The sequence below is a fragment of the Rhinolophus ferrumequinum genome, chromosome 13, assembly GCF_004115265.2.
Source record: "Rhinolophus ferrumequinum isolate MPI-CBG mRhiFer1 chromosome 13, mRhiFer1_v1.p, whole genome shotgun sequence".
NCBI lineage: Eukaryota > Metazoa > Chordata > Mammalia > Chiroptera > Rhinolophidae > Rhinolophus > Rhinolophus ferrumequinum.
In genome coordinates, this window is record NC_046296.1 from 27,207,264 (window position 1) to 27,495,621 (window position 288,358).

The window sequence follows — 288,358 nt, forward strand, 5'->3', positions numbered from 1 at the left end:
TTTATTTTATACTTAGGGTAACAATACAATACTACTTTACTCATTTTGTTGTCCAAGTTCTTCCATCTTTGGCCATTAGGAGCTCTTTCAGTTGGTTCCTATATCCCTATAGCCTATGACCATCATTGCAGGGTTTTTTGAATTTTGTTTTTGTTTCTTCTGAGCATTTTTTAACTTCTTGGCACTAGAAGATGCACTGGGCTCAAACTGTATCTTTCCTGTCCCATTCCTAGAATCAGGCTTTTCTCCAAGAAGACCTGCTTCCTTTTATTGGAGAATAGTATCAGAAACCAAGAGCTGGGCTCAAGGTGTGATTATTGCTACTGGGATGTCATTTCTTTCAGGCCCTCCCAGTTGACAGAGCAAATAAATATAAGTATGTATAGTAACCCACATACCATGTTTCCCCCAAAATAAGACCTAGCCAGACAATCAGCTCTAATGCATCTTTTGGAGCAAAAATTAATATAAGACCCGGTCTTATTTTACTGTAAGACCGGGTCTTATTATAAAAGACACATTAGAGCTGATTGTCCAGATAGGTCTTATTTTCGGGGAAACAGGGTATATATATTTCTATCTGTAAGCACTTGTACCTATATTAAGCTAAACACGAGTTCATACTGAGATTTCCAACTCTTAACCATTACAACATGAATTATTTTAGCGTCTTCCCCTTACTTATCTGTAAACTCCCACTCCAACAACAGCCTGGCTCCCATCACCCATCATTCATTTATTTAATTCTTTCATTCCAGTATCATACATATATAGCAGTTTCAGAATTGCTAACCCATACCCCCATGGGAAATGATACCCATATACAATTCCTTTTGCTTTTAGTCTTATAAACTAATTTCCAAAGTCACTTAGGTCAGCACCTTATTTTCCTACCCCCTTCAGTGAGATGGTTTCACACACTTGGAATATACTTATATTTTCTGGTCACATTCTGTATTCTATAATGGGATCTCTGAACGCCTAAATGATTTTTTAAAAATTTGCATACATCAAGATTTACTCTTTGTGATGCAAAGCTCTATGAGTTTCGAAAAATGCTTAATGTCTTGTATTCACCATTACAGTATCATACAGAATAGTTTCACTGCCCTAAAGAAATCTGTTTTACCTTTTCAAGTTTCCCCACCCTGAACCTCTGGCAGCCACTGATCTGTTTACCATTTCTATAATTTTGCCTTTTCCAGTATGACATAATAATTGGACTCTTACAATATGTTGGGTTTTTTTTTTTAGATTGGCTTCTTTCACTTAGCAGTATGCACTTAAGATTCATCCATCTCTTGAAGAGCTTGTTTCTTTTTCATTGCTGTATAATATTCTACTGCATGGCTATACCAGCTTGTTTAGTCATTCACCTGTTGAAGGACATCTGAGTGGCTTCCAGTTTTTGGAGATTATGAATCAACCTATTATAAACATTCACATGCAGACTTTTGTGTGGCCATAGTTCTTTAATCAGTTGGGTCATCAGTTTTAAAATCAGGAGCGTAATTGCTGGATCGTATATGGTAAGACTATGTTTAATTTTATAAGAAACTGCTAAACTGTTTCCCAACGTGGCTCTACCACTTTGTATTTCCAACAGCAATGAATGAGAGTTCCTGTTGCTCCTTATCCTCCCTAGAAGTTGGTACTTAGTTTTGGAGATTATTAAGCCATTCTAAGAGGTATGTAGTGGTATCACATTATTGTTGTAATTTGCAATTCCCTAATAATAAATGATATTGAGCATCTTTTCATGTGCTTATTTACCACTTGTATATCTTCTTTGGTGAGGTATCTGTTCAGATCTTTTGTTCATTTTTTAATTGGGTTGTTTGTTTTCCTATTGTTGAGTTCTACAATAGTTCTTCGCATATTTTATATACAAGTCCTATATCAGATATGTGTTTTGCAAATACTTTCTCTAAGTCTTTGGCTTGTCCTTTCATTGTTTTAACAGTGCCTTTTGCAAGGAAGACATTTTTTTTTTTTTTTTTTTAATAAATGAAGCCATACAGTGTGTACTCTTTTAGGCCTGGCTTTTTTTTTTTTTTTAAGATTTTATTGGGGAAGGGGAACAGGACTTTATTGGGGAACAGTGTGTACTTTTCCAGGACTTTTTTTTGTTTTCCCAAGTCAAGTTGTTGTCCTTTAAATCCTAGTTGTGGAGGGTGCCATTCAGCTTCAAGTTGTTGTCCTTTCAGTCTTAGTTGCAGGGGGCACAGCCCACCATCCCTTGCGGGAGTCGAACCGGCAAGCTTGTGGTTGAGAGGACGCACTCCAACCAACTGAGCCATCTGGGAGCTCAGCGCCAGCTCAGCTCAAGATGCCGTGTTCAATCTTAGTTGTAGGGGGCGCTGCCCACCATCCCTTGCAGGATTCGAGGAATCGAACTGGCAACCTTATGGTTGAGAGTCCACTGGCCCATGTGGGAATCGAACCGGCAGCCTTAGGAGTTAGGAGCACCGAGCTCTAACTGCCTGAGCCACCGGGCTGGCCAAGAAGACATTTTTAATCTTAATAAAGTCAAAGTTATTAACTTCTCTTCCTGGATCATGTGATTGGCATTGTATTTAAAAACTCATTACCACACCCAAGGTCATGCAGATTTTCTCCTGTTATCTTCAAGAAGTTTCATAGTTTTGCATTTTAACCTTGCATCTATGATTGAGTTTTAATTACTTTTAATATAAGGTGTAAAGTCTGTGTCTAGGTTCATTTCTTTGCATGTGGACATCCATCACCCTTTGTTCAATCAGCATTTTTTGAAAAGACTAGCATTTTTCCATTGAATCAAACTATCTTTTTTCCATTGCCCCTTTGCCAAAGATGAGTTGGTTATATTTGTGTGAGTCGATTTCTGGACTCTATTTCATTGATCTATGAGTCTATTGTTCAATCAATACCATGTTGTCTTGTTTTCTTCAGTACTGTGTTGGCTATTCTAGGTCCTTTGCCTTTATATGTAAACTTTAGGATCAGTTTGTTGTTATCTATAAAATAGCTTGCTGAGAGTTTTATTTTGATTATATTGAATCTATAGATTTAGTTGGGAAGAATTGATATTTTACAAATATTGAGTCTTCCAATCCATGAATATGGACTGTATCTCCATTTATTTAGATCTTTGATTTCTTTTCATCAGTGCTTTCTAATTTTCCCAACATAGGTCCTACACGTATTTTGTTAGCCTTATACTTAAGTATTTCATTTATTGGATGCTATAATAAATGGAATTGCTTTTTGAAATTTCAATTTCCAATAGTTCATTGCTGGTATATAGGAAAACAATTGACTTTTGTATATTAACTTTGTATCCTGCGACTTTGCTATACTCACTTATTAGTTCCAGGAAATTTTTTTGTTGGTTCTTTGGGATTTTGATGTCATCCGTGAATAGAGTTGTATTTCTTCCTTTCTAATCTATAATACCTTTTATTTCCTTTTCTTGTCTTACTGCGCTAGGTAGGAATTTCAGTACAATGTTGAATAGGAGTAGTGAGAGAGACATCCTTTGCCTTGTTCTTAATCATAGAGAGAAAGTATCCAGTTTCTCACTATTAAGTATGATGTTAGCTGTAGGTCTTCTGTAGGTGCTCTTTGTCAAATTAAGAAAATTCTTCTCTATTAACAATTTGCTGAGTTTTTATCATGAATGGTTGTTGAAATTTTAATTAATTGTAGACACATGCAGTTGTACAGAGATCCATGTACTGTTTACCCAGTTTCCCTCAATACTAACAGCTTGCAAAACAATATTACAATCAGAATATCGACATTAATACAATCCACCAATCTTATTCAGATTTCATTAGTTTAACTTGCACTCATTTGTGTGTGTGTTTATGCAATTTAATCACATGATTTGGTTTGTATATCCACCACTGCAGTCAAGATATAGAACAATTACCCTGTTTCCCTGAAAATAAGACCTAGCTGGATGATCAGCTCTAATGTGCCTTTTGGAGCAAAAATTAATATAAGACCCGGTATTATATTATACCCGGTCTTATATTATAGTAAAATAAGACCATGTCTTATATTAATTTTTGCTCCAAAAGACGCATTAAAGCTGATGCATTAAAGGTCCGGCTAGGTCTCATTTTCAGGGAAACATGGTACATGAGCACAAGGCTCTCTTTTGCTGCCTTGTATAACTATGCCTATTTCCATCCAATTCCTTCTCCTTATATCCCTAATCCCCGGCAGCCACTAATCTGTCCTCCATTTCTCCAATTTTGTTTTTTTAAGATTATTATATAAATTGAATAGTACAGTGTGTATCTTTTTGGATGGGCTTTTTTTATTTTTCCAACTCAGCATAATTTCCTTGAGTTCCATCCTAGTTGTTCTGTGTACCAATAGTTCATTCATTTCTATCGCTGCATAGTATTCTATGGTATAGAAGTACTAAAGTTTGTTTAATCATTCACCTGTTGAAGGATTATTTCTGCTTTTTGGCTATTATGAATACAACTGCGATAAATATTCATATACAGGTTTTTCTGTGACTATAGGTTTTTATTACTCTAGGTTAAATATCCAATGAGTACAATTGCTGGGTCATATGAAAAGTTAGCGTTTAGGTTTGTAAGAGCTGCCAAACTGTCTTCCAGAGTACCAGTTTACATTCTTACCAGCAACATACGAGTGATTCAGTTTCTTTGCATGCTTACCAGCACTTGGCGTTATCACTAATTTTGTTTTAGCCATTCTGATAGATGTGGACATACTTTCTTTGGGAAAACTATAAACATCTTGTACACCTGCTCCAAGTTAGGCTCTGTGAATGTGAAGGAGACCCAGTTCCTGCATGCGAGAGACTGGAGAGGAAAGACTAGAGCACAAGAGGAAGCCAGTTCCTTCAAAGTCATTGCCACACGCCCGAGGGTTGACCAGCAATGATGCGTCCTGGATGATAAACCCTGAACCCCTAACAGGAACAGTGTCAGGGAAATCTCTGTGGTGCTTAGACGGTAAAAAGCCAACAACTCTGTGGAAGGATTAGGGAAGGAAATCACTGTGTGGATCCAGCAGAGGATCCAGTTTGAAACTCCAGGTAAAAGGAATGGTACTCGCCCAGTCTCCAAAAAGGGGTACAGATTCTGTCTGTGTTTCGCAAAGAAATAGGACAAAGCTAACAAAGGCCCGCCTGTGGCAAAATGGGACTGATTTTCAACCTGAGAGAGTACCCTATCCCTTTCTAGTGGATTCTATTAAAGGAGATTCCTAGATTATGATCCAAGCTCAAGTCTCTCATTTTCCTCAACTTCTATTGTCTCAAGTCTCGGGCATTAAGTCCCATTCACTGACAGTTGTGAATATGGACAAAACCACATTACTGGACAGTTCGACTGGATCTCAGTTATCTGAAGTGGTGGTGGGGGGGCATTGATGGATCAAAAATATTTGGCTTTAAAAAAAATAACTCTTTAGACAAAAGTCCGTTTTGTCTGCAATGACACAGAACACTGTATTTAGGACTTCACAGAGACATAAGGCTATCAGGGGATGTTCTGTCCTTCCTGGCATACTTTCTCCACCCCTGTCCTTCCTGACCTTCACCCCAGGGGACACCTATTGTCTATAGTCTGGTCTGATTTTTCTTTTTCTTTTTTTTGGCCTGATTTAAGAAAAAAAAAAAACAAAACAAACACCACTATTTATTATACTCCACCCTACCCCAAAAAAGCTTTGAAGAAATATAAAAATTAAAATATTTTCCTATATAAAACAGAACAAACCAAAAGAAGACAGAACCAAAACTAGTTAAAATGAGCAGAAAAACAAATGTGGCCAAATTAGTATTTATCATCCACAATGATTACAGTTTGCTTCAAAAAATGTTCTTAGCTTCTAATACTTAAATGCAACAACACTCTTTTAGAAAGCCATCATTTGAGTTTCTCATGTGATATCTTCAAAGTTTTATGTTCAATTTATATATTTTTTTCTATTTCATTATTTTGTTCTTCAATTACTGACTTTTAGTGGCTTATCCACTTAAACATCTTAAGAAAGATTTTCCAGTAGTCTAAGACTCCAGCTGATAGCTATTAATCCTTCTAGAAAATTCAACAGTTGGCCCCTCTGTAGCTCCCAATGACGAGCATTATTGTTCTCGAAAACTTTCTGATGATAACTAGCAAAGATGTGACAAAGCCAGTTTCCCAGAGAGAAAAGTCAACTGATGAATACATGTACATTGAGGTCCTCCTGGTGATATATGCTTAGCTTGTTAAGGACCTTGTCTCTCGTCCACTAATGTGCTTCATGTAATGCCTGGGACGTAATAACGATTCTAATATTTACTGAAATTACTGAGTGCTCTCTTTGAGCAGGATACTCTTCTCAGACATTCTGGGAATGTACAGAAATAAAGGATTCAGGACTTCATGACCAGCACCCTACACCCACACCCACCCAAGGTCTTTTATGGCACATATATCTAATAGTTGGTGAAATCTTCAATTTCTTATATAAAGGCCTTTCAGAAGAGCCATTCTTCCCTTTGTTATCTTCTTTTCTGGAGAACACAGACCCTGCACAGGCCCAGAATATGAAACCAGGAGGGGCATATCTACTAAAAAGCTGCTAGTTGCTTGTAGAGATATCCTAGCATGTAGTAACGCCCTCAACCACCCAGCCTCTGGGAACGGCCACAGTGCCACCATTTCATTGCTACGGAGGGAAGCACAGTAGTGAAGAAATCATGTGTGAAATCACCCCTTAGATCTTTTAAGTTCTGTGATTGTGGTTTATCCCAGTGCCATGACAAGGCTGCTTCAAAGTGGGACCAGATCTCCCAAGGCCCCAGAGACTGTCCCCCTGGCTTGTGTTTATGCTGCCACCTGACTTCCCAGTTGCTATCTATCCTCTTTTCCAAATACTTAAGTGCCCATTACATTATAGAGCTGCTTAGATGCTGTGGCACTTTATGTCCGGTTCAAAGCTGATGTAATTTAACCTTAAAAAACAGGCAAAATGTCAGTAATTTGTAACTCCTGCAACTTTCTGTAACCTTGAAAATTTTTCAAAATAAAGTTTTTAAAAAAGAGTACAAAACAAGGAGATAGCTTGGATTCAAGCTTGATTCTTTTTTTGTTTGTTTTAGCCTTATTGAGATATAATTCACATACCATACTACTTATCATATAAAGGGTAGAAGTCAATGTTCTTTAGTAAGTTCATAGGTTGTGCAACAATCACCACCATTTTAGACATTTTTATTCTCTCCGAAAGAAATCCTATACCCATTAGCAGTCACACAGTCTTTTTATCACCAACCTGCTTTTTCTTGAGATTTGTCTATTTTGTACATTTCATACAAATATAATTGTAAATGTATTATGTGGTCTTTTGTGACTGGCTTCTTTCACTTAGAATGTTTTCAAGGTTCATCCACGTTGTGGTACGTATTAGTAATTCCTTTTTATTGCTGAAAAATAGTTTTTGGTGAACGTATATTTTCATTTCTCTTGGGTATATACCTAGGAATAGAATTACTAGGTCATATGGTAATGCTTTATGATTTTGAAGAACTGCCAAACTGTTTTCAAAAGCAACTGCACCATTTTACATTCCCACCAGCAATGTCTAAAGGTTCCATTTTCTCTGCATCCACCCCAGCACTTGTCATGGTCTGGCTTTTCGTTATAGGTATCCTTGCTCATTGTGGTTTTGATCTGCATTTCCCTAATGACTCATAATGTTAAACATCTTTTCATGTGTTTATTAGCCATCTGTACTTTGGACCAATTATTCAAATCCTTTCCAATTTTTTTTTTAATTAAGCTTTTTATTGTGAGGTAATTGTAGATTTACATACAGCTGTGAGAAATAATATAGAGAATTCCTATGTACCCTTTACTAAGTTTTCCCCATGGTAACATCTTGCAAAACTATAGTACAACAATGACAACCAGGATACTGACACTGATAGTCAAGATGTAGAACATTTCCATCACCACAAGGATCCCTCCAGTTGCCCTTTTATACCCACACCCACTTCCCTCCTGCCCCACCCCACGTTATCCCTGCTATCACTAATCTGTTCATTTCTACAATTTTGTCATGTCAAGAATGTTACATAAATGATATAATAACAGTACATAACCTTTTGGGATTGGTTTTTCCACTTAGCATAATTCTCTGGAGAGTCATTCAGGTTGTTGGCATGATCAATAGTTTGTTTCTTTTTATTGCTGAGGAGTATTCCATCATATGGCCGTACCAGTTTGTTTAACCATTCACCTACTGCAGGACATTTGGATTGTTTCCAATTTTGAGCTATTACAAATAAAGCTGCTATAAACATATGTGTTCAGGTTTTGGTTTAAACATATGTCTTCACTTCTCTGGGATAAATGCCCAGGATTGCAATTGCTGGGTAGTGTGGTAATTCTATGTTTAGGTTTTTAAGAAACTGCCAAACTGATTTCAAAAGTGGCTGTACCATTTTACATTCCCTCCAGCAATGGATGTGTGATCCAGTTTCGATGTGTGAAGGCTGAGTGGAGGAAGGGAGACCCAGTCCTCTCTGCTATAGAGCTTTTGCAAAAAGGGGTGAGAACACTGGCAGCCTGCCCCTCCTGGGGTTAAACTGTGATCCACATTGGGAGCTCTGGAGAGGGGCCCTGTCTTCTTGAGATTTAGTAGATTTTCTTGAGTGAATGTCCCTTCATTTGCAATATGCCCTTTGGACAATTCCCAGAGACTTTTTAAAAATAATTTTCTCCAAATTGTTTGCTGAGGTCTGCTGAGCTCCTTACTCTGCCATTCTGGAAGCTAATCCATAAAAATAAACTAGACTTCATCAAAATTATAAGCTCCAGCTCCTTGAAAGATGTTAAGAAAAAGAAAAGATAAGCCACATACTGAGAGGAAATGTTTTAAAAAACACATTATCTGTAAAGGATTTGTATCCAGAATATACAAAGAACTCACAAAATTCAATAATAAGAAAACAAAACAAATAATCTACAGATAATACAAATGGCAAACAAGCATATGGAAAGATGCTGGACATCATAAGTCATTAGGGAGATGCAAATTAAAATCAAAATGAGATACCCACTACACAGGCATTAAAATGGCTATTATCAGAAAAACTAACAATATCAAGTGTTGGTGAAAACATGGAGGACTGGAGCCCTCATATACTGCTGATGGGAATGGAAAATGGTATCACTACTTTGGAAAAGTATGGCAGTTTCTTGTGGTTAAATACCCCCTCCTCAATACTTACCCAAGAGAAGTGAAAATTTGTGTTCACACAAAAAGCCATATGCAAATGTTTATAGTGGCTTTATTCATAATTACCTAACATTGTAAACAAGCCAAATGTCTTTCCACCAAATGTACAAACACAATGTGGTACCTCCATACAATGGCGTACCACACAGCAATAAAAAGGAACATACAAAAACTTGGGTGAATCTCAAATACATTAATGTATGTGTCATGTGTTCAACTATGCCTCCTCCCCCCAAAATGAAGTCTTAACCCCCTAACACCTTAAAATGTGACCTTATTTAGAAATAGGATCATTACAGAGGTACTTAGTTAAAATGAGGTCATCCTGGAATAGGGTGGGCCCTTACTCCAACATGACTGGTGTCCTTATAAGAGATACACAGGCAGAACCCCTGCAAAGACAGAGGCAGAGATAGGAGTTATGCAGCTGCAACATATGGACCACCAAGGATTGCTGGTGACACCAGAAGCTGAGAGAAAGGCATGAACAGATTCTCCCCAGAGAGCATGGCCCTTCTGACAACTTGATTTTGGACTTCTAGTATCCAGAAATATGAGATAATAAATTTCTGTTGTTTAAGCCACTAAGTTGTGGTACTTTGTCACGGCAACCCTAAGAAACTATTACACTAAGTTAAAGAAGCCAAACTCAAAACGCATTCTGGAAAAGGCAAAATTATAGGGCTGGAGAACAGATCAGTGGTGCCAGAGGGTAGGGGTCGGACAAGGGGCTGACTACAAAGAGACAAGGGAGAACCTTGAGGGTGATAGAAACATTCTAGATCTTGACTGTGATGAGAAGAACATAACTGCATGTGTTGGTTAATTATATATTACACTATGTGTTAAAAACTTTGAATTTTACTCTATATAAATTATATCTCAATAAACCTGAGCCCCCCCATCCAAAAACCATAAACAAAAAACCTCGTATAGACCATCTGTACACCTTACAGATTCAATGGTTGTTAATATTTGACCATATTTATCTATATATTTTATTTTTGTTAAATCAGTCAAAAATAAGTTGCAGACATCATGATACTTCATCCCTAAATTTCTTATACATCTTCTAGGAATAAAGACATTTTCTACGTATCTAAGAAAAGTAACAATAATTCCAAAGTATCATCAAATACACAGTCCATACTCTAACTTCTCCAATAATACTCAAAATGTCTTTGGTAATTGCTTTTTTCTACCAGGATCTAATCAAGGATCATATACACATTTGAATGTTATGTCTCTTCTATCTCTTAATCTCGAATAATCTTCTTTCTCTTTTCATGACCTTTGGTTTAGGCCAGTTATCCTACAGAATGTTTTGCAGTTTCTGTCTTTAATTGCTTCCTCATGGTGTTATGAAATATTCTTCTATTTCCTGTGAACTAGAAAGTAGGTCTAGGGGCTTAAGTTCAAGTTAAACAGTTTGGGCAAGAATAGTTCACAAGTGATAGAGACCTATTTTTCCATCTTGTTGACCTCCATGCAGACCTATTTTCCTGCCTTTCTCCCTCATACCATGGAAGACTTGTGTACCTACCTATGCACAAAATCTTGTGGAAGGCCTGGAACCAGGTAGATACTGAGGCCACAAAAATCAAGAGGACAGTTCCTGTCCTAAAGGAGACGAATGAGTATAATAGCACCCTTTATCATCCATCAAATATTTAGTAACTGCTACAAGGAGCCAAGTCCCCCGCTATGTGTTGGGGATACTGCAGTATGCAAACGTGGTCCTTACCTCCAAGGAGAGTATAGTCTAATGAGACAGACATTCATGAAAAAGAAAATCCAGAAATAACTTGTGATAAATGTGCTATGAAATAAAAGCATAGCCAGAGAATGTGGCTCTGTATAATGGGGAAAGCTGATGTAGAGGGTATACCATTTGAGCTGAGGACTGAAGGACGGGCAGATATCAAGAAGGGGAAAGGCGGGGTGAGGGGGTGAAGCCAGGGCAGGGAGAGGTGGGCTACAGGAAGCTTACTGATTGGTAGGGGTTCCAGATACACAAAAAGGTAGGTTCAGTCCTCTGGTGAAGCTCTGAGAAGGCCCACGTGCTAGATGTGGAGGGTCAGAGGCAGTAATGTCTAAGCTGAGGCCCAAAAGGAGACCAAGTCAGTGGAGATAAACAGAGGAAAGCTGGGGACGCAAATAGCTAACTACCATGTGTCCCCGAAAATAAGACCTAGCCAGACAATCAGCTCTAATGTGTTTTTTGGAGCAAAAATTTATAAGACCTGGTATTTATATATTATATTATATTACATTACATATTATTATTATTAATTATATTAGTTATATTAATTATATTATATAATGACCTGGTCTTATATTATAGTAAAATAAGACCAGGTCTTATATTAATTTTTGCTCCAAAAGATGTATTAGAGCTGATTGTCCTGCTGAGTCTTATTTTCGGGGAAACATGGGAGTTAGTTACTAGAATTAAATCTGTGTAGGAATTTAGGTACAAGAAAACTATGCAGTGTTCCTGCCAAAAATTTTAATCTTAATCAATCAAGATGCTAGACCTAACTTCTGATTTACAGGAAATATTGGGGACAGAGAATCACATTGTCTTAAATTTAAAAACCCTAACCAGAGAAGTTCAGAATAGTCAGACCAAACCAGTGATCTGTTTTGTCATCCAAAAGAACTGTGGATCCTGGAAGAAAAGATGACATGTTATAGTCTTTTACACCATTTCACTTTTCTGAATATTCAGGCCAAAGAGCTTGAATTCATTATGCACTAGAATAAACACCCCCGCTAATATTGCTTCTAATAGTAATTACGATCCTTTTTTTTAAGTTACATTTTCCCTAAGCCACACAACTAACAAGTAGCAGAGCCATAATTCAGTCCAAAGCAACTGCATTTACCTATCACACAGCACTGCCCCCAGTAATAATGGTGATGGTACTTACCAAGTAGGTAAGAGAAAGGGGCTTTTTGTAACGTAAGTCAAAGGAAGGGACAGATACTCCTTCAGCGCAAATAAGGACACAGAAGTGATGCAAGCAGGAGGTTAGTTAATTGGCCCAGTATGAATGGTCTGGTTATTTTTAATGCTTGAACAGGACAGACCACAGGACAGAAATTTCCATCCCCCACCCTTCTTACCCTCCATCAGCAACAGAAAATAACTGCTTTTAAGAAATAAAAAGCCAGCTGGGATCTCTGGGGGAAGGAACAGAGAATAGGACTGTTCTCTGGGGAAGGGGAATATGAAAGAGGAGGCAGGAAGGAGAGGTTGAGGGGAGGTCTGCTAACCAGAGGCTGGCCCTGTAAGTGCCACGGCCACTAAGTCCTCTTACTCATGGTTGAACAGCTTATAGAGAAGCCACTCAAATCTGTCATGTCATACACTCTCAGTTGGTTAGAATATCATGCATGAGCCTGAATAAAAAGATTCACTCACCAAGTTCCATGATTCCGTTCCATGTATTCAACAACTAATTGGAAGAAAGTTCCATGATGGGCTTCCAATAACTTACATTAATATCAGGCATTGTGCTAGGTGCTTTAGACACATTATCTCTAATCCTCTCAACCTCTAATTCTCCTCAAGTTTCATTTGAGACTTACCTAAGATCACAAAGCTCCCAAACCAGAGAATTTTTAGTTGTGCCTGTCTGACTTGAACACAGCTAACCTATCCTAGGACAATGCTTCTAAAACTGACAAAGGACTAATTTTTTAGATTTCCAATCCATCACAGCCTGATAATTTTGTAAGATACATAATTTTTTAAGTTTTTTATTGGGGAATATTGGGGAACAGTGTGTTTCTCCAGGGCCCATCAGCTCCAAGTCAACTCGTCCTTCAATCTAATTGTGGACGGTGCAGCTCAGCTCCAAGTCCGGTCGCCATTTTCAATCTTAGTTGCAGGGGGCGCAGCCCACTATGCCATGTGGGAATCAAACCGGCAACCTTGTTGTTAAGAGCTCGCGCTCTAACCAACTGAGCCATCTGGCCACCCCAGTAAGAAACATAATTTTGTAAAATGCAAAATAAAAAGACGTACAATACAAGGCCAAACTTACTATAACATTCAACAGACATACTCTGTGAAGTTGCTGTAAATGTTTCTAAACATTTACTCTGCATTTCTCTACCAATCTTGTCACGGAATGGCACTAGAGTAGTACTGCCTCATCATGAGGGCACACCAGAATCATTCTGGAACTTTTGTGTAATACATGTGGCTGCCCTCCTCCCAGACATGCAGCAGGCTTGTCATGTTTAAGAGAAACTTCCCAGAGGACTCTGATATCCATCCCTGTTTAAGAACTACTTGCTGCTCTAACACATTGCTGAAGCTACCGTTTTCAGCTCGAGGTAATTCAGAGAATCAAGATATTCTTTCAGAATTCACTGAGGCCTGGTGGTGGGAGTAAAGAGGAAAGGCAAGAATGCCAGAGAACTGGAGGATTCAATAGTTACCCTCCCAAACATCTGTATTACCTGGTGCTGTTTCAGCATCTTTTTTTTTTTTTCAATTAAAATTTATTGGGGTGACAATGATTAGTAAAATTACATAGGTTTCAAGTGTACAATTCTGTAATACATCATCTATTATCACATTGTATGTCCACCACCCAGAGAATCAGTCTGGTTCAAATATGAAATCTGAGCAGCAAATTAAAAGCAGTCAGAATTGCATTTTGCAGATAACCACTCCCATCTAAGATATCTCTATTATGTTTCTTCCTACACAGCCCTGCCTTTGTAGGAACAGGCCATCTGCATTTGAGGGATTCTGGGAACAGTCCACCCCAGAGAAAAACAGTGAATTCCTAATTCATCCCAGAGGACAGCAAGCTGGTAGCAGCCAGTCGTTTTCAGAGAGAAAAGCACTCTTCCTAAAGATTAGGGCCAAAAGTGAAAAGTAGATGAGGTATAAGGCCTCAAAGAAAGACTCACAAGTGACTTCAGTGAGAACAGGAAGTGCTGGTGTATGTATTCCCTTAAAAAAAAAAAAAAAAAAAAAAAGGTCCAGTGCCCTAAGCGACCCCAACAGAAGTGAAGATCGATAAGATGCTTGTGGGGAAAAAAAGACAAATAGGCTGACTAAGCCAAAATACAACTTATTTATTTTTCCACAATACTTTTTATTAGTGTTACTGGTATGCATGTGTGTGTTCAACTGACCCTACCACAATGTAAATAAGTACACATAGTTTGATGTACACAGGTATACTTTTCTCTTTTAGACCCAGTCCTTAATGGGTATGTTCATATAGCAGGTGCTCAGTAAAATTTGGGGATAGTCCTCTAATGTCATTCTCATTGAAAATTCCTTGATGGACAATGTTTCCAGACTACATCAAGGGCTTCTAAAGATCAGTAAGAAAAAAGACAAATAACTCAAAAGAAAAACAGAAAAAGGCTACGGACCATTTCACAGAAGAGGAAATAAAAACAAAAACATGTGCAACCTCAGTGATGATTGGAAAAATGCAGGACAAAAGGAGATACCATTTTTGACTCATTATATTGGCAAAAAGTTTGATAGTATCAAGATACTTTTATATAGATCCTTTTATACACTGCTTGTGAAAGTTTTAGTTGGTTGGGCTATCTTAGAGGGCTATTTTCCAATATCTATTTGCATCCTGAGTTAAAGGGATTCGAAGAACAGTGCTGGAGCTAGTTCATCTCAGCTTGCAAGAGACAATTGTGTGTATCTCTTCTCAACTCCAAGTTCAAGGTCACATTAGTAGTTTGAAATAAGCTACGGTGGGAGAACTCACACAAAGAACACGGGCAAATGCAACAGATCAGCCCCTGCCCAATTTTGGAAGACTGGTTGTTAAACATTTATTGCACTCCAGTCTATCTGCCAGAGACTAGAATCTAAAAAGCATGTCACCCATGATAGAGCAATTCCTGTTTCCTAATATGTATTTGTACATTTTTACCTGGAGGCATGTGTAAGGATGTTCACTGCAGCATTGTCAGCAACAGGGAACAATTGGAAACAACCTAAGAATCCACTGATAGGAATTAAAACAAACAAACACCAAAATTATGTGTCCATGGAATACCATGCAACAGTTGAAATGAAGTACTTTTTTTTCTATAAACTATTGGAAGGAAAAACTTCTTTACCAATTTAGGTCCGACTGGGGGGAGGAGGTACTGACAATAGACAGATTAACAGGAGAAAAAAATAATATGCACACAGGACCGTCCTATAGTACTCCCTATAGTACCCTAGAAAGCTCCTGGAATAGCTAGAGGTAAAGGTTTATATACCAGCTTAATAAGGGAGAGAGGAGTTTGGGGATTCATGGGATGGAAGGTTCCGGTGAGTCTTGTTTCCACAATGTTTTTGGAATGACCCAGTGCCTAAGATCAGTGCCTCCTTGACTGAGACATGAGGGAGTGAGCGGGGAGAGTGCGAGCCACTGACTCTAGTAAAGCGTTTTATGATCAGATAAAGGAAGTTCAGATGAGATTTCTTTCAGTATCTTCTATAGCTCAGATGTTTCTTTCCACTTTGAAGTATTCTCTGTACCAACTTGGTGGGTTGTTGGTCTCTGCCGTACTAATTTGGAAATGTCTCAAGACATATTGTTAACGGAGAAAGCAATTTGCAGGACAATACATATAGTGTGATTGCATGTATGTTACAGAAATACATAAAACAATATGGTAATTTCCTATGACTATGGTGATGCTTTTGATATTTGAAAAATTTTAAATCTCAAAAAACTTTGGCTTAACTGGAAGCACGTGTTTAATTCCGACTACCTGGGTGATTTAGCACCTGGCAATATAAAGATGCAAAATGGAACCTCATCAGCAATCCTCAGTCCTCCAAAACAAGGAGAAGATAAAAGAATGGAAGTACAAGAATTTAATCACTACTTGTCTCCCCAAACCAGCTCCTCAGCAAACCATGCATACAGTTAATTGGCTAACCTTCCAGGTGCAAAACTAGGTGTGCCGTTTGATCTACAAAGAAGGGCTCCACCGTGGTTACTCAGCAACCACTCGTCTCCTGGGGGCTAATGCAAGGCAACAGGGACTTGCTGGGTCTTGCCCTTTCAGCAATGGTGCCCGGGCTGCTTGCCCACAGGGGCTGCACGCTGATTCTCTCAGGGTCAGGTCCCTAGTGAGATTTCTCCAGCTCTTTAGGGACCTTTAGAATCAAACTCCCTTAGCTTTTTAATAACTGTATAGGGAGAGGGAAGGGAACTGTTTGTTAAACTTTTGCATTCTCCATTAATTAAAATCACAAGCATACACATTGATGAAGAGAAGGATCAGCTTTTCTACCTGTCTCACCAAAGGAAATGGGTGTGGGTTTGTTAAGTTAGTCTCCCACTAGATGCTCCTGGACCCAAATGATCGGCCTAGTTATTATTTACTTATTATTTGTCAATGAATTTACTTACTTCCTGACAATGGGGGAAAAAGATTATTCTCTCAATTTTCTACAAGCCATATTTGAAATGGTGGTATTCTATTCAACAAATGGCTACAACTTATGGTTTAATGGATCATACAGTAACTCGTGAAGGGAGTTGCTATCTTTGAGCTCAGAGGGGATCTGAGGAAAGGCATCTCCTTGGTCTATGAGACCCAAAGCCACGTGGTCCCTCTGTGCCCAGAGGATTTGGCACCTTACTTCTAGCTCCCACCCTGGCCAGCTAGTCCAGGTCAGACTCGGGCTTCAGGGAAGACTGAATGTTTCATGGCCCGCCTGCCTTTTTGTGCCATTCTCTGGCTGATATTGGTTGATAGCAAACAGAAACCCTTTGGGCAAAGTTTAGTTGTACATAGAGTAACAACCTTCATTCCCTTTAAGTCTTCCACACCTGAACTCTGCTTTGAGGAAAACAATAGGAGGGGATTTTTTGTTTTCCTTAAGAGTCCTTATTCCTTTCTGCAAACTGTTTGGAGGATGTGAACATGAATGTCATGGGCTAACAAGACAAAAGTTCGTTTTAAATATTCTCCTCACTGTCCCTTTCCTTTCCATACTCTAGCTCCTGGAGAGTCTTCTCTCCAGGAGGTAGATAGGCTATCTTTGAAAGAACAGTAAACCATATCTTCCTTCCCAATCAAGCCCACAGCTCTGTCAGGGATGCTACAGGAACTGCTTCTGGCCTCAACTCCCCAGGGAGGGAGGGAGCCTTGGGGTTTGTTCGGTTGCGCAGTTCCACGTCTGTCAGCAGTCATAGGTTCTCTTCCTCCAGCTATGTTTAGCTTTGTTTGTCTTCCATGGGAACATAACTTTTCTCAGCTCTCCATTTATAACAACTCATCACCAAGGACCTGAGCCCCAGATGATGAGCCGGATATGATCTGGGTTTGTAAACATGCAAAGAGAAAAGAGAGGCCCCTTCCATGAAGAGGTGTGACCCCACCCATTATTGGAAATGTGTTCCCTTTCCAGTCCAGATCCAAAGACATACCCCTCTATCCTTCACAAGTTCATCTGATTTTAAAAGGTTTGGCTTAAAATACTGTAATAACTACGTATGGTGTCAGATGGGTACTAGACTTATTTATTGGGGTGTGATGACTTTGTAAGGTATATAATTGTCTAATCATTATGTTGTGCACCTCAAACTAATAAAATATTGCATATCAACTGTAATTGGAAAATAAATTATTTAAAAATACTGAAAGAAAAGAAAAAAAAAGCTTTGGCTTAAAACCTTCCCTGATGACTCCTGCCCGCTCTGCCCTTTCTCTTTGCTGAAACTTTCACAGCATTTCCAGTTTGCACCATTCAATGTAGCACTCAGTTTGGCTACTGACTTGTATTGCTTGCAAACTGCTTCATGGTTACTGGTTTCAGCTTTCTAAGGAGACTGTTCCTAACAATAGTAATAATGATGATAATGACAAGAATTGTTATATGGCTGACTCTGTGCATATACTACTTTCCACAGGTTAACTCATTTTATTCCCCTAATATCCCTAGGTGAGGTATGTACTGCTATATTATCACCTTATTTTTCTTTTTACAACTGAAGAAACTGAGGCACAAAGATGTTAAATAAATTGCCCAAGGTTGCAAAACTAGTAAGAGGTAGGCTTTGATCTAGGTTGAAGAGCCCTTGGGGTCTCTAGCAGATGCCTTTTAGACTCTCTGCTAAATCCTGTTTACTCCATAGTACCTAATCCTGTGAATTAAATTTATCATCCCTATTTTGAGATGAGAAAGTTAAACATGCTTGAGGTCACACAGTCAGACCCTGGGGACAGCTGTGATTTAAATCTAGATAGATCTAATGCTTTCTTTTTTCCCACTAAATGGAAACCATGGATTTAATTAATACTCAACACAATCATCATACCTGATGCTCATCTCTTTTACAGCCCTGACCTTTGCAGGCAGGGGGAGGAGAAAGGATACAAAGATGCTGAGATAAAATCCCTACTGCTTAAGAAGTTCACAGCCCTGGGGGAGATAGATGGGCAGACATGGAGGTGTACTAAAATGCTGCGAAGGCAGTTGTGAAAGTTCAGCAGGCACAAAGAGATGAGGTTGGAGTTTGAGGGATCCTTGGATTGTCACATAGGGAAGTGAACTTAGACTTTCTATAAAGTTTTTAATCCAAGATGTTGTGATAAAAAAGATTTTGTGATAAACTCTGCTGACCAGAAAATTCAACTAAGAGCACTCTGAGTATTCTGGTTCATTAGGTTTCTGCTATGAACAATAATACCCTCCAAATCCATTATAAAGTGTTGGTATTTCCTAGGTTGCCCCTGGTTCCATAAGGAGTGTGTAGAGGTGGTCACGGATTGCCTTCTGGGAATTCATGAAAAATTCAGTGAATATATGTTTTGTTTTGTTTTTTCTGGGAAAGAGGATCCATAGCTTTTACTGGATGCTTTAAGACAAAAAGTGTCATCCAAAGTTAAAAACCACTAAAATGATGTTTTGAAGATATACCTGAACATGTAACTATCTGTAACTATATGTAACTATATAAATATATATACACATACATATAAATACACACACACACACACACACACACACACACCCCTTTATTTTTGTGTAACAAAGTGTCAGGCAGGAAACACACCAAACTGTTAAAAGCAACTACTTCTGAAGAGAGTTTTAAAAGCAGAAGGCAAGGGAGACTCATTTTTGCTCCATATAATTCTATAATGATTTAAAAATTAAATAATTATTAATAATTTTCAATGAGCATGTATTACTTTCATAATTAAAATGTAAAAAAAAAAAAATCTGATCTCTGTTCTATAGTGCTGTGGGGAGACCATGCTGAGAAAACCATACTAGTGAGGAAGCAGGGGCTATGGAGTTTACTACAGACATTGTCAACAATGAATCAATGGCCAGTATTTAGCAAGCTTGGGTCATGGCTGTCCAGCTAGGATAATGATAAAGTGCTGCCTACCTGGGTCCTGTGGCCAGCCAGGAAGCTCCATGCGGCAGCAGACTTACCTCACACATGGTACCCAGAGATGGGCGGCGCTGAGTGGACAGTGAGGCCAAGCCGTCAGAAGCAGCATTAGGCTCTACAGAGAGCATCAGCAGCCTCTGCAAACAGGTCTACTGTGGATGCAGGTTACAAGTGCAAATGGACCCCACTCCTTGCAAGGTCACATCTGCATACAAAGTCGTCACTATAGGAATTGTCATCATCTAAACACGAGCAAGGACAGAGATTTTTTTTTACAAGCACATATTATTCTTCTGGAGGGTCTGGCAAGTAGAATACAGAACTGAAAGACAGTACCCTGAGGATTCTTTCTGACCATGGCAGGGTACAAGTCCTCTGCCCTGTCTGGCCAGCTAGTTCCCCACTTTGACAAAATGATAAAATAGCTTCTACCAAAAGCCTCCAAATCAGTCATTCTGAGGTCAGTGCCAAATCTCTGCCATGGTTTTAAAAACAGCCAGAATATGAATCACATAAAACCGCCAACTTTATTTCTTTAATATAAAAACAGTATAACAACAGCATTAAGGATTTTAACTACTTTCATCTTTCAGCCTAAATTTCTTCTAAATAGTTTAATCTCTTGCTTTACTTGTGCTATCAAATCCATATTATTCCCGTTTCCATTTCCCCCCACCTCTGCATCCTGAGAATCAACGGAACTTGAAACCCTACCACCAGCAGGAACTAGAAAACTAGCCAAGAGCAGATCTAATTATAGTCCTTGGTGAGTAAGTGATGTAAATAGCCATATTTTGCTAGCTGCTCATGTATAGGTTTAGTATTTTACTCTGATAATATAATATATGTTGTGAACTTGCAAGTTATGTGAGTTGGCACCATTATCTGACAGGAAGCAGGCACAGGCAGATTCCTTTGTAACAAAGCCTAGCTCAGTGCTGCATACAGTTGTGATGCTATGAGAAACAATTATGGCCAACCCCAGATAAAGGAGAATTGACTGCATTTAGATAAAAATTGCTATTTCTCAAATTTTGAGGTTAAAAAACTATATACTTTGTAACTAGAACTAAGCTCAAACTAATTATGTTCTATTTGGGATTTCTCTTCTGCTGGCTAAATCACCATTTAAAGTATTTCAAAACGTTGGTTGGAAAATTGGATAGCTAAGAATTATAAGGTGGCAATTGTCCCATAAAGGCCCATCCCTTCCAACATCCTGTTCTTTTAGGAAAATAATCCAATTACTTCTGAGCTGACTCTAGAAGACTTCCTTCCATATCCTTGTCCATTCACTAGCCTTGATATTTATTGTGTACTTCAGAAAAAAATATTTTCTAACATTCTGTTTAACATTTATTTTTCTTTAATTTCTATTTATATTCTGTTTTCCAAATTTTCACTCAGGTCTAAAAAAAGAATTCCAGTAACTAATAGCTTGACACAATGTCAGCTATTTAAAAGTTCAGATACTAGGTGCCTGTCATCTTTTGCTTTTCACTGCCTTCTTGCACTTGGGGGAGAATAAGTTAAACTACATTTTAAAATGCTGTAATTCTTTTCGAATCATCATTAAAATAAGACTGGGGGAAGAGAGGTTATATAAAGGAAAGGGGAGGCTGTAATGGTAGAAATGAAGCCTTTGCTGATGAAGCTGCTAAGAACCAGAGCTTCCAAGAAAAGCCAGTCTTGAGGAAAAGGCCTAGTCCTTTGCTCCTTATCAACACAAAACTACTGACGTTTTCTTTCTGACTTTATTCCGAAAGCATCTTTTGGCTTGCCTGCGCTGTTTCTAAATAGACAAGTGCTTATTGCTCAAGAAGGTACAATTTCTATAAGGCCCGATTCAGGCTGTGGATTACTTTTATTTTGCCCCAAAATAAAGTGGTTTTAACCTAGGATTACAGAGATAGGAAACCTAGTGGGGTCTGCTGGAACCCTTATGCCAGTTTTCTTCTTCCCTGGTCCTTTCCCCAGGGAGATGTCCTGGTTTACGTAAGTGTCCCTTGCAAAGATTTACAAAACAAAGTTAGTCCCCAGTAAATACAAAACAGATAATATCCAATTAGGCAAGAAGGGGAGTGATTTATTCTCATACTTTCTTAGAGGGAATATACACTGACATAACCTTTCTGGAGGGCAATTTGGCAGCATTTACGAAAGTCAAAAACAGTGCACTCCACTTCCAGGAATTTATTCAGGGAAAGTCAACTCTTCTTCCAGTTCTAGTCTTCTTTCTGTTATCTCTATGTATTAGGTTGATGGGTCATTTAACCGTTCTTAGTGTGTTGTGTATTTTCATTAAGAGATATAATCAACATATACTCCTTTGGTAATCAGAAATTTAAAAAATCACCAGTAAATACAAAACACACACCAACAAATCCTGTCCAAAAACACTTGCATTCAAAAGTGCTTAATGTTAACCTTCAGCAACCAGTTTCTTTTATGATGATGATAGTAATGATGAAAAACTCAGTGTACGTTAACAGTTTTTCCAACGACCTCGAGTTTGGGAATATAATAAAAAATCCCATGTCCACTTTTGTGGTGATTATTTTCACAGAATAACCTAAACAGAACTTCAAACCATGACAATGATTTCCTCTCCCTGAGGGCCCACAGACTGTTCCTTTAGGCTTCCACAAACTTTCATTGGATATGTGAGTTAATCCTAACGTGGTAGCTACAGTTCTTCCTTCCAATGTATCTGGAATCTCATTATCTGATGAGATATTCTTTACCTCCATTTTACAGCAGGAGACATTATCTAAATTCTTTGGATCATATGACAGTAGCCCTGGGAACAGAATGCAAGTTTTAATAGTTCTCTGGCCAAAATACACTACTGTACTACTATTTCAAGACGTTTTCTGAAGGGTCCACTGGGACTCCATTTAAAACCTTCTGGTCATTGTTTGCTAACTGCTAGGAGGGATTTAATCAGGGAGGAGCCAGCTTGGGTGTTGGAAGAGCTCCTAAAATGTCTCCAAACTATTTTAGGAGAAAATGCTTAACAGAAGAGGACTTATTCCTGCCCTGGAATAAACTCATTAGAACTGACATATGATGTAACCACAGACTAAAAGAACTACAATTTTTTGAACATATTACATCCCAAAGGCAAATGAGGTTTCTAAATACTGTCAATATCAGATAATAAAACCTGTTTAACAAAGACCATAGCCTCAATATACTGGTTGACAACTTCCTCCTCTAAGAATAATTTTGGTGTTTTATATAACTTCTCTACTAGGATCTAGTTTTTACACTAGATTTTTGGAAGAAATTTTCTTGAAGAGGGTTTTATTTGACGACTCAAGTAAAATTTTCTGAAGTAAAAACCTCATATCACTTCAGTAGACATTTTTCTCTTCCCACAATCCTGACCTGAGGTAAGCAAAGAGAGTCACTTTATGATGAGGCCAGTTTAGTTCTAGGTTCCAGAAAAGCGCATGTTTCTCAGTAGCTCAAATCAAATCAGACCACTATTCTCCACCCCCACCCCACCCCCGTGTGGGCAGAACTAAGCCAAATACCTGAATCAGTTCCAGAAGCATCTCTGGTTTTATTGACTAAGTAGGATCAGTAAATCTCTCCTAGGTTATTTAGGCAGACTCCTCCAGGCCCTAGCTCAAGATACATGGCATTTGGTCAGCTTTGTATTTATTTGCACAAGCAAAATGCTTTTTTCCTTCTTTTCTAATTCTTGCATAATTTATCATGTATAAATTCCTAAAATCCCACCCAGGAACAAACCACCACAGCAAGGGTTTCTGAAGTTAACCCCGGCCCAGTCCTACTGAATCCAAGTCTCTGGGGATAGGGTCCTGGAAGCCTCCTTTTAAAAAAATGCTTTTACAAGTGCCTCTGCCTGCTGAAGTATAAGAACCTCTGCAGCAGAACAACTGTAAGAGTGAAAGGAAGAAATAAATCCCAGCAAGCAGAGGCAGGCAAGATTTGAATTTGACGATTTAATACTAATGGGTTCATAATATTTAAAAAAGAAAAAACAGGTCAGTGGTGAGGGATCTGAACACCTTTGCTTCGACAACTCCACCTTCAGTTAGGTCGGCTGCATCAGTGTGCCGATACTTTCTTCTACCTCCGAGAGCTTCTTCAGGACTTGGTTGACCTGGGCCTCATCAAATTCCAAACACAGAAATTCAGATTCCTGGAAAACATAAAAGGATGTTTTAGAAGAGACCCTCAAGATAGCCAAGGCTCTGGATCTGGTGTGACCCAGCCCCAAAGACCCAGCAGGCCTGACTCAAGCCTCTACACCTAAATGATAGTTTACCTAGCAAAGCAAATCCAACACAACACCCTAAACTTCTTCTATGAGGTGTTTCATAAATGTTAAAGAGGTATTCGAGGATCTCGTCTGTCAACACCTTTGATCCCATAATAATCTTTAAGGTAAATACTTAAGTATTGCTGTTTTACAGAAGGCGGCCCTGGGGCACAGGGAGGTTAACCTGTAATACAAAATCAGAAAAAGGCAGAGTCACACTGTGAACTTCCAGCTCTGGTTGACTCCAAAGTCCATACTATCTCCACAGCACCCTGGAGTATGACAATGGAAGGAGGGTTTGGATTGGCTCTGTGTCAGCCTGGGAATTGGGCTAACTTGGATTTACCGGTTATATTAGAGATTGTTACAAGCTGTGACCAAGTGACTTAGGAAACAACAACCAGATAACTGAAAGATAACCAGATCTTGAAACAGCCTTAAACATTTCTTGGGCCTTTCCACTTGCTGCAAGCCAGGTCTCCCAAGATTTCCCTCAAACATATTCCCTACAATCATTCTTAGATTGATTGATTGAGCAAAGAAGGAGGCTTTTCAAGAACGGCGACCGAAATTTCATGTGTGCTAAACAAATCCTAGGTGCACACTGTCTTAAGAGACAAGGGCAAATTATATATCCAAGAGTGACTATATTCAAGATCCTTAAGGACCACAATCATGTCATTTTTAGAGCAGTTTGAATTATTAGAAATCATATAATCCAACTGCCTTGTGTTTTAGATAGTGAAACGGAGGGCCCAGGCATGTTAAACGACATGCCTGTTGTCCCTTTGTTGATGGCAGAGCCACCAGATCAATGCTTTTTTTTAATTTTATTTTCCTCTCTATAAATACTACGGCATCTCCCCCTCCCATCCACAAAGTGTCAGGTAAAAGACGACCACAAGCCTCTTCAGAGGGAAGGAGTCACTCTGTCATCAGCTAGAAGAACCTTCAGGAGGTGACTTTGAAAAGGTACCTTTGCTGTTGCTAAGCTCCTGTGCTGAGTCTGTCCTGATGGCACCGACCATCCCCCCGGAAAAACAAGTGCAGAGAGAAAGAAGGGGCCTCTCAGATGAGAGTCTCCCAAAGGGAGGGAAGCAGCTTTCCCTGACTACAGGGACCTTTCTCCTCGAACATGTATTTGGATAGATGAGGGGTATAGTCTTACATGTGTGCTTAGAAACTGCCAGGTTTTCATTTAGTCAAAAGCAAAAACCAATTTAAAACAAGAAGGAAGCTTCCTGTGTTTGAGCTACAGGAGAGGTTATCTCCTTTTACAAAGAAGAGCAAATTTATGGCAAATTAGGCAGTGCAGTTGGCTAAATTAAGAACAGGTCTCAGATTTGAAAGCCTCTTTTCCTTCAATCAGTCTTATCGAGCTCTTTAGCTTAACTTTAAAGCATTTTTCAACATTCAGCCTTTGAAAAAATGGTCTAGAGACTAGTAATTACCAGAGTCTAACATACATATTCAGGAAATTGGGAGAAAAAGATGATGTAATTCACCACTCACCTCAGTGAAAGAGAGTCTGTTACAAAGATAATCACCTGGTTTTCCACTTATATGGGAAGAGATTATCAAACACAATGCTCATACAGATAAGAATTCTTGAGCAGAGTTTATTAATAAATACCCAGGATCTTTTCTGAGTAGAGGTCGTTAGTTTGTTGTAGGTTTTAGTATTCACATTATCTTTGATTGGACCTCGTAAGTATTAATGAAGCTCAGTTTATTTTTAAGGGAAATCAAATACTAAAGAGAAATCGCAGGCTAGATAAAGAGAATCAAAAGTTAAACAAATATTTTCTATCCACTCCCAACCTTCATCTCTCACCCCTTGAAGCAATGCACACTAACTTAACTTAGAAAGACTTAACTCACACTAACTTAGAAAGATACATATGAGTATAACCACATCTAACTCTTGAAAAAACTGTCTACCTGAAACTGTAGTATCAATGCCTAGCTTCATCTATTTATGCGATCAATATTTTATCAGGAATTCAAGAGTCTTTACACTGGGGCTTAACACATGGGGCTTTTTTTCAGATTTCACATTTGGTTGGAGTACCCTATAAAGTGCATCTAATGCACTTGAAAATATCTTTAGAAATGCAGGTCATGCTTATTTAGCCAGGCACAGAAAGTACAATCTGAAACATCTCATTTTGTTTTTCAAAGTCATCCACCCTGATCTGGGCCTAACTGATCATAATAATGGGAGATGATAAGACCAAATTCCTGTATTTAAGTATCTAAGTCAAGAATCAGAACCTGCTTCTTTTCAGTAGAGTGTAGATACAGCATAGGATAGAGTCAGAAAGTGGTTAGCAGATGAGTAAGCGAGCACATCACTAAGAGTATGTATGTACTTTGTGATCATGGGGAGTACGGCAGTGTCTTAAGCTCAAGGATTTAAATAACTATTTTAAATTAGAAAAGAAAGCACTGGCAAAAGATTCAAATATTCCCTCCAAGAGCAAAAGCTAAAAAGTCATAAAATCCTGAGAAGAGATCCTTGAGAGGCCACCTTCTCCAAACCAACAACAAAAAACCAAGCTAGCTTTAATGACTTCCAGAGAAGAACATCTCACCGGTTGCTAAGGACCCTTCCCCAGGTAACCACTCTAACATTCTTCAGGAAATTCTTAACTTGTCAAGCCTAAATCTTTAATGCTTTAGCTTAAACTCATTTCCTAGCAGGTACAGAGAGTATAACTGATTATTAGTTTATATAGTAGTTGAAGGCTGTTATCAAGCAAGTGTTTGGTTTTCTCCGTCTATATACTAAGTAACCTCTTTCTATAGGATGTCCGTTTAAATAACTGCCTTATCTATGCCCATAAGCATACCCTGAGCAATTCTTTGGCATAACAATACCACCGGGACAAAAAGCTAAAAACAGAATATAAAAAAGGACTATGACTTATTAAATACCTAAGTGGAACCATTTAGAACAAATTCAACATAAAACAAAAAAGAAATCTCATAACCTATTTTCTATATTATTATTATTATTATTATTATTTTCCATGCAAAATTTCCACAAAGCTTTATCCCCAATTTATTGGACAGATTGAGAGTTACAACTTTGGCAAGTTCTAACATGTTGTGGTTTCTTTAAAAAATGCTGACGTTGGGAAATGAAGAGTAAGAGTGGGAAAAGGTGCCTTAAGATCAGATCCCACTAATTGATAGTGATTCAAGAAGGTCATATACAGCTGGCCACATTTCACAAGGCTTATTCCCTAAATTTTTCTTTTGGTTTTATTTATTGACACAAAGGTACTCTTGGCTGAACAAAAACTTGAGCCATACCTACCCCTCTGTTTGAGCTGTCCTTTCATAAACTTACATTAACCCTCTGACCTACAGCTCTGCCATTCTTCTGTGTTTAACAACAGGAGAGAAAACAAAAACATGTAGCAAAGGTCAAAATTGGCAATGGCTTCTTGAAGAGCGATTATATAATAAATAAGATACCCAATAGCTTTGAACACTTCCCAGTGGAGAAGTTCAAAACATCTTCATAAGTAAACCTGTGTTCACTACTCATTCCCATACTTCCTGTGGGTTTCTCAGAATTATCATTGATAATGTTCCCGGACTCCTTTAGGAGACCTCAAAATAGCTTCTCTGTGGCAAAGGATCTTCCAAGTTGCTTCCTAAGGAACCATTAACCCCAAATTAAAATTTTATGGTTCCCTGAAAACTGTGCTGATTATTTTCCACTTGTCCTTTCATATCTATTTTCTAACCTTCTCTGGCTTGTTCCACGCCTTGTGAAGATGTTCTCTAAGATTGTGTCACACCATTGTTTTCTGGCTTACAGTTGGGTTCAGGAAAGGGGAGAGAGAGGTCAAGATATTTATTCCCTAACTCCCAACTCCTCCTCTGCCATGTCCAATATTTTCTTTGTGGGGGTATTATTTCTTCATTTCTCACTTTACTGTCTGGCCTTAATTACTACTTCAGTATAAACATAAAGATGAGTCTCTTCAGACTGCCAAAGTATATAATCACCCAATCCAACTCCAAAGATGAGCAGAACAAGGATTTTCATCATGCTTAAGTTGGTAAGAAGGCTGCCCCCCCAAGTGTAAATAACAGGATGAACCAGAAACAGTATTTGTTTTTTTCTTTTATCATTTGATACCAAAATCTTGTATAGTAGCACTTTGTATTAAAGAAGAAAAAGAACAACAACAATAGTAACAACTGTGGAAGATGAGATTTTATTAAGAATTTGCATCAAAGGTCTTGATACCAGAAACGTGGCCTTATCTCTATCTGTAACCTGTTCTTATGTGCTATATCTAAAGCAATGGATAGCTTATGCTGTAGTTTAAACAATACTTTAAAAAAGAAACTTGTGATTTATAATCTTTTTAAAATCTTTCAGCAAAAAAATTTAGCAACATATTACAACCAATGATACTCAGGTCACCTTTTTATCCTGAGGAAATTCTCATTTCAAATATAATAGCCGACAAGTCCTGCATTTACTGTGTAAAGAACATGGTAACCCAATTTTCCAAAAGGGAAAAAATATTATACTGTAAATCACAAAGCAAATTATCCTACGAGGATGAAAAAGACTGAAATCAGATTCTTTTGGAGCCTAAGATTGCAACTTAATGACCAAACAAGTAAATTAAAATGACTCACCCCAAAATTGAATTGGTCTCCGTAATGTGCTAAGAGCTATGTGGGACTGTGACAGAGTCTCCAAAAACTAAACGAATTCACTCTAATAAATAAAAAAAGCAACAGCTCAGCACATACTAGTTGCTTTCAGAGCCACAGCAGCTTCTAGAGGAAGGGTTTATCCATATTCCCACAATCTCCTAGAAAAGTACAGGGCACTACCAGTGCAGGATAAAAGCATTAACCATTACTGAACAACAATTACTGAGTTTTCTGGAGATTTTGTGAAGACAACCTGATAACAGGAATTAAGTGCTTTAAAAAAGTTAAAAAGCCTCCACTCCCACAGATTCTAATCATATTAAAAAATAAACTATGGGAAATGAACTTCTAAGTCAGTTAACTAGAAACTCAAGAGGGGAGAGAGACATTAGTTATCTAGGAAGTTTCAGACCCACCACTGATGGTAAGTTACTGCTAAACAAAGCTAAGGCAACTAACTTCAACTTTACAAGTAGCACATACATGTTTTACATAAAGTGGCAAAATTTTAAAATAGAATGACATCAGATCTTAATTATTCAGAGTCCTATTATCTGTGTCTCTGTTGCTTCACTTCCTCTTCCTTTTTGGGTCCATCTTTTAAATAGTTCCACAAAATGGAAAAAGAAGTGAAATTTAAACTGGTTAATCTGACTAAGTCATAGCAACTCTACAAGAAGTTTTACAGAAAAGGAGATTACAGCTATAGGGAAAAACTTTAATCGTGACTTCACATAACTACTTTTGAAAGTCATACCATATGGTGCAATTTAAATAAAAAAGATCTTATTCCAAATATTTCCCTTCCTTTAGTAACCAGGTCTACTGTTCTCAGCCTAGATGTCTTTTAAAAGATAAATACTCCAAGAAGAAGTAACACAAAAAGTCATTAACACCTTTTTATTACTTAAATCAGGAGATTTATTTTCTTTCAGGAAGAATGAACCCAAGAAACCTGCTTTAAAACACAGGATATCTACCACTACACTATAAGGTATAGGTAGGGCAGAAACTATAAAAGAACCAGGAAAATACCAAAGGCAACTCCTTCTCCTTACCCCATAACCCATACCAGATGCACAGATCCATAGGTGACGATCTTAAGCTACTCAGATCCCAGATCCATACTCTCCATGACTTTCTAATCACCTGGATCACTGAAGTTGCTAGGCACCAGGAAAACCTACGTAATCTTACCAAGGGAGCATTAGCAAGATAATCTCACTGAAAACCAAAGGTTGAATTTACACAAACACCAATACAAGGTGTGATCAAACAATACATATGGTGAATGTTCAACTAAAAAACAAAATGTATTACAATGAAAGACACATTGCCATTAATCTCCCTCAAAATACTCACCCTCGCTCGGAATGTACTTATCCCATTGTTCTTGCACGTTCTGAAGCAGTTCTGTAAGTCCTCTTTTGTGAGTGTCTCTAGTTGCGCTGTCATGGCTGCCTCAATGTCCTGGATCATTTTGACTTTGGGGAAGAGCCAGGAGTCATACGGTGTCAGATAGGGTGAATAAGGTGGATGAGGACACACCGTAATGTTTTTATTTTACAGAAATTGCTGTATATCAGAAGTGATGTATGACATGGAGCGTTGTCATGATGGAGGATGATTTACAACACACTTAAAAACACACCTTCTCTCAACCATAGCTCACACCTGAATGACTGCACCGAACAAGTTGAAACTTGTCACACACTGTTACTAAGGTTTGAAGCACCACTTCCTGTATTGAAAATCCCTGCCTTTCTCTTGGATGGCATGCGGCAGAGGCATTCATTGTATTTTGTGATCTAAATGGGGAAAGGCTCCATGTCACACATTGCTTCTGGTACGACAATTTCTGTCAAATAAAAACATTACGGTGTGTCCTCATCCACTTTATTCACTGTATCTGGCACTGTGTGACTTCTGGTTCTTCCCCAAAGTCAAAATGACCATGAAAGATAAGCATTTTGAATCGATTCAGGACATCAAGGCAGCCACGACAGTGCAACTAAAGACACGAACGAGGACTTCCAGAGCTGCTTCAGAAAGTGGCAAAAATGATGGGATAAGTGTGTTTGAAGCAAGGGGGAATATTTTGAGGGGGATTAATGGCACTGTGCCTTTTACTGTAGTAATTTTTTCTATTTAAACATTCTCTGTAGTTTTTGATCACACCTCATACATCCTTCTGCTGCTGTGTTTTCATTTTTATCTGCAGGCTCAGGGCCTGTGAGCCAACAAGGCAATGAGATTCCAAGAATACTGTCCATTCAAAGTTTGAATTTCTAAGAGAGAAAGTGGGAGAATGCCAAGAACAAGACCCTGAGATTCTTTTGGTTTAAGATTTCTTCACTAGAAAAAGAGTTAAAGCCATGATGTAGGAAAAAACTAGACATGCCTGTCCGGCCAGTGTGTCAAAAGGAACATGAATTTTGGAACAGGGAACCCTGACTTGTTTCTGAAAGGGAGGAAATAGTTTTGACCTTGCAAGAGTGAGTGGTTCTTCCACTGGCTGAATGATGTACTGCTAAACCAAGACTAGCACTATTCTTTTTCCCCCAGAGATTTCAAAGCAGACTGACATATATTCTGCTTCCAATTACCAGACTGTGTATAGTGAAGGGTAGATGGACCATCAATTTTTATTTTACCACCAGAAAAAGAAAACACTAGAACCAGCTATGTGAAGCCCAGAATTCCCAGTTCTTTGATTCAAACCATTGCCCGCTGACACATCTCAATATGAGTTTGGACACTTTCAAACCCAATTAATGTAGTACATGTTACAGAGTAGAATGGGAACTAATTTAAAATGCCTGATTTTATACTGATTTACATAAACACCAGGACATTTACAAAGCTATTTTAGAAACACCTAACAAAAGAAAATAAAATGGAGTCAAGTCATAGAAACACTAAAAGCTCAATACAATTAGATCACTGGCTGAGTTCTATGTTGTACAAAACTGTGCTCCAGTTCATTTTATGACTTTTCATTTTCGGCAGGATTTAAGGTTTAGCTGTTAAGATTTCCTGTATTTTGAAAAACTTTGGCTGAAAAATTATTTGGGTAGAAAACTATTTTTAGGTGTTCTGGTTTGATCCGTAGGAAATCATACCAGTTTCTGGCTAAGCAGAACTAGTTCTCATGAAAAAATGGACAAAGAACCAGAGGGACAACTGCTGAACAGCTGAAAAGGCAAATCACACTAAAGGAGGGAGAAATTTCACTTTAATCTTAGAGAAACTAAATGATAAAACTGTTTAGCACTTGAGCGTGTTGCTAATTTTAGTTTGAAGTTCAAGTTGGGGCTCCTGTCATTCCTGATGAGGTACATTCCAGAGCAAACTCATTTGCAAACAACTTTGACAAACAAACTACAATATATTTACATGACAGGAACCGAGAAGATTAAAAACAAAAAACTCATCCTGACCACTGGACAGGCAGGAACAAAGTATGCAATGGCACTCACTTTCTAAGGGTTCTTGATAATCTACAGATTAAGATGGGGGAAACATCTTAATACATCCAGTAAAAAGGAGTTCCGCAATGAGACAAAGTCCTTTGCAGGGGAGGAAGACAGAAGCACTACTAATCAAACCAAGTCTGGAACTGCAGATTTTCTCCAACTAGAGGGATCACCAACTTGATCTGCCAATAGTACCAATCTCTCTATTCCCAGCTTTCTCAATGTGGTTTAAGTCAATGATAGCACAGCTAAGCAGAAATAGGCATAGTGACAAAGCAACATTTCCCTTAGCCCTTCTCTTGAGGAAGCAAACATGTAAAGAGGGCAAAGGTGGAAATGACCAAGGATAGAAGGACTTTCAAATTCAGAAAATTATAATTTGGGGAGAAAAAATTTAAACAATTTTTTCTTTCTTTTTTCTTCTTCTTCTTTTTTTTTTTTTTTTGCTGAGGTTATGAGGAAAAGAGACTAATTGCATTGGGCTTCCAATAAACTCCAAATACAGCTACATTCTGAGGTACTACGGGTTGGGACTTTAACATTTGAATTTGCAAGGAACACAATTCAGTGTGTACAATTCCCAATGCTTGGAGGGTCCTGTGTTTATCAAGCATTTGATAAGTGTTTATGGTTGGTTGATGATGCTCTTACACATGATTCTAGGCTTGCTGTTCGCAGCACACAGAAAAGAATTTCTAATAGTCCAGAAACAAGAAAAACACATATATACGAAAGCTATCTGGTAACTGCTCAAGTCTGCCAGCCCAGTTTGGCAGAAGCTATATCTGTCTGGCCTTATCCTCAATGAACTCGATTTTGAAATGTCATTTAATCTATGGAGGCTGCCAGATAAAAGCTGCCAGGAAGGGGATTGGAAATGGGAAAAAAAAAAAAAAATCTCCTAATCCTCACTCTCAGAGCCTATTAAGTACTTTGCTTGCCAACTATGTCCCAAAGTCCAGCTCGGGTGACTGACTCAGGGTCTGGCACACCATTCTACCAGAGAATATGGGGATGACGGGAGGAGAAAGGATTTGTAGCCATCAGTCTCTCTAGCTCAAATAACTTATTGCAAACTTCTGGAGGTGGCAGAAGAGAGGAGACTGTATCTTTATTATTATATATAGGGTTGAATTCTGACATCATTTAAGGTGTTGGGCCTTTGTTTATATGCAATAACCATACCTTACATCAATTTGGTGCTTTACAGTTTAGAAAGCACTTTCACATGCATGACCTCATCTGATCCTTGGAACAGCCCTGTTAACTAGAAATCTCCTTTTCTGTAAAACTTCTTGCAGAGTTGCTATGATGTAGTCAGATTAACCAGTTTAAATTTCACTTTCTTCTTCTATTTTGTGGAACTATTTAAAAGATGGACCCAAAAAGGAGGAGGAAGTGAAGCAACAGAAACACAGATAATAGGACACTGAATAATTAAGATCTGATATTATTTTATTTTAAAATTTTGGGCTGGCCCGGTGGCTCAGGTGGTTGGAGCGCCGTGCACCTAATGCCGACGTCGCTGGTTTGATTCCCACATGGGCCAGTAAGCTGCGCCCTCTACAGCTTGTGAACAACAGCTCTCCCTGGAGCTGGGCTGCCGCGGGCTGCCGCGGGCTGCCGCGGGGCTGCCGTGGGCTGCCGTGGGCTACCATGTGCTGCGAGTGGCCGACAGCCAGGAAGAGCTGCCATGACCTGTTCTGAGCAGCCAACTGGCGACTGACTGCCTTAGCGGGGGGGAGTTCAAGGCTCATAATACCAGCATGGGCCAGGGAGCTGTGTCCTACACAATTAAACTGAGAAACAACAGCTTGAACAAGAGTGGTGGGTGGGGAGGCAGAAGAAGGGGGGAAAAATTTTTCTTTTTGCCACTTTATGTAAAACATGTATGTTCTACTTGTAAAGTTGAAGTTAGTTGCCTTAGCTTTGTTTAGCAGTAACTTACCATCAGTGGTAGGTGTGAAACTTCCTAGATAACCAATGTCTCTGTTCTCCCTTGAGTCTCTAGTTAACTGATTAAAAGTTCATTTCCCATAATTTATTTTTTAATATAATTAGAATTTGTGGGAATGGAGGCTTTTTAACTTTTTTAAAGTACTTAATTTCTGTTGTCAGTTGTCCTCACAAAATCTCCAGAAAACTCAGTAACAGCCCTGTTCCAAGCCAGGGGTAAGCTTTGAACACTGCAGAAGTGACAGACCTTGTCCATCTGATGCAAAACAGATCTTTTCAGCTATATTTGGCAGGAAGACTTTGTCAGATAATGCAATGGATTGTATGGGTTTTGATACACTTCTAATCCAATTTATGTAGGAAAAGAAAGTAAGGCCTCATTTACTTAAAATTGCCCACAAATATAAAAACGAGAAGTTAAAAGTTCACTCCTTTGCAAGCGACAGAGCAGGTAGTCAGGTACTAACTGGAGAAGAAATAGGCTTTCTTATTTGGTCACCACTCTTTCTTTTTTTTTCTTTTTTTTTTTTTAAATTTATTGGGGTGACAATTGTTAGTTAAATTACATAGATTTCAGGTGTACAATTCTGTATTACATCATCTATAAATCCCATTGTGTGTTCACCACCCAGAGTCAGTTCTCCTTCCATCACCCGGTCACCACTCTTTCAGTGGACTTTGGATGCAGAAGAGGGAACATGAAAGTTTGAGGGGGATGAAAGGATCATTTCTGGACTCTGGGGTAAAATGAAGTGCCAAAAAATAAAATGCCACAATTAAAAATAAGTGAATCTGGAACATAGGAGTAGGAGAAATTGTCGGAAAAGTGTGACAAAACTGAAGACATAAGCAAATTCAAGGGGATACAGAAATTACAATAATGACAATAGCAATGATAACATTTACTGACACAAACAAAATGCCTGGCAGTACACTAGTGCTTTATATGCATCAATTTACATTGGTGAGGATAATTTTATCCCATTTTACGTCTGAGGAAAGTGAGGAATGATGACCAGCTTGTGTAAGGCCACACAGGGGATAAGTCGCAGAGGCAGTTTTAAACCCAGGTCTGTCTGGCTGCCGTCTGAGCATTCAACCATTTCACAATCCTGACTCACATTCATATGTAACGTCAACAGCACCATTAATAGTCGCTAAGTACCTACAGGTGTAAGAGACTGTTAGCATGAGAACTGCTATCTTTACGTCAGGGTTAACAGCTCCTAGCCTGAAACAACATAATTATAAAATTCCAGGATGTGGGCAGTTGCAGCATGGAGACTAGAAGTTCTGTAGCTTGTCTTATACTCCTTATAGCTATGCAAGTCCTGTAGCTTATCTTATACTCCTGGTCTCCTTGTCCTGTAGTAAATCTTATACTCTTTGAAGCTATGTAAGTCCTGTAAGTTTATCTAGTACTCTCTGAAGCTATGGAAAGCCTTGAAAATGCTATATAACCCCTTGGCTTTAAGTGTTTGGGGTCCTTGTTAAAACCCGCTGCGTCAGGCAGAGACTCGGACCCCAGCTGGCTGGAAATAAACCTCGCTGTGTGACTTGCATTATTGTGCGGGTTCTCTGTCTGTCTGAGGGGGACAATTCCGGACCTTAACACAGGTGAAAGTTATCCTATGATTCAGTTAACTTAAGTAAGACTCAAAGGAAAGCTGAGTGTTGACAGTATGATAACCCAGTCCATCTAAAGTGGACCATAACAACATCTGGATAGGGAATGAATATATCCTGGTGGCATCTGAAAGATTTCTAGCTTTTTTTTAAGTGTAATGAGGCAACAGCACAGCTAAGTTAATATGTGCATATGACCCAGGCAGAGAAACATATTATAAAGTTCTTATTCTGAGGCAAAATGGACTTTTATTCCCTCTCTCTTTCTGTGAATTTGGGGAGTAGGGTGGGGAGGGAGAAGCAGGAAAGATTCACTTTTATATGTATAAGCTACTTGTCTCCATCACCAGGAGAGTTGGAGGCAAGGTTTACCTTTGTTGTTCTATGGACTAATGTGTGCAGCTCCTTGAATGAGACTCCTTCTCCTTTTATTCCAAATCACAGTCAGCAGAACCAAAATACTTGCTGAAACCTGGGATTCTTGCCATCTATAATCAGAAGGAATTCCCAATGCTGCCTTGGTGTCTAACCCAAGAACATCAAATTGTTCAACTTGAGAAAAATCACATCTGCATCTATAATTTATATGAACCTTTGGAATGTAAAAAGATAAAGATATTAAACTGTGGGTTTAAACCTGTAACGTCCTTCATATTTGGCCCACATCCATTCTCTAGCCAAGTCCTGGGTAAACAGGACTAGATGGAGTGAAGGGAAAGAGCTCTTGATACTTGTGCCCAAAATAGAATAGTTGAGTCACACATAATTAAGGCCTGACTGAAAATCTAAAGAGAGTGCAGGCACCATGTACACTGTTATAAATAAAACAAGCAAACAAATAATTAGTAAAAATAAAGCTTCCTCTACTTCGTAGTTTATCCTTTTTTAAAAAAGAACACATTTATCACTCTATCCAAGATTGTATCAATAAACCAGAAATGTGAACTGAGGCGTTAAAAAAAAAAAAAGGACAAAAATATCCGTGAAAACAACTATTTTGAAGAAAAGTGAGGTATGTCCCCCTTGAGGTATAAGAAAAACATCTTGACAGAATGACATATATTTCCTCTGTGAAACTGCATTCTATGTTTATCTCCTCAACTTGGTTTGGCAATTCTTTGCTAATGGAGGAAGAATGAATAGAATATGGTCCTTAAATCTCGGCTCAGGTGCCTCAGTTGGGTTTTGCTGGTTTTTGAAGAATTTTAGCCACATTTGTAGAATATAAGGCATTTAAAATTTTTTGTTACATAGTTTCAAGTACACACACACAAACACACACACGCACGAAGGCAAATATCTGTTTCCTATATTCTTCATCCACATTCACCAGTTGTTCAGTTGTTTACATTTTGCCACATTTGCCTTGTCATTCTCTTTCTCAGCAACCAGTTGAGAGTAAATAGGGGATGTCATTCCCTTTTACCCTTAAAAACTTTAGTGTGTATTTTCTAAAGACAAGGATATTATCTTTCATAGTCATGGTTATGTAATACTGATAAACATTAGTGTCTAATCCAGTCTCTCTATTTAAGTTTTACCAAATGACCCAATAATGTCCTTTATAAAATTTTTTCCTGCTCTCAAATCAAATCCACAATCACACAATGATTGCATTTAGATGTAAAGTACCTTTCGTCTCCTTTAATCTGGAATAATTTCTGTCAGCCTTTCTTGTGTTTCTTGATTTTGACATTTTTAAAGACTATAAGCTAGTTATTTTATAGAATGATAATGTGGGTTTATCTGATGTTTCCTCATGATTAGGTTCTATGGGTGTGCACAGGCCTATCTATTTACAAGTTATTGTCTCTGGTAATTAGTGAACACGGGCTTTGAAGTCATATAAACTTAAACTCAAATCTAAATCAAAACCCCACCACTTCCTAGCTGTGTGGTTGGCTAGGTTTCAGTTTCCTAATCTGCGGAGTAGTCATTTTAAAACATTTAACTGGTAAAGTTGCTGTGAAGATTTAACGAGATAATGCATCTAAAGCAATTTAACAGTTTTTTGGGAGTGGCTACAATTGTATTTTACATCCCTCTGATTTAACCACAGCATCTCATACCCAGCAACATTAAAATAATATTGGTTGGTTAAGCAGCATCTCTATTTACTTACCCAAAGGGAAAAAGAAGTACCTAACTCTGACACCACGCACTGCCTCTAACAATCTAGTCTGGCCAAGGTGACATCACTGCCAGCCTGAAACTGGCAGCAGCATCTCACTTCCTGGATGTCTCCTAATGGCTGCCTCCAGATGTCCTGCTGCTGCCTTACTAGCCCAAGAAGTACACACGTATTGGCTAGCAGAAGAATACCAGAGGCGCTACAGTGAGCTTGTTCTTTCCTGCTGAGCTCTCACTGTGACACTGGCCAGTGCAGTGGATTTGAAGAGTATGCCAAAAGAACCAAACGCAAAGAAGATTCCGGGCTAGAGCTGCCAAGAATGTGAACCTGTTTAGGGGATTGCTAATGAGTACTCTACAAGCAGAGTCAGGGGCTCAGGTGCAAACTCTGTCCTTACTGTCAACCCATCACTGTCAATCCTAAGAAAGAAGAGGAGAATACCCAAATCAGAAAATTTTCTTATAGTCAAATTGAGAGATAAAATATTCAACAACACCGAAAAATCAGGAAGTCCATAGTTTAAGTTGTGTGTTCATTTTCATAATTGCCTTACCCATAAGAGGGCAAAGGAGCTGGTATGCACAGCATTTCCAATCTATTGTTTTAGTATGATACTTTTTGTGTGTGTGTTTTTTCCTCTCCTCCCTCCCCACCCCAACTCCAAATCAAGCCACTGTTCTCAGTCTAGTTGTAGAGGATGCAGCTCATGGCCCATGTGGGAATTGAACCGGCAACCTTGGTGTTATGAGCACAGTGCTCCAACCACCTGAGCCACCTGGCCACCCTAATATGATACTCTTATCCTCCTGTTAAAGAAAAAAAAAACACAGGACCAAAATGTTGTCACTCCTGCTAAAAGCCCATGATATCAAACCTAGATTTAATACCTGATCTAATTGCAGCTTCAACCTCTCCCAGAAACGATCTTAATCAACCAGTATGGAATTTTTGGGTCAAGCACTAAGGGGTAATCTGTCACATGGACCCACTCTACCCCTCCACCAATAGAAAGAACAGACAATCTGCATAATAAAAAAAACACTTCCCATTCTCTTCCCCCAAGGAAAAGATGTCCAGGCAGAAAATAATCCTTTCTTTCCTTTTGTCAACAGCTCTCTTGCCCCACCCTTCTTCCTATAAAAGTCTTCTGTTTTGTACAACCCTCAGGGCGATCTTCTAGTTGGTAGATGGCATGCTGTCCGATTCATGAATCGCTTAATTAAAGTCTTAATTAAAGATCTTCAAATTTACTTGGCTGAATTTTGCTTTTTAACGCTCCCTATCTTCTTTTAGAAAATACCAATAAAATTATTCTATTTATGTGAAATCAATCCTCTATGTCAGATGAAAACAAACCAAAAAAGGATTATAGTAGCTGTAACAATTCTTCTAAGTACAGAAGTACAAACCTACTTTTGAGATTTGGAATCTAAGTTAATTTGGGTTTTTCTATGGTAGTAACTCAAATAGTCGACCATTTTTCTTTTTTCCCCATTGTAAATTAGAACTTCAAATGAAAGTCAAACAATCTCTAGATGAAAAACAAAAAACCAAGAAAATTCCTGTTTCCAGAATTTCAAACTGTGAGGAGGGAACTCCAGCAAAGTAAATGGAAAATAATGTTTTCATCACTATGCTGAAATGAAGGTTCACATCTGTAGTCTGAAAAAATAGAAAATTCTAATGCAAAGCCTTTATTTCACCTTCATCAATGAAGAGTAAAAATACTATAACATGAATATTAAGACAGAATATCCATTAATTTTGTCATTTACAGGGTAAAGACCCTATGTCTGAGTCTGCCTCCAAAAAATACTTAAATTAAAATGAACTGATTTAGAAACGGGAATTATCAACTGGAGGTTAAATCTAAATAGATGACAGTGAAGATGCTATACCCTGAAGGTCACTATTTGCCTCTGTTCCTTAGGACATAATGGCTGAATTGGAAATTTCCAGAAAGTTATACAATAGTCCTCCCTTATCTGTGTGGGGGATATGTCCAAGACCCCCCAGTGGGTGCCTAAAACCGCACATACCGGTAGTACCGAACCTATATATATTATGTTCTTTTCTACACATAGCATCCTACAATAAAGTTTAATTTATATATAAGCAGTGTAAGAGATTAACAACAATAACTAATAATAAAACAGACCAATTATAACAATATACTGTTGTGGAGTAGGAAGAAAACTTTCCTCTACCCTTCTAGGTTCTATGGGCTAGTCTAATTGAATCTACGTAAGACAGATTAGATTAACAAGAAAAAATAACCAAATTTAACTACATACACGAGAGTCAGAGACTCCACATACAGGAAAGGTTTGAGACAGAAAAAGAAAATGAGGTATATATGAGATTCTGAGCTAAGGTTTAGGAAGGTACCTTGGAGTTTCAGAGGGGAAGTCATTTACAGGATGATAACAGCAGATGTTCAGTAATTAGAAGTTTGCCTTGCCCCATAGATAGGTCATAAAAAGTTTCTTCTGGTAATAACTTTTATTATGGGCAAGGCCCCCAATTTAAATACTTCACAGGAGAAGTAAAAGTTTCTCTTGGGCCCGCAGGGTCTCGATTGCCTTTAGCTCAAAATGATCCACATGCCAAAGCAGCATATCTTGGGGAGGCTTGTTCTGAACCTCTTCACTTGAATGAAAGTTAATGTGAATGTGGTCTCTCTCTCTCAAAATATCTTACTGTACTGAACTCACCCTTCTTTTTGTGATGATGAGAGATGATAAAATACCTATGTGATGAGAGGAAGTGAGGTGAATGACGTAGGCATCGTGACCTAGTGTTAAGCTACTATTGACCTTCTGACGATATGTCAGCAGGAGAATCATCTGCTTCGGGTGACCTTGGATCATCAAGCTATGGCTATGATGATGCTGACGGTTGGATGTCAGGAGCAGATGATGTCGATGGTTGAGGAAATTTAATATTTTAGGACTGCGGTTGACCTTGGGTAACTGAAACCGTGGAAAGCAAAATGTGGATAAGGAAAGACTACTGCATATACTTTTTCAAACATCTTTAATTTGGGGAGAAAAAACACTTCTCAGCTCACTCCACTGCAGCACCTGTGAAATCTCAGTATTATGTTTAAAAGTTCAATTTTGAAGGTTAGGGTTAGAAAGAGGTATGTAAATTCTGCCACTTTATAGTCAGTTTCCATTTATGGAAGATCAAGAAGTGAGCCCGATTCATCATTTCCCGTGGCAACCAGAGCAGTAGTAAAAAAAAAAAAAAATCATTGTTTTCAGAGTTCGACAATTTGGATTTAGATCTGGCTCCACTATTATTAACTGTGTGACCTTGGGAAAGTCATTCAATGAGTCTTGGTTTCTAAATCTAGAGAATGGAAAAATAATACCAAGCACCCTGCACCATGTCTAGTGCAAAACAGATTTAATAAATGTTAGTCAGTCTTTCTACCCTGTTACACACATCCTGTCCCCTGACACTTCATAAGAAGCTCTGCTAAACACTTTAACTACCAGTTATGTTTTCTTCAATACAGGCACTTGGCTCTTCTTAGTGACAAATAGTCATGTGAAAGACTCATGGAGCCTGACACAGTCCAGGAGAAACAAAAAAGTTCTCACATTGGGGAACAGCACCAGCTGCTTCAGGCTATGACAAGCCCGAAACAGTAAATCAATTCCTGCATGTTTTTATAGTATTACTTAACAGCTTGAGAGCTTTGTGTTCTTTCAACAGTCTTTTTCTCCTTGCAAGGATGAGGCACACTACTTGCCCTCTTTCCCCTTCTTAATAGAGGTCTTTATTTCAACAAGACCGCACAATGGATTCAAATATTAGGCATCAGAAAAAGCCAGGTTCAATCGTGAAGAAACTGGAAATGTCTCAGGACTAAGCAGTAAACTTTCATTAATCTTTTAGCATCTGGATTTTTATGCTTTCTGTTCTTGGAAATAATAGATTTGCTGATACACTGGTTCAAACATGTCTATGTATTTCCCTCACCTACATTATCACAGAACTCTTCCCCTGTAGAAGACTTTTTAGTGAAGTCCAGAATCTCAGACTCTGACTACATGCTAATAAAGCAATGCTTCACGACCTTTCCCACTTCATGATACAGACAGACCTTGACATATGGCACCTCTGAACTAAAGAGACTTGAAAATATTGATGAGTACAAGCAGCATTGAGAAAAAAGGTAAACAAAGACACACTTAGCTGCCATCTGACTCAGAGACTTGCACCACATAAACATAATTGTTTCAACTCCAAGCAGCTCTGAGTCAATGTCAACACTCCTTTACAGGGCTAACCACTCAGTCGGATCTAAAGGAGAAAGTGGACGTCAGAAAAGCAACCAACATTTGATTTTGGGGCAGCTCGTTTTCAATGTGAGGACCATAGAACACGAAGTCAGTGAATTAGGCATCAAAGACCTAGGAGTGTCTTATCCCTGACAGGTACAGTTCTAGACACTGAGGATTCAGCTGTAAACAAGATAGTCTCTGCCCTTATGGAGCTCACATACTAATGGGAAAAAAAGAGAGAGAATTTATTAAAACAATTTAAAAGGCGATTTCAGTAGACCAAAACTTTTGACGTCATGAGAAAATGTTAGCCACCTCCCAGGAGTTTATTCAAAGAGGGGAAGAAGACTGAATAAATTGTAGACAGAAGCTGACCCAATTCCAAAATTCAATTCTCACATTATTGTGTCCTTGCTATGGACTTAGCGTCATTGCCTCTCTCCTTTGGTAACACATACAAAAGCAGGATGAGATCATTTGCAGGAAGATAATAAAGACCTAGACAGTATAAAATTACAGAGTACAAGACCAGAAATCTGAAGATCTGGGATCCACTTCCAATTCTATCACTTAATATTCACATGCATTTGGGTAATTTACTTAAACTCCCAGAGCCTGACTTTCTTCATCTATTCTATCCCACTTTGTAGTGTGTGTTTTTTTTTTATTTTATTTTAGGAAACCCTTAAATGAGGCAATAGAATAAAGGAACTTGAAAATATTTACAACATTGGACAAATACTAACCATTATTGCCTAATCAAAATGTTTGTAGGAAGAAACAGGCATAACTATATTTAAGATCAAAATGAATCCCTGCTCCTGTATATTAGCTGTTTTGAAACCTTTGCTTCCATTGTATTGTCCCAAAGGGCTCACTCTTTGGAGAAAAGTGGATCCTAAAAAGTGATGTCAGGACTGAAAACAGCCTGTCTTAGTGATTACTCTCCACTCTGAGCCAAGGTCAGAAAATTACTTCCTGAAAGGTATTTCATTTCTTGGAATCCTAACCCATGATTAAATGTCCTTTATAAGTTATTCTCGCTGATTATTATAAATTAGGAGGTACGAAGTAAGTATAAGGTCCCCTTTCTTAGCTATTGGGACATATATTACCAAGGACCATGATGTGATAATCTCTCTCTTTTCTCCTTGAAAGACTGTCCTTTCATTTTCCTTGGCTATCTCTAGAGCCACCACCTTAAGTTCAAACGCCCGTGGAGCAGGCGGGCCCAATAGAGCCAAAGCAGCCTGGAGAGAACGTGAGGAGTGGTGGGACAGAAGCAGTGACTACACGAATCATCCAAAGGAATATTCGTTTCTCAGCTCCAGCCTGTTGTTTGTAGCAAAGTGGACTCAGTGTTGACTGATCTTTATTATTTCAAAAGAGTCCAGAAACCATATTTTTTTGTATGGCACCTTTGAAATTTTATTTTATTTGCAAAATGCCCACAGTTACCTGGGGCTACTATCAGTTTATAGTGCAGATTTCTTCTGCCAGTGAAAAGGTGAGTCATTTATTTTAAAAGTATTCCTTGATGTTGATATATAATTTATCGTTATTCTAATCTGGGGAAGTAAATATTAAGCTGGGCCTTGCAAGCTAGAGATAGGAAAGAGGACATTTCTGGCTGGGCAAACATTATGTGCGAAGACAATGAGGTAGAAATATGCCTGGCATGTTATGGGGAGGGAGGAGAATGAATAGACCAGTTTGGCTGAAAAAGAGAATTCCTTTAGAGAAGGAATGGGACACAGATGGGAGAAAAGTATGAAAAACACTGAATTCTAGAGTAAAGGTTATAATTTTTATAGATAACCTTTAAAAGATAGTCTATAGGCAATGGAGGGCCATTATGAGGGAGATAATTGTATTTCATACCTTGACAAGAATTATGTGTTGCTGTTCTTCCCATTTTTTCCCAAAATAGAGGATAAGGCTCAATGCTGACCCATGAAACTTAAAGTTCTGAAAAATTCCCAAATGGATGTCAGTTTAACCAACCACACTGTAAGTCAAAACCGTTGGCACTGGTGGTCAAGGCTTTCAAAGCAAAAATTAAATGATCTCCAAAGAGCTGTTTCTTTCTGATCAATAAAAACATTTAGAATTTAAAACCCAAAGAAAAGGTTACTGGACAGTTTGGCACATTGTCAGGTTCACCATCAGACTGCCTGTCAGCCGGCAAGAAACTGGATGGAGGGAGGCTGGATCTCAGAACACACACCAGTCCACGGTCACCAGGTATAGACAAGCCTCCAGCAGCTCATGTTTCAACTTCAGAACCATTTCTGTTTTATTCTGCAACAAATGATTCTGGGCTTTCAGTCCAGTTGATACTCTTAGTAAAATTCCTGGGAACACACAGCCAAGAGAATAGAGCTAGTGACTTTCATCACAATCTATGATACTAAAATACCAAATTAAATGGACTTTTGTTCTTTTAGAGAAAATATCCTACAAGGCAGAGTTGAAAAAGGCCATACACACATTGCTAAAGAACTTAAGCTTTATTACAAAGGCAATGAGGGAAGCATTAAGGATTTTTGGCCAGATGAATGACATGATCAGAGCAGATTTTAAAGAACACTAACCTGGTAGTAATATTCAGGATGGCCTGAAGAGGGGAGAAAGGTCAAAAGTAGGGAGAACAACTTAAGCAAATGCACACAGTTGGGGATGACCATGGTAGGTCTGTAGGATGGTGAGGAAGCCAGTCTGAGCTCCCCAGCACTTAGGAAACCATCAAGAACTGTTAATATTCTCTCAAGTACGTATCTTTCTTACACATGTACAAACTGTTTCGCATATGCATGCTCACATCCCACAGTGTCTCTATTTCTGCTTACCAGCTCTATTCTCCTTTCCAGAAAACTTCTGCAGTAAACAGACGGCCAATAATTACTACCCTAACACAAGCCCCATGTGATCTCTCACCTACTGGGCTCATCACCATCTGGCAGCCTTCCTACATCAACGAAATGAAAATACTGAGAAGACTCTATCTTACCCCAAAACAATTATCTCTGTCTCAGCAGAGACTGTCACACCAAACCATGTCACAAACATCTGTTTAGCCTATGGATGGGCTACCCTTGTTCAGGCTTCCCTTTGATCTAATTAGCCGAGACCAGTAGGGAAAATAGTTTCTCTTAGGTCAATTGGCAGGGCAGGGTAGGCAATGACAGACTCTTTTTTAAATTTATTTTTCAATTACAATTGACATACAATACTAGTTTCATGTGTACAATATGGTGACTAGACATTTATATAACTTACGAAGTGATCACCCTGATAAGTCTAGTACCCATCTGACACCATACACAGTTATTACAATATTACTGACTATATTCCCTATGTTGTACTTTACATCCCCATGACTATTTTTATAACTGGCAATTTGTACTTAAATCTTTCACCTTTTTCACCTACCTCCCCACCTACCTTCCACTCTGGCAACAATCAGTTTGTTCTCTGTATCTAGGAGTCTGCTTGTTTTGTTTGTTAGTTTGTTTTTTTAGATTCCACATATAAGCGAAATCATATGGTAGTTTCTTTTGCTGTCTGACTTATTTCATTTAGCACCTCTAGGTCCATCTATGTTGTTGTAAATGGTAAGATTTCCCTCTTTTTTATGGATGAGTAATATTCCATTGCATATATACCACTTCATTATCCATTTGCCTATTGGACACTTAGGTTGCTTCCATATCTTAGCTATTGTAAATAGTGCTGCAATGAACATGGGGTACATGTATTTTTTTCAAATCAGTGTTTTTGGACTTTTTCAGATAAATGCCCGGAAGTGAAATTGCTGAGTTATATGGTAGTTCTAATTTTAAGTTTTTGAGGAACCTCCATACTGTTTTCCACAGTGACCACAGCAATTTACAGTCCCACCAACACTGCACAAGAGTTCTCTTTTCTCTACATCCTCACCAACACCTGCTATTTGTTGATTTATTCATGATAGCCATTCTGATAGGAGTGAGATCATATCTGATTGTGGTTTTGATTTGCATTTCCTTGATGATTAGTGATGTTGAGCATCTTTTCATGTCTATTGGCCCTCTGTAGGTCTTCTTGCTATAGCTCAGGAAGAGCAGAATAAGCTCTTCTACCCTAGGTAGAGCACAGAGAACTTTTCAAGCCAAGTCTAGACCTGCTGGCCGTTTAAGATAAGCAAACACGTAAGATTAACTGGTACCCAATGGAAACAAATTGTTCATTTGACTAAAAATGATGCGTGAGTATGAGTGCCCATGTACGCACCTTGATACAAGCAAACTACCATGTACAAAGACTTAGTTTCACACAAGTGAAAAATGATTATTTTCTAGTTTTTCATTAGTTTTTAAAAATATAATCTAATGTGAAAGTTATTAAAATTTAAAATAATTTGATGTTCATATGATTTTTCTAAGAACTTACATATTGTTTAGCATGAATAACACATTTACTGCAAAAATTATATTTAAGTTTAATAAATTCTATTTAGATTTAATATTTATATATCACTATGTAAACTGAAACTCAAAATTCAAACCCCGAAACAAAATTAGAATAGGCAAGGAATGTAATAGACAAGCCAGGATTTAAATAGAAATTTAAAGTCAAAGCAAGAAATTTAGCCCAGATCCTAACAATTATATAGAAATAGATTTTGTTTTGTTAGCACTTTGTACAATTCTTAATCTAGTACTATACTGCATATATTTGCTTTCTTTACATTGCTGTTTCTTGCACCTAGAAGACAGACTATATTTGTTTACAGTTGTATCTCTAGCACCTAGAATTGTGCCTGGCACATAGCAGGTACTTCTAAATGATGAATGAGTGGCTGGTGGGAAGGACATAAGAATAGAACAAACTAGGGATGTTTAGAATCCTGTAAGCCTGTATTTATGTCCTAAAACACTTTCAGAGAAAAGAATACAGGTAGAATAGGTACAACTTTAAACTTTTAATTGTTTAGAATGGTTTACTATAGATGATATAAAGCTTTCTATGTACTCGTATTATATATTGCTGATTTCAGGAAATAGGTACATAGATAGCAACTTTTTCCTGAGCTTTTACCGTCTGTGAAACAAAATTATTCTTTCTAGTAATTTTTAGGGGTAGTATGAAGATTAACCAATTACTGAAATTGCTCAATTGATCTGCTCAATGAAGTATCGAATTCATGTAAAAGTTGAAAGCAAAGACTACTATATGCAAAGTTATTCCAGTGTGACTGTGTTCTATATACAGTTTCCACCCAGAAAAAAAGCTCATGGTAGTACAGATGTATATACACAATAAGCTACAATTCAAAACAAAATGTCAAACGTGTAGTAGAAAAGGTTTAGTCCAGGTACTATGAATGTATATACACGGGGGATATAGTAAGTCTGCCTGGAGGAATTAAAGAATTTCATGAAGGAAATGGCATCTGTACTAGGATTTTTTACAGGAAGAAAGAGAAGAAGGGCTATTTCAGAGCAGAGGTAACAGCAAAAGTACAAAAATAGTACAAAGATTGTTTGTATAAAGTTTAAAACTTTAGTTTGATGGAAGGAGAGTCAAGACGGAACACAGTCATGGTGAGATTTCATAACAAGGCATTAGGACTTCAATTGATGGAAGCCATTTGAGAGGAGTTAAATGGTCAAGTATTTATTTCAGGAAGCAGCAGTGTGAAGGACTAGAAAGGCACAAGATCAGAGCCCAGGAAAAGAGGACTTGATCTATGGCAGTAGCCATGGGAATGAATGGATAGATGGATGGGTACACAAAATACTGCAGACATACACAGTAGATAACCAAATAGATTAGAGGTGAGGGAGAGAAAAGTAATGAAGATCCTGATATTTCCAGCCTGGGTTATAAGATGCCATTAACTGAAGGAAATGAGAGGAATGAATATGTTTTACGTAAGAAGAATACGCATTCATGTGTGAAATGTCTCTATCCAAAAGTTAATAATATTAATAGTCTGCACCTCAAACTGGTGTTGAATGCTAAGTATACTGTCTAGTTCTGGAGACCCTTTAAGAACAAAATGCTATTCACACCAAGGACGTTTAGGTGATAAACAATATTGTATCCATTGTTCTGTGTAAACTAGTAAAGAGTTTTGATAAGAAGGGTCATCATCATTAACTATTCATTAAGCACCCAACAGAAATGTTTAGTTGATCATAAAATTCACTAACCAAAACAGACGGAAATTTTTGTTTCATGTTTTTATCTTTTGACTAGAAAAATTTCAAACTACATTATAATAATCCATGTAGTTCTAAAACGAGCTTGTGGACTTACGGTGATCTAGAAAGATTAAGAAACAGGTTTTGAAATTCATCTCTACTTTTGCTTTTAACTTATGTGAAGCAGCTCTCTTGCCTTTTAAAGACCACAAACTACATCTGTAAATTAGGGTAATAGTGTTTGCCTGCCCACTTCAGAGTCATTTGAGAATTAGGAAATAATTTTCTTGTATCTCTCTGAACTGCAAAGATGAAAGGCTTTAATTATCAATGATCAATGGAATTATTCTGATGTCAGGTTTCCTACCTCAGGTTTACCTAAAGTTTGTGCTTAGAAGAGTCTACAAAATAAAAGAAACACTTTAGATAAAAATGTTGGCTTGTCTAATCTAGATGTAGGCCAGTTACAACAGCCATAGACCCTATATAGATCATTAGAAGAATACTGGTAAGATAAGATGTGCATAAAAAGAATGGCTGCCATCTAAAGAACAGAAAACCATTTAGAAAACAACCGATGGTGCATATTTTCATCTAATTACAAAAAAGATCAAATGAGCCTTTTTGAGATGTCATAAAATTGAATATTTTAATAATGAATTAGGAAGTCACTGAATAAGCCATGTGCTCTCCTGACTTGTGACAATACAAGTTGTGTTTAGAGCTGATCCTATAAAGAAAAACCAAAATAAATCCAGACACCATTCAAAGGTTTAACTGATTTAGTAAAAAATAAAGAGGTATTTAATTTTTTAAAAGCCATAATTTCAGTATCCAATTAGACTGAATACTTTGAGTGCGGTGTGTCCATTAATAAATGGCCGATATATCGGAATGGCTTCATGAAAACCAAAGGCCGCTGTGTCTCCAGTTCCTGGGAGTGTTTTCTGCCACGACCTGTTCTGGCTGTACCTTTCTCCGATGCTGGATCCCTTACGAGCCTGGGTGTCATCCACAAAGCTCATACCCTAAAAATTGTCTCTCCTTCCTCCTCTTGAGGAAAACTTCTGTTTAAAAATTCACATGTGAACTTGCCAAAATGATTAATCTGGATCTAATCAAATCTCTAGACTTAACTTTGATTTTACAGGAACAAAAAGAGCAAGTTAAATGACACATGAAACAGTAGTTATGTATCCAGAAAGTGAGACAGTCTACAAGAACACTGGCTTAGGTTCTTCAAAGAAAAGAAAAGAAGACAAAAGGAAAGGCGCTAATACACCGCTCTAGATGAGAAATTGGCAAACTTCAGCCCATGGGCCAAATGTGGCTTGCCTGTTTTTGTTCTTGTTTTTCTAATTAAAGTTTTACTGGAAAAGAGCCAGGCTCATTATTTTTCATGTCGTCTATGGGTGCTTTCATACTACCACAGCAGAACTGAGTGGTTGTGACAGAGACCATATAGTCCACAAAGCCTACAATGTTTATTTTCAGATCTTTACAGAAAGAAATTGCCAGCCCTGCTCTAGATTAAAGGGACACAAAACAATGCAATATGAGAACATTCATTTGACTTGGTTCAGGCAATTGCAAAGTATATGTGCATTCAGAACTGAAAAAAAAGTCTCTGTTCTGTTGTTTAGCATCACATAGAAATACAAAATTCAGCATCACAAATCAAAAATATATGGAACAAATTTTTGGAATTTGGTCACTTTGCAGGGGAGAGGGAAGGAGTCCTATATCCAATTCTTAATCTTCTCTCCAGTGATAAATTGTATTAAACTACTGGATACAAGGATGATTTTGAGGTCCAATGATAAGTGTAAAATATTTAAATGATACTTTAGGAAAGGGAAATTAGACCCCCAACTTACACTATATACAAAAAGATTCCAAATGGATTACAGATTTAGTGATAATGTCAATAAACAGAAAAATCCCAAACAGGAGAATATTTTTAAAGGAGATTTAATAAAAATCAGGACACCTAAAAGCATAAAGAGAAAGACTGACATAACCTGAATATAAAGAAATTAAAATCTTTCTGAAAAAAAAAATATCATTAACAAAGTAAAACAGCAATAAAGTATAATACATACTAGATTTAAAATCCCTGTATTTTTATCAGTTGATAAAGAAATCATAAGCAACCCAATAGAAAAAACAGGCACAGGCTGTGCATAGGTAGTTAATAAGAGGAAATCCAGATAAATGGCTAATAGACACCTTGATAACAGACTCAACCTCACTAGTGGACAAGGAAATGCAGAATAAAGCAACAACGAGGTATACTTTTTAAAAATCCACGTTAAGAAAAATTAAAGAGTGATAACATTAAGGTATGATAAGGATGTATTGGCAAAGGAGCAATCTTACGTGTTGCTGGCAGAAGTGTGAATTATTATAACCTTTTGAAAAGTGATCCAGCAATAGCTATTAAAAGTTAAAAAATACACGTATCCCTTGAAACAAAATCTCTACTTTTAGGACTCTCTTATAAAAACAAAAGCACCAGTATAAAAAATTTGCAATCTCCTAGAGGGCACAGACACATAAACAAACAGATCCTGTCCAAAAGATAAAGCACAATAATGAGGATATGTGTAGGAGGCTATGCAAATTATCCGTGACATGTCAACTGTTTGGTAGTTCAACACCAGTTTGTCATTAATAAAAATATCAGAAAATCCCTATTTGAGAGAAAAGTATCTTCAATTGAGGTTTATACCCTCTATCAGTCACTTCTCAAAATAAAAAAGAGATTAATTTGGTTAATCCTGAAGTCATCTCTCTGTTTAAAATTCATTACTTGTTCCTTTTATAAGATTAACTCTACCAAGTATACTTGACAAAATCAAATTAATTTTGTAATTTTATTACAAAATTGGGACAATGAGTAGTATTTTTCCCTATCTTAAACAAAGTATGTACCACTAGCTAGTGTTGAAACAACAGAAAAATGAACTTGTCTCATAAGAATTATTAACAAATAATACACACAAAATTATTTTTATTCTTCAAAGGTAAAAAGAATCTTTACTTCTTCCTCTCAGTAAACAAATGTTCTTCAATTTACTGGCTTTAAATCTCTTATGTTTCTTACTCCCTCCCTGAGTAAATGTGAACCAACTCATCACTCTGACAATCAACTCTCTGCAGATTACTTTCAGATTAATCATTTCTGCCCTGACATATCTACTGAGCACAGTTTCTGTATTTCCAGCTATATGCTAGACATCGCCACAAAGCCATACGGCTAGTACCTTTAACCTAGTATGTCCCCCAAAAATGAACTCTGATGTCACATAATCTTGGGTTGAAATGCTAGTTCCACCATTTACTAGCTGTGAGACAATGGCTAAATTATTTAAATTCTCTGAGCCTATAAAATGCAGAGAAGAGTAGTTCTTTCAGCAAAGGATCACTGTGAAACCTAAATAAAATAATGCATGTAAAGACCTGAGCACAGTGCTGGACACACAGAAATTACTGAAAATATATTAGCTGTCTTTTCTCTCACATTTGCTCTTCACCCTGTGTTCTCTATTTCTCCAAAGAGCATCACTGTCCTTCCAATCACCAATCTTAGACCCCATGGTCCCCTTTAACATCTTCGTTTTCCTTGTGGCTAATATCCACTTAGTTGTCAAATATTTTAATTCTGCCCAAATAAATCCAATTGAAATCAATGAACATTTGTGGAACACCCACTGCTGATAGGCATTGGGCTAATGTATGGGGATATATAGAAGAGTAACCTGTCTTTAAGAATGGGCTGGGAGGCAGAGGTAAGGGGCCAGGTGAGCAGAACTATAACCAATAAAGAATGGAATCTGAATTCTTATTTTTCCATATATTACGAAGGCTTGGGAAATTCATTTAGCCAGTTTCATTTTGTTCAACTACAAAATGAAGTTACAGTGCTTACCTTACTTGATTACATCCAGAATTAACTGAGATGGCATAAATAAAGGACCCTAGCCAGAGGCTGATATATTATAGATGGGCTTTTTCTTTCTTTTTAACTCAAGAGATTCCTTAAAGATCAAGTTGTGGGATGCAGATAGGAGGATGGGTGGTAAAGATTGTGAAAAACTGTAGAGATTTATAAATTACCTGTTAAAGGGGATGGCCATTATTTTACTTCAGCCAAGTATTGCTAAATAGGAACACAGGCCCAGTGATGTTCTGATTTTAAGACAAGCCAGAAAATTCACATTAACATAAACTCTCCAGTTTCTTAAAACAATGGCACATAATTTAAATTTCTTTAAAAAGTATGCACCAAATAAAACACCTGCCAGGTAAAACCTGTAAGTCATCAATTTACAATCTATGCCTTAATGGCTCGAGGGAAGGAAGAAGTGCAAACATATTCCCTCGTTAGAAGCGTCAAAGACTTGGTGAGCGGAAGGCAATGCTTGTGGTTTCACCACTTGGTTCTTACTTTTCCCTGTGCTAAGAAAATTATAATGGACAAAATGGGAAAGATAAGTTAGATACTGCTGTTCAGAGACAATGCCAGACACAAAAAGCAAAGGCCTTGAATACTGTTTAACTCTCTGGGTCCAGAGTGTTGGATAATACAGAATTTGACTGGTCTTAGTACCTGATTCCAGGGAAAGAGCATCTAAATCTTTGGGATTTCCTCAGTGATAGGAATATCTTTGTTTTTCATGGTGGACCCTGATAGCTTGTGCTAATGAGGTGACTCATTGTGGACTCCTATATAGCTTATGCTGAAGAGATGATTCAGGATGGGGGCAGGGCAAGCAGGAAAGCCCGACCATGAGATCAGAGGGTTGGCTTTGAGCCACTTAACATTAGCCCAACCTCTGGCAAGGGAAGCAGAGCTAGAGACTGAGTTTAATCATGTGATCAATGATATAATCAATTATGGTTAGGTAATGCAACCCCAATAAAAACTCAGGACACAGCAGCTCAGTGGAGCTTCCTGATTAATGAACACATCAGTGTGCTAGAAGGGTGATGCATCCTGACTCCAAGGGGAGAAGCTCTGTGTTTGGAACCCTCCTAAGACTTCAACCTCTGTGTTTTTTTCCTTTGGCTGGTCCTGATTTTGTATCCTTTATAATTAAACTGTAATCATAAGTACAGTGCTTTCCTGAGTTCTGTGAATTGTACTAGCTAATTATCAAACCTGAGGGTTGGTTGTAAGAATCCCCATATTTGTATCCAGTTGATCAGAAGAGTGAGTGTTCTGGGACCCCAGAACTTGCAACCAGAATCTGAAGTGAGGGTAGTCTGCTGGGGACTGAGCCTTTTACTGTGAGGTCTGTGAGAACTCTTGGTGGTTAGCATCACAATTAAATATTGCAGCATTGCAAGAGCATATATATCCTTTATGTGTAAGATTTAACACTATTAACACATTTTGATAAATCTTATTGTTGGTGCCAGAGAGAATTCTAATCTCAGGAGTAACCAGGGGCCAATATTTCCTTATATTCTGAACTCAACACCTTGTGTTTCAGCCACAAGTGTGAGAATGTTAGCAAAAGAGGTGACAAATGTTACATTGAGAAGACAAAGTCAAACTGGAAATTATCCCTTTCTTAAAGCAAAACAGAAAACTAACATTTATTCCCCCTTAAAAACTTCTTGTCACAAGTCTGCCAGAAATCCAACCAGCGAGGGTTTGTCCTTCAAGCACCGACAACATTACTACTTATTTTCATTCAATTTTAAGTCTTTACCCTTCCGAAAACTCCTAGCATCCCCCTTTATATGGCAGGCCTCCCACCTGAGTTTCTACTCCTGCCACTACCTGACCTCTAATTATTTCTTCAAGTCAAATAAACTGCCCGGCCTTAATCATTGAGGGCTCTCCTCTCATACCACTTACTATCAGATTGTTAAATTTGGCAGTCTCAATGAAAACCTTTAAATCTCCCTTATCTGCATCTGTCCTTTTCCTGCAGAGTCCTAAAACACAAAGGGTTACTATCATGCTAAAACTTGATGTCAACACCAGAAAAAGTAAAAAATAAAGCCAGAATATAAAATATCTGCCCTTTGTTATACAAAGCCAAGTTTTCTTAAATCCTAAATATATAGCTCTAGCCAAAAAAAAATTTAATAAAGTTGGACTGATTCATTTTGACAGTGGTACTCGCATATTCAAAAAGAAAAAAAAAGTATTTAGTATCTTTTCAAAGTTAACTTTTATTTGTATTTCTTAATAATTTAGTCATATATTTAGGAATATATGCAACATATATGTAGGGCTTAAAGAATAATAAATCACTCAGTGCCCAGTCACCCAGCTGATGAAGCCCCTGCAACCCTGTTCCCAACCGCATTCTTTAATCTGCCCCTTAGAGGTAACCATTATCTTTGCAGTAACTTCTGGGAGTCACTTTCAGTTCCAAATGTTTCTTTGCTCTCATTGCTTGAGAAAAACTACCTTTTCTTCATTGAAGGACATTTGTATCTCCGTTGAAGTAAATTGGTCATGTGCTTATCGCCGTTAATTTCAATGTTCCTCTAAAGTGGTAAATGGAAAGACCCAACCACCACACCAACCCACAGGGTCTGACACATACTCCTTCCATGGTGACTAGCTACTTCCCATTGTTATTTCTTTTTCTCTAATTTTCTTTCACAGCGTTTCTAATTCTAATTTAATAATTAAGCTGCATACAAAATTCAAATCATCACAGTGTTTTTCCAGTTAAATGGTTCCTCCTCTTCTGAATTATACAGAAACATCTAGGTTAATTTTTGCCTTGAGCTAAAATCTATCAAAAGTTTTACTCAGAGGACTTTTATTAAAAACAAATTAACAAGTATAATAAGCACCACATCTTCATTAACTGAATGATACTATTCTTGAAAGAGCACTTGAAATGAAAATAACAATTAAATTTCAGGTTGCTTTTAAAGTCAGTGCATACAAAATATCACTACTGTAATTTTCTGGGTCATGGTGGCCTGGAGTTGTAATTAGTTTTGATTAATATATTCTGAATCTCTGCATCCCACTGATAGTATTTCAAGCTTCATTACTCACTTGCCATGTAAAAACAGCATATATTTTAACAATGACAAATACTGATATAATACAGCTGATTGTGTTCCTTTGAATTATATATTTGCATCCATCCAGTAGAGAATAACTAATAATACCATATGAGTTAAAGTAACTGGAGACTTGAGTTTCTGAGAACATAGTGGACAATGTCCCTTAATAGACCTAAAATCTCCTTTAACAGACATTTAGAAATGTTGGACAAATATAAAACACAGCTCTTTAAATAAATAGCTAAGCTCATAAAAAGCAAGGGGGGCGAAAACAAAGAGGGAGCTGAAAATCAGTGGATTTAAATGATCACACAATACTTAGGTCCATACAAGGCAGGGAGGGAATCGAGATTCCTGAATAAAGCTGCAATCTTTAGAGCTCTTTCTCCTCAGCAAAAGGGTAAACAAGGCAAAAATCCACTTTCCATAAGAAAAGGAAACAAAGAGATCACAAGAGATCTCAATCCAAATTTATAAAACATGGGGGAAAAAGCCACTGTGGTGGTTAATTTTATGTGTCAACTTGACTGGGCTAAGGGATGCCCAGATAGCTGGTAAAACATTATTTCTGGGTGTGTCTGTGAAGGTGTTTCAGAAAGATTAGCATTTGATCAGTTGACTAAGTAAAGATCTGCTTTCAACAGGGATCATCCAATCCATTGAGGTCCAAATAGTACAAAAAGGAGGAGGAAGGGTGAATTCTCTCTCTTCTTGAGTTGGATCATCCATCTTCCACACTTGAGTTCCTGGCACTTCAAGCCTTTGGCGCTGGATTGGAAATTACACCATTGGCTCATCTGATTCTTGGGCCTTCTGACTTGGACTGAATTCTTAACACCGGCTTTCCTGGTTCTCCAGCTTGCAGATGGCAGATCATAGGATTTATAGGCTTCCATAAGTGCCAGAGCGAATTCCTACAATAAATTTCCTCTTATCTATAAATCTATATATTAGCCTATTGGTTCTGTTTCTCTGGAGGACCCTAATACAGCTACCATGAGTGAGAGTATGCAGAAACAAACTGCAAAATTTAGACCTTCAAGAACTTCACATAATGGCATCATAAGAAACAGAATGAAGAACAATATATTATTTTAAATGACCAGTCAAGTTTGAAAGAGTCAAACAGAATTTCTAGGAATGAATATATAATCGCTAAATTCAAGTGGCTGCTCTAATTTCAAAGAAAAATGCTAAAAATGCCCACACTGATGTCAAAATTTATACAAAAGAGATTCTTGATTTGTGTGTAGAAAATTCTAGCAAGCATGTAGACCAAATTCTTGGCCCTAAAAAATTGAGTAATTAATGTGGCAACATTGCTTTAAGTTCTGTGCTCCAGAACTTGATAATCTGACTTCACTATAAGAAAAGATATCTTGCTCATTCAATCATTTAAAAAATATTTATTGAACACCTCCTATGTGCTAGGAGGATTTAACATCTCTTGTATAAAAACGAGAGATATTTGGTTTGTTTCTACAAAAATTTGATTTTTATGTCAAACTTCAAATAGACTAAGTGACCAAGAAACATGCCACGATTGTGGAGACTTTCATTACTAGATTTAGTAAAGAATCTATGATTAGCAGTCAGGACACTTTTGCAGCTAGTAAGTTGGGGCTCAATTTCTCATCTGTTAAATGCTGGCTGGCTTCACTTGCTCTACTAACTTCATAGAGAGATTGTGAAGAGAACATAGAAACAGATGTGAATAGGCTTTAAATGTGCTATATAGACACAAGGCATTGGTCGAATGATGTTTTGAAAGGTAAAGAAAAAAATGCTTATTCATGGGATTTGTCATGCATATATTTTGATCCATCTAATATTGTTTAAAGGAAAAAATTTAAAAGACAACATTAGGAGACAATTTCCCATAGGTCTCTTACATTTCCAGATATTTTATGAGCCAAAGCACTGACTGCCTTTATTTCAGACTATATTTCACAAAAAATGTTAGTATAGCAAGCAGCTTTGGAAGATGGACTGTCACCGTTCGGAGCAAAGGACGGGTTTGTTCACAGTTTAGTATGATAAGGATTATGTCTCTGTCCAGGGCTCTTCTCCTTTAACGTACCCACTGCATTTGGTGGCGCCACCTGGACCTTTTTGCATCACTCTGATAGAACTGGGGCTTGGGCAAATGGTGCAAATGCTGATACTCTGGATACTACTACAACATGAGGAATAAAGCCCGTGGTGTCTGACCCAGGAATCGGCCAGCATTCATAAATCTGTGGCAGACTAATTTGTTAGCTTGGAAGCAGGGTAAAATCTCAGACTCTTCACGTTCTTGAAAGACAAAAACCAGAGCAATTCGTCTTTATCCTTTAGTTAGCACAGCACTCTTAATAAATGGGGACACATTATTTAGAGACCATTATCTCTGTAGCAACCCAATGTTGTCACAGTAAACAATTTATTCAAATGTCTGTATTCTGCTCCAAGGTGGTCTTCAGTGGCCTTCCAACTCAACATTATGAACCCATCAGAACTCTTCAGTAGGGCCAACCCCACACTTATTGTTTCATCATGAATAAAAGATATTTAGGATTTAAATTCCTTATCCCTTGCTTCCTTCAATCTTTTGAAAGAAATGTTTTTATAATGTTGGCTGCAACCAATGTTAGTATTTCACACAATCTTTAGTCCAGAGAATTTCAGTTTTAAAATTAGGAAAAAGAAAAAAAAAACCAGCACAATGAAAAGCAGAGTATAAAGAACCACGTAAATTTGAAATCTGTCAGATTTCTAAAACATTTTATTAGCTAGATATTTTTGCTCACAAACACATGCCACCAGACACAAGATGTAGAAGAGATCTATATAAGTGCATGCTTGCTATTGGAAAAACAACTCAAAGTGCAGATCTCAATTAAAGTAACTTTATTATCCAGGGATGGTCCAGGTGTGATGTGTTTAATAACTTTATCTTTACTCAATAATAGCTGGTTGAACAGGTATGCCTTTGTTGCTTGTTGCTCTGTGCTTGTAAATTGAGTACAGTTGGTGGGCAACATATTCTTTTACTACTAGGTGATGATAACATAATAGTACAATAGCAGATGTGTTATCAGCAGCGCCCTCTTAATATAAAAATTGAAGACCTTAATAAGTCTCGTAATAGGCTCCATAGGGCCAGAAAAACAAACTGCAATATTTTTTTCTGTTGATCTTTAATGAGAATCAAGTAATTTAAGTCTAGAAAGTGAGTTAAATATACATAGATATTTTACCAATATTAATAGAGTGTCCCAGTGTGCGTCTGGAATGCTGAGACTGTAAGCACCTAGCATGCACTATTCTACTTTCTTCCTTATTCAAGGAGTAGTCTCCATTTTCCATTGAGTACTACCTTTTATTTTTCCATTGAGCTATGTTATTTTTCTATTCTCACAACTCAAATTATATACACTCAAAAAGATGTTTCGAATACTAACATTAATTACATATAACATTTAAAAAACACATCCCATAATACTAGGAGGTCTAGGTAAAGCCATATGAGGATACTGATAAAATTTAAAATATAACTGAACAGAGAGACGTTTATTTCTCAAGTCTTGAAGGAAATAAAAAATTAAATTAATCATAAATGGAATCAGAAAAACAGCTGGTGAATGCAAGAGCTACTACTATAGTTTAGGTCTCTTGATGCCTCACTCACACTCAGGTTTTTCCTGTCATGCTGTTTTCTTATTTCCAATTTTTAATAATGGATATAGAATATCAATTAAGACTATGTCCGTGGTGTCTAGAATGGCCAAAGAGAAGAACCCTAAAAGTCACTGCTAGGAGGCCGCTTTCCCCAAGCTCTTTTCCAAAAACAGCTTTAGGTAGCTTTTACTTTTTAAACCAAACGAAAATTTTCTACTTCCACTAATGGTGGAGTAGCTTGTATTTAACCTATCATCTCATAGGTGAGAATGATAAAAACTGGATAAAACAGAATGAACTAAAACTCTCTGAAAGCAATGAAAACAGTAGCAGACAGAAATTGCTAGGAAGTCAACATCTAGGAATGGTGCTGGCTAAGAGAGTTTGTTAACTCTCTGCCCTCTTTTAAAGTTTTAACAGCTTTTTACAGACAGCAAGCTCCAGTGAGTGCTGGGTGGCAGCTAAAATCCAAAACCTGCATTTTCTGGATTGAAGAACCAAAAGGACAGAATTTGAGGCTACCATTACATTAAAAAATTGAGGGAGAAATCCTTAAAAAAAAAAAAAAAAGACAGACAAGAAACCCTATATTCTGCATAAAAACTCTAATGAAATTTCTGACTGACAAGTAAACTCCACACACGCAGGACAGACTCTAAGCAGCCTAGATAAGGTTAAAAGATGTGAGCAGACGTTTCAGCTGCTACCCACTGCAGAGGAGAGAGTTTGGTGTTGGATTCAGACCAGTTAATTACCTGAAAACAAAAATCAACATTCCTCAGAGGATCATAATAGAATCCATAGTATCTACAATGCATTATTCATAATGTCCATTACACAACATAAAATTATTAGACATATGAAGAAACAGGAAAATGTAACACATACTCAAAAGAAAGGACAATGGATAGAGACTAAACCTGAAAGGACACACTTACTGGAATTAGCAGATATAGCTACAATGATACCTATATGTTTAAAGATGTAAAGAAAAAAATGTTTGAAACAATGCACAGATAGGGGTATCTCAGCAGAGAAATAGAAACTATACAATTACCACACTGAAATTCTAAAACTGAAAAAAACAATAAAAAGTTCAATAAACGGGCAAAACAGCAGATTGGAAGGGAAAGGAGGCAGAAAAAGTGCCTGAAAAAAATAATAGCCAAAAGTTTCTCAAATTTGGTAGAAGACATTAATGTACAAATTAAAAAAAAAAAACAATAAATCCCAAAGGATAAATACAAAGAAATCCATACCTATACATATTATATTCAAATTGCTGAAAGGCAAACAGAAAATTTTGAAAGCAGCCAATGAAAATTGGCACATTACAGTAGAATGTACATGACAACTGACATTACATAGGAAACAATGGAGACCTAAAAACAGTAGAATAATATATGTAAAGTTCTGAAAGAAAAACACAGAATTTCATATTCGGCAAAAATATTCATCAAGATTAAAGATGAAACAAAGATATTTTCAGATAAACAAAAAAATAAGCAAACTCAACGCCAACATACCTGCACAACAAGAAATGCTAAAGGAAATTCTTCAAACTGATGAGAAACAAAACCAGATGGAGAAACAGATCTTTAAACAAAAAGCAAAAGTAGTAAAATATGGTTAAATATATAAAGCTCTGACATATTCTCATGAATTTCTTAGAAATACATACGATTATTTAAATTGTTATAATATTGAAATATGAGGTTTTTCACACATGAAGGTAAAAAGCTATGGCAACAATTACATAAAAGATGGGACATAAACAGAATTCTATGGTTGAAAGAGTCTTGTATTTTATACAAAACAATTTTAAAATAGGGCTTAAAGAGAAATTAATAATAGCTTTAAACAAAATTCATCATAAACATTAACACAAAAAATTTATTGGAACATTAGAAAATCAAACCCAATAATATATTAAAAATATCATAAATCTTGAGCTAATGGATTTATCCCAGGAATACCATGTAGTTTAACATTGTAAGATCACACACATATAGTACATATACATATGTATGTATATTATATTATAGTGGCTGCTATTATATATCTCATAGCCAAAAACTGCAAATAATGTAGGTGGCCATCAATAGAAGAATAGATAAATAAGCTATGGTGTATTTATACAACAGAATATTGCTCAACAACAAAAAAAGTAATGAACTATTGATATATGCAACAATATGGATGAATCTCAAAAATGCTGAGTGACAGAAACTTTCACATAATACATACTGTGATTCCACTTAAATTAAGATCTACACTAGGTAAACTAATCTGTGATTAAAAAAAAAAATCAGAATAGTGGTTGCTTCTGGGGGCTGGAACTGACTAGGAAGAGGCCAGAAGGAACTTTATGGGGTGATGGAAATGTTCTATATCTTGACAAGGATTTGATTACACATGTGTATTCATTTTTTAGAACTCATGAAACAGTTACTATTTGAGCACTTCAGTGTATGTAAATTTTACCTAAAATCATAAACAAATCTAGCTAATGAAATGTTATGTAGAAGAATTTAGGGGAGGTATGTGCTGATGCCTGAAACTTTCTTTTGAAATATATTCTAAAAAATAGGCTGGTGGATGGAGAAATAGTGATAAAGCAAAAACAGCAAAATGTTAATTGTAGAATATACATAGTGGGTATACAAATGTTACCAGTATAATTCTTCCAACTTTTCTATATGTTTGAAACTTTTTGTAATAAAATATCATGGGGAAATTACTTAAAAAAAAAAAATCAAGGCAGATGGGCAGCCAAGAGTAGACACTTACAAACTGTGTGGAATGGAGACCTAAGAATAGGTTTGCATTCTTTTACCCCACTTGTGACACACAGAGTTACGTTTCTTAGAATTTGACTAGCATGTCCATTAATTTCTTGTATTTTAGATTTATAATGTTTTCTTTCATTTATTCTTCAGTATAAATTCTCCATTTTCTTGGGAAAGTTACTTAAATTCTTTTAAACTTCTGCACACAAGTTATTTTTAAACTACTGTGAGGTATTTGAAAAGTGTTCCATGAGTTGGAAATACATCTTTCAGCTTGCTTTAGAATTATTTCTAAACATCTGCAATAATTTCTAAAACATCTGAAATAAAGAATTATTTTTAAAACATCCAATAGAGAACACTAAATTCATGGTTTTCCTGGCCTCATTTTAAGTGGACAAAAACAGAAATGAAATATTCAGCAGTATATAAATACTCTATGTATATTAAAAAAATATGCCAAACGTAGTGCCTCATTCACAAAAAGCCCTATTCTCTAGGGTAAAGGGCATGACGTGATGTCCATGGACATGCCCACTGTTCCTTGAAATTGGGTCAAATGTGTTTCCAGATGTCCTGCTGGACTGCATTATGGCCAAGCCAACCATTTCATTCATCCCTGAAATTCAAATGCTGAGATCAATCTATCCCACAGGAACTCATTGAGCTCATTTGGAGAACTGAAAAGAAGGAACTGGCCCTATCTATTCTTTTTTTCCTCAAAGTCCCAACTTTAGACTCAGTTCATTAGCCTCAAAAATGCATTCAGATCATTAAAAGTTGAGAGTATTATTTCTCCATCCACTGGGAAAGCATCATTTCTTTTCATTGTGCAAAATTCTATTAATAAAAATTTGACACTTAAAACAAACAAGCCTGATGGCTCAGGTGGTTGGAGCTCTGTGCTCCTAACGCCAAAGGGTGCTGCATGGGCCAGTGGGCTCTCAACCACAAGGTTGCCGGTTTGACTCCTCGAGTCCTACAAGGGATGGTGGGCTGCGCTCCCTGCAACTAAGACTGAACAGGACACCTTGAGCTGAGCTGCTGCTGAGGTCCCTGATGGCTCAGTTGGTTGGAGTACGTCCTCTTAAGCACAAAGGTTGCCGGTTTGACTCCCTCAAGGGATGGTGGGCTGTGCCCCCTACAACTAACAACAGCAAATGGACCTGGAGCTGAGCTGCCCCCTCCACAACTAAGATTGAAAAGACAACTTGACTTGGAAAAAGTCCTGGAAATACACACTGTTCCCCAATAAAGTCCTGTTCCCCTTCCACAAAAAAATCTTAAAAAATCAAGATAAGTAGCTACCTCTCAAATATGTGTTCAAATTGTTACCCATAAATGGTCTTAGTGTTCATTTCTTTTCCAGGGATCCCAACTTCTCATGGTTCTATGTTCTGTTTCTATGGGTAGTATCCTGCCTTAAATGCCCTGCATTACTAGGGGAACTTTTCTATTAACACCATTTGTGTCATTTTTTTCCTGTAACTGCTCCCACATTCATCTTCCTCTCATTATTTTGTGACTCCTATTTTAAAACGCTGATGCCTTCAGGAGCACACGCCTTTCTAAGGTGGTTAGGAAGGCATCAGACTTATAAAACGTATTGAGAATGATACTTTTCCATCAGTCTAAGTTTCATGCCCCAGACTCTTTGAAAACTGGAAGGATCTTCCATAAACATGACCTACAGTTAGCTGTCCCATTGACCCAAATGGTACAGAAACTGCAGTGACTAGTAAGAAAATAAACTCTGAACTGATACATTGAAATTCAAAACACGTAAGCGCTATGTGACTACACTGACCCATAGAGCCTGTCAGTTGTTTTTTTTCCCCCGATCTTAGTCTACCCTCACCAAAGTTCTTATCAATAATATCCCAAAGACACTATGATAAAATTGGGATAAAACTGTTGAAATTTATTCCACTCAGTGACAGTGGATGAAACAGAAATCATGATGTGACAGATTGCCATCAATTCCTCAACATACATCATCCCTTCTTCCATAGTTCATTGTCATGTAGCTACCCAGAATAAAAACATGTTCCTCCCTCCCTTGCAGCTAAGTATGGCCAAGTAACTAAGTTCTAACCAATGGGGAATAAGTGAAAAAAACTCTGTGGCAGCTTCAAACAATCTTCCTTAAAGAACAGGAGATATGTACCTTTTGCTCCTTGCTTCTTTGACACTTTCCTGCATCCTGTTGCCTGAGATGTGGATATAATGGCCTCATCTTGGGTCATAAGGACAAGGCTCACATCCAAGGGACAACGGAGTAATCTGATGGAAAAGTCTGGGACTCCAACGGCTGTGTGGAACATAGCCCATATCTGGACTTTCATATAAAAGAGAAATAAATGATCTGTTTAAAACTTTTGCTAATTTGGATCTCTGTGACTGGCAGCTGAACTTAATCCTAACTAATAAAATAAGTAAAGAAAAACAGGATGGTAAAAAGATTCCTTTTGAGTGAGTGTGGAGTCATCCCACCAAAACAGACTGAAAGAGAGGATGATACATTCTCTGAGAAAAGAGATAAGGAACTTTTAATTACTATTCCTCCAATAAAATGAGGCAGGTCTGAGGGTTGTTTGCATAGCATAAATAAAAGTCTTTTAAATAGTGAAGTCAACTGAGTGAATGAACTGTCTTGGGCATAGTCATAGAATGCTGATAGTTACTATGAAGCCTACTCACATTGATGACTTGAAAGAGTACATGAACTTGTGAAACCATTAATATGCTTTATGAACATATGGCTTTAAAAACCTTTGGACTACTTACAACGTGGCTCTCAATCAATTCCAGAAGGCCCAAATGGTACCTTTTATGATACCATGATACATAGGAAACTTAAAAATTCATTTCTTAAAGAGTCACACCTAAGGAAATTTGTAAAAGAATCGCTCTCAACAGCATAATGCCTACACAACCAACGGGATACCCTACATATAATCACTCTCGGAAATTTGTCAATTTAAAGGAAGTACGAAGGCTTGAAAGATTTCAATGTCATAGACGACTGACTTATACTGATAATTAAGACACAATAAGCATAGCAGTAAAATTTCTTAAAACTCTATAAAAATTACTCTATATAATTTTTAAAAATTGATGCTTTCTACAAATTGTGAGTTGAGATCAAAGAAGTGTACGTATAAGATTCACTATCGCAGGGCTGGCCTGGTGGCTCAGGCGGTTAGAGCTCCATGCTCCTTAACTACGAAGGCTGCCGGTTCGATTCCCACATGGGCCAGTGGGCTCTCAACCACAAGGTTGCCAGTTCGTTTCCTCGAGTCCCGCAAGGGATGGTGGGCTCCACCCCCTGCAACTAAGATTGAACACGGCACCTTGAGCTGAGCTGCCACTGAGTTCCTGGATGGCTGAGGTGGTTGGAGCGCGTCCTCTCAGCCACAAGGTTGCCAGTTCAATTCCTCGACTGCAACTTGGAGCTGAACGGCACCCTCCACAACTAAGACTGAGCTGAACGGCACCCTCCATAACTAAGATTGAAAAGACAACAAGTTGACTCGGAAAAAAGGCCTGGAAGTACACACTGTTCCCCAATAAAGTCCTGTTCCCCTTCCCCAATAAAAATAAAATAAAAAAAAAGATTCACTATCGCAAATATTTAACCCACCCACAGATTTTTCAGTAACTGAATACATAAAGGTGCATTTGTACTTTAATCTCACATTTGTCACAGAGCTTCCAATGATAAAGAAGAAGGATTATTTCCTTAAGAAAAAAAAAGTTCAATTTCAAATAGCAATGGCATGTTCCTTGACGAGATCAAGTTCCAGAATATGTTACATATATCCAAGGAAAAAGAAAAATCTAAGGGACAGACTTTTCTCAGCTTCAGTTTTCTCAGTTATGAGAAACATATTTTTAACTGCCACAGACATAAGTCTCTACAGCAAGGCATGCGATCCTTTATCCGTCTCCTCAGGCCTCTTGCTAAGTGATAAATCCGCCCCACCCCAACTGAATTATTCAAAGCTGAACAACAAAATGCTGTAGTAGAGAAGACAATGAAAGTGAGAAAAAAATTAAAGGGAATTTTTTTTTCTTCCTTTTTTCCCCAACAAAACATACAAAATTGCATAATGATAAAACTTGTTTACAGATATGTTTTTAAAGGCCCTTAGGATAAAATAACTGAAAGAAAATACACAAAATACTAGCAACTTCATTGGGGTGGCAGAGATTAGTACTAGAGATTTCCCCTTTTGCTGTTTTTTCAAATTTTCTCCAACATTAATTTTTATCACTTTAATATCTAAAAATTTAAATTACAAAATTAAAAAGCAGGAAAAGCCTTTTAAAAATTAATCTTCTCTTTGGTTGGAGAATAGTGATATTTAAAGCATACTTATTTTGTGTTATCTAATACTTCACCTAGCCTTGCCACCAGAAGCTGGATGGCAACTCAGGCCTCACCTCAGATGTACTGAGCCTAAGTTTTAACAATACTTCCAGGTGTTTCACACGCACATTAAGCTAGTGAAGCACTCTTCTAGAGTATTCATCTAGGAATAAACACCTATATTGATTTATTTCTAAGCCCTTCCTATATGTTAGTCTATAATCATCATGTTTTTGGATTTATCTGTTAGATGTATTCATGCAATTCAGTAAATACTGACAATAAGAGGTAATAATGATAAGAATATATTAATCATACCACTACATTTTGGGTAATATTTGTAAGATAGTTCCAAACTTGAAACCCAAGCCACCATCCCCTATTACATTAATCACATCCATTGAAATGAATCAAAAGGAGAACGTGAGCACACCAGAGAATCTTTTCTTTTAATAAAGTCGGAAACAAACTAATGAGGAAATACTAGAACCATAAAGTGGTATGATACTGTATTACTGGAATGCTTGAGTAAGCCCCGCCTCTATCTTAAGGCCTGTTTAACAACTTTGTTTAGTTACTCTGAGATGTCCATCTAGGGCAGGGTGTCTCAGTTTGGCACTACTGACAGTTTGGGCTGCATACTTCTTTTATAGTCCATCCTGTGCATCACAGGAGGCTTAGCAGCATCCCTGGCCGTTACCTGCTAGATGCCAGTAGCATCTCCCCAGCTGAAACACAACCACTGTTTCCTGACATTGCCAAATGTCCTCTGGGGACAACCCATCCCCTGCAAGCACTGATGAGAACCACTGATCTAGGAAGAGAACAGCCATCAGAAAGGGATCCTGTTAATGTAAGTCAATAATCTTATTTGGGATTTTCCCAAAAAGAAACATTTAAGAGTGTAACTGTTCCCAACAAGAAACATCTAAGAGTATAAGTGAGCTGGAAAGTTATAGACAGACACATTTGTGAAATTTGTTTTGAAAGCTCCATGAGAGCAGGAGCTAGTTCTGGTTGGGTTTTTTTTTCCCTGGCTATTGTATTCTCAGCAGTTTCTGGCCCATGATAAGTGTTCGGCAATGTTTGTTAAGTGAGCTAACTTATATATAACCTATATAAATACTATACCCTTAGCATTCAATTTTCCAGGTTAAAAACTATTATGATTTCTACTATGTGTGTTGTCATTTCTTAAATGTATTTCTCTTACCTACTTTAACTAGAAAAAATTCTACTAGTTAAATCCTATCTAAAAATTAACTAAGACCTATGATGTAACCAGTATCCACTATATCCAAGCCAATTATGACTCTCAGAACACAAGGGATAGCAATGGGAAGGAAGTGGGAACACTGACATGGAAAATTCGCATAAGAAAGAAAATAACCCCCATCAGGAATCTGTGCTGAAGATTTAACAGCTCTGGGCACTGCTGTTTGGAGAAGACAGAAGAAATTTTAGGTACTATCACCTTGTGTCCACATTGCTCTCTCTTCTCTTGACTTTTTGTTCAGAACTCATCTCAAGGCCTCATTCCCTAAGTGTTCTCCAAGTACTCTAGACAAGTGGTTTTTAAACTTTTTTTGGAGCCATAGACTCATTTTCAAAATTTGATGAAATAAATGGCAACAATTTTTTTAAAAAGGAAAAAAAATCTGATGAAAACTATGAACCCTCTTCCTAGAAAAATGCACTTACATATAAACTTTACCATATCATTTCAAGGAGTCTGTGCACCTTCTAGTCTATCAAGAGACAATGGTTTCTCTCATTCCTACATGATGATTAGTATGTATTCTCCATCCCATACAATTTAGCAATCCAAGTAAGTGGTGAAATTTAGTTCCTCATCCAAATCAACTTAAAAATCAGTAGCTTCTATACTGTCAACTGGGCAGTTGGTATGGTAATTCTGAGAATCTCATAAAATAGACTGTGAAAAAAGTACTTATAAACTGTAAAGTACTAACAGTACACAGACTTAAGTTATGTTCTTTATTTCTGTCTCCTCAACAAGATTATAGAGAACATGGAAGTAAATTCCAACTCTGCTGAATACTTTTTCGTGTCCAGTAAAACTAAATGAGTGTTTCTTAATGTCTATCTCAAGCAAGGAACTCTGGCTTATTTCCACAGTTGAGGGTGGTGGTATGAATAACCACCTCCAAGCTCATCCAAAGATAACACAGAGAGATCAAACACTTCATTTGCTTCATAAGAACTATACTTGCCGAGTCCCATCTTCATAAGCCATGTATTAGTTCACCTACTCACCTAGTCCCAGTACTGTAGCTACTGTAGAGAGCTAAACATCTCAACAATATGAAGGCTTTGTAAATCATGAATTGGAGAGAGAGAGAAAAAAGAAATCTATAAAATTTCTTTCCTCAAAACTGACATTTGCTAAATTCTTTGAATCATGTTGCCAAGATTCAATGCAAAGAAAATGAAGTGTGTTTGGAGGCTCAAACCAAGAGATAATAGGCGTAAGGATTCATAAGCTCTTCTCTTTGCTTAACTTCTTCAATGAATGTTTCACGGTGAGTTCTACACGAATTTTAATTTTCAGGTATAAAATGGTAGCATATAATGAATACCACAATGAACAATAAACCCATCTCTGTTAAAAGCTGAGGGGCTCTGGATAAATCCTACCTTCTTTTTAAGTCCAAACTAAATCACCATTTCATGAACTTTTTTTTTTTTTTTTACACTAGCCTCATTCTCTTAGCTTTGAGTTGTCTAGCATTCTAGCATTTTGCCAGTTCTTCAGGTCACATTATCATAAACTTTATTGGCCAGAATGCACTGCAGATGAGGGCTGACAATTAAGTTTGTGAACTTGTTGAATCAACGTTGCTAACCTTTTTTGATATCAGAGGGATTATTCATTATGAATTTGTACCACCTGGACAAGCAGTTAACCAAGTTTACTATTTGGAAGTACTGAAAAGGCTGTGTGAAAAAAGTTACATGACCTGATTTTTTCGCCAACAATTCATGGCTCTTGCATCACAACAAAGCACCAGCTCACACGTCACTGTCTGTGAGGGAGTTTTTAACCAGTAAATAAATAACTGTATTGGAACACCCTCCCTACTCACCTGATCTGGCCCCCAATGACTTCTTTCTTTACCTGAAGATAACGGAAATATTGAAAGGAAGACATTTTGATGACATTCAGGACATCAAGGTAATACTATGATAGCTCTGATGGCCATTCCAGAAAAAGTCCCAAATTAGGCGCTGGCATCAGTGCATAGGTTCCCAAGGGGAGTACTTCGAAGGAGGTGACCATAGTGATATTCAGCAATGAGGTATGTAGCACTACTTCTACGATGAGTTCGTGAACTTAATTGTCACACATACATAAGTGCCTCTCTTGTCTCCTTATCCAGACCAAGTTCTGTGTAGCATGTCTATGTAGAACACAATTAAAAACATCTAGCACTAGCTAAAGGATAGCTGAAATAGAATGAAGTTGTATGACTTACCCAGGACTCAATTTCTTCTATATAAACAATACTAATAATCCCAGTTTCCCAATGTCTGTATCACAGATTTAATTAACGTGAACATGGTGACAGAAGGCCTGTAATAGTTTATACAAGAAAAAAACAGGTCATTCTTCTCATGGCCGAGGGCTTGTTCCTTGGAAATCCTACATATAAAAGAACAGAAGCCCACTCACCAGACTGTTTCTTTGGTAGGTGATAGGAAAAGTAATGGAACTCTGGTTCCTGAAGTCCTGTTATGTCCTTCTTTTTACTTTTCTTTGACCTGGCTGCTAGTCTACAATGCTTGGTTTAACCTTTGATAAAAAGAATATATAAAAAAAGAAACAGTAATTTCAGTCCTTTTAAATCCATTTTGCAAAGATGCCAAGAACACAAATAAGACACTTATAAAATCAGGAAGGAAGGAAAGGCACTAATGCAAACAAAATATTACTCGTATATTAAAGTTACTTTCACAATTCTAAATTCTGTGCCTAATATCCAATTTAAATGGTAGTTTTAAAATGTGAGGCCAACATAGAAATCAGTAAAAAGGATCAAAACAGAGAACTGAAATCAACAAAAAGCAAAAGAAGAGATCAACCAGGCAGTAGATCAGAAGGCTATCAGAAACAAAATAAAGCCCTCTCCCTTTAAAATAACATCTCTCCTCTACCTAATGTAACAAAGAATAATTGGACAAAATGAAAGGTCTGTTACACAAGCCACAAATTTAAGAAAATCTGTAAATTAAAATCTAGCATTGGTTAATCATAATGAAGGAAAAGAATAAACAAATGGATTATACATTTGCTGCCAAAATTTGCAAAGGTGTTGGGATTTAATTATTGGTATACTTAATACAAACAAGAGGGAAGCCAAAAGGCAAAATGAACACCCAGAGGTTAGTAGCAGGAAGGCCATAAAAACAGCAAAGAACAAAACTTGACTATTTGAGGAGCACGCTTTTTCTGTGGAAATGTTTTGATGCCCCCTCCTCCCTAGAAAAACAAAAATATTCTACAAATGATATAGCACATATTCCTAAATGCCACAGTTGAGTGATATAGGACTATTATAAACAACAACACTTATTATTTAAGGCATGGTTTAAAGGGTCATTCAAATAATTATTTTCTTTCCCATCTTTCAGTCTTTACTCACACCAAGGTACACACACTGCTAGCCACTATGGTGAAAACCTGTAAATCTGTAATCCCTTTTATAGATCAAACCAATGAATGCACAGACAAAAATCATAAGCTGACATGAGTATCCAAGAAAAAAATGATGTAGGGGTGGCCAGTTGGCTCAATTGGTTGGAGTGCAGTGCTCATGGCAGCAAAGTCACAGGTTCAATTCCCACATAGGCCAGTGAGCTGCGCCCTCCACAACTAGATTGAAAAAAACAACAACAACTGGACTTGGAGCTGAGCTGCACCCTCCACAACTAGACTGAAAACAGCGACTAGACTTGGAGCTGATGGGTCCTGGAGGAACACACTGTTCCCCAATATTCCCCAATAAAAAATTAAAAAAAGAAATGATGTAGCGTCTAACCAGAAAGTAGAAAAATAAAATACACATCTTCCCAAAACCCAGCACAATAAATTTAGAAACAAATGGCTGAACCTGCCTGCGGTTATTAAAAAATAGGGTACCACCCACCTTGTAAATTGTACAATGAATAAAGGACCTTCCTTAGAACAGCTTACTCCATATTCATTTTTAATGTTCTTCTCTCAATATCTACTTAGACAAAGTAGTTCAAAGATTTTAGGGGAGAGTTCTTAATTTAGGGAATTAAATTTTGGGGAGAATGAGTCAGGCAAGTCCTCACCCAGAATTATTAGCCTCTCGTTACATCCGACCATTCATTTGCTCATGAACACAAGTTTGTATTTGGCATCACTATACCTGACACTATCAAAAGCACATGTGATTCAACAACAAATAAGAAGAGCATAATTCCTACTGTTCGAAGCCCATGAAGTCTGGTGAGACAGACAGGAGACAAGCTAGACAAGCAACTATAAATGGGATAGGCATTATAAAATGGGAAAGGAAGGAGTATATATGGCAGATAGTATAATAGAGGGAACTAACCCTGACAGGGAAGTCAAGGAAAAATCTCCATAATCAAGGGACACTGGAGACATAAAGGATGAAAAGGAACTGGTTAGGTTAATTTCTCAGGGTAAGTACTTAAGCTTCCTCCTTGCTATTCAGAAGAAGAAGAATACACAATACTCCTCCACATTCTCTCTTATATCCGTTTGCCATCTTTGTTTCAGGTTCATTGTATTTCAGACCTTAGGATATTCTGAACAGCTTGTATTCAGCAGGATGGAGAACACTACAGAAAAGTCTATTCTGCCACTGTTTCCAATCATTGGTAGGTAGACTGAGTTGGACCTAACTCCCAGAAGTTCAAGTCAACTCAAATTCAGAGGTAAGGACAGAGCGACAGAGCAAATAGGGACATAATATCCGCATATGGGATACTACTAAAAATATCTAGAAACAACAAAAAATATCTAAAAACTTTTTCTTATGAGGTTAAAAAATAATTCCAAGGAGATTTGGTTTTAAAACAGTAAAAATAGAAAGAACTGAAGAGAGGGCAGCTAACAAAGAAATATGAAATAAGGCAGTGAACTCAAGTATGAAAATTTAAAAAGATACCCTTAGACCACCCAGCCGTTATTAAGCAAAGGCGTCTTCAGTGAACTGTATTAATCTCCAACTGGCCAACATACAAGCTATTCCCTTTGCCTAAAGGTATACCGGTGTCACTGGCTTAGCTGGTATTTCCAAAGGCTCTGACTCACACAAATCTCAAGACAGTGACAGTGCTTAGCCTCTTTGAATGAAACAATGTGTGTTTAGTGGGTGAAAGACTGTACACTCAGTGTTCCTTAGTGCAAAGTTAGAGGATACTTAATAATCTTCTCAAGTGTCTAAATCTTCACAGAAAAATAGGTTTGGAGTATTGTTTGGCCTTAAAAATAAGACGAGGTATTTCAATTTCTCGTAAATACCTTGGCAGGTAAAAACATTAACTGGCCTGATAGCTCCTCTTCATCAAAGGGTTGTTTGTACCAGTGGCGCCACACAGCGCCAGCACATAAAATAAATAAAAACAGCTCAGTTATTATCCAACATCTTTTATTAATAAAACAGGCAGAAGAAAACACAAATTAACTTTACAAATGCAATTTATCAAAGGAAACTAGAAGTATTTTTCGTTATAAACAAATCAGGGATCCTAAATTTTTTATTGAGATTAAAAATGGATTCATTTAAAATAAATTAAAGCAGTAAAGGGAAATAAGAGGTTCAAATTTCCAGGTACAAAACACATACGTCATGGAGATGGAATGTACAGTACAAAGAATATTGTCAATAATACTGTGACAGCGTGATTTGGTGATCACTTGTTTAGGTATATAAATGTTCAACAACTATGCTGTACACCTGAAACTGACATAATGTTGTATGTTAGCTATATTTTTTAATAAAAATCTTAAAAAATAGTAAAAAAATAAAATAAAGCCATGAATTAAAGAAGGTTCAGGTTGAAGCACATCATATGTTTGATGATGGCGCCGACTGACTAAATGTAATACTGCATCCCTACATTAGTCATGGATGTCTGGAGGACGAACAAAGTATCTGGTGCTGTGGACCGAAAAGATTCCCTGTAATCTCCTAGGTGTAGAGACTACAGCAGTGTGAGGAGGAAAATGGTGATCAATGGTGAAGGAAAAATCCTGTACTAAAGAACATAAAACAAACAAAAACCAAGCTGAGAGAAGTGTACTAAAACCCCTTAGCAAGGCAAACCAATGCTAGTGATATATAATTCCAAAGATTCCAACCTTAACTATCTTCCTGAAATACTTTAATTTAGTCTTTTGAATTTTAATTTTTAGGTATATTATGTCTAATTTCAACATGAAAAATAAAAGTAAAGTAGGATCTACTTGACATAAGTTGTTTTAAAAGAAAACTATACTCTGAAAAGTAAGAGATATATTTCATTAATGATTCTTCACTGAGCGAACATGGTTGGGGGTGGGGGAGAATGAGTTTTACAGCCAGGGAAAATTGAGCTCAACCCTCTAACTCTCCTACTTGAGTTGTACGACCTTGAGTACACTGTTTAACATCTCTGAACCTTTTTCCTTATTTATGTTCCTTAAAATATTATTTTAAGAACTGGCACATAAGAGGTACTCAACAAATGGTTATTGTTATAATTACTGTGGAATTTTAAACTTTTTCCCAAGAGGGCTTTTAGGTCAATAAAACATGTTACTGTGCCAGAAACTATCTAACCAGTCAAAAGTTCCTCATTCTTACGGAATTCCTGGTTCTGAAGACTTTTTTTTTTATAGCAGAAAGAGTTTTAAATAAGGAAAAAGAACATCTCTTTTTAGGTATTTAATTTTGTTAACTTCCAGAAGATAGGAAATACTACCTTTCTGGCATATCTCACATTTAATACTTCATAGGCAGGTATATTATTTGTCAGACAGGACTGTGCTTTCCTATATGTCCACAATTACCTACCAGAACCGGCTGGCAATGCTCAAAATTGTACCTTGGGCTGACCGACTTTGGTGGTATGATACAAGCAGCACCTTAATTCCCCTAATATTTCAAATGCACATGCTGTGCAAAAGCTGGATAACAAACCAGCACCACCTAATCCTATAGTGCTATTCTCATTTCCTCTCTCTGCATCAAAGTGGCTAATTATTAGGTTGGTGCAAAAGTAACTGTAGTTTAAAAGGTTAAAAACCACTGCAAAAACCGCAATTACTTTTGTACCAACTGAATAATTCATTTAAAGAGAGGCCATTTTAATACTCCATCAGGTAAAAGAGAAGAGCACAGGCTTTTTCTCTTTAATGCTAGAACACAATTATTGAGCCTTTTCTGAATGAGATCTATTCTTTATGCTTATACCTGTGATTTCACAAACTATAGAATTGAAATAAATTTACAGGCTAGGGATGGCTTCCTAAAGAAAGCACGAAACAGTATTCTCCGCTTGAAGGAAAGAAGAAATGAAATGGCATCAACACAACTAAGCAGAGTAACTGAACAACATCAGATTCAGAAATGTGCTAACCCAATTTCAGGTATACTTTTCTGAACCTTCAAAGGCTGAAAATAAATACAAACATTCTGGACCTTTTCTCTTGGGAATATAGGAAAGTTAAAGTTTGCTCCAAGCTAAGCTTCATTTATCTACTTACACTCTTAGAAACTGTGAAAGAAATCAATATAAAATTTTTAAGATATGTACACACGCAAATACATAATTTGTATATGTATACATTTGGGTATGTTTATAAATAGTCATTTTCTCCCATGAGAAATCAAGTTTTAAGGAAGTCTGCCAACAAATCTTACTTTAAAAAAACAAAGAAGAAATAACAATGCCCTAAATCACAAAAAAATTCGAAAAGACTATTATAATAAAGTCTACAACAAAATTCAAAACCATTTTGAATTTCTGTTATTTGACATTGCTGCTATTATTAGCAGTAACTTTATTATGCTTTTTGATTCATTATTTTTTAAAACCACTATCTGAGAACGACTCTACGAGGTAGACAGAATTAGTTCTACCTTATATATGAAAAACTGAGAAAGATATGTTAAGTGACTTGCCTAACACTAGTTAATGGGATAGCCAGAACTGGAATTGAGGTTTCCTAACTTCTAGGTCTTTCTACTACCTGGTGGTTTCAATGTTAGCCCCATAATCCTCTTTCAAACTAAATCTTTTGTGGACTCTACTAATTCAATAGGTAAAAATAGAAGCTGCTCTGACTGAAGCAGATATTGAAGCCAAAGTCCTGTATACCTAAGCTCCATCTTTCTTCCCCCATGATAAACTTTGAGGCACTTCTAGGGATTATCATGACTCCAAAGAACACAGTGTAAAATACCAGCAGCAAAGGTCATCATCACCTTATGGGAAAACCATAATGTTAAATTTTAATCCAAATATGAGTAAAAGTAATAACTAATAAAATAGTATCTCTCACAGCTACCATATCTTAGATTTTTATAGTGTGGGGAAGAAAGAAACTTTCCCCTCCCCTACTAGGTTGTTTCGGGTAGGCTAACAATTAAATCTACATGAGATTAGGCAAATGAGAAAATAACAAAATTTAATTACATATGTACATAGGGGAACCCCACAAAAATGACAGAGTCTGAGACACCTCATATGTGAGAGGTTCGGAAAGAGAAAGAGAAAACGAGGAACATATGACACTGACACTCTGAAATAAGAATGAGATAAGGTACCTTGGGGCTTTAGAGGGGAGGAAGGTCATTCTCAGGACAATAAGAGCAAATATTCAGTAATTAGAAGTTTGCCCTGCCCTATAGATAGTTCATAAAACATTATTCCTAGTAGTAACTCTTATGGATGAGGCCCCTAAATTTAAATTACCTAAGGGAGAAGTAAAAGTTTCTCATGAGCCCACAGGGTCGCAACTGCCTTCAGCTCAAACTAATTCATATGCCAAAGTGACACATCTTGGGGAGGCCTGTTCTGAACCCCTTCAATAGTCACAAATACATACCGATGGAAGTAAAGTTACACCCCATATGTACCATTCCAAAGATCTTAGCCACAAAGGCTTTACTAATTCCTGAATTACTTCCCTGCACTGTGTGACATGATAGGAAGGGGAAGGAGTATTTCATTTCTTTGGCAGCACTACCACTTCATTTACATGTCTGACATAAAAATACTAGCTATGCCGTGTTTCCAAAGTTAAATATAGATATCTTTCTTCAAATAAAATTTAAATAAAATCTTATATGGATGATATCTTACTCGTGTGTTATGAGCTATTCTAGGTAAACAGGGTGGGGTGGGGAGCAATGCCGAGAAGAGTCAGCCAAACCTCCCCAAAGCAGCCAAAGGCTCTAGGAACACTAAAATAGAGGAAAAGCTGGCAAAAGTAAAAGAATTATTTCAAGGTTTCTGAGCAGTTTCTGAAATGTAAACGGTGAACAGCCTGTGCTGTTGATGGACTGACATCTGAAGCAGACAACAACTCTTGATTCACAGGCATAAATAAACGTACATGAGTGCAAAGTACAGCATAAACTTCCTGTTCACACCCACCTGAGTAAACCATTATAATAGTCTATGTGCTTCTGCCAAAGGACTATTGCCATAGGTACATACAAGGCTCATAAAACAACGAAGTATTATTTTTTAAAATAGCAGCACAAACTTTCCAGGGTTTGATCAGTAATCAACTGGCAAGTCAAGTTTATTAATCCCAAGTGCCAAAGAGAAAGCAGACCTCAAACTTAATTTACCTTTGAAAATAAATCTTAAACTTGGAAGAAAACCAAAGTGGAAATGATTGATAGTTTATATAGAAATCCACCAAAGAATAAGAGAATTCATCTACAAAAAGCATCAGGAAAGTCATCAGAGCAGACGTTAAAGTTTAAATCAGGGGTGTCCAAACTTTTTTCAACGTTTTTTACCAAGTGCCATATGCGGTAAAATACACAAACAGCCGGGCCACTCACTCGAGGTGAAGTACGTATTGTCTCACCTGGTTTATTTAAGTAAACTAAATATATTTTTGGAATTTGCTGCGGGCCAATTAACAATGAATTGCGGACCGCAGTTGGCCGGCGGGCTGCAGTTTTGCCACCCCTGGTTTAAATCATATGAGGTCAGGAAAAAACCAAAACAAAACAAGAACAACCCTTGCATCAGCTCCAAAGAAGCCATTATCAGCTCCACTCCTTTCCTCACTATCAAATGCATTACATCCAGTAAACTACTGCGTTTCCCCGGAAATAGGACCTAGCATTGATTTTTCAGGATGACATCCCCTGAAAATAAACCCTAATGCGTCTTTTGGAGCAAAAACTAACATAAGACCCAGTCTTATTTTCGGGGAAACACGGTAGCAGTTATGCCCCAAAATACATACAAGTATATCCTGAAGTTGTAAAACAAAATAATTTTAAGACTAGTGGTCTTCCAAAAAGAATAGCAAACTACAATCTAACTTTGTTTTCATCTTGCCTCTGATACAAATTACCCATGTAACCTAAGCAAATAATTTTTTTTCTCCAGGCCTTCTCATGTGTTAAAAAGGGATTCTAACAGCTACACTACATATCTCACAATATTGTTGTAATTATCTGATAAAATAATAGACATCAAAGCATGACCTAAAATACTAAACATCATGTAACTTGTACACTGTGAAAGATACCCATTTTAACAACCAGGTATAGCCAATAGATTTATTTTTGTTAGCTAAACTTGAAAAGATTATGTATTAATTTTCCACTGTTGACTCAAGAAGAAAAATCCCTATGCTTTTATGCTGAGAAACCATCCTATCTTAATAGCCCGATTCTACACAAGCTCTGGTTCTCTCTCAACATCACAGATACAGAACTGAGAATCTTCAGCGGTCACTTGTCAAAAAAAAAAGAAAGAAAGAAAAGAAAACTTATTTCAATTGCCTGAGCTTCAGTTGAGCTTTGAATTCTAACAACAAATCATGTATTTAAATAAGAGTGGGGAGATATATTGTGGAAACTTTGAGAGAGGTGCCATCTTTTTGAAAGGAAATGCATTTAGTGTATGAAATAATGGGATGCATTTAAACATGTAGTGAATGGCACTCCGCTGAAGTCCCTGTGCTGCAGAGGGTTGTGCTGTGTGGCACGGAGCTGCAAGCAGCTTAACACAAATTTTAATCTAAACCAAATGCTGAAATCTTGTTCCAAGCTTCCTACTTGCTGCAAAGACTGAAAGAATGAAACATGTAAAATAATGCCTTACAGGGAACGGGCACTCAATGACAGTTTTTGGCTGTTTAGAGAACAAAGATGATGATGATGAAGGATATGATGTGGGTCTCATGTACAAACTACATAGACTATCACTTGGTTTTCTTATTTAAGAAAAAAGGAAACTCTAACAGTCTAGCATTCAAAAACATATGATAAGACTGTTTTTGTTTTTACTGCTTCCCCTTAGGCAAAGACACTTCCGGTGTTCCATACATTAAGGAAACTTTACCAGTGATCCATGAAACATACGTGTATATGTGGTGACTGGCCATTAGACGGCAACTGCTATGCGTTTTATACTATAACAACTTTCTGGTAGACGTAGATATGGCCCAATTATATAAAATGATGAGCTGAGCCCTGAACATAAGGAAATATTTACTAAATATTGAAGGAGAGTTTGTTAGTTACCAGTGAGAAGTTAAATTAAAAGGTTGTGATAGAGAAAAGGGCTAGAAAAGACATGAGGATTACACATCTGGCAGCTATGATGGAACAAGCAAGAAGAGCCAGTCCAAAGAGTGAGGAGAATGGACTGAGTGTGCAGGCAGAGTCTGAGAGTGATGATGCAGAAAGCAGAGGAAAGGAGAGATACAAAAGGTCAAAGAGAGACTGAGACCTGGAGCAATCCTGGGGATAACTAGGCTCCGTGCCAGTCCGCACACACCCCTATAATAAATCCTCCATTCTTTGACATAATTTGAGTGTGACTATTAATGAAAACCAAAGGGACCAAACTTAATCACAATCTTCTACATGATATTTCCACCCCTACAGGCTGAACTTCTAAATTCATAATCTCTTTTGATACATTTTTCTAACTTCAGTTTCCATCATAAACTGCTGAGGTGAGTGTTCACACCTTTTATGGGTATCCTTCCTATGTGATATCTACTGTATCTACTAACTGACTACTTACAATTCAAATTTAGCAACTGAATATATTAACTTGAAAGTAGGGCAATTTAAAAAAGCAAATATTTGAATTCTTACTAAGCAAAGCACTTCTTCTTAAGAAGCAACTTTTAAAGAAGATATTTTTCTGTTCTTCCCTCTCCCAAGCTCTCCTAATTCAACATCTTCACTCCAAAACATACGCCACACTTTCCTTTGTTCATTAGTCGGGAGAAAGGTGAGTAGAAGCATAACTAAGGCCTGACCTATCATCAGAAATCATCTAAGAACTATGGTTTTCTCACTCACCTCTGGTACATTACTCCTTATACCAGATATTCTTATTTCCAAAGAGAAAGGGAAGTAACTCAGGTCCTGTAATATTAATGTCTTTTTTTCTTCAAGTTAGTGGAAAATAATTAACTAAATACAGACAAGTCATAAATGGCCCAGGAATTTAAAAGTAAGATTTAAGTATTATACTTTTGTTTCTGCCCTGTTTTAAAGAGGCTAAACCTATAGAAAAAGAGCAGCAAGGGAAGTTTATGGAGTATATTAGGTTCCACTAAAGCAAACAATTCTCAATTTCAAAGAATACACTTTGGGCTTTGAAAGGTGGATATATGACTTTTACTTCCATGAGCAATGGTTTCTAATTGCTCATAGAAGTCAAATTTGAAGTAGTTCTTCGTAAGAACAAATTCACAAAATCCACACATTCTAGGCAGTGTTTAATTATCTGCCAATCAATCACAAGCATATTCTGAGGATTTTCTACGTGTTCAATGTAAGATATATACCAGACAATTCCTATACTCAAAAATTTAAAAATGTAACAGGGAAATAAAAAATTATATGGTGGAAGAACTTGCAAATTATAAAGGGACATATAATTAAGTGCTAAACTGTGTTATACAAAGTGAAGGGTCAGAAGACTACAAAGGAAAGTTAGATCATGTAGAAAAATTCATTCAACCCCGACCTCGTTTCATATATAAAAACCAACTCAAAGTGGATCTATGACCTAAATATAAGAACTACACAGGGGTACATTTTTTGTGACTCAAATTTGGCAGTGGATTCTTATATTTGATAATAAAAGCAAAAAGAAAAAAAATTTGAGGAACAAAAGAAAAAACTAGATAAACTGGGCTTCATAAAAATTTAAGACTTTTGTACATCAAAAGACAGTACCAAGAAAGTAAAAAGACATCCTATAGAATGGGAGAGTACATTGTGAATCATATATCTGATAAGGGCTTACTATCAAGAATACATAAAGAACTCTTAAAACTCAAGAATAAAAAAGACAACTCACGTTTTAAAAAAGTACGCATGACATTAAGCATACAAAATTCTATTCTACAGAAATTATTTCTGCACTTACTCTTCATGGCCAGAGGGCAAGCTATATAGGTATGTTCTTCAACTTTGCTTCTGTGGTGTTTTCATCCTTCAGCTGAATACAAAGCCTAACGTCATAAACTTTATGATATAAAAGGTATTAATATCAACTCAAAGAGTTTAAATGAAAAGGAAACTGGAAAACTGTCCCCTGAACCCAGCAAGTAAAGTAAGCGAGGCAGTGCCACTGTCAGTACTTCCCTGATCCCATACTCTTCATTTCTCTAATCCTTTGCTGACCCCCTCCAACCTTGTCTCCCTCACAGAGTCTTTATTCACTTGCCCACTGAAGGTCCACATTTCTCAAACTCCCACTCTTGGCCTTCCTTCTGCTCCTCAATTATCTCTTGAATCAATGGCCACTGAACAAATGCTCATGACTTTCAGATTTCTCTTTTTGCCAAATTTACACCACTGAAACCCAGACCCAAATTTCCAAATTCCTAATAAACCTCTCAAGAACAATTCAACAAAAAGGAGCCAGAACTCACTGGTTTTGAAGATTCTCAGTTTCTCCAGATGCAAATATTAAAGTAGGAAATGAATTCTAAGCAAAGTTCAAATCCAAGCCACTGGCCAGGAAGACAAGGTCTAAAAGATAAGGTTGAGAGCATAGCTGTAAAATTCTTTGTTAGAACCTCAGAAAGCTCTAAGGTGGTGCCTCTGAGTACTATTTAGTTAGACAAAGGGCCTTCTAAAGATTTTAAAAGTATGACTCACAGCATCTTTTAATCAAACACTAGCAGTCTAACAAGCTAAAAGCCATTGTCCCTTAGCAGAATCCCAAGACAGAAAATGTCTTATCCCATAGAGATCTTTTAAGTGTGGCTTTTAGCTAATGAACTGAGCCCAAATGGGATTTATAGGAGATCCATAAAGTTTTTAAGAGAATTACATAGACCGAAACACTGCCCATTTGGACTGAAAGGAACAGAAATAGTACAAAATGAGGAGTTTTTTGGACTTTCAAACATCTACAGGCAGGAAGCGGGTAGAGGAAACTACACAACTGCAAATACAGACTACCTTTCATAGAAGAGGAAAGGTACCTCAAGAGTATAGAACCAAACACCTGAGAGACGGAACGAAGAGTCATGGAGAATTATTCCCAGACTTTGAATTCTAATCAAGGAACTATCAACCTGTGCCCAGTTGAATTTCAGAAGTGGTATGAAGTAATGACACCTTTGTGCCAACATTTCCCCCCTCTCTGAACAAGAGTTCAATAGTAGTAATCTTATTCCTGCCCAACCATTGTGTTCTGGGTATGAGGAGCAGATAAATTGCCTCTTTAGTTTCATAGGTCTTCAGATAAAGAGGTAATGCACTCAAGGAGCTGAAATTAAGAAACTACACCTAAGGAGCCTCATCCAAACCTAGACTTGATTTAGATGATGACATCCTGGGCTATAAGCTGATGTTATAAAGGAGAGACTTTTGCAGAATATTGGGAAAGGGAGAATATATTTTGCATATGAGAATAATGTCAATAATTTTGGCTAGGGAGTGTACTATACCAATTTAAAATATGTTCACAATTTTTTGACACTTCCTTCAAGGAGAGCCTAATATCCCTCCCCTAGTGTGTGGGCTAGACTTATTGACTTGTTTCAAACAATAACAAAAAAGTAACTTCCAAAGACTAGAATAGGCAAAGGGAAAAACAGTAACTTTACAATAGAGAAACCTGATAAATGCTACTTTAACAAGTGATGAAAGTTAACATCAACAGTCTGTCATTTGGACTGTATCTATGCCCTAACATAGTGTGACAAGAAAGGCACGTCACCTCTATTGCATTCTTTCTCAAAACCCATAAACTCAGCCTAACCATGAGAAAAGCAACATAAGCCCAGATTGGGGGGCATATCGGCTCAGTGCTCTTCAAGACTTATGGTCAAGAAAAATAAGGAAAGATGAGAGACTGTCACAGACCAGACGAGATTGGGGTGATAGATAACTAAATATACTTTAGTTAGTTCAGTTAGCAATTTAGTGGTATCCTGGATTGGATCCTGGAACAGAAAGGGAACATTAATGAAAAAAAAAACAACTGGTGAAATACAAATAAAATCTGTAGTTTAGTTAGTCACAATATACCAATGTTAGTTACTTATTTTTACAAATATATCATAGTAATGTAAGATGTTAACAGAGAAAACTGGATGAGGAGTGTAAGGGAACTCATACTACCTTTGCAACTTCTGTCTAAATCCAAAATTACTCAAAAATAAAGTCAATCTATAGACCCCCCCCCATAAAATCATACCTATTTCCGAGGGCTGATAAGAGGACTGAATGAGTCAATGCATAAAATACATTTAGAAAAATGCCTGGAACATGGTAAGGATAAAATAAATAATAGCAATTAATTATTCTTATGTTAAACACAAGTTGATATTCACTAAATGGATTAAAAACTAAAACATAAAACAAACCAACAAAAGCTAACTTCATTAATTCCATACTTGTTATATTGCTCTATTCCTCATTATTTCTCACCAAAAATAAACTGATATACATTTATTTTTTAAAGCAGAAGTAATGGGAGTACAAGTCAGAGACTAAGCCATATACTGCATGGTGGCTTCCTGCTTGCTTTTTCTCTCTTGGATCACTCACTATGGAAGTAACCAGTTGCTATGTTACTCTATGGCCAACAACCAGAAAGGAACTGAGGCCTCTTCCAACAGCCACATGAGTGAACCTGGAGACAGGTCCTCCAGCTCCAGTCCAGCCTTGGGATGGCTGCAGCCCTGGCCAACATCTGGTGCAACTTGAGGGAACGCTGAGCTACAATCACTTAACTAAGCTACTCCCAAATTCATATCCCAATTCCTACATGAGATAATAAGTGTTTGTTGTTTTAAACCCCTAATTTGGAGGGGAAATTTGTTATGTAGCAGTAGATAACTAACGTATGGATTATCTCCCTTATTAATTCATTCAAAATTTATCAAACACCTACTTTAATATTTTGAGGCTTTAAGGGATACAAGTATTAATGACAAAGTGTAGGTTTCTTGAACACATAAACCAACAAGCCACTATAGTGGACACATATTGGTTTTGTTTGTCCAACATACCTAATTCCTTTGAACAATTACTTCGCACCTATTCCCTGTGGTATCAGCTGTCAATCGACACCTGACCTTGCCCCTGGTCAAAGGGCTGGATAAATAAGACAAGCTTAAATTATCCTAATTCCTGTAAACCATGACTTTTCCAAGGGTAGCCATGTGACCTAAGCAGGGAAAATAAAAATCAGTTTTTAATCAATATACATGAATTGGGAGGAGAGGAGCACCACTTTCTACTGGTGTGGACCTGATAGTCATTTTCTTACCTCCACAGGGAGTACACTTGTTTACAGCATGACATGAACAGAGCCAGAGAGAGCCAAGAGATACCAGACACCAGGAACCACATTTGGGCTTCCTATGTACATAACCCACTAACCTCCTTTTATGATTAAGTTAAACACTAATACAAGTGCTTTTTTTTAATTCTTAAGATTTTTTTTAAATTAAACTTTCTATTTTAAGATCATTATAGATTTACATGCAATTTTAAGAAATACAGAGACCTCATATACCCTTTACCCAGTTTCCCTCCATGGTAACATCTTGTAAAACAATAGTACAAGATCACAACCAGGATATTGACATTGATACAGTCAAGAGATAAACATTTCTATCACCACAAGAATCCCTCATATTGCCCTTTAATAGCCACACCTACTTGCCTCCTGCCCCTATTCCCTCCTTAACCCCTGGCAACCATTAATTTGTTCTCCATTTATATAACTTTATCATGTCAAGAATGCTATATAAATGGAATCATATAGTATGTAACCTTTAGAGTTCGGCTTTTCTCACTCAGTATAATTCTCTGGAATTCATCCAGGTTGTCGTATGTATCAACAGTTGCTTCCTTTTTATTGTTGGATAGTATTCTTTGATGTGGATATGCTACAGTTTAACTATTTGTTTCACTGTCCTTTCACCTGGTTAAAGGACATCTGGGTTGTTTCCAGTTTTGTGCAATTATGAATAAATCTGCTACAAACATCCATGCAAGGGTTTCTGTGTCAATTTAAGTCTTAATTTCTCTGGAAATGTCCAAGAGTGTAATTGCTAAGTGGTGTTTGCATGTTTACTTTTAAAAGAAACTGACAAACTATTTTTCAGAGAATGACTATACCATTTTTTACAATTACCATCTAAGAATGGTCCAGTTTCTTTACATCCTTTCTAGTATTGAGTAGTGTCACTGTTTTTTATTTCAGTTATTCTGATAGGTGTCTAGTAACATCTCATTGTGATTTTAATTTATATTTACCTAATGGTTAATGATGTTGAACATTTTTTAAGTTATTTACCAAATGTATATCATCTTCCATAAAATGTCTCTTCACTAATTTTGCCCGTGTTCTAATTGCTTTTTCTATTTTGAGAGTTCTCTCTATACGCATATGCTAGATTATAACTTTGTCAGACATATGGTTTGCAAATATTTTCTCACTCTATAGCTTGTCTTTTCATCCTTTTACCAGGGTTTTTACAGAGCAAAGTTTTTACTTTTGATGAAGTCTAATTTATCAAGTTGTCTTTGTATGGATCGTGCTTTTGATGTCAAGTCTAAGAACTCTTCACCTAGCATTAGATCTTGAAGATTTTCCATGTTTCTTTTCTAAAAGTTTCAGAATTTTACAATTATATTTATTCCATGAATCATTTAGAATTAATTTTTGTATAAAGTGTGAAACTTAGGTTGATATTCTTCGCCTGCCCCCCGCCTGAATGTCTAATTGCTCCAATACCACTTGGTTTCTATATTCTGTTCCATTGATCTATGTGTCCATCCCTCTGCTAATACCATAGTCTTGATTGCTACAGAATTATAAAAAACCTTGAAATCAGGTAGACTGAGTCCTTCTGCTTTATCCTAATTTTTAGAATTGTTTTAGACATTCTAGTTCCTTTCCATATAAAGTTTAGAATGAACTCTATATCAAAAAAATAATTTATTAGATTTTGATAGAATTATATTAAACCTGTGTATCAATTTGAGAACTGATATCTTTACTATGTTGACTCTTTAATCCATGAACATAGTATATTTCTCCATTTACTTATAACTTCTGATTTTTCATCCACCATTGTGTAATTTTCTTTATACAAGTCCTGTATACATTTAATTTACACTTAAGTATTTCATATTTTTGAGTGATTGTAAACAGTACTATATTTTTAATGTTGATGCCTATGCCCGTGTGCTCATTGAGATACAGAAATACAATTGATTTTTGTATGTTTATCTTACATCCTGTAATCTTGCTGAATTCACTTATTACTTCTTGGGATTTTCCACATAGATTAATTATGTCATCTTCATATAGGGACAGTTTTATTTCTTCTTTCCAATTCTGTATGTATATCTTTTATTTTTTTATTACACTGGCTTCAACTTCCACATCATGTTGAATAAGAGTAGTGAGAATGGACATCCTTGCCTTGGTCCCCAATCTGAATGGAGACAGCATTCAGTCTTTCACTTTAAGTAATGTTACCAGTAGATGTTTTATAGGTACCTTTTTCCAAGTTGAGAAAATTCCCCTCTATTTCTATTTTTTGGAGAGTTTTTATATGAATGAGTGTTGAATTTTATCAAATATTTTTTCTGTATCAATTGACATAATCATATGATTTTTCTTGTTTAGCCTATTGATATGGTGGATTATATTGATTGATTTTCAAATGTTGAATTCCTTGTATACCTGGAATCAAGTTCACTTGGTCATGGTGTATAGCTATTTTTACATATTGCTGAATTCTATTTGCTAATACTTTAAGCATTTTTGCAGTTATATTCATGAAAAATATTCGTCTGTAGGGTTTTTTGCTTTGCTTTGCTTTGCTGTATATGTGTATGTGTGTTCTATCTGTCTAGTTTTGGAATCAGGGTTGTACAGCTTTACATATAAATTGGGAGAATTCTCTCTTATTTTCTGGAAGTGATTATATAAAATTGGTGCTGATTATTCTTTAAATTTTTGGTAAAATTCTCTAGTGCAACCATCTAAACCTGGAGATATCTTTTTTGGGAGTTTTAAAATTATGAAATTTGATTTCCTTAATAGTTACAGGACTATTTAAATTATGTTTCATAATGGGTAAACTGTGGTAGTTTGTGTTTTCAAGTGTTTTTCGTTTTAAATCTAAGTTGTATCAAACGCTACAGAAAAGTTCAAAATATGCTGAGAATTAAGATTATCAAATCCAGTTGAGATAACCCAGGAAAAGTTCATGACAGAGGTATTGAGTAATATGGACTTTGAAGAAGAGAGAGGATTTTACCAAGTGAAAATGGGGATAAAGAACATTTCAAGTAGCAACAGGAAAGGATATTCATGTATGAAAAATACAGTCCCACTTGGTTGGACTGTATAATATAAATAGACGATAGAGCATAGAAGCCTTAAATTATATTCGAAGAAGACTAAGCTATTTTCCCTAGATTAAGAGAGTGTGTGAGGAGGAGTTATCATGGGATGACAGGCCAAACTCATTTTGTGATCAATATTTGTTTGGATGTCACCACTAAATTAGCTGTGTACTTACTAGTTTTATCATAATTTTGTTCATGCTTCTCCACATATCCACAAGACTTATTAAAGCCACAAGTGAGTTGTTAAAATTCAGATATACTTCCCCTGCTATTGACTTCCTCTAATCTACTTAGGTTAATAACCCTGGCAATAAAAAGGAAATTAAGCTTATTTGTCAGTTAATCTGAGCTAGTTCCTAGTGCTTACCACTCATCATTATTGACACCTGCACCTTGAGTGATACTACTGAGCCCTACTTAATTAATTACACACAGAAGTATTTAGAAAGTTCAGAAATATGACATACCTGAAACTTAGCTTCCAAGTTCAATAGTCTTACTTTGTTTCCCAAATTGAAAAATCATTTTTAAAAATTCATACAAAAGTGAGACTGGCCTTACACAATATACAAAAATTAAAGTGGATCAAAGACCTAAGAGCTAAAACTAGAAAATGCTTAGAAGAAAACATAGGGAGAAAGTTTCATGACATTGGATTTGGCAATGATATCTTGGATATGACACCAATGGCACAGGAAACAAATGAAATAGAGGAATTGGACCACATCAAAATTAAGATTTTTGTGCATTAAATTATCTAGAGAGTGAAAAGAAAATCTACAGAATGCGAGAGAATATCTGCAAATCATATATCTCATAAAAGATTGATTCCCAGAATATATAAAGAACTTCTACAACTCAACAATAACAACAAAAACAACCACCAGATTTTTTAAATGGGCAAAGTACTTGAATAGACATTTCTTCAAAGGTTTACAAAAGGCCATTAAGCACATGAAAAGATGCTCAACATCACTAATCATTAGAAACTGTAACTCAAAACCACTTCACACCCATTACCGTGTTTCCTCAAAAATAAAACCTAGCCGGACAATCTGCTCTAATGCATCTTTTGGAGTAAAAATTAATGTAAGACTTGGTCTTATTCTACGATAATATAAGACCGGGTATAACACAACACAACACAACACCAGGTCTTATATTAATTTTTGCTCCAAAAGACGCATTAGAGCTTATTGTCTTGCTAGGTCTTATTTTCAGGGAAACACGGTAGGATGGCAATTTACACACACACACACACACACACACCCAGAAAATAACGAATGTTGATGAGAACAGGCAGAAATTGGAACCCTTGTGCACTGTCAGAAAGAATGTAAAATGGCATAGACATTGTGGAAAAGTTTGGCAGTTTCTCAAAAAGTTAAATATACAATTACCATATGATCCAGCAATTCCAGTCCTAGGTACACACGCAAAAGAATTAAAAGCAGGGACTCAAATAGGTAATTGTACATAAGTGTGCACAGTAACATTATTCACAATAGTCAAGAGGTGCCAACAACTCAAATGTCCATCAACATATTAATGGATACATAAAATGTGATATATGTATGTGTACATATATATATATACACACACATATATATATACAATGGAATATTAGCCTTAAAAATGAATGAAATTCTGATACATGCTATTACATGGATGAACCTTAAGACATTATGCTAAGCAAAATAAACCAGACACAATAGGGTAAATATTGTATGATTCCACTTATATGAGGTATCTAGAACAGGCCAATTCACAGACACAGAAAATAGATAGAAGTTACCAGGCACCAGAGAGAGGTGGGAATGGGGAGTTACTGCTTAATGGGTATAGGGTTCCTGTTTGGTATGATGAGAAAGTTCTAGAAATAGAGAGTGGTGATGCTTACACAACATTATGAATGTACTTACTACAACTGAATTGTACATTTGAAAAATGGTTAAATGGTAAATTTTGTGTTATGTATACTTTCCACACACACACACACAAAAACAAGTGCTAAGAATGGGCTTGGGCCAGAGGCCTTCCACATTCATCTTGGCAGTAGAGCAGTGGCAAACATGGAATGAAGCCCACAGCCAACAGGCCAGTACACAAATACTAGACAAACACAAGCAGTTTCAATATTGCTGGGCAGGATACACTGTCGCCCTGAGTTTAACACAAAGGACTTACATCCAAAAATTGTTTCCAAGTCCTCTCAAGGCTTGGTTTCCTGGCTGCCTCTCAAGCACCCCATCTGTCCACAAGAATAGAACCAGAGAGCCAGAACAGCAACAATCTGAAAGAAGTCCAACAGCAGGAGCTGTGTGTTGGCAAGTACTAGTCAGAAGCTAAGGTCTTCAGCAGTGCCAAAGCCCTTGTTCTCAGGGTCAACAAGTTTGCAAAGACACTCATATCTTTCTCTCCCTCTTTAAATCTTTTTTATGAAGTATAATACACATACAGAATAGGGCACATCATAAGATAGATTTTTTTTAAACCTATTAGAAAAACTTTAAGCTCCATAATCTCAAATGCATCTCTTTATAAATTGGGAGTTGAAAAATAAAATTACTTCAGCACAAACAGCATTGTCTTACCTGACAGATATTAAATAATTTATTTTTCCCCAAGTGGAAGGGCTAACTATAGCTATCAAAAAAACTCAAGTTGTATATTAGATGGTCAACTTAGCAACAAAACTGTCAAAGATTAGGATTACCAATTTATACTACTGGGTTGGTGCAAAAGTAATTGCGGTTTTTAACCTGTTAAACCGCAATTACTTTTGCACCAACCTAAATCATATTCACATGCAAAAACCCCAGAGTTATATCCAATTCCTCCCTTTCTTTCATTTTGCATATTTCTTTAAATTCATCTCAAAGCAACTCATCTACATTCACCATTCACATTTCTTCAATCTGCTCACTTCTGTCCATCTTGACCATTAAAATAATCTCCATCTTCCTGGCTCATGTTGTTTCCCCAGGACCACTACAATGGCTATAGCTCCCTCTAAGTGTTCTCCTGGCTTTACTTTTTCTTCTTTTGGCACAATACTGAGTTTTATTAGTTATACCTAGGCTTGACAAACAAATTTTGAAACAAGCTATAAAAAATTGTAAAAGGAAGGGACTTCTCATAATTGTGGAACAGAGGTGGAAATGTGGAATGGAGGTTGTCCGAAGTCCCATTTTGAACATAATCCCATTTTGAAGTGGAGTATTAATTTGGTTCTGCTCATTTTGGATACCTAACCTTGCTAACAGAATGAAAGGTGAAGTTTTTTGTTTTTAATCTTGAGATCCATTTTATTTAACTACCATCACACAGAGATTTAGAAATAAAAGAGAATTGCTCTTAATGTGCAAAAAAAAAAACAATTCCAATCTTAGTGATTTTTTCCCTGGGATTTCAGTACCATGGCTTCTCTCTTGATTATATTATAATCCATCCTCACATGTGAATCAAATGATCCTGTATGAACATAAATCACATTGCATCATTCCTATTTGAAAGCCTCCAATGGTTTCCTATTATACTTACAATAAAAATCCAAATTTCTTCCCAAGGCCAACTTCTTGCCTTTGCTCTTCCCTCTGCCTGTATTTTGCACTCCCAGATCAGCCTGTCTTCTTAGGCACATTTTATTACAAATCCCAGTTAAAAAAATATTAGGTAATACTAAAATAGCTTTCTAGAAAGGTCTTGAAGTAGGTATGTATGTTTTCAAATTCCTGCCCAAATGACGAATACTTAAAAACAAAATGAAATAATCACTATTGCTAGATTAAAAAATGGATAGCCTACATAAATTGTAAAATTTCTAAGGTGTTATCACACCTTGCTACTCTGTCAGATTTTTGGTCTAGGAACAATAGGAGGGAGGTGGTGTAACACAATGGGTAAGAGAATAGATTTTTGGGTCAAACAAACCAAAGACAATAAAGGCCATTAACACTATTTTACAATAACTGAACAAAAGATCCTCCAAATGTATTTTGAAGAATTTTTTTAAAGGAATTATCTTTTAAATTGAAATTAAAGTCATTATGAAAAATTTGAAAAATTACACTGAAAAATCCTAAGAAACTTAAGAAGGAAATATATGAGGAAACCTGCCACCTAAACAGGCTCTCTTCATTAGAAGGAAATAATACATTTCTATTATAGGATGTAACAGAAGCACTTATTTCATTATTTATCTGGAAAAAAAATCTGGTTAGCTAATTCAGTGATATGGGTTTTCTCTTCCTGATTACAAGTTGCTGCTTTTTTCCCCCAAAAGACAAACACCAGGTCATTAAACGTCTTGATCTGGCAGTCTTCTGGAGCACAAACCAAATGATTTCAAGAAAAACCATGTAGATGCTAAAACGATCTACTATAGTGACTGTGGAAACTGCAAGGGAAAGCAGCCATGTTTTGTAAATAATCAAGATTGAATTAAAAATCATTTGTGGGCTCAAGGACAGAGATGGTGCACTTAGGAGCTTTGGGAACAATATATTACTGTACTTAATGCCTCCTATAACTGACTGTCTATAAAGATGACTGGGTGAGATAGTTTTATTCTGTGTTCTTTAATCTCACTTTCTGGTCTTTATTTAGCATCTCTATCATTGCCTTGGAGATTTTGAGGAAATACCAAGAATTCTGAGATCTAACCAAAGTGGAGTAGTGGCCAACTACTGTACAATCCTATTGACCCATTTTGTACTTCTGTGATAGCTGCAGGACCTGAGGCTGGTTTCCAGACTCTATACACAATTAGGAGTCCCCAGATTTTCAGATGATTCCATCTCTAAAAAGGGATTCTAAGAAACAGGGTCTTTTCCTATTATTCTTATTATCTCTGCAAAGAAGACTGTTACCGTATTTCCCCGAAAATAAGACCAGGTCTTATGTTAATTTTTGCTCCAAAAGACGCATCAGGGGATGTCTTATTTTTCTCATGTACAACAATCTACATTTATTCAAATACAGTCATGTCACCTTCTTCTGTAACATCGTTATAACGTACTAAATGCGTCCGTCTGGCTGATGATCTTAACAGGGCTTATTTTCGGGGAACACGGTACATAAAATCAATCTGAATATATGGTACATATGCAATAGAAAATATAGTTTACAGAGGGAAACTGAGTGAAGTTAAACTCACCTGTCCACTTTTCCCTATTTCCAGCTCCATTATGGCAACAGGGGTGTGTATTTGAGCTGAGTGCCTTGATTGTGATTTGCTGTCAACTCTCCAGCTCAGGCCCCGAAGCCCGCTGTCCCAGCGGCTCTGGTTCATGAGACTCTCTCGGATTTTTGTCTTATGACTCTTCCAGAATTTAGAAATGACAGCAGCTTGGTCAGATGTGATCCCTCCTTGCTTTTTGGTTTGAGCAGTCAAGAATGCCTCCAGCTGGTTGAAATCCATGTCAGCAGATGCAATAGACTATAATGACACAAAAAGTAATAAATTTGATTTTGGTGGATAACTAGAAAAAAGTAGCTTCTTAACTATAGACCGTATTTTGAGTGATTCATAATCACCGAATAAGTTTTCAAAAAAGGGTCATCAAGTGACAGTAATGAGAATACGCTCTTCATAAATACAAAAATATTTCCCTTTGCAAATATCAAATATCAGAAAAGCTACTGTTAAAAATTCCATGCCATTCAAATTTTATGCCAATAACTATAATTTAACTTTTAAATATCTAGTACTGTGGTAAGGAAATAAAATAATAAAAAATAAAAATAAAATTATAAGAGAATAAAATTAATTCACTCTCTGATGAAATCTGACATAATTTCACAGTGCCTTATATCCATGCTTGGTTTAACAAACTATAATTGTATGATGCCTTATCCATAAGAAGCACTAAGTAAATTCTGCTAAATGAATGCATTATTTTAGCTTTGTAGTCTAACTTCAGCCAAATAGCTCATTCACAATAATACTGCTCTGAAATTATACACTACTTTATGCTTTTACATCAAACCTTAATTGCCATTGGTGTTATGAGAACAGTAAGCAGTTAAATTGAAGTGGGAAGTCATCAGAGGGCTGGGGCAATGGAGCCTTGGCAAGGACAAGGATGGTTAATGATTTGGTCTTAGGACAAGCTTTCCCCTGCATCTTCTTTGGTATGTCCTCATCCTCTCCTGTCCACTGGGATTGGCATGAGCTCCAAACCAGACAAATCATAGTACCCTCCTTTCTCTGGGCATAATGATTGATCCATATGAATCTCCCAATTTAGAATAGGAGGAGAAATGATCTTGCCTCTTGGGGTCACAGTATCAGAAGAATATGAGAGTGGGGTTGTAGACAGCCATTTTGATCTTTTGACAAAAGCCTGATTGCAATAAAAACAAATGCAGACAAGCACGATGAGAGTGGGTTCTAATGGAGTGATATTCCTGTTCTATAATCCCCAAGGCTCTGGTTCCCACGGACTTCCTTCAGTTCTGTATGTTATCTCAGCATCCTTTCCACCTATTGGCACCCCCAAAATTCCATTTACTGTTCAAGTCGGTATAAACTGTATTCCTATTATTTGGTCAAGACCAAGAGTCTTGACTAAACTTGGGCAGTAGCATTAAGAGCAGAGGAATGTAAAGGTAGACAGTGTATAGGTAGAGTACAGGTAGAGGAAGTGGGACTAAGGTTTAAAAACAAACATGCTACCTTTTATTCCTCCATTAATATACATAAATTTTGTGATAAAATTTGGTAGATTAAAGTTATTTCATATTGCAATTCAATAAACACTTACTGAACACCTGCCTAGTTAGCAGGTATGAGGACCCAAAATCTCTGGCTCTGCCACTCAATAGAAACATTAATTTATATAATATACTATAATTAAGTCAAACTGTTTTCACTGGCACTTTGCTTCACAAAATTCATCACAATTCAGGTAATCAGTATCATTCTTTTTCTCAAATCATACCAAGATATCCACTTGATATAACTTCACTCGTGACCTAAGTTATTTTGGTTGGGTTCCAGTCAATATTTTGAACTGGGGTCCATTTATCTAAATTTAGAATGATCAAAAATTAAATGAGGAATCACTTGAGTTCAACATCATCAATTTTCATCTAATTCAAGAAATATTTGAATAGCTACTATGGGAGAGACACTGTTCAAGGCATGCCACCTCCATCTACTGGTATGTAACGTTACCAATTTCTTGCTTAACAAAATCCTCCCATGTATATCACGAACCATAAACTCCTATACAAGGGTAGAAAAGAATCCAGGGTGCTGATTTCCATTTGCCTAATCACAACCTTGCAAATTAGCAAGGAGCTCAGAGCCAAAGAAAATTTAGGCTAGTAAATCAGGGGAACGAAAGAATTTGAATGTAAGATAAAAATGTAAACCATCATAATAATATTTTTGACAATGTTGTTGCTGTTAGAATATAATCATAGAGCAACACACATATGGTATGGCTGATGGTGGGCAGCTTGGAGAAACCACCAGTCTTCTACTCAACAGAGATCAGCATTATGCTAAAGATGTACTTGATTGAAATATGATGCTCCGATAATTTTTTTTTTTTTTTAAGATTTTATTGGGGAAGGGGAACAGGACTTTATTGGGGAATAGTGTGTACTTCCAGGCCTGTTTTCCAAGTCAAGTTGTTGTCCTTTCAGTCTTAGTTGTGTTGGGCACAGCTCAGCTCCAGGTCCAGTTGCCGTTGCTAGTTTCAGGGGGCACAGCCCACCATCCCTTGCGGGACTCGAGGAGTTGAACCGGCAACCTTGTGGTTGAGAGGACGCGCTCCAACCAACTGAGCCATCCAGGAGCTCAGCGGCAGTTCAGCTCAAGGTGCAGTGTTCAATCTTAGTTGCAGGGGGCGAAGCCCACCATCCCTTGCGGGACTTGAGGAATTGAACTGGCAACCTTGTGGTTGAGAGCCCACTGGCCCATGTGGGAATCGAACCGGCAGCCTTCGGAGTCAGGAGCATGGAGCTCTAACCCCCTGAGCCACCGGGCCGGCCCGCTCCAATAATTTTTAAATGTTAAAAATTAATAATTATCAGTCTGAAACTGAAATTTCAAATGAACACAAAAAGTTAGGTAGTAGAAAAAAAGCATGCCAAAGAGTTCCTGGCTACTTCAGAGAAAAGAAACAGATTGATACAAATGCAATTCCTATCAAAATCCTAGCAAAAATTTTTGTATATAAAAACAAAGTTATTCTAAAATTGACATGGAAAGGCAAAGGAAGTAGAATAGCTATAATCATTTTTAAGAAGAACAAAGTGGGTGGGATCAGTCTTCCCCATTTCAAGACTTAACATACAGCTACAATAATCATGACTGTGGTATTTACAGAGGGACAGATACAGAGACGAATGGGACAGAATAAGTAACACAGAAAGAGACCCACACAAATATGGACAGCTGATTTTTCACAACGATACAAAAGCAACTCAGTGGAGGAAAGATAGCCTTTTTAACAAAAGGGGCTCGAGCAAGTAGATATCAACAGCTTTAAAAAAAAAAACCTCAATCTAAGTCTCATAACTTATATAAAAATTAACTCAAAATGGATAACGGGCTTAGATATAATGTAAAACTGTAATATTTTTAATAGAAGAAAATATTTGGGAATCTAGGACTAGGCAAGGAGTTCTTAGACTTGACACCAAATCAGTTTTTCCATGAAAGGGAAAACTGTTAAATTGGACCTTATCAAAATTAACTTTGCCCTGTGCCAAAAAATCCCCGAAGAGGATGAAAAGACAAGCCACAAACTGGAAAATATTTCAAATCACATATACAATAAAGAACTAGTACCTAGAATATATAAAAAACTTTTAAAATTCAACATTAAAAAAACAATCTCAACAGAAACTGGACAAAAGATGAGAGAAATTTCACCAGAGCAGATATACAGATGGTAAAAAGTACATGAAAAATGTTCAACATCATCAGCCATTAGAAAAATACAAATTAAAGCCACAATGAGACGCCACTACACACTTATTAGAATGTCTAAAATTGAAAAATTGTTAACAAGATCAACTGCTACCGGGGATACAGAGAAACTGGATCACTGATACATTGCTGGCAGGAATGTAAAAAATAGTATACCCACAGTACAAACAGTTTAGCAATTTATTAAAAAACTAAAACATCAATTACCACATGACCCCGCAATAGCATTGCTTGGCATTTATCCCAGGAAAGGACGACTTATGTCCACAGAAAAACTTATACACAAATGTCTCTAGCAGATTTACTTGTAATAACCAAAAATTAGAAACAAACCAGATATCCTTCAATGGGTGAATGGTTAAATAAACCATAGTACATCCATACATGAAATACTACTCTACAATCAAAAGGCGTTGGACCATTGATACTACAACCTGCATGAATTCCCAGAGAATTATGCTGAGTGAAAAAAGCCAATCAGAAAAGGTTATACATTGCATTATTCCATTTACTTGACATTCTTGAAATGACAAAATTATAAAAATGGGAAACAGATTAATGGTTGCCAGGAGTTAAGGAAGAGGGGGTGGCTCTTTGAGGAAGGCGAGGTCGCAGCTGCAGGGGACTCCAGTCCAGGGCTCCTGCCCCTGACTCACCCCTGTTCATTCTCACTCAGGAAGCTATGTTGCAGCTGTGGCTTTGAAAGATACCAGAAAGACACCTGTGGAACCAGAGGTGGCCATTCACCGATTTAGAATTACCTTAACCAGTCACAGTAGAAAATCTGGAACAGGGGTCTCTTTCTAGGCTGCATAGTAAACTAGTGATATTTACCACAATGTAGGTTAACTGCCAGGCCTATATCTCATTGTAAAATTTAAATGCTTTAACAGGGCAGAGACCTTGCACCTTGTTTAAACTTTAATCTTTGGGGCTTAGCACAGTGACTGGCACATAGTACGTGACCAATAAATAAATGTTATGTTGAATGAGTGAATAGCTGGATGAGCATGGAATCCATAATCCAATAAACCTGGTCCTGACTACTCAACTTTGAGAAAGTCTTTTAATCTTGTAGCTCAATTTCTTAATTTATAATATGGAGACATAATATAGAACATGGCGATTTTAAAGCTTGACTCCAAAATTCTTTGTCCCTTCTGAGAGTTAAGAGTCTATATCCCATGTGTAGAATATGGGCTGTATGATTGCTTGACCAGAAAATCATGGCAATTCAAACTATCTGACATTCTGTAAAAGGCAAAACTATGGAGACAGTAAAAAGTTGGTGGGGGGGGGGGGGAAGGGGAAGGAGACAGAGGATTCTGAAGGCAGTGAAACTATTCCATATGATAGTATAACAATGGATATATACTTATATCATTATACATTTGCTAAAATCTATAAAATGTATAATACCAAGAGTGAACACTAATGTAAACTCTGGACTTTGGGTGATGTTGGTTCATCCATTGTAACAAATGTACCACTCTAGTGCAGGATGATTGTGGGGGAGACTGTGGGTATGTATGTGGGGACAGGGGGCATATAGGAACTCTATACTTTCCGCTCAATTTCCCTATGAACCTAAAACTGCTCTAAAAACTAAAGTGGTTCTTTTTTTTTTAAGTGAATTAAAAGAAAGATCATGGCAGAGTGATGCTGTGCCAATTTTCTGGCTCGGTTTTAGGAAACCAGCAACTTCCATTTGGTCTCTCTTGAGAGGCATGCTCTTAGAACCAATCCATCACACTGTAAGCAGCTTATGGAGAGGGGTCCTCCAAAGGACTCCATCCCTCAGGCTGTCACTAGGCCCCCAAACAGCCAGTTAATGAGGCGCTTTGAAAGTGGATCCTCCTGCCTCCAATTGAGGGACACCCTAAGGACAGAGCCTTTCCTTTTGAGCTCTGCCTAAAGTTCACATTCATGAGCTAAATACAAAGACTATGATTGTTATTCTTTTAAAATAATAAACAAATAAATAAAGTAAATAGAACTGAACTCAAGACAATTCTTTTTTAGTAAATTGCCCATGAAGTATCAAGTATATTACTTATTTAAGTAACTGATAGATTAATATTTGAAAATGGGAATCTTTGATATTAATCAACCCCACAGCATTTTAGTCCTAAATCAGTCTCCTATAATTTAATATTTATTTATAATCATTAACTTCTTCTTGCTTGTTTGTTGTTGAAAGCAACAGTATTTAAAGGTGGCACTACAAATATATAACAGAAAGTCAGTTCCTATTACTGTTTGGTAGATAAAGCTTTTCCATTAAGCTTCTAGTTTATTAGAGTGGTATTTCAAAACAAAGGTTCAGTGATTCAAACAAACAAATATGGATAAATGGCATTTAGTGAGAAAATACTTTCATACAATGTAAACTTCACGTATCAGAGCAAAGATTACATGTTATCACCCAGTATGAATGCATCAATGACACATACTTCTGCCACTAGTTTTGTAATAAAAATGAAAATACCTCTATAAAAAGTACAGAACACCTTTGGAAACCACTGGGTTCTAAATGCATTTATTTTTAAAGTTTTTAATTAATAGATTTTCATTTTTAGGGCAGTTTTAGGGTCACAGGAAAATTAAGTGGAAAGTGCAGAGTTCCCACATACTCTCACCCACGTCCACCTCTGCACACACAGCTTCCCCCACCATGGACATCCCCATCAGTGTGATACATTTGTTACAAAGGATAAACCAATACTGACACATTAGCAACCAAAGTCTATAATTTACATTAGGGCTCACTCTTAACATTATAAGTTTTGACAAATGTATAACAACATGTATCCACTATTATAGTATCACACAGAATAATTTCACTGCCCTAAAAGTCCCTTGTGCTCCATCTCATCATCTCTACCTCCGTCCCCCACCAAAGTACTTTTTAAATGTCAATTGGATCCAGTTGATTGATTGGCCTGTTTGGTTTAGCTGTATCCTCAATGACTTTTTGCAAACTGGACTTGTCCATTACTGACAGAGAAGGGTGTTGAAGTCTCCAACTATAATAGCGGATTTATCTATTTCTCCTTCCAGTTCTATCAGTTTTTGCCTCATGTATTTTGACACTCTGTTGTTAAGTGCAAATATGTTAAGGACTGTTATGTCTTCTTGGAGAACTGACTCCTTTATCATTATAGAATGCTCCTCTTTATCCCTGATAATTTTCCTTGCTCTGAACTCTGCTTTGTCTGAAATTAATATAGCTACTCCAGTTTTCATTTGATTAGTGTTAGCATAGTATATCTTTACCCATATTTTTACTTTTAATCAATGTCATTATATTTTAAATGTGTTTCTTATAGACAGTACATAGTTGGCTCTTGGGGTTTTTCTTGATCCATTCTAACAGCCTCTGATGTTTTATAGGTATAAAAACTGATGGAAGTGCCAAGAAAAATAGATGAATCCATGATTATAATTGGAGAATTCAACATCTCTGTGTTGACAATTGTCATATCCAGTAGGCAAGAACATAGTGGAAATGAACACCACTACAGCCAATTGGACCTAACTGACATATAGAGTACTTCATCCAACAACACATTCTTCTCAAGCTCAAATGGAACACTGAGCAAGACAGACTACATTCTGAGCCATAAAACACACATTAACACATTTAAAAATATATAAATCATACACTGTCTGCTCTCAGATCACAATGGAATTAAACATAAAATCAATGACAGAAAAATAGCTGAAAAACCCTATACTACTTGGAAATTAAATAACACACTTCTAAATAACGCATAGGTCAAAGAAGAAATCTCAAACATAAAAATATTTTGAACAAAATTAAAATGAAAATACAATCTAATCTAAATTTGTTATGCAGCAGAAGCACTTCTTACAGAGAAATATATAGCATTAAATACATATATTAGAAAAGAAGAAAGCTCTAAAATCAATAATCTGAACTTCCACATTAGAAATCTCAAGAAAGAGCAATTAAATTCAAAGTAATCAGAAGGAAAGAAATAATAAAAATCAGAGCAGAAATCACTGAAATTGATAACAGGAAATCAATTGAGAAAATCAATTAAGCCAAAAGCTGGTTCCTCGAAAAAAATCAAATAAGTTGATAAACCTCTAACCAGGTTAACAAAAAAAGAGAAAAAACAAATTACTAGTATCAGAAAAGAAAGAGGGGCCATCACTACTGATCCCATGGACATTAAAAGGATAATAAAGGAGTATTATGAACAATTGTATGCCCACAAATTTGATAACCTAGAAGAAATGGACCACGTCCTAGAAATTCACAATCTATCAAAATTTACACAGGAACAATCAATAATTTGAATAGGCCTGTATCTACTTAAGTAAAAATGGAATCAATAATTAATAACTTTCCAAGACAGAAAGCACCAGGTCCAGATTGGTTCACTGGTGATTTCTACCAAATATTTAAGGAAGAAATTATAACAATTCTCTACAATCTCTTCCAGAAAATAGAAGCAGGAGGAGAATTTTCAAATTCATTCTATGAGACTGGCATTATTCTAATACCAAAACCAGAAAGACATTACAAGAAAGAAAAACTACAAACCAGTATGTCCCAGGAACATAAATGCAAAAATCCTCAACAAAACATTAGCAAATCAAATCCAATAATGTATAAAAAGATTTATACACTACAACCAACTGGGATTTATTTCAGACATGTAAGGCTGGTTCAACACTCAAAAAATCAACTAATATAGCCCATCAATCACCTCAACAGGCTAAAGAAGAAAAATCATGTTCATATTGACGCATGAAAAAGCACTACCAAATGCTGATGAGGATGCAGAGCAAAAGAAACTTTTCTTTGCTAACCTTTTTTTGATATCAGAGAGATTATTCATTATGAATTTGTACCAACTGGACAAACAGTTAACCAAGTTTACTATTTGGAAGTGCTGAAAAGGCTGCGTGAAAGTTAGACGACCTGAACTTTTCGCCAACAATTCGTGTCTCTTGCATCAGGACAATGCACCAGCTAACAGGGCACTGTCTGTGAAGGAGTTTTTAGTCAGTGAACAAAGAACTGTATTGGAACACCCTCCCTACTCACCTGATCTGGCCCCCAATGACTTCTTTCTTTACCCGAAGATAAAGCAAATATTGAAAAGAAGACATTTTGATGACATTCAGGACATCAAGGGTAATATGACGACAGCTCTGATGGACATTCCAGAAAAAGAGTTCCAAAATTGCTCTGAAGGGTGGACTAGGTGCTGGCATCAGTGCATAGCTTCCCAAGGGGAGTACTTCAAAGGTGACCGTAGTGATATTCAGCAATGAGGTATGTAGCACTTTTTCTCAGATGAGTTCTCGAACTTAATTGTCAGTCCTCATATGTCTCTCCAAGTAAGTACTGATTGAGAACAGGCTCCAATGGACATAGCTCTACAGTTAAAATAGTTAGCAGATGGACAGGTTTGGAAAGTATGAGGGCCCATATCATCATAACCAGCGATAAGCTGCCCAACACCATATGGTCTCATCCATATCTTTGCATTGGTTTCTGGGTCTTGCTTCCAATTAGAGACACAAGACTAGACACAGGAAGAGGTCTGTCAAATACAAATGTGGAATCCAAACACTTCTTCTGGTGCATCAAGTTACATAACAGTCTAGCATCAGCAGGAAGTCCGCAATTGAGATAACAACGTGGTTGTCAAAATGGAGAATTGTTATCTGAGGAGCTCCAAGTTCTGACTGTGCTCTCTTCAATGCAACCAACACTGCATGGGGTTATGATTTCAGACCAACTGTGACTGAACCTTGTTTGACAGCTTCCATTGCATATTCAGTCTGATGAATCCTGCCCGGAGGGCTCCAAACAGTGACATCATTGTCAAACCGGTTGCGAAAGTGGTTCCTGGAGGCCTGGCTGCAGCCTCCGGCAAAGCTGCAGATCAAGGAGCTCTCAATTTTTTAAAAGCAAAAAATAACTTCTTATAAAAAAGATACTATATTTTAAAGTTACAAATTCAAACTAAATACTGAGATTTTGTAAATCATATAACTGACAACATAGTAGTATGTATAGTATATAAAGAATTCCGTCAAATCAAAGACTACCACCTGAAAACCTGACCAAAAATATGAATAATTTATATAAAAAGAAGCCTAAATATTTAGTCAATAAATGAAAATATGATTTCAACCTAACTAGAAATCAAAAAAATATATACTAATACCATTTCTCCTCCATTATACTGGCAAAAAGTAAAATGTCCACAATACTAAATATTGTTTCTTCACTTCCTCACCACCAACTTTCATATACTGTTACTGGGAATATAAAAATTGTAGAGAGTAATTATCTACTAAAATTTAAGAATTACTTATTCTAGAACTCAGCAACTCCTCTGCAATGTAAAAACCTTACAGGTACTAGGTACTAGGAGTCCTGTACAAAATGGATTATTCCAACAATGTTAGCAACAGTAACAAATAAGATTCAACCCAAATGTCCAGAACAAAAAATGTATAGTGACATCAAACTAGTATACAGTAAACAAATTAGAATTATATCTATCAATATAGATAAAGAACAAACATTGAATAATTTTTAAAAAGCAACTGCAGACAAATACATAAAGAATGATACTAGTTATATGAAATTTTATAAGATGAAAAATACTATAAATTTAAAATATATGTATTAATAGTGAAAGTGTAAAATTATGCATGAGATTGATAAATACTTAATGCAGGATACTGGTTACTTAAGAGGACAGGAAGAATGAAATCTGAGAGGCATGTAGAGGACTCCAGTAGTATCTTCAATTTTCTTTTTTACATTTTAAATAGAACTTTAATTTTAGAATAGATTTACAGAAAAGTGTAAAGATAGTACAGAGTTTCAATATATCACACACACACTCAATTTCCCAGTTTATTAACATCTTACATTAATATGGTATACTTGTGATAATTAATGAACCAATATTGATATATTATTATTAACTACAGTCTACACTTTATTCATATTTCCTTAGTTTTTACCTAATGTCCTTTTTATTTTCCAGGATCCCATCCAAGTTACATTACATTTAGTCATCATGTCTCCTTAAGTTCCTTTTGGCTGTGACAGTTTCTCAAACTTACTTTGTTTTTGATAACCTTGACAGGTTTGAGGAATATTGGTCAGGTATTTTGTAAAATGTCCCTCATCTTGGATTTGTCTGATGTTTTTCTCATGGCTAGACTGGATTTATGGTTTTTTGGGAGAAAAACCACAGAGGTAAATTGCCATTCTCATCACACCATATCAAGGGTACATGCTATTAGCATAGTTTATCACTGTTACCAATACCTGGCTGAGGTAGTATTTGTCAGGTTTCTCCACTGTAAAACAAATCTTTTGCCCCCTTTCTATATTTTACTCTTTGAAAGGAAGTCACTATGAGTAGCCCACACTTAAGAAAAAGTTACGCTCCACCTCCTTAGGGGCAAAGCATCTTCATAAATTATATGGAATTCTTCTGTGTCTATGTTTTAAAATACACAAAAAAGATCAGAGGCCTCTCCCCTCTCACATACACACAGGGAAAGAAATTATCAAAATAGTTATCACTATTAAAATTATAGGGTTTTTAATTTTTTTTCATTTTTCTGCATTTCCCAAATTTTCTTTAATGAGCATTTTCTACTTAGATGAGATTTGTTTTATTTTAACCATGCCTATAGTCATTATAATCTAAGAATTATTAATCTCTCCAGTTTTACTCCATATCAAAAGGGGAAAGCAAACTTGCTAGTCTAATATAATAAATCTAGATTAATGTGAAAAATCTCAGTTCTTATGACCTAAAACAATAAATATTGGGGACACGAATTCAATGACCCGAAGGCACTATTTCTTAAAAGTGTATCAAACATAAGCAATAAATCAATGCAACTTGGTAATTTGTGGCTCTTTTTAATGAATGAGATAAAATACTGTCAAAGATTTAAAAATTCTAGGATAAGTATCTTATTGGTCCAAATATAAGATGACCTTGAATTTAATTCTATTTTTCCAAGAAAGAAAAAAAGTTTAATTGTAGGAAACATTCTTTATCATGGTCAGTATTGCTAATAACTCATACATATACTTTTTAAAAGAAAACAAGCAAAAAATCCTTATCCATAAATAATATATTTATCATTATTTTCATTCTGCTTGGAAATAACTGAGTCTTTTTCCAGTTATATTATACATGGGGTTTTTAATATTGCAAGGAAAAAAATATTGCTGGAATATGCCAAGGCAGTTGTTTGAATGAAAGACAGTTATTTCTTTAGTGACTAAGTTATGTCCAAGAAGGAAGAATGAATGATGAGGAATTAAGCAAGATAATACACGAGATATAAATATTTGCTTCACCAACCACTTAATGGAAACAGTAATTAAGAATTTCAGAAAGTTATGTATGCCCCTAATTTCATTAAGTGAGTTGGAACACATCATGCAGATTTAAATTCATCATCACTTCTGAAGAAAACAGACTGACAAGCATCAAAGGCTACCAAGAACTAACAATAGTTCAACCCCCATAGAAACTACTCATGGTAACCAAAAACAAATCTTTACTTGTCAACAGTTCTGTCAAGGTTCCAAGAATTTGCTATGTCATAATGTGTAGAAATGTCCTTTAGTTAAGCCTATAAATTATAGAATGCTACCACTTGTTAGCACAAGGAAATGAAGACCTTAAGAAAGTAAAAGCAACTTGCCTCTATGAATTATTAATATCAGCTTGTTAGTAAAGAGTCTTAAAGAAAATGTTTTTTCTCCTGATTTATTTCATCAGAAATATTTCTGTCAGAAATATATACTTACACAATTAAAGACCAAAAGAACTTAATTGCATTTCTGTAACCTTCTAGAATAAAAATTATATAATGAGCTATAAAGCAAGTGAAACTGTCCAAAAAATGGTTTAGGTAAAACAGTATTTTCTAAAGCTCTTGAAAATTTTCTTTAAAAAAACTAAATACTTCCCTTAAAATTGTTTGTGCTATTATTTTAACTATAACATTGTCCAAAACTTAAGGAGAAACAGTCCAAAAAATGGTAACTCACTTTTGTCTTTTATTTGTCAGTAAATTAGTGGAATCTAATTTATTGTACTTATAGTTAGTTGGAAAACGGTTTTGCTTTTTCAAACTTCTGACTCTGGGCTCCAGTTTCCCTAAAACTAAATGAAGGGAATGTGCTAAATTATCTTTATGTTCCCCCACGTATTAATATTCCATGTTGTCATAGCTACAGGTTGAGCCACATAAAATTGCCAGTATTCAACTGGTTTTGCCTTTAAAAAAATGGTAATTCCAAATGATTCAAACTTACTAAATCTCCTAAATTTTTATTCCCTCCTATAAGCTATCTTCAGCATCACTCAGCTTTTGTATTCTTAAAGTAGAGCAAAATGTTTAAAAGCTACGGATGAGAGCTGGCTCTCAAATGCCATTCAAAATTGAATGTACTTCATTAGAAAAAAAATTTTTTTTTAAAGATTTTATTGGGGAAGGGGTACAGGACTTTCTTGGAGAACAATGTGTATTTCCCGGACTTTTTTTCCAAGTCAAGTTGTTGTCCTCTCATGGGGCGCAGCCCACCATCCCTTGTGGGAATCAAACCGGCAGCCTTCGGCGTTAGGAGCACGGAGCTCCAACCACCAGAGCCACCAAGCCGGCCCCCTTATTAGAAATTTTTTAAGGCCCATTTTATCCCTGAAGAAAAAGATGATAATCTGATACAGAAAACCTCCTTAGCTACTATTTCACAATTCAGTTTTGAATATTTGCAGAATTTGTGCTAGCCCATTCAGTTTTATGACTCCACTTGTTATCACCGTATAAACCATACCATTGAGTTTTTATCACCTGTCTATTACAGACCCTGTTCTAAGCTCTCAAGTAAAATGAGTAAGATACGAACTTGCCTTTGAAGAGCATTCAATCTGGTGTGTAACTGAAAGCACACCATGGCACCTGTGGCTTTCCCTGTTTGCCAGAAAACCTGGAGCAGTGCTACTCCAAGTGCAGTCTGCCAGAGCGGTGCCAGTCCACAAACTTCCGTACCTCCACTTCAAGGTGATTACAGAAACTGAGATGAAACATTTGGAAACTTTTGTGCAATGTGATGGCATTTTTATAGTGATTAATTCAATAGTAAAATAATTGGAGCTTATATTTTTATGTATTTTTGGTGACGGATTGAAATTTTTAAAAAACATCCCCCCTTCCCCCGCCCCCACACACACCATAAAACAGGTCCTCAACAGATATCATTTAAGAAGCACTGCTTGCGGCACTATACACAATAGCTAAGACATGGAAACAACCAAAATGCCCATCGGTAGATGACTGGATTAAGAAACTGTGGTACATTTATACAATGGAGTATTACGCAGCCATAAAGAAGAAAGAAATCTTACCATTTGCAACAATATGGATGGACCTAGAGAACATTATGTTAAGTGAAATAAGTCAGACAGAGAAAGATAAGTACCATATGATCTCACTTATTTGCGGAATCTAAAGAAAAGAATAAGTGAATGAACTAATCAGAAACAGTTTTGGAGACAAAGAGGAAAAACTGAGGGTTGCTAGATGGGCGGGGGGGTGGGGGTGGGGGGGCGGGGGAGGGGATTGGAGGGCAGTCGGTGACCACAGGATGGCCACGGGGTTTGAAAATTAATCTGGGGAACGTAATTTAGTGGTTACCAGAGGGTAAGGGGGTTGGGGGGTGGGAGATGAGAGTAAGGGGGATCAAATATATGGTGATGGAAGGAGAACTGACTCTGGGTGGTGAACACACAATGTAATTTATAGATGATGTGATACAGAATTGCACACCTGAAATCTATGTAATTTTACTAACAATTGTCACCCCAATAAATTAAAAAAAAAAGAAGAAGAAGAAGAAGCACTGCTACTGAGAGTAGACATATATATTGGATGGTTCTATTGTCTCCGCAACTTAGGTCAGCTGCATTTTAAAATAAAAACACTCGTCTCATATAAGACTTCATCAACTAAGAGCTAATTGGCCCCATTTTGACTATAATAAAAATCCTGGTTACACTTGAAGAAAGGAAAACTGGACATCAAGAAGAAAATAAGGTGCTAGCTATGGACAAGTTGGAAATATTTAAGTCAAAACTAAAACTAAGAAAAGCGAAATGCCATTCCTCTTCATTGGACAGAAAGGAAAATATTCCAAATTGACAGCAAATTTTATAAACTACTATTGTCTACACCTGGCTTTGCCTACAGGAAAAAAATTTAGCTATAACATTTAGAATTTCTTAACTTACACAATTCACAAATTGAAAAGGGAACTGCAGTATAAAGAAGAGCTACGGAGGGGCTGGCCCGGTGGCTCAGGTGGTTGGAGCTCCACGCTAACTCCGAAGGCTGCTGGTTCGATTCCCACATGGGCCAGTGGGCTCTCAACCACAAGGTTGCCAGTTTGATTCCTCAACTCCCGCAAGGGATGGTGGGCAGCGCCCTCTGCAACTAAAAATTGAACACGGCACCTTGAGCTGAGCTGCCGCTGAGCTCCCAGATGGCTCAGTTGGTTGGAGCACGTCCTCTCAACCACAAGGTTGCCAGTTCAACTTCCGCAAGGAATGGTGGGCTGTGCCCCCTACAACTAGAAAAGGCAACTAGACCTGGAGCTGAGCTGCGCCCTCCACAACTAAGACTGAAAGGACAACAACTTGAAGCTGAATGGCACCCTCCACAACTAAGATTGAAAGGACAACAACTTGACTTGAAGTACACACTGTTCCCCAATAAAGTCCTGTTCCCCTTCCCCAATAAAATCTTAAGAAAAAAAAAAAAAAGAAGAGCTACGGAGTGGATAGGCAAATCCATTCCTCACAAATTTATGTAATTATAATAGTTCTCTTTCATGCCATCTGTGATAAAATAATAAAGTCTCTGTTTATCTGATGTCTCTGAGCTCTGTGAAAGTACTGGAGCCTTTGTACACAAAATCCAACCTTGTTTCCTTTGGCACAGCTAAAAACAGAAGTCAAATCAAATCATATTTCAAAGGCAAATTCATATTTCCCATTACTAGATTTCATATACAATTGGCTGGTGCTTCTGTTGGGTATTACTGCCATATTCTGCGTGTTAATTTAACAAATCTACATATTGAAAATAGAGAACCTAATTTGGTTTCATAAGACAAAGATTTGGCCAATGACGGACTCACCTACAGCACCTCCGGATACATTCCAAAGCTCAATGATTTGTGCAACTACAATGTAACAGTCACTGTGCAAGAAAATTTCCAGTTTACTGGCTGCTCTAATGTCCAATGAAGGCCAGACACTTGAACAATTAACCAAGCTTCAAATCTGGTGACAGAGAGCTAGATGGGAATGAGAAAAAATAAAGTATATGCTGTATTACAGTAAGTGTGGAATATGGTTTGATAGGTAGGTAGGTAGATAGATAGACAGATACACACACACACACACACCCATAGCACGTAATAGAACACCCGCGACAACTGAAGACTAACCATCTACAATTTCAAAGCTGTCTCAAGCAATTGGGAAGGTCTTTAATACACAGCAATTGGTCACTGTGCTCAGATACGAATTTTAATCATCTGTTCTAGGAGGTATGCTTAGCTAGTTAGTAAACTTTGCCAGCTTCCTAGCATTTTCAGGGCAGCCTTATGGAACTTGTTTCCTTAATGAAATCAAACCTTGATACTTCAACATCAACAACTTATTTACCTTTTTGTATGTCTGAAAATTCTTAGTGAAGTCATTCTTTTAAGGAAAAAATTAACAAAATACTGAGGCAAAAAAAGGCAATGGAGTCTCCATGTAGAAAGGGTAGCTGAACTTTAAGGCTCCAACTCCTATCCTTGAGATTTATATTGCCCTTAAAAATAACTCAGTCTGGGCCAGCCAGTGGCTCAAGTGGTTGGGGCGCCATGCCGTGCTCCTAACGCCCAGGTCACTGGTTCATGGGCCAGTGAGCTACGCCATCTACAGCTAAGATTGTGAACAACAGTTCTCCCTGGAGCTGGGCTGCCGTGAGCACCGGGGAGGTCAGCACGGGCTGCTGTGGGCTGCTGTGTGCTGCTGTGTGCTGCCGTGGGCTACCATGAGCTACCGTGTGCTACCGTGAGTGGCTCACAGCCAGCGTGAGCTGCCGACTGCCTCAGCAGGGGGGGAGCGCAAGGCTCATACCACCAGCATAGGCCAGGAAGCTGCGTCCTACACAACTAGACTGAGAAATGACGGCTTGAACCGGAGTGCAGGGGGAGGTGGAAGAAGGGGGAAAAAAGGCCAAAAACTCAACCCTTTGCAGCAGCCATTCTTGCATGTTTAGTAACTACTCTGGTAGATTTTTAATGTCTATCCCTAACTCACATGCACTTGGCTTTTTAATATGTTTCTTGGCCATATACAAAAGTTCATATACTTTAACAGATGACATGATACTGCATAGAGAGAACCCTAAAGATTCTACCAAAAATCTATTAAAACTGATAAATTCAGTAAATTGCGAGACACAAAATTAATACTCAGAAATCAGTTGCATTTTTATTCACCAATAACAAACTATCAGAAAGAGAAATCAAGAATGCAATCCTATTTATAACTGCATCAAAAAAAACCAAAAAGAAAAACACCTACGAATAAATTTAACCAAGGAGGTAAAAGACCTGTACTAGGAAAATTGTAAGACATTGAAGAAAGAAATAAAAGATGATACAAATAAATGGAAGCATATACGATGCTCACAAATAGGAAGAATTAACATTGTTAAAATGTCCATACTACCTAAAGCAATCTACTGATTCAATGCAATCCCTATGAAAATTTCAATGGCATTTTTCACAGAACTAAAACAAATAATCCTAAAATTTATATGGAACCACAATACAATCTGAATAGCTACAGCAATCTTGAGAAAGAACAACAAAGTTGGAGGTATCATGACACCTGATACCAAACTATACTACAAGGCTATAGTAATCAAAGCAGCATGGTACTACATAAAAACAGACACATAGACGAATGGAACAGAATGGAGAGCCCAGAAACAAACCCATGCCTATATGGTCAATTAATTTATGACAAAGAAGGCAAGACTATACACTGGGGTAAAGACATTCAATAAACTACATTGGGAAAACTGGACAGATATACATACCAAAAAAAATGAAACTGGACCACTTTCGTATACCACGTACAAAAATAAACTCAAAATGGATTTAAGACTTAAATGTAAGACCCAAAACCATAAAATTCCTAGAAGAAAACATAGGCAGTAAACTCTTCGATTTGCTCTTAGTAATTTTTTTCTAATATGTCGCCTTGGGTAAGGGAAACAAAAGAAAAAGTAAACAAATGGGATTACATCAAATTAAAAAGTTTTTGCGGGGGCAGCCGGTTAGCTCAGTTGTTTAGAGCGCGGTGCTCTTAACAACAAGGTTGCTGGTTCGATCCCCACATGGACCAGTGTGAGCTGTGCCCTCCACGACTAGATTGAAAATGACGGACTTGACATGGAGTTGATGGGTCCTGGAAAAACATACTGTTCCCCAATATTCCCCAATTAAAAAACAAACAAACAAATTGGGGGGGAAAAAAGATTTCATACACTTTAGTCAGAGTTGGTCAACTGATCACCAAATATTTACTGTGTCAAGAAACCTCAACACCATGTTGAGATACCGTCTAGTGGGAGGCCTACAGATCATATCTACGATTTTCTGTGCTGAAGTACTTTCAGCTCTGGTTTCTGAAACAGTTCCACTTGGTAGCCAACTCTAGTACACAAATCACAATGCTAATCCAAATAATCTCCATTAAAAAAGAGACTTAATTTGTCAGATATTGTCAGCTTGAAACTACAGAAATTAAAGAAAAAATATTTCAGAAAATTTTTATATGAAATTTTATTTACACGTTTATGCTTCCACATTAATAAAAACATGACCACAGTAATTTCAGAAGTTTTAATTACAGCCATCTGTAGCAAAATGAAGCAAAATGAACACACCTAGCCATCTGCTGTTCTGAGTATTAACAGAACATTTATTTAGATCTCACTCTAAAGTCAACTACCTGAAAACATAAAATTCAGGTAATAATAGGTACAGAAAAACTACTCAATTCTTTATCACAAACATAAGAATGAAAAAATATAAGAAAGAAGATAGGAGAAAGAATAGAAAATGGTAAGAAAGGAGTATTAGGAGTTCTGGGTAGAAGGATTTCTCTGGTATAGCTAAGAAGAAAGCAATTAGACTGCAGAACTCCAGAGAGCCAAAGGAATGGGAAGCAGTAGGTCCTTCTGAGTGAAAGCGGAATTGGAAACCGGAGAACTGGTTGAAAATGTGCTTACTGAACCCAGCTGCCACCCCATCAGTGCCCCAGGTGGAAGAGTGTGGGTTTCCACTCTAGGGGGTGAACCAGAGGGCTCTGGACTCAAGGACTCCAGGCACAGCTGAGGGCAAGGGACTCATTCTGAAAACTGGGAGATGAAGTGTAATTCTACATACTGAATGATGGGGTGTCCAATCCCTCTCGCCCATCGATTCTGCAATGCAATTGTGACACAAACTACCTTGCACAGGTTAAGGGCACAATCCTTTACGAGGACAACACATTTCAGACACCAGCCACAGCGCTGGCGGCGGGAGGGGGGGGGGTAAGGGGTGTCCAAGCCATCAGTACTTCCGAGTAACTGTCTATAAATTCAGGGGTTCCTACTATCCCCTTAGGTTCCATAATTTGACAGAACGAGTCACAGAACTCAGAAACACATCAGATTTACAACCACAGTTTTATTATAGCAAAAAATAACATAAATCAGGACCGGTCAAACTAAGAGATGCACAGGGCAAGGTGTGCGAGGGTCCCAAATGTCCTCTCCCCAAAGAGTCGGGAAACATCACTCTCCTGCTACAATGACGCATAGCAATACACACACAGTATTATTCACCAGGAAAACTCATCCAGGGATAAAAAGTCCAGTCTTTACTGGGGTTTCATTACATAGGCATGATTGATTAAATGTCTAGCCTCTCTTCTCCCTGGAGGATGGGCTGACACCATGTGACTCAAAGCCCCAAACCTCTAATCACACAATTGGTTTTTCTGGAGTTTCAAGCCCCAATCTTAAATCATCTCATTATCATAAACTATCCACGGGCTCACCATGAATCACCTTGTTGGCAAAAACTACGTATTAAGTGTCGTCTGAGGAGCCTACTGTAAATAACAAAGATACTCCTATCACTCCAGAAACTTCAAGGATTTAAAGCCTCCCTCCCAAGGACTGAGAGCAAAGACCAACCAAATACTTCATTACACAAGAGGCTCCAAGAACACTGGCAGATGAACCTCCAGGCAGGCGTGTTAGAAGATTCCCCTCTGGGGAACCACCTCACCAAGGGAATGGACTTAGACACTGACTGCAGGGCACACACGTGATCACCTTGGAAGTCTAAGGGCAGTAGGCTTTAAACCCTGCTCATACTCAAAAGGCTTCCAATCAACCTTTTAATGTGTCACTCTTAAATGTAAATGACAGCAAAGAAGCACCAATTATTTGAGGAAAGCCTCCAACATGAGAGACAGAGACCAAAATAAACAGACAAAAAAAGAAATTCAAAGGAATAGAAAATTGAGGAAATTTTTTAAAATTCAAAATATAATTAACATTATCATTATTAGACCTATAATTAACATTATCAGAATAATTAACCTATAATTAACATTATCAGAAATAAATTAAGAGATTGCCCACATAACACTCATTTTTTTAAAAGGAACATTAAAGAACAAACAAGAACTTCTTCATCCAGACTAGGTCCAGAGTTGGACTGGGTCCAGTGTGAAGAGTCAGGTAAATAAAATTTTGTTTTAAGGAGAAAAAGGGAAGAGAGAGAAAATGGGTTCCTCTGAGACTTTCAAAGAGTCTAAGATTCTTCCATCTGGGACTCCAGCTAACTACATACATAAAAATTCTGAGCCCAAACCTGTGTTTTTCTGAACAAGTAGGTTAACCTTAGTAAAGATAATCTTGAATTGCAGCGGCCATAGTGGGAAACTTTTTTTTTTTAATTAAAGTTTACTGGGGTGACAATTGTTAGTGAAGTTACATAGATTTCAGGTATACAATTCTGTAATACATTATCTATATATCACATTGTGGGTTCACCCAGAGTCAGTTCTCTTTCCATCACCATATATGGGAAACTTTTAACCTAGATAAATTTACCCATTTATGAGGTGTCCTAGAGAAAAACGGGTCTCAGCCAGGGTAGAGATAATTATTTTTCCTCCTCTACAGTTTATGATAACTAGGATGGGACCTATTGAAACACCCACTCACTCTGGGACCTACAGTTGAGATCCTGGGAAAACTGGCAGAACTCAGAGAAAGGTGAGAATTCTTACCAAAGTCAGCTCTCCCATCTCTCTCTCTATCTGTAGTATCTAGTCAAGAGAAAAAGGTAAGATTTCACCTTGTCCCTTTCTCTTCCAAGTTAAGACTCTTGTGAATTTGGTTTGTGGGTACTCCTTATTTATCGATCCTTTTCCTCCCAGGGACAGCTATCGCTTTCTGGTTTGTCTCATTTTGTGTACTGAGAACGTGGCTTAGATTTCCACCTGTCTGGGCACACAGGTTGTCAATTCTTGTGTATGCCGGCAGTTCAAGCATAGGATTGGAGGCCCCCAAAAATACGGCCAGAAAGAAAAGTGGGTTGCAACCCCATTTGGGACTAGTACCTGTTGTCAGCTCTCACAGGAATTGTCTGTCTGTCTTTCTTTTGGTTATCTTTGAGAGTGGATCTGAATATTGGGAGGGCTGCATCTTATGCACCTTTTTGGGGGATGCCTCGTGTCCATGGTTAAGCTATTCATATAAAAAGGCTTATTAGTTTTCGTTTTGAGTCACATGATAGGTATGTATGCTTTTGGCTTAAAATGGGAAAAATAATAACTTAAAAAAGTGTTCATTACTGCCAGGAATATTTACTATTTGTCCTGGCCTGATATTAGAAATAATTTTTTAATGAGGTCTACGGACAGAAGTTGGCCAAAGTGGAAGTTGATATTTAGAGCCAGACAGGGCCTTTCCTTTCAGGCCTTGTCCCTTAAGATAAAATGAACACTGGAATCTTTTGACTTCCATATTAGTTGGAAATCTCCCTGATTTAAAGAAAAGAAGCAAATTGAAGATAATGTATTTGGATGAGTGGGTCAGCCCCATGAAATCATTCAGGTTACCATCCAATTCTTTGAAGAATTAAAAATAACTGTCCTTGCCTTATAAATCAAGTCTTTACAACAGAAATGAGGCTCTAGAAGCAATTCAAAACCCACCCATCCTTGTTATCAATCCCAAACCTCCCCTATTCATCTTAAAATGCCTGCGGATACTATGAAAGATCAAGACATTGAAAACAAAATTCCTTGGTGAAAACTTACATCCTTTCTCTGTGCTTTTGAGATGGAAATGTTCTACCTGTCCCTAAGAATCAAGAGCCATCTCATTGAAAAGCAAACTTCAGGGAGATAATTCTTATCAAAAGAACAATAAAAAGGTGTTTGGAAACCAGGTGAAGGAAAAATCACGCTAAAAGTCTTCTCCACAAATATTAGTAAAAAACTTAAGCCATCTGAGCAGATAACCTTACTCCTATTCCATCTGTCAGCTGTCTACAACGTCCAACAATTTGGTAAAGTATACCTTTGTAAAAAGAACTGAAACATTTACTTTTCCACCCTATCCTATCACTCCAGAATTCAGAAACTTATTGAGTATTCTTATTTTATTTATAATATAGTTATGTGCATGAATTCAAGAAAAATCTGTTCTCCTTATACCAGGACACAATTGAAAACATTGGCTATTTATGAAGGCTTTGACAGGAATGTCCTCTTAGAGAATGATGTGCATAAAATCAGCTATGACCAGACAATTTTAAGGAACTAAGGTTGACTTATGGAACCAATCAAAGCCCCCTGGAAAAACCATCTGGTATTTTCCTTGCAGGGTTCCAAGCCTTAGGGCTTGGGCTGCAAGGTAAGTGAGAAAGGTCATTTCGTGGCATCCCTAGTAACATCAGGATTTTTGGGGGACCTCAGGAAGAGAGAAACTCACTCAAATCTACAGGTATTCCAGGCAAAGCCTGAGGACGAGTCCTTGGCTTGCCTTCCTAGATTCGGGAGGTCTTTTGAACTCGGGAGGTCTTTTGAAAGTCCAATATGAGATTCCTTATGAAAAGTTACAGCAAAGCTGACTTTAAAATAGCCTGTATGGCCAATTATTATTCTTGCTGCACTTACGTAAATAATCAGACCAAGTTTAATGAGACTCGACTTATTTTGCAAACAAATGAGTCTTACTTTTGATTACCTCTGATAGTCACTGTAGAGAAAAAACATCGTTTCAATGGAAAACTAAATTCTAGTCCTGTTCATTGTCTTTGAGGCTTTGTTATCTACCTGTAAACTGGACTGGATCCTGATTTCTTCTAGTTGCCTGTAGCATCTGGCTACGACTCTCCAAACTAATATTTCCAATTTTCTCCTGCCCTTTCGATTTAGAATCACTAAGAACAAAGATTGCCCTTGAACCTTTTAGTGAAGGACCACACCAAGTCACTACCCAGATAACAGCCAAACTTAAGGACCTTGAACCTTGCTTGGGGCCATATCTCCCAATCAAAAAGGGCTCCTCCAGATTCTTGGGACTGTATACTCGCTGGAGATCTAAAATCAAAATCGACTAGAGAGGTTCCTCCCCCGCAGCAGACAACACCTTAAAGTAAACAGCTCTTCCAAGATCATGGATCAAGATATTCATCTCCAGTCTGAAATCTTTATTTCTTTTGCCTTTTTGCTACTTGCTTTATCTCAGTTAATGCATGGGAAGATAATGCTCCTTAACTCTGACAACTATTGCTGAATCTACCATGAAGGCCATAGCTGCGCAACAGAAGTCCCTATCTAGGCTTTCCAGATAACACGGTGTTAGGTAACAAAATTGCTTAATTTCTGGCTGAACAAAGAGTCTGTGCCATAGCAGTTACCTCCCGCTATACCTGGATCAACACCTCTGATACTGTAGCAAATATTAAGAAATTAACAAACAATTCACTTGGTACATCCTTTGATGTATTTGACACCATCTGGTTTGGTTCATGGGGCCATGACTGAGGAGCATCCTTCAGTCTCTTGGTATCATCCTCCAGATAGTCAGCGCTGTATAGTCCCCTGGTGGACTGCCTTCTCTCAAGGGTCTTAAATATGTCTTCACTGCACTTGGAGAAACAAGCACAGGATGAACCCTGAGACAAATAGCAAATATAATTTTCCCACAATCTGACACTGTAATCTATGACATTCATGACTAGAAAAACTTAACCGTGATGGTGACCAAGAATAGCACTAATACCAAATTCCTAGTCAATCTCATGTATAAATATGCTCAAAAGGGAGGAACTTTTAAATTAAACAAGAAGGCCCTGAGCTGAGATGGTGTTGATGCCTCAGAAGCCCACATAAACAAACCAAAATGTTTGCCTGAAATGCCTGAAAGTAAAGAAATGAAAACCTAAGGACAACCAATCACAAATAGCTCATCAGGCTAACCAAATAAGGTAATTGCTTAAGCTACAGTCAACCAAATAATTTCCTTGCTTTGCATCCACCTCTTCTCTATAAAAGTCTACTCCTCTCAGTGGAGTAGTCCTAACTACTTTCTTCAGTATTACCAGATTAGAAGCTATTTTTGTTCAATTAAACTCTTAAAATGCTTACTATGTCTCAATTTATCTTTTAACAGTTGTTAGTCTGTGTGTGTGTCTGTGTGCATGCACACAGATATTTGTGTGACTTTTCTGTGGAAAAAAAAAGCAAGGTACCTTCATTGTTCCAAAAGCCTTCTAAAAAAAAATCAGAATAGAAATGAGTGTTTTACACAAGCATAAGTCATGAGGGAGGGAAAAGGTTTAAGTTTTACATGTCCTCTTAGTTTCACTGTAGTAACAACACTAACATGCAAAGTGGCCAGAAAAGCTGCATCTACTAAGGAAACTACTTCAGGGTGCAACTACTGGCCTGCATTTGTTCGTTCAAATTTTTCAAATAAAGCACTTGGAAGCACAATACAGACAACAGGGTTAGATGTGCACTTTGTGCTTGTTTTCCTCTTTAATTATTATGAAATATTTTATTTCAATTTGAAAGCTTGAGACTAAGAATACCCTACAATGAATACATAGGTTTCAGGATTAGAAAGATCTCCTTCTTATAACTAGATGCAAAATCCTAGAAGAGTTACCAAAAACCCCTGAGACTCTAATAAATCTTCCATTTTCAAATTGCACTAGTAATACTAATCTCAAATGACAGTGACAAGATTTAAATGAGATAATGTATGAAAGCATGCAATAATATCCAGCACATGGTAGACATTCAAGAAACTTTTTTTCTTTCTTCCCTCATTTAGGGTTATTTCATGAGCACTGTCTTTTTTGTATCTTCTTTGTAAGGGCAGATAATTGTTTAGAAATCTTTATTTCAAACTCTTAATAAGAACTGAAGAAAAGACCATAGTCATGTGGGTTGTGAGAGAATGGGTTTAACAATAAATTCAAAATCCTAAAATAGAAACAATAGGAAGTTTGGGTTTTTTAATGTCAAATAAACTCTGTAAAATGTTGACAAGTGGGATGCCGTTTTCCTTCCTGTAAGTTTCTTTTTGTTGGTTTGCTTCTATTTTAAGACCAAGATTTTTCAGACGGCATTAGTTTATGGAGACATCAGTTCAGCCAGCAAAGCAGTCAATCCAAAAACTGAGGTAAGAATCCTTGGCAAAAGCAGAAAACCAGTCTGAAAAAAAAAGATTACAAATTGTGTCCTTATACAGAAAATACAGGGTTTTACTCAAGATGGCAATTTAAATGATAACTGTTATCGGTCTGCCTATCAGTCTTTTTGAAGTTTCCTAACATAAGGCTACTGGCTCCATCTCTGTCCCTCCTCCAAGGCTGAATATCTTGAGATTTCATGCCCTCTTCCTAAGATTCAAGTCTCCTCTTTCCTACCTGACGGTCATGAGAACCCTCCTCCCTGCTGATAATAAGTCAATCCACTTCCCTTCACACACACACACACACACACACACACACACACACACACACACACACAGAGGTTTCCTATAAAAAAAGAAAAATATAATTTTGATGTACAAATACGGAAATGGGGTGGTAATCCTCACCCTCTAACTGGTAAGCACTCCCCTTCTTCCTTCCTGCAATCAGTTCTTAACAATAAAAAAAAGTCTTTATTTTTAAACTCTGAATCTGTGGTCTTTTTCTCTTACATGACTTAGTACACTGCTGATACAATTTGTTTTCAGGTCTTATTCTTGCTTTGTTTGAGGAAAAAAACAATCCAGGAGAACATTTGTTAAATTTTAAAGGAACCTAAAAGAATACATGTAAGAATGGAATTTAAAAGTTTACAAATCATAGAACAACCTGAATTACAGACCCATGGGTATGGTATTTTAGGTATCATTAATGTCTTAAATATATAAAGTCATTAAAATCCATGGTAGCCCACATTTCATTTTTTCTCAAGTTGCTGTATTTCTGTAATGTAATCGAACAGAGTAAAAAATGATCAAGTTTAAGAAAAGATTTTGTAAATGTGTATCTAATAAAAACGAATGTCACAAAGACTTCACAAATGGCCTGGATTATAACTAAAATCAACTCAAATATTAAATATTTAAAATACATCCTAAAAGGTAAACTATTTAAACTTTCCTTGATCACAAATATAACTCTGATGAAAACAAAAGGAGGCTAACAGATCATTTTTTTTAAGTTCCTTTCTAGCTCTAGTCTATATGCATATGTGACATGATCATAGATGTAATCACAGCATAGATATACTCTAAAGCAATATAAACTAAATTTAGACACAACTCGAGACTATTTGGCAATTGCAATTAGATTTTATTCTGGGTAAATATATTGTCTGTGTCATGAAAGATATTAATAACACTTTCACATAATCAAGCCATCCCTAAGACTTTCAGAAATAAATCACTGAATCAAAAAGTAACAGCAATGCACCTATTAGAATGGACAAAACTCAGAACACTGACACCAAATGCTGCCAAGGATGTGGAACAACATAAACTCTCATTCATTGCTGGTAGGAATGCAAAATATCACAGCCTCTTTGGAAGACAGTTTGGCAGTTTCTTACAAAACTAAACATAATCTTCCCATACAATCCAGCAAATGCGCTCCTTGGTATTTACCCAAGTGAGCTGAAAACTTATGCCCACACAAAAACCTGCACACGGATGTTTACAGCAGCTTTATTCATAATGGCCAGAACCTGGAAGGAACCAAGAAGTCTTTCAGTAGGTGAATGGATAAACTGTGGTTCATCCAGACAACGAATATTATTCAGCACTAAAAAGAAATGACCTATCAAGCCATGAAAAGGCATGGAGGAACCTTAAATGCATATTATTAAGTGAAAGGAGCTGATCTGAAAAGGCTACATATTCTATGGTTCCAATTATACAACATTCTGGAAAAGGAAAAACATACAGATAATAGAAAAACAGTGGTTGCCAAGGGAGAAGATGAAACACAGAGGATTTTTAGGGCAGTAAAATCATTCTGTATTATACTATAATGCTGGATACATGTCATTATACATTTTTCAAAACCCATAGTATGTACAACACAAAGAGTGAGCCCTAATATTAACTAAGGTCTCCGGGTGGTAACGATGTGTTGATAAAGGTTCATCTATTACAATAAATGTACCACTCTAGACCAGGATATCGAAAGTGGCGGAGGCTGGGCGAATGTGGGAGCAGGGAGTATACAAGAACTCTGCACTTTTCTGCTCAATTTTGCTGTGAACTTAAAACTACTCAAAACAATTAAGTCCATTTATATTTTTTAAAAGTAACTGTAATATCTTTTAATGATCTTAGTTACTATGAAGAAAATTAACGGCATGTTTTCAAGTCAGAAAACATACATGGTCAAAAGACAATTTTTAGTCATTTATTTTTTTAAAGGGAACAGAAGAGAGTTGTGTTCCAGGAGCTGACATTGTTACCTACTTCTTCAGAAAGTCAAAACACAGGAACCAGCCAGTGCCACAGCCAGTGCCACAGCCTGTTCCTGTTCTGTTTATTGCTTGCGCTCTCTGCAAAAAACAATTTGAATTTGGTAGACTTCAGAACAAGAGCATTACACAGGTTTTGACTATGCGAATCTGAAAAATGTCAAACTCATCAACAGCTAAAAGATTCTGATGGCTATTAATTTCTTAAGAAGAAATTTATATACAAACTAAACAGTAAGCATAAAGATTAACTTCCTCTTCAAACATGTGGTAGTACAAACAATTTATTATCATGGAGGCAAAAAATTTGCAATGTGTTATGGACTGAATGTTTGTGTCCCCCAAAATTCACGTTAAAGCCCTAACCTCCAATATGATGGTATTAGTGCGTTTATAAGAAGAAACACCAAAGAGTTTTTGTCCTTTCTCTCCCTGCATGCATGCACGAAGAAGAGGTTATGTCAGTACAGTGAGATGACCGTGGCCAGGAAGCCAAGACAAGAAGACTCAAAATGAAACCTACCTTGCTGGCACCTTAATCTTAGACTTCCTAGCCTCTAGAACTGTGAGAAATAAGTTTCTGTTGTTTAAGCCTCCCAGCCAATTGTATTTTGTAATGGCAGCCCAAGCAGACTAAGACGTAATGGAAACTAAAAACAATTCTACTGGCTTGCTCTAATGAGAGCCTGATCCAAACGATTAACTCATCAGGCCCATGACTTCCAGATTTATACCCCTTAATTTTTTTAAGTGAATTTGCTCTTCAATGGATAAGAAACAAAAGTAAAAGGTAATATACTATGATAATTAAAATTCAGTCTTTTGTACTGTGGAAAAAGCAATTTTACAATTCAGGATCAATCTCCCATCTTGTGGATCATTTCAGCTGTTTTGCTTCTTTCTGCTGTACTCATGTGACCACTTTGTTGTTTACTGAAAATCTGAGTTGAGTAAGTAGCAACAGGATGTGGTGAAATTCAAACTGATCAATTTTGATCCATCTAAGCAACCTTAATGATTAAAATGAAGCCTTATCGACACAAGTAAGGTGTTTTCAACGTTTTTAAATCTGTAATGGTGCTGTGAGTCACTTTAAAAGGGCAGATGTGCAGCAAAACTTAAGTTTTGCAGGCAGAGAAACAGTGCAGCCAAAAGATGTGACACTGAAGTATGTTTGTACTTTCTCCTGTACTACGAGACCGCTTCCTCTTAAAGAGAGATTTGTATCATTGGCTAAGTAAGTCAAGAATTCAATCTAATCTTATTATAATGCGTAAGGGCGGGTAGGTCACGTGGTCTCCTCACAAATAAGTAAATCCACCTAAAACACTGCAGACTAGCTACACGGTTTGATAACTACACTGAAATAGTTCATGCTTCAGACTATTCAAGAAGTTCTCTTTCTAAATATAAATCTAATTTTATGTCACTTGTCCAATCAAGACCATTCACTGGTCCCTTGCTATCTAGAGAATAAAGTCCGAGTGTATTAGTGGAGCATTCTGGACAATCAGGTCCCCTTTATCGTCTTGTATCTTATGTTTGAAAGTGACCCTGCGAGTCCTTGAACTCAACCGATGTTTCCATATTTACATGTCTTAACGCTGTTCTCTATCTGCCTTATTCAACTTGCGAAAATCTTATCTTCTAGACCCAACTTAAATGTTGTTATATCCTAATAATTTAAATGAATTACAACTCATTGATTAAGCTTTGTATTTTGTTTTCAATTCTAATCATTTACATACATGTTCATCCGCCCCAGTAAACAGTAAGCCTCCTTGTGAAATAGTGACTTACAAGGTCTGACAATTAAGTTCTCGAACTCATCCTAGAAAAAGTGCTCCATACCTCATTGCTGAATATCATTACAGTCACCTTCGAAGTACTGCCCTTGGGAAGCTATGCACTGATGCCAGAGCCTAGTCCACCCTTCAAAGCAATTTTGGAACTCGTTTTTTGGAATGGCCATCAGAGCTGTCGTCATATTACCCTTGATGTCCTGAATGTCATCAAAATGTCTTCCTTTCAATATTTGCTTTATCTTCGGGTAAAGAAAAAAGTCACTGGGGGCCAGATCTGGTAAGTAGGGAGGGTGTTCCTATGCAATTATTTGTTTACTGGCTAAAAACTCCCTCACAGACAATGCCATGTGAGCTGGTGCATTGTTGTGATGCAAGAGCCAGGAATTGTTGGCAAAAAGTTCAAGTCATCTAACTTTTTTATGCAGCCTTTTCAGCGTGTCCAAATAGTAAACTTGGTTAACTGTGTGTCCAGTTGGTACAAATTCATAATTAATAATCCCTCTGATATCAAAAAAGGTTAACAACATCGGTGCAACAAGTTCGCGAACTTAACTGTCACACGTCGCACTCATTTTATATTCCCCCAATGTTTAGCACAATACTTTGCACATAGTTTAACTGTAAGAGACTGTTAGCATGTAAGAGACTGTTAGCATGAGAACTGCTATCTTCAGGTCAGGGTTAACAGCCCCTAGCCTGAAACAACATAATTATAAAATTCCAGGATGTGGGCAGTTGCAGCATGGCGACTAGAAGTCCTGTAGCTTATCTTATACTCCTGGTCTCCTTGTCCTGCAGTAAATCTTATACTCTTTGAAGCTATGCAAGTCCTGTAGCTTATCTTATACTCCTGGTCTCCTTGTCCTGTAGTAAATCTTATACTCTTTGAAACTATGTAAGTCCTGTAAGTTTATCTTGTACTCTCAGAAGCTATGGAAGGCCTTGAAAATGCTATATAACCCCTTGGCTTTAAGTGTTTGGGGTCCTTGTTAAAAACCCGCTGCGTCGGGCAGAGACGGGGACCCCAGCCGGCTGGTAATAAACCTCGCTGTGTGACTTGCATTATTGTGCGGGTTCTCTGTCTGTCTGAGGGGGACAATTCCGGATCTTAACATTTGGGGGCTCGTCCGGGATGCCCCCCCTCAGGGGAACAGACAACTCCCGATACCGAGGTTTACATAGGGAACCGCGGAAGGAGGTTTGGCCACCTCCAATAGGGGAGGACTGAAACAGGTCCTCGACCGGAGAGACTGAAACAGGTCTCTGCCCGGTCCCAAACAGGGGAGGACTGAAACAGGTCCTCGACCGGAGAGACTGAAACAGGTCTCTGCCCGGTCCCAAACAGGGGAGGACTGAAACAGGTCCTCGACCGGAGAGACTGAAACAGGTCTCTGCCCGGTCCCAAACAGGGGAGGACTGAAACAGGTCCTCGACTGGAGAGACTGAAACAGGTCTCTGCCCGGTCCCAGTTGAGAATTCTCACGGGAAGGAAAGTGCAGGTTACGACCCTGGAGGCTTCGTTACTTGAAGTCGTGGGAGACGTCCCCGACGAGAAGGTGGCCCAGCGACGTCCACAGTGGACGCCGTTTGGACGGGCCCTAGGTAAGGATCTTGAGCGTGGTGAGACTGGTGTGATTGAAACGGCGCCTGTGGATGTGGTGTGGTTGACCGGCCGGTGGGTGTTGAAGAGTCCTGTGCGAAGTTGTGTATTTGCTGGCACTGTGTCTTTTGTCCTTTCTTTTGCCTTTTCTTGGTTTCTCTTTGTGACAATTATGGGACAGGTTCAGGTAACACCTAAGACCCTGCTCCTGAACCACTTTCCTGAAATCCGCGCCAAGGCTCGTAATCATGGTGTGGAAGTGAAGAAAGGTAAGTTTGATACATTCTGCTCTGCAGAATGGCCTACTTTTAATGTGGGCTGGCCCCCCCAGGGAACTTTTTCCCTAGACATTATTAAGAAGGTCCGAGATATTATTAATCGGCGCCATCCGGACCAATATCCCTATATTTTGATGTGGCAAGCCTTAGTAGAGAGTCCTCCCTCCTGGCTTAAGCCCTTTATCCCCGACAAGCCAGAAGATCCCTCCCTCCCCCTTAAAGTCCTGACCGTTTCGGGACCCTCCCGCCAGTCGGCAGTGCCCACGGCCGGCCCGAAACCCCCGGAGAAGCCGACCCAGGGACCCATCCTTCAGGAGGGGTCAGACATATACCCCTCCCTGATAGACCTAGATCTGGAAGAGACCCCCCCTCCTTACGCGCCGGTGGCGCCGCTCCAGCCGCGGCGCGCGCCCAGCCCGATGGCGCCGCTCCCGCCTGAGGCTGCCGCTCCTTCCGAGCTGCCTCACTCTACCGCCTCCCCAATGGCTCCCCCTCCCCCGGGTTCCCCTGCCCCAGCTCAAGGGCCGGCGAGGGGATTGAGGCCTCGCAGACGCCGGGAAGAGACCCCAGAGGAGGAACCGTCCTCCTCCACCTCCGCTGGGGCGCCGATTCTCCCTGTGCGAGCACTAGGAGGAACTGGTCCAGATGGGGAGCGAGCATACCAGTACTGGCCTTTTTCTAGCAGTGATCTGTACAACTGAAAGGCTCAAAACCCTCCTTTTTCTGAGGACCCGAAAGGCCTAACTGACCTGTTCGAGTCTGTCATGCACACACACAGTCCCACTTGGGATGATTGCCAGCAGCTTCTTAAGACCTTATTCACCACCGAGGAGCGCGAGCGAATCCTCACCGAGGCCAGAAAAAATGTCCCCTGCGACAACGGAAGACCGACGACCTTGCCGAACCTGATAGACGAGCGCTTTCCCCTGAATAGACCGGATTGGGACTTTGGGAACGCAGAAGGTAGGGAGCGTCTCCGAGTCTACCGCCAGACTCTTATGGCAGGTCTCCGAGCGGCGGCACGCCGCCCCACCAATTTGGCCAAGGTAAAAGCTATAATGCAAGGGGATAATGAAAGCCCGGCCGTGTTTTTAGAACGCCTCTATGATGCTTACAGACAGTACACCCCGTTGGACCCCCTGGCAGAGGAAAACCAGTCGGCTGTAATTATGTCCTTTATAAACCAGGCTGCCCCAGATATTAGGAAGAAATTGTACAAACAGGAGGGACTGGGAGAAATGTCTATCCGGGATTTAATGAAAGTAGCGGAGAGAGTCTTCAACACTCGAGAGACTCCCGAAGAAAGGGAGGATAGAATTAGAAAAGAAAATCAGGAATTACAGGAACGAATCAGGAAGGAAGACAGAGAGCATCAGAGTAGGGAGAACAGGAGGCAGCAGAGGGAGATGGCCAAGATCTTGTTGGCAGGCGTGCAAAGCACAGTCAGGGTGGGACCGAGTCCGGCCGGACCAGCCCGACCGTGGAGACCGCGGCCCCGACTGGATAGGGGACAGTGTGCAAACTGCAAAGAGTATGGACATTGGAAGAGGGAGTGCCCCAAGCGCCAGGGCCAAACAGGGCAAGACGCACGGGTCCTGCTGGCGGGGATGGAGAGTGACTAGGGGAGACGGGACTCGGATCCCCTCCCCGAGTCTTGGGTAACTGCGTATGTGGAGGGGAAGCCAGTAGGATTCCTGGTAGACACAGGAGCCCAGTACTCAGTTTTGAATAAGCCCACAGAGCCCTTATCTCAGAAAACCAGTTTGGTGCAAGGGGCAACTGGGTCCAAGGCTTATCGGTGGACTAGTAGGCGCCAAGTAGACTTAGGCCGCCACCAAGTGACCCACTCCTTCCTAGTTATCCCTGAATGCCCTGCCCCCTTACTGGGGCGCGATCTCCTGACTAAGATCAGGGCTCAGATCCATTTTGAGCCGGATGGCATTAAGCTATTGGATGGCCAAGGACAGCCCCTCCACATTTTGACCCTGTCTCTTGTGGATGAACATCGCCTGTTCGCCCTGCAGGACAACCCCTACAACCCTCCCTCTACAGAATGGCCCCGTGATATGGATTATTGGCTTAAAACATACCCTCAGGCGTGGGCGGAAATAGCGGGTGTGGGCCTGGCGGCCCGCCGAGCACCAGTAGTGGTGGAACTTAAAGCCTCAGCCCAGCCTATCCGGATCCGCCAGTACCCCATGTCTGCAGAGGCGCGGAAAGGGATTGCCCCGCACATTAACCGTTTACTGGAAGCTGGAATACTGAAACCTTGCCATTCTGCCTGGAACACCCCACTTCTCCCCGTTAAGAAACCGGGGGGAAAAGATTATAGGCCAGTCCAGGACTTGAGGGAAGTAAATAAGAGGGTTGAAGACATCCATCCCACGGTCCCCAACCCTTATACCTTACTAAGTCACTTGCCCCCTTCACATGTCTGGTATACTACCTTAGACCTAAAGGATGCGTTTTTTAGCATAGCCCTGGCACCCAGCAGCCAACACATTTTTGCCTTCGAATGGAATGATGGCAATACGGGAACCCCCGGGCAGCTGACCTGGACTAGACTACCGCAAGGCTTCAAAAACTCTCCAACTCTGTTTAATGAAGCCCTAAATCAGGATTTGGACTCGTTTCGCCAGAGCCATAATTCAGTTACGCTCCTGCAGTACGTAGATGACTTGCTTCTGGCAGCCCCCTCCGAAGCTGAATGCCGACAGGCCACTGGAGACCTCCTCCAGGAGCTGGGGCAGTTGGGCTATCGGGCCAGTGCAAAGAAGGCTCAAATATGCAGGCAAACAGTCACCTACCTGGGGTATAAACTAAAAGAAGGAGCCAGATGGCTGACAGAGGCCATGAAAGAGACTATTCTTAGACTTCCAGTCCCGACCTCAGCACGAGAGGTCCGTGAGTTTTTAGGGACGACAGGCTACTGCCGGCTGTGGATTTTGGGGTATGCTGAAATAGCAAAACCTCTGTATGAGGCAACCAAGGATAAGGTCCCTTGGGCCTGGGGGTCAGACCAACAGAAGGCCTACGATGAACTCAAGGTCGCTCTCCTAAGAGCCCCGGCTCTGGCATTGCCAGACCCCCTGAAGCCCTTCACTCTCTTTGTTGATGAGAGGAGGGGAATAGCGAAAGGGGTGCTAATGCAGAGTCTGGGGCCCTGGAAACGCCCGGTTGCCTATTTATCCAAGAAGCTAGATCCAGTTGCAGCAGGATGGCCCCCGTGCTTAAGGATCATTGCGGCAGTAGCCCTAATGGTGAAGGATGCTGATAAACTCACTTTTGGGCAACATCTGAAGGTAGTAACCCCCCATGCGATCGAGGGGGTCCTGAAATATCCCCCTGGTAGGTGGATGACTAATGCCCGACTAACACATTACCAAGGACTCTTGCTAGATGCACCCCGGATCATCTTCGCTGAACCCACCGCTCTGAATCCAGCCACCCTGCTGCCGACCCCGGATCTGAGAGCTCCCCTGCATGACTGCCAAGAGATCATGGCAGAAGTCACCCAGGTGCGCCCCGACCTCCAGGACACCGCACTACCCAACAGTGAGTTGGTATGGTACACTGATGGAAGCAGCTTCGTTATAGATGGTGTGCGGAGGGCAGGCGCAGCGGTGGTAGACCAAGGGGGAAACATCATTTGGAATGCCTCGCTTTCCCCGGGGACATCAGCACAGAAGGCCGAACTGATCGCGCTGGCGGAGGCGCTGGAACGGGCCGAAGGGAGACGAGTGACTGTCTACACCGATAGCCGCTACGCCTTTGGCACTGTCCATGTGCATGGCGCTATCTACCGGGAAAGAGGCTTTGTTACAGCGGAAGGAAAGACTCTGCGCAATCTTCCTGAGGTACGAAGACTGCTGTTGGCTGTGCAAATGCCCCGGGCAGTCGCAGTTGTCCACATCCCTGGGCACCAGTCTGCCCAGACCCCGGAAGCTGAAGGAAACCGGCGAGCGGATGAAGCCGCCAAGGCAGTGGCAGTAGCTTCATCAGCTTTAGCACTCACCCTGCCCACACCTGAGCTCCCTCGCCTGCCCCCGCGACCTGACTACACTCCAGAAGACCTGCGATGGATCCAGAACCACCACTGCCCGGAATCTGATCAGCAGGGGTGGCATCGGGATACAGAAGGAAGATTGATACTGCCGGCACAGCTAGGACTGTTTCTTCTCTCCAACCTGCATCAAGCCACCCACTTAGGAAAAAAAGAAGTTGCTGACAATTCTCGAGTCCGCCCGCCTCCGGTTTCCCCGACAAGCGGCTCAGATTCAAGAGATTGTAGATCAGTGCATTGGGTGCCAGGCTATGAGACCCAGTAGGAAAGGACCCCAACATACAGGTACGAGGGTACGGGGAAGAGCGCCGGGACGGAGTTGGGAAGTGGATTTTACTGAGGTAAAGCCTGGGAGGTATGGGTATAAGTACTTGCTAGTAATGGTTGACACATTTTCGGGCTGGGTGGAAGCCTTCCCCACGAAACGGGAGACTGCCCAAGTGGTTGCTAAGGCATTACTAGAAGAAATTATTCCCAGATATGGGGTTCCTGAGGTTTTAGGCTCCGATAACGGCCCAGCTTTCATCAGTAACGTCCTACAAGGACTAGCCCGAGCGATAGGGATCAATTGGAAGTTACATTGTGAATATAATCCCCAGAGCTCAGGGCAGGTAGAGAGAATGAATCGGACTCTAAAGGAGACCTTGTCCAAACTAGCCATCGAGACTGGCGGGGACTGGGTGACCCTCTTACCCTATGCCATCTTCCGGGTCCGGAACTCACCATATGTACATGGTTTGACACCTTTCGAAATTCTGTATGGGGCACCACCCCCCATTATTGTTCGTACTCTACCAGATCATGACCCCAATGTGGCCCCAAGTTATCTGGCCAGTTTAAAGGCCCTACAAGGGGTCCAACATGAGATATGGCCCCTAGTGAGTTCCCTGTATGAAATTAAGGACGCCCCGAACCCGGAACATGGCATCGTTCCAGGGGATTGGGTATGGGTAAGGAGACACAGGTCCCGGACACTGGAGGAGAGATGGAAAGGTCCTTATGTGGTTATTCTGGTTACCCCCACTGCCTTAAAGGTTGACGGCATTGGGCCTTGGGTCCATCACTCTCACGTGCGCCGAGCCAGCCAGCTGGAGAAGACGCAAGCTAAGGAGTGGATCGTACGGCGACACCCTGATAACCCTCTGAAGCTGCAGCTCTCCCGACCTCGGGGAAGCGTCAAGCCCCCTGCCTCAGCTAACGATGGAATGGCTGCTAGCCCTAACTCTGCTCAACATCTGGGAGAAGAGCCACGCGGGGATCAACCCACACCAACCCCATAAGCTAACATGGACCCTAACAGATGGACAGACCCAAACAACCCTTAATAGCACCACACATACTGCCCCCATCAATACGTGGTGGCCAGACTTGTTTTTCGACCTGCGTGACATTTTCGGCACTAAACGTGGACGGCAGTATGACTACTCAGTCAGGTCCAAGCGGGCTGTAATTGACACCTCTCAAGGACATAGTGCACAAGGGTTTTGGGCCTGCCCAGGGAACCTAAGAAACAATTGGAAAACCTGTGGCGGCCCAGACCGCTACTATTGTGGTAGTTGGAGTTGTGTCACCTCCTATGACGGGCCCCGACAGTGGGACGTTGGGAACAGGGATCTAGTTAAATTCTCCTTTAGGGACCCCCACAACCGGGTGCCCCAGGTACGTGTCCAGTTTAACCAAGACGTGGCGCGAAGAGAGCGTGGTTGGTTATCAGGATTAACTTGGGGGTTCCAATTAGATATAGGCCGTTGGGCATGGATAGGTCCCCACCCCGGCGGTCTCCTAACTATTCGACTATCGGTGGAAATGATCAGCACTCAGGTGGGTCCAAATAAGGTGCTGGCCCCTCTCGTCCCTACCAAGAACCCAGGTATATCATGGGATAAAAACACCGCAGGAGGGACTGCGGGAACCCAGCCAAAGACCTCTGTAACTCCTTTGACGCCTGCTACGCAGCCAACCAAAGACTCATTGCGGAAACTGGTGCGCACTGTATACGAGACCCTTAATGCCACCAGTCCTAACCTCACAACCTCCTGTTGGCTGTGCTATGATATAAAGCCCCCGTTCTATGAGGCAATAGGACTTAATGCCACTTACAACGCCTCTAACGGTAAGAACCCTTCTCAGTGTTCATGGGGAAATCGTAAAATTGGCTTAACCATGCAACTAGTGAGCGGCAATGGGACCTGTCTAGGGAAGGTGCCCCAGGCTAAACAAAGTTTATGTGCCTCCATAGACAGCTCCCCTAGTTGGAAAAGTGACACTAAGTGGTTAATCCCCAGAACTGATGGATGGTGGATATGTTCAAAGACTGGCCTCACCCCGTGCTTATCTACCTCGGTCTTTAATGCCGCCAATGAATTCTGTGTCCTAGTAACAGTGCTGCCCCGCATCCTCTATCACCCTGAGGAGAGTATGTATTCGCATTGGGATAGTGACACAAGTATGAGAAGTAAAAGAGAGCCCATCACCGCACTAACCATTGCCACCCTGTTCAGTTTGGGAATAGCCGGAGCTGGGACCGGCATAGCTTCCCTGGCTACTCAACAATCAGGAATGACCTCCCTAAGGGCGGCCATAGATGAGGACATAGAAAGGTTGGAAACCTCGATTAGTCATTTAGAGAAGTCGCTCACCTCTCTATCCGAGGTAGTACTCCAGAATAGAAGAGGACTTGATTTGTTGTTCCTCCAACAAGGGGGACTGTGTGCCGCGCTGGGGGAGGAATGTTGTTTTCATGCTGACCATACTGGTGTGGTAAAAGAATCCATGGCAAAGGTGAGAGAAGGGTTAGCTAAGAGAAAACGGGAAAGGGAAGCTCAGGAGAACTGGTTTGAGGCTTGGTTTAACAGATCTCCTTGGCTCACCACCTTAGTATCTACCTTAGTGGGCCCAATTATCTTGCTTGTGCTTATTCTAACCTTGGGCCCTTGCATATTAAACAAGCTTATTAATTTTGTAAAAGATCGTGTTAATACTGTCCAGCTCATGGTCCTAAGACAACAGTATGAGACAGTGCCCACCCGTGAGGACCTCTACGGCTGGCCCGTACATGAGCAAGATTCCTCATTATGAACAACACACAGGGGGGAAATGTAAGAGACTGTTAGCATGTAAGAGACTGTTAGCATGAGAACTGCTATCTTCAGGTCAGGGTTAACAGCCCCTAGCCTGAAACAACATAATTATAAAATTCCAGGATGTGGGCAGTTGCAGCATGGCGACTAGAAGTCCTGTAGCTTATCTTATACTCCTGGTCTCCTTGTCCTGCAGTAAATCTTATACTCTTTGAAGCTATGCAAGTCCTGTAGCTTATCTTATACTCCTGGTCTCCTTGTCCTGTAGTAAATCTTATACTCTTTGAAACTATGTAAGTCCTGTAAGTTTATCTTGTACTCTCAGAAGCTATGGAAGGCCTTGAAAATGCTATATAACCCCTTGGCTTTAAGTGTTTGGGGTCCTTGTTAAAAACCCGCTGCGTCGGGCAGAGACGGGGACCCCAGCCGGCTGGTAATAAACCTCGCTGTGTGACTTGCATTATTGTGCGGGTTCTCTGTCTGTCTGAGGGGGACAATTCCGGATCTTAACATAACGAATATAGGAATAAATGAAAGACTGCATATTTGTCATTGTTCATTACCTAATTAAAATAAACACTCCAATTCCATATCAATTATCATTTAGTTTACCCACCTAGATAGAAGAAAAATAATGACTATGCCTAACATGATGGAGTGCGAAAGGGATTTAGAACTTATTAATGAAAAAATCTTAACATATAGTCTATAGAAAGTGGTGTTTTCTGTTTTTAAGTCCACTAATCAACCCAGGTTTCAAATCTTAATATTCTAAATGCCTAAAAGAACTGCCTAGTATCTGATTCAGCAAAACCTCTTGAGGCTAGGTATCTTGAAAGTAATTTGCAGCTTTCCATATTACCCAAGTCTAATTATAGAACATTAGGATTATATTAAATTACACTGTTATTCAACAAAGAGATCTACAATTTTAGTCACTCAGAACAAATTTACATGTGAACCCAGAAATCATGCAAAGTCAATGGTGATTCTATGAATTTGAATCTTAATTGTTTACCTCCAAACAGATCACTATTCCCAGCTTAACCTTCTCCTACATAAGTAACATACAATTTTTGGCCAGATGTCTATAAAGGGTCTTTTAAAGTAATTATAATTAATAGTATCTCTGGAATGACTCCACATTTGTTTATTTTATCAAATTCAATTTTCAGTTAAGCAAAATGAATAAGCTCTAGAGATCTGCTGTATAACTGTGACTATAGTAAGCAATACTATATTGTATACTTAAAATTCTGTCAAGTTTTCTTACCACAATAAAATTTGAAATAGACGAAAATCTTGGTGCTGGTCACATGGGTGTGTGCACTTTTTCAAAATTCATTAAACTGCACACGTGTGATCAACATACTTTTCCGTGTGTATGCTACAACCAATAACAAGCGTGTAAATTTTCCTTTCTATAGAAATACATGAAAAACCAGAAAGGATATAAAGACCTAATGACTACAGAGACAGGTAATTATATATAATCTAAAGTAAATTAGATGTATGTTTGGGAGTGGAATCCTCAGTGTAGAATTCAATAGAAAACTTAAGTTGCTTTATATCTCTACTCAGTGGAAGAGACCTAATGAGAAAATAATAGCTAAATTTGAGGATAAAAAGTAGTATTCTCTTCATAGTAAAGCAAAAAACAGGGAATTTCTCAAATCCCTCATCAACAGTAGAATGGACAAGCACATTGTGATACATTCAAACACTGGTGTGGCTCAGCAGGGATTGGCAAATTTTTTCTGTCAAGAGCCAGACAATGAATATGTTAATGGCTTTGCCAGCTATCCAGTCTTTGTTGCAACTTCGTACTTAACTCTGCCCTCATAGAGCAAACGCAACCATGTACTTTATTACGGACTTGAATTTGAATTTCATGTAATTTTCACGGGTCACAAAAAAAATCTTTTTTAACCATTTAAAAATGTACAAACTATTCTTAGGTTACTGGCTATACAAAAACAGACAGGAGCCAGTTAGCCTGTAGGTCAGTTTGCTGATGATCCCTGCTCTACAGCAATAAGAATGAACGATCTACAACAATATGCAATAATGTTGAATCTCATAAACAGAATGTTGAGTGAAAGAAGCCAGACACAAGAGCATGTACTGTAAGATTTCATTTACATAAAGTTCACAAACAGGAAAAACTACACTAGGGTATTAGAAGTTAGGAAAGTTGGTGGGGGAGGGGATTGTGACTGGAAGAGTGGTGAATATGTATATAAATGTATAGGTACAATGTTGTTTAGCAGATCTCTAGAGATTATTCATTTTGATTAACTGAAACTTCAATTTGATTAAAATAAATGTGAAATAAAGAGGGCTCTGGGGTGCTGGTAGGGTTTGGTTTCTTGATCTGGATTCTGGTTATATGGGTTTGTTCCACTTTGTGAAAATTCATTAAGCTGCATATGAGTAATCTGTATACTTTTCTGCGTGTATGTTACATCCAATAACAAGTTTTTAAAAATAAAAGTAAAATTCCCTTTCTATAGAAATAGCTGAAAACCCAGAAATGATATAAAGACTTAATGCCTTTAGGGACAAGTAATTAAATATAACCTAAAGAAAAGCAGATGTACCAGTATATGTGTAGGAGTGGAACCCTCAGGATAGAATTCTCAATAGAAAAATTAATTTGCTTTGTAGCTCTGTATCAAGGAATTTATCACATACTAAACAAATCTGGATAATAAAATAATATACCAGGAGATTCTGTTCTAAACATCACATTTATATAAAATTAATATTTAACATTTATCACCTTGATTGTAAGTAAAATCTATTTTCTTGTAAGAAAACCAAAGATACTAACAATTTAAGATTCATTATCCCAGGTAAGTATGTCTGTCATTGATTTTAAGGGACCAAAAAAGATTATTAGGAGAAGTATGTAAAAAATGAATACATATTCGGCCATCATTCCTGTATGCACATATTCTTATTCACTGTTAGGATACCCCTGCCTTCCTTGAATGTCAAGTCCAGGAGGCAGGAAAATTATCTGTTTGGTCCATTGATGTTTCCAGTGCCAGGCACGACCTGACACATAACAGGTACTCAATAGATGTTCATTTGAATAAAGGAACACGTTGTAAGTAATGATAAGTGATTTGTAAATGATTTGATTACTTCTTAAGTAACATATGCTCAGAATAAACATAATGGAAATGTAAGGATTTCATAGATGGTAGCTTCTTTGTTTAGAAATAAGGTCGGTAGAAAATTGTGGAAGAGAGCTATTCCACAATCAGAAGTCATGACAAAGAATAATGTCCACAACAATCCCATACTAGCTAGACATAAAAATCATAAGAGTATATAAAGCACACAAAACACAACCCATACCTAGTATAATATGTATAAATTTAGCATAATATGTTTTTTTTAAAAAAGTAATCAGTGGAAATAAAATTTTATTAAAGATAAACCATAATAAAAGTCAAAATTTATAAAAATTACATTCTAAGTTAAGACAATGCCAAAAAATATGAGTGTTTTATTAGGACCCAAATAGAAAACAAAAACACTTGATTTTTTTCATATTTCTGTAGTTTAAAATAAGGATCCACTCCACCAGAATGCATCATTTATACCCTTTCTTATGGTATTTGCCATACAATATAGGATTCTTTAAGACAGGGACTAAAACACCCACCTTTGTGTACAGAGCCAGGTATATAGCACATTACAGGCTCAGAAATATTTGACGGGCAAATCAAAGATAGAAATTTTCTTTAAAATCTTCCTACCTAGGAACTCCTTCAACCCAAGTCAAATTTCCAGACCCAGAATACTTGCTTTGAGAAAAGGAGAACCAAAAATAGATCTTCAATTAATATGGGTTTTGCCCTAAACTAAGAAAAAAAAAAAAACCTTGGAGAACACATCATTACAGGTCATTTGAGCCTATTAAAATACTCTGCAAACTCCAGCTGGTACTCTATAATTGATGCTTGATCATGTGATGTTCAGTGACATTAAAAAGTAACATCTTCTCAAACAGTTGCTTGCCGATACTTCAGAGAACTAGGAATGCATTTCACGAGTTATATAAATTCTCAAAAATGTTCAATGAAATTAGCAAAATTTACTTCAATGAAATTTAGTTCAATGAAATTAGCAAAATTAGCAATGAAATGAACAAAACTAGAGAACTATAGCAAAGAAATCTGTTTACAAAGCCAAAAAATGGTGTTTACAAAGCCAAAAAATGGTATTTCCAAATTGAAATTATAAAGCCAAATATTTAGACTTCTTTTGGGTAAGAAATTCTTATCACTGACTAGCCAAGCCGGTAGTCTACTGCCATCTAAAGTAGAAAAACAGAATTGCTGCTTATAGTTAAGAATGATATAGACAGAAGACAAATGAACCCTGAAAGTATGACAGAATTAGGTCAAATGTTTTCAGTCTCTTCTATTCATGTCTCCTAAACATCTTAAGATATTTTGCATCCATTTTTAACACTCAAGTTAGTTTCTTATTACTTAATATTTGCTATCCAAAATGTATAAGGGCGAAGTTCATTCTTAAACTGACAATAGCAAAAAGACTGCTATACACATTGTTCTTCATTTGTAGCGAAAGACCAATAATAGATTAAAAAGTATCTTACACAGTAAAATCTTTCTACATTATGTAATAAATGCAAAAACTCTAGTGCAAAGACAAGAAAGCTCTACATTAAAAAGCATTCTGGCTTTTTCACACCTGCCCTTTTCACAAGAATGAGGCACTAGATACATTCCACAAGATAAATCCCCAAATAGAAACTGGTAATAACCATTCTTTGATTAATACCATTGACCAAAAAAATCGCCATTAATGGGCAGTCAACTTGTCACTTTGTAAACTTGATTTTAAAAAATGCACTTTTAAGCCTCTGCTTTTACTCTAAAAACTTTCCACAATTTTACTTTAAAAACTTTCCACAAAATTTTCCCGGTTATTTGGAAACTAGATCAAATTGTGCTTTTAAAATAAGATATACCAATATCAAAATAAAAATATACAGTATACAAAACATTCAACTATTGAAATATTAAAAAGATTAAGTGGGGTATCCCTTCACAGAAGGGATTTAACCTCTTAGATATTTACATCATACCCAGAAACATCTTAGCAATATGTCTGTCAAAAGCCTCTGAAAAAAGCTTTTACCAGTGCTTAGTACAAATGTACTAAATTCCTCATACTGAAGAATAACATATAAAATCAGAGTCAGGATGGATATAATTTTTAAAAGCCAAATACAGAAAATTATGTATTGTGTATTGTGTAGGGGAGCTTTTTTGAAACAGCTCCCCCTGCTGTTTCAAAAAAGAGAGGAGAAACTGTTGGTGATGGGATTCAGGGTATGCTACCCCAAAATATGGCACCTTGGCATATTAAATATTTTAAGCTTAAGGAATTTAAGAAAAGGCAGAGCAGGAAGGTCACCCTGATATACATACACGCACCCCCCCACACCAGCCCTTTTCCTGATACAAGTCATAAAATCCTCCTCTGAGATGTGCCCTTCCTAATAACCAGAGAAGGAGCAGCCTTACCTCCAAAGACAGACTCACCAAGAAGCACCCTACAAACAGGCCTTGCTGTTTCCCCCCAGTTTAGTACAATTACCCCATACTCCGTTACCTCTCCTATTCCTCCAGGACTGTCCACTCTTCATCAAGTGTAGTGTAAAACACTCAAGGCTTCATTTCCTTATGAAGGCTCCTGTGTCACATAAAACTTAAATAAATGAGTGTGCTTTTCTCCTGTTTATTTGTCTTTGTCAGTTTCATTTTCAGACCTGGCCAGGGACACTAAGAGGGTCATGGAAAAACCTCTTCTTCCACAACAGTGACTAAAATAAACATAGTATACTATCTGTGTCAAAAGAAAACTCTTGGAAATTTAAAACAGGATCAAGTGAAAAATTCAATTAAAAGGCTAGAAGAGAATGTTAAGGAAATCTATCAAAAAGTAGGGGGGAAAATGTATTGTGATTGGTAGGCAAAGTTAGAGAGGGTCAATGTCCCAGCCAACAGGGTAGGAGAGCTCCATTCCAAGTGGAAAACGGGGACTAGTACAAATGCCAGCACATCAGCACATCACACACTTGGTCACATAATGTGAAAGGTCAGAGGGAAGGGCTGAAGCTCAGGGAGCACCTGAACATACACCTATGAATGAATGCAGGCATGTGGCAATAAAGAGCCTGCTAACATGGGTATCCACTGCCTATTCCTTGCTGAGAGTTACACATTCCTTCCTTCCTTTCCTCCTACCCGTTGTCTTTCATTTTCACTTTCTTCACAGAACTTGATTTTCTATAGGTGATTGAATGTATGACCAGCCACTAAATGACGACTGAGGTACTATTACTGCTTTTTTATCATCAGTTCGTTTCCCTTTGCTTAGACTCCTGCATTTTTTCTTTAATATTTTCCTCACTGCTTTTCTTCTAGCCTGCATGTTGAATTCAGGATTACTGAGACTCCACAAAGACAAAAGAAAAAGATGATTTGACCTCTGCTCTCATCTATATGTAAAAATATACTTTGCCTACCTCATACTCACTAGGATGACTACTATTAAAAAAAAAAAGTCCAGAAAATATCAAGTGTTGGGGAGGATGTGAAGAAATTAGAACCCTTGTGGAATATAAAATGGTACAGCCATTGTGGAACATAGTATGGCAGAGCCTCAAAAAATTAAAAAATAGAATTACCATATGACCCAGCGATTCCACATGTGGCAATATTCCCAAAAGAATTGAAAGCAGGGTCTTAAAGAGATATCTGCACTCCTGTGTTCATAGCATTATTCACAATAGCTAAAACATGGGAGCAACCCAAGTGTTCAATGAAAGATTAATGGATAAGCAAAATGTGGTATAGCCATACAATGGAATATTTTCAGCCTTTAAAAGGAATTTCTGACACATGCTACAACATGGATGAACCTTGAAGACATTATGCTGAGTGAAAGTCAGTCACCAAAAAATAAATAAATAAATGCTGTATGATTCCACTTATATGAGATATTTAGAGTAGTCAAAAATCATAGAGACAGAAAGTAGAATGGTGGTTGCCAGCGGCTATGATCGGGAATAGTTATGAGAGTTATTGTTTAATGGGTAGAGAATTTCAGTTTTGTGAGACAAAAAGAGTTATAGATATGGATGGTGGTAATGGATGCACATTATGAACATATTGAATACCACCAACCTGTACACTTTAAAATGATTATGATGAATTTTAAGTTATGTGTATTTTACCACAATTTTTAAAAATTGAAAAATAAAAGAATGTATACCCTGCTTTAAGATCAGGAATAAAGGTTAGTGGGAATAAAAGGTTATCTTACTTCTTGCCACCTCCACCAATACTCCATATTGGGCCCACCATGCTATGGTCAAATTGGACTGTTCACCATTTCCTGAACCTGCTCTACATTCTCCGGCCCTAATAGGATGCTGTAATATTTGAAAATAGAGGAAATCTGAGTAAGCTGTTTTCTTAACCTACACTGCCCTACATGGCTGCCTCTCATTTCAGTTTAAAATATTCTACACTTTCTTCAAGAGCAGCAAAAACGGCATCTCCAAGAAACCTGCCAAAAAGAACCAATACCTCTCCTTTGTCCACAACAGCTTACTCAGATTTCCTCTATTTCCAAATATTACAGCATCCTTGAATCATACTTTTTAGTGTATGTTCTCTTTTATTGCAGATGGACATTCTATCTCTGTTCAAAGCCTTTTTGTTAAAAAATCACGTTTGCTTTTTCAGTTTCCCTAAGAATTAGAGAGACACTTACCTCTCAGTGTTGCTTATAGGGTAAATGAAGATTGGAATTAGATGTCATCTAGAGCCTATAGTTTCAGCCCTAAGTCAAACAATCAAAGGCTTTCTCCCTTGGTACCTCAGACCAATAAGCAAAGGCTGTGCTGCCAAGCACAGGAAAATCTTCTGTTCTACTCCCAGCACCGAGAGCCAGGTCAGCTCTTCAAACACAAATCACTCAGAAAACTGAAATATTCAATCCTCAGGGAGAGGACTGAAAGCAGTGAGAGCAATACCTGGATATTATTCAGCAATGTATTTAAAAGTAAATAAGGGAGAGTTTCCCCGCAAGCTCTTCTCTGGGTATCCTGCAATTTTTATCTCCTAACAAAACAAAAGAATCAAAATATGGTGCACCTGGAGAGAAATAGCTCTGAATGTTTGGGAAGTCCAAATCAACGCCTGCACCTGCTATTCTTACTTCTTGGTCTGCATGCAGTTCCTTATCCTCACCTCCCCCGAGGCCTACCAAACACCTCAAACACCCAAGCAAGATGTCAAATTCTCTAGGAAACCTTTTGTGACCAAAGAGTAAGATTTGATAGAGACAGAAAGCATTCACCAGTGATTTATGATATCAACTAAAATTAATTAGAATTTCTAGACTCACAGCTGATATTACCCCTTACAATTCCATGAGACTGCCCATTTACTTTCTGCGAAATAATTGCTTTTTTTTTTATTATTATCCTTATAAGCAAAAGCAGTTGAAAAAAGAAAAACAGAACTGCCATTTTAAAAGTGTAAGGAGTTTTGAAACAAACAGCAAGTGCAAAAATGTAGCAGATGAAATTTCAACATTGACTTTACTCAAAGTGTGATTTTAGGCTAACTGCTTAAACTCGCTGAGCCTGTTTCCTAATCTTTAATATGGGTGTCCACCATATAAGGTTTTTGCAAGAAATAAATTAAATCAAATGTAAAACATCTAGTACCGTTCCTAACACATAGGAGAGCCACAAAAATCAAAAAACATTTTTACAGTCTCTCTTCAAGGGTACACTTTAGCACTAGATTAATTCCTATGACTAGTTAGTTCTCAGTCTAAACCAGTGTTGTCCAGTCCAGTGGCCATTAGCCATACTACTTAGCAATTACTGAGCATTTGAAATGTGTGGCTAACCCCAACTGATATGTGTTTTAAGTGTAAAATACACACCATGTTTCGAAGACTTAGTGAAAAAAATATAAAATATCTTAATACTGTATACTGATTACATGTAAAGAGATAATGCTTTATCTTCGGTTAAATAAAATATATTAAAATTAACTTCACCTATTTCTTTTTTTTCCGTTTTTAATGTGGCTACTAGAAAATTTTAAATTATATCTTTAACTCTCATTATGTTTCTACTGGACAGGCTGACTTACACAAGCTCGTAAATATGCTCTCCTAACCATACAGTGAAATACTTGACAGGGGTTCAATCGAGCCAATCCACCCCTTACCCCAGCTCATTTTAACACTGCCCAATTCCGCGACACGAGAAAACTGACGACTTAATTGCTCTTAATTTTTAAAAGTACGGAGCGCACAGATCCGCCGAGGCAATTCGCAAACGTTACTTAAACAACAGAGAAGGATCTTGAGGAAAAAACCCAGAGTCCTGTCCTGTGGGTGTCGGTCCGCACTGCTGGGGGTGCTGGGGATTTGATCAGAAAGGAGTGACCCTTAAGAAAGTGAGAAGGGACGACGGAGCTAGCGCCCGGATTCTGAAGGACTGTAATATGGAGCCCAAGAAATAGAGGTCTGAGGAAGCAGGACGAGTCTGAGCGAGGCGGGTAAGGGGCTGGGCTCTGCGGCAGAGGCTGCAGCGAGGAGCGATACCTTAAGAATCCCCTTCATCTTCGCCAGAAAGGGACGAAACTCCTCGGGTGGCACCTCCGGATAGAGCTGGCTCCGCAGCAGCTCCTCGGTGATGCCCGGGTGCCCGTGGAAAGCTTCCTGGGCCAGGCCGTTCAGCAGCCCGCTCAGGGACTTGCAACTCTCAAGCTCGCCCGCCATCGTCAGCGGCGGCCCCGCCCCTCAACAGCTGAGCGCAGGCAGCGACGGAAGCCTGGATGGACCTAAATGGCCTGCGCAGGGGCGCGCGGGGAAAGCGGGAGCAAAGTTCCCCCAGTTTGGCGCTGCAAAACCCGTTCCCCTAGGTTGCCACCACTGAGCTATTCATTCAGTTGCAAAAGGATCACTTTGCTTCCGCTGATTTTTTTCATCACTCCAGGGTCCACTCAAAGGAAAACACTTGGAGATCACTTGAGTTGGGGCAGCATCCTATAAACGTGACAGTTTAACTTTTGGATGGCTGCATCTCATTCCAGGCCTTGCCAAGGATCTATCACTCAGATCTATTCTCTACCTAATCCTTACCTAATCCACCTTTCGTCCAAGAAAATTTAACTATCCCCTGCTAACATAATGTGTTTGCTCGGATTGTTACTTGCCTTTTTATATACATGTGACTTATTTTTCTAGCTAGCTCAAGTGGCTCTGATCCAATGCTCCTTTCCATAAGAAATATTTTGTCAACACCTTCTTTACTATCCTGAAATGAAATGCATAGATAATAAACGGTGTACCCATATAATTTCAAAAAATCAATAAATTATTCATCCATAAAAAAGAATGAGGTACTTACACATGCTATATCATAAATGAACCTTAAAAACATGCTAAATAAAAGGCAGGCACAAAAGGCAAGCTATTATATGATGCCATTTATATAAACTTACAGAATAGGCAAATCTATAGACAGAAAGTAGATTAATGGTTGCCCGACGCTGGAGGAAGAGGGAATGGGGTTAATGGGTACCAGATTTCTTTTGGGGGAGTGATGAAAATGTTCTAGAATTAGATAGTGGTTATGGTTGCACAACTTTGTGAATATACTAAAACCCACTGAACTGTACACTTTAAAGGATGAATTTCACAATATGTGAATTATATCTCAATTTAAAAATCAATATAATGACCTAATTATAACTTACTGTGACTAGAAGACATTAAGTAGCCCGATGCCTGAATCTTTATGTAGAACCACCTGTGACTTCTACAAATACAGGTGTGCTGTATTGCTGGAGAGAGAGAGAGAGAGCTATTGGTAACATGATATTGTGAAATGTGAACAATGGTTGGTAAAGTTCAGAACAAAAAACATTCTTCCCTCACTTTTCCTAGTAATTGCAAGCCAGTAATGTTCTTTGTATTTTAAAGTCATTCTAAAAATACACTGTGTTTATATGTACGATGGAGTTAGATTTCAGGCTCAGACAATAACAAACAGGTAGATGTTGCACCTACATGAATGTCCCCTGCATGGCAGAATGTCTTAAATCCCTGGCCCCTGTCTAGCTTGGGTCATTCTTCCCCATTATTGTGAGAACTGAAATATCCCTTTCAAAGTAGTGCCACTTTGTAAAGAATCAATGCTCTAGACTGCTTTAGTTAATGTTTATCCAGTATTTGCCTGAAGTCAAGAGGCATTCTTTATCATAGAAAAGATGTAACACACTTCTTTCCCTAAAGGAATTAATTTTCTAAAAGGCAAATTCAAAGATACTTTTATGGCTCCAAAAGCGAATCTGAGATAAACTATGCATTGTGTTCAGTGTGCCCACAGTAGTTGCAGAGAATGGTCGATGTAATGGAAAAATAAAAGGGTTATAAGTGGAAACAGCATTATTAAACACATGACTTCCAAATTACCCACCAGAAAGGCTGTATTCATTTATTTCCATGAAATCTTATTAACACTGACTGGTATTATTCTTTATAATCTTTGCCATCTGATACATGAGAAACATTATCTTATTGTTTTAATTTGTATTTCTTACATTTTAAGAGTGAATCCTTTTATATGTATATATTTATTGACTGCTTGTATTTTTTACCTATTTTCTTGACAATTTTCTACAGGGCTTTCAGTCACTTCAGCGATTTCTAAGAGCTCTTTATACATTTGGAATATTGTTTGTCACCTATATTGCAATATTTTCCTTGGGTTTATATAGTTGAATCTATCAACCTGCATAGAAAAAGTCTGAAAGGTTATTCACCAACATGGTTATAGAGTATGCCTCTGAGTAATTGAGGATGGTTTATATTTTCTTCTTTCTGCTTACCTGATTTTTCTAAATATCTACAGTGTACATGTAATACTATTGTAATAAAAAGTTAGGTAATGAAAAGATAAGATAGTTATCCTAAAATCAAACTTCTTTTAATGAAAAGCTTTAAAGGAACATATGTGTTCTACATGACTGAAAAGAGCTAGGCACCTTACATAGTGTTTCCTAAACGTTTTGATAACATTTTCAGAATCTGATAGAAGCTTTCAGAATCTGATTGAAGCTTCAGTTACTTTCCCCTCAAAACACAAATATACACCAAATGTACCCTGCAATATCTAGGCATGAATTTACCCTTCTGAAGTCTTTCTATAAACCTCCTAGTTTTCCATTTGCCTAAGAACTCCCTCTCAGCATTTGAGCAGCTCTAATTAATCCTCAACAGAAATAGATTACTCTTTTAAAAGCAGGGGAGCAATCTGTACATCACTACCACTGTTTAACTCCTATTCCAATGTATGTAATACATGCACATATCACTGCCTGCCTGAGCCTACAGCAAGTTCCAAAACACGGAGGTGTTCAATGAAAGAAAATCATCCTGTGCCACCAGGGGCTGCTACTGCCAATGCAAATGTTCAAGGTTGGTACCAGCCGCATTTTTACAATGCCTTTGAAACAAGGGGCTCAAAGCACAAAGCTTTACTTTATTAAATCTCAAAACACAACCTGTTTCACAGACAACAAACCTGGGCCTAGGCCTATTGAAAGGATTGCTTAAGCAAAGAAAACATCCTGAAGCCTTGGCTCAAGAAGAAACTACAAGCACCCAATAGCAGCCCTCCCGGTAAACAGGTTTCCTTTTCATTCTTGCCAAATAGGTTTCCATTCTCAAGTTCCATTAAACAACTGGTACCTTCCCCGATTCAACTACCCTTTCATGGCTCACAAGCTATTTGTTCCCAGGCCAGCAATAGGTATTTTTATAAGGTTCCCCATCTCTGAAAGCACTAAAACTTAAAATGTGTACCGAAATAATTTGCAAACACAGGCGCCCCAAAGTTTTGCAATACATTCTCCCTGTTCCCTATTTCTACTCCACCTTTTCCAATTCTACTTTAAGTACCATTCACTCTCCACTCAAGCAGCTCCTTAACAGATATTAGTCGGGAGTTTTGGGCCATTCTGCTAGGCTCCAGGGGATACAGAAATGAATATGACACTGTGCCCTAAAATCTTACATTCTGGTAAGGGAAAATTATATGCAAATGAAAGGTAGCAGAAAATGCCACCCTAAAATATGCCAATTTGGCATAAGGATTATTTTGAGCTGAAGGCAACTGAGAAGAAACAAATACAAGAAAAGCTCCAGGCCCTGCTTGCCCTAAAAGCAGGACATAAATTTTCAAAATGTGTCCCTCTTCCTCTGTCTACCACAGAAAAAAGTTAATCCCAGGAGACAACATTAAACCCTTATTAATGAAAAAGATACCAATTTAAAACTGCATAACAAACCTTACTCTTGTTTACCTTGCTTTTTCTGGTTATCTCCCCATAACTAGCCTTTCTGACACCTATCTTCCATCCTTGGCTGAAGATGGTACATAAATTGGAGTTCTAAATCACTGTTTTGAGTTACTCCTTTTTCCCTGGGTATCTCACATGTATACATGGGGTATACATGTTAATAAATTTGTTTGTTTTTCTCATTAATCAGTCTTTTGTTATAGGGGGGTCCCAGACAAGAACTCAAAAGGGTAGAGGGAAAATTCTTTTTTCCTCCTCTATATAAACAAATTATTAAAATACAATGAACTAAGATTGTTACTACTTAGTACTTAGAAATAACTAATATCAGATTTGGTGGTGGAAGAAAAACATTAACTCAGCTTCAGTAAGTCAAGGAGAAGCCTAATGGTGACGTGTTGGAAGAGGTAATTTGAGAGGACATGACCATTGGTTACCCTGCAAGCTGGACCCAGGCAATCAGAGGCTCCTCAGCCCCTTCCCCTGTCCTTAGCAAGTATGTCCTTGCCCACCATTCCCACAGTAGGAGCAGATCCAAGGACACAGCCATGAGATTAAGATGTTGAGAACACCTGGGTGATATACATGACTGAGCCCAGTTAAGGCTTCTATATAAACTTTAAGATTCTGGTGGGCAGGTGCAAAGATCTACTCATCTTGTGAGGACCCAAGACAAGCGCAAAAATAAGTTTCCTTGCTTACTAAAACTGCCACCTACCTATCTGGAGTGGTTTGCCTCTTTCTTCAGTCTCTCTCTGCTCTGATTGTGGGAAGAGGGGTGCGGTGCTGGTTTCAGATTTCACTCAGGAAGCTCCTCAGATTGCAAACCAACAAACAGCTGGACATGTTGCAGGGGAAACAGCATGTCCCTACGTATAAAGGCATAAAACAAGAGTGGTGAGACCCATAGTATAAGGACGGGGTTCAGGACACACTACCCTGTGGCATGTTGAATATTTGAAGAAATATGAGAAACAGAACTTGAGAAACGATAGGTACAAGAACACTGCCACGCCCCTCTTTTCACCTGAAGCAGGTAAGACCCTCATGTGAAGTGTCCTCCCAGAGCATTCCTGTCTCCAAAGACGGTGGGAGGCCCAGAGGAATCTAAATTGAACAAGCCTTGCTGTTTCCCCAGTTTATTACCTTCAGCTCACAGCCTTTTGTCCACATTTTCCCACAACTTTCCACTCTTCATCAAATATAGTAAAAAAAAAATTCAGATTTAATCACTTTTTCAGGTGTTCATTTCCTTATTAAGGTTCAAATGGCACATAGAACTTCTATTAAACAAATCAGTATGCTTTCTTCTTGTTAATAATGTCTTTTGTTACAGAGCCCCAGCCAAGAACCTAGAAGGATAAAAGGAAAAAGATATTTTCCTGCCCTGCAGTAGCAAGAATGGAAATAGGAGCCTAGGGTTATAAACCTGAAAAGATTAACAGGGCTTGGGTCATACATAGAGAGGGAGAGTTTACACATAATGCAAATTTTCATATTTGGTCGTTGAGGAGTTACTGAAGGGTTTTAAGCAGGGGAGTAAGAACATCAGATTTGAGTTTCTAAGATTCCTTTGTGGTAGCAGTGTGCCAAAGGAACTGGAGGAGCAGGGGAGGCCAAAGTTAGACTGTCACAGTAATCAAATGACGTGGGTCTGATCTAAGGCTATGGTATCTAAAGGACAGAGAATATGAGACGGATTCTTGATATAAAGGAGGTAAAATTAGAAGGCTTTGGATGACAAATACATGGTGATGGAAGGAGAACTGACTCTGGGTGGTGAACACACAATGGGATTTATAGATGATGTAATACAGAATTGTACACCTGAAATCTATGTAATTTTACTAACAATTATCACCCCAATAAATTTAAAAAAAAAAGGCTTTGCATGAGGGAAGAGAGGGAAGAACAAAAGGAATCAAAGACCTTCAGTTGTCTTCTCTACTATGAAAAAGGTAAGGGCACCTATTTCATATTTTTGTGAGGATTAAATGAGCTAAAACGTGTCAAGGGTTTAGCACTGCGCTGAACTGAATGATCATTATTAAAATACTTAGGCTCTCTAAAAGCCAGTGACTACGTCATTTAGAATAAAATAGTGTTAAGGCGAGGGCATTGTACTAACTAGTGAGGCAGTCCTGATTCGGCAGGCAATCATAGCTCTAAAACTTTTAAAATTCTCTACTATTTAACGAGGGTGTATTCAAACTCGGTATCAATCAACAGGAAACAACCCCAACACTTAAAGCAAAGAAACCACCCATCCCAAATCTCTCTCCTGATTCCCTTGCAAAATGAATAAAACTGAGTATGATACAGGTACATGAGGACGGGCAACAGCCAGCGGTTTAGCCCCACGCGGTCGGGAGGAACACGCAGCGTACCACACCCCGCAATCACGTTTAGTTCGAGTTAACGCAAGGGACCTCACAGCCGAGGACCAGGAAGTGGGAGATGTGGGTGTCCCGAAACCCGCCTTTAAAATAGCGGGTTGTCCGATCTGCCTCGGAAGAGTCCGCCCCACCCCGGTGCCGACCCTGGACCCCGAGCGCCCGGGGCCACCATCCCTTGCGAACCCCGAGTTCCCCGGCTCAGTCCCCTTACCCGGCGCGCGGCGGGCAGCCTGCTACGTCATTCCGGCACCGCGCCGCAAGGCAGGCCCCCTTCTCCGCCTCCTCCGCGCGGAGCCGGCGCTGCTTTCTGGAAGGTTCGTGAAATCGTCGGTCCCGAACCGTTACTCCGAAGCCAGGCGGAATCCGCATCCATCCGTCCTCCCGGAGCCCACGCAGACCCAGCCCAACTTGCCATGCCCGAGAACGTGGCACCTCGCGGCGGGGCGCCCGCCGGGGCTGCTGGCGGCCGCAGCAGAAGCGCCTATCAGGACCGCGATAAGCCGGCCCAGATCCGCTTCAGCAACATCTCTGCCGCCAAAGGTATCGCTCCCCGGGTCTGACCCGCGACCCTGCGGGGTCGAGCTGTGCGCTCTCACCCTGTTACTGGGTTGGCGTGGCTCATTTTTTATTCCGTCAGATGATCGTCTCTTGTCTGCCCTTCAGTAGAAGCATCTCTGTGGAGGGAACCTTATTGTTTTCTGCCGATAATTCCTGGCCCCGAGTATGGAGGCCTGTGGACTTACTCCGGGTCTTAAACGCTCAGAATTTTTCACCCTCGCTCACTCATCACACATCAGCAGCCAAGGCCCGCATGCCGCGGTCCCTTGGGTTCTGACAGTTTAGAGCTGTCGCTTATCTTGCTGGTTCCACTGGTAAAACGTTTGCACAAGACTTTACAGTTTTCTTGGTCTTATAAAAATATCACTAAAATAAGCCAAGCACGGCACAACTATTGAAACAAATTGGGTATACTCTTCATGCTTAAGTTGGGGAGGGACCCTCTGTTTTCGGTTGTGGGGAACAGACCCGTCTTGTTTAAGAGTAATGGTGGGACGATACATTTTATGCCCGCTGCATGTGCAACCAAACACAAGCAAATCAAGAAACATGGACAGTTTGCTGTTTTGGTTTTTTTTTTGTAGAACACTTTGGCATTGGTGGAAATCAAGACCCCGAGTTTCATTCTCTGTTACCATTGCTTACTGGCCTGTGACCATTAACTTCTAACCAAGGTGTCCTTACCTGTACTATAAATCGAGGAGGAAAACGTTTGTTATTTTTTTTGAGAGTTGTGAGGATTAAGAGAAATCGAGTTGAGTTAGAGTCTGGAAGGAAAAGGCTTCGAGATCTTGTCTCTGATGTGTATTGAGTACGGTGAGTATTTCATTTGGGTTAGAGAGTAAGGTGCATGAAGAAGTGACAGATGAGATTGGAAGGGTAAGGTGGGTCCAATCTTGTAGGGCCTGGTGTCCAGGACAGGATTTGGCATAACTCTCACAGCTACAGATCATTCTTCAGTAGAATGAGGTAATAGCTAATTTGCAGGGTTTCTGTGATGATTAAATAAAAAAGCATATGAAAAGCTGCATATATAAAATACAGCCTTACAAACATTTGAGATTATCAGCCCAAGTGACTGAAGGTATGATGATGCCAAAGAAATACATATACAGCAGGTCCTCAAATAATGTCTTTGTTCAATGTGGTTTCTTTATATTGTTGATAAGATGCCCTAGGAACTTAACACTTGTTTTTCTCAATTAGCCTGTGGTAAAATTGGTTTTATGTCTCTTGGCCAGAGTTCCAGGAGCCTATCAATGACATTAAGTCAGGACTTACTGTACACTGGAGAAATGACGGTGGAATAAAAGAGAATAGTTTCTAATTTGGGCCTAATGAGTTGGAGAGATCAGAATGACCAGATGGGTAGATTTAGGAGTCATTTGCAAGTTCAGGAGAGAACATATCCGCTAGTAAAGATTTGGTAGATGGTTATCTAGGAAACATAGTGGAAGCTTAGATATATCACATTAGAAATAAGATGTTAGATAAATTCTGGAGGGCCAAAATAGCTATATAATATGGTAGATTTTGGTAGCTATATAATACGGTAGATTTTCAACAAACAAGGAAGGTACAGAATGGAAGGTTTACTTTGGTAACCTTTGAAACAGCAGTGAACAGAGAGTTGAAACTGGAACAAGGGAGGTATGCATGTAGGAAGAAGAGGCCACCTAAATTACTTATAATCCTGACCTTTTTAAGTAAGCAGAGCTCATAGAGCAAAGGGACACAACTAGTCTTTCCAAGTTAGACAAAACCCTACAAACTGATGGAGAAAAACTGCTGCCATGTGCATAGTTAGTTTAATTTGGGGAACCAGTTTTTTATTTGGGTGTTACCAGAAAAGTTAATAGTACCATTAATTGATGATGTGAAAAACCACACACACAAAATAGTAGTAGTTCTAGTACTGTTCAGTATGAATCGTTCAACAGACAATATACTATGTGCCACTTTCAGAGATGTAAGCAGTCTAAAATCTTTTGTTTTGGATGGTGTATCTAGAGTTTACATATAGATGAATATAAGGGCGTTTTTAAAGTATATTAGTGTGCTTGTAGAATCATGGCCATGGGGGTCCACTAAAATTGCCTGCAAGGGTAATAATATTGATTGGGTAATTAGGAACAGCCCCTAACTGTGAAATAAGTAGGAAACAATTTTTAAGTTTTACCAAATATTTTCTCTTTAGCTCTGTAAGATTATATATCATCGACCACACAATATGGGGAAAATCATTATGCTAGTTTGTGGAGCACACAAAAACGATTAGGGCACAATCTCACCCCTGTGTATATGGAATGAGATGGTTATGTGAGAAAGGGGAAGATTTAATTATTTGTCCTGGACTTGTCAAAGAAAAGGGGTCAAGTACTGTTCATCAATTCTAGTTTCTCTTAAAAAGTAGTAAGTGGACCATTGAAACATTTAGTAGTCAGTGGACTAATGAAAATGAAGTAGAAACATTTTCATGGTCAGATAATAAGAATAAGTAACTTTGGAATGGTAGACTATATCCAGAGATGTTTCATAACATACTGATAAATGACTGAAAGCTATGATTTTAGTTTTGTTTTTTTTTTTTGTTAACATTTGGGTTTTTTATTTTTTGCAGGTGAGGATCAAAGGTTGTTTCTTACTGTGGGCGATCTACATATCAGCTTCACATTAGTGAACAAAAGTCTTTGCCCTAAGAAATTATACTCTATAGTTAGGGAGACAGAGTAAACAAGTTAATTATATAGTAAGAGGGCTAGCCTGTCCTATTGTTGCTTGTCTTATTTTAAAGAATGGAGAAAAGACTAGAGTCCACAATCAGAGCTAGACTGTATCATTTTGATATTTAAAGGAAAATTAGATAAATCCTCAAGAGTTTATTCTGCCAGAGGCAGAGCATGAATGCTGTGTATAGTGACTTTAACCAAAACGTGAAATATGTGTCATACAATTAAAGGAGTAAATTATTCTGTTTCCAGTAGATTGTTATTAAACAATGAATTTTCTTTAGTGTACACAGTGAATGGTTCTACACCTTCTCTTAGTAAGGACAAAATGACCATTTGAGAAGAGAAATACTTTGTGCTTTAAAGAATCTTGATTTCTTTTTCTTTTCTTTTACAGCTGTTGCTGATGCTATTAGAACAAGCCTTGGACCAAAAGGAATGGATAAAATGGTAAAAACTAAATAATTCATTATTTATTAAATGCAACTGTCCACACTGCAAGATCTCGATAGAGGGTTAAGATATGCTGTTTAAAAAATAAAGAGTGTTGGGAAGGCACTTTGAGAGTTCAGAAGAGTAATGGATTGCTGGGGGGTGAACAGGACTTAACTATAATTCCTATTTTGTTTGTTTAATGCTTTTTAAACAATGAAAGTATATATGCAAAAGTAGTTATCTGTTGTATAGTTAGATAGAAAGTACAGTAAAGGTAGGTAGGTATAAGAGCTTAAGTTCAGTACTCCTTATTGATGTACCTCTGTGACCTGACAGGTCTGTGGGATTTCAACTCTATTTCTAGTTTTGTAGACCGGCAGCATAAAACAGATGCATTCCAATGGCTTTTTAAGTAGTATACCCTCAAATTCAGTGCTAGTAAACTTCTGAAATGAGAGGTAAGAAACAAGATAGAGCATTTTCTGGATAATACGCAGATCATTATTCCTTCTGGATATCTTAACATTTGTCCTTGCTAGTAGTGCTTTCTGCCTTTTACTGAGGATACTAAGAAATAATTGAGTATAAGAATTGTGTTCACCACTTTGTAAGTTATATAAATGTCTAATCACAATGTTGTATACCTGAAACTAATATATATCAATGGTAATTGAAAAATAAAAAATTTGTTTAAAAAAGTGATAGCTAATATTCAAGAAAAAAAAGAATTCTGTTCATCATTCATGGTGCTCTTTTTGAGGATCCACGGTATTATTATTATTGATATGAACCCAAGAATGACAGTGATTCTTTATAGTATTTTTCCTATCCTTTTTAGTGTCTAGATTCCTTCTTTTTTTTACACAAAGAAAAAATAGCTATAACAAAGCCAGCTGTTTCACTTGTAAAGTTGGACTGCTGTGCATGTTCTTAATCATACTAATGTAAGGGAAGAAAGTTTGAAATTAAGCACAGTTGTCAGCTATGCAAACGAATTAACTTCTCTACCAAGAAGTAGTAAAATTAGAGCTTTTAGGGTGTCATATTAATGCTGGGTAAAGAAAACATTTTTGAAAGCACAGCTTTAAAAAAAACAACAAAACTTTCCAGATTCAAGATGGAAAAGGCGATGTGACCATTACAAATGATGGTGCCACCATTCTGAAACAAATGCAAGTGTTACATCCAGCAGCCAGAATGGTAAGTATAATTTTAGATGATGTGGGTTTTTTAAGTGTATGGTTTGACATTTGGTAAACAGTTACATTTGTTTTATTTGATTACATGATACGATTTATGGATTGTGAAATTTTTCTTGTTAGGCTACATGTTTTTAGGCAGGCATGTTTTTAGGATACACTGTGTGTCTAGCATTGGGCTCCTCAGTGGAAGGTCCCTGTCCTTGACCACAGGAATGTGCCATACAGTTGAGAAAGGAAGAGATAAAAACATGAAATGGTACAAATTATTAGTTCTGTGGGTGGTAGCTGGAAGAGAGAAAAATAATTTAATGTGTGCAAAATCATGTGTCTAAACTTACAGTGATGTTTATTAAACAATTGCCAATTCAGCTAAAAATCATTATGATGATTCCAGTGTTGAAGTGAGAAGTCACCATATCAGCAAAAAGAAAGTCCTGTCTATTAAAAAGTCCCTTTGAATTATGTGAAGATGACTTTTTAAGTGAATCAAATAATGTTCATACGGGGTCAGTTCAGATAAACTTGGGAAAGGACTCCAAACTGACACTCTGCTCTCATCTGGAATGCCCCACTTCATAGCTTCTAAGTCTACAAGGCACCCATGGTACAACATCATTTATGCTTTCTAACAGGAAGCAAAAACTTACAGCCCGCAGTCTGAACCAGAAATCATAAAGAGTATGTAAGACGAATTTTGTATGCCACAAGTATATCAGTTATTTTAAAATGAAACCCAAGGTAGGCAACAAATCAAAAGTTAAGAATTATATTGGCTCTTACAGTGTTAGTAATCAAATTGTGACACTGATGTGAAGGCCATTTGTTTTATATTTGAATTTGATGTTACTTGGATTCTCACATTTCTATTGAATAACTTAGTGTGTTCTGTTCACTTAGCTGGTAGAGCTGTCTAAGGCACAAGATATAGAAGCAGGAGATGGCACCACGTCAGTGGTCATCATTGCTGGCTCTCTCTTAGATTCCTGTACCAAGCTTCTTCAGAAAGGTAGGTAGAACATAGAACATGCTTTATTACTGAGTAAAGGCCAAAAGTTATTAGATAATACGAGATTTCAGCTTTAATTTGGAATAACCTTTTTGTTAGGAATTTTTAGATTAAATTTTGCTCTTTATTATATGAATTAGAAGGTTTTTTCTTTTTGCTTCTCTTTTTTGCCAAGCTTCATTTTAAATGGAGTTTGATAGAATTTTGCTTTTGAAAAATAAGTGGTGGTGGTGTTACTAATCTTAGGTATAGATGAGAATAATGGTGATTTGAGAGAGAAAGCATGCATTCTTGCTCTATTAAATAGTGCCTAATCATAGTAGTGACTCTCCAGTCACTTATTCTACTTACTAGATTTGTGATGTTTTGAAAAGTATAAAATTTGGTTTCAGTTTTAAAGATCACATGTGATATAATTGGTCTGTTCCAAATTAAATGGAAATAAATTATTAGCCATGACTAACAGTTAAGGTTATTCAAATCATTATATTTATCACTGAATCATAAATTAATCTAGGTAATTTAAAATTTATGACTGCTTTGACATTTTAATAGAAAAATTTTAAGTGTGTCAAATATGTAGCTTATCTGTTATAATTAAATAACTAGATTTTCACAAATGATAGGGATTCATCCAACCATCATTTCCGAGTCATTCCAGAAGGCTTTGGAAAAGGGTATTGAAATCTTAACTGACATGTCTCGACCTGTGGAACTGAGTGACAGAGAAACTTTGTTAAATAGTGCAACCACTTCATTGAACTCAAAGGTGAGACAAGCACTAAGGGATCATTGTAAAATTACAGTTTAAGTTTCGTTAAGAACCACAACTCTTAGGCTGTGATTTTTGTTTGATGCTTTACAGTTCGTAAATATTAAGTCTCAAGAGTGACTAGGTAACTAAGGTCATTTGTGTAACTGAATTCAAGTATAATGTACTCTTTCAAGGCTTTCAGATAGATTGTATCCCCATTTTACAGATGGGAAAATAGGTCTAGCGAAGTTAAATAACTCATCCAAAACCCACTAATAAGGGGTAGAGCTGAGATTTGAAACCAGAACAGGGTTGCCCATCCATAGTCCCATCTCTTGACTAATACCTGTGCTGCTGTGTGGTTCTGAAATTTAAAGCAGTGGTGTTCTTTTAAATTTCTTGGGAACTCATGTCACCTGTTTTCTGTCGTATCCTATGTCACACAAACACCCATTTTTTTTTTTCATCAGCAGTGTATTGACACATTCGTTTTCTTCAGATGTTAAGTGTGAGAGCTAGATGATATTGGTATCCCCAGAATTAATGCAGAATAGCATAATTAAGTTACGACATTGGTCATAGATTCTAGACTGCTTGGGTTCAATCATTTAAACTGTTTGACTTTCGATTTCTTCATCTGAAGGTTGAAGGAATATATGAATGTAAAGTGCTAAGACCACTGCTTGGCATATAAGTACTCAATAAGTGTTAGTTATTTTTATCAGCTCCTCAGTATTAGGCGTACACATACATAGCTTCTGATCACAAATTCATGTTAGCTAAGAAACGTACACATAAATTTGCTTTTTTGGATTTCCTATAGAATTGTTAGTAATCTTTACAGTCCATCTATATTAATGAAAGAGGAAAGCAAGCATACATATTTTTATTTGTGCCCTTGGTGACTGGCAATCTGAGTTGAAAAGACAGTTTACATGTAATATTTTTTCATTCTCACCTTCCCTCACACTGCCTACCACCAAAAAAAAGTGATTAAGATTACTTCTTGAATATCTTTGTTAGTAAATAAGTAGGACATTTTCTATTGTGTAGCTGACTTTTTTTTTTTAATTCTAGGTTGTCTCTCAATATTCAAGTCTGCTTTCTCCAATGAGTGTAAATGCAGTGATGAAAGTGATTGACCCAGCCACAGCTACCAGCGTAGATCTTAGAGATATTAAAATAGTTAAGAAACTTGGGTAAGCATTTCTAATTGTAACTTCTATTAATAAAAATTAATTTTGGAAATAAACTTAAGGTATTGCCCAAAATAAAAAAAGCTTAAATGAAAGATACCTAGATGAAGTCACAAAGCTTTCTTTTTGGTTTTGTTTTCATGAGAACTTACATTAATGTGGGAATCTCAAGAATTTATATTTCCTTATGATGGCAGGGCAGTAGTGTGATCAAAGAAGTTCAGGAATGAGGCACAAGTGTGAGTGAGGCTGAAACACATTTTATTGGACTGGTGGTTTTTAATCTGTTAGCAGTCTATTAAACTCACAGATTTCTATCCCGTTAACTATTCCCTCCATGTTTTCTTTTTAGTGGGACAATTGATGACTGTGAAATGGTGGAAGGGCTGGTTCTCACTCAAAAGGTGGCAAATTCTGGCATAACCAGAGTTGAAAAGGCTAAGATTGGGCTTATTCAATTTTGCTTATCTGCTCCCAAAACAGATGTAAGTAGAACCTAATTAAATTGGTTCCTTGTTTATGTGTTTTAACTTCTAATACCTCAGTTACTCATTATTATAAAAATAGAATATACTGATGCTAATGATAAAAAACATGTATCTCAAAGGAATTAATAAAATTGAGACAAAGGTAGAAATTGTTGGTGCTAGACATGACAAATCTATAGCCTCAATTGGCTATTCATTGAAATTGAGCATTGATTTACTTTATAAATGAAGACAAACAACAAGAATATGTATAAAATAATAAAAACAGGTTATGTAAAGTTACAATGTAAGTGGAATTTCTAGATTCTTTCTTGCTTTCTGAGAAGAGAAACCTTAACCCATCCCGCAGTAGCAGGCAGATCTTTTGTCCTACATTTGCACAAAGGAAACTTTAAGCCAGTTTAATATCCATGTTGTGAAGAAATTGTTTTTATTTAAGATAGTCCCATATCTATTAGGCCTAACTGCCATTTCCTAAAGGGGGTGGTTGGTCTTATTACCTCTCTCAGATTTGTTCTCATTTCACATTGTGTTGGCATACAGGTTTCCTGTTTAGTCATTTTAAATGTTTCCCAAAAGTTTAGCCCATCCAAAAATTAATGTTGTTTTATAGGTCTTTGATATAAGCAAGATACGCCCTTGGTACCATCTTTCAGCATACTAATTTACATAACAAGCCATAGAGTAACAAGGATGCAAGTGAAATTATTTCAGTAATATATTTGTATGAAGAGAATTGGCATGTTTAGAAAATCGGATAATCATTTTACATTTTTTGATTATCAAAAACTTACTTGCAAAAATATACACACACAGCAAGGTGTATAAATCATAGTAAACTCCCTGAGTTAAGTTTGGTGTATATTCATCTTTCCAGACTTTTTGTATGCATGTCTGTATGTAATTTCTTACTTGGTATGATTTTGATTGAATTTATACAACAATATTTTCATTAAAAAGTCTTTTTCACTTTAAAACTCCTACAATGAAAATTATTATTACTATTATTTTTTAAACAGATGGATAATCAAATAGTAGTTTCTGACTATGTCCAGATGGACCGAGTGCTGCGAGAGGAGAGAGCCTATATTCTAAATTTGGTGAAGCAAATTAAAAAAACCGGATGTAATGTTCTTCTCATACAGAAGTCTATTCTAAGGTCTGGGGCTATTTCTTTTGTTCGTCTCTTAGTAATAATTGATTTTGGATCCCCTCTAGCAATTTTTAAAGGAACTTTTGAGGTGGGTAAACCACTAGATATTTAATGTCTACATTTTAAGGCATTTATTTAGATAAATCCTCTAAAGTGATTTATCTTCCCATTGTAATAATTTAAGTATAGGATATATATTCTTTCTAGACCAAGACCCTAAATAGTAAGTAAATGGAATGGCTTTGTTTTTTTTTAAATCTAAGTTTGGTTTAAAATTAATAAGCTAGCTAAAAGTCACTTATTGAAGGGTACGTGCAGTTGTTTACTTTGAAATTTAAATAGAAGCTCTTTTGGGGGAAATAGTGGATAGTCCGTGGATTGAAACAATTATCCAAAGTTTGGATTAATCCCATTTTTTTTTATTGTTCTAAATAGGTAAACACGCTCCCATGTACTCTATTAATGTTATGCTCATTTTATATAGAAACCCTGTTGGAGTTGGAATACCTGGTTCTCTCCCAAGTCATATAACAGCTATTAACCTTGAGTAAATTGTTCTCAAAATTCATATAGCTTATATGTAAAACAAGGGTAGTAATATTCACCCTTCTGGTATCACAGGGTTGTCAAGATCATTTCAGATAATGTGTGGGAAAGTATAAATTTGTGGTCTTGAATTAATCATACTTCATTCTAAATTCAGAAAATATCAATAAAGTTTTATCAGCGATACACTCATTGAGTATTAAGAAAAATGGCAATTATTGTGTTTTATAAAAGTGTCATTGGGGTATGTTTTAATATTATCCATTGGAAATCTTATTTCAGAATTTTGAGCTCATAAACTTGGTAAGCTGAGATGTAAAGCATCTCCTTCACAAAGTCATTGGTCATTTAAACAACAGTAAAATAATAAAAATCTTTAAAAAAAGCGTTGAACAGCAAAATGGTTTTTTTTTAATCCTACCATTGGCATAATCACTGATTTTGTATTTTAGAGATGCTCTTAGTGATCTTGCATTACATTTCCTGAACAAAATGAAGATTATGGTAGTTAAGGATGTTGAAAGAGAAGACATTGAATTCATTTGTAAGGTAAAAATACACCTAATATTTGCATGTGTGACAATGACCAATAATCAAATGTTATCTTAATTTGTGAATTTGACAATTTTTCCCAGACAATTGGAACCAAACCAGTTGCTCATATTGACCAATTCACTGCTGACATGCTGGGATCAGCTGAGTTAGCTGAGGAGGTTAATTTAAGTGGTTCTGGGAAACTGCTCAAGGTAACGGTATTAGAATTAAGCTTTATTTGCCTGGGTTTTTTGTTTGTTAATTTTTTAATCCTCGCACCAAATACCTAATTTGGAATTTGTTTACTAAAGATTACAGGCTGTGCAAGTCCTGGAAAAACAGTTACAATTGTCGTTCGTGGATCTAACAAATTGGTGATTGAAGAAGCTGAGCGCTCCATTCATGATGCCCTATGTGTCATTCGCTGTTTAGTGAAGAAGAGGTAATATAAATTACTAAGTAACATTTAGAACATTAAACTTCTACATTTTGACTACTTTTAAAAGTAAATTATTTAAAGTGGCTTTCTCTTGGCTAAAATAAGCTAAAAATATGTTTGTGAATTTCAGAGCTCTTATCGCAGGAGGTGGTGCTCCAGAAATAGAGTTGGCCCTACGGTTAACTGAATATTCACGAACATTGAGTGGTATGGAATCCTACTGTGTTCGTGCTTTTGCAGATGCTATGGAAGTCATTCCATCTACACTAGCTGAAAATGCTGGCCTGAATCCCATTTCTACAGTAACAGAACTAAGAAACCGGCATGCCCAAGGAGAAAAAACTACAGGCATTAATGTCCGAAAGGTAATAATTTAATCTTGGATTACTACGGAAAATGTTGATTATTAAAATTTTTAAAGCTTCATAATTATTGAATGAAAAGCTTTGTAATTAAAAGTAATCTTGGATTTAAATATGAGACCTACAGGTTCATTGAGTGAGAAAGAAGATGATGCCTTAAGTGAAAAGTATTTGTTCGTTAACTACCAATTATTGACTGTGTGATTTTTGGCAAGTTACATAGTTTGTACTTTAGTCTCAGTTGTAAAAACGGACAATTAATAATTCCCTCATAGGCTTGTTGTGAGGTCAGATATGTTACTAACAAAGTTCATACAAAGATGCCTGGCATAGTGTAAACACTAAATATTAACCATTGCTGCTGTTATAACTACCAGCCTATATTGGTTATCTTGGGTAAACACATAGAACAGTAATTTCCCCTTTTGAATTAGTTTTGTTAATGTCTTTTTTTATTGAGGATACAAATAACACTTAATGGGGAAACTGACAATCCAAGGTGATATTTTTTGAATGGTACAGAACTCCAAATGAGGGCAGTACCTGGTTAGTGAAAGCTTTATGAAGATGCAGCTTTGGTTAGTAGGGGATGAGGAAATTCAGATGGGGAAGCAAATGGTTTACAGGTGAGAGGGAACAAGAACTTACTAATTTTTTCTAGAGCAGAAGTTGTAAGTTGGTGATGTAGTGGACTTTAGGTTAGAAAGTTCAGATCAAAGCTAAAATTTGGAGGCCCTTGAATATTGGGGCAGGAACAGGTTTTTTTTATTCCAGTAGTTGGGAGCCATTGAAGATTTTTTAACCAAGATGCTAAAATGATAAAGTATTTCAAGGAGGGAAGACAGGAGATAGGATTGCTTATTATGGCCATCAGCAGTAATACTTGGAAGAAGGGGGACTAGAATACGGCCAATAAGAATTTAAAAGTGAGATTTGAGAGATGTCAAGATAGAGCAGACCAGATTTAGCCAAATTCAGAATTAGGATTCAGAGAGGATTTGAACATTAAAGATCTAATAATTTTTAATCACTGTGATCCTCTACCTAATTTTTGCCAGGATATTTTTAAATTAGAGATACTTTAGAGTTAGGATTGGGGGAATCCAGCATTAATTCACTTTTTCCAAATTCTAGTTGAAATTCAAACTACAATGTAGAGAAAAGCTTACTTAGTAAAGAGTATCTTACTCTTGACTAGACCAAGGGGAAAAACTTCATTTGAAAAGTCCTTGAGTCATACTGGTAATAGTATAGTTGGTAATGTGTGTAACTACAAATACTAAAAGTAATTTGTGCTAATTTGCAGGGTGGTATTTCCAACATTTTGGAGGAACTGGTTGTCCAGCCTCTGTTGGTTTCAGTTAGTGCACTGACCCTAGCAACTGAAACTGTCCGGAGTATTCTGAAAATTGATGATGTGGTAAGTATGTGTAGATGGAGAATTTCCCAACAAGGTCAGAAAGGGATTTTCTTTTTTTAGGAGGGTTTTTTTGGACAGTGGGTGGTAAATCTTAGTTAGCTACTCATCAAGGTGATAACAAGACTGATTTTACAGTCTTTTCTTGCTTGTAAAAATAGGGGTGATTTTGGATTATTGTCTTAAATGTCTTCCATCGTTAAAATTCTATCATTAACAAGGTTTTGAAGCTCAAGTTTTTCTCTTGTTAGGTAAACACTCGGTAATCTGGATAACACTGGCTGACTGGCACCATTATGGCCACTAATAGTGCGGCTGGAGTGGAAGATCACTCACTGGTGTTCCTGTTTGGAAAATTGTTTCCTCTATGACTTCCTGGGCCTGGTCTTCCAGTTGGCATTTGCTTGAAATTGTATTGACACAATTTAATGAAAATATTAAATATTTGGTTTCAAAAGCTGGATTATTTTATTGTTCCTTCCCTACATTCAGATACTCTTAAAAAACCTATATATAAGAAGGGGAAAAATGGATTCACATTTATCTGTTGACTTCCTTAGGATATTAATCCTGGGTACTTTTAAATGTTTCTATTTTCCTTTTTCTTTTTTTTTAAACATGAAAAATGGCCTAATATGCTCATCACACTGATAAAATACCCATTTACATAAAAATCTCAAAGTAATGTATCTGTAAAGTTAACAGTACAGGATATAAAGTGAAAAATGAAAGGCTCCCACTATCCTATAATCCTAATCCTTTTTTCCAAGAATAACCATAGTTGTGTTCATTGGGATTTCTTCCATAAATGAAATATGCATATATGTAGCAAATCTTATACAAAAGGTATTCTTAATTAATGTCTTGTTTCAGTGGTTTTTAGCATCTTCATGGCCTCTACCCTGATGATGCATCATCTCACCATGAATAGTGTTAAGGTCTAATCTCTGCCCTCACTTTAGCCTCTATCCTTCAGTTCTGCACACACTGTAGTTAGTAAGTGTGAAAAACTTGTCAGGCACTCTATTTTACGAAAGTTTTCATGGCTTCTGATTTGCCTTTGGATGAAGGCCAGACCTTTGAGGTGGACCTTAAATGGGCCTACACAATCTGGTATTATTCCCACATCTCCTATTGTATTTCACAAAGAGTGTTCTAAAAGCAGCTAGGGCTCTTCATCGCATTTGTGGAGAATATCAGCCAACTAGTCTGGAGCTTCTTTGTATCTGAAAACTTGGATAGTTAATTTGGTAAATGGTAACTTAGTATGTTCAGATATCTGTTTCTGGATTGTTGGCAATTTACTAATTGAGTTTACTCTCCCCCTTTTAATGGGTATTAGGAGCTCACTGTAAAAGAAGCTTTTTCTAGCTGCTAAAAAACTTAATGAGGTACATCCTAAAAATACTTCTCTAATCCAAATTATTTACATTGGAACTTTTATGAGTTATTCAGCACAAAGTTCTGTTATACATAGAAAGCCCTAAAGATTCTTCAAAACAAGCTGTCAGGACTAGTAGAGCAAAGTCAACACAAAAATCAGTTGTATTTCTATACAATTTGAAAAGGAAATTATAAAAACAATTCCATTTGCAGTAGTATCAAAGAGAATAAAATAGTAATTAACCAAGGAGGTGAAAGGCTTACAAATGAAATTTAAAAACATTGCTGAAAAATTAAAACAAATGGAAACATCCCATATTCATGGATTGGAAGACTCAAGACTATCCAAAGCGATCTACAGAGTCAGTGCAATCCATTATCAAAATCCCAATGACATTTTTGCAGAAATAACCTGAATATCCAAACATCTTGAAAAAACAAAACCAGAGGATTCACACTTCTGGTTTACAAACTTTTTACAAAGGTACAGTAATCAATCACTGGTATTGGCATAAAGGCAGACATTTAGACCAATGGAATACAAAAGAGTCTGGAAATAAACCCTCACATAGTATGGTTGAATGATTTTTGACAAAGGAGCCATGACTAGTCAATGGGGAATGGCGTGGGAATTCCCAAGTAGTCCCAAGTAGTGCTGGGAAAACTGGGTATCCACATGCAAAAGAAGAAGGTTAGACAACCTACCTAACACTACAAAAATTAGAAACCTAAATGTAAGACCTAAAAAAAAAACTCAGGAAAAAACCTGAAATCTTCATAACATTTAATTTGGCAGTAATTTCTTGGATATGCCACTAGTAACAAAAAGAAAAATAAGACAAAGTGGACTTCATGAGATGTTTCAAGTTTTGTGCATCAAAAGACATCAGTAAAAAGCAACCCACAGAAAGAGGAAATATTTCCAAGTCCCATATCTTATAAGGGGTTAAAATCCAGAATATATAAAGGACTAAAACCCAACAATTAAAAAACTCAATTCAAAAATGGGCAAAGCACTTGAAGAGACACTTCTCCAAAGCAGAAATACAACTAATAAGCACATGAAAAGATGCTTGACATTGCTAAAAGGGAAATACAAATCAAAACTACATTGAAATCACCTCACCCAGTAGGATGGCCACTGCCTAAAAAAACAAGTATTGTCGAGAATATAAAGAAAGTGGATCCCTTGTACACTGTCAGGAATGTAAAATGGTACAGTTGCTGTTGAAAACAGTATGGCAGTTCCTCAAAAAATTAAAAATAATTACCAAATCCAGTAATTCCACTTCTGGGTATGTACCCAAAAGAATTGAAAGCAGGGTGTCAGACATACTGTACACCCATGTTTGTAGTAGCATTGGTCACAATAGCTAAAACATGGAAGCAACCAAAGTGTCCACTGATGGATGAATGGATAAGCAAAATGTATGTATGTATATATATACAGTTGAATATTCAGCCTTAAAAAGGAAGGAAATTTTGACATGCTACAACATGGATGAACCTTGAGGACATTATGCTGAGTGAAATAAGCCAGTCACAAAAAGACATACTGTATGATTCCACTTACATGAGAAAGTCAAAAATCATAGAAATAGAATGATGGTTGCACGGGCTGGAAGAAGGGGAGAATGGATAGTTATTGTTTCAAGGATATGGAATTTCAGTTTTACAAGATGAGAAGTTCTGGAGATGGACAGTGGTAGTGGTTGCACAACAATGAATATTTGATACCACTGAACTGTATATTTAAAAATGGTTAAGACAGATTTTATGTGTACTTTATCACAAAAGAAACAAATTAGAAAAAAGTTATTGGTCATGCAAAGAAGCAGGAAACTATGACCAATAATAGAGAAAACCAAGAGAAACAAACCTAAAAATGACAAATGAATTATCAGACCTTAAAACAGCTTTTATAAATCTTCCATAAGTGCTCAAGGATGTAAAAGAAAATATGAACATGATGAGAGAAGTGGAAGATATAAAAGAGACCCAAATGAAATATCTAAAAATGAAAATTTCATTATCATTTAGAAAAGTACTCTGAGTAGGATTCATATCAGGTTAGACATTACCAAAGAAAAAGACAGCAAACTTGAAGAGAGGACCTTAGAAACTATCCAAAATAAAGCACAAAAAGAAATGGGATTGGTTTTGTGAATTGATTTTGTATCCAAAAACCTTGTTAAACTCTATTACTCTAATAATTTACCTCTATTTTTTGGGGAGATCTACACAAGCAATCTGTGAACATTTGAGAGTTTTTTCTCCCTCTCCAATCCTTATACCTTCCCCCCGCCCCTTTCCTTTCTTTCTGGCTAGCACCTAGAGTACAATGCAGAATAGAAATGACCAGTGAGTGTGGTGGTCAACCTCCCAGGTAGCACCAAATAATTCCTGCCTCCTTGTATCACACTCTTAGTAGTCCCTGTCCCACATTGTACCAGGATTTGGTGACAGCATATGATCAATAGCATAAAGCAGAAGTGACAGTATGTGACTTTAAAGATTAAATTATAAAACACTGCCTTCTGTCTTGGACACTCTGGCTTTCCCTCTCTCCTGAATCATTTGCTCTAAGAGGAACAAGCTGCTACGGTGTGAGAAGATCTATGGAGAGGACTTTGGCCAATAGTTACCTAGGAACTGAGTGAGGTCTGTCAACAACCACATGTTGACTAACGAAGCTCATTAGCTTGGAAGTGGATTCTCCATTCTCAGTTGAGCCTTGAGAAGATCATAGCCCTAACCAATGGCTTGACTCAACCTTGTGAGATACCCTGATCCTGAACAATTCAACTAAACTCCCCTAAATTTCTGACTCTCAGAAACTATGTGGAGTAATGTGTATTGTTTTAGGGTAGTACATTACATAGCAGTAGATAACTAATATAGTGGGCATCTTCGTTTTGCCCATTTTTTTACTGTTAAGATGTTTGCTATTTTGTTTAAATTTTATTTTTGTTTATTGTTAGATGTCCTTTATCAGGTTAAGGAAATTTCCTTTTATTCCTAGTTAAGTTTTTGTTTTAATCATGTATGAATGTCAATTTTTATCAAATACATTTTCTGTATTTGTTGAGATAATTCTATGATTTTTCTGCTTATATTAGTCTTTTTCAAAGAATGAATTTTAGCTTCATTTTGCTCTATTGGAGGAGTGGGGGAGATGCTTCCCCACTGCTCACACTACAAACCAGCAAACAAAGGCTTGGGAAGAAGGGCTCAAATCTTCTTTATTGCACATTTCTTTAATTTCTTCCATTTATCTAATTTCTGTGCTTATTTCCTTCTACTTTCTTTGAGTATGTCTGTACTTCCTCCCCCCCCCTCTTTCTTTTTTTTTTTTTTTGTTATTAGGTTGGATTATTCTCCCCCACCTCTTCGCTTTCTAAAGTATCAGACTATATCTTGGCCTGAAGACTTTCCTACTCCCTTTTTCTTTCACAGAAATTTCCCCCAATAAATCTCTTACACTTCTCCTTCAACAACCCAAAGGACCATCAACTGGTGAATGGATAAACTTAAGAAAGTGATAAAAACAATGTAAATACTGCATATTAAGAGTATGCCTGTCTGTAACTGTCACATTATGAGCAGGACCAAAAAAAAAAAAGGAAAATTTTTCCAGTGTTGGAAAACTATTCTCTCTTTCAGCAAAGAATACTACTCAGCAATTAAAAAGGAACAGACTACTCATGGATATATTCAACATGGATGAATCTTACAAAAAACAAACAAACAGTATGCTGAGCAAAAGAAGCTGGGAGCAAAAAGAATACATATTGTATGGTTCCATTTATATGAAGTCCTAGAACAGTCAAGGGGATGGAATGGGGAATAGATGGCAAAAGGGCATAAAGGATCTTTCTGGGATAATAGAAATGTTTGTATTTTAAGGGTATGATTTCATGAGTGTATGCATTTGTCAAATTTTATCCAACTATACATTTAAGATCTACTCATACTCATTTCACTGTGTTACATCTCAATACAAAAGTGCAAAAACAAGTTGGTTAGAGTGCAGGGCTCATAACACCAAGGTCAGCGGTTTAATTCCCACATGGGCCAGTGAGCTGCGCCCTCCCCAACTAGATTGAAAACAACAACTTGACTTGCAGCTGATAGGTCCTGGAAAAACACTGTTCCCCAATATTCCCCAATAAAAATGAAAACAAAAAAGTGCAAAAACAATTCTTCTTATGATGATTTAAGATGTCATTTTCTTCTTGTAGTTCTGTCCTGTAGGGACAGCTAGGAGTGCAATTCCCAGGCTTTCGGCCTTACGTGGAAAGGTGCTGGCTCAGGTAGTAAATGGCCATCAACTGTGATTGGATGGCCATCAGCTGTGGCTAGTTGGCTGTTAGCTGTACCCAGTGAACCACTGGCCACTAATATAACTGCTGTGCCTACACTAGCAGCAAATGGGGGATAGCAAGAAGACAGTGGCAGAGCTAGTAAGCACGGATTGCAGTTAGCAAGGGGGGGTTGGTTGGTTAGCAGAGAAGTGGACGGAAGGTTGCAGATCGTGTGGATCCTGTTTCCTGTGTCTCCAACCCAGCTGCCAGCGAGAATATAGTGGTATGACTCCACTATCTATGGCTCCTTTTTGGCCTCACCATATCCTGCATTCTTATGTGGCGAGCGGTACCAGGGACCCCACATGCCACCTTGCATGACATGTCCACTTCTGCTTTATATGCTTTGAAGCTATGTTATTAGGTATATATAAATTTAGAATATTGCTGGTGAATGGAAACTTATGAGCTCTTCTACATACATACACAACATGTTCTATTCTATTCCTATCTAATCCTATTCTTGCCTATCCTTGCCTAGTCTTTTGTAGTGCTTCAACATGTAGACACATCTTGCTGTTTTGGGGTCGGGCTTATACCAAATCCCAAGACAGGCACATGCAGCCACAGAACCAGCTGCATGTGAATGACTGGAAGTCCCCACTATGGTCACTTGGGGCATCCATACCTCATGTGCTTTCAACTCTGGCTTCTGCTCCGAATTGAGCCAGTATTTGTTCAGTGTGAGAAGCACACTTCAGCTCAAACCAAGGGCAGCTTAAGGAGGTGGGGGAGTGGGGGGGATTTTGCAGGTGCTCACACACCAGACCTGTGAACAAGAAAGGCTTGGTAAGAAGGGCTCAGATCTCAGAGTTGAGTTCTAGACAGCACATGCTGCACACTAACTTTATGGTGGTGATGGTCCATGGCCGGTTATGGAGCTGGAGGCAGGAGGAGGCTGGAGAACAGAGAGGGAAAGTTACAACAGCCTCAGCCTCAGGAAGTGGGGGCTTAGGTAGCAGGTGGCTGAGGCTGCACCATGTCTGCTATTTTCAGGCTAGGCCTCTCTTAACAGCCACGTGGCTTAGAAGGGAGGTGCCGTTTGAAGCGCCCAAATCTCCAGTGGGAAATGTTAATGGGATGAGATGGAGATGTGGTGTGTCTCTGGTTACTGTTGGGAGCTCGCGACCTCCACCACCACTATAAAGTTATTTAAACCAAGCAGCGAACACCTACATTGTCACTCACTGGTGGGTGGGCTAGGCCCCACCCAACTCTGGGCTTTTATTGGTCAGACCAAGAAAAATCGCGTACCTCGCAGCCTTCTTTGGATTGGTCGATTTCTGGTAGCTCTCAAGTCAATCAAAGTAAAATACCGCACTCTTTTCCATTCTCTGACTCCATGTTAGGGAAGCCATGTTAGGTAGCAGGATGCAAACCTTGCCACTGTTCTGAGACCCCACACAATAATATCCCCTGCTTTCCTCTAACGCCGCCGTCTTCTTTTAACATGTTAGTTCAATGAATGAAAAGGCGCTGTTTTCTTTATTTACAAAACGAGTTGTTTTATTAGTATAATGTGAGAAGTCTGCGTTTAGGCGGTGAGGCGCGAAGCTGGGGAAGCGATGCCCTGTTCTGCCTGCCAACCCTCCAATAAACCAGCAGAGACTCAGTTCTAACTCCCATCATCCAGGAAGCGCCCGCCTTGAAACTCCTGCAGCGTGCGAGGATTTTCAGTAACTTTTGGCCCCTCGCGGCCCTTGTAGCGTCCCTAGTTACCGTGCCCCTAGTAACCGCCCACTCCAAGCAGGGAGTCGCCAGGTAGCTAGAGGCCGCGCCAGCTTCCCAGCCCCGGCTCGGCGCGGGCGCTCAGGCCTCGGCGGCGAGCTGATGGCCGCCTCGCACCCAGCGGCGGAGCTGGAGTCTTCCAGTCTCCAAACCCCGGTAAATCCCAACACCTGGGTGCGGGTGGCCCAGTACCAACGCGAAGACCCGTTAGAGGCTCTGGCGGCAGCGGCCTTGGAGGAGGAGAAACAGGAAGAGCGGGAGGAGGCGGTGCGGCCGGCGCGGGCGCTGGTAATGTAGGGGCGGGACGTGGGCTAGGGTTGGGCGCTGGCTGGGTGCAGGCCGGTCGACCTCCCCGCTGGGCTGAGCGACGTGCTGGGAAACGCGGCGCCCTGCCCAGATCCTCCCTATCCGGTTATCCTGGCACAGCACCTTCTTTCTGGCCCCATGAAAACCCCTCAAAACCGGGCGAGGCGTTGAAAAGTCTTCTAATTTTCACCAAAGAGACTGTTGTAAAAATTTCTTAGCGTTTACTTCACTCTGTTTAGACTAGAGTGCAAAGTACAGAACCTTAGTCCTTATTCTCCAGCATCTATCAGAAGTAGATATTCCCTTTAATTTTTGACTCGGGGAAGACTGATCTACCCCCATAGAGGATAATCTATAAAACTCAGGCGAATCAACTGTACTGTCAGAAGTGTGTTTTGTTGTCACCTTAAGATCTTGGTTATTAGTGCATCTTAACTCGATACATAAGAGGCGATATTTAAAACCATCAAATGTTCAGTGGATACATCAGACACAGATATAGTAGTTAAGCATCCAGAGAAGCAAATTACTGAAGACCCAGTATTTCCTAAATGCCTTTTCAGGTTGGCTTGAGACAGCCTTTTCACTGATACTTTTCAGTGTCATGTGTGTCCTGAACACCTGTCCACCAGGTAGAGGGCCAAGACTGCCATCTGTGCTATTCCCTTAAAATATAGAAACATTGAATTTTAACTATCTACCTGCAGCTATAAATCTCCAGTTAAAGATTCTTAATACTATTTGCCCAAGCCTCTCAGATACAAAACATTATGGTCTACAGGGCTAATAGAAATCAGTAGATATTTTGGAATTCTAATCTCTTTAAACTATACTAAAACCGTTAATCAGAAAATCTGTAGCAACACCTTTTATGGTCAGCATTTCACCAACAGATGTAAATTATTAGAGGTTATCCAGAGTAAGGCTTATTCAGACCCTGAACATGAACCAGAGTGAGTCTAAGGGCCAGTTTCATTCATGATAAAGTTTTCCTTCAACACAACTTTAGTAGCCAAGAAAGGAGACAAAGTGATGGAGGAAAAAAATTTGAATGGAGTATTTGGAGTCCTGATTATATGACCCATTCTCTGCTATTTGCTAGATGACATTAAGATGTAATTTCCTTCAATCTCTGTTTCTGTATCTGTAAAAGAACTATAATAATTGTCTCTCTTTCTTGCCTCACTGGGATATTATGAGAACCAAATGAGAGAATGTGTGTCGTATCTAAATAACAGTTTGTATAAATTAGTAATAATAATAACTACTGCCAGTGAGACTGTCATTTGAACAACCTGCCCAAAGATTAAATTCTATTTTGGATTGCTGTGGTAGAGGAGTCAGTTATTTCTATAGTTGCAGTATACTTCCATAATGCCTTATCAAACTGCAAATTTGTATTAGAAACTTAATTACTTTCAGAGAGATTAGTTTCAAAGGGACAGAATCCTACACCTCCCTCCCCCCAAAAAAGGAAGTTAAGTCTTATCAATTTGACACTGTTTGTGACCACTACACTTGAAGGACCCAAAAGCAAACCTGGACAATCTGCTCCTTATTGCCTGATAACCAGAGGATACTGGGGTGGGGAAAAAAGCACTGAAAAGGCAGGAAAGAGAGTGCGGGAGCCAAGCTGGCTTGGGTCTGCACCTTGATTTTTAAAGGTTAATTTGGCTCAACTTTGTCATCTATAAAATGTAGTAAACTCAGATACCATAGCCATCACACAAGATTGATTAGAGAACCAACTGTCATAGTAGGCCTCTTCCGTTTGCCAAAGCCCCCCTACCCCTTGCAAGACTGCCCATACTGGGCACTGAGGCATGTTCCTTGAACCTAGCCTCAGCTGGAGATATCAGTTCATAGGCTTTGTTACATGGTTGATGATGACACAGGTATAGCAGTTAAAATTTCCACAGTTAAAATTTCACTGAGTTTCCTAATGGGGTCTCTCTCTCTCTCTTTTTCAAAATCAAATATTGAGCATTTATTAAAATTAAATATTGAGCTAGTCACTGACTCTTCAGTGGTGAATGAAGCAAACATAGCTCTCATCATTGCAGAGCTTCCAGTCTGGTGGGGAGGCTACATAATAAAGAAAAATGAACAATGAACATAAGATGGGAAATTTTGGAAAAGAAATTAACAGGTTACTATGATTTTTAAAAGAAGTAGGAGGGAACCTATTTAAATGAGTTAACATTTAGGTCAATGTCTGATAAATGAAAAAAAGTAGCCATTTGAAGAGTAGGGGTGGGAAAAACATTCCAGGCAGAGGGAACAGCATATGCAGAGGCCGTGAGATAGGAAAAGCTTTGTATGATTAAGGATCTGAAAGAAAACCAACAAGACTGGGAAAGAGTGAGGGGAAGAAAGGGAGAGGGGAAGAGAGTAGGTTGGCGAGGTCAGCAGGGCCTGCTCGTTCAGGGCCTTATTTGACCAAGTAAGGAGTTGAGTGTTTATTGTAGGTGGGTGGTCCTTGAAGACTTTTAAGAGATCTGACATATTCCTAGTTATATTTTTAAAATATGACTCTGTGGCTTTGTGGAGAATGATTGGTGGGCTTGACAAAGCAGAAGTAAGAAGATGGTTAGGAGGCTGTTGCAGTAATTCAGGTGTTATAGGTAGTGGCATGGACTTAGAGTCTACGGAAGATGGCAAAAAGTGGACAGATTTCTCTAGAATGGATAGGAATCACTGTTAAAGATTGGACGTGAAAGCAAAGGAAGACGAAGAAATGAAGAATGCTCATTCCCAGGTTTCTGGTTTGACCAGCTGCATGGAAAGTAAGGGCCATTTACTGAACTGGGGATAACTTGGGAGCAATGAGTTGGAAGCTGAGTGGGAATCAAGGTTTTCAGTTTTGAACATGGTAATTTTGAGATGCCTATGAAACTACCAAGTAGAAATGTGTAAGAAGTAGTTGGGAAACAGTAGTCTTGTGGGGTCTGAATTGGAGATTTCTATCTGGGAGGTTTTAGCATTTTTGAAACAATGAGAATGGATAAAATCACTTAGAGAGAGTGCAGAGAAAGAAGAGAAGGGGCCTTGCATAGAACTCTTTTAAAAACCTCACCATGAACAGTCAGGTAGAGAAAAAGGAGACAAAAGAGATTAAGGACCAGTTATAGTAGTAAAAGGATTATCACAGGAGTGTGGAAATCCCCCATTCATTGGTTTTCATGATGACAGGGTCAAATGCTGTTAAGAGAAGGGACATTTCATCCCTGAAGCAGGAGGAAAGGAGAAAAGGGGCACAAAAGCAGGCAGTTTTATGGATAGGAAGATGAGGGAACTTCCCTCTCTGATGGTTTCTGTTTTCTTAAAAGAGTTATCGTGTGCAGTTGCGGGGTGGGGCAGGAGCAGGTTGAAGAGCAAGGAAAAGGTACCGCAGTATTGCTGTGGGGTGAGAGCCACCTTCCAGAAGTAATACGGGAGGTGCGAGGCAGACCAAATAGTCATTAGAGATTGTTCAGTTTTAATTTAGTACTAATATTCACAAAACAGTCTTTTTCTTTTTTTTAAAGTTATATATTTTAATTATGGAAGTAATACTGAACACATTCTCCTTTTAAAATTTCAAATGTTACAAATAAGGCTTAGGCCCTTTTAACACCTCTCCCCCCAAAAAGAAAGTCTGGGGCCCTCCTCCCCCCTATCAGTAGCCACTGTTTTGAAACCGATATATTCTTCTGGGCTTTTTCCTGTCTCCTGTGTACATAATAATTTAATATATGGTGGCATTTTATATATACATATTGTTTTGCAGCTTGCTTTTTTTCTCTTATCATTTATTGAGGGCTTACCCATTTTAGCACATGTAGACCCGCCTCATTCCTTACAAATCCTTTCAAAGAAAAAAAAATTTTAATAATAATTCCAGAATTGTAGATGATACTAGATACCCTACACCACAAATAATTATGACTGCTGATCACTAATGAAGCATATGTGCTGGAAGGAGTCATCATCTAAATGGGTCAAGCCAATCTAGGGAAGATTATCCACTAATCTAGTGGCTGCAAGTAAAACATTCCACAAAAAGCCAAAGGCTTTTAAAGGGAAAGGGTGCTATTTTAGGCTCTTGGAAAATAGTCTACTTGGTCTAGGTTATCTGATCTACTAAAATGTTTTCTTCTGTGTGGAGACAATTAAAGATGCAATTAGAGTTGGAAGTCAGTTATTAACCATGCATCTGTTTTAGGTAAAACACTGTGGCATCAGTTTATCTGAACAGTTCAGGCTAGTGTTAACAGTATTAAGCAGAAACGGAATGGATACTGTCAGAAGTCAGTGCATAAGTATAATTTCTCAGACCTGCCACATCTCTTCAGAAGCTACTACTCATCCTTCTATATCTTTTTCAAACAGTTTTCTAGGTCCAAATAAATTTTATCCTTTTTGTGAAAATGATTGTTATAAGACCTTCTTTTAGGGATGTTCTAAAAGAATGAATGGAGAGCACATGGATACTTCTGCCTAAAAACATTTCTTTTGCATATCCTCCCTGTTTTAGTTATAATTTTTGGAGAATAAGCCCTTTCCTTAATACTTAGAATATACTTCTTTAGGGCAGCTAGTATTTCTCTGAATGATTAAGTCCTTTGTGAGGAAATAACTGTCCTCTTCTCTTGGAAACTTAGTATTTTTCTTAGCTGTACATTTGTGCTCCATATACACCATTTCCCACCCCTACTCAGACTTTTTACGTCTCTGAGCACGTCATGCTTATTCCTCCTATTGCTTCTTAAAAACCTATCCTGCCCTTCGGAGGAGTGCGGTGTGTCTTTAGAGCCTAACACTTGGGATTTGGAGTAAATCCCAGCTCTGCTACTGGTTAGCTCTGTGCGTGAAGGCAGGTCACCTAAATCTTCCGAGCCTTAGTTTCCTCATCAAGAACAGAGTATGCCAGTTGCATCATCCTGAGGTAACATATGATGAATGTTCTAGCACTGTGCCTTGGATTTCTTTGTTTTTCATTGCTTCCCTAATCTTACAAACTTTGTCATTATCCAACTTTATATTTCCAGTCTGCCTCACCTCTGCAAATTCTGCCTCCCCCATCAGTATTAGGCATTCTTTCTCTGAGCTCTCATGGAGGCTGACATTGCGATATACATGGTTACTCATTTGTCTCCCTGCTCAGCGGGGAGCAGCTCATGGAATGAGGAGCTCTGTCCATTATTTATGTACACGTCCTCTCCTAAACTAGTTGGAAACTTCTCAAAGGTGGAGTTTTTATCTGATTTGTATCCTTCAGCAGCTAGCTAAATGCTGGGTGTCCCTAAATATTTAATGAATGAGGAAGTTAACAAAGTATTCATCCCCACAGATCAGGTAATGGTGAGGAGCATATATAGAAATAGAAGATATCAGAAAATCCTCTTAATTGAGTTATATGACAATAAAGCAATTCTCTGAGTCATAGTTTCTGCATATCAGTTCTACTGAAGAAAACTTGTTTTCCTTCATTTGTTTCTCAAAGTTATCTCAAGTGGTACAACACTGGCCTCTTGTATACTGTTTTTAGCCCATTTTTAAAACACCATTTCTACAACTATTATATACAATTGACTTTTCTGAGTTTTCCTGTTGGGAGAAGCTCCTCAGATTTATTTCCTAGTGTCTTATCAGATTGGGTCTATTAATTTTCTATGGCAAATATGCTGTTTTCATTTTGAATCTACTTTGGGCAGTAGGCTAAATTTAAGACCATGGTCAGCAGCCTGACCACGCATAGTATCATATGCATAGTACCATAAATAACTTCAACTGTCTCTCAGCTGAGAGAATATTAAAATTTCTATATTTATGGAGAGAATGGGATTTTACCTCTATAGTTGCTTCAATTAAAAGAACTATGAAAGGAATATGAAAGGAGTGAGGGAAGAAGATCAGTCAGACCCTTCCAGACCTGATCTATATATAGAATAACTACACATTATAACTACACTATACTACTCTTGTTCTCTTTTCACTATCAAAGGCCCTGCCACCCAGTGGAGCTACTGCTTTTGTTACCCACAGGAATGGCTGTTCTGAAAGTCCCTCCCATCTCCTTCCACACCCTTGTACTCCCTCCTGAGCTCTCCCCTGGACATCCAGGAGGGCTTCTCTCTGGCTTCTTGATGAGCCACTGAGAACTTTGTTCCCTCCATTCTCCTGCCCTCATTCCCCCATTCCCCTATCTTCTCTCCACTGGCACAGCGTTGGTGTACACTGCAGGAGCCCAGCTGGGGGAGGGTGTTGGGTTGTGGTTGCTTGGTTTGTAGCAGGAAGAACAGTGTTCTTCATCTCAGTTAAAACTTACAACTCAGAAAGAGGCTCTTTATAAAGGGTTTGGTTCTATCCTATTATAATGTACTGTGTTCTGGGAATCTAACCATCCTTTATAAAAGGATTAAATAGCATTTATTTTCTGGCAACTTGGTCTCTCTGTCTCTCATTCTTAATGCAATGTCATTAGGGGAAAATGTACTTCAGCCCACAAGTAACTTATAATCCATTAGTATATATGTATGCAGCCTACAGGTAAGAAGCAGCATTGGGATTCAGTGTTAACTTCATTTGTCTTTCACTTCCAGATACCATATAACAGGTTTGTTCCTTCTATCAGGCTGATTTTAACACCAATGTTTCTGGGGTGGAGGAACAAACACATATCAGCTGTGAGGACCTCATGGACTTTTCTGATATTTACTACTCCAATGAAGAATATTTCAGGAAACTAGAGGAGCTGAAGGCTGCCCACATGGAAACTATGGCAAAGTTAGAGAAAATGTACCAGAATAAATTAAATTTAAAGGAAGTTCGACCACTGATCATCAGGGAAGAACCGTCTAGTGTCTCTTCCACGTAAGTTTGTACATAATGTTATTTGTGGACTGTAAAATAAAATGTATACTTAAAAGTGCAGAACAAAATTATTTCAGAATATTTTCTCTCAAGTATCCTTTTGTACTTTTAGTGATATATGGAAGTGGGATTTTATTTAAAATGTTTAATGACTTCTTGTTTTGAGGGTCATTTGGTGGCCATTTGGTCTTTTCTCTCTGACCTATTATTCATAGAACTGTAGACATTAGCAGAATATTTAGTCTGGGCCATTTAAATGATGACTATTAAAATTTAATTTTAAAAGCCCTTTATAATATGTGGATTAACACTTGCTCATTAAAGATATGGTACACAGAGTTGAGGACTGAGACATAAATCTGATTCAAGTTTTCAAAATAGTCTATAATTTCAAGACCCATTTCTGCTATAAAGTCGCTTATTTTGAAACTTGAGGCAAGTCCCTTAACTCATCCAGTTGGTCAGCACTGATTGAGCACCTCCTGTGTGCCAGACCTCACCTGGACGCTGAGGAGTCAAAATCAAGATGCCCTCAAGGATCTCCGAGACTAGCTGAGAACCAAAATGGTAATAAACATGATGTAACAGTGCTATGGAGACAGAGGAAGAAGCAGTTAATCGTGTCAAGATGTCAGTGGAGGGACACAAGCAGGATTTTCTACTGAAGTGTCATATCTGAGTTCAGTCTCGAAGGAGGAATGGCTGCAGCATATGCAGGAAGCAAGGAGTGGCCTTCTAGGCAGCAGAAACCACATGTGCAAAGGCATGGCAGCTTGAGAAATCATGGTGTGTGTGATTGCATATGACTTAAGAATGGTGACGAGGGAATAGGGACAGGCGAGAGGTGCAATGGGAAAGGTGGGCAGGGGCTGATCTGGAAGTGCTTTACAATCTATACTTGACTTTATAACAATGACAAATCATGGAAAAGTTTCAAGAAGGGGAGTGATGTGATCAGATGTATGTTTTAAGATGCTGACTCTGGAAATCGTGTGGAGAATTCAATAGAGGTTAGAGACATGAGGAACCTCAGCTGTCTCAGGTTCCTCGCCTGTAAAGTGAGGGTGTCGAATTAGATAATTTATAGGCATCTTCCAGCTCTATTCCAAAATAAAAGTAATACGTAATTTTTACAAGCCCTGTTCAGCTCCTATCTTCTGATTATACCTTGATCTAAGAAAATGTATAATTCTTAATTTTTATATTTGGTCACATACAACTGAGAGTGTATCCTAATTATTCTTCTCACTTAGGTCTGTATCAGAAAAGAACTCCTGTCACCGTGTCTCCTTAGTGACATCACTTTCAGAGCCTGATTTGGGTCATTCTTCCTCCTTGACACTGAGTTCCTCTGAAGATGAGATGCCCAACTTAGAAAAGGAATATCCTGAGAAAAACAGAATGATGACCTATGCTAAGGAGCTCATCAACAACATGTGGACAAATTTTTCTGTTAGAGATTATATTCAGTGTGAAGATGGTGACTTCCCAGTGTTTAAAAAAACAAAAAAGAAACCAAAAGAATGGGTGCCAAAAATTACAGTACCTGAGCCTTTCCAAATGATGATTAGAGAACAGAAGAAAAAAGAAGAGAACATGAAATCTAAATCAGATATTGAAATAGTACACAAACTACTCAAAAAACAAGAAGAAGATTCAGAGTGTAAGAAAAAATTCCGAGCCAATCCGGTTCCAGCATTCGTCTTTCTCCCTCTTTATTATGACATAGTCAAGCGAAATGAAGAACGGAGGAGAACTATGAAGGAGAAAAACAAAGAAGCTCTTTTGGCCTCACAAAAACCATTTAAGTTTATTGCAAGGGAGGAACAGAAACAAGCAATCCGAGAAAAGCAGCTGAGAGACCTTTTTAAGTCTAAAAAGAAAACAAATCGATTTAAAGCCAGACCTATACCTCGATCTACTTATGGTTCAACTACCAGTGACAGGTCAAAAGAAGAAGAGCTCTGTAGAAACACTGGGGCACAGCTGAGAGCCCAGGAGCTTTTAACAGATTCATCTCTGCCTTGTAGACCAACTCCCAGAGGTTGTGCTGCAAGGAAGCCCAAGTGTCCTGAACAGGCTGAAAAGTTGGACTATAAACAGAAGGCTAAGTGCCAGACTGCTGATTTTGGAAACTTTCCTGGGAAATGTCAGAAACACCCCTCTGAACAGAAGTGTCCAAATCTCCTCACTGTCTGTAAACCACCTGATCTTCATGCAGCCTCACATGCAGACACTAAAAGAGAGAACATTTTGGCAGACATTGAAGCAGATGAAGAAAATTTAAAAGAAACACATTGGCCTTATCTGTCTCCAAGGCACAAGTCACCAGTAAGAAGTGCAAGTGTAAAGCGTGTGTCTTGTAACTGCAACCCTCCGATGCCTACAGTATCTTCCAGAGGCAGAGAACAAGCCACAAGGTAAAGAATTAGTTTACGGTACTGACAGACTTATGCTTGCTATAATAGTATATGCAGTGTGATTGATTTTATGTTCGTGAATTTGAAAATATGAAGAAATTATTATAGCTGGTAATATATTTTACTATATAATACAGAATATTTTGCCAGAGGGTATTCTAAGAAATGTGTTTTCCATTTTATGAAACTTTGGGGATAGAAAAGGTTATAGTCTGCCTATTGATTTCCAATTTCACAAAGTCAGATCCTTCTGAAAAAAGTTGCCTCTTTTCAACCTTTGAATTATCCTGTGTTAAATCTTTGCTAAGCAACATTCTCACTGGCTTAAAGTGAATTAAGCCTTAGTTTGTTGCCCTCAGGAGATCACTGGAGGAAAAGAAAATGTTGGAAGAAGAGAGAAATCGGATCCTATCTAAGCAGAAGCAAAGAATGAAAGGATTGCAGAAACTCCTGACAACCCGGTCTAAGGCTTATGACTCCCATCAAAGTTTAGCTCAAATGTCTAAATCCAGAATAAAATCTCTCAGGTATCATGAAAGAATCCTGAACCTCCAGATCATTGGTTTTCAAACTTTCTTTTTTTAATCAGTAGATACCAATATATGGAAAGATGAAGAATACTATTAGTATTTTAGTTTCTGGATTCAAGTTACTGTCAGTTACTTATACTCAACATGCTCACACACATTCACACGCTCATATTCACTTCACTCACTCACCGCATGGTGAGGACCAACATATATACTCACACCTCTGATGGTGAGGACCATGAAGCCATGTTGATGAACAGAAACATTTTATATTGTGGACAGAGTTAATATAATCTCATATCAGCATCTAATCTTTTTCTTTATATTGTTATTGATTGCACAGTATAATATTGAGAAAAATCTTGATTCACACAGATAAAGCTCTTTTTTTAACAGTTTGCCATGTAACCTCAGAATATTCTTCAATAAACAGATATGTCAAAGAGCTTTGTTCTAAGGTTTGCATGAAATCTCATGACACAAATTAACACACTGGTGTTAATTAACATCAATTATGTAATATTTTGATTAACACGTGTGTTAATATTTAGTGGTATGTGTTGCATTTTGTTAGTTTTAATATAGATAAATGAAAATATTCACAGAACCCCTTCACAGAACACTGGAATTCTTCAAAGTTTGAAAACCAGTGTTCCAGAGGAACATTTTTATGTTGCACATAAACATAAAAGTGTTCATGCTTAAGTAGAAAAATAATCCCTAAAGCCAGGTAATATGATTTATTCAGTTTTAATCTGATCTATAAATACTGCCAAAATCTATACTTGCTTTTAAGTACTTCTTTTTTAAATGTATATTATATATAATAATAATATTCCTTTATAATGTATATTATGTTTATGTTCCTTATAATGTATATCAATGTAATTTACATAGAGGTACCTTAATCTGATGAACTTAAGCAAAAAATTTCTTAGGAATACACTATTCATCTTTAGAAAATAAACTGGATTTTTCATACCAACTTGTATATAATTAAGCATAATTATCATTTTATAGTATTAGTTTCTCTAATCCATGAAATCTTATTATCTTGGTAGAGTTGGTATATTTTATGTAGAGAAAATAGAATAGTTTAATTCATTATAGGATCTTGCCCAAATAATAAGTACACTTTCTGTGAATTTATGTATTTTGGTTCCTGTTCCTCTATATATTATAGTCCCATACTCCCCATTTCTCCCCTGACCTGTTCCGATTTTAATTAACTTTGCCACCAACCTATAAGAGATATCATTTAGGGAAATAAAAAAAAAGTAAGGACTTGTTTTCAGAAGAAATTCCTTAAAGAAACGATATTTGATTTGGACCAATTTTTCTTGGTTTTATATACTTATAAATGAGATAAGTATAGTCATCTCTTCAGGCCAGTTTGAAGCCCTTTAATACATTATATCTTGAAGATTTCAGAACAGTCAAAGTACCCAGACTGCTCCCAGGATGTAAAACGTGTGCTTTCAGAACCTAGGATTTTTATTCTGTATTCCATAAAAATTTACCAGTCTAGAAAAGGAATGGTGGTAAACTGTAAACTATGCTCATAATTTAATTTCTGATTTGTCATCTAAGTTAAATGTTACATATGCAAGTTCTTACGTCTTTTTAAAATTCTATCCCTTTTATTTGATTTTTAGAAAGAGTGAAAAGGAAAGGATGAGAGAGTATCGACAAGAACTGGAAGAAAGAGAAGAAAAATTAAAAAACAGGCCACTACTATTTGAAAGAGTTGCTCAGGTTGTGTTTGTTGGAATTTAAGACCTATTGTCAGCTTTTTTTTTTTTTTAAAACCTCTCCAGCTTTTAATTTACAGCCCATTTTTCTTATGTGTTATATAATGTATTGCCATATATTATTTCTGTGACAGCTTCATCAAATCAGTCAAATAAGTACTTTTGCCTAAATCTGAGCATTTAATCTTGTTGATGAGGCACATAAACTTGATAAAGATTCTACTGCTAATCCAGTCGTTTTCAAAATAATAGTTTCACAAGCTGTTTTTAATGGCTGGTCTTTTTTAGTACCAACTTGGCCGAATATTAAGGTGTGGCTTTCTGATATGATTTGGAGGTTTCTAAAGAATTGAAAAACAAAATGGATAATTGAATCAGATTTATTTCTGCTAGTTTTTTAAATTGAAATATAACTGACATACAGCACTGTATAAGTTTAAGCATGATGATTTGACATACATAAATTGCATGAAATGATTACCATAGTAAATTTAGTTAACATCCATCACTTCATATATGAGGTGTGATCAAACAATACGGTGAATGTTTAAATGAAAAAAAATTATTACAGTAAAAGACACATTGCCATTAATCCCCCTCAAAATACACCCCCTCACTTATCCCATCGTTCTTGCCACTTTCTGACACCGTTCTGGAAATCCTCTTTCGTGAGTGTCTTTAGTTGCACTGTCATGGCTGCCTCTGTGTCCTGAATCAATTCAAAATATTTCCCTTTCATGGTCATTTTGACTTTGGGGAAGAGCCAGAAGTCACATGGTGCCAGATCCAGTGAATAAAGTGGATGAGGACCCACTGTAAGGTTTTTATTTGACAGTGCAACTAAACCACATTTTCTTTATCTATGCATCTTTCAGTGGACTCTTAGTTTGTTTCCATGTCGTGGCAATTGTAAATAATGCTTTGATGAATCGGATATAGCTATCTCTTCAAGATAGTGATTTTGTTTCCTTTAGATATATACCCAGAAGTGGAGTTGCTGGATCTTGTGATAGTTCTATTTTTAATTTTTTGAGGAACTATACTATTTCCCATAGTGGCTGTTCTAATTACATGCCCACTAACAGTGCACAAGGGTTCCCTTTTCTCCACATCTTCACCAGCATTTCTCTCTTGTCTTTTTGATAATAGCCATTATAACAAGTGTGAAGTTTTATCTCATTTAGTTTTGATTTGTATTTCACTAATGATTAATGATTTTGAGTACCTTTTCATGTACCTGTTGGCCATTTGAATATCTTTGGGAAAATGTCTAGTCCTGTGCCTACTTTTAAATTGGATTATTTGTTTTTTTGCTGTTGACTTGGATGAGTTCTTTATATATTTTGGATATTAACCCCTTATCAGATATATGGTTTGCAGATATTTTCTCCATTCAGTAGGTTGCCTTTTCATTTTGTTGATCAGGTTTTTTTTTAACTGAGTAAAGGCTTTCCTTTTTATTGGAAAGATAATTTGGACAGTGAATCCTGATTTTACTAAATTTACACTCAGTTTTACAATCTTTCCCTTAAGAGAGATTTGTCAATTTCAGATCATCTTCTCTTTAGTCCCCATAAGGGAGAGGTCCCTAAGGGTGACATGGCTTAACAATAGACAGAGTCATGAAGGTTACAGGGGTTGTATTATGAATTTAAAGCTGTTACATTTGGAGCTTTCTGCCAGCACATGCCTGGGACAGATGAGTGTCATTACAGGACGGTCCTTGTCAATGACTAATTGAGGACTAGAGACATGTATTGTGGTAAATCTGCATATTACCATCTCTCAAAGTTATGGAAACCCTTTACTTATTGATTTGGATATAATTTTACTCATATGTAGTGCTTGCCATTTTAAGTGGTGAGTTTCTTTTGTCATCAGTTTCAATTTAAGGGGCAAAATCATCATAAGCTGTTGGACATTACTCAGCATAAAGTGATTGACTTTGGCTCAAAGCAGTTATCTCCAGCTCCCAACTGCAGGTTTTTATGTCCCCTTGTCTGGTGCACACGAATATGTTGACCCAGATTTCCCACAGGCATCTTACATTCATTTTGCCCCAAACTAGATCCTTTTCTTTGATTTCCCATTCTGGTTGGGCCACTATTTAGATGAATGGGAATCACCTTTCCTCCCCATTCAACTGTCACTGAGAGAACTGAAAGGATTTCTTCCTAAATAATTTTTGGATCTGCCTTTCTCCATTCCTGACGGTGAAATGCTAGGTGAAACCTATTATTTCCTATTTGAATTAATATAATGGTTTGACTGGTTTTCCTACATTGTTCTTTGCAAAGCCACCCATTATCTCTTTGCTTTGCCATTCCCATTCCCTTGTGAAAATGTTAACTCTAGGTAGGTAATTAATCACCCCTGATAACAGTGGCAATTATGCACTCACTGATTCCATTCCTTCTCATTTTCAATGAATGGTATCAAGGGGTCTTGTCACTGATTTCTCCAAACAATGCTACAAGGTCGTTCTTCCTATATTATAGAGGAAGGAACTGACGTTCGAAGAAGGTAAGTAATTCATAAGATTTATAGTTCGTAAACAACGGAACTAGGATTGGAACCCAAGTCAGTCTGCTTCCAAACACTTAACTCTAAGCTGTCCTGCTTTCTCTCAGAAGATAAATCCATGAGTCTTAGCATGGTATACAGAATCCTCTATGATCTGATCCCTGTTAACCTCTTTAATTCATCTACCACTGCACTCCTCCCAACCCCCACGATGTACACCCTTTACTCTCCAGCTGTTTCTGAATACCCTTAGAGCCTCTTCCTATCTTTCCTTCTACTCTTTCACGTCTTAGGGTAAAAGCACTTCTTGCATTGTTTCCCCTGGTTGGATTAGGTGCCCTTTCCTCTGTTCTTTTCCTTTGCATACTTCTCTTTTTGCTTCTAACATATTGTGTGGGAATCATCTAATGATCTCTCTTCCTTCCAACTAGTTGCTTTTAAAGATGGTAGTCAAATCTTTGTATCCCCAGCACCTAGCACGTAGGACAACATCTGGCACAGAGGCGATGCTAATAAAATAAACATCTGTTGAACCAAAACTTAGCTATTATGATCAAATGACCTGTCTGTCATTTTCTTTTTGGTATTAGCCCATGCTGAGAACTATACCTTGATGTATTAGTGAAAAGTCGCAGCCTTAATAAACCATTTTGCCATGCTGTGAATTCCCACTGTTTCTAAGCACCAGAGAAAATGTGGCAAAATAAGCAGTGTGTATGAAATTAAACTTATAAAGAAATTTTAAATGTTGAAAACATAGGTTAGTTTCATACCTGATATTTCTTCTTCTATTTTTGGCCCTCACATGCTGTTTCCTTTTCCCAAAACACTTTTCTCTCCCTATATACCCCCTACCTCCCATGAGGGCTTGTCACAAAATAAGTAAGCAGTAATTATTAAAGAAATGAAAGGATTACTATAAACTAAACTTACAGTTATAAAAGTATTTTTTCCCTTCAGTTTAGGGTGCTGATAGACAAAGTTTCATCACTTGTTATTTTGGTTATTCCTGAAGAAACGAAGCCCTTTTTTTATTTTAGAGTGTTTGATAGTAAAATAAGTAACCATACAGATATTTTAATTGTTCCTTTTATCTCATAGTCTATCATTCTTTTGCATGGTGAAATGTAAGGGGGAAATGTTTCAATTAGGAACAATTAAATACTATTCACCTTGATATAAAATATTAAAAAGTAATTAATTCTATAAATAGAGTGACTGGCAGTGACTCACCATTACTTTGGTTTTAACATAAATTAGTACATTTTTTTCTTGTAGTCCATTTTGCTGTGACTATTAGTGCTAATTGATAGCTGTTATGTAATAAATTCACTCACAACTGTATGCATTACTCATTTGTAATTATTACTTGGTGTCTTGCTGCTGTTGAGTTATCCCCTAACAGATTAAGCCTGTGAACCAATACAGAAGAAACTATGTTGTCCTGTTTCTTGGAAATTACAGGGTTTATTAACTGAGTAGATATTAAATTGAACTTTAAATCAAATTCAGATGAAGGCTTATGAGCAATAATTTTGATTAGTATTTTAATATCTTTTATATTTAATTTGCTTCAATCAGAATGTATTTTTCTTAATGCTTTCAGATTTAGGTTTGGGGTTTCTTTATTCTGATTTATAGTCTTTAGGGCATAGTTCTCATCTTCTCACTTTGCCATGCCTTTCAGTTTTCCTAGGCTGGTCTGTTGGTATTCATAGCCTCTTGGACCGTGTTTACTTTCTTTGCCAAAAATTGTTATCACAGTGGGTGCATCTTAGCAGTTTGAGTGCTACTTTTTCAGTTTTCCAGAGTCAGAAAATGCACTGGTGATAGTTTTATCCATTGTAATCAGTCTCTGCTATTTTGATTTCTTCCATGGAACGCTAGATTCTGTGGTCCCTCATTATGCTGGAGTACCTGCACTGGGTAATTATCTGACAACTGCATTGAAGTCAGGCTTTAGATTACCTTCAAATTCCAGGATGACCACTACCACTTAGAGAAAGCAGCATGATGGAGTGGAAAAGATGGAGGAAAGGGTCAAGAGACTTGGTTCTACCACTTACCATTCCTGTGACCTTAAGCAAACCATTTAAATAAGGGTGGGGTAGAGGGAGCATCTTGTTTGTTTCCATGTTTGTTACATTTGGGGTAGCACCTGGGTGCTGTCCCACACCCTTTCCAGTATAGGATGCCACTGGTGCATTGGAACTGGGCCATTTGTAGTCACCTTGCTTTAGTTAGAGGTCGATGGTAATTCTTGGCCCTCTACTAGTTCATATCCACTCAAAGGAGCTAAAAGTGGACTAAAGCCAAGGCACTAGTGTGAACCCCCGTCATCTTGTGGCTCCGTAAAGCCTATGGTCTCAGTAACTGTGATGACTTCTGACTTGTGAGAGGGTCATCACAACGTCCATGGGCCCCAAAGCCAGAAAGGAACGTTCTGGAGATTTGAACCTAATTCTGAATTCATGTTTTTATTGCTGTATCCATTGTTTCCTCCACAAAGATAACAACACTGATGATTTTATTATCTTTGATGAAATAGAGATAATGGCTTCTAAAAAGTAAAAATTACAGTCGGTACATAAAATAAAAACCCTCTGACAACTATCATACGAACAATTTTCTTACTGATTTTTCCAGATATCCTCGAGCAGTCATAAAAATGTATAAAACAGGTACAGCGTAAGGAATAATTACAGATTAAAACTCGTGTGGCCACCACCCAGGTTAACAAATAGAGAGCACTGCCAGCACCCCAGAAACTGTGTGACACTACTTCCTCTCCCCTAGAGGTAACCACCATTCTAGCTTAAGCATTTCTTTGTTTTTTTTTGCAATTTTATCACCTGTGTACCTATCCCTAAACAATAGTTTTGCCTGTTTGGGAGCTTTTTGTAAATGAATCATTATATGTACTCTATTGTGTTTTTGCTTCTTTTGCTCAGTATTATGTTTGTGAGATCCATCCATGCTGTGGTGTATAGCTAGAGTTCAATCATTTTCATTGCTTTATTTTACTCTGTTGTATGAACAGACAATTTATTTATCCATCCTATTGATACATATTTGTGGTTGTTTCCAGTTTTGGGTTGTTACAAACAGTACTACCCTGAATATTTTTATGCATGTCTCCTGAGGCACATACCGTGTTTCCCCGAAAATAAGACCTAGCTGGACAATCAACTCTAATGCGTCTTTTGGAGCAAAATTTATATAAGAAAAATTTTATATAGTAAAATAAGACTGGGTCTTACGTAATAATATAATATAATATACCAGGTCTTATATTAATTTTTGCTCCAAAAGATGCATTAGAGCTGATTGTCCTGCTAGGTCTTATTCGGGGAAGCACGGTACGTAGGAGTTTCTCTGGGTATATACCTAGGAGTGGAATTGCTGGTCAGAGGGTATGCATATTTTTAACTAACTGTGATTACTGAATTGAATTTTTACTGGAGCTTTTAACCCATATATTCTTAATAAAAATTTAAAATCTTTTGTTATCTAAAAAGGTTTGTCTTTCCTATAGAAAAATGCAAGAATGGCAGCAGAAAAGCATTATTCTAACACCCTAAAAGCACTAGGAATATCTGATGAGTTTGTTTTAAAGAAAGGCCAAAGAGGAAAAATATTTGAGTCCTTCAGCAATCAAGAGATGAAAAGTTTCAATGATGATAAAGAAAGGTAACGTATATAAGATATCTGAATGATATACCTCTGAAAAAATGCTTATCTGCAGGAAAGCATAAAATTCTGTTCTATATTTTAAAAAGGTCTTTTGCCTAGTGGAATACGTGTGAACTGTTATAAAACATTGATATTTTAACATGTTTGACACATACAAAATATTAACATGGTGATGAAGTAGCTTGTCTTAAAGGCAAAATAATTTAAATTTCCGACTGGCATAAATAATGAAAATAATAACATGCTTTCAAATGAAGTTGAAAAAAATCAACCAAGTTTTGAAATAATATTTATTTTCCTAATTGGTACTTCGTAGAGTTTTCTTGATAAATTGGAGCTCATACACTTGAGGAAGATTGACTACATAGTGACATACATTGTAAAGGGTTTGTTTACTTTAAACCAAATCATTTTTCCTTTGAAAGACTGATAAATTTCTTCCTCTAGCTTTAATGAAGAAAAAATAGAAGAAAGAGAGAATGGGGAAGAAAATTGTTTCACTGAGACCAACAGCCAAGAGTCTTGCAAGGAAAAAGATGAAGCTGAGGAAGAGAGTGGAGAAGAGAAATCTGAGGAAGAATAAAACAGAATCAGCAGGACTTCCTCTCTGTGCCTGCGCTGTTTGCAGCGTCTGGTGTTAGCAGCTGTGCTTGTTGTGTTAACATGGATGGAAACCCCTCTGAGGTGTGTAGGGCTCTTGAGCAAAGTCATCTGTAGCTGAAAAGGCTGATCCAGCTGATTGATCATTTGGTCAGTTAGAGTAAGGCTTTGCCTATCAGGATTTTTAATTGCTACATATGGTCTGTTTGCAACTTTGATCTTAATTTGTATTTTTAAAAAGTGTTTGAGGGGGTGGCCAGTTAGCTGAGTTGGTTAAAGCGTGGTGCTAATAGCACCAAGGTTGCCAGTTTGATCCCCACATGGGCCACTGTGAGCTGTGCCCTCCTTAAAAAAAAAAAAAGTTTGAGAATCACAACTATCACAAACTGATTAGTCATAAAAAATATACATCATTGTTTTTCGTGGGAAAAATTGCTTAGCATTGAGAGCAGAGAGAAGTATTGGCCTTTGGTGATTTGTTTGAAAAAAATTTTCTGAATTTTTTAAAGCATATTTTAAAACCATACTATTTGCCCATTCTTTTTCTCTGCAATATATCTCACAAAATGAATCCTCCAAATTGTTTTACTAGTTATTTTAAGTTTCTTATTTGAGCCATTTTAAAAAAGTAATTAAATATAGAAAAAATAGCTTACATTCATTTCTGCACTGAGAGTTTACTGTTAAATTATCCACACTGTCATCAGTCTTTCTTTTTATCTCTAGTTTTATTCCAAATTATTTGTGACATATAAACTATTAGAAAAGTTTTTATACTCTTGTTTAACCTTGCGTTTTGACAGATGGAAATAATTAGAGCATCTGAGTTATAATCTTAATAAATATCAACCCTGTTTTATACATGATGAAATTTGTGCATAATAACTTGTCCAAGGCAAGTCTCCAAAATAATTCAGATTTAACTCTTTAATACTAGACCCAGTTGTGCCCAACTTTTCACATATTGCAGAACACTTTGTCTTTCTGTGCATGTTAATTTGATTTTATGAATCTATCATTTTTTCTCTTTAAGAGATTTTAAAAATTCAAATCACGATGGCTGCCAGCCACTCACACGGCACAGCAGCCCTTCGCAGCCTGTGGCAGGTCACAGCAGCTCTCAGCAGCCCAGCTCCAGGGAGAACCGCTGTTCACAATCTTAGCTGTAGAGGGCACAGCTCACTGGGCCATGTGGGGATCAAACCAGCGACCTTGGTGTTAGGAACATGGCGCTCCAACCACCTGAGCCACCAGGCCAGCCCCATTTTCTTTTCTGAAAACAATCAAACTCCTTTAAAGAGGATGAACAAATGAAGGTGTATATAAGAGTGGTGTTTCCCAACTGGCAGTTTATGCTTTAAATGAAGAAATCAGGTGATTTTTCATAATCAGGGGCAAATGTTTACTTGTAATTCCTTTCCTACAATTTGTGTTAAATTATTTGTCACTATCATTAGATTGTAAACTCCTTGAGAGTTGGCACCATTTTAAAATTAATCTTTGTATTCCTTTAATATTTTGCACAGGATTATACGTATGGTAGGTACTTAATAAAGGCTTGGATGAGTAAATAAATGAATATGTTTTTAAATTATATTTGTAATTACTTCAAAATAAGTACACATATGATTAAAAACATTTCCCTTCCAATTTATTGAGAACCTGTGAAACACAATCCATAAATTGTAACATTTTAAATGTGACTTGCTTTCAACAATTTGCTCCTCATTCTGTCCCTTCTCAGTTTTATGAGGAGAGTGTAAGACTTGGTTTCAGGACTAATCTTCCATTTTCTTTTCTTTAAATTTGGGAATAGTACCAATCTTGGGTGGCTGAAGAGTGGATTAGATGAAATGATGTATGGAAAAGCTCTTTGCAAACTAGGCTATTCAAATGATAGTAGCAGAGAACAGAATATTCCTGAAGAAATTTTTAACTTTAAACACTTTTGTTAAAATGAGATATGTGATTTAAATATTATTTTGTTAGAAATAATGTGTGAACCACTTTTTAAAAGACAGTGATGTGGTAAAAACAGAGCCAAACTTAGAAGATACTGGTAGTTTCAAATCATTCTATGCAAAATCATTATTTTGTTTTTTTAGAAAGCCACCAAATTGAAAGTTGAAAGATTTCTTTAGTGTGTGACATTACAAAATAAGAGATTTTAAAAAATTGAAAAAAAATAAAATAAAATCTGGTATATCACTGTTGAAAGTCAAGGAATAATAAGCATGCTTATATCTAACTCTGATAAAATGATAATACAAAAAATGATAATAGAATTTACTTCTAGAACAGAACCTGGGAGTAGGCAGTGAAAGACTTAAGATTTTTGTTTTATTTTTTTCCCTTTCAACATATATATTAAAGAAAAATATAAATGAGGCTTTAGGCTTGTTGGGAACTACTTTCTAGTCATTGATTTATAGTATTCTAATAGCAAGAAAATAGAAAAATACATCTTTTCTTGATACTAAAAAAAAAATAGTTATACATTTTATATAGTTTATTTGAATCAGGATCCAAACATTGCACTTGGTTAATAAGTTTCTTAAGTCTCTTTTTAATACGTCACTCTTTTTCTTGCAATACTGTTGTTGAAGGGACCTGGTCTTTTGTCCAATAGAGTATCCCATTCTGAATTTTGTCATTTAATGTATTCCTATGTTCTCATGTTTTCTATAAATTAATAGTTAGATCTAGGCTTGACCAGATTCATATTTGATATTTTTGGCAAGAATACTTCATGGTGTGTATTTCAATCAGGGAATTACATGAGGCTGTGTTTCCCCCAAAATAAGACCTAGCTGAACAATCAGCTCTAATGCGTCTTTTGGAGAAAAAATTAATATAAGACCCGGTTATATTATATTTTATATTATATTATATATTATATTAAAGACCTGGTCTTATAGAAAAACAAGACCGGCCCTTATATTAATTTTTGTTCCAAAAGACGCATTAGAGCTGATTGTCCGGCTAGGTCTTATTTTCGGGGAAACACAGTGTGTGATGATCTTTCCTTTTGTGATGTTATTCACAGTGATGACCATTGCTACAATTCCTTATGCCAATGTTTCATCCCTCATTTTAGAACTTACCAAAGACCACAAAGTCTTAGTTGTTACAAAAAGGAAAAAAGCGGGGGATGGGGAATTGAATGAAGGTGGTCAAAAGGTACAAACTTCCAGCGATAAGATAGGTACTAGGATGTAATGTACAGCATAACTATAGTTAACACAGCTGTATGGCATAGTTGAAAGCTGATGAGAGTAGATCCTAAAAGTTCCCAGCACAAAAAAAAAAAAATTTTTTTTTAAATGAGATGATGGGTGTTAACTTATTGTGGTAATCATTTCACAATATATGTAAGTCAAGTCAGTATATTGATATACCTCTTAAACTTATACAGTGCTGTATGTCAATTTTGTCTCAAAACTGAAAAAAATCTAAAGAAAACAAAAACAACTAGAGTAAATAGATAATCTAAATATTAGTATATCTGCTTTTATAGCCAGGAAACCTTACAAAATAAAAAGTTGTTCTTCAACTTATCTAATTCCTTTCACATTTCTTCCTGACACTGTGAGGGTCTTGTTTTTCCCTTTTGGAATCTGTGGCTCTATCTTATCGCCTAATTTTATTGTAGATGTTAGCTGAGGGTTTTTGATTTTGAATTGTCCTTTTATATGGGGGGGGGGGAATACAGGAAGATTCAAACACTAGACTGCCATCACTACCACCTTCCCAGAAAACTCTCAAGACTTAGCCTTCCTGTGTACTTTTTGAACTGTTTGGATTTTTTTTTTTCCTTAAAGATTTTACTGGGGAAGGGGAACAGGACTTTATTGGAGAACAGTGTGTACTTCCAGGACTTTTTCCAAGTCCTTTCAATCTTAGTTGTGGAGGGTGCCGTTCAGCTTCAGGTCCAGTTGCCATTGTTAGTTGCAGGGGGCGCAGCCCACCATCCCTTGTGGGAGTCAAACTGGCAACCTTGTGGTTGAGAGGACATGCTCCAACCAACTGAGCCATCTGGGAGCTCAGCGGCAGCTCAGCTCAAGGTGCCATGTTCAATCTTAGTTGCAGGGGACGGAGCCCACCATCCCTTGCGGGAGTCGAGGAGTCGAACCAGCAACCTTGTGGTTGAGAGCCCACTGGTCCATGTGAGAATTGAACCGGCAGCCTTCGGCATTAGTAGCACAGAGCTCCAACTACCTGAGCCACCAGGCTGGCCCTGGATTTTTCTTTTACTGTATTACTTAGAAAAAATAAAAGAAAATATTAGACTAGGAGTAAAAGATTTAGGTCCCTTCTACCACTGAAATGAAATGAAAAGATGGTGGTGATAAATGCTAAGTGCTATAGAAAAAAATTAAGCAGAAAAGGGAGATGATGGGGAGCTCCTGCTTCAAATTCAAATGAAGTGGTTAGAGATTGTGACCTTCGACCTTCGAACAAAGCCCTGGTGGGCCCTTTGGATATCTGAAGGGAAAATGCTTTGAGCAGAGAACTGCCAGTGCTGAGCTCTGAGGGGAAATGTGCTTGGCATGGCTGGGTGAGAATGGCTTGTAAGTGACAATGGCAAAAGGAGGATGGTCAATGAAGAGGCTTTTAAAATAGCCTATATTGCAAGTCAGGTGTGTCTAATTTCAAAGCCAGTTTTCTTTCAACTATACCTTAAATACTAAAGTGGTCATAAGGGTGATTATACTTTTCATGTATGGCTATTTTTTCCTCCTAATTTCCTCCTTGTTTCCCCAAAAATAAGACCAGGTCTTGTATTAATTTTTGCTCCAAAAGACACATTAGAGCTTATGTTCAGGGGATGTCATCCTGAAAAATCATGCTAGGGCTTGTTTTCTGGTTAGGTCTTATTTTCGGGGAAACACGGTATATTACAAATAAGCCATGAAAATATCCTTTTAAAAGAAAAAGCAAAATTCTCTTAAGACCCACTCACTACAGTTCTGAGTATATAATTGTGGTCACGCAGCAGCCTACCCGTCTGTCTCCTTGTACCTGCCCCTAAAGAAAGGAGAGTCTGTGAGACGGATCCTTTCAGGGACTTTGCTTCACCTTTGTGCTTACACCTTATGTCTCCCTGTTTGGCCCCAGAAAAATGGCTGGCTAGTCAATGACGGATAAGATTCCCCACGGGGAGAGGGGGGCAACCCAAGCCAGACACAGCCACGTGGGGACCATCTGGGGAACTCCTGGGGTCGATAGAGGTGGGCACAGCCCCCCACCTTCCCCTGGCTAAGGAGAACCTCTGCCTCTGTGGCTGCATTCCCTCCCACAACCTGCAGTGGAAGTGACTCAATGATGTGCTCTCCATCTATTCATATGCATAAAGGTTTTGTCCCTTTGGGAAGTACATTCATCCTAAGACTGATGGTTCTGCTGCCTGCAGGCAAGGGTGATTGGTTGAGTTTCCTATTATAATGTATGGGATTCATAGATCTTGAGATTGACAAGCTTTATTTCCTTTACTTCCTCACCTAACTAATAAAAGCTATGCGTTGGCCCAATTCAGGACTCAGCCCTTGAGGTTGGAGTCCCTTGGCCCCGCTTGCACACTTTTCTTGGCTACTGTCTTAACCCTGCACCGCCCTCCTTGCTCCCCACAACTCGTTGTGCTGGACACAACATATAATATTTGAAATTATTTTATATTTCCATGAGAAACTACTCCCCAATAGAAGGGAAACTGACTTGCTTTAGTAATAGCATTGAGAAATTCAAATCAGCCCTTACAATTCAATCAACTAGACTGAAAGCAGTGATGGGGCCATTTTGTGAAAGTTTTTCTTTGTTGTTCTTATAACTAGAAAATAACCATTGGGTTGCAGAAATGATTTTGAAGTAAAGTGACATTTTGCTAAGAAAACGATGTGGTAGAGACTGCCAGTTGTTTGCCTAAAATTATTTTCCCTTTCTTCCTTATTATCAGTCCCCTCCCGTTTTTGCTGAAGGTGGCAATATGCCCAAATGAAACAACAACTATATTTTCCAACCTTCCTTGCAGCTAGGTGGTCATGTAATACCATCCTGGCCAGAGAGAAGTGGGTTTTCAAGGAAAGGCCTTTAGAAAGGGAAGACTTGGCTGGCTTGGCCTTTTGCTCTTTGCCTTTTCTCTTTTCTTCCTTCCTGCAACTTGAATGTGATGGTTAGAGCCAGAGCAGCCATCTTATAATCATGAGGGAAAGGCCAAGGGAAATCTGAGAAACTTTGAGCCACAGAATCAATATTAAAAACTGCCAACCTCCAGACTAGGTGTTACTTTGTTTAAATCTGCCATTTGGGTTTTCTATTAAATGTAGCAGAACACAGTTCCTAATTCAAGACATAGATCCAACCTATTATTTAACATACTTTGGAAGAAATGACATTTCTGAATTTTCACAAGCTACATGTGCCTGTGATATTAAACATGTACCCTGAGGTCAATCTTTTACTTGTCTTTGAAGAATGCTCACTTTTTCCAAGAAGAAAAATATTCCCTGCATTTATATATGAAGAAAGAAATGCAAAACCAGAAATTAACATTCTAACCAAAACCAACAGTCGAGCCCTTCTCAAATAACAATATTTCTGTTAATCTTGCATTATGAATAAAAAGAAGCATTGTATATTTTATTATGAAAATAAGCTATCTAGTGGCACCATAATAATGCTCAGATGGATTGATAAGCTACAGTATTTTTGTGCCAACCTTAAAAGTTATGTTCCTGAAAAACCATGCCAAGAGAATGTGAGCTGAGGAATTGAAACACTTTGTGAGAAACATGGAGACAGAAGAACCAAAACAGGGCAGGAGGAAGCCAAAGTAAACATTTTGTTAAATGGTTACTAATATAAAACAGCCCACTAAACAAAGGTAGTATCAATGACATTACGGAAAAATACATACGTAATTAACAATGAGTGCCGTACAATTAATTTTCTTTGTTATTCCTTGCTCATCAAGAAATTTTCAGAACTCTTTCTTCCATAGTTTTAATGAGATTTTTGTAAATTTATTTTACTCTCAGGGGAGTAGAGAGAAATTATATTTTGCCTCAGCTTTTCTTCTCTCACAAGGTGGCTCTGAACCAATTATTTCCTGTGCTGTTAGTTCTGCTCTCCAACCTCTGCAGTTTCTGACCTCAGACTAACTGGGTGAGTTGGACTAGTTCAGAAGGCTCTGTGGGGCCTACCATCACTTCTTCTGGAACCATTAGAAAAGTATGAATTTTAAGAAAAGAGGAAAGGAGGAGAGTTTAAAAGTAACAAGTATAAATAAGAATCTTTTGTTTGTATAACTGTAGTTTTTAAAGTATTTCCACATATCATTGCAGTCTCACATCCAACTTGTGAGGTAGGTAGAGTATCCTTTCCACTTTGCAGAGGAGGACATTAAATTATCCAGGCAAAATCATGCAACTAGTTAATGACAAAACCTGGACCACAATCCTCTGCTGTTCAACTGCCCCCCACACACTCTAAGGAATGTTACCTTCAAAACAGTTGACAGGATCAGTTCAAGCTCTGAGTTGACTCAGAAACAAGCAAAACAATAATTTTGTTCCAGGAAAGCAATAGTTTTTGATCCTTAGAATAGATCACAAGGTGTACAGGAACTTTTGTGTTTAAAAGCTTCAGAATCTACGTAGAAACTGAAACAATGTGAAGTGTAACTAAGAAAGATGTTACAGTCCTGATATGAAAACTATCAGGAGGAATTAATGAAAAACTTTTCTTATTTTAAAAGTATCTTTTACATTCATGGTAAACACCCTTAATAATATAGAAGGGTCTAAATTTTTAAAAACAGTTTTGGGTGTATTTTTCTAGAAATGTTACATGTGTGTAAATATTCTATTTTATACATACACACCTGAACAAACAAAAGTAGGGCAATTAAGTTCGTGAACTTTCCACCATGTAAGCACACGGTGGAAAATTCACGAACTTAATCGTCCGACTGTGTGTGTGTGTGTGTGTGTGTGTGTGTGTGTGTGTGTGTGTGTAAATTCTGTACCCATAGGATCTATATGTCTATATCCCATGAATGGCATCACAGATTTCATATATACTTGCTACCACCTGTCTCACTCTCAAAGGTGTCACCTTTTCACAGACAACCTCTCTTTTACCATACCTTAGACTTTAGACCTTTGATTTCCTCATCCCCAGGGACCACTCCTTTTCCACATCATCCAGATACTCCCAAAACATTCCTTCCAACACCACACTCTGACTACAACTGCTGTTGACTTCTACCTTAGTTGCTATTTCTCTTTTCTGTTTACATCTTTCTAAATGTTGTTAAGCTCTAGAGCCATTCACTCTTGTTTCTTCTTGTGCTTTCTTTGTTCTTGTGGGTTTATACTTGTTTGATTCCTTTATTACCATTTTGGTAATGTTTCAGGAAGACCCAAATTGTCAGCGCATTCTTCTTTTTGTAATATTTTATCTTCTCCTGGGTAATTTCCTGGTATTTAGCTGTCTTTGCCAGTGGCTTCTATTTCATTTGTCCTCCAGGGCTCCTCAGGGCTCTATTCCTGATCCTCTTCTTTTGTTACTATAGGTGATGCCATCATTTCCCAATAGCGTCTACAGTTGAAAACTCTCAAATTCATATCTCAATTTCAGACCCCTCCTTTACAGCTTTACATTTAATGACTCAACTACATCTCAAATGCAACATGTCCAAAACAAATCTTTGATTTTCTTGCTTTCCCATTAGACAGCACTGCCATCTTCCCAGTTGCTCAAGTCAGAAAACTGGGAGTTTTCATCCTTGGTTCCTGATTCTCTCTCACCACCTATATCCAAGCCCTCGGCAAGTCTGTTTGGAAATCTGTCCATAGTATATCTAAGATCAGACCTCTTTTTTCCATTTCTACCTCTCCCACTCTAGTCCAAATCACTGTCACTGCTCACCTACAACAATGGAATACAGCCTTTTATAAGTGTCTACGCTATGAGAAAGAGAAATTTGAGATACATCTCCACTGTATTTTTATTTTTATGTTTATATTTTAATATTTAATATTTTATAAGTATTTGTACATTTTATGCATTTATTTTTATATGTTTATTATGTATGTATGCTACTATGCTAATATATACATTACAAAATATATACAAAAATATTTAAAAGGATAAAATTAGACTATAACATTATCTTAAAAGTAATTTTTAAAATTAATAATCATATAAAAACTTGTTCCATGAGAGGAAGGTGATTGAATACGGTTCTTTATTTTTGGAAATGTTGGTTTCACACTTTGTGATAAGGCAATTTGAAAGGTGGTTCTAAGTTGAGTGTATCCAGTGTGTGGCTTGAATGACTGTCATGCTGAGAAAGATTCCCCTGGAGGCTCAATGTTCAGTATCCAATATTCACCAATGGTGAGGTCTGTTGTTAATTATAGTGGACATAAACCCTTATTTCAATAGTCTTTTTGATAATTTTGAATTTGGGGGGCTTCCTCCAAGTAAGACTGATTAGGTCACCACTGTTTTTGCTTCTTTATGCGGCTGATGAGAAGCTTGTACCAAGAGCAGGAGACACACTAGTATTTTGTTCCCCTTGTGCTGGTGTTAAGAGTACTGTCCTCAACAGGATAAGTCCCTGAAACTAATATAATATTGTATGTTAGCTGTATTTTAATAAAAACAAAATCTTTTAAAAAAAGAGTAATTATCCTCAGTTAGAGGTCTCTTTGCAGGATTTTCTTTTAAAGCCACTTGTCCATTTTGTGAAGACTGGTTTTAGAAAGCTGCTGATATAATCTGTGAAGCTACCTAACAGGGCACACACAACCTGAGACACAAGGCAACAAGTTCCACGCGAACAGAAGGGAAAGGTGGTGCTGTCCCAGGGTACCACTCGGCTGTCTGAGGACTGGACCATGGGAGCAGCCAGTGACAATGCATATTAAATTTTGGTAAGCTAGATTTCTTTTTTAGACAAAAAAAGAAATTTTCTAGTTCTAGTTTCTTTCCGCACCAAATGGGACATCTTGAACTTCTCCCACCTGGTGAGTGCATCCCACTTCGGAAATGACTGGTCTGGCCCCGCCACTGCCCCACTTTCCTCTCTTGCTCAGGCTGTCAGTATGGCTAAAGTGAAGAGTAAGTATAAGAATGTGGTTGCCGAGGCAAGGAGGGTAGAGAATGAGTGCACACATATCATCAAACTTGCTGATAAACGGAGTTTACAGTGTGGCAGTGTATAGGCAGGGTAAACCAGAACTCCCTGGCCCACTCCTGTGTCCAGTCCACCCATGTCCAGGTGATACTTGGAGATTTGGGCAAGAAATGAAGGGATGCCTTTGCTGTCAGTCAAGGTCAGAGTGTTTTATAATGTGACCCAGGCAGCGGGGAGGGTGAATATAAGATACTAAGGTGAGAAAATATGTAAATAGGAATAAGACTGTGTAGATCAGATGTGGGATTCAGAAGAACATACATCTTTAGGTGTGGAGGTATTTGATTTTATGGTCCGGGAGAAAGCCAGTGTGGCACGGAAGTCTCACAGGCACCCTGGGATCCAGAGCTTACCTCTCCTCAAAAGGTTCGGGGTGGGAAAAATAAGCAAGGCCCAAGTGTACCTTTCCTCTTTGCAGAGTCAACAGAAATGGGGTTAAGAGCTCAGGAGAAGACTGCTGATTTTCAGTAGAAGCCCAAGGATGCAAAATTTACAAGACACAAGAAAGAAGGGGGTAGGAGTTTCATTATTTTTGTTGGGAGGATTGGTTTGTCCCGGATAAAGGGGGTGTAGTGGGGACGGAGGGACAGAAAATAGGGAGAGGTTACAGAAGGGACTTTGGGAAATAAGACAGAAAAGAGTTGAAGGAGAACCAACTTTTACATCCTTGCCTTTGTGTATCCAAGAGAGCAGGGCCTAGGGCCGGATTTTCCACTCTTTGCTCCCCTTTGCTAAGAAAAGACTTTTAAATCTCTTCAAGGGCTCTGTGTGTCTATGTGTGAGTGTGTGTTTTCAGTAAGGAGGTAATCTATAGACACTTGCCAAAATTCCTCAGTTAAGCCTACTTTAGTTATTTTTCTTTTTTTCAATAATACGGTAGAATTTTCAGGACAGTGTAAGACCTGGAGACCAAAGGATGGTTCAGTTGCTCTGCCTTCTCTACACTAAATATATTACATAATGTTCAGATATTACTATTTGGTTTCCACCCTCTGTAGTAAGATCTTTTTATCTTCAAACGTCTGAGTAGATGTAGCTCCTTACCTTCATATATATACACCTTTCAGAGGGTAGGCACCGCAAACACTTGCCTTCAGAGAGGAGAGCCTTCTGAGCCTTTGTGTACGCTCTCCTGGACCAGAACAACTGGACATCAGGACATGAGTCATAACTTGTCCCCTCACTGAGGCTGATTCAATGGGCAGGTTCCTTTCTGCTCTCCAGGTACATCACGAAGCAGCGTGATGGCATGGTTTTTAGACAGTTTTTTTCCACATAACTTTGTAATTGTATAGAATCTCTCTGAAAGAGGTCCTCCTAGATCCTGGTGTGACTTACTACAGAACAATCATTTATAGCCATAATGTGCTAATCCTATTTGTATCCCTAGAGGGAGAAGTGTTGATTGTACGGAAGGCATAGGGACTTTAGGCCCATGTGAGAGAACTGGCCCAGGATGGCCCCTCTTGCCTCATGGTCATCTGACAGGGACAGCATCTTGCTTGTGGACTCCTGAGCATCAAGGAATGGCTGTGCACTCACAGATGGTGACCGGATTGGACAAACAGGGAGCTGATACTCCTCAGAGTGGGTGAAGGGGAAAGTTTGCAAATTTAGAAGAGGGAAGAATCTGCTGGGTGACATAAGAGCATGAGACAGCCAAGATTTCTCTTAACGTTCTTAATGCTAAGTGGGAGATGGAGGAAAAGCAGCAGAGGTATAGCCTATTACTGCGGTAACAATTGTCCAAGTATAATTGTATTACGGTATTGTGACCACTGCATTTCAACTCATGTTACAACAAGCATTTCAATCACACAAAAAAGTACTCATTAAAATAGAAGATGGTTTTAACTGCCCAATAGGAACAGATATCACAACTGACTAGGAGGATCCACTTCTTACAAAGATGAGTGAGAGATGGTAAGCGAGGAGGAAAACAAAAGGAAGAAAAGAAGACAAGAATATGGAAGTAAAATACTACCTTTGATCAAGGTATTCTGTAGTTCGGGGGTGAGCAGAAAGCAGTCAAGATCTAACACAACCGAGATAAGGGGCAAAAGAGTTCAAAGTGCAAACTGTCAAGAACCTAGAAACTCAGAGAAAATTGTTTGTTTATACTTAAACCCAACAGTTTCAATTCGGTTGTCCATATCTCAACACATTTCTACAGCAATAATTTTCTCCCTGGCAGGTGACACTCCAGCTGTCTTGAGCTACTGCATGTCCTGCACAAACTTTGCACCCCTTGTCTCTGTGTCTGGAGCTCCCCTTTCTCCCTCTGCCTGAGTCCAGAGGTCTGTGCATCTTCCTTCCTGTCACTCTCTCCAGGGGTCTTTCTGGAACCTTTGACCTTATTTTAATAGGTGGCAGCCCTGACTGTCATCACACCCAGAACCTATCATTGTTCTGTTATAATTGAGTGGGATGTTGTATTTTTGAAGGCAGGACTTCTTTCAACTTTCTATGCCCAGATCTGGCCCTGAGCCCAGCACACGGGAAGGGCTCAATCTGTATTTTTTAGTGACTGAATAATGAACAATTCTATAATAATCAAGCACAATATGTTTCAGTAAACATCTCAATAGTATGTCTCTAAGAATAACTTTTTTCTAATGTTGTTACTTTAATCTTTATATAAACATAACACAAGAGTATTCCCTGCCAACTTTATAATTTAAACATCTTTCTTTAAAGATGGAATGTTTAACTTTTATTTTAACCAGCGAGCCAGACTATAAATAATCCATACAAAATAATCAGAATGCCCCACAATACATACTAATCAGAATTTTATCTAGGTATTAAGCATACATAAGCAAATAAAAAGAGTCCCTACTCTCATGGAACTTACATTCTAGCGGGGGAGATGAGCAGTATAAAAATTATATGTCAGCTGATTAGTAAAAAATAAAACAAGGTAACAGGGTGATTAGGGAGAGTTTCCTTAGTTAGGGTCAGGGAAGGCCTTCCTAGTAAGGGGATACTTGAGCAAAGACGTAGAGAAAATTAGAGCTGTAGGCGTGTGGATAACGGGGAAGGGCATCTCAGATAGAGGAACAGCAAGTACAATGGTCCTGAGGTGGGAGTGAGCCTGGGATTTTGGAGAACTACAGGGAAACAAGTGAGGCCAGAGCAATGAGAGACGGGGAGAGTTGTAAGATGTGAGGTCGAACAAATAGCAAGGGCCAGATCCCATGGAGCCTTTTAGGTCATAGCAAAGGCTTTGTATTTTATTCTCAATGAAACGGGGAGCTCTGGGAACTGAAGAGGGACTTCTGTTTTATATGGTCACTCTGGCTGTTACAGAGGAAGCCAGTGAGAAGGCGGTTGGAGCAGAGTTGTAGTGGAGGAGACAATGAGAAATACTCAGATTCTGGCTATATTTTAAAAGTAACATTAAAAGGATTTTAGTGTGAAGTGTGAAAGAAATTGATGAATCCAAGGATGCAGTTTCTAACTTGAGCAACAGCAGGATGGAGTTGCCACTTATTGAATTGCGGAAGATTTGGGAAGATATGGGCTAACAGCAAATGCTGTGAATGCCCTGTTCCATCTCCCCGTGGCCTCTTTCTGAGTTTACTTGCAGCTTGGTGGCAATTCCACCCTCATCCCTCTACTTCTGGGCCTCGGGGCTGCCTCCATTGCCAGTGAGGAATGAGGAGGGAGGTACTGGATAAATAACCCAGCTTCTCTCTTCCTGGTGGGACAATTCTGAGATGCTTTCAACAAGATTCCTCAGAGTACCAGTACCTGCAGGATTGAGCTTCAATTGCCCACAGTTGTAACCTGCTTCTTAAAACACCCTTTATTAAATTTCCTCCCTTCTTTTTCTATGTCCCCTATTTCTTCTCTTGTACTTCTTGGGGTAATCTCCTGCATTAGTTTTTACTGCATAACAAACTGCTCCAAAATTTAGTGGCTTAAAACAACTATTATTTTTGCTCATGATTCTGAGGGTCAGCAATTTGGCCTGGACTCAGCTGGGTGACTCTTTGGCTAGCCTGGCCTGGGGTCATTTAGTGGCTACAATCATCTGGCAGGTTGACTGGGGCAGGATGCTGTTAATACCCTGTCAGCCGGTTGACTTAAGAGGCTTCAGATGGGGTGGCTCATATGCTCCCCACGCTCTCTCATCCTCCACTAGGCTAGACAGGGACTTTTCACATGGCAGTCTCAAGGCAGCCACGAAGTATCAGGAGATAAGTCCCACAGTGTCACTTCTGCTGCATTCTTTTGATCAAAGCAAGTCATAATGCCAGAACAGATTCCAAGGGTGAAGAGATAAATCCCACTTCTTGATGGGAGGAAGGTCAAACTCACTTTTTTTTTGTTTGTTTGTTTATTGGGGAACGGTGTATATTTCCAGGACTTTTTGCAAGTCAAGTTGTTGTCCTTTCAATCTTAGTTGTGGAGGGTGCTGTTCAGCTTCAAGTTGTTGTCCTTTCAGTTTTAGTTGTGGAGGGCGCAGCTCAGTTCCAGGTCCAGTTGATGTTTTCTAGTTGCAGGGGGCACAGCCCACCATCCCTTGCGGGAGTCGAACCGGCAACCTTGTGGTTAGAGGACGTGCTCCAACCAACTGAGCCATCTGGGAGCTCAGCGGCAGCTCAGCTTAAGGTGTTGTGTTCAATCTTAGTTGCAGGGGGTGCTGCCCACCATACCTTGCGGGGGTCCAGGAATTGAACCGGCAACCTTGTGGTTGAGAGCCCACTGGCCCATGTGGGAATCGAACCGGCAGCCTTTGGAGTTAGGAACATGGAGCTCCAACCGTCTGAGCCACTGGACTGGCCCTCAAACTCACTTTTGAATGGAGCAGGCATATAGGAAGGGAAGAAAGTTCAGGCCATCTTTGCAAACAATCTATCCATCTTCCCCACTCCCCAGGTTAACTAGTGCTCTAGGTCCTTGACTCAGTTTGCTCTTGGGAAATCCAAACTAAGATGGGGTGGGTGGGAATTGGACATGTAAAGTTTGAGATGATTATTGGAGAAATCCCAGGGGAGATTTGGAATTGGCAGTTGAATATTTATATTTAGAATTCAGAACAGAGGTCTGGGCTAGAGATAACTCAATTTGGGAGTTTTTGATATATATATATATGTACAATTTCCCCGAAAATAAGACCTAGCTGGACCATCAGCTCTAATGCGTCTTTTGGAGCAAAAATTAATATAAGACCCAGTCTTAGACCGGGTATAATATAATATAATATAATGCCGGGTATAATATAATATAATATAATATAATATAATATAATATAATGTAATACTGGGTCTTTATAATGCAATATAATATAATACCAGGTCTTATATAATATAAGACCGGGTCTTATATTAATTTTTGTTCCAAAAGACGCATTAGAGCTGATGGGCCGGCTAGGTCTTATTTTCGGGGAAACACAGTATTTAAACTGATGGACATATGGGAATGTGTGTAGAGAGAAGAGGTCAGAAGACTGAGTCCTGGGGCACTCCAGTGTTGAGAGGCAGGGAAGAAGGGGCCAACAAAAGACGTCGAGAAGCAGCAGCCAGTGAGGTCCTGAAGTGACAGTGGTGTCCTGGAAGCCAAGGAAATGGTTTTCAAGAGGAGTAATAAACAGTGATAGGGAAGAGCATTCCATATACTCTCTGATAAAGTGACTTCTGGTTTTTGTTTCCTATGTGTCAGCATTTTATATCCATCTTCATTATAGTCTCATTAATTCACTTCTAGAATTATTTTACAACTCAAAGGCAGAGGTAAGTAGAACATTTACCTTCGGGAAAGGTCTGTAAACATGGAGTTCAGAAGGAAGCCAAGGAAAGGCAATAGCCCACAGGTTCAGCACAGTAACAAGTTTAACTAGTCTGCAGCCCTGGGAAGCTTTTCACAATTTTAATACAGTTTAGTTCTGGATACGAGAGTTACCATGGGCCTTACAAAAGAACTAGAGGACCAAGCTATTTTAAAATTCATATTTAAAAGGAGGGCAACATTATATTGTTTGTTTACAATTAGCTCATGATCAGGTATTATCCACGCCCCCCACCCCAAAATCTATTCTGCTGTTCTATTTGTAGCTCGTTTGAATGGTTTGGTTCCTTCCCCTCTCCCAGGAGTAACAGTTTATCTTCCCTCCTCCAAGTTTTCCTGAACTAATTCTTGTCATGCATTCCACATGCTATAATGCTACTATAATTTCCTGAATAGTACACTCTACACCTAAAAGAAAAAGAGCCTACTCTAAATTCCAGGTTCAGAATATAATTAGAAAAAAATTTCCATTGTCTGTAAACAATTACTAAGAAGCATTAAATAAGTTTACTATTAATAACCAAAATCTCAAAATACTTCTTTTGAAAAGACAAGGCAAGGGGCGGCCAGATGGTTCAGGTGGTTAGAGCGCAAGCTCTGAACAACAGGGTTGCCAGTTCGATTCCCACATGGGCCAGTGAGCTGCGCCCTCCACAATTAGATTGAAGACAACGAGCTGCTGTTGAGCTTCCGGAGCGGCCGGATGGCAGTTGGTTAGAGCGTGAACTCTTAACAGCAAGGCTGCCGGTTCAATTCACATGGGATAGTGGGCTGTGTCCCCTGCAACTAAAGATTGAAAACTGCAACTAAACTGTAGAGCTGAGTTGCGCCCTCTACAACTAGATTGAACGACAACAACTTGGAGCTGATGGGCCCTGGAGAAACACACTATTCCCCAATAAAAATAAAATAATTAAAAAAAAAAAGAAGAGACAAGGCAAAAGAAGAGAGAATGCCCTTCTCCCTCCCTTCAGTAGCTGCCAAATGGCAGCGGACACAGCAGACGCATTGCCACCCCCCTCCTTCACCCCTACTCCTTCACCAAGCTCTCTAGAATCACCTCTCAAATAAACACTTGCACCCAAATCCTTGTCTCAGGGTCTGCTTTGGGGGGAGTCCAAACCAAGACAGTGTTTTTCTCAATGTCTGGAATGTCCTAGCAGCACTTCTCCATACATTACCCAGCAACAAACAGTAGAGTCCAAAGGCAGGTGACCCTTTCAAAACCTCTGGGATTGGCTAAGTATACATCTGAGTTTGCAATTCTGCACATGTAAACTACAGACCAGGGGAGTTCTTGTTTCTTTTTTACATTTTCAAGCCGTGAGAGAAAAGACACAACAGACATATTTTACAATTTCAAAACCACAGTACAATCTATGCAACACATGTAACTGAAAAGCTAAATATGTAAACAAAAAATACTTTCATAAATACCTCATAGTCTGGCATTTTTCTCTTTTTCTGTTTTTTCCCCACTTCTTTATTTTCTCAAGTTGGAGTTTCAAGAGTTTCATTTCAAGAACTAACTTGCTTTGCTTAATTTTTGTCCTCTGAGCTTTTGTTATCTCATTAGCTGAGTGCTTTCAGGAGAATGGCTAATGCTTCAACTTCAATTAGCAAGCTCTCCTGGAAGAAAGAACACTACTGTCAGTTCTAAATTAAATCTACAACCTTACAAGTTTGATTTCCACAAAAGAATGTGAAAATCATCTTAGATAATTTAGGCAGCAATTTAATCTGACAAATGTGCAATTCAATTCTTTCAAATAAAAAGATGTGGAAGGCAATATTGCTTTCATGTGAAAAATACGTGCATATGATTTAAACTTTTTCATACCAATTACTTATAAATCGTTTTCCCTAGATTTACTTCTAAATAAAATCTGAGAATTAGTATTAAAATTTCAAAACCATTAGTCTTTTATCTGATTTTAAGGCATGGCTAATTTTCCTGTTCTCCAGGTGTTTAAAATGAACATTTCATAATGACAGTGATGGAATAATAGGGGACAGCTGTAGTCACTGTCACATCTGAAGCCTGTTTGTTGTAAAGTAAAGGAATGCCAGATTCTTAAACTAGGACTAAAAAATAATGTGTTTTTAAATAGAACTTCAACATGCACTAATTTAGGTAGTGATGGCTCCTTCAAAAGAATGGTTCTCAATATATTTTGAGCCACCGTGGATCAACACATACTTAGAACCATCTTTCTGGATTGAAATTGATTTCTGCACTTGGAGTGTATTCTTTTGAGTATCTCAATCGTGCCAAATATTTCTTCTTTGAGAACAGGTTGACTTTTTAAAAAAAAACTGACAAAAGTAATTTGATAACAAGTCCAGTCACTAAGACAGGTGATCAAACTAATAGTATTGATTTAGCAATAAAAGCCTAGCAGTAAAATAAAGACTGGTATTCTTGCTTTGCTAATCTGATAGTTTATGGGAAATGCCCCAAACTACTCAACTTAATTTTATTTCTTTTGATGTAATACCACTTTCTGGATATAGCCCATTTTGCAAAACAAAATAGCACTTTTACAGTGATTGTATTGTACAGATAGGGAAGAAAATATCACCCCCATTTCACACAGTAGAACACTGGGATGCAGGAGAGTAATTTGTCCACCATTAGTGTTATTGGTTAGACTATTTTGGGCCACTAATAATGTAAATCCTAAGTATACTGACTAATGCCCATTCCTGACCAAACTACTGGGAAAGAGGAGGGGATTACTCATGGTGCTGGGGATGGAGTCAGCTGCTCCTGAAATCCTGGGACTGCACGGGGCAGGTGGGTGCCTGTGCAGGACTGGTGTGCTACTGGGAAGAAGGAAGGTGGGAATACATCCTGAGTTGGTACTGTGTCTCCCAGTCACCAACTAATAACTGGAAGAACTGGCACTCAAACCTAGCTCTCCTGAAATCAAATGTACTGCTTTTGTTTTAAGGGAACGTGCTGTAATAAATAGTTCATTTTATAGCAAGTTTTTAGGGATTAACAAATTTTACCCAGAGAATATATCAGCAGTTTTATTCTGGTTGACACTTAAATTAGATGTATGCATCTTATGTATTTTGATACAGTTTAATACAGTTCACAAATAAAGAGCTGTGGGGAGAATGCAAATTATACAAGTTTCTGTTTGTTGTTTTGTTTCTTAATGTAAAGTTGTATTACACTCCTTGAGTCCTTCTAGTAGTAGTATTCTAAGTGTCTTATTAACATTATTTGAGAGTCTGCAGAATGTATTCCAGTAATTTTTAAATTAGAGTTCTTTAATATTTCGCCACAGAGAAGAATTAATGTTTCCAGGGAGCTTTCTATCCTAAGTCCTCCTAAGAAATTCCAGAGTTCAATAAATATCAAGTTTATAATTAGCATCCTTAAGATACAGATAATGCCAGTGTGGCAGACACTGCAAGTGGTATGCCCAATAACTATTTTCCCTATTGTCCTTACTCCCAGAATCCAATTCTATTCTGGACACAGAGTGCCCAGTTAAAATATTGAATTCTCAGCCTCTCTGTTGGTTATGGGTACCATATAACATGGTTCTGGCCAATTCTCAATTCTATAAACAGTGGCTTGTTGGGATTTCTGGGTATATGCCCTTTGTCCTTCCCCTCTTCTTCCTGCCTGACTCATGGACATGAGGCTTGACAATACAGGAGCTATCTTGCCACCATGAAGATAAAAGAAACATCCTAAGGAGGGTAGCTAGGAAGAACTTGGGTCCTTGATGACTTCCTTCAGCAGCTACAGCAGAGTGGACTGCCCACCTTTTAACTCTTACTATGTGAAAAACAAATCCCTCTTCGATAAAGCCATTGTAGCTGAGTTTCTGTTTACATATATCCAGATGCAATGCCTGAAGGACACACTCAGCATTTCCATTTTTTGTATTCTTTAAAGCTCCAATAAGAAGCCCAAATAATAGTGCAAGTAGTAGCAATTTAGTGGCTTCAGGAACCACCAATCTTTCCCCAATGTTAAGCTATCTGGCAAAAGTTGACTGAAAAGCAGCTGAAGAAGCTGGGCATACATATGATTCATTTAATTCCAGGAGACTTTTTTCCTCCAACGAAGATAATCTCTAATTCTGTCATGTATCTACACCTCAAAGGAGGCTGTATTAGCTGTAGGGATTGGTGCTGCAAAACTGACAGGCTATTAAGGTGGGTAAAGATGCAGTGCAGACTGAATGTGCTAATATTTTTATCAGAATTATAATTGTTTTGTTAGTTTTGGTTGTAACACTGCATAGAATTTAAGCAGTTTGCATCAGGCCCATTTCCCCCTAACTCCAGTTGATTTTAGAGCACAATTTTATAAAATTCAATTTTTCAGAAAGGGAATGCATATATCCACTAAGGCAAAAATGTTTCACTCTTTTTTTTTCCAACTTTTTAAAAAATTTATTTTAAGTTTGTTTTTCCAGAATCCATTAGCTTCAAGTCAAGTAGCTTTTTCAATCTAGTTGTGGAGGGCGCAGCTCACACTGACCCATGTGGGGATCGAACCAGCAACCTCGGTGGTACAAGTGTCTGGTACAAGGGTCATGATCTAACCAACTGAACTAACCGGCCGCCCCAGAAGTGTTTCATTCTTAGAAACAGATACTAATCCTTGTCATTAATAGTCTGGGTAGATTAAAAAAATTTTGCTCAGAACTTTTAAGTATGCTGTGTAATGGAAATAATACTATGACATGAATGGCCTAGCCACAGAGAAAAGTCTTGTGCATAGTAGTAGTGTTTCTATATAAAGGAGGTCATTTTTGCACCTTTGCAAGAAATCATATGTTCTACTTACAATGATTTCTGGAAACAAATTACCCCACAGAGACAGTTCTTGTCTCCCTAAATAGTCTCTAAACAAAGCAACCAAGTATGGGCTGAGCAGAATCTTTCATGCACCTTTAATGAGTCATGATAAACGGTACTACACATTTAAAGACAACTCAACTAGTAACAGCCTTTGTAAGTCCAATCTCCACTCCCACTAGAAGAGACAACCTAAACTCACCATCCTTCCATCCGTCCATCCATCCATCCATCCATCCATCCATCAAACCAAATAACACACTAAAAAATTCGAGCCCAGAAGAAGAAGAGGGTGAGGAGAAAGGTAGATATGTGAAACCTCCCTTTTTCTTTTAACTAGATAAAGTTCAGAAAATTTCTGATCACTTATAAATTCTTTGTAGAGAACTAGATGTAAGTTTCTCCCCTCCTATTTCAGCCAAGTCCTAATCAAAAGGGTCTCTTATGATCTGGTTCCTACCCGGCCCACCTCTCTGATCTAATTTCCCATAGATCCACTGTTTCACATTCCACTCCAAAGCCACACTGGCCTTTTCACTGTTCCTCCTGGGCCTCCAATACACCAAGCCCTTTTCCAGTCCAGGGCCTCTGCACATGCCGTTCCCTCTGCCTAAAACACTCTTTCCCCAAATAGTCACCAGGCTTGCTCTCTTACATCATTCAGGCCTCTGTTCCAATGTTACCTCCTTAGAGAAGCCTTTCCTAACTCCCACATCTAAAATGGCACCACCTCGCACTCCCAGTCTCTCTCTACCCCCTTACTCTGCTTTTCCCACATAGCATTTATCATTACTAGGCATTCTGTAATACGTTTACTTGTTATCTCTCCTCTGTAAGAATGTAAGCTCCACAGATGCAGAGATGTCACTATGTTCACTGCTCTATTCTGGGGTCTGGAAGAGTAGCTGGCACATATCACTCAAAAATATTTACTGAGTATCTGCTATGTGCCAGGCACTGTCTTAGATGCCAAGTATATAGTTGTGAACAAAATAGAAAAATCTCTGCCCAATGGAGCTGATATTATACTGACATGTTTGATAAATATTAATATTTGTTGAATGAATCTCAGATTATAATAAAAATCCACTAAAATAAACATTGTGCCCCATAAACTCATTATAATGGATATTAACAAAACCCTAGTTATATTAGTTTCCTATGACTGTACAACAAATTACCACAAACTGGGTGGCTTAAAACAGTAAAAATTGATTCTTTCACAGTTCTGGAGGCCAGAACCACAAAATCAGTATCACTGGGCCCAAATCCAGGGGACCAGCAGGACCTTCTCCCTTTGGAGGCTCTAGGGGAGAATCCATTCCTTGTCTCTTCCAGCTACTGGTGGCTGCTAGCATTCCTTGTTTGTGGTGACATCACTTCAGTCCCTGACTCTGTCTTCACATCACCTACTACTTCTACCTCTGTATCAAATGTCTGTCTGCCTCTCTCTTATAAAGATGTATGTGATGGCATTGTAGGGCCCACTGGATAATCCAGGATAATCTCTATATTTTAAAAGAAATCTGGAAAAAAAATCACATCTGCAAAGACCCTTTTTCCAAATAAGGAAACATTTACAGGTTCCAGGGATTGGACCATATCTTTGGGGACCATCATTCAGCTACTAACGGTCTTGTAGCTGGAGGGAAATTCCTGCCAGGATGATATCAGCAGTTATCTTTTTTTTTGTTTCTTCTGATTTTATCCTTTCCCTTCCTTGGAAAACATGTTTATTTCTGGAAAACTAAGAAAGATTGATGACTCTTTATCATATATAACAACAGAATTAAAATTGGCAAAGAACCAGTGTAATAATATTTGTGACTCATTCATAAAAGTATTTCATAGTCTTCCATCAAGAAACTCCCACAAAATTAAGTTAATGATCAGTGGAGGTGGCAAAGCAATATGTGAGAACAAATCGTTTTGTATCTTTTACCATGAGCTCCCATCATTTATTTGCAGACAGAATATAAAATCCTTACCATTCATCACTTAGAATCATTATCTCCAAATCACAAAACTAGGCTGTGATCTCCAGGTCCTTGCCAAATGCCAATGAGCAGAGTAGTGCGGAGCTTCACAGGTAGAGCTGCAGCTCTACAGCCTTTGGTATGTTTCAGAGCCCCTACAATAAAGGAACGAACAGGCATTGTTAACAGTAAGGTCATTTTAATACTATTAAGCCTTTCTGAAATTTGGCTTAGGGGCCCAGAATTTAAACTTGCCCTGCTTTTTGCCCTCTTAAAAAGAAAAAAGAATTCTATGATTTTATTCAAATTAATTATTTTCATAGCTTCTGTAGTACAAAATAATATTCTTATTTATTTAGTGGGATTTATTTAAATATGGTAAATTTAATCAAGTGTGTAAAATCACACTTATTTTTATAATAGTATTCTATTCTTGTAAAAAAAATTCATTTTTCAGTAACATATTCTATTGAGAAAGTCGGGTCTAAGAAAAGAACGATGTGAATGATTCTCATCAATCTTACTTCATTTATAATAGATTCAGAGGAACATTTTAATTTTATTTCTTGCATTAGTATTTTTAAAAATAAGACCATGAGAGTAAATTGTGAATTTCTCTTTTATCAGAAAACCTAGTTTTAAAGAAAGAGAGACTTTGATTCTGATTTAGTCCATAAAATAGACAGCAAATTTTTTCTTGCAAATTAAAAATGCTTCAAATATGCTATTTCATTTATTAATGCCACATATTGAACACCTATTATATGCCAGGTACAGTACTAGGCACTGCAGGGATACAAAAGTAAACAAGACCCAGTTCCTGCCTTCAGGAAGCCTGCCGTGTAAAGGGTATGGTGACAAGGACATGGCTTCTCACAGATAGTGTGATGGTGCTCTGCTGGGGCTGGCAGAGGGCAGGAAGGTGGAGCAGAGCCCCACCAGCCTTTGGGACTCAGGCACCCCTTGTGAAAGGAAGCTGAGGCCTGAAGAACCGGTAAAAATCAAGTCAGTTGCTCAGAGACTGAAGAGTGTGTGTGAGTGTGTGTGTGTGTGTGTGTGTGTGTGTGTATATGGTCCCAGAAGTGAGAGAAAGGATAATGCTTTAGACATGAAGGTGGTTTAACATGGCAAGAACTGAGAGTGACAAGGGAAGATTTAAAAGAAGAGGCATAGCCAGCCCCCGAGTGGCTCCTAAGCTTCTTAAAGACTCTGAGGCTTCAAAAACCATTAAGGGATTTTAAAGAAGGGCAATGGTATGCTCAGATCTGCATTTTATAATGACCGTTCTAGTTGCAGTGAGCGAATGGACCGGAGGTTGGCAAAGCAGGAGACGGAGACCAGTCAGGATGGGGTAAGAGAGGTCCAGGGGACAGTTCCATGAACTGGATCTCAGTGAGGATGCCGACAGATTTGCAAAATTATTTCCCCTGGTAACATTAAAACAAGCATTGAAGTTAAATATTTTCCTAGAACTGTGAAAAAGTTTAGTGGTCTATGGTGAAGGAGTTTTCAAATCTCTTACTTATAAACCTAATGTTATATCTACAAGAAAAGGCTTGAAAATAGCTTTCTGTAATTTTTATCCCTCATGTCATATGACATTAGCCTAAGTAAGTAAACCTAACCTGTCCACATACTGTAGAAACAGATCCAAGCTGCTCTGCTCCCAATAGCTGTAGGTACTGAGGCAGCCAATATTATCACCACTGGCACTTCTTATGGCTCTCAGAACCAGGAGGTGAACTCACCTGCTCTTGTCCAAGCTCACCATGTTGCCTACTCTCACACCTCCCATCCTCTGGGTAAAGGGACAGATGCACCTCTGGGTAAAGGGACAAGACACACCTTAGAGAACCTACTTCTCCCCAAGTCCACACACACATATTCCTCTGCCTTCACCTGGGGCAATAAGGAACACCTCCTTTGAGGAGGTGGTATGATTTCCACCGCTGAGGAGAAGAGGTAACACGTCTTACTACTTGAAAAGAAACTGTTCAACTGCACTTCTTCTCTTCTCCAGCAGATGGCAATGAGTAAGGGACAAAACTCCAAAACTATTCCCAAAAGGGCACTGATATTTAAAATTCTTAATAAAAAGCCAATTTTTAAAATATTTAAATTTTATTTAAATTGACATGAAATGGAAGGCCTACAAAAGATCCTAAGAATTGTAGCAATTATGTCAGAAGCAGGCATCTTAAATCTTTAATTAAAACAGAACCCTAAATGTTATGGCTTTTTAATATGAAAAAGATGATGCTGTTGACCGGTGCCAGTGGTGAAACAGACAGGATAGTCTGCAGATGACCCCAGATTATTACCCTGGGTTGCCTGGACAATGAACCAGCTGTGACCAACACCCGCCCTATTTCTTCCAAATTAGGCTTCCCATGGCACTGGTGGCTTTCTCCCAGTAGGAGGGGCTGCAACTTCCCATGGACAACCAAAGAGTCCAGATACAGGCAGCTGGATCTCAGATAACTCCTAACAGTTGACATCTAAACCCAGATATCCTGATACCAAGCAGTCTACATGGACACGACTGACAAGCATATTCACTTCAGTCTTGAAGAAGAGAGAGCAAAAGGAGAAAGGATGTCCCTTCACCGGAATATTCACTTATGACATGTCCCACAGAACACACTGGCCCTAGTGTATCCCGTGCCTTCTCTTGCAGACTCCTGGCTTATAAGTTTCCTAGTAAAGCCTGTTCTTTCATCTGTGACATTGTGAATTTGCCTGAGCTCTCCTGCACGACAACATATGCTTTAAGTTGCTTTCCAGATGAGCATTCCTTGTGCTTTGCATGATCTCACCATTGTAATCTCTCTGGGGGATCAACAATATATAGAGTGAGACAGCAATCTTTTTAATTAGAAAAAGGCAAGTAAAACCATGGTGTTTTCTAGGGGAATGTCTTTAAAGTGCTCAAAAATCACTGTTAGGATTGGGTATGAGATTTAAGAAATCTATAATTTTCATTTCTCTGTTCTTATCTCTGGCACTATCGGTTTAATTGATTTGTAAAATTTACACTCAACCTTTTCTGCCCCACTTTGTCTACAGAAACATTCAGTTTGCTGAGCACCCCTTTTCCTGTAGATTTGATGGAAATACTGAGGCTGTGAACAACTGGAGGAGAGGAAGTCCTCCACTGTGACATCTACTTTTAGTCTTTCATGCTTCAAAATCAAAGTTTAAAAATCTTTACCAATCATGTAACAGTAAGAAAGTGTCATGATTTCACAGCTCCTTGTGATATGTTTGTTATAAGCAAAATCTTTTGTCTTTGGCCTACCTAATAACTGAAAAATGGAGAGAGAATAGCTCTCTAAGTTTAAATTACAAAAATTCCTAGTGCACCAACATACAGAAATGATTATTCTCTCAAATGTGATACTGTGGCTGTGAGAGCTTGACAGAGCAACTCATTTTTTTGTCATATCTTGTGACTAAATTCCTTAAGTCTAAGTTGCTGCTGATTATCTTCTTAATGTGTAAAATTACACAAAATCTTTACAAATTATTTTTTTCACCTTCTAAAACTCATCATACTGTAAGTTGAATTGATTGCTTTTTAGGACAATAAATTAGATTATCAGATAGAGCAATTATGAAAAACCCCAACATAGTTCAAAGTTGAATAAAAATAATCTACTTTAAATAAAAAAAGATCATGCCATCTAATAAACTAAAACAATTAACCCTATTACTTTTAGTAATAATTTTAAGAACAGTTATCTATTTGCATACATCAAAGGCAATGGTTTGCTTTAATTTACTGACTTATTATTTGACCTACAAATGGAATCATACTTTTTTATAACTTGCTTTTTCTTAACAATATACTTAGACATCTTTCCATCTCATTCTTTTAAAAGACTGTATAGTATCCCAATACATGAATATCATTATGCTAACCAATTCCGTATTTATAAGTTAATTCCAATTAACAATTTATAAGATTGTTTTCAATCTTCTACTCTTATGAACAATGATGCAATAAATATCCTATACATATATCTTGGTGTCCTTGAATGATTATTTATATAAGATTAATTGCTAGAGATAAAATTGCTGAGTCAAACAGCACAAATATTTATATTTTAACAGATATTGACAAATAATCCCCTCAAAAGGCTGTATACTCTTGCATAAACACTGTATCAGGGAAAGGCAGTGATTTTTCAGCCTTTTGTTACATGGGAACTCTTTCTTTGAAAGAAACGCTTCGCAGAATCCAGAATGTAAAGCAGAAAAGGAGCTTCGTTTTGGTGGAAGCTGACACAGAGGTGGGAGGCCTGCAGCTCCGTCCACTGGCCCTGACCTTAGCCTCTGTGGCACTTCCATGTGGCCTCCTGGAGCACAAAACAATATAGGCAGTTTCTCTCTTTCCAACATAATGTGTCCTCAGATATGTTTAACTGGCTGAAAGTAAAACCAACATAAGACCTGAAACTTATTATAAAATCCCTAATTATACCTCAATTTCAGACACAATTTTCAGTAATTTAGTCCTAGCACTTTACATGTGTTCTTTCACTGGTTTCCTTTCCTTTACAATGAGCATCTGATTATGGCTTAAGTTCTGTTCCTTTTAAATGGTCAAATGATTTCTATAGTTGTCTTATTTGTACTAAGGGTACAAAACCTAAACTTGCTATCATTGAGATCAGCACTTTCATTTTTGTTTCCCTTCATTTTAATGAGAAGGGGTAAATGTAATAAAATATTCAAATAATTACATAAACAAACTCATCAACAGATACTGACCAACAAAACTGAACTGAAAGTCTTGGCAGTATCACCATATAATATTTCCAAATATCAATTCATTAACTGATATATAAAAACCTGAACTGAAGAAAAGTGGGTTGGGATGTGACTGTAAAGTACATAGAGGGGCAGGTGGTAAAAATTTGAAGAACCACGTATATATCATTGCAATCAGTGACTCTCTTCAGTGGTTTAAAGCCTATTTTCAATTTTTTCTTAATGCTTTTATGATACTTTAACAAGCCTGTTGTTCCCAGGGAAACAATGAAAGAAGAGAGCAATAGGTAAAGAATACATAAATGCCCACTTAAGCTAGAGAGTCATTTGTACTGGTAATCTTGGAAAAATAGGTACTTCTCTCAGAGCTCTCACTCCAGATCTAAGCTTCTTTGAGATTCCTCTCAATAGAGGCCTCTGCTCCCCCTGATTTTCCAGGAGAATGCTAATCTCTTTTTTCTCTAAACCTTTTCACTTTCACTCTGATTTGTGTCAGATTAAAGAAAAATCATCCAAGATTTATTTCAAGGTTGCTTCACATAGGCATAATTAAGCTTATTATTTTTAGCCGACCAGGTATAGTCCCCCTTTTCATAATTATATAATGCTTCTTAAAAGCATCCAGAAATCCTGGCTCTTAAGAGACAAGGATAGAACACATTCAACTATTTAAAAGCAGCAGATCTTTAGCCTCAATCAGATGCTTATTGTGAAGGAAGAAAATACTCAGTAGAAAACACAGAATGCTAGAAAGATTTTAATCCATTCATTCAACAAATACACGAGTCCCTGTCAAGCAATGTGCTAGATGCTAAGGGAGTACAAAATGTATAAATCATGGTCACTACCCTGAGTTTATGATCTCACTAGGGCAACTAGGCACACACACCAGAAAAGTTACATGACAATATTACTTTACTAACTTGTTTAGAACAAAAGATGAAATGTGTGGTACAGATAATAGTTGCCATACAAGACCTACCCTTTCATAGTCTTAGTTTATTAAACCCCTTTTAGTTTCGTGTGCCTAGACTTCATGCCCAGCCACTTTAATTAATTCAACATTTCAGCATCCTTTGACCACTTGATCTTTCCTATCTGCCTTATCAGTCCCCAGTCCCGGGTAAACTCTGCTGTCTCCTTTCTCAGCTTACTCTTCCAGGGTGCTAAGCATAGCTGGAGAGAATTATGTTCTTTGCTTTACCTGATTCTCTATGTGATATCTCACAGCTCTTCTAATTTTTCCTACTCTTTGGAGCTCTTGATCCCAGAAAGCAGATGACCTGACCTCCTTTGCAGCAGGAATCAAGGGCATCAGGCTTGAGTTCACCTTCTATCCTTCCAATCCGAAATTTTTTCTGATCATCACTCTTCCTCTTCAAAAATAACTTCTCTACCCTTTCCTGATGATCTTCTCCGCTACAAACTTCCAATTTGACCTAACTATGATTTCCCCTCTCCTGTGGGATCTGCACTCTCTCAGTATCCATTGACTCCTTCTCGATTCCAAAACATGTTTATGACTGTCCAATACCCACACTACACATCCTGCACTGCATAACAAATTACCTCAAAATTGAACAGATTAAAACAACAAACACTTACCTCACCGTTTCTGTAGGTCAGGAATATAAGATCAGTTTATTTGGTGGTCCCTCTGGCTCTGGGTTTCTCATGAGGTGGCACTCAAGATGTCATTCAGAGCTTGACTTGCGACTGCAGAATCCACTTCCAAGGTTGTTTCCTCACAACGGGGCAGCAGGCTCCCCCCCCCCCGCTGCCCCCCAGAGCAAGTGATCTGGAAGCCCCAATGCCTTTTCTGAAAACAAAGAAGGAAGTCTCAATGTCTTTTATGAACTAGTCTCAGAACTGGAGTACCATCACTTCTGCCTAATTTTTTTTTTGCTAGGAGTCACTAAATCTAGCCTACACTCAAAGGAGCAGAATTAGTTTCCACCTCATAAAGAATTTCAAAAATCTGTAGCTCTATTTTAAACCCACCACATCTCTCAAGTATACTATTTTTCAAGCCAGCTAGTTCTTCAAACTACATTGTGGCTTTCTTACTCCTTTCAGTGATCCTCTTCTCTAAATAGTGATCTATTCACTTCCCTTACTTACTCATCACCCATTCAACTGTCAACTGTCCAGATGATTGATGCCTAACTGATCACTACAGCTGTTGAGCATAACATCTAAATTAGCATGGCATTCAAGGCGCTACAAAACCTAACCACTGCCTACCTTATCGTTTTATCTCCCTTTTCCTTACACCTCAGCCAGGCGGACTTCTCTCATCATTTCCCAAACACACCGTCTGCTTTCCCACCTGTGCCTTTCCTCAGATGATTTCCCTCACCAGGAAGACCTTCTCCTCACTTTCTCATTGTTCAAGACCCAGTTCAATTGCCATTTCATCCAACAAGATCTCTTCGATCTTCCTAACCAGAAACATCCCTTTCCTCTTCTACACTCTCAGAGCACATTGTCAAATTTACTGTAGTCATTTTTTTACATTACTATATTGGAAACACACCTGTGTATTCTTTTCATCACTCCAACAATACCTTGCTCATATTAAGTCCTTAATCTTTTCTGAATGAATAAATTTACCTAAATCATTAAGATTTAATTTTACACTCATCAAAAGGTAAATTAAAGCCCCTATAATCTCTAACTCTATTAGAGTAATATATTAAACTAAGGGAAATTGCAGAATGGCATCTACTAAAGAAGAATACAGTCTTCTATTATTTGAACAATTTTAATGGAGTGACAAATTAAATCATGATTATTCTTCAAAAGGGTTTGTTTCTCAGATATGTTTCCATATAGTATTTTTACAATACCCAGTCAACATGAAATTTCCATGGAAACAGATCACACATACTAGAGAAGAAAGGTACTGAATTGTGTTTGAACTGCGTTTTCTCATCTCCATGGAGCTGTTAGTGCTAAATATTTGAGTGCACAGGAAAAATATAAAATCACCTAAGTAAAGACATAATATTTAATGATTTTAAAAAATGGTATCTATTAAAGATTTTTATTAAGATGTGGAAATAATATAAAAATAAGTTTGACTATTTCTTGAATCATACATTAATATCAGCAAAAGGAAAAAAATTAAATGCTCAACATGGGAAGGGTGGTGTTGCTGTTTCTGGTCTATAGATAAAATAATTTCTTCTGAGTATCATTCAGATTCTAGTCTAAATTTGTTGTCTAGCAATGAGCTATCTAACAATTTTGATTCCAAATATAACTAATCAAATAGGAACAGTTTGTTTAAAATAAATGTACAGAAACTAAAATATGAAAATATTTTCACTCACTAAATAGTACTGTAAATTTCTATGATTTGAGAAATGTATTCTTTTTTAAAGCACTGTGAAAACCTACTTGGGAACTTAAAATCACTGGAAATAATGTATCTTGAAGATTTTCTTTTTCTAATCTGTCTTTGGAAAATATATCTACCTTTATACATCAAAATTCTTAGAAATCTATACAAATAACTCAACATATTCAGAGGTATCAGATATACCTCAGGATTTTCTTAAAATTCTAATTCAACATCAACTGTTGATTTTTATTTTTACATTTCAACAAAAGTAACAGAACAAACATGACACAGAAAAAAGGAAAATAATTACAAAAGCTGAACATCCTATTCACTGAAAATGTTCACATATGCTATACAGTTAAATCACTTATATCACTTGTTCCACTAACATAGCAACTGTTGGGTTTTAATGTTAATGAAAGAATGCATTGGTAGAAGGCAATTTAAATGTATCAGTAACACACTTAGTTTGTTCTTTATATACCAACTCTACACCAAAATTTATCCTGCAAAAAAGGATCACAGCTTTTACTCTGCTAGGCAAAAACTAAGAAAGCAAGAAGGTAAATGTCAGAAAAGCAGCAGAAATCTGCCAATGAGGACTATCCCTTCTATTTGGCTGGTTTTAAATATTCTCTGGTAATTATGCTCCAGTGGAAATTTGAATGAAGCCTTTACTTATTTTGTCAGAATACGGTTGAGTGATAATCACCCCCTCAGATAGGTTTGCTACATGCTGTCACTTTCTTCAGTTAGTGTAGTTGCCTTCTAGAGCTATGATTCCGTTTCCTCACAGGCCTTTGTAAGACTGCCTGTAACTTCAACTAAATTACTGTAACCATGATTAAAGGAGTAGGACCTCCAGTTACATGCTTTGTCCCACTTATAGAAACCAAATTTCCTTTTCTGGAGCAGCTTTGGCTTTTTTCCCCCCAAAAAATCAATACACAGCTTTTACTGCATCTTTAAACTATCACAAAGAAGTCTGAGGAATCATCCATTTTTGTAGCTTACGTAAATCTTATTCATCAGCCTGCTGAACTGTTCCTTTTTCAGAAACATAGATACCATCCAAATTTTTCTGTTTTTAACTGTTGTGGCTTGTATAATAGAATCAAAGCAGGTAAATTTGATACAAGTTCAATGTCATTTCCTTCAAGAATTAACTCATCTTTCTGGGCTTGAGATATTGAACAAGACACACCTGACTTCATCCAAACCCCGCGGATGTATTTTCACCCAAGAAATTTCAGATTTCAACAAGAGAACCATTCTCCTGAATAATGACATTGATGGAGAAGTGAGCACACACAGACCTCATCTTGTAAGGGAAGCCCAAGGTAACACCCTTGATCATGTTCTGTACGGGATGACAGAGAGTGCGAACAGGAGCCAGTTCCTTTCTATTTCCCCACCATTGGTCAACGCGGAGCCTCTTCTTTTCTTTCCAAGGGGACTGAGCTCTACATGGATGTGATTGCAGTCCCTCCGCAGGGCGCCTCTGGGTCCTTCCCAATCACGGTGCGTCTCTTCAGAGTGATGTCCACGTTTTCTGGGACGTCCACGGTCTGATTGCTGAGAATGGTCTTCATCCTCGCAGTAGGTACAGCAAAGCGAGAGGGCAGCTGTGACTTTGAAATAAACATGAGGGCTGGCCCGGTGGCTCAGGTGGTTGGAGTGCCATGCTCCTAACACCACCGAGGTCACCGCTTTGATTCCCACATGGGCCAGTGAGCTGCGCGCTCTATAGCTAAGATTGTGAACAACAGCTCTGAATAACAGCTCTCCCTGGAGCTGGGCTGCATGCCATGTGCTGCCGTGGTCTACCATGTGCAGTCATGAGCAGCCAGTGGACGGCATGAGTGGCCGGCATCCAGTGTGAGCAGCCCACCATCAACTGACTGCCTCAGCGGGGTGGGGGGAGTTGGGAGTGGGGAGCGCAAGGCTCATAATACCACTACGGGCCAGGGAGCTGTGTCCTACACAACTAGACTGAGAAACAACGGCTTTAACCTGGGGGGGGGGTGGAGGGAGAGAGAGGCGGAAGAAGGGGGGAAAATAAATAAATAAATGGCAGCTCAGAGGCTCAGAAGTGATTACACCTTGACTCTTCCATAGGGGGTGTGTTTAGTGGACCGAGGGCCATATGCCCCAAAGAAAGGTAAGCCTAAGCCTAAGATCCAAGATGTGATGACAGAGTCCTCTAGTTGGGTTCAGAGAATGTGGAGGGGGGCTAGTACTGATAGGAAATTGGTAAGAGAGTGAGGAAGGAGCGTTTATTTCCCTGGCTCCCTCCCTGCCACACAGCCATGGATTGGCTGCTTCCCTCTGCTAAAATTACTGCTCCTGTCAGGTGGCCCTCACATTTTTCCCTTAAGGGTTCAGCCACCATTCCTTGCCCTTTCTAGCGTAAGGGTGGAACTAGCTCTCCACTGTTAGCAGCCATGGAGGTTCTACAACATCCCTCCTTATTTTTTCTAAACTTTGCCTTTATAAATAATCCCTTTATTAAACTATTCTTAATTACCCAGTTTAATGGTGCCATCTGTTTCCTGGATCCTGACTGATACAGACAGTATTGATTTTCAACAAGAAACCTCAGAAACGTATTTTTACACTGCAATTTGACTATAAATAACATTCATATTATGGAGGCATTTCCTTGTTCACAGCCTATTTTATGACTAAAACCTCCCCAAGCCCCTGAGCCGATTCTTGAAGTAAGCTGCTTTTTCTCTCTGCACAAGTCAGAGGGATTGAGAACAGTTCTTCCTTCCATTCTGGCAATGAACTGAGACCTTGCACATATTTATGAACAATGAGTCTGTAGCTTTCCCTCAAGTTGTGGCTAGTCTGTCTGAGTAAACTTCAATCCTAGTTATTGGTGTTCATATTCGGCTCCTCGCTGGGACTGGAGCCTGACCTTGAACCCTAGCCTTGTAAATCTTGCCAGTACTTTCTCTGCAGATTTGCTTTTTTTCCATTGTCTTTCAGTCGCTGGCTGCTTCCTATGTCACCAAAATGGACCTTCTAGTCACTGTCTTCGCCCTGTTCCTGAACCTAAAAACTGTCTCCAAATCCCTTCTGTTACACTACCCCTCGTCCCTCAGATTGGAATTATATTCAGATTCTCCTGGAATTTTTTTATTTAGACCGCTAGTCCCTCCTTGGAGGCTACGTCTGTTGGATGAATTTATCCCCTAGTTCCCATGCCTCCTACATGGATTACTACCAGTGGGGTTCTGGAATACTTCATGGCCAAGGTCATATCACTCATGATCAATGCAAACTGAAGGGTAATGAACAACAGTGTTCAAAATAGAAAGAAAGCAAAAATCAGTAAGCCTGCTTTCACCAAACTACTCAGGACAATGCATTCTAAGCATCCAATACAAGTATTGCTTAGTTTATTAAATAATTGGCATTTTGATTTCTAAGTCATCAGCCCTTGTAAGTCATTTCTCTAAGGTTCAATCACTGTAGATGAACTTCAACTAAGGAATTTAAAAGCCTGAGGATCAAGATTCCAAAATTGTTAACAATTTTAGTTCCTAAAATCAAGAACCTAACAATTCTAGGACTACAGTATACAAACTGACAAGAAACAGTTTTAAATATCCAAAAGGAAGGGAAAGATTAAAATTATGGTTTTAATAACAGCTACTTTGTTAGGCACCTACCATACACCAGTTATTTTGCTTGTATCACTTTATTTAACTCTAATAACACTGATTATTTGGTATTTTATTGATGACTAAGGCTGTGTAAGGTTAATGGCCTCTAGCCACACTGCCAGTTTTTCGGGAACTAGAGTTTAAATTGTTTAAAAAGTTCACATTCTGCTGTCTGTATTATATCAATATGATAGAATATTGGGCAACCCCTAAAATAATAAATATGATGACCCTATCAATATAAAAAAATACGAAAAATGTAAATGCAATATAAATAAAAACATATTCAATGACCCTAAAACTATTTACATAGGGGAACTCCAGAGAAAATAGTTTCTTAATTAACTTTATTGCAATGAGATTATGTTTTGATACATTTATACTTAAGTATTTCAGGTTTTGGAGCTATTATACCGGGTATAATATAACATAGTATATAATACTGGGTCTTGTATTAATTTTTGCTTCAAGAGACACATTAGGGATGATTGTCTGGCTAGGTTCTTATTTTTGGGGAAACAGGGTAGTCATGTGGTTTTTCTTCTTTAGGTGGTTAAGCTGGTAGATGACATAAATTTTCTAATATTGAACCAGGCTTACATAAAACCCCACTTGGTCATGATGTGTTCTTCTTTTTTAATTACTGGATTCAATTTTCAAATACTTGTTATTCAGAATGTGCACCTTTTGGGCATACCTAAGTTTATGCTAATGAGGTGATCTAGGGGAGGATCCCCAGAAAGTGTCAGGATGGGGCTGGTCACCAGAAAGACCAAGTAATGAGACGATTGGAACTTTCAGCCCTACCCACAGAACTCCATCAAAGGGAGAGGGGGACTAGAGATTAAGCTCTGTAAAAACTCTTGAACAAGGAGAGTTGAATTTCTGGGTTGGTGAATGTGCGGAGCTACTGGGAAGGTGGTGCACAAAGAGAGAGGGCATGGAAGCTCTGTGCCCCTGCCCCTTACCTTGCCATGTGAATCTCTTCCATGTGGGTGTTACTGAGTTGTATCCTTTTATAATAAATCAATAAACATAAGTAAATATTTCCCTGAGTTGTCAGCCATTCTAGCAAATTATTGGAGCTGAGAAGGGAGTCTTGGGAACCCCAATTTATAGCTGGTTAGTCAGAGGTACAGGTGACGACCTGAACTTGCAATTGGCATTTAAAGTGGGAGTAGTCTTGAGGGCTGAGACAGGATTCTCCAGAGAAACAGAATCAATAGAAAACATAATAGATAGGTAGGTAGGTAGATAGGTAGAAAGATTTGTTACAGGAATTGGCTGACACGGTTATAGAGGCTGAGAAGTCCCACACTATGCTGTCTAAAAGCTGGAGAAACAGGAAAGTCAGTGGTATAATTCAGTTTGATTCAGAAGGCCTGAGAACCAGGGGAGCTGATGGTGTCATTCCTGGAATCTAAAGGCTGAAGAACCAAGAGCACCAACGTCTAAGAGTAGAAGGACATCCCAGCTCCAAAAGAGAAAATTTGCTCTTCCTTCACCTTTTGGGGAACACGAGGGATTGGATGATGCCTGCTACTTTAGTGAGGGCAGATCTCTTCTCAATCTACTGAATCAAATGCTAATCTCTTCCAGAAACACCCTCACAGACATATCCAAAAATGTTTTACCTATTCTCTGGGCATCCCTTAAGCCCAGTCAAGTTGACACATAAAATGAACTATCACAGTCCTTAACCTCAAGTATCTGATGCTATCTCCACGTAGATAGTGTCAGAATTGAGTTAAATTTGTAGGATACCAGTCAATGTCTGCTGAGAATTGGAGAATTGGTTGGTGGGGGATAAACCCTCACACCTCTGGTGTCAGAGTATTGAGAGTAGAAGAGAAAAATCAAATTTTCCTTTACAGACCCTTTCTGGAGTTCTGAAATATGAATTACTTTACCTCTAATTGGCATTCCCCTCTGAAGTCAGCATTCTTAGCTCCAGTAGTTTCTTCACCCCCTTTTTTCCTTCCAAGTAAGAACATGCCAACATTTCTCATTCTCTCGTTTCTTTCTCACTCTTAGTACTTGTGGGTTTTTTACATTTTCGCAACAGTGGAGTTTCATAGGAAAACTATAAGATAAACACGTTTACTCTCTCTTATTACATCAAAAGTTACTTTATAGAACTTACTCTCAAAATTATGAATTCTTTTAAAATCAATAATGTAGTTATAAAATACTTTAGTATATGAACAAAATATTCATAATATATTCATTTCAATCTGTTTTTTCTGATTAGAAAAGTATGCTTGCTCATTATATTAATCCAAATGACACAGAAATATCTAACAAAGGGGAAGTCTCTCATAGTCCTAAGGCCTAGATGGTCTCTATCGAATATACTGTTTAGTGATTCCATATATGTAAGATATATGATAGCAAAAAACAGAAAAATAACATTAAAATTTTAACAGCAGTTAACTTTGTATAGTGGGATTAACAGATTCCTCCCTTCTTTTTATCTGTATTTTTCTAATGTGCCTAAATAAACATCACTTATATTTTGAACATTTTTCATTTTAAAAAACTTGTAACGTTAAACTTTAAGTGACTCTTCTCTAAAATGTGTATATTCAAATTCTCCTTTTTGCCTTCGTTTTAAAATAAAAAGTTTTCATATCATTTAAAATAATATTCCAAGAATAAAATAGAAGGCTCTCAGATATCCACAAATTAAGAGAATTTTAATTAGTAGTAGCAATGGGTCAATATAATCTACCATAAAGTTTCTATCACTTAATTATGTAATTTGTATTTAAGATATACATAAGTCTGACGTTTCATAGATGAACATACTCTTAATTTTTCCTTTGAACATCATTCGTCATGTGATTCTTCTCCAAAATGTTAGACTTTTCCAGCAAAGCTACAAATTAATCATAAAGTTAGATAACTAGCCAAACTACAGAATTAATTTTACATCGCTGCTTACCTATTGTTTTTAATACCCTAAAGTAACAAATCAGGGACCCATATTCTACAGGAACTTCACAAAGATTGCCTTAAAAAACCTCACGTATACATTTCCATCCAAATGTGCTATCGATATGTCAAACCCAATGTCCACTTATCTTGAATGTGATTCAAAAATTGGTTGTCAACCACCACTCCAAACACAAGCTTAAGCAAACTTAGGTCCATCCATTCCCAATAACCAGGACGGTGACCCTGGTGAGTAACAAGAGGGTGTGCGCCTGTTCATCTCTCCACCTCCTAAAAGATTATTTTATTAATTTCGACGTCCACTGAGGTCTATAGCTGGCGTTGTTAAGTCCCTCCTTTCCCACTTTCCAGCACAGGCGTCCCCAGCACCCAGCAGCTGACCCAACCTTTCTGCTTGGGCCTCGCCTCTCCCTCCTTCTCCTGTGTAGTCCCAGCCCGCCGTAGGCCCGGCCATGGAGGAAAGCCCTGCTAGTTTCGAGTGCGAGGACTTTTAACCCGCTGCTTTCTTCAGGCATTAACCACGGCCCTCGCAGCGCCCAGTCCCGCAACTGGAGCATCCACTAGCGCGTGGGGGTGACTGGCCGCGACACAGGGACGGCTCTGCGCATGCGCGCGGCTCCGCCCGCCTGACCGTGGAGCGCCGGGCCTGTTCTCAGGCCAACCCGAGCGTGTCTGCCCTGTACGCCCCCAGCGCCGCTGCCCTGGAGTCCTTGTTTCAGGGCGGCATTTGGACACAATAGCCAGCTCGCTTATGTTCCCTCTCCGCGTTCCCACAAGTTGTCACCCATAGAAACAGCCTTCCCGGAGCGGGTGGGGGACTCGAAGCTCCGCCTGAGTGAGGGGAAGGGTGGTGGAGGAGCGAAGAGCTCGTTTTCAAAGAAAAAACCCTTCACACTCCCGACTTCTCCCGCACTCTCTTCAGGACGAAAACATCCCTAGACTGCTGTCAAATTAATAGATGTGTTAAAGGAAACAGGTATTAGTTTTTCTTGTAAAGGCTCTGTTTCTTCCTCGTGAGGTAATGCGGCATCCGCGCATTACCCAGAATTCCCGAGGAGCCGGGTGGCGTGTTTCCGGTCGTTGAGCGCCGTTGCTTTACCTCAGTCCTGTCAGCATCCTCACACGATACCCGTTTTCCTCCGCAAATTAAGTTTCCTTATATTTTCTGATTTTAAGAAGAGTACTGCTTTTAAAAAAATGCCCGCTCCTTGCAAAACTGTACAATAGTAAGTACATAAACGTATGTAAAAGTAAGTAAAACACCCACAATCTCGCCATCCAGAAATAACAGTATTGACATAGTGTTATATAAACTTCGAGACATATATGCACGTGAAGTTTTGTGTGTGTTTTTTTAATGGAAAAATGTGAGCATGTTATATTCTCCCAATAATGTCTCATGTCTTTCCAGGGAAAAGAGATTACATAATCATTTTTAATGACTGGATGGATGTAATGGCATTTAATGGCTGGATAAAATTCACCAAAACCAAAATTGTTGGACTTTTAGGGTATTTACTTGTTTTTAAATTGTACAAACAATACTAGATGGCTATTATATATAAATGTATACATATACCTGATTATTTCCTTACAATAAATTCGTACAAGTAGAATTACTGGATTAACGGAAATGCACATCTATAAAATTCTAGATAATGTTACCACTCTCCTTTCGAAATGTATTTACAGTTCTCTCCCTATCCATAGTTTTGCTTTCTGGTTTCAGTTACTTCTGTGGCCCAAAAATATTAAATGGAAAATTCCAGAAATTCATGACTTTCACATTGTGCGTTGATCTGAGTAGCGTGATGAAATCGTGCAATGTCTGACTGTGTCCTGCCCTTGACGTGAATCATCATGCCTTGTCCAACGTATCCATGCTGTGCATGTAGTACAATAAGACATTTTGAGGGAGACACCACATACACATAATTTTTATTATTATAGTATGTGGTTATAGTTGTTCTATTTTATTATTAGTTATTGCTGTTAATTGTTTACTGTGCCTAATTTATAAATTAAACTTTATCACAGGAATGTATGTATGTTTAGGGAAAAACATAGTATATATAGTGTTTGTTACTATCCATAGTTTCAGGCATACTTTGGGGGGTCTTGGAACGTATTCCCTATGGATAAGGGAGGACTACTGAACTACTTTTCCACCAACAGATTATATGAATGACAGCTGTGTCTTCCTTTCCTTGCTAATCTTGAGTATTGTCAATCTTCATGATCTTTATCACCTTTTAAAAATCTTTTACCATGTTTTAATTTGCATTTTTTTGACTAAGTGTAAAACAACAGCTTTCATATATTGACTATTTTTGTGAATTACTAGGTCATGGTATCTATTTTAAAATTGAAATATTTACATTTTAAAAATCCCCTTCTTCTACTCCCGCCCTCCCACCCCCCCCCACTCCCCCGCCCACTCTGGTTCAAGCCATTGTTTCTCAGTCTAGTTGTGTAGGACACAGCTCTCTGGCCTATGCTGGTATTACCCTGTTTCCCCGAAAATAAGACCTAGCCAAACAATCAGCTCTAATGTGTCTTTTGGAGCAAAAATTAATATAAGACCCATTATTATTATATTATATGACCTGGTCTTATATTATAGTAAAACATGACCGGGTCTTATATTAATTTTTACTCCAAAAGACTCATTAGAGCTGATTGTCTGGCTAGGTCTTATTTTCGGGGAAACGTGGTAGTAATTTTAAATTCATTTTGTCAAGTTAAAAAAGTGTTGTGATTTTGATGGGAATTGCATTAATTTTATAGATTAATTTAGGGAAAATGGGAAGCTTTATAAAAATAATAAACACTTATGTAGTTTTTGTTTGTGTTAATTCATTTAATCCACACAACAACTCTTATTATCACCCTCATTTTACAAATGAGGAAACTGAAGCATAAAGAGATTGAATAATTTGTTGAAGGTCGAGCAACTAAGTGGCAAATTCAAAAGTCAACCTCGGGCCGGCCCGGTGGCTCAAGTGGTTGGAGCACCCTGCTCCTAATGCCAAGGTCACCTGAACAGGAGTAGGAGGGGCAGGCAGAAGAAGGAAAAAAAAAAAAAAGTCAAATTTAGGCAGTTTGGCCCCCAGAGACTGCTTTTAACCTCTGTATTATATTGCCTTTCCACAATATGGAATCTGCTCATCTATAATGGATATGCTATTCAATTTGCCTGTACCACTCCCACAAGTCTCAATCTGTATCTTTATCCCTTGTTAATGAGAAGATACCTTCTTGACTCTCCCCTCCCTGATATAGCTGATTGGACTAGGGGTAGATGGAAAACTGATTCAAGCTGGTCCAATCAGATTATCTCCCCCAGACATTTGCAATTAGTCTTACCTGGTCTCGACCTAAAAAAATGGTGACACAAATGTAAAGCAGAGAGAGAGATGTTTGACTCATATGTTAGAGTGCAGAGAAAGCAAGCCTGCAAAGAGAGGAAGATGCACAGGGAGAAGCAGAGCTAAGAAGCACTGTGGCTCCAGCAAAGGGTGGTGGGGTAGCTACCTGGGGTTCTGAGGTTTTCCAGGTGGTGCTTTGCCCTTACAAAGGTCCTACTGCCCTTTCTCCTCTCAGGGATCTACACAAGTTACCTCCCTTCAAGTAAACTTCTCTTTTAGTTTAAGCTCACTTAAATGATTTCTCATTGAAACCAAATATGCCATCTAAAAACGTGGCCCTTTATTTACCCAAGTTTTCTTTTAGTTTCTCAGTAGCATTTTCTTCACATAGATCCTGTACATTTCTTTTTTTTTTTTTTTTTTGAAAACATCGTAGCTTATCAATCAACATTTTTTTTTTAACAGGACTTTACTGGGGAACAGTGTGTACTTCCAGGCCTTTTTTCCAAGTCAAGTTGTTGTCCTTTCGATCTTAGTTGTGGAGGGCGCAGCTCAGCTCCAGGTCCAGTTGACGTTTTCTAGTTGCAGGGGGCACAGCCCACCATCCCTTGTGGTTGCGAGGATGCGCTCCAACCAACTGAGCCATCTGGGAACTCAGTGGCAGCTCAGCTCAAGGTGCGGTGTTCAATCTTAGTTGCAGGGGGCAGAGCCCACCATACCTTGCGGGACTCGAGGAATTGAACTGGCAACCTTGTGGTTGAGAGCCCACTGGTCCATGTGGGAATCGAACTGGCAGCCTTCGGAGTTAGGAGCATGGAGCTCTAACCGCCTGAGCCACTGGGCCGGCCCGATCCTGTGCATTTCTTGTTCAGTTCATTCCTAAATATATTTTAGGTGGTTTTGCTCTTTACAATGATAATATCTGTTTACATTGTCCTCTTTACATCTCCTTAATCTACAAAAAGTCTGTTTTCATCCATTGAGACTGCTAAATGTCAATGGCCTGTAACTGTTACATCAGTCTTTCAAATGCATTTCAAAATAATGTTTCCCACTGCATATATTTTTTAGTTCTAAACTTCAGTTGTTCTGGTGGTGATTCATGTGAGGATGACAATGATTCATCTGATGGAAATGAGCCACAAGGATCACAAAGTATAGAATTTTCTATAACCTGATGTAAAAAGAAAGTCTCATATATGAATAGAAACATTGAGTTTCCAACAATATTTAGCTAATATTAAAACATAAAATGAGGAAAGCTATTTTCAATAAGACCAATTTTTCATATACAAAGCAATAGAGAGCATTATTTGGATAAATATTTTCAATACAGTAGGCAAAAAATAGATATTAACAGAAATTGATATCTCACTCTTACTATAGGCACATAATCCTTTATTTAAACCCTTTGGGCCAGATGTGTTTTAGAATTCAGAATTGTTGGGATTTTACACATGAATATAATACATATACCATATTTTCTGTAACACATTAGTGAGGTCTGGAGCAGCATCTTGTAATCAAAACTATTGATATTCATGCAACAAAAATGCATTAATATTAACCCTAACTAGGATAGAGACTATATAACCTATGTAATAGCCATATATCTGTTCATGTCAGATTTTGCTGCCTAATAAGTTTGCCTTAAATTTCTGAAAAACTTTGTTTCTAGAGCTTTATTGTTTATTTTGGAATTTTAGGTAATGGTTTATAGACCTGTGAAAGCAAATATGTTCTGATTTCAACATCTAGCCAGCTCTGAGGGGTTCAGTTAAAGAGTTAATTGAAGGCCTGGCTATGTTAGTCTTTTTTTTTTTTTTTTTTTTTTAAGATTTTTTAATTGGGGAAGGGGAACAGGACTTTATTGGGGAACAGTGTGTACTTCCAGGCTTTTTTCCAAGTCAAGTTTTTGTCCTTTCAATCTTAGTTGTGGAGGGTGCAGCTCAACTCCAGGTCCAGTTGCCATTGTTAGTTGCAGGGGGCGCTACCCACCATCCCTTGCAGGACTCGAGGAGTTGAACCGGCAACCTTGTGGCTGAGAGCCCACTGGCCCATGTGGGAATCGAACTGGCAGTCTTTGGCGTTAGGAGCACGGAGCTCCAACCGCCTGAGCCACTGGGCCGGCCCCTATGTTAGTCTTTGGTTTAGGGTGTTTAGTCTGAATGGAAAAGGGTACACTTTTAAAAGAACAAACTACAGACTTTGAAGTAATTATTGAAAAAATAATGGGTAAAGTATCTTAGCTTGCATTCTTGACCTTGGCTGTCAGTCATTATTTCAGTGTGTGGTGTTTTGGTTGAAAAGAATTTGGTAATAAACTCTTCCTAGAAAACCTTAACATTGAAAAATTGCCATATGTTTCTTAAACGTATCAATAAAGGGATCCTTGATTTTTTCATCTTTTATGTCTAGCACATAGAAGAAGCACTTCCTTCTAATTATCCTGTGACTATAAAGATATTGTTTCAGTAGAGTCTTTTGAAGCATCAAAATTAAGGAACCTGTTCAGTCATCATGTAGTCAGTCGTACATAGTGCTATTTATCAGATTGTGCTAGGTGCTGAGGATAATAGTCTGGTGGGAGAGAAGCAGAAAGCACACATAAATAGGACATTACAATATGTGATAAGTTATGTGATAGGGTAACTACAGTGTGCCATAGAACGCCGTGTTCGGAGGTGAGGGAAGGACTGAAGGTTAAGTAAGAAATTAGGCAGGTGAAGTGGGGAGGGAAATAAAAAGTGTTTTTCAAAGTGTGGTTCATGGACCAGCAACATCAACATCACCTGGGAATTTGTCAGAAATGCAGATTCTTAAGCCCTATCCCAGACTTAATGAATCAACAACTCTGGGTGGGAGCCTAGCAATCTGTCTTTTAATAAGATTCACCATCCAGGTGATTCCAGTGTATGCTAAAGTTTGAGAACCACTGTTCTGAACAGCAATGGTGAAAAAAATCAGAGCCATAAATGGCAAGATTTTTAATGTATCTGCATGGCACTTCACTATTTAGTGTGTTTGGTTGGGAGTTGGGTAGCAGGGTTGAGGGGATGTCATGGAAGTGAAAGATGAGGTTGGAAAGGTAAGCATGCTTCATTTAGGGTCTTATAGGTCATGTCTGAACTTCATTTACTCAACAAATAGATATTATATGTCTACATTATAAGTACCATGTACAAAATAGATTTCCTGCTCTCATGTAGCTTAGCCTGATAAGCAAATATACAGAGGGTGCCAAAAAAAATGTATACACATTTTAAGAAAGGAAAAAACTATTAGAATTGTAATACTCAATATATACAAAATATATACAATATATACTACATATACAATATATACATACATATATAGTATACATATATACAATATATACAAAAGATGAGTACAAATCACATTTGACTTCTGCAATTAGAAGAGGTGCTCAAAGTGGTTACCATCAGCGTCCAGACACTTCTGATTAAAGCAAACTACTACATGAGCAATGTTTACCAAAGTGTCCACTTGTATACGTTTTTTTGGCACCCCCAATATATGTCAGGTGTTAAAAAAAGGTACGTATGACACAACGTAGATGAGTCTACAGGGAATTAATGTTGACTGAAAAAAAGCCATTCCCAAGGGTAACACTGTATGATTGCATTTATATAACATTCTTGAAATAATAAAACTGTAGAAATGGAGAACAGATTAGTGGTTGCCAGGAGTTAAGGAGGGGTTGAAGGTTGGAGGGAAGTGGGCATGGCTATAAAGGGCAACATGAATCCCTGTGGTGATGGAACTGTGGAAATATTCTGTATCTTGACTGTATCAATGTTAATATCCTAGTCGTGATGTTATACTATATTATAGATTGTGTAAAATGTGACCATTGGGGGAAACTGAGTAAAGGGTATACAGGTCTCTGTATTATTTCTTACGACTGCATATAAATCTACAATTATTTTTTTAAAGTTTTTTTTTTTTTTTTTTTTTTAGTGCAATGAATAGATCGGGATAGGGTATCAAGAAAGAAGAGGGGATTTATGTTGTATGGGATAATTAGAGCTGATAAAGGAAGTTAGGGCATTACATATGAATATCTGGAGAATATTAGAAGTACAAAGGCCCTGAGATAGAGTGAGCTTGGTATGTGTGAGGAATAGTAAGGATACCATTGTGGATAGAGTAGGGTGAGCAAGAGGGAGAGCAAGAGGAAATGAGAGAGTTGGTGGAGATGGTGGTGGTAGAGAGGTCATATAGGGACTTACAGGTCATGATTAAGGATTTTTCATTCTGAGTAAAATGGGAAGCTATAGGAGAGTTTTAAGCAGAAAAGTAACAATTTAACTTAGATTTAAAAACTATTACTTCATAGGGTAAAAAAGTAACTGAGTGAGGTGGGCATGAGATGATGGTGGTTTGGTCTAAGGTGGCAGAGGAGGGGGTAGTGCGAAGTAGTGTGATTATGAATAAGTTTTGTAGGTACAACTAATTGGATGTTCTAATGGATTGGATGTGGGCTGTGAGAGGAGAGGAGTCAAGAATGACTCCAAGATTTGGGCCTGAGCAAGTGGAAGAATGATGTTAACTACTTTTATGAAATAGAGATGATGAAAGAAGAGCAACATAGGGCAGAAGATTAGCAGTTTAGTTTTGGGCTTGTTGAAGTGCCTGTAGATATCCACATGGAGATATCAAATAACCCGTTGGATATGTATCCATGTCTGGAGTTTGGGTAGGAGCTGGGTGAGATATATGAATTTGGGATGCAATAGCATATAGACGACATTTAAATAGATGACATTTAAAGTCACGGACTGGATGAGAACTCTGAGTGAGTGTATGTAGATAGGGAAGAGAAGAGGTCTCTGGAATGAGACCTGGGCACTCCAGTTTTTAGTGGTTGGGAAAATAAAGGCAAACTCAACAAAGAATGCAGAGATGGAATGGCCATTAATGTAGGATGAGAACCAAGGAGGCGGGTGTCTTGAAGACCAAATATGGAAAGTGTTTCAGAAAGAAGAGACCAAAAGTAAGTCATTTGATACTGATAGGCAGAATAAGATAAAAACTGAGATTTGTCCTTTAGATTTGACTGTGTGGAGGTCATTGGTGATTTTTATAAGTGTAGTTTTGGTGACACAGTGGGAGGAAGACCTGAGTGGAGTGGGCTCAAGAGAGAAAGGCCACTCATTGGAAACTTAAGTATAAATAATTATTTGGAAGAACTTTGATCAGGGGAAAGGAGGTACAAAGAGAAGAGGCAATAGCTTTATCCTAAGAACAATTGGAAATCAATGAAGAACTCTTGGTGTCTACCCTTTCAAGGACAGTGTAAAATACTTGATATGACTTCTTTATTAATGTGTCTTTATTAGCTATTATATGTCAGAAAGAGTGATTATGTTAACTAACATCTTAATTTTATGTGCTATGAAACAATGTCATTGAAAGTGAATAACTCACTATTTAAAGAATATTGGATATCAGATTTTGATTGCTTTAAGTAATAAGAGATTTGTTCTATACCTTTGTGTGTGTGGCTATATGTACATATGTATGTGTGTGTCTGTATATCTATACATATATATGTCAAAACAAAACAAACCCTTTAATGTAGATTAATTGGTTCCAGAAAGAAATACAGAAGTGAAACTAGTTTTAGTAATTGTTTTCCAAGTTAGGCCATTATATTCTTGGCTGGAATTCTGCTTTTAATGGACTAGTCTCTTAAAAGGTACAAATATAAAAACTAGAGATGGGGGAGGAGACATCCTGTGAAGCATGAGTTTTGGACACTTCTGCCACGTGGGCTGAATAGTATATAAGCCAGTTGTCAGAGAAAATAGTTATGTGTAACATTTACCAAAAATTACTATCAAACTACCAGGCTCTGTGCAGAGAGCCAACCTGCCCAAATCCCTCCAGCTTGTAAGTGGTAGAATTGGGATTTGAACCTGGTAGTCTGGCTCAGAAGCCCAGGAGCTTCACCACCACCCTCAACAGATAAACAGAAAGAAATTGAGACAACAAATGGCAAAAGTACTGCTGAAAGTTGCTTAAGCAACAAGCAGACTCTGTTTCCCCAAAAATAAGACCTAGCCAGATAGTCAGCTCTAATGCGTCTTTTGGAGCAAAAATTAATATAAGACCCGGTATTATGTGACATTATATTACATTACATTATAATTATATTATAATGATATTAAATTATATTATACCCAGTCTTATAGTAAAATAAGACTGGGTCTTATATTAATTTTTGCTCCAAAAGACGCATTAGAGCTGAATGTCTGGCTAGGTCTTATTTTTGGGGAATCATAGTATTAAGACACAATAAACCTGGTTGCCTTCGGGAATCCAAGAGCAGGGCCAGGCCAACGTCTCTGAGGGACTGTGAATTGGTGATCCATCAGAAAGCAGGCAGGATGTTCTCATTCCCAAGTGGCAGACTCCATACATGATTCATGCAGAATATGTCTGGGGCTCTACAATTAAGATGTTTTATCTTCAATTATGTTCTTTTCCGTAAATGTACAACAGCATACAACAGGTTAAAATAACATACAAACGCACAGACTTTTCTTTGAGTGTAAGAAAAGCAGCACCAGCTTAGCGGTCTGAAGATTTGGTTTTTGTTCATTCATAAACATTCATGGAAACTTTTGGGAGTGACGGGTATGTTCTGTATGGTTAATATCTTGATTGTGGTGTTGGTTTCACAAATGTATCCATATGTCAAAACTTAACAAATTGTGCACCTTAAATATGTGTAGTTTATTGTAAGTCATTTATACCTCAATAAAGCTGTTTAAAATTTTTAAGGGTTGCTGGCACTGGGCTAGCCTTTCAGGTCACAAAGAGGACATAGCCAGGACCTCAGGGAGGGACCACAACAGGGAGACCACGTGCAGTGCCTCAGTTTCCTTTTCTATAACATCTGCCTGCCTACTTAAAGGATGTGGTAAAGATCCAGTGAAAACACTTCATAACAAATGCTACACAAATATACAGGGGTTGTTTTCAAAACAAGATGGTTACTGTTAAACAAACTATTTAGTATCCTTGCTAACCTATTTTCAAATAATGCCAATGTAAAATAATTACTAAATATGTTATATTACTAAATATATATATATTACTAAATAATTACTAAATATATATATATATATATATATATATATATATATATATATACACAAAGTGATGAAAAATTGTCAGACTTGGGTTTGAATCTGACTTTGCCATTATCATCATAATAATGTTATTTGTGTGACTTTAGGTAAGTAACAACATCTCTAATCTATAAAATGGAAATATTAAAATTGACATCAAGGGTTGTTGTGAGGATTAAATGAAGTAATATATATTAAGTATTACAGAGTGGTGACAAAAGGTATATCTGATGTGAATTTTTTAAAAACAAAAGCTATTAATTCCTTTTGAACTAACTAGTTCACATCTAATGTTTCCTTTTATCTCCTATTAAACTATTGTTACACATAGGAAGGTTTTTATAACAATGTTCACCCCATAACAATTATCACAATAATTCCAAATTGCATTCCTGTTTTATTGTAGTTAGTGTTTTAGGTTGGAGGTTGGAGGAAGGGAAAAGATGAAGGGTGAGATGAGGTTGGTTATCACCCTGCAGTCTTTGAGTGATTCAGCCGGCTTTTATCCCACATTGATGGACCCAAATCATTCGGGATAATAGTTTTACCTGTCCTGCAAGAGCCTTAATTTGTTCCCTTGTTGCCTATGATAGTGGAAGAAATACAAATAAGATAGATAGGAGAGAAGAAAATAATGTATGCTTAACCTGTGCAGTTAGTTCTTCCTACTTCAGTGGCTTATACATAAGCCAAGATAGGGAATGCAATTTTAGCATATTCACTGAAGGTTATTCAAGTGGGTGGCTCTACACAGAGCCCCTAAAAGCAACTAAAGACAGAGAATCAATTACTTTATTTCCAAAATCCAAACCCTAAGGACCTTATCTTCCTTTTTGATTTGTGAAAGTTGTTTAAATCTGTGCAGAACATTGTTTACTTTTCTTGTGCTGGTACAATTTAACAAAGAGGCTTCAAGATAAAGCCTTGAGTTTTATTTCCATTTTAAAATCTAAGAGCTCTGCTAACATGCCTGGGGATACAGCTTCATGATCTTTCTCTTGTCAACTTCAGTCATCAGAGTCATGGAAATATAGTTTCCTACCTGGTGGATGTACTTCACTCTAGTATTTCTAGGGTTATTCCTGTTCAATATTTAAAAAATCATATGAACGACAAACTCGTTACCACTGTTTCTGAATCCCAGCATGATCTGGCTGGTCCTTGACTATTTTTTCAAATTCATCTTACCCACTGTTTTCCCCTCCTTGATCACTTTGCTCCAGCCACACTGGTTTCTTTCAGGTCTTCAAACAGTTCAAGTTCTTTCCCACTTCAGAGCCTTTGTTCATGCTGTTTCCTCTGACTGGAATGCCCTTCTCTTTGAATGGTTAGCATCCTTTGGATTTCGGTTTATGTATTATCTTCTATTCATTTATGAGTGCTTCACTGCATTCCAGGCATATTCTAGATGCTTAAGACAGAGCAGTGAACCAAAGGTCCCTGCCCTCAGAGATCTACCCTAATCACCGTGATGAAGAGCTTCCTTGCCCTCTCCCCTGTTACTGTGCACCTTCCATCCTTGTTTTTGTCCCTTGTTAGTACTCATCACAGTTTGTAGTTATGTTACTTCTTTGTTTATCTGTCCCCTCCCCCAACTGAAATGTAAGCTCACATTACCATGCTTTATAGTTCTACCCCTCTTCCAAGGTAGAATTGCCACTTCTGTCCCCGCAGAGCACCCAGCATCCCAGTAGTCTATACTACCAACTCATTCTCCTTATGGTCAATGCCATAAGTGCTGCTTAAATAATTTGGCAAGTAATGTGTCCAAAGAGTATGTGAAAATCTAAGTTTGCATCTCGCCTGCTTGCAACTAACTGTCATAGAGTAGATCTGTTCCTTTCTCTGTAATTTATATTTGATATCCATTACCACTGTTGACTTTACTATGCTGTCATCCTTATAAATGTTGAAACAGAAAAAAAAAAGAAAAAGAAAAAAAGCCTTATCTGTTTGCTGTTTATCTCCAGTATCTAGCACATGCCTGGGATATAATAGGTCTCAATAGATATTGAATGAATGAATGAATGAATGAATGATCAGCATCTGAAGAAATTTTACCTTGTCTTCTGTTAAGAACTAAAGCTAAATAAGAGGTAATTTATGTTTAGTGCAGATTCTACATAGAAAATGACTAGTTAATCTGTAGCAAAGTGTCTATTTCATAATAAATGCCCAATCAAAATAGTTTTTGAATGTATAAATGAATGAATTTGAATTTATTGCTGTATGTCCCGTGTGGGATGTTTATAATCATATATCAATCAGTATTTTTTTTTTTTTTTTTTTATCTTACCTGTTTCTATCTCAAAGTCAAAAGTCCTGGCCAAGGAGCCAGCAAGTGAAATCATTTCCTTTGAGAAGCCCATACACTTATTTTCTATGTATTTTCTTAAACAATTTCTGTCACATATGCTCATTGATCTTATAAACTCTGAAAAACTACATTGTTGTAGAATACTTAGATTAATAGATTCTCCTTTATTTAAATAATATTGAAAATATTTACATATCTATAAAGTTTAGCATTGGAAGGAAACCATGTTGATTGAACACATACTACATTCCGGACACTTCCCTAAATTATTATATCCTTTAATCTTCACAATAGTTGAAAGAAGTATTATCCTTATTTAACTGTTACAGGAACTGAGGGTCTGGAAAGTTAAATAAATCGTTCCAAGACAAATAGTAGGTAGTGGAGTGAAGATTCAGATACAAGTCTTTGGATTCCATGAACAAGGCTCTTTTTGTCTCTTTGTGCTTACCAAGTCCCAGACATTAAAGATGAATAATGTCTCTGCCCTCTAGAAACTTAGAAGCCAGCCAGTCAATTAGAAATGTAAGCAGGTAATTGAAATAAGTTCTAAACAACTTTGTGTATTAGACAGCTATTCAGTCTTCCTGAAATAGCTTAAGCTGCTATTTAAGGTGGATACTAAATTCTAGGTCTTTATCTCCATTTAGTATTTATTTTATTTTTCAAGTACTTTCATACTGTGTGTCCCTGAAAATAAGACCGCGTCTTATAATAATTTTTGCTCCAAAAGACGCATTAGGGCTTATGTTCAGGGGATATCATCCTGAAAACTCGTGCTAGGGCTTTATTTTCTGCTTAGGTCTTCTTTTCAGGGAAACATGGTAGTACTATGTTTTTGTTTCTTTATAAATATTAACTCATACGATCCTCATTTAACAGGTAGTTACTAGCACATCTCCATTTTTACAGATGAGAAGTTTAAATAAGTTACCCAAAGTCACACAGTTACTAATTACTAATGCTGGGATTCATATCCAAGCAGTCTGGCTCAAGAGTCTATATTTCTGCCACTAGATTATGTTGCCTCTAAACCTTTCTAGACTGTAGACTGTCCACAATTATCAGACCAATAAAACATAATAGTATTTTTAATGTATTAATCCTGTAAACCAGAAGCGTAAATATTATGGGCTCTTTGAACCCAGTGATGTTTTCTAAGCATGGACGTTTTCGACAGGACGAAATATCAAGGACCTTTGGCATGGACCAAACGTCTCCATGGGTGTTTTAGACAGAACCAAATGTCCTGCAAGGTGTCCAATAACTACTAAGTGACAGAGAAAGGATTTTAATACAGATCTTTCTGACTGCAATGGCCTTATTCTGGCCAGTGTTCATCATTCTTGAACACTGTATATAGGAGGCAAGGTAGGCTAGAGGAGAAGAAAAAGACACTGAGAAAAATGTAATTGTATCTGTCCATAGTACCAACCCCATGTCTTACTCATAAGTACTGAAAAGTTAATTATGAAACAAATGTATAATAAATAAAATATAACTGTAATTGGAATAGAATATTTATCTTTGCGAACTAAGGCATTATTATCTTCTGAATAGGAAATTCTACCTCCTCTTCTTTTAAACACAAACAAAATATAGCTTACTTCTTTTCCACACTCCCCAAATTTAAAAGTAATTCACAAGAACAGATGATGGGCTGAGAATATGCATCTATGTCACCTCTCACCTAAAATCCAGGAAGATGTGTGTGTGTAACACAAAACACATACATGTATTTGTTTCATGAGTTCAAAATATACAGTATTTATTGGATACTTACTATTTCCCTGGTTTTACATTTCTACATGCTACACACACACACACACACACACACACACACTCACACACACACACACACACTTACAACAGCTTAGAAAAACAAGGAAGACCTTTATCAGAAATGTTCAGAAATTCCTGAGACATATCAGGATCAGATATACCTAGAAACTAAACTTAAACTACAGTCCAAAATCTTGCAGGAGAGGAGGGCTATAAAGATAGGAATTCAGTATCATACCAACTCCAGAATCGGTGGATAAAACAAGTGAGAGGGACAAGCTCTGGACATTCGTCAAATTGATTAATTGAGGGACTATATAAGAAGTAACTAGGTTGATTGACCACCAGCCTGCCTCCCACTCTACTAAATATTAATAGCAAGCAGCGGCAATGCTTGTTCATAGAATAAAGTAGGAAATGTGACACTGAAGCCAGAGAGGGCTTTGCTGCCTCAGCTAGCCCTGACCACCAGGAGGGACAGGAAACCCCACCTCAGAAAAGAAATCACTGACAAATTCTCCCCAGCAGCATATCTCTTCCCTCTAGTTACAAAAGGCAAGCTATAGTAACATAAACTGAAGTTATTAAACAAGAAACTAAGAATTAACAGATGCAGAAATAAACAACACAAGAATCATAAAAATTCTGTGGAAAACCCTACCCCCATGTAAGAAAAGCACTGAATTCAACAAGCAGAACTAAACATTCAAGGAAAGAGAATTAATATAGCAAACATAGGGATTCTTTGGGTGTATAAGCAAAATTAATATTTTCAGTGTGATGTGAAAGGATACCACAATCACATTAAAGAGCCAATTTGGAAATTAAATATTTTATTTTTGAAAAAATCAATAGATGCTCTTTTAGTAGAAGAGAAGTAGCTACAGAATAAATTAGTGCGCAGAATATAGAGGCTAGTGAATTCTCCCTTCGTACATTTCAAAAGACAAAGAAAGTAAATAGACTAGAAGTTTTAATATCCATGTGATAGAGGCATTAGAAATCTGAAAGGAGAAAATAATGATAAAAGATTTCTCAGAGTTTAAGACACAGGTCTTCAAATCAAAAACCAAGATGAAGGAAATAGAATTAACACCTAGACATGTCATGGTGGAATTTTAGAACACTAGGGATAAAGATAAAATCCTAAAAGCTTCCAAAAGGATAAACAGGTTAAGCTTAAATGAATAAGAATCAATGTGGCATGTTTTCTCATTGGTAACATTGCTGAAGACAACAGAAGATCTGAGGGAAAATGATAATGAGAAAACTAGCTTTCAAATGAGAGAACACATGTTAGATTGGTGCAAAAGTAATTGAGGTTTAAAAGGTTAAAAATAATTGTAAAAACCGCAATTACTTTTGCACCAACCTAATACAGTTACTTTTGCATATCCAAAGATTCAGAAATTTTACCCCCTTCAGATCTTTACTGAAATAGTGATCTGGGGATGTACTCTATAGCAAAGTGAACAATGAATCCAAGAGAAAGGAAGATGTAGGACTTAGGAAATAATGTGAAGGAGAAACTGGGTAGGGTTACTACTAATTACCTTGCATCAGGACCTCCAAGGCCACACCAAGTAGTACCCATTCCATTCGTAGATGGTACTTAGCATTTTCATCACCAGCAAGATTCTCCTCAGTAAAGATAATCTGAAATTTTGTTGGATACAAAGGACTCGTCCAACTCAGAACTAAACTTTGGAATATGGCTTTCCCCTACTGCTTCTTACAGGATTAGAGTTAAGGAGGTCACATTTGCTACAAAAATAATTACATGGTATTTTATTCATCACTGCATATTACCAATTGCAAAAGTTGGAATTAAAAGGTGGTTCTTTCCCACAGAGGCATTTAAAGATGAGAACTGGTATAGCAAAGTGTTCTGTGAAATCAGACCAATCTGGATTTGAGTTATGTCTCTGTGATTTGATCTTGAGTAAGATATTTAGCCTCTCTGACCCTCTCAGTTTATTCATATATAAGGATAACAAGATCTATCTCTCAGGTTTGAGTAAGGATTTAAGAAGTTAACATATGTAAAGTAGCATAGTGTGCCAAGGGTGTCAATCCTAGTTGTACATTAGAAAAATCCAGGAGGCTTTTAATAACGATACTTGAGCCCCAACCCTAGAGATTTGGTTTCAGTCAGTTCCAGGTTGGGATATTTTAAAAGCTCCCCCGGTGATTCTAATGTATTGCCAAGGTTGAGAAAAATTGACAAGTATATATGTGGCTGGCACAAAGTAGGTGCCAGTAAATGGTAATAAATGGTAACTTAAAAAACTGGGGGGGAGAAAGTAATAGAATGCTTCTAGATGGAGGTAGATTTAACTTGAAGCAAATGAGGCGTAAGTTACAGGACCCCACACCTGCACAGGCTCTTTCTAAGACTCAGTGAGGTGGTCTTGGCATTAGGGGAGGATGTCAGCAGCCCCAGCCCAGTGCTGGAGGGTTGTGCCTCACCTGGAGTCACCTGCCTATGCAATCTAATTCTTTCACTTCCCTGTTTTTCTTTCTTCCAACTGCAAAAGGAACTTTAGATAATGGAAGAGATCAGCTAGATTTCAGATAGAATAAAATTATTTCCATGGGAAAACTTCAGTATACACCACCAATAGGTAATTCTTGTCATTCTATTTTACTATATTGAAACCAACACCCAGAGATATATGACCTGCCTCCAGTCACAGATCAGCAAATAGTCGCAGCAGCAGCACAGTAATAGAATCCACGAGTCTTGTCTTACACTCTAGTGCTGCAGCATGCTGATATACCTCCTGAGCCATTAGGCAGGTCTGTGCTGGGTGATCACGCATAAATTCCAGAGGATGGTGCCACTGACCTTTCAAAACTTGCCCCATTCCTTGTGTAACTGATATGTCCTCAGGCCTTACTAGCTTGTGACCTCAGAACAAGGCCACGTAGCTTAATATCCAAACCACAGCTCTGAGCCCATGGAGCTGGAAGTCCATTCCTCTGCTGGATCCACACGCTCCTCCCCACCTCCCCCAAATCCAAAGAGTGCTTAGGAATTTCCTGTCATCTCCCTCAGTCCCTGACGTGCACAGGCCTCCTCCAAGGCCCTGGGAGAAGCCCTAGCGGTATTTGTAAAAATTTTCATCGCAATCATTGACAACCTCTGTCTCTTTCTACTACTATTCCCACTCCTTTACACTATCCCTCTCTACGGTGGTGCTGGAGTGGCTGTGGTCCCTTTTTAAGATCTAGGTAAGAGGAAGGTGAATACTGCGTATGTTGTACCTCAAAAAGTTTTTAAAAGAGGAAGTTAAATTGGAAATATGCTATTTTTAGCAGCTTTAATATCAGGTATTTTTGATATATATTATTGACAATAAAGGGCACATATTTAAAGTATACAATTTGATAAGTTTTGACTTGTCTATAGACTGAAAAACCATCACCAAATCAAGATACTCAAGACCTTATCACGCTCAAAGGTTTCCTCATGCCTCTTTGTAATTCCTCCCTCTGGCCTTCACCCCAACTGCAGGCAGCCACTGAGCTGCTTTCTGTCAGTATTGTTTACATTTTCTATAATTTTCTATAAATGGAATCGTACAGTATGTACTCCTTTTTGTGTGGCTTTTTAAAATAAACATAGTTATTCTAGGATTCATCCATGTTGTTGTATATCAATAACTCATTCCTTTTTATTGCTAAACAGTTTTCCATTTTATGGATGTGTTGTAATTTCCTTTTCTATTTAACTGTTGAGAGAGATTTGGATTGCTTTCAGTTTGGGACTATTACAAACAAAGGTGCTATGAACATTGGTGTATAAGTCTTTGTGGACTTACATGCTTTTATTTCTCTTGGATAAATCCTGGAAGTAGGATGGCAGAGTCAATGAATCATTTTATATTCCCACTAGCAATGTATGAAAGTTCCAGTTGATCATATCCTTGCTAAAGCTTAGTATGATCAATCTTAGTATGATTTCCCTGTGTTTCTCCTTTAATCGGTCATTCTAGTTTCAGTCATTCTAATGAGAATCTCACTGTGATTTTTTTTTTTTTAAGATTTTATTGCGGAAGGGGAACAGGACTTTATTGGGGAACAGTGTATATGTCCAGGATTTTTTTCCAAGTCAAATTGTTGTCCTTCCAATCTTAGTTGAGGAGGGTGCCGTTCGGCTTCAAGTTGTTGTCCTTTCAGTCTTAGTTGTGGAGGGCGCAGCTCAGCTCCAGGTCCAGTTGCCGTTTCTGGTTGCAGGGGGCACAGCCCACCATCCCTTGCGGGAGTCGAACCGGCAATCTTGTGGTTGAGAGGATGCACTCCAACCAACTGAGCCATCGGGAGCTCAGCGGCAGCTCAGCTCAAGGTGCGGTGTTCAATCTTAGTTGCAGGGGGCAGAGCCCACTATCCCTTGCGGGACTCGAGGAATTGAATTGGCAACCTTGTGGTTGAGAGCCCACTGGCCCATGTGGGAATTGAACCGGCAGCCTTTGGAGTTAGGAGCATGGAGCTCCAACCGCCTGAGCCACTGGGACAGCCCTCACTGTGATTTTAATTTACATTTACCTAATGGCTAAGGATATAGAGTATCTTTTCATGTGTTTATTTGCCATCTATCTTCTCTATGAAGTGTCTTTTCAAATCTTTAGCCTATTTTTAAAAATGTTTGTGTTATTTACTTATTATTGAGTTTTGAGAGTTCTTTATATATTCTGGATAGTATGGTCTGGCTCCATATGGCCAGGGTAAAGCAATCACCCTGGATGACAGAGCATTTTCCAAGCTATTTCTCTGCTCAAGTTAGAAAATTCTTTAAGCCATTTCCAACCAGATTTTATTGCAGAATCTTAAAAAACTGAAAACCAAAACCAAGTCAATCAAAGGAATTTTAAAAATCACAGTTGTACCAATTATACTTAAATTGAAAAAATATTTTTAATCACAGTTGTTTGGGGAACATTTATTATAGGAACAGAAAGCATTATACCCCTCAACATCCTCTGCTGACCTTATCATATTCAATATAGTACTGTCATCATCATCATCATCATCATCATCATCAGATAACATTAAAAGTATTGCTCTTATTTATTAGCATTAACCATCTTCCAGACACCAAACTACATGCTTTATACATTACCTCTTTCAATAACTCAGAACATCCCTATTTATGTGTTAAATATTATTATCCCCTTTTCACAGGTTAGAAAACAGAGGCACAAACAGAAACAGACTCATAGATACAGAGAACAAACTGATGGTTGCCAGAGGGGAGGGGAGTTGTGGAGCTGGGTGAAAAAGGTGAAGGGATTAAGAAATACAAATTGGTAGTTACGAAATAGTCACGAGGATGTAAAACACAGTACAGGGAATATCGTCAATAATGTTGTAACAACTATGTATAGTGCCAGCTAGGAACTAGACTAATCAAAGGAAATCACTGCATAAATTATATAAATGTCTAACCACTATGATGTACACTTGAAACTAATATAAAATAATATTAAATGTCAACTGTAACTGAAAATAAATAATTTTTTAAAAAGAAAAGAAAGGAGCACAGAGAAGTGAATTTGCTCATTCACAAACTAATAAATGGTGAATTTAAAAATCAAACACAGATACATTTAACCTCGTAGTCATGCTCATAACTGGCTCACCATATTTACTCCTTCATTCAATAATTGCTTTTTGTAGAAGCAGATTTACCATGAACCTTAAGTTTCAGGTCCCTTCATTTGTATAAGTCCCTTTCAAAGCCTTAGGAATGGGGGTCCCTAATAATGTGTTCACTTGGTCACATGTCTTTGTAAAATTAACAGTCAGTTAAGACTGCTGTCTCTTCAGTTCAGCTCCTCCTCCATCACATTTTCCCTCACATCACTGGGCATTGGAATGGCTCCAGACATTTTGGGGATTATGCAGAACTGGGAATTTGGGGATACATTTAATTTGGTTTTGTGTGATATTTTATGTAGTTCACAATCACTTTAGTGTAGAGTTAAGCAGTTGCTATCTAAGTTGGTGTAGGAATGGCTTTTAGTAATACTCTTACCCCTGATTGTGCCAACTCACCTGGTGTGACAAACTCAGAGTTAAAAAGTAGAAGAAAGAAAGAGAGAGAGAGAGAGAGACGAAAGAAAGAAAGAAAGAAAGAAAGAGAGAGAGAGAGAGAGAGAGAGAGAGAGAGAGAGAGAGAGAGAGAGAGAAAGAAAGAAAGAAAGAAAGAAAGAAAGAAAGAAAGAAAGAAAGAAAGAAAGAAAGAAAGAAAGAAAAAGAGAAAGAAATAGGAAGTTAAAAAGTGGTATGGAAAAAATAAATTGGAAGGAATTAGAGCAAAAATTCCATTTTTGACATTTTAAATTAAAATTGTATAAGAATTCATAAATCTTAAAATTGAGCTCCTTACTATTACAGTTAACTAAACCATTAATGAAATTATGTACAGTATAATCTCAAATACATTTTAGGGAGATTTTTATTAAGTGGTTTATATAAATGAGCATCATTTTTCTGGGTAATATGCTTACATGAAGCAGCTCATTCCCCTATGGTGCCTGATGAAGCATAAATTGATGAGAAAGAACCCTGGCTTATGATCACATGTGATGTATAACATTGGCCCTCCCAACTTGAATTGTCAGATGAGGAGTGAGAGGCCTGTCTGGCATATGCTTAATGAAGCATTTGTCGAATGAATGAGTGAATGAATCAATAGGGTTTATTATCATAGATTTGCATAGCATTCTCTAGATCAAGACTGCTTGGTTCAGAGAGGCTGAGTAATCAACCTCCGAACACTCAGTGAGTGGCAGGGTGAGGCAAGGACTCCGGTTGCCTGACTTTCAATCCTGTGCTTTTTAATAAAATTTCAGATTGTGGATATTTTCTAGAAGACTTTAAATAAATCTCCACCATTTCAAACACATCAAAGTACCTTTTTTTTTATATCCTAGGGACTGTTGTCCTTTTACCATCAAAGATTCCTCCTTAGAAACTCCAGGAAATAAGGCAGTGATTGTTTTAGACATGCCATTGTGTTATCTGACCTGGTTCTGATAAACAAGATGCCGAAAGAGTATTGGGGACAAGGGCTTTAGAACAAGGCTTCCAAACTGAAGGTCTTGACCCATTAGTGGTTAGTGAAATGAATTTAGTGGCTGAATGTTTTAAGTAGATTAAAAAGAAAAATATCAGATTGTGTTGTCATGTGAAAAAGAACTAAGTATTGTTTAAATGTACCTTGACACAATAGAAAATGTCTTTTTTTACTGTGGATCATGGTCAAATTAAAAAAAAAAAAAGAAAAATAACTAGTGTTGGCGAGCAAGTGCTTAGAAGAGAATAAGAGTATAACATTAAGCATATAATATGTATTTAGGAAGAATCAGCCTGGGGGCATAAATGTAATTGTTTGGGGTTGAGGCAAAAGAAGGGAGGACTACCACAGTTGGGCCTGCTCTTAAATGTGGCACAGGGGAGGAAAAACTCAGAGCCCATGTGGTATGGCTGCAGGTCAAAGCCTGAAGGTCGCTACAGAATAGGTTGAAGACTCAGGACCCTGGGAAGCCTATGATAGGATGGAGAGTCAGCCGGATCTTGGGCCTGTGATGGAATCCAACTGGAGCTGATGTGGAAGGCTTCCAAGGGGCCAAGTTGGGGCAGAGATATCATTGGTCTTGGGGGAAGAGCAAGGGTTTTGACTTTAAAGTTCATTGAGCTCCAGTTACAAGTATAGTTGGTTTTATTCAGTGCTAGATTTTGACAGGGATACATCTAGAGTCCATTGACAGTGAGTAGAAAAACCCTAGGGAAACTGGAACTGGTAGCTACTGGGTTGGGGGGAGCTCTACAGGCAATGGATTGGGGGGAGGTAAGGATGATACAATGCGTTTAGGAAGTCATTGCTACATATTACCTGTTTTTCTTCAGACTGCTTAGTCCATAAAACAGTTATACATTTACAATACTGCAGTGCTATACTGGATAATATCCAAGTACAATAATAAATATAAAAGTGCTATATCTACATTTTCATTAACATTTTCCTAGTGACTCTTTTTCCATTCCTTCATTTTTAACGTTTCTTTGATATGCTGTTTTAAGTGTGTCTTTTATAAATAGTTATTTTATTTAATTAAAATTATGTCAAAATGTTAAATAGTGTTTTGATTAGGAAGATGAATAATTGTCAAAGTTCAAAAATCTTAAAGAAGCAATTATAAGAAAATACTAAAAAGATGTTAATTATATAACTAGATGGCTTAAAATAAATAATTCACCAAGTAGCTTGAAATACAACTCAGTAAATCTGAATCTATAAAATTATAATTACTTTAAAGAGAATGACTACACACACATAAAAAAAGGAGGAGTGGGAGCAGACAGTACTATCAAATCATATTAAAGCAATTCCAGACTGTTAGGGATTTGATATCCATCAACTATAACTGAGAGAAAAATGATAAAAAGATATGTGATGTAACTATTTTAAAAGTCATTACTAGAGGGTAAGGGGAGAAGGGGTGGCAGATGAGGGTAAAAGGGATCAAATATATGGTGATGGAAGGAGAAGTGACTCTGGGTGGTGAACACGCAATGTGATATACAGATGATGTATTACAGAATTTTACACCTGAAACCTATGTAACTTTACTAACCATTGTCACCCCAATAAACTTTAATTTAGAAAAAAAGAAAGAAAGAAAGAAAATGTCATTTGAGGCTTTGGAAAAGGGTCAGAAATTAACTTGAAATTTTTATATAAGAAAAGTTCTCTAAGAAATCTACATCTTAACAAGGTATTATCTTCTAGCTATAAGGGAAAAAAATATCTCAATCTTAAAATTCCTAAAAATAAAAAAAACCCTTGAACTATGGTGATTATATTTATATAGAAGTGCAATATTATGCTCCACTCTCAAGAATGATAAGTATACTTTTGTTGTTGTTTTTATTTGCTTTATCCAATAGCAGGATAGTTTTTTTGTTTTGTTTTGTTTTGTTTTGTTTTGTTTTGTTTTGTTTTTTTAAAAGGGAACAGGACTTTATTGGGGAACAGTGTGTACTTCCAGGACTTTTTTCCAAGTCAAGTTGTTGTCCTTTCAGTCTTAGTTGTGGAGGGCGCAGCTCAGCTCCAGGGCCAGTTGCTGTTGCTAGTTGCAGGGGGCGCAGCCCACCATCCCTTGTGGGAGTCGAATGGCAACCTTGTGGTTGAGAGGACGTGCTCCAACCAACTGAGCCATCCTGGAGGCAGCTCAGCTCAAGGTGCCGTGTTCAATCTTAGTTGCAGGGGGCGGAGCCCACCATACCTTGCGGGACTCAAGGAATTGAACTGGCAACCTTGTGGTTGAGAGCCCACTGGCCCATGTGGGAATCGAACCGGCAGCCTTCGGGCAGCCTTCGGAGTTAGGAGCATGGAGCTCTAACCGCCTGAGCCACTGGGCCGGCCCAGCAGGATAGATTTTGATTGAAATATTCATGCTCTCTTTCCTATCCACTTCGTCATGTCTTGAAGAAGGCTGAGTGAGGATCAGAACCAGGAATATCAATTGTCCTACACTGGCATCAAATCTATAGGATTATGGGCATTACATAGCTCTCTGAATGGACCCACTGCAAATAGATTATCTATGTAGATGAATTTCTTCTCTGTTTCTGTATTAACAGAAAAAAGGTGAAGATTAGATTGTCAATGTGGTAAATGTGGACCAATTCAATGGGGCCAACAGATACCAAACAAATACATTTTCAAACCGAAGCTAAACCAAAACTTAAAACTAAAAAAAAAAAAAAAAAAAAAAAAAATGTTCCCAGGTAAAACAGATACATTGTAGAGTATAGTGAGCTAACTTCAACAATAGCATTTAATAGTGATTAATTATGTAAGACAGTAATTGTGGAAACACCAAGAAATTACCTGAATGAAGTAGTAATTAGATCAGAAAGGGTTTAAGAGATAACTCTATCGGAAATCATGCCATCAAACTTACTAGACAAATGATCATTGTTTAAGCCGAGTGATACTTAGAGCTTCTAGTCTCTCTACTTTTGTGTATCTTTGAACAGTGATACGCATATACCGCAGTAAAAAAATATTAATTTTTTAAAAAGTGATAAGCAAACAAGTGTGGAAAAACCTAAATCACTTCTTTTACTTCTCTAAAAGTAAAAGTAAAGTTTTAAATGGCGGGTTATAGCAAAATTGAATACTTCAATGACTATAACTAGTCTTTACCACAAATGGAATTCATATTCATTAAAAATTTTGCATTGGGCCAGCCTGGTGGCTCAGGCGGTTAGAGCTCCATGCTCCTAACTCCGAAGGCTGCCGGTTCGATTCCCACATGGGCCAGTGGGCTCTCATCCGCAAGGCTGCCGGTTCAACTCCCGCAACGGATGGTGGGCTCCGCCCCCTGCAACTAAGATTGAACAGGGCACCTTGAGCTGAGCTGTCACTGAGCTCCCCGATGGCTCAGTTGGTTGGAGCATGTCCTCTCAACTACACGGTTGCCGGTTCGACTCTCCCAAGGGATGGTGGGCTGTGCCCCCTGCAACTAACAATGGCAACTGGACCTGGAGCTGAGCTGTGACTCTCCCAAGGGATGGTGGGCTGTGCCCCCTGCAACTAACAATGGCAACTGGACCTGGAGCTGAGCTGCGCGCTCCACAACTAAGATTGAAAGGACAACAATTTGACTTGGGAAAAAAGGCCTGGAAGTACACACTGTTCCCCAATAAAGTCCTGTTCCCCTTCCCCAATAAAATCTTTAAAAAAAAAATTTTTTTTTGCATTGATTTTTGTGTGTATATGTGTTGGCTTCAATGTTCACAATATATGTGGTAAGCTTGAGTAAAATGTTTTAAGAAGTATACATCACAATATAAATGTCAGCTATTCTTATTCATTCTGAAAATTACCAGTGGCCAATGTCACCGAAGCTGATAGAGGGCAGTATGGTCTTGTCATTTTAGCAACAAATCCTAAGATATGGGCTGTGATCCCAGTTTTACCAAAGCAGCACACCAGTTATTATTTCAGTGACTGCATTAGGATTCAACACTGCACTGGAACAGTGTGATATAACAGTTATGGCATAATGGTAGGTGTGGAGTCACACATGCACTAGAATCCTTGCTTGGCCAGTTATAGCCAGGTGATCTTGGGCAAATAAACTTACTGGATGAGGCTCAGTTTCCTCTTCTGTAAATGGGAGCAATAATAGCTAACGCAGAGGGTGATTGTAAGGATCAAATGAGGTACAGCTCATTAAGTATCTAGAACATTTGTCTGGCATGTTGCAAGTGCAGTAAATGGTGGTAGTTATTATTGCTGTCTGCCCCACTGAGGATGATGTATTCTCTTTATAGTGGTAAGTAGAATATAAAAATATTCATAGTGGTAAGTAGAATATAGAAATCTTTTCTATTGCACTAGGCATTCAAATAAAGACACATTTGCAGGATAACCTAGCTCTTGACATGGGCACCATTATTCAGATCCAATTTCCTTGAGTCAGCCTATCAGCCTTCTTTACTTTGGGGGATCTAATATGTAGGCTCCTGCAGCCTCCGGAGGCTGGCATTTTGAGGAATCAGTGAAGTAGGAAGCAGGCCTGCTGAAACCTGTTCTGCCCTCTAACTTTGCAACTGACATCTCCACAGCTAGACTGCTCTTCCAGGAGCCCTTACTTTTGATTGATCTGACTCCAGGTCTGCCCCTGGTGCCATGACAATTGCCCAGAGCTCCCAAAGTCGGATGCTACCACCCCTATCTTACCACTCAGATGAGACCAGCCCTTGCATGCCATTGTCTGGGTGGAGTTTATCCACTTTCCTGGACCTGAATGTTAAGAATTCTATGCATCTCCCAGCTAAGAGAGGGTCTACCTTTTCTAAAAATTACTTTCCCACTGTATCCTTCTCCCAGGCTCTATTTCCCACCCACGTCCAACCCATCCTAGCATGCCACATGACATGCATTAAATATCTAGCATGTCAGAGGATATTCACTAAATATTCGCTTAATAAATGATATTTGTGTTAATGATGAGGATGGCAGGATATTCAGCTGGAATGGACATGGGTGTGGGTAGTTCTATAAGTAATTGTATATTTAATGCTCAACATCAGGCCTTATGTTAATGTCTTTCTAGTCATTTTGATTGTCTGAAGCTCGTTCTCTAATGTTTTCCTCAGGAAAAGCAATGAGAACAACATTCCCTGATAGCTGTTTATTTGTTCCCTTTATCCTTGATCAGTTTTCTATTTCAAACTTCAATGTCTCAAACTTCTCAAAGCTCTCATCACTCCCTTCTACTCTCTCATTGGCAATAGCAAACCTCACTTCCTACATTATAGAGGAAATAGAAGCTTCATTTTCTCAATGTAAAACATATAAGCCTACTTTTCCTTCTTCCTGTTGTTACAGTAGAGAGCCTATCCTTATTCTCTTTAATGTTAATCCCTCTTCTCCTGATTTAGATTCCATTCCCTCCCTCTTTCTAAGAAATATTAGTTAATTATCTTTTTTTGTTCTTGTATATTTGAACTCTCAATCTCTCTCTCCTGATTAGACCTTTTTTGTCATGTTTCAAATACACTCAAATCATTCCCAATTTTTTAAAAAGTCAATCCCACATTGCCCTCCAACTATCATCTTATTATTTCTCTTCTTCCCTTTATGAACACATTTTTTGAATGTGTGATTTGTATGTGCTGTGTAGCTGCTATGATCTCAATACCGTGTTTCCCCGAAAATAAGACCTAGCTGGACAATCAGCTCTAATGCGTCTTTTGGAGCAAAAATTAATATAAGACCTGGTATATTACATTCTACTATACCCAGTATTATCTTTATATTATATTATATATTTTATATATATATATATATGTGTGTGTGTGTGTATATATATATATATATATATATATATATATATATTATACCCGGTCTTATATTAAAATAAGACCAGGTCTTATATTAATTTTTGCTCCAAAAGATGCATTAGAGCTGATGGTCTGGCTAGGTCTTATTTTCAGGGAAACATGGTATCCATCTGATTCTGTTAGGAGCAGCAAAGGCTCAAGCTGAAGAGCTACATTTCCCAGGCTCCCTTGCAGCTACGAGTGGCCATATGACATAGTTCTGGCCAGTGCATGTAAGCTGAAGTCAGCTGGAGATTTACAGAAAATTTCTGCTTTCCGGGGATAGGCATCTTTTGCCTTGATCTTTCCTTCTTGTTCCTATCTGAAACACTGACTTGAGAGTGAGCAGCCATCTTACATTCGTGATGCAAAAAAACAGCCACAAACAGAATGACAGAACAGAAAGGATTCTAGGACATTGATTACATCATGGAGCCACTACGCCAGTGTGAACTGTCACCCTTTGTCATTCTTGTTATGTGAGAAAAATAGCAACCCTATTTAGTTAAACTGCTGTCATCAGGTTCCATTACATGTGAACAAATGCAATTCCTAATCTATACTCTTGTTTCCTATATTTCTGCGCCTTACACTCACTCTCAAACACTTCATTCTTTCTTCTGGCCCATCATTCCTTCCACGGGGCTCACCAATGACCTGGATTTTGTGAAATGCAGGGGACAGTTCCAGGTCTTGTGTTACTAAATGTCTCAGCAGCATTGGACTCTATTGTCCAAGGCCTCCTTTTTGAAACACTCTCTTCCCATGGCTTCCATGACCAGTACTCTCTGGGTTTGCTTTTTCACCTCCAGCTGCTGCCTCTCCATCTCTTTTGTGGGTTCATCTTCCTCTTCTGGCTACTTTCTTTCAGCCTCTAAGACATACCATGGACTTAGCCACATGCTTTCCCCTCTGTCTGGAGTGCTCCCTTGTCCCTCCTTTTGCCAGCTAACTCTTCATTGTCTTTCAGTTCTCCATCTATTGTTCACTTCCTCAGGGAAGCCTTCCTTGATCTCCTTATGAGGTTAAATTGTCTTATGACTATTCCTCAATACCTCTTTCATAGTTACAACTTTATCTTTTTTAGTGTGACTCTTGGAGTAAGTTGCCTCTCCCCTCAGAATGTAGGTTCCATGAAGACAGAAACTAGTCTATTTTTGCTCATCATTGAATCTCCAGAACCCAAAATATTCCCCAACTCATAATATGTGGTCAATATTCGTTCTTGGATAAGTAAATGGATGAATGTGTAATTACATAGTGATTTATTTGCTTACCCATTTATTGTCTGTCTTCCTCCAGTTCCATCGGAGAAGGAAACATATCTGTTTTGTTCACTAATGTATATGCAGTATCTAATATATACTTCATGGCATAAAGTAGGAAACAATAAATTAATTTTTAAGTGAATAGAAGAATAAATGAATGAGTAGTGTTCCAAGAAAGACATTCCAATAGTTTTACCTCTAGCATGTCAATGTTTGGGATATTTTTAAAAATATCTTTTGATAAAGTTTCTGTTACAATAGAGAACCAAATTCCTTTATTGTCTCTAGAGAAGAGTCTTTTGGAAAATATTACCTACTAGCTTGTTGTCCTTAACAATATTTCATATCTAAAATAGGCTGTGTATAAAGATGAATCTATATACTTCTCTTCCTCTTCATTGCTACTACCCTAGCCAAACTCATTATCATATTTCCCCTGGATTAAATTGGATCACACACCTTAAGCATGATTTATTAAACTGTATAGAAACTTGGATGGTTCAGAGTTTTGATTGTATCTCAGGGCCAAGGATCATATCTGTTATGCTATCTCCAAAGAAAGCTAAGCACAGATGGATGCATAAGTAATTTTTGTATTTTTGTTGTGGCGGAGGATTATTTCTGTACTACATTTGGTAAAGTATTTCATTTACTTAAGGAAAATAAGTATTTTTAAGCTAGCAACAAATCTTTGTTTTCAAGTGACCAAACTGAAAACTTTCAGTTAAAAAAATAAAATAGCCAATGACCTTTTGAGTCCCTCTACCTCCCTATTCCATGAATTCTTAGCCATTGAGGTACCTGAGATGCTCAATGAGATTGACAAGAGGAGTCATTTTTGCAATTGTGGCAGCCCTGAGCATGCCACTGGCCTTGTAGTCAGCTTATCTGGATACTGCCCTTGACAAACCTTCCCTGACTCCTCGCCCACTCAGAAGTGTGCCACATCAACTTACTATATACTGCGTTTCCCCGAAAATAAGACCTACCTGGACCATCAGCTCTAATGCGTCTTTTAGAGCAAAAATTAATATAAGACCCGGTTTTATTTTAATATAATATAAGACCAGGTCTTATATAATATAATGTAATGTAATATAATATAATATAATATAATATAATATAATATAATATAATATAATATAATATAATATAATATAATACCAGGTCTTATTTTACTATAAGACCGGGTTTTATATTATAATATAATATAATACCTGGTCTTATATTAATTTTTGCTCCAAAAGATGCATTAGAGCTGATTGTCTGGCCAGGTCTTATTTTCGGGGAAACACGATATATCCTGGGGAGATATACCCAGGATATACCCTGGGTATTTCTCCCTGGGAAGGGAGAAAAGGCAGGGGAAGAGGTGAGAGAGATCCCAGAAAGGGGAAATCTCCAAATCTTTGTTCCCAGTTGGTCACACCAGAAGTTACTCAAGTCTCAGGCAGTACTCCTTCAGTCAATTAGCATATCTATACAAATGCAGGCTGGAATTAAGATAGACTCTGGGAGAGAAGCATTTCACCCTGTTACAGGTATAATATTTTTCTCATGATGATGCTTATTTTCTTTCTTGCTAATAAGATTTACCAATCACTTGTTATTCTGCCAGACACTATGGTACCCACTATGCTCAGTGGGTACTATTATTGTTTCCTTTTCACCGATGAGAGTTTAAGTAACTTGCACAAGTCTCATAAATAGTGAGCAGTGGACCCAGGACTCAAACCCAGTGTACCAGATTCCAGAGCTGGTGCTCTTAATCACTTGGCAACCCTGTCCCCCATGAGTATTCCTAGGTACCAAATTCCAACCAGGCTGTATTTTCTCCTAACTTTGAAAGCATCAGGTGACCAGCTTTGTTCACAACTAGTTAGGGGCATTTCAAATTGTCCTCAAATGAAGGTGTAAGTCTGCAAATAATTAAGAAAGAAACCATTTTGGAAACAGCGAGAAGGGTGATGTCTAAAGGCCCCCTTTGAAATTTTGATGCGCATTTAAACATACAGCTCAGTGCTATAAAAAGGCACTACCCTAAGATTGCAGAAGCATTAAAAATCAAATTGCCTTATTAATTTTTTAGAGCACTGTAAATGACATTCTATCATCTCTGGGGAAATTTTTCCCTAGAGCTTCAAGCCTCTTGGTGACTGAGATGAATAAGTTGGCCTCCTTCCTTTTCACTTCTCCATTCTCTGCCCCAGAGGGTCAAAAGAAAACCACCTCATTTTAAGATTGAAGCTTTATTTGTTGAAATTTCTAGCTAGTTAAACTGGAGGCAAGAAAAGCCACTTCATGTTGGCATGAAAATAGAAAACATTTAGCCACATTCCAGATTAATGATGGAAAATTAGCCAAGGTTACTAAGTTTTAATCTCCTCATTTAATAAATAAGTTGATTAATACCCTTCCTGTCAAGAGAAAAAAAAGTTTTACAGTCTTGAGCATAATATTTTAACCAGCTTACCCTTTTGCATTTTGAATGAAAGATACTACTATATCATAGACCACTGATTTTCCCTGAAATCTGTAGAGAATCAAACAGTTGGAAAACAGTCCAGTGGTAAGATAATCCAAAGATTTGAACCTGCAGCAAAATGGAGTTTCTCCAAATTAGGCATTAGGAGACACAGTAGAGAAGAGCAACTGGCAACTGGAGATAGTCTTATTATTCTTTGGGTTGGAATCATGCTGGCAGAAGCTTTAACTAAGCTCACTTGTAAGTTCTCCGAAGGGAGTGATCATATTGCAAGCAGGGTCACTTTTCATAACACACTACTTTGAAAACAAGTTCCTGGGACCTTGTAAAATATTTGACTTCTGAACTCAGTATAAGTATTAAAATGCCAGCATATCCATTACATGTCCCAACTACAAAAAATATGAGTTTAACTATTCACCTGAAAGAAAACTCCAATAATATTTATGACTTATCCAATATTCATGATTTATTAGCACATACAATCTTCATTTTGAAAGATTTAAAGCCTCTAGGAGGTATTTATCCCAAATTAGCATCCAGTAACAACACTTTGGGATATCCTCGTTTTGGCAGCATCTGTAGCCAGGTCTGGTTACAGTTAATAAATCTAAGGCTGGAGCCACTGGCCTCAGGAAGACAGGTGTCCTCTCCAACAGCAGGTCCATATTCTGGTCAATAAAAAATGTGCTTGATTAAATTATCTTGAGGCCTGGTCTGTTTGCTCAGGTATCTGGCCAGCATAGCAGCCTCTTCACAAAGAATTAATGGAGTTTTCATCTCTTCCCCAAATAAGTTGCTCTATAATTTAAGTGACATTGCAGTTCCCAAAATAAATAAATTCTCGCTTGGCTGAATACACAATACCATTCATCAATTTATTTATTAATCCAATATTTATTGAATACATACGTACCCTGTGCCAAACACTTGGCTAGTCATGGAGATACAAAAAAATGAGCAGCAAGGAATCTCTTTCATCAATAAACTCAACCTAGTAGCCCAATAATTGTTTGAAGGATAAGGATTAGATCTCCCATCTGTATTTTATCTATCCAGCCCAATCTTCAAAGCCCATTTCAGGTCTTATCTCTTCATTCATTCATTTAAGAAAACTGTATTGGGTTCCAAAAACTGTGTTAGGCACTAGACCGATGACTATGAAAATACAATCACCCACCACCACAAGCTTCCAGCCTTAAAGGACGGTAAGCGAAGAAGACATTTTAAGTTAGACTAACCAAGAAGTATGGGTTTTATCCTACAGCAGTGAGGAGCTATTAGACAATCTTAAGAAAGAAGCATGATTAAATTTTCACTTTAGAAAAATCAGTTTAACAATGGCAAGGGAGATAAATAGTAAGGAAGAGTGGCTGGAGGGAAGGAAACCAGAATGGAGGAAAAATCCAATTCCAAAGCTATTGAAGAAATAGAAATAACAAGATTTTAGTAACAAATTGAATGTGAAGACTGAGGGAAGAGGACAAAGTCTAGGGTGACTTTTAAGACTCTGGTCAGGGTGGCATTAGCAGAGGAGGAGGAGGAACGGGTTAGTGAAAAGATGAGTTCAATTTTGAACATGTTTTGTTGCAGATGCTTTTTGGAACATCCAGGCATTAATATCAAGTTTGCTGTTGTAACTGTTCATCTGAAACTCATGAAAGAGGTAAGGGCAGGAGGGAGGGATTGAGGATTCAGAAGTCATCACCTTATAAATTGTAGCTGAAACATGATTATGAATGACATTGCCAATTCTGTAGCCATCCTATACTACTCCCTAGTCCAAATGCCTTGTACTCATCCAGCATTCAGTTTTTAAATTAATTTATTATTCATTAATTTGTTCCTTCATTTGGTTGACTAATACATATGGAACTTTGATATCATATTCCAGGTGACCTGAAAGATTCTAGATTTACATAGATGAATAAGCTTTGATTCCCTACCCTAAAGGGTCTTATAATCTGGTTGTTGATTATAAAATGTCATCTTGGAATTAACACTCTTAAGGACTGGGTACTCCTCCAGGATGCAGTATGGGCACTGAATCAGGGGCCTCCATATGGTGCTCTGTCCCCAGTAGGAAGAAAATATGTGCCTAGGAACCAAGAAGTGGAAGCAGGAGTGGCTCCACTTACTGTCACTCATAATGACCTTCTGGAGGATTTTGTTTCCCATCCCTGCAATTCTGAGCTCTCCAGGGTTGCGGGGACTGGTTAGGGAGTACGCTCTTGCAGTGGACAAAGTGAACTACAAACTATGGCTGCTGCCTGGGCACAGCAGGCAAGAAGAAGAGTCACCATCTTGGCACAGAGGTCATTGTCCCTGATCAGGAAATGGAGGCAGGGCTCCTATTACACGATGGAGGCAGGGAGTAATATGTGTGGAATTCAGGTGACCCTCATGAGTGCCTCTGGCACTCTGTTGTTGAACTGTGACCTTGAATGGACAAGTGCAGCCATCCCAACCTGAGAAGGGTATGGTTAACAAAAGCTCTGACCCCTCAGAATGGAGGAGCATGAAGGAACTGCTCCATGAGCCTGTGTGGAGAGGTAAATCTGTGCAGCACAAGGGTGGACCATGGCAACCATGGATAGGTGTGCTGTTCAAATGTCCCTCCAAGAACTTAGTGATCAGCTGTGAAGGGAGCATTAGCTAACAGCTTCAAGTTGCAGTGCCATTGGGATCTGCTGCAGTATTTGAACTGAGGTCTTGCCTTTCCACAGCGGTCCCCAGCCAATGACTGAGCCTGGCAAGGTTCTGCCCAACAACCTCACTTACATTTGGAAACTTCTCTACCCAAACCCCAACTATGGGGTTCCAACACGAGCAATCGTGCTCTTATGTGTCCTGGCTGCCTTGGCCAAGGTTAACTGGTCTAAGAATGGGTGCCTGACCCAAGCTAGGTCACTCATACATAGTCCTTTCCTTGGATTTTTTCTTTTTTTTTTTTTTTAAACTGTAATATAACTGAGAAGAGACTCTCACCAGTAGAGGAAGTTGCAAGAAGTAGACTTGGGAGTGTTGGTTTCAGGCCATGTGAGGAAGCCCTTCTGCAGTGAGTGAGAATGAAGTTAACACAGAAGCCGAGAGACAAGAGATAGAAATTACCTGCAGCATTGCAGCTCTTGAGGTCCATCTGTACCCAGCTCTCCTGGGGTTTAACTGTTCCAACCTTTTCCTTCTATTCAGTAAGACAGTCTAGTATGTTTCCAATAAATATGCTAATTGGAATTCAGATGTCTATCACATGTGACCACATAAATTATGGCACACTTAGAAGTATCCTACACCTATTTTATATGAAGAGTTAACACTGAGTTAAAGTTTTATTATATTACAGACACTGGTCTAAGCACTTTTCATATGTGAATTCATTTTGTCCTCTTAGCCCTCATGAGTCCACCCAAATGCCATCTGTCTATTGTTTTCCCCAATTTACATATAAAGAAACCAAGGCTACTACCACATGTCCTTTTAATAGGGGCTCCAGAGAACAGACTTTGGAGATGTACAATCTTTAGCATTTGAGCCTCTCACATAGTGAAACCTGATTAGATTTGTGGCTTGAGCAAGACAGGTTTGTGACTGCAGGTGTCCTTTAAATTCCTCGAAAGGCCCATTTTTAGGAATAGGTAGAGTAGCAAAATACATAGACGTAGTGATAATTTCATATATACTACATTTTGGGACCTTAAACTGGGATTCAAGGTTTGCCAAATGTGAGTGCTTACATGGTCAGAACGTGTAAATCGGGACAATCCTGGAAGAGTGCCACAGCACCTATCAATAGAGACTTCTAGAAGACCAAATACCTCCCAGAGGCCTGAAATCCAATCATGAGTTGCTCCTTTATGTAAAGCAACCACATGACCCCTGCTAGCTTTTAAAATTAAATACTCTGGAGAGGTACCTAATGCCTTCCCTACCTCAAGGGTGAGAGGTGTAAGAAGGATTAATAATATATTTATTTAAACCAGCATATTAAAAGTTTTATTTCAACATGTAGCCAGTTAAAAATTATTAATAAGTTATTTTGCATTCATTTCTTTCATATAAGTCTTTGCAATCTAGTGCACATTACAAGTACAGCAAATATCAATTCAAATGCTAACTATATTCAGATTTCACAAAAATTTAAATTGAAAAAGTAGTTTCATATATTAAGTTGTTCAAAATATACTTTAAGGGTGTTGGGGGCTGGGTGAAAAAGGTGAAGGGATTAAGAATTACAAACTGGTAGTTACAAAATAGTCACAGGGATGTAAAGTACAGCATAGGGAATATAGTCAATAATATGGTTATAACTATGTATGGTGCCATGTGGGTGCTACACCTATCGTGGGGATACTTTGTAAATTATGTAAATGTCTAACCACTGTACTGTACACCTGAAACTAATATAAAATAATATTGAGTATCAAAAAAATAATAATTAGGCAAATCCTTGGTCATGCAGACAAGCAGTTCAAATTGATTATTTCTGCCTTTTAATTTTTATTTACAAAACAAAAGAAAATCCTCAGGATTTACATTTGTCTCATTGAAAGACGAGAGTTCTCTCCCTAGCTAGAATGGCCATTTCTACTTTCTTCCTAACATTCTTGATCTTAGTAACACGCATGAAACTATTTCTGGACCTTCTTATTTGGACTTCCAGGAAAGAGTTCATTTCACCTTCAAACTATGTTTGCAAGATTAATCTTCTTAGAATACTACTTTATTGTGTCAACACAATATATATTATTTCAAATATACATATTACTAACCTTATAAAATCAAAATATTTATCCAGATGTTAAAGGTCTTCCACAATCTGGTTCAATCCTATTATCCAGACTTGCTTTGAACTATTATAAATCTTTTTCTGCTTTGCTCAAATTGGTTTGTTCATTGCCCCTCCAAACTTATTTGCACAAAAATTTCTCCTTGATTTTTTATTATCTTATTCTATATCTTGAATATCCACCCCTACTTCAACCAGTTCAAATCCTACCTTATTTTTCAAGATCCAGTTAAAATCCACATCTTTCAAAAAGTGTACCTTGAAAACCCAGCCTAAAATACTTACTTTTTTAATTTAAAAAAAGAAATACATATATATATATATATATGCTTAAAAGTTTCCTATAACTGAACCAAGTGTCAGTTTTTCAATTTAAATTAATTAGAATTAAATTAAATAAAAAATTCAGTTCCTCAGTCACAGTAGCCACGTTTCAAGTACTCAGTAGCCATGTATGGCTAGTTAGTGGCTACCGTATTAGACAACACAGATAGAGAACATTGCCTCAGTGCAGAAAGTGTTATGGAACTATGCAGCTCTAGATAGTTCTAGCCTATGGTGTCCAGTAAACTTCATTCACTATTTGGCTGGACAGAATCAGGGAAAAGGGGACATGTACACAGAACAGGCTTCTTACCTTTTCAGAAGCCTTGGGATGCCCCTTCCTTGACTCCCAGACAAAGACCTCCAGGTCCCTTCGCCCATGCTGCCCACCTCACACTAGCTGGCCAGTGAAGAGCAACATCTCTGGAGTCAGAACGCCCAGGTTGAATTTCAACTCATCACTTACCAGTTGAATTCCAACAGGTTAATTAACTTCTCTAAGCCTTAGTTTTCTCAATAATTAATTCACTATAATATTTTAAAGGATTGTTGTGAAGAGTAAGTGATATAATATGCACAAGACATTCAGCACGATGCCTGCCACACAGAAAAGAATTAATAGTAGTTAGTAAAAAAAAAAAAATCCTCTCTGTGTACGCTTTTGTATATGCTTCCACAGCTTCCTGCCATCCATGCCTGGTTATTCCTTGGTATTCTTAAGCAGAGCAGGAGTTAGTGGGGTGGGGGTGAGAAGTGAGGGAGATCCCTGACATTTGAGCACAACTCCGCCCTAAGGTTAATTTATGAATAGTTTTGGCTGCTACTGTTATCTTCAGCCCTTCCTTCCCTGCTTATCAGTTCAGATGGCTTTTGCTCTGGAACTCCAAGTCCCACATACCCCCTCTTTCTACTCTGAACTAGAACAAATGATTAACTACAGCCATCAACATTCTTTCCAAGGACATCTATGACCTCATTAAGTCCAAACCCACAAGCACGTTCTCCTCAGTCTCTGCAGTGTATGACCTGGTTGCTTCTCCTTCCTCACGCTGGTTCTCCTCTACCATCCTGCAGACCGGTCCTCCTCCTCCTCTTGCAAAAGCAAATCTCTTTACTGCTACCTAGGCCTGAGACTTCCCCAAGGTACAGACTCATTTATTCCAAGGCCCCAGCTTGGTGCCCCTAAACTGAGGACTTCCAAACCTATATCTCCAGCTCCCACTTCAGGCCCAACTCACTGCTCCCTGCTGGCCTGTCCTCTTGCATGACCCACCTCTGAATTCATCCTTTTTCCCTCAAACCAGGTTTCCAGGGAACCCAGGTTCTCTGGTTGTTGTCAGTGGTAGAAGGGAACACACACTCACCCCAACCTCCTGTGTGCCGCATCCTGTGCTAGGTACCTCATTTAATCCTCACAAATGACTCTATGAGGAAGGAACTGTGATCTGCATTTTACAGCTGAAAAAAAAACAAGACTCAGAAGAGAAAGAAATCAAAATCTAGGTCTATCTGAATCCAGACTTGATGTTCTTTCCAATCCTTAGGACCACCTCTCATAATTCATTCAGTGGATTGACACTGTCTGCTGGGATAACTAATATGCCATCTACCCCCTAAGGGTTTGCAGTTTAGTAAAAGAGACAGAGAAGATACAGGTAAATACAGTGGTGTGGCAACTGCTACGATGGGGTCCTATGGGAACTCACAGAAGGGGCACCTAACTCAGCCTTTGGGCGGACTAGTAGGAATTGGAAAGGAAGAGAACAGGATAGAAAGGATATCCCAGGCAGAGGGAACAGTGAGTGCAAATGCCTGAAAACGGAGAGAGAATTAGGAGCCTGTAGGGAGTTCTGTGTGGCAGGAGCCAGAGCAGTAGCCTGATATAGAGGTGAGCAGAGGCCAGCTAGAATCTACTAGGTTGAGGGTACAAGAAACCATTAAATGCTTTTAGCAGAGGAGAAGCAGGATCAGATATGCATATGAAAAGGAATCATTCTGGCTGCTATGCAGAGAATGGACTCGAGATGGGCCCAAAGAGGGCTGGGAGACCAATTATCTTGAGACTGCCATAATCCAGATAAGGAATGACGACAGTGCACATTAAGGTACTAGCCCCCTAGATGAGGAGGAGGAGGAGAGAGAAATCCAGAATGGAGAGTGTACAGGTGGTTAATTACATGTTATTAGATGTGGAGGGCAGCCAAGGAATCAAGGACAATGTTCACATTTGGAAGTGGGCAACTATGTGAATGGTGGTTGTCACCAAGAGAGAGACACAGAAGGGGCAAGTATTGGGAATATTGATGTATTTCACTTGGGATTTCTTGAGTTGAGATTCCAGTGGGACAACCAGATCAGGATGTCAGATAGACAGTGATCTGTGGGTTTGTAGCTCAGGAGAAAGACCTGTTGTGTTGGGATAGAGACAGAGGTTTGAGTCTCATCAATGGTAAGCATTAGGAGTATGTGAATAGTCCAAATGGATATAGAGAGTAAAAGCAGACTTAAGAAGGAACTCGGAGGCATACCAACTTTAGGAGGTATGTAGAAGAAAGACATTAAAAGAGACTGAGAAGAAGCCAGAGAAGCAGGAGGTAAACCAAAAAGTGGAAGCAAAGGGAAGGGAGGAGTAGAGTTAAAGATGCGGAAAGTATCACCAGTTTCAACAATGTGGAAATTATGGGTTCTCTCACTGAGAGCAGTATAAGTTGAGTTTGGGTGGCAAAAAACAGTCTGCAGTGGGTTGAGGAGAGATTGGTTTGTAAGCAAATGTGGATGTGAACACAGACAACTCCTACAAGATGTCTAGTTGCAATAACTTCACTGTGAAGATTAAATGAGATGGTGAAAGTGATTAGCACACTGCATGGCACATAACAATAATTCAATAAAGGTTAACGACCACTACTGCTACTACTACTACTATTATATAGTAAGGAATATATTTTAAGTAAGAAGAAAGACTGTGGTAGCCATAGGAGATGTGAGTTCAGGGAGAATTATTTTTTAAGGCCTCTCTTCTTACCATACTGAAAAAAAAGAAGAAAAACTTCATCAAATACACGCAAATGGTTCAAAAAAGCAACAGTACTCTAATCCACCCATTCCCAGCCCAGCGGCAACCATTTTGAAATGCTTCTGTGTTCTGGTAACCTCCAGATCACTAATTAATCTTCTAATATGACTATTTTGTGATTTATCCGCTTTAGACATTATTAATTTCCTGATATGTAAAGTGAGAATTTAGTTTATACCTCTCTCTTTCCTGTCACTCATCCAAAGTAGTTGTATCACTATTCTCAATTTCTCCACTGGCCACCTTCAAAACCTATGTAAGCTCCATTTTTCATTCCATTATTCATAGATAGCATCTCTTGACTGCCTGCATAGAAGAGGATGTTAGTCCACCTTTCAAGGGGAAGGTTTGTTTTGTTTCGTTTTTAAATGTGGGAGATTCTTGATTAGGTTTAAATGGAAAGGAATCAATGAAAATAAATAATTGAAGATAAATGACAAAACAGTTGTTGGCATGAGATCCCTGGAGAGGCAGAAAAGCATGAGCTCAGAGCCCAGTTGGGGACATCTCCTCCTTAATGGCGCCACCAAGTTCCCAGCAAAAGTTTTAGAAACTTCTGGAACATATGGAACCCGTTTGCACCCTGTGTCCAATCAGTTATAAAATTACGTAGATTTCACCTCTTCAGTTACCATCTTTCTATTCTTTTCTCTTCTGCCTATGGCTTTCATTATCTCTGCTGCGGACAATAGACTTCTAATTGATCTCCCTTTCTCCTCACTTTTCCCACTCACACTGATGCCAGGTTGATCTCCTTAAAGCAGAGCCAACTTGTTCAGAATCCATAGTCTGGCTTTCAAGACCTTTCACAGTGTGGCCCCAGCCCAGCATGGGGTAATGGAAGGTTCAAGCAGGCAGGAATGGGGTGGAGGACAGGCAAATGGAGTGTGTTTCCCAGGTACAAGCATAGTTCCTCAGGCCCTCTCATTCAACAACGGCTTCAGGGCCCTTCCAGAAGAGGTAGAAGCTGGTGAGGCACTCCAAAGGTGTCTATTGCAAAGTCAAATTCTCTTAATATTTCCTTTAGAAATTCACAAAAGAAAAAATACAAACAGCCAATAAACATTTAACAGTTCAACATCACTAGTCTAGAGTGGTAGCCATGAGAAAAGGTGTGCACAGTTTTTTTAAAGGGGCTTCCTTTGTATCCAGTATTAATGAATCAGTAGCTGGACAATGTAGCCGGCAGCTGCTTTCCCCTCCTTCTCTGATCTGAGTCCTGTGGGGAACTGGACAGCCTGCGCATAGGGCATGAACTGCAGAGAGCATGCGAGGCATGTACCTTGGTGTCACGGAAGCTCTGACACTGAGCAAGATTATTTTTAGAGGTGACCTTCTAGGTTCCAAGGAAAAGTAAACAGACAGATGCACATGATTTCCTCCCAGAGACTCGCGGGAAACAAATTGGCATGTGTTCACTCGCTGTTATATGTTCTGAATCCGGGTCTCTTAAAGAGCAAGCTCAGGTGAAAAGCTTTATTGAAAGCTCAAAACTAACCAGGATGAAGAGAAGGGTAACTGAGTGAAAGTTCACAGCCTCTAGCGACTCAAAAAACTGCAGGTGGAACAACTTATCTACTCCAATTCTTGGAAAACATGTTGCTTTAAATAAAGTTTTGATACTTCCACATGAAAATATGGCTAAAACTTATGTAATTTATTTTCTTCTATTTTATGTTATTCTATTTGCTTTCCCTTTGTTGTTTTTCCCTGTGTGATGTGTTTATTGTTTTTAAGTGAACAGTATTTTTAAAATTCAGGAAAAAATCTCTATAGTCTTGTCACTTATTAATACTTTGCTGTATAGCCTTGAGATATTTTTATGCATATACTTATATCTATATATATCAACAAAAAATACTGACTTATAATCTTCTTTTGTCATCTATCACTGTATCTTGGACATCTTTTCCTGTCAGTGTATATATAGGTCTCTCTCATTCTATTGGTGGACATTTAAGTCATTTCCAGTGTTTTACTATTACAAACAATGCATAAGTAAGCATCTTTGAATAGATATCTTTGAACACTTGCATGAAAGTTTCTGTTGGGCAGCTCCTGGGAAGAATTTCTGGATCAAAGCATTTACATATTTTAAAAGTTTTGATTTAGTTATTGCTCTCTAGTGTCTCCTGAAACATATGAAAATAATTAATTTCTTATGGTGACTTAGCACCTAATACTCGTGCCTGGCACATAGTAGCTGTTCATTAATTGCTGGTTAGATTAAGGCATCATAAATATTAGTTACTGTTCTGGCCATGAAAAAGTGATGCCCTTGACATTGTTGGAGCACATTGCGCTGCCTGCCTCACTCTTAATTGTCCCAGGCAATTGAAGTATTTAAATGCTGGCAAAATGATAGGTTCATAATAGTAGTTGTTGTAGTAGTAAATATAATAAAAAATAATGATGCATACCACAATATATAGCACTTCTGATTGTCTCCTTGGTGTCACTTGAAATCTTAGAATTCTAGAGTAGATAGATGTCAAGACATCAAATAGTCTTAAGTGTCTCGTTTTTTTATATGAAGAATTGAAAGCCCAGAGAGGTAGTGATTGGCCCAAAGTTTTGAAAATTATTAGATTCTACGTAAAACACCTCTTAATTTCTACCTTCCTTTCTTGACTTTATGCACAGATTTAGTATCATTTTATTTCATTTGACTATATCATATAAACAAGACACATTACTGACTAACTTTCCTCGAGTCTTCTTAATTCTGTCAATTTACCTGCCTAGAGCTTTCCGTCTTGCCCTTCTAACTTTCTACTTCAAGTCAGCCAAGGATTGGAAATTAGATAACTAAGCTTATTAGAATTATATGTTAAGTGATAGTATCTAAGTGTGAATCTAAAATTTTCATATGTGTGAGACACCAGAGCCTTCATACCTTTCTGTCAGCTATTTTGGCTACTCAGGACAGTGTGTGTGTGTGTGTGTGTGTGTGTGTGTGTGTGTGCGCGCGTGCGCGCGCACACTTCCTAGGCTTTAGCAGTTTAGGAACATGTTGCCATGTTCTATATATAATGTTGCCATTATTAATATTAATATATAATATATAATTAATATATAATTAATAATAATATATAATAATAGTATTATATATATATAACATTGTTGAATACTTGGAAGGTATTCAGAGCTCTTTAGATTTAAAAATTTGCCCATTTCTAAGGAAACAAATAGTCAAAGCATCAAACAAATAGTCAATGCTGTCAGCATTTGGCCAAGATCTATTTAAAGGACAGTGAAATAAGAAACCTTTCCATCCCTTTGCTGATATATAATGCCAACTTTGGTTTCATCATCAGTAATTTTAGGAATAGTATCTGTGGCAGACAGAATAATGGCTGCCCAAAATAATGGCTGTCCACATCCTAATTCCTGAAACCTGTGAATATTTTATCTTACATGGCAAAAGGGACTTTGCAGATGTGATTAAGTTAAGGCTCTTGAGATGAGGAGATTATCCTGGATCATCCAAGTGAGCCCAATATAATTACTAGGATCCTTAAAAGTGAAAGAGGATGCAGGAGGGTCAGTCAGAGAATGAGATATGTCGACAGAAGCAGAGGTCAGAGTAATATTATTACTGAAGGAAGACACCAGGAGCCAAGGAATACAGGTGGCATTTAGAAGCTGGAAAAGGCAAGGAAACGGATTCTCCTGAGAGCCTCCAGAAAGGAATGTAACCCACTGCTGAAACCTTGATCTCAGTGAGACCATTTTAGATTTCTGAGCTCCAGAACTATAAGATAATAAATTTGTAGTTTTTATAAGTCACTAGGTTTCTGGTAATTTGTTATAGCAGCAATAGGAAATTAAAGCAGTGCAAGTATGAGTTTTGATTAAAGGACAATTGTTCTTTTGCAATTTAATCAAATATTAAAGAATATGAAAAGTTTAAAGAAAAAAACCTGAAAAAGTAAGCGCATAATAATAACAATAATAATAAAAGTTAACATTTAGTGAGCACTTACTATATGCCAGACATTGTGATTTAGAAAATTACATTTAAGGCTTACAACAATCTTATAATGTAGGACTATGGCCTTAATCTGTTTCTTAGACAGATACCGTGTTTCCCCGAAAATAAGAACTAGCCAGACAATCAGCTCTAAGGCGTCTTTTGGAGCAAACATTAATGTAAGACCTGGTATTATTATATTATATTATATTATATTATATTATATTATATTATATTATATTATATTATATTATATTACATTATATTATACTCGGTGTTATAGTAAAATAAGACCGGGTCTTATATTAATTTTTGCTCCAAAAGACGCATTAGAGCTGATTGTCCAGCTAGGTCTTATTTTTGGGGAAACACGGTAAGAAAGTAAACGTAAAGGATGTGAAGAATTTATACTTTAATAAGCAAAGAGATTATTAGCTGAACTTTCCAGTGGGAAAGTGCAGAATTCCATCCTCTCAAATCAAGCAGGGAAAAGCTGAAAAAGTTACCTTAAAAATTAGAGTAAAACTTGTAAGATGACTAAAGGATAGGCAATACCCTAAATTGTGAAAATCCCATCTGAAATGCTTTGAGTTTCCACTACATGGCAGGCAGCTCCCAGCTGTTACAAGGGGCTGAGCCTATTAACTGTCAGTCCAGGTAGACCCCCAGAAGGTGTACTCCTTCCTCCTGCATCCTCCCTACCTTCATCTGGAATCTTTGACCAATAACCCTGAAACCATACCCCAATCTCAAGTCTTTGACTGACAACCCTGAACACATAGCATCAGATTAACAAAAATAAATCTGTTCCCTTCCATTGGATGTCATTGGATTATGACTGCAACCTCAAATAACAAACACATGATGAAGAAATTAATGTCATTTTTATAGATACCTTTATTATCTTAGCTTTTATTTGGAAAAAATTAGAGAAATTAATATTTTAATGCCACCTTATCTTTATAAGATCTAGTAACAAACTTTTAAGTCACTGTGTTGCTTGTGTATGTATGCTCCATATTTAAGGTATTTGAAATGGATTAGAGACTCTTACAGTTTGGGGGAAAAATCTGACATTAGACTGATTTTTAATTGAAATACTTCGGATTGGACCAATTAAGGATGTAGTGAATAAATGCTTAAGTGAATTTGATTTAATGTGTGGGTTTGATTTCTATGCTGCACAGATGCCTAAGAGAATTTGATCTACCAAATTTACACTAACACCATAAGATTTGTTGAGGGCATACTACTTGCCAGGCACTGTTTTAAGTGCTTTGTATGCACCAACTCAGGTCAGGCTCACAACTCTGTTCGTTGAGTACTATTGCTACCCTCACTTTCAGATGATTAAACAGAGGCACAAAAAATTACATGACTTAACCAAGGTCACATGGCCAGTTAGTAGCAGAGCAGTCTGGCTGGGAGCCCATGCTTCTAACCAATTCCCATTCAGTGCTCAGACAGATTCTTACAGGAATACTCAGTAAGGGCTCGGGACTGGGCAGAGAATGGGCCAAGATGATACAGAGTGTAAATATGCCTTGTCAGGGTCTAGAAGTAACTGACAATCAGATACAGCAATGTGTGAATTTAACATATTTAAATATATTTAATAAATGAAGTTTATAAACAGAGTGTATATGTGTAAGAGAACTTGATTTGTTAGATTTGTATGCTTTTGTGACTTTATGTATTATGTAATGCTTAAGAGAATTCTATCCCATTTATAGATAGTGTTTAAATGGAAAGTTTAATATGTTGAATTAATAAGCTTACTGAGCATTAAAGAACAAATGAAAAGTGTTTTATTTTTAACATAAAACTAATAGATTTATAAATGAATTTAAGATTTGTGTTTACTTAATAACAACTAGGCTTGAATTTTACAACCCTAATTAAGTATCAATTAAAACCCAAACAGCTTGATGGGTTCCTTCCCATGCACAAAAAGTTGCCTCTAATATGTAAAATCTCAACTAACAGTTGATTGCTATAGCCCTCTTTTGCAGAGGGGGAAACTGAGGTAAAGAGAAATAACTTCCCAAGGATATAGAACTAGGAAATGGTGGTTCCTCCTTTCCAGCCCACGCAACACCAGACTGCCAAAGCCAGCACACTAAACCATTTTCCTATACCGCCTCCAGTACATGGAGATTCATTTCTATACAAAACAATGTCAGTTATGAATACATAACCTGGAGGAACATACACCAATGTATGAGGTGTGATAAAAAAATACAGTGAATGTTTAAATTTTAAAAAATGTATTACAGCAAAAGGCACATTGACATTAATCCCCCTCAAAATACTTCATCTCGTTTCAAACACACTTATCCCATCGTTCTTGCCACTTTCTGAAGCAGTTCTGGAAGTCCTCTTTCATGAGTGTCTTTAGTTGCGCTATCATGGCTGCCTCAATGTCCTGAGTCGATTCAAAATGTTTACCTTTCATGGTCATTTTGACTTTGGGGAAGAGGCAGAAGTCTCATGGTGCCAGATCCAGTAAATAAGGTAGATGAGGACATACCATAATGTTTTTATTTGAAAGAATTGCGGTACCAAAAGAGATGTGTGACATGGAGCCTTTCTATTGAGATCACAAAATACAGTGAATGCTGCTGCCAAGTGCCATCCAATGGAAAGGCAGGGATCTTCAATATAGGAAGTAGGATGTGGAACCTTAGTATCAGTGTGAGACAAGTTTCAACTTGTTCGGTGCAGTCAGTCGGGTGTGATCTACGGTTGAGAGAAGGTGTGGTTCAAAGTGTGCCATAAATCATCCATCATGACAACGCTCCATGTCACACACTGCTTCTGGTATATGGCATTTCTGTCAAATTAAAACATTACGGTGTATCCTCGTCCACGTTATTCACTGAATCTGGCACCGGGTGACTTGTGGCTCTTCCCCAAAGTCAAAATGATTCAGGACATCGAGGCAGCCACGACAGACCAACTAAAGACACTCACAAAAGAGGACTTCCAGAACTGCTTCAGAAAGTGGCAAGAACAATGGGATTAGTGTGTTTGAAGTGAGGGGGAGTATTTTGAGGGGGATTATGGCAATGTGTCTTTTACTTTAATAAATTTTATTATTTAAACATTCACTGTATTGTTTGATCACACCTTGTAACAACATTGGTCTTTCCTGGAGTGGAAATTAAGGAAGTCTGTTATTTTATTTCTGTAATATATGAGTAAAAGGCATTCTCTACCCCTTCACCCCATTTTTCAACTAATCTCTTTGCTGCCGACTTAAAATAAATAGAATCCTGCATAATATAAAATATAAAGATATTTTACTTTCTTCTCTGTGCTATCAGTCAGCATTTTGTAGTAATTTCTTAACCTCTACCTCATGAGCTTTTTAATTTGTCACATTCCTGCTTATACTTCAAATACCTCTCAAATGGGTATCATTCCTGGGTGAAACTTTGTCTTACGCCCACATTGCCATATACCCTATAGAATTAGTTACTCCTTCAGTTATGCTTTTGTACCTAGCACTTGCTTTTATTACCGTTTTTCCCCGAAAATAAGACCTAGCCAGACCATCAGCTCTAATGTGTCTTTTGGAGCAAAAATTAATATAAGACCTGGTATTATATTATAGTATACCCGGTATTATATTATATTACATTATATTATATTATATTATATTATATTATATTATATTATATTATATACATTATAGCTCGTCTTATATTATATTAAAATAAGACTGGGTCTTATGTTAATTTTTGTTCCAAAAGATGCATTAGAGCTGATGGTCCAGCTAGGTTTTATTTTTGGGGAAACTTGGTATTAAATGTATAACACTGAATTATAGTTGGTTTTCTATTTGTCCATCTTCCCTCTTATTGTACTGTATATGTCTTTTCCCAGGGTCTGGCACAGAATTTGGTTGGTTAAAACAAACATTTTGCAGTTATGGAAGCTGAAGTATGTTTTGCATAGGCAATTAAATAGTTCCTTTTTTCCCTTAAAATGCTGTCATTTGGCCGTTTAACTTTGTGTAGCATTGGGATAGATGACATATTCAAGACTTGAGTTGAACTAAAAGTGGAGGAATTCAGTTAAGAAGCTGTCACAAAACTAGAAAAACGGAATTCTCTGAAAACACTAACTAATCATTTGCAAGGAGTTCAGAGTGTAATTATGTCACATATTAACAATTGGGAGTTGGGGAGAATTTTGTCTTGCTCCATGTCCGGTCTCTGTCTAGCCTGGCCATCACATCTGTATGTATTTCTAAAGATCCAGTTTTCTACTTAAAACATAAAAAGGCAGTAACCAGAAGAATAGTTTTAGATAGTTTCGGGCGAGGGCATACTCCAGTTACTTAGCATGACTCCAGTATATTTGCATTTTATGCTGTACTGTTTTCAACGGTGGAAATCTCGGGGTAGAGTAGAGTGCTTTGGATGGTGCTGCCCTCCAGACCATCTAACCCCTGTGACCTCGCCTGCCGCGGTTAGGGGGCCGGCCTGGGCGCAGAGTTGGTGACATTGGGGCTGGCACCCCTCCAAGTCTGCGGCCTGGGCAGGAAAGTGAAAATAAAAACAGAAGGTACCCTGATTACACGCTTGGGCTGGCGACTCGCACTGGTCACTTAGGCTTTGTGAGAGGATGGGAAGAGCCGCGATTTTGCGGACTGGTGACCCTCTTAAAATTTCGCCTTCTCCTCTGGGATGGGGGGGTCTCCTTTCCTACCACACGCAGATCAGTACAGCCCCTCCGCCCACTTTGGGGAGCTCCTGCTGCCCCGCCCAGTTCCTGCGTCTCCGCCCCGCCTTCCGCTTCCGCCCCCAAGGCCACACTTTTGGGGTGGGGGTCTCCGAGCCCTTCAGGATCCCCTAGGCTCGGCGAGCGCAGGGCGGAGCCTTAAGGAGGGCACTTTCTCTTCCCCCTCCCCCCTCCCTCTTCCTGTTCCTTCTCAGCGCTGCCGAGAGTCACTGAATCCGAAACTTGGCAGAGAGTGGGCCCAGGCGAACCCAGGGTGCTTTCTACTTAGGGCCCTGTGCAGGCCTGGGAATCCGGCTGCGGCGGGTGGCCTTGGGGTTGAGTCTCCTTCTTCCCGACGCATCTCTGTGGTGAGAATCTGACGTGGAGGGTGCATCCTGAAGACCTTTTGGGCATTTCTTCCTCCTGGCTCACCAGCCCCACCCAAGTGGAAGTGATAGGAAGGGACGTAGGTAAATAGACTGCTGGAAGGAGAAGAATGCAGCTGAATTACGCAGTGCCTAGCCAAGAAAAATCAGGGAGCAAGAACATGAAAGTGCTAAAAAACTTTGAGGCGAATTCACTGTCAGTTAAATGGCTAGAATCTCACCATCAAAGTATGAAATCATCAAAGGAAGAAATGATGACTTCATAGGTTTCTATTTGAGTAGCCCCAGACATTTAGAAATGTGAAGTTTATTTTTCATCCCACCTGGTAATAAAAGATGAATTGAGAACAGGCTGTATGCTGGACACTTGCTGTTCATTATTTCGCTGAAATAATGAACACACTCAGAGATCACCATCCTCGTTTTACAGAGACAAGAATCTAGGCTTTGAGAGGCAAGGTAGGTAGCTTGCCGAAGGTCACATGGCTAGTGAGTGACCAATTTAAGATTAAACTCAGGTCACGCATCTCCAAATTACAAACCATGCAGAATGCAGGTGTATAAATTTAAGTGCATCGCGATGTACAGTTTAAATGGGTACATTTTATCTAAATTGTATCCCAGTAAAGTTAACTTAAAAAATCATGCAGAATGTGATGTTTTTATGATAAAACTCATCAAAGAAACAGCAGTATGATGATTTGACACATAACAATTTCTGAGGGAAAACAGATGGAGGTGATATAAATATGTTATTAACATACACACTGAAAGATTGTTAACAGCACAGTCAAGTATTATTCAGGTGACTTTCCCAAACTTCACATACAGATGTATAGAAATATCAACCAGGATACTACCATAGGTAAGGGCCATGCAAGTTTGTTAGGGAAGTCAACCAAGCGAACATAAAATTGGAAAAGACACCTGAAATGTAACGTCAGACCTAACAATATGTTCCAAGTACAGGGCATTAAAAAGTTAGATAATTTTGCTAGCGGTATGCGTTAAATTCACATTTTCTGTGTATAATATAGTGTGTATTTCACTAAGCTTTGTGATTATAAGCCGTGCAGCAGAACTACCTGTTTTTATTTTCAATTGAAATTTATTTAAATAAGCAAGACACCAATTGTTGATGCTTTTGTGTTTGAAGGATGTGTTTGGCTGTTTAAAGAGAATATATTGACTCCTTTTTCATTTTATGTTCCCTTTTGAAGTTTCACCAGTTTCAGAACATTTTGAATTTAAAGCTTTAATTAAAATTTATAAAGCAAATATTTTGTGAATTGGGTATTCTGAACAATCATAGTTGCCCATACATATGTAGAAATGACATAAAATAGTTCAGTTCTTTTCATTAAGTGCCAAAATTGGCTTTCTTGGGATGTTTAAACTGATAGTCGCTGTGCCCACCCAATACAGACCTGTCTGTATTGGTCATTTTAACAGCCCCAATAATAACAACCTCCACAAAGCCTCAGAATAGGATATAACCAATGAGAATTCACTGTTAGGAATTCTGCACAAAATTAAGTTTTGTTTTGTTTTGTTTTTTTAAGATTTTATTGGGGAAGGGGAACAGGATTTTTATTGGGGAACAGTGTGTACTTCCAGGACTTTTTTCCAAGTCAGGTTGTTGTCCTTTCAGTGTTAGTTGTCGAGGGTGCAGCTCAGCTCCAGGTCCAGTTGCCATTGTTAGTTGCAGTGGGCGCTGCCCACCATCCCTTTCGGGACTTGAGGAGTTGAACCGGCAACCTTGTGGTTGAGAGCCCACTGGCCCATGTGGGAATGGAACCACATTCCATTCCCATGCTCCTTCGGAGTTAGGAGCATGGAGCTCTAACCACCTGATCCACCGGGCCGGCCCACAAAATTAAGTTTTCCAAGAGGATATTTTCTTCAGTGGCAATCATGAAGTCAGTGACATATCTTGAGTGAAACTTTAATACATGGATGTGTTATCCATAATAAATGCACATTTTTTTTCTGTCCAGTAGTATATCACCTTGAATTCCTCTATTTGCATAATGAAAATTGAGATACAATTTCAAAAGTATATTTCAAATTCTTAAGATACTTTTTTGGTGTGACAAACTAAGAACCTTTAAAAAGTTTATGACCTGTGATCCAATAATGGCCCTCCTAGATATCTATCCAAAGAAAATAGAAGTTCAAACAAAGATTTATATATACAAGATGTTCACTACAGTGTCATTTGTAATGGCAAAGATTGGAAAAGCTAATCTAAATCAACAATAGTAAAATCTTTACATAAAATGATATATCAATTTATGATTGTTTTAAAATGTGGTCATTTAAAATTTATGGAAATTTCAATATATGTTTCAAGTTCATTTGACCATATAGAGTATCACCCTAACTTTATAAAAATACGTGTACATGCATAGAAAAAAAGACCACAAGCAACTACATAAAAATGCTAATTGTGGATATTGCTGAATAGTAGGATTATAGGCCATTTGAATTTTCCTTATACTTTACATTTTTTTCATATTTTCTATAATGGACATTGTTTTTTTATAGTCAGGAAAATAATAAATGCTACTTTTTAGAAAGAAAACATTCTTAGAAGTCTTAATAAACATTTGATTTCTTGATTTGTAATTATTAGAATGAGTAATTAGTGCGTATGCATGGTAAATAGCCCAGAAATAACCCCAAACAATGAGTGATTTAGAAATCAACCAGTCTCACTCTTCTTCCTCCATTCTTTCATTCTTATCCTCAACTAGTTGTTTAAAATGTTTCCTATGGTTCAAAGCCTAGTTCTACCAAAGTAGGATAGTATAAAATGAATTAAGTCTAAAAGCTTACATGTATACTTACAAACCTGAAATATTAACATAATAAAAAAATTAATAGCACAAGCCCCTAAATAAATGTTACGTATAATGACATGTTTCCTTCTTTCCAAAAAGCCTAAGAGCCCCAGGCCCTGTGCTAAATACCATACAAGTTCCATAACTGAGGGTTTTTTCTACTAACACACTCACACACGTATTTATATATAAACATGTCCTAGGAAAAGGTCTGGAAGGCTATACTTTGATGTCAAGGTATTAAGTCTCTTGATAGAATTATAAATGTCTTCAGGACATTTTTGTCAATATTTTCAGATTGTTCCATAATGTGCAGACATAGCCTTTGGTAAAAAGGAAATGATATTTTAACATCATTTTAACAAAAGAACAACAAAAAGATGCTACCCAGAGCTGTCAGAATTAGTCTCTTTGAGACCTTCCTAAATTGCAATTAGGAAAACAAATTACCAATTATTCACAGTTTTGAGTTTTTAACAGACTAAATAATACAACTTTATATTTGGTATCTGCCTAATACTTGAGGGGGAAAAGTAAGTCCTTTGAACTCACCTATGAAGCAATTTAGGAAATCCTCTTGGAAGAAGTTGTGTAACAGCTATTGAAAAAGATTAAATAAACACCTTGCATTGGCAGTTGTATCAGTAGTGATGTATACACTGATGAAAGAGTTAAAACAAGAGAGATACTTCAATAGAAAATTAAATAAAATCCCATGTGGAAGCAGACAAGTTTCCTAAAAGAACTGCATCAAATTAATAACTGGTTTTTAAATAAAAACACCTGGGACATTTTTGCATGTCAGAGGTTTTCATGTCAGATACTTCTGAGATGGAACATTACCAGTGGGTTGGTAACAAGATTTATTTTACGAAGTATATTAACACAATATTTTACGTAAAGTAGATGTTCAATATCGTCTTATAAAATTTATTTTGACTCGAACTTAGGCAATAGAAAATAATTCCTAAGTTTAATTTACAAATTAAGTTTCGTTATTCAACTGACAAAATATATGGTGCTAAGCTTTTTCCCTAAATTTAAGGATCTAGAAGTTTTCTTTTTAGTGTCAGTTCATTTGAGTACACATCTAACAAAATGAAACAAAACCATCTGACAGGCAATATGATGCACTAAAAAGCACTTTCAATACTGGAATCTACTCCCAACATTGCAGCTGCATAGCTTATAAGCTTGGGGTTCATTTTCTTCTACTGTAAAGTAGGGTGATTAAAAAGGATCATCTCGCTCCAAGATTTCTTCAGGTTTTAAAAGTCTATGATCTGAAAACAAACATAGGAAGATGCTAAAAGGTGAAAAGAAGGTAGACCACCTAGGGTCCTCAGGACCCAAGGCACAACACGGGTGAATCCTCTAGTTGTCTTTCTGCCTCAGATATCCTAGACTTGGAGCTGAAGAACCTGGCAACTAAAATAAAACCTACTTTATTTAGCCAAAGGACCTAGAAAAGGGCAGCTTAGCAGAACAGAAAACCTTTAGGAAATAGGTGGTATACTCCAGCCAAACATGACAGAAAAAAAACTGTAGCCCCAGCCCCCCCCACACAAGTAGAGGACAAATGGAAATCGCAGACTTCCACTTTTGCCAGGCTGTAATGAAGTGCCCCAACCCTTTCCCTAATCTCTGCCACCACCAATGTGGTGTCAAAGGAAGCCTCGTGGAGAGTCAGGACTGTCACAACCACCAACCTCCTGGTAGTAATGAGACCAGAGGCCATTCACCCCACCACTGAGGTGTCAGTGGTGTCCACATGGGGAATAGAATTGAGGCCCTCCTTCCCCTCCCTACCAGGCAGGTATCAGTGGAGGCCTGTCAAGAATTGGAACTCCCATCTCTACCTGTAAGTGATGCAAAGGTGATAACAGCAGCAGCTGGGTAGAGGCTGAGAGAGTCCAGTACTTAACTGGTCTTCTACCCCCCACTGGTAATAATGAGATGGCCACTCCCCACCCCTCTTCTCCTGCTAGAGCAGTGTCGGAGGAAACCAGCTAAAACTGAAGGTTTAAAATCATATAGTCTTCTTTGAAGCACAAAAGTTCTTAATTTTGATGAAGTCCAATTTTTCTATTTTTTATTTTGTTGTTCATGCTTTTGGTTCATTCATCTCTAAGAATCCTTTGCCAAATTCAAGATCGTGAATATTTACCCCTATGTTTTTTATAAGAGCCTTATAGTTTTAGCTCTTACATTTAGGTCTTTGATTTATTTTGAGCTAATTTTTTATATGGGGTAAGATAAGTATCCAATTTCATTCTTTTGCCTGTTACTATCCAGTTGTCCCAGCATTTGTTGAAAAGAATATCTTTCCCATTGAATGGTGTTGGCACACTTGTCAAAAGTCAGTTGACCATGGATGTAGGAGTTAATTTCTGGACTCTCAATTCTATTCTATTGACCTATATGTCTATCCTTGTGCCAGTACCACACTGTCTTGATTACTGTTGCTTTGTAGTAAGTTTTGAAATCAGGAACTGTGAGTCCTCCAACTTTGTTCTACTTTTTCAGGATTAATTTAGTTATTCTGGGTCCCTTGCAATAACATACAAATTTCAGAGTCAGTTTGTAAATTTCTATAAAAAAAAGACAACGGGGATTCTTATAGGGATTGAGCTGAATCTGTAGGTAAGTTTTGAGAGTATTGCATCTTAATAATGTTAAGTCTCCTGATCCAACAACATGGATTTTTCCATTTTCTTAGATCTCCTTTAATTTCTTTCAACAATGTTTGATAGCTTTCAGAGTAGAAGTTTTGACCTTCTTTTGTTAAATTTATTCCTAAGTATTTTATTCTTTTTGATGCTATTATTAATGGAATTATTTCCTTAATTTCATTTTTGGACTGTTCATTTCAAGAGTATATAACTCAATTGATTTTTGTATATCGGCCTTGTGTCCTATAACCTTGTGAAATTGTTTTCTAGTTCTAATAGTTTTTAATGGATTCCTTCTAATTTTCTGCATAAAAGATCAGGTCATCTATGAATATAGTTTTATTTCTTCCTTTCCAACCTGGTTGCCTTTTATTTCTTTCTCTTGACTAATTGCGCTGGCCAGAATCTCTAGTACAATGTTGAATACAAGTGGTGTGAGTGGACATCCTTGTCTTACTCCCAATCATAGAGGAAAAGCATACGTGCTTTTACTATTAAGTATGATATTAGCTGTGGGATTTTTAGATGCCGTTTATCACGTTGAGGAAGTTCTTTTCTATTCCTAGTTTGTTGAATGTTTTATCATTAAAGGGTGTTGGAGTCTGTCAAATGCTTTTTCTGTGTCAGTGGAGGTTGCCTTAGTCACCGGGGCTGCCATAACAAAATACCGTAGACTGAGTGACATTAACAACAGACATTTATTTTGTCATAGTTCTAGAGGTTGAAGTCTGAGATCAGGGTGCCAGCATGGGTAGGCTCTGGTGAGAACTTTCTTCCTGCCTTGCGGATAGCCGCCTTCTCACTGTAGCCTCACATGGGGGATTGAGAGAATGACGAGATTCTCTCATGTCTCTTCTCATAAGGGCACTAATCACATCACGAGAGTCCCTTCCTCATGACCTCATCTACACCAGATTAGCTCCTAAAGGCCCCGTCTCCAAATACTGTGACATTGGGGGTTAGACTTTCAGCATGTGAATTTGGAGAGGAGGGAGGGACTTAATTCAGTCCATAGCAAAAATGATCCTGTGATTTTTGTTTTTTATTGTAATGAAATTATACATTAATTGATTTCCAGATGTTGAACCAACATTGCATTCCTGGGATAAATTCCATTGGGTGATAATGTATAATTCTTCCTATATGTTGCTGAATTTGGTTTGCTTGTGTTTTGTTGAGGATTTTGCATCCATATCTCCCTGTCTGGAGTGGGTTCTCTATCTATCTAAATTGTTTTAGGTAGGTCAAATGTTTTTCCTGAGTCTTTCATTTCTTAAAACTAACCAGCTTAAAATAATCAGTATGCAAAAAAAGGACAAAAAAAGGCATATTTTTCGGTGGCAAATTCTGCTCCACCTCAGGGACAAAGTTCATTTGGGGGTCTATAATATGGAAGACAATTTTACGTGATGGTTATGGCCATGGTTTGACATGAACTTTGGTCACATTTTTCTGAATAGCTTTTATTCCTTCCTAAAAGATTGTGAAAGCAAGTTTGACCTGATTTAACCAAAGTGACAGCAATTTCCTGAGGCAGCAGTAAACCACCTACTTCATACCAGGGTAACCTACTTTCAGACTAATTTCTAGACAGGTGGATGGTATTAAGGCCCTGTTGCTGGTGATTCTTGGATTTAGGTTATTTATGACTACTTCCCATACCTTCATATTCAATATCCAATCAAGTAGGAAATGTCATAGAACTTGTGCCCAGTAGATCCACAGCCAACCTGGCTTTATCCAGTTTAGGAATGTATATGACCCAGGTGGTTCAACAGCATCTCTTTTGGAAAGAGAAATTTGACCTTGCCCGTATCATATTATCCAATTCTCCTAACCTTTAGCAGTTCATTACTGATAGGGTAAAGCATGAACTCCGCCAACATCAGGTATGATTGTACCTGTTGTACCTATGTTTGGTACATTCAGTAGTGAAGCCATCTGGGCCTAAGCTTTTCTTTGTGGGTAGTTGTTTTGATTACTAATTCAATCTATTCACTTGTTATGGATCTATTCAAATTGTCTATTTTGAGTGAGTTTTGATATTTTGTCTTTTTAGGAATTTGTCTATTTCATCTAAGTCATCTAATTTGTGAGCATACAATTGTTCATAGTATTTCTCCTTAATCACTTATTGCTAAACTGAACTAAATACTCCTGAATGTGACCCATGCTTTCCTGTCCTTTCATTTTTGCTCTTGGAATGCCCTCAACTTAATCTCTACCTATTCAAATGTATTTAATACCTACTGGGACCAAAACATTCCTCAGAGTTCTCTAGGGAATACATGAACAGATAAATAAGATAAGGTCTTGGCTTTCAAAGAGCTATGGTCTAGTATAATATTTCCTGAAGTGTGTTCTTCAGAAGCCCTACAAGATGCAACTCAAAAATAAGGTTCTCTGATCAAAGATATTAGGGAAAAACTGTATACCATTCCTTCTGTGTCTCATTGTCATGTTAATTGCTCTAAGAAGTTCTGCCATAAAGAAGCCCAGTGTTTATCCAAAAGAACTTTCTTTTTCATAACATCTGCTAAAAACCCAAAGAACTCCTGTTCTATGGAACACAACTCAGGACACAGTGGTGCAGATAAAACATACCCCCAAGTAATTACAGTACAAGTTAGAATGTCATAACTGAGAGTGAGTCCTTAAAAGATGAGTAGGAAGGACTGGAGAAAAGAATGAAGAAAAGGCAGAGAAGGAAAACATAAATGAAGCAAGCATTCCAGGAAATAGAAAAACAGAAGTGGAGATAAAAGAATTAAGCTAAGGGAATAGAGAGATGTCAACAATGACAAGTGCTGCAAAGATGTCAAAAGACCAAGAAATAGCTCTTAGATTTAACAGTCTTGAAGTTGGTGTCAATTTTCAGAAGAACAATTCCAGGACAATGGTAGAAGCAGATAAGAAGGAAACAATGGGTAAGTAGAGTAAGTATGTGAGCTCCAAGAAAGGAAGGAATTTTGTCTCTTTTATTTACTGATGTTCCCCATCATGTAGAACCCATGCCTAGTATATTGAAAGCTCTCCATAAATATTAATTAAATGTGTAAATGAATTAATGCATGGATAAGTAGTGGTTACAAAAAAAGTAGAGGCAGTGGGGGTAATAAAGGAGAGACTAGAATAACAGGGTAGTTGAGGAAAGGAGCAACTTGAACATGCTTTTAGATGGAGGACTTCAGTGGGAATGTGGAAATCATATGCAACGTAGGGAAAATTGATGGAACACTGTCGTAATTGAAGCAAGAGAAAATGAGAACAAGGTCACAAATAGAAGAATAATAGGAGGTAGGTCGCCCTTAAATAAAATGGACTCATGTAGAACTCTCTGCAAAAAAAATTATTCCTCATTATGGGTTCCATAGTCCTACTAATGGCATGAAAATTCACTTAAGCATCCAAGCTAGAAACTCTAGTCTTCTCTAACACCTCCTTGTCTTTCATCTTCTTGCCACTTAAATAGGTACCACATTTCTCAGTTCCACCCCTGTAATGCTCCACGTTCATTCCATTTTTCATCCCCATTGGCACTACTCTACGGTAAGGCATTTGTCATTTTGTTGCCTGGAATATTTTAATGATTTTTCTGACTAGACTCTGAATTTAGTAACTTTCTGCTCATAGTCCTTTCTCCATACTGCCATGAGAACTATAGTCTTAAAACACATGTATGATTATACCATTTGCCTCTTCCAAAGAGCAGCAATAGTCAATTTCTGTCTATTATATTTCTTCATTCATTGAGTGCCTCATACGTGCTAGGTAGGTGTTGGGGATGCACTGCTGAGTTATGATAAAAGGGACATTTCAAATTAGAGATGAAGAAATCAAATGGCCACAATAAAATGAAAGAAAAGATGCTCAAGAATGAGGTGTTATTTTTCTCCTATGAAATTGGCAAAGATTAAAGGACATGAAAATACCCAGTGTTGGCATATAAGAGGGAAAACAAGCAACCTCGTCCACTATTGGTGGAAGTACTGATACAAACATTTTGGAGGGTAGTTTAGCAATACTTGTTAAAATTTTAATAATACCGATTTGTCCTAGCAGTGGTTATCTCTGGGATTGTGGAATCATAAAAGACTAACTTTCTACATCTTTATAATGTGTGTATATTTTTTCAATTTGAAAAAACGGAGACACAAAAAAGTGGGAAAAAATTATCTATCTTTGATGGAGTCACACTTTTAGGTCAACATTCAAAACCAGTCCCTAGCCCAAATCCAGCTCCACCTTCCACCATTCCTGTGCATATCTCTTCAGGACTATCCCCAGCTAGTGCTTTTCACTCCTCTCTGCCTCTGATTTTCCTCTAACTGGAATGCCTTCCCCACTTCTTCTATTAATTAAAATAGTACTCTACTCATCTTCCCAGAACAACTCAGAAGTCACTTCCCTTTCTCCCTAAAGCTTGTCCTCTCATCGAGTTTAAATTGCCCCTCCTTGGTGCTCAGGAGATAGTTTGTTTATACCTCTAGCGCAACCGTTTGTCTTGTACTGTTGTTACTTGTGTCTGGTGTCTCCCTTACCATCATTTATTCTCCATTCTGTTTGCCTTTTCTGTGAAATAAATGTTCATTTCAAAATATGTATTCAGTCTTGTATGTTCCATGCATAAATCCACACTTAAATTATACAGCTCTCAGAGACGCATAGCTCAGCCATGTGGGCAATTACCTTCAAGTCACTAAATGCTATTTTGTATTAATTTGTATTTGAAGAGAGTGCAGGAATTAATTAAACATGTCTATAGATGCCTGGTGTTTATTCACTCACAATGAGCCGGAATTATTACCTCACTTTAAGCCTTTCTCTGGTGATTTGTTTACAGAGAGTTGTACTAAATAGCTGAATTGTTGTCATGACCCTTTGCCTAGATTTTTTTTCAAAACAGTCATTAATTAGACTTGAGTTTTACATAACAAAACACACACAAAATCACATAACCAGGAGAGAAACTGAAAATAATTCTTAGAATTTTAAGCTTGCACATGCATTAATCTTGGGCTCCCAGTAATGGGCATAGCCCATGATTTTGTAATTCAACAATAATTAAATCTGACAATAAAATAATTAAATTACAATAATTAAATTGTAAGTGCTGAAATGTGTATGGTTGCCAACCTCTGATAATATATAGAATAAACTAATAACCTTGAACTTGAACTAATAACCTTAAATGAACTTTAATTTACTCCTTTCAGTAAATCAAAGAATTAACCACTTCTTGCCGTTTGGGTGACTACACAATTTTAGGTCCCCAAGTGGGAGTAGTTCTTAAAGCAAAAGCGACAGCTCCATTATCATTTGTAAATTTCCACTAACAAGCCAGCCTGGTAGCATCTGTTGGCTATGTGGACCGTGACCTTTCCAACAGTCTAGTATTCGTCATTGTTTTGTTTATGAGCATCTATATATACTATGGAAGTTCTGGGGAGAGAGTTTCAGAAAAAGGAAAAGTAAAACTAAGAAGAAAATCACAAGCAAAAAGCCAGAAACTACTTCTTTAGCCCTTTCTTTATGATCTCAGGACTTTGGGGACCTTGAAAGATTGATTTCCTCTCACTCAAGTTTCTTATAAAATTAGCTTTGGCTCATACATCTGTAACACAGTAGTTAATTTTACAAGATAAGCAGTACAGGGGAAATGTATCTGAGGAGAAAATCGAGTGCTGGGAGCTCAAGAGACACTTATAAGGTCACAGGACAAAGCTGGTAAGTAAAGTAGTCCTAGTATAGACCCGCAAATAGCAAAGGGTCTGCTTTGGGTTCATTTCAGTGTATCTTTCATCACATTTCACTTTTCTTCTCAGCCAGCATTAAATATAAGGGGGCCTTACTCAAACCTGTTCTGTGAGAGCCTTTTGAATTGCTCAAAGAGCAATCATGATTTAAGTTGTGAAATTTGAACTTTGTATTTTAGCATCCACTGCCCTGTAATGGTCCTGGAGACTGTACTAAGCCACAGCAATGAATGTATTATCCAGCTCTTCATGTTCACAGCTACTTATGCCATTCATAGAGACTAAATGTGCTTTCAGATAAGCACCATTGTCTATCAGAACTGGAAGGAATATTACAGTCTTTTTAATTCATCTTTTTAATTCAATCCTCTCACTTTATAGAAGGAGTCCCTGAGGCTCAGAAAGGTTCCTAAAGATCAAGCCGGTTCTTTGGGAGCAGAGCTGGAATTAGAACCAGGTATCTCCAGTAATCTGGACTCATAATCTAGAGCTCTTTATACTTGCACTGACTACACCCCAGAATAATTTCTCACTTACAGAGTCAGAAAGTCTCTGTGAATTAATTGATCTTTTTATTTTACAAGATTCAGAAGACTCAATTAACTTCAATATATGTCAGCATTGGGAAAATGCTCACAAATAAACTTCGCTAAGAAGCATCTTAGAGATGTCTTCTAAAACAGTTTGATGGGACTGGCCTGTAAAAATGCTCAGTGATCCACAAATTACGAATTTTCAAGCGAACATTAACTAGGACTATTAAATTTCCACCTGATTATCAAAATGCTGTGTTGATCAACTTGCTTCAATACAATTCCCATCAAGTCAATCAAATCACTTTAGGTCCCCAAGTGGGAGTAGTGGGGTTCCTCCCTGTTGTGTTCCAAGTGGGTGCAGCAATTCAACAGGCAAGTTCTGAAGGATACAGAATTCCTGTGGAACACACAAGGTCTCCTCTTAATGCTTTCCCCTGAACATGGACTAACATTTCCCAAATGTGTCCCCTAGAATGTTAACTTGCAACTGAAAAAATGGTTCCGTGGTCAAGTAAATTTAAGAAAAATAGAAAACCTAGTTTATTTTATTATGCTAATTGATTAACAAAACTTGTTCAGTGCCCACTGTGTGTCAAGCATTATTTTAGGTGCTTAGGATACAGAGGTGAACAGAAAGGACACATCTCTGCTCTCATGGAACTTATAGACAATATATGTAGCTTTTTCTTTCTGTTGAATTAATTCTTAAGTTAATGCCCTCTTAAGAATTCATTCTTTAGAATTACCATATGACCCAGCATTCCCTCTTCTGGGTAAGTACCCCCAAAATCTGAAAACATCCGTAAAGATATATGTACCCCCAGGATCATTGCAGTTTTATTCACAGTGGCCAAGACCTGGAAACAAGCGAAGTGTCCTTCGTAAATGACTGGATAAAGAAAATGTGGTACATATATACAATGGAATATTACTCAGCCATAACAAAAGATGAAATACTGCCATTTGCGACAACATGGATGGGTTGAGATTATCATGCTAAGCAAAATAAGTCAGGAAAAGTTGAGAACCATTTCACTCCTATGTGGGATAGAAAACTGAAAGAAACAAACAAACAAGGCAAACAAACAAAAACTCATAGACCCAGACAATACTGGTTATCAGCGGGTAAACGGGGATGGGGGAGGTAGAAGAGGGTGAAAGGAGTCAAATATATGGTAATGGAAGGAGATTTGACTCTGGGTGGTGAACATACAATGCAATAAATAGATGATGTTTTATAGAACACTTGAAACCTATATGATTTTATTAACCAATGTCACCCTCAATAAATGTAATAAAAAAGAAAAAAGCATTCATTCTTAAGTTGAATTCCCAGAAATGGGACAATGAATTGCATAACTAAGAATTTGCAATAATAGTAAATGTTTTGAAGGAAAAACCCAGCTGACTATGGGAGGATGCAGTAAGAGGATTTACTCTGGACTTGTTACCAGGATCTTGTGGAGGGTGGTTCACCTTAATGAGATTCTGAATCTGGCTGTGGGTAGGGAGAACTTGGTATTTTGCAAGCCCCTTCTGATGCTTCCAGTCCCTTCCACAACTTTCCTTTTCCTTTGGGAGAACACTGCAACACACCCTGGAGCTCCATTCCTGGGTGGAGCAAAAACTCAGGATATTCTTCCCTCCCCTGAGGTGTTCTAGATCAATTGGCTCTGAAAGTAGGGCCAAGCACGAAATTTAGTCAGGAGGGAGTGATTCAAGGCATTCAGCATTAAAGACTGACATTTCCTTTAAACTTGACATCAAAGCAAACTTTTTCTGAAATGTAAAAAATATTCACTTTTGTGTCAAAAATCGTGCAAGTGTTCCTACCCTTTGATTTAGCAATCCTATTCTCAGGAATTTAACTTAAGAATTAATTAAAAAGGGGTAACCGATTAGCTCAGTTGGTTAGAGCGCGATGCTAATAACACCAAGGTTGCTGACTCGATCCCTGCATGGGCCACTATGAGTTGCGCCCTCCTTAAAAAAAAAAAAAAAAAGAAAAAGAAAAAATTAAACAGAAAACTAAAGCTACATACACCAAGTTGGTCATTGTAATGATAAGTATAACAAGGAGGAAAAAAGCAAACAATCTAAGTATTCTACATCTGGGAAAACTGTTAGATTGTGGTATATTAACTTGTTAGAATTATTAATTTATGGCCATTATGTCAACTGTGGGAAAATATACAGTAATGGCAAATGAAAAGTCAGAATACAAAATTGTATGCTAAGGAGTAAAAGCGATACAAAAATGGGTATGCAAAACACAGATGACAAGATAAGTGGAATCAATTTCTAGGGTGATAAGACAACATAATAGAAACCCATTATGAACTGGCTTAAACAAAAAGGAAAACATTCATTGGCTTAGATAATCAAGCCTTAGGTAGAGCAGGCATGGTAGTGACGTTAGCAATATCTTAAAATAGAGACACAAATTGCCACCAGGACTTTATATCCCTTTCTTCACTTCTTTGCAGGGAAGTCTCTTTTCTCTCAACCCAGCTTCTTCCCAAAATGAAGATATTTTCATCTTCCCAAGATGAGTTTAGAAGATCTTATATCTTCTCACTTGAATGAAAGTGCTTGCTTAGCTCCAGTTTAAGAACAATTCTAGGGAAGGGTTGTGATTGGCCTGGCTTCAGTCATGTGTTCGTTCATAGGCCAACAATGGCCAGGTTACCATGGTGGGTTCCCACCTCTCAACCAACCATGTGGTTGAAAAATCTGGGTCATTTAAGACAGTAACTTCCACTAAGATCCAGTGTCTAGAGGAAGAGGGAAGCATTTTCCTAAAAAAAGGAAAGTACTGCTCCCAGTGGAAATTAATTTGCCAATTCTTAATTTAACATGTTAGAAAGATATCTTATTCTTCTAGTGGTACTCCCAGTAGCAGACTGATTTCCTGATGCAGCATGCTTCATTATAAGGTCACATGATACAGTGGAACAATTACTACAGTGAATGCCAAGAAAATGGATTCTTGTGGCTCTACCATAAATCAGCTATGTGTCCTTGGGCTAGCCCTTCCTTGTCAACATAAGAAATGTCCAAACCTGTAGAAAATTTTTATAAGACATTATTTGAACCAAACTGACAACATATGCTGGGAAGCAAGATCTCAAATGCTCCAGAGAATGAGTTTGCACTTTCTTTCTTTTATGCATTTGGAATTAGGGAGGGAATTTAAGGAAGATTACATGAAGGTGGGAGAAAGTGCAGCAGGGATTGGATTACAGGATAGATGACAAGATTCTGTGCTCTCTTGAGGGTGGTTATGCCTTCGAGGAGTCTGGAAAAGAGGATTACATTTCAAAGATATGTTAACCTAGATGCACAAGAACAATGGACAGGGCTGTCTTAAGGCAAAGATAAATATTTTACTAAAAAAGTTATACGCCTGTGTTGTTACTACCCACCATGACCTGTCCAACTAAGAATTTATGATCGGATCACTTTCCATTATTGGAATCTTCAGTTTTATTACAGAGCACCCTTTTCATCCACATCCTTAAACCTCTCTGGATTTCAGTTTCTTCATCTCTGCCAGAATAGTGTCATCTCTATGAGGGCAGGAACCAAGTCTGTCTGAAATGAAGATTTGGGAACAACTGTGGGGGCTTGGGTTAGGCAGAGGAAAAATACTGAACTGTGATATGATTGCAACAAAGGCAGGCCTCTGCCGATCCCGTGGGAAGCTCTGGACTTAAAATGTTCTTTCAGAGTTGCCACAAATTTCAGCAAATGAGCCTACTTTAGATGCCCATTAGACTGGGCTATCACTATAGGAGCGACCATGAACTTGGACCAGGAATAGGAATAGGAGAAGAATGTCTACTAAAATTAATATTGACTGGCCTTTTTGGCTGGAAAAAATAAAACTTTTTTTTTTTTGGATTGAATTAATAGTAGAAAGCTTTAAGGAAGCAATTGCTATAGATATTGTATAAAATCAAACTATTTTTGCAGTAGCTGATAGCCACAAGAGGCTATTTAAACTAATTAAAATTAAATAAAATTTAAAATTCATTTTCGCAATCGCACTAGAACACGTTTCAAGTGCTCAGTAACTATATGTGGCTATTGGCTACCACATTAAATGATAGAGATAAAAAACTTTTCCATCATTGCAGAAAGCTCTATTGAACATCACTGGTCTACAATGAATAGGTGTTTGTTGTTGTTTTACCTGCGTTCAGTAAAAATCTAATTTACTGTCATGAATTCTGCTGCTCATTACTGTGAGAGTGCTGAAACTGAAGCCAAAACTTTAAAAGGCTTTGGCGAAAAGGATTGCCCTATATCCAACTTTCTTCTTGGAAATCCAAGTAGGACAGAACAATACTAAAATGGAATAAATATTTGCTGTC

General features: G+C 38.0%; 3 protein-coding genes and 1 pseudogene across 6 annotated transcripts; 2 read left to right on the forward strand and 2 right to left on the reverse strand.

Annotated features, from left to right (window-relative positions):
• Positions 1 to 20,190: 20,190 nt before the first annotated feature.
• Positions 20,191 to 145,569, reverse strand: COMMD1 (copper metabolism domain containing 1). Of its 4 annotated transcripts, XR_004424821.1 has the most exons (5): positions 140,937 to 141,143; positions 92,468 to 92,749; positions 69,885 to 70,004; positions 69,688 to 69,785; positions 23,724 to 23,841 (listed from the first exon to the last, which is right to left on the reverse strand). XR_004424821.1 is itself a non-coding variant. In XM_033124805.1 (4 exons), the coding sequence occupies exons 3-4, from the start codon at positions 92,729 to 92,731 to the stop codon at positions 23,734 to 23,736; spliced, it is 372 nt and encodes a 123-aa protein (XP_032980696.1). In that variant the 5' UTR covers positions 92,732 to 92,749; positions 142,094 to 142,180; positions 145,419 to 145,569; the 3' UTR covers positions 20,191 to 23,733. The 4 variants fall into 4 exon arrangements, 3 of the variants coding, with proteins under 3 accessions (XP_032980696.1, XP_032980695.1, XP_032980694.1); XM_033124805.1 differs by lacking the exons at positions 69,688 to 69,785; positions 69,885 to 70,004; positions 140,937 to 141,143 and adding exons at positions 142,094 to 142,180; positions 145,419 to 145,569 and having other exon boundaries at positions 20,191 to 23,841; XM_033124804.1 differs by lacking the exons at positions 69,688 to 69,785; positions 69,885 to 70,004 and adding an exon at positions 89,497 to 89,602 and having other exon boundaries at positions 20,191 to 23,841.
• LOC117033277 (proteasome subunit alpha type-1-like) lies at positions 101,603 to 106,247 on the reverse strand (annotated as a pseudogene).
• A 1,785-nt stretch (positions 145,570 to 147,354) lies between the features above and the next one.
• CCT4 (chaperonin containing TCP1 subunit 4) lies at positions 147,355 to 160,378 on the forward strand. The gene is made up of 14 exons (XM_033124802.1): positions 147,355 to 147,636; positions 150,781 to 150,833; positions 151,929 to 152,018; positions 152,918 to 153,026; positions 153,653 to 153,795; positions 154,858 to 154,979; positions 155,329 to 155,461; positions 156,484 to 156,623; positions 157,616 to 157,712; positions 157,799 to 157,909; positions 158,009 to 158,139; positions 158,267 to 158,501; positions 159,805 to 159,918; positions 160,167 to 160,378. Exons 1-14 carry the CDS (start codon positions 147,510 to 147,512, stop codon positions 160,179 to 160,181), a joined length of 1,620 nt encoding a protein of 539 aa, XP_032980693.1. The 5' UTR covers positions 147,355 to 147,509; the 3' UTR covers positions 160,182 to 160,378.
• A 6,797-nt stretch (positions 160,379 to 167,175) lies between these two features.
• Positions 167,176 to 187,623, forward strand: FAM161A (FAM161 centrosomal protein A). Its single transcript, XM_033125626.1, has 7 exons — positions 167,176 to 167,678; positions 174,313 to 174,551; positions 175,805 to 176,971; positions 177,331 to 177,498; positions 179,157 to 179,256; positions 185,311 to 185,465; positions 185,916 to 187,623. Exons 1-7 carry the CDS (start codon positions 167,493 to 167,495, stop codon positions 186,049 to 186,051), a joined length of 2,151 nt encoding a protein of 716 aa, XP_032981517.1. The 5' UTR covers positions 167,176 to 167,492; the 3' UTR covers positions 186,052 to 187,623.
• Positions 187,624 to 288,358: the final 100,735 nt, after the last annotated feature.

Excerpts from the sequence above, each read along its gene's own strand:
- CCT4 (XM_033124802.1), top strand. The coding sequence starts at position 147,510 with ATGCCCGAGAACGTGGCACCTCGCGGCGGGGCGCCCGCCGGGGCTGCT. Across the intron at positions 154,980-155,328 it reads AAAATAGTTAAGAAACTTGG|TGGGACAATTGATGACTGTG; the intron begins GTAAGCATTTCT and ends TTTTCTTTTTAG. Across the intron at positions 158,502-159,804 it reads CAGGCATTAATGTCCGAAAG|GGTGGTATTTCCAACATTTT; the intron begins GTAATAATTTAA and ends GCTAATTTGCAG.
- FAM161A (XM_033125626.1), top strand. The coding sequence starts at position 167,493 with ATGGCCGCCTCGCACCCAGCGGCGGAGCTGGAGTCTTCCAGTCTCCAA. Across the intron at positions 176,972-177,330 it reads GGCAGAGAACAAGCCACAAG|GAGATCACTGGAGGAAAAGA; the intron begins GTAAAGAATTAG and ends TGTTGCCCTCAG. Across the intron at positions 177,499-179,156 it reads TCCAGAATAAAATCTCTCAG|AAAGAGTGAAAAGGAAAGGA; the intron begins GTATCATGAAAG and ends TTTGATTTTTAG.
- COMMD1 (XM_033124803.1), bottom strand. The coding sequence starts at position 141,113 with ATGGCGGGCGAGCTTGAGAGTTGCAAGTCCCTGAGCGGGCTGCTGAAC. Across the intron at positions 92,750-140,936 it reads AGATGAAGGGGATTCTTAAG|TCTATTGCATCTGCTGACAT; the intron begins GTATCGCTCCTC and ends GTGTCATTATAG. Across the intron at positions 23,842-92,467 it reads AAATAGGGAAAAGTGGACAG|GAATCTGAATTTCTGTGTTT; the intron begins GTGAGTTTAACT and ends TATGTTTTCCAG.